General features: G+C 32.6%; 21 protein-coding genes and 1 pseudogene across 32 annotated transcripts; 10 read left to right on the forward strand and 12 right to left on the reverse strand.

Moving 5' to 3' along the window:
* The first annotated feature begins 7989 nt into the window (after positions 1-7989).
* On the forward strand, positions 7990-13024 carry LOC125844662 (pentatricopeptide repeat-containing protein At1g77405). Of its 2 annotated transcripts, XM_049523978.1 has the most exons (4): positions 7990-8078; positions 9487-11141; positions 11236-11313; positions 12541-13024. In XM_049523978.1, the coding sequence occupies exon 2, from the start codon at positions 9491-9493 to the stop codon at positions 10811-10813; it is 1323 nt and encodes a 440-aa protein (XP_049379935.1). In that variant the 5' UTR covers positions 7990-8078; positions 9487-9490; the 3' UTR covers positions 10814-11141; positions 11236-11313; positions 12541-13024. The 2 variants fall into 2 exon arrangements, with proteins under 2 accessions (XP_049379935.1, XP_049379934.1); XM_049523977.1 differs by lacking the exon at positions 7990-8078 and having other exon boundaries at positions 9427-11141.
* A 1394-nt stretch (positions 13025-14418) lies between these two features.
* LOC125844663 (replication factor C subunit 2) lies at positions 14419-21982 on the reverse strand. The gene is made up of 12 exons (XM_049523979.1): positions 21848-21982; positions 21690-21768; positions 21446-21525; positions 20431-20550; positions 20267-20336; positions 20128-20201; positions 18570-18690; positions 18385-18447; positions 17777-17836; positions 15236-15361; positions 15076-15159; positions 14419-14605 (listed from the first exon to the last, which is right to left on the reverse strand). Exons 1-12 carry the CDS (start codon positions 21889-21891, stop codon positions 14507-14509), a joined length of 1020 nt encoding a protein of 339 aa, XP_049379936.1. The 5' UTR covers positions 21892-21982; the 3' UTR covers positions 14419-14506.
* Positions 21983-36973: 14991 nt separating this feature from the next.
* LOC125845950 (uncharacterized) lies at positions 36974-38233 on the forward strand. Its single transcript, XM_049525433.1, is given in 3 exon segments — positions 36974-37160; positions 37163-37201; positions 38103-38233. Coding segments are annotated over 3 exon segments (357 nt in total).
* A 4990-nt stretch (positions 38234-43223) lies between these two features.
* LOC125843639 (cyclin-A1-4-like) lies at positions 43224-61593 on the forward strand. Of its 3 annotated transcripts, XM_049522789.1 has the most exons (12): positions 43224-43499; positions 44549-44900; positions 44995-45134; positions 45227-45319; positions 45455-45588; positions 45747-45822; positions 45897-45973; positions 46050-46083; positions 46168-46317; positions 46435-46569; positions 47463-47545; positions 61331-61593. In XM_049522789.1, the coding sequence occupies exons 1-11, from the start codon at positions 43296-43298 to the stop codon at positions 47532-47534; spliced, it is 1467 nt and encodes a 488-aa protein (XP_049378746.1). In that variant the 5' UTR covers positions 43224-43295; the 3' UTR covers positions 47535-47545; positions 61331-61593. The 3 variants fall into 3 exon arrangements, with proteins under 3 accessions (XP_049378746.1, XP_049378745.1, XP_049378748.1); XM_049522788.1 differs by lacking the exon at positions 61331-61593 and having other exon boundaries at positions 47463-47806; XM_049522791.1 differs by lacking the exon at positions 61331-61593 and having other exon boundaries at positions 44998-45134; positions 47463-47806.
* LOC125843637 (uncharacterized) lies at positions 47991-50297 on the reverse strand. Its single transcript, XM_049522786.1, has one exon. The coding sequence runs from the start codon at positions 50252-50254 to the stop codon at positions 48152-48154; it is 2103 nt and encodes a 700-aa protein (XP_049378743.1). The 5' UTR covers positions 50255-50297; the 3' UTR covers positions 47991-48151.
* A 331-nt stretch (positions 61594-61924) lies between the features above and the next one.
* LOC125843638 (uncharacterized) lies at positions 61925-64059 on the reverse strand. The gene has a single exon (XM_049522787.1). It carries the CDS (start codon positions 64033-64035, stop codon positions 61939-61941), a length of 2097 nt encoding a protein of 698 aa, XP_049378744.1. The 5' UTR covers positions 64036-64059; the 3' UTR covers positions 61925-61938.
* Positions 64060-75225: 11166 nt separating this feature from the next.
* LOC125844284 (amino acid permease 3-like) lies at positions 75226-78039 on the forward strand. The gene is made up of 6 exons (XM_049523555.1): positions 75226-75335; positions 75407-75640; positions 76633-76726; positions 76838-77052; positions 77150-77289; positions 77365-78039. The coding sequence occupies exons 1-6, from the start codon at positions 75230-75232 to the stop codon at positions 78013-78015; spliced, it is 1440 nt and encodes a 479-aa protein (XP_049379512.1). The 5' UTR covers positions 75226-75229; the 3' UTR covers positions 78016-78039.
* A 6695-nt stretch (positions 78040-84734) lies between these two features.
* Positions 84735-91239, forward strand: LOC125844553 (uncharacterized). Of its 2 annotated transcripts, none has more exons than XM_049523862.1 (3): positions 84735-84859; positions 89443-89715; positions 90861-91239. In XM_049523862.1, the coding sequence occupies exons 2-3, from the start codon at positions 89466-89468 to the stop codon at positions 90908-90910; spliced, it is 300 nt and encodes a 99-aa protein (XP_049379819.1). In that variant the 5' UTR covers positions 84735-84859; positions 89443-89465; the 3' UTR covers positions 90911-91239. The 2 variants fall into 2 exon arrangements, with proteins under 2 accessions (XP_049379819.1, XP_049379820.1); XM_049523863.1 differs by having other exon boundaries at positions 90883-91239.
* Positions 91240-91956: 717 nt separating this feature from the next.
* Positions 91957-93591, forward strand: LOC125845951 (probable receptor-like protein kinase At1g11050). The gene has a single exon (XM_049525434.1). The coding sequence runs from the start codon at positions 91957-91959 to the stop codon at positions 93589-93591; it is 1635 nt and encodes a 544-aa protein (XP_049381391.1).
* A 1647-nt stretch (positions 93592-95238) lies between these two features.
* Positions 95239-100708, reverse strand: LOC125845327 (uncharacterized). The gene is made up of 5 exons (XM_049524813.1): positions 100558-100708; positions 98043-98200; positions 97415-97466; positions 96781-96847; positions 95239-95637 (listed from the first exon to the last, which is right to left on the reverse strand). The coding sequence occupies exons 2-5, from the start codon at positions 98196-98198 to the stop codon at positions 95547-95549; spliced, it is 366 nt and encodes a 121-aa protein (XP_049380770.1). The 5' UTR covers positions 98199-98200; positions 100558-100708; the 3' UTR covers positions 95239-95546.
* Positions 100709-110213: 9505 nt separating this feature from the next.
* On the reverse strand, positions 110214-126807 carry LOC125844818 (GTPase-activating protein GYP1). Its single transcript, XM_049524159.1, has 10 exons — positions 126562-126807; positions 125198-125348; positions 124918-125101; positions 117497-117567; positions 113512-113649; positions 113323-113414; positions 112374-112645; positions 111308-111393; positions 111055-111156; positions 110214-110591 (listed from the first exon to the last, which is right to left on the reverse strand). Exons 1-10 carry the CDS (start codon positions 126636-126638, stop codon positions 110430-110432), a joined length of 1335 nt encoding a protein of 444 aa, XP_049380116.1. The 5' UTR covers positions 126639-126807; the 3' UTR covers positions 110214-110429.
* An 8026-nt stretch (positions 126808-134833) lies between these two features.
* Positions 134834-159323, reverse strand: LOC125846138 (protein translocase subunit SECA2, chloroplastic). Of its 5 annotated transcripts, XM_049525592.1 has the most exons (38): positions 157543-159323; positions 157264-157319; positions 155815-156087; positions 155497-155733; positions 155195-155314; positions 154905-155033; positions 152668-152802; positions 152498-152567; positions 152326-152390; positions 151901-152021; positions 151468-151559; positions 151216-151281; positions 150969-151033; positions 150810-150897; positions 150529-150594; positions 150328-150443; positions 150131-150221; positions 146530-146613; positions 146335-146427; positions 146145-146240; positions 145960-146045; positions 144719-144797; positions 144476-144589; positions 144289-144384; positions 144145-144208; positions 143699-143988; positions 142334-142389; positions 141396-141513; positions 141117-141197; positions 140848-140927; positions 138666-138720; positions 138486-138555; positions 138217-138406; positions 138006-138129; positions 136227-136301; positions 135935-136140; positions 135601-135737; positions 134834-135493 (listed from the first exon to the last, which is right to left on the reverse strand). In XM_049525592.1, exons 1-36 carry the CDS (start codon positions 159269-159271, stop codon positions 135979-135981), a joined length of 5532 nt encoding a protein of 1843 aa, XP_049381549.1. In that variant the 5' UTR covers positions 159272-159323; the 3' UTR covers positions 134834-135493; positions 135601-135737; positions 135935-135978. The 5 variants fall into 5 exon arrangements, with proteins under 5 accessions (XP_049381549.1, XP_049381547.1, XP_049381544.1 ...); XM_049525590.1 differs by lacking the exons at positions 154905-155033; positions 155195-155314; positions 155497-155733; ... (1 more) ...; positions 157264-157319; positions 157543-159323 and adding an exon at positions 152914-153149 and having other exon boundaries at positions 135615-135737; XM_049525587.1 differs by lacking the exons at positions 154905-155033; positions 155195-155314; positions 155497-155733; ... (1 more) ...; positions 157264-157319; positions 157543-159323 and adding an exon at positions 152914-153149.
* An 8505-nt stretch (positions 159324-167828) lies between these two features.
* LOC125844406 (ATP synthase small subunit 6, mitochondrial) lies at positions 167829-168172 on the reverse strand. The gene is made up of 2 exons (XM_049523724.1): positions 167973-168172; positions 167829-167875 (listed from the first exon to the last, which is right to left on the reverse strand). The coding sequence occupies exons 1-2, from the start codon at positions 168091-168093 to the stop codon at positions 167829-167831; spliced, it is 168 nt and encodes a 55-aa protein (XP_049379681.1). The 5' UTR covers positions 168094-168172.
* Positions 168173-176270: 8098 nt separating this feature from the next.
* On the forward strand, positions 176271-177439 carry LOC125845953 (cytochrome P450 71A1-like; annotated as a pseudogene).
* A 5279-nt stretch (positions 177440-182718) lies between these two features.
* LOC125844378 (6,7,8-trihydroxycoumarin synthase-like) lies at positions 182719-185502 on the forward strand. The gene is made up of 2 exons (XM_049523683.1): positions 182719-183604; positions 184740-185502. The coding sequence occupies exons 1-2, from the start codon at positions 182723-182725 to the stop codon at positions 185346-185348; spliced, it is 1491 nt and encodes a 496-aa protein (XP_049379640.1). The 5' UTR covers positions 182719-182722; the 3' UTR covers positions 185349-185502.
* Positions 185503-188094: 2592 nt separating this feature from the next.
* Positions 188095-199483, reverse strand: LOC125845235 (probable complex I intermediate-associated protein 30). 2 transcript variants are annotated; one of them, XM_049524698.1, is made up of 8 exons: positions 199337-199483; positions 195178-195258; positions 193725-193838; positions 193099-193155; positions 190617-190708; positions 189372-189452; positions 189185-189283; positions 188095-188643 (listed from the first exon to the last, which is right to left on the reverse strand). In XM_049524698.1, exons 2-8 carry the CDS (start codon positions 195227-195229, stop codon positions 188452-188454), a joined length of 687 nt encoding a protein of 228 aa, XP_049380655.1. In that variant the 5' UTR covers positions 195230-195258; positions 199337-199483; the 3' UTR covers positions 188095-188451. The 2 variants fall into 2 exon arrangements, with proteins under 2 accessions (XP_049380655.1, XP_049380656.1); XM_049524699.1 differs by having other exon boundaries at positions 199332-199393.
* A 6217-nt stretch (positions 199484-205700) lies between these two features.
* LOC125844719 (1-aminocyclopropane-1-carboxylate oxidase 5-like) lies at positions 205701-207822 on the forward strand. Its single transcript, XM_049524046.1, has 3 exons — positions 205701-205918; positions 206125-206354; positions 206929-207822. The coding sequence occupies exons 1-3, from the start codon at positions 205817-205819 to the stop codon at positions 207554-207556; spliced, it is 960 nt and encodes a 319-aa protein (XP_049380003.1). The 5' UTR covers positions 205701-205816; the 3' UTR covers positions 207557-207822.
* Positions 207823-213532: 5710 nt separating this feature from the next.
* On the reverse strand, positions 213533-222857 carry LOC125845565 (NAD kinase 2, chloroplastic-like). The gene is made up of 8 exons (XM_049525101.1): positions 222321-222857; positions 219567-220925; positions 218491-218612; positions 218230-218371; positions 217917-218141; positions 217658-217732; positions 216409-216510; positions 213533-213946 (listed from the first exon to the last, which is right to left on the reverse strand). Exons 1-8 carry the CDS (start codon positions 222543-222545, stop codon positions 213743-213745), a joined length of 2454 nt encoding a protein of 817 aa, XP_049381058.1. The 5' UTR covers positions 222546-222857; the 3' UTR covers positions 213533-213742.
* A 1951-nt stretch (positions 222858-224808) lies between these two features.
* LOC125844816 (uncharacterized) lies at positions 224809-249967 on the reverse strand. 2 transcript variants are annotated; one of them, XM_049524156.1, is made up of 15 exons: positions 249824-249967; positions 247559-247966; positions 247447-247481; positions 247276-247351; positions 247090-247168; positions 244346-244429; positions 244116-244243; positions 243701-243754; positions 238759-238915; positions 237890-238109; positions 232259-232372; positions 231248-231373; positions 231076-231127; positions 225455-225642; positions 224809-225360 (listed from the first exon to the last, which is right to left on the reverse strand). In XM_049524156.1, exons 2-14 carry the CDS (start codon positions 247862-247864, stop codon positions 225490-225492), a joined length of 1584 nt encoding a protein of 527 aa, XP_049380113.1. In that variant the 5' UTR covers positions 247865-247966; positions 249824-249967; the 3' UTR covers positions 224809-225360; positions 225455-225489. The 2 variants fall into 2 exon arrangements, with proteins under 2 accessions (XP_049380113.1, XP_049380114.1); XM_049524157.1 differs by having other exon boundaries at positions 247559-247980; positions 249824-249939.
* On the reverse strand, positions 247930-255511 carry LOC125845954 (MADS-box protein FBP24-like). The gene is made up of 8 exons (XM_049525435.1): positions 255319-255511; positions 254779-254845; positions 254526-254690; positions 254374-254415; positions 254226-254267; positions 253284-253515; positions 249329-249416; positions 247930-247966 (listed from the first exon to the last, which is right to left on the reverse strand). Exons 1-8 carry the CDS (start codon positions 255504-255506, stop codon positions 247930-247932), a joined length of 861 nt encoding a protein of 286 aa, XP_049381392.1. The 5' UTR covers positions 255507-255511.
* A 4746-nt stretch (positions 255512-260257) lies between these two features.
* Positions 260258-274314, reverse strand: LOC125844223 (ubinuclein-1-like). Of its 2 annotated transcripts, none has more exons than XM_049523496.1 (13): positions 273853-274314; positions 270361-270447; positions 270161-270253; positions 269924-270000; positions 266411-266975; positions 264616-264736; positions 264328-264437; positions 264126-264212; positions 262320-262445; positions 261926-262063; positions 261768-261815; positions 261264-261365; positions 260258-260949 (listed from the first exon to the last, which is right to left on the reverse strand). In XM_049523496.1, exons 1-13 carry the CDS (start codon positions 274099-274101, stop codon positions 260491-260493), a joined length of 2262 nt encoding a protein of 753 aa, XP_049379453.1. In that variant the 5' UTR covers positions 274102-274314; the 3' UTR covers positions 260258-260490. The 2 variants fall into 2 exon arrangements, with proteins under 2 accessions (XP_049379453.1, XP_049379454.1); XM_049523497.1 differs by having other exon boundaries at positions 264616-264715; positions 273853-274311.
* A 4126-nt stretch (positions 274315-278440) lies between these two features.
* Positions 278441-280455, forward strand: LOC125844574 (pentatricopeptide repeat-containing protein At3g02650, mitochondrial). Its single transcript, XM_049523881.1, has one exon. The coding sequence runs from the start codon at positions 278485-278487 to the stop codon at positions 280270-280272; it is 1788 nt and encodes a 595-aa protein (XP_049379838.1). The 5' UTR covers positions 278441-278484; the 3' UTR covers positions 280273-280455.
* The last annotated feature ends 7903 nt before the right edge of the window (positions 280456-288358 follow it).

Here is a 288358-nt window from a genome sequence, read left to right on the forward strand (position 1 = left end):
GCAACTGAAAACATTTCCTAAAAAGAATTACACCTTGTTTTAATATGTCTTGGAATTTTTCTTGGTGGTAAATCACATAGTACACAACGCTCATTAAATTCCCTAATTCTAGCAGCTCTATTAGCATAAAAATCAAGGCAACAACATATTCAATTTTCATACAACCACATTCAAATAATGAAATACCATCTTGTACAACTAAATTTAATACATGTGCAACACATCTAACATGAAAAGAATTAACATCAATTGGACATAATCCAGTTTTTAACATACTAGCAGCGTTTACATTATTAGATGCATTATCTAATGCGACAGACATTACTTTATCTATAAGCATGTAATAATCTATAACACTCAAAATATTTGAAGCTAAATATGCACCAGTTTTTTTCTCTACACATTTTTTATAACTTAAAATTCTTTTTTGCAAATTCCAGTTATGATCAATCCAATGTGCTGTAACAGTTAAATAATCACGTCCATTAACACTACGACCCATGTCCGAAGTTATAGACACTCTACAATCTAATATGTTAAACATACAACGAAGATATTGACAATGTTTACCTTAATATACAAAAACATCAGATTTAACAGTACTTCTTGAAAAAACTCTATAATTAGGATTATAAGTTTGTTGATTATATTCAATAAAATCGGGATGTGAAGGAAAACTATAAGGTAAACCACAAACAGAAACCATTTTAGCTAAATTTTCACGATCTTTCCTTATTATATTTACGTTGTGTTAGTGGACCACTGGGGTTAGAAGGATCTAATGTTCCTTGAACCATGTTAGAAGCCCCTACCGATTCATTAACATTAATATCAAAATCATTAACTGGAATTTCTTTTTTTCTATTAGCTAATGATTTAGCTTATTTATATTGAATCGGCACACAAGATAACAAATGTCTAATTTAAGCCCCCCGTCCCACCTTGACCTCCACCTTGTTTATGTTTAAAAGGTTGCTTACATTTATTACAAATAGCAATAGAATTTTCCTTATCTAAAGTCATAAATTGCCACACAACAGAAGTTTTAGGGCGTTGATACTTCACCTTCTCCCTTGTAGGAGGTATAAGGGGTGGGCGTCCAGAATTTTGCTCCGTTGAATTTGTAGTTTCATTTGGAACATTTGTCACCGGACTAGTAGGTGTATCTTCTAATTCATCTTCTCCCGAACCAACTTCTACTTCTTCACCTGAATTTTCATCAAGATAAGGATTAATATCACCATAAATTTGTTGTAAAAGTTCACGATCGAGTTGAGCATTTGAATCAATATCATAAGAAGTATCATCAACATAAGTAGAATCATTTGTATTAAATCTAACTCTAGAAGTACCACCACATTTACTCTTATTTTTTTCCTTACTACGTTTTTTAGTAAAATTAAATAATCTACTAATGTCACTTGGTTCTTTCTCTTTTCCTTTACCGGTATCTTTTTTGCTAGAACTCATATTTAATTATATGTAAAGTATAATATAAAAATAATAATAACACAAAAATTAATGACGAAAAATAAAATATAAATATTATAAAACGAATGTACCAAATGTCTGCGTTAATAGCAGACGTTATAACCGATTCTTGAAGCTTGTAGTTTGTTGTGACTTGTAACTTGTAATTTGGAACTCCAATATTTGATAGCAAATATGAGAATTATATATATTATGATATATAATATGAAAAATTAGAATTGAAATATATGTATTATGATATAATATGAGACTTAAATGGAATAAAATATTGAGACTTAAGATTGAGAATTTGAGACTTGAAAGGATATAAAAAATGGATGAGAGAATATATGATTTTGTAAGAAATAATAAGGGATAGAGGAGTATTTATAATATTAAAAGTGGGTTAAAGTGTATTTATAATAACTTGAGGGTTTAAAGTAAATTATTAAAAGTAGGGGTGGTAGGGGGAAAAAGGGTCAAAAAATCTGTTGGGGGGGCCCACTAGCCGTTGCCCAACGGATAGAATTTTTTTTAAAAAAAAAATGTTAGGGGATCCCGCGAACCGGCCGGTTCATCCGGGCCAGGACCGGGACGGGTCAACCTGGCCCAACGGGTGAACCGGCCCCTGACCGGTCCCCTATCCCGACCCCTCCCAAACCCCCGAAAATATGCGGGACCAGGTCCAGCGAGCCGATTCTCGGACCGGTCGTGGGCCGGGGCGGGCCGACCCTGTCCCCCTGCCAGCCCTAATTGGACCTGATGAAACTTTGTTCATGGGTAGTTCTATAACAATCAAATTGAAAGTTATGGAAAGGTCCTACTGAAAAGGACATTTGACAAGGTCTAAACAATGTTTGTGTCATATAAAATTGTAAGAAATAGGAACAAATATCTGTGAGAAAAAGCTACCTTGCGGAGAACTTTTCAAACTCAATATTTTTATTTGTTCTTACTTGCTTGAGTCAAACTGTTTGTGACATGAACAATTGGGACATGTCAATTACAAAACCTTGTAAGGAAAACTGATCAACTTAGAAGTTTTGTCTAACTTTGAGTGCAATAAATAAAAAATGTCAAGTTTGTGTGAAATCTAAGTATGCTGAGCATTCTTATAAATCTGTTGAAAGGAATTCTAATCCCTTAGAATTGATTTACACTGACATTTGTGATATGAAGTTAACACCATCTCGTAGTGAAAAAAAATATTTCGTAACTTTCATTGACAATTGCATTAGAAACGACTATGTCTATTTGCTGAATGATAAAGGTGAAGCAATAGAAACGTCTAGACAATATAATATTGAAGTTGAAAATCAGTTGGGAAAAAGATAAGAAGTGATAGGGATGGAGAGTCTAAATCTCATTTTGCAGAAATATGTTTGAAAAGAGGAATTATCCATCAAACTGCTGTCCTATTCACCTCAATCTAATAGGAAAAAAAAACTGAACTTTGAAGGAAATGATCAATGCATTACTTATAAGTTCTGGTTTTCCACAAAACTTGTGTGGAGGAACTATTCTTACTGCAAAAGGGAACAACAAAAAATTTTGCCTTTTCATAAAGAAAGCAATAAAAAGTTTTGTTTTCCAGAACACAATCTATTCCATATGAGAAATGGAAATGAAGGAAATCCAACTTGAAATATTTCAAATTGTGGGGTGTCTAGCCAAAGTCCAAGTTCCTATTCCTAAAAGAAATAAAATAGGACCAAAGACAATGGACTGTAATAATAGACTTGAGTAGTCTAGTGAAAGGTCGAAACGACCTTGGAAAGAACAAAAGGAGAATGTACTTAATAAAGAGATTTCGAGGTGTAGTAAATGTCAAAGGACATCTACTTTCTTCGAATATGTTTTTGTAACATTTCTTGTGTCTTCTGTTGACTCATCCTTTTGGACATATGGTATTAATTGTGAGATTGGTTCAATCTTGAGCAATCCTATTGGAAGTTGGTTGATCTACCCCCAGGAAATAAACTTTTGGGTTCAAAGTGAATCCTCAAAAGGAAAATGAAAATCGATAGAACTGTTGACAGATATAAAGCAAGACAAAAACAAGGTCTTGATCTTTTCGACACATACTCGCCACCAGTAACTAGAATTACATTCATTTAGATGTTAATTGTGTTAGTTGTGGTATATGACCTTCAAATTCATCAAATGAATGTGAAAACAACTCTCTTAAATGGAGAATTGGAGGAAGAAATTTACATGGAACAACCCGAGGATTTTGTGGTTCCTGGTAAAAAAAAGAAATTGTGTGAACTTATTAAGTCACTTTATGGACTAAAACAAGCGCCCAAACAATAACATAAGATATTTGACCAAACTATGTTGGTAAATGGATTTAAGAATGATGGAAGTGATAAATGTGTTTACATTAAAATCACTAGGTCATTGTTTGTTTGCATAATTGGTGATATGCTGATCATCAATGGAGACACTAATGACATAAATGCTACTAAACGTATGCTAGAAAGCAAGTTTGGAATGAAAAATCTTGGAGTAGCTGATGCGATCTTAGGTATAAGAATCCTTAGAACTCCATAATATTTAGCATATTCGCAGTCTCATTGCATTGAAACGGTACTTGACTAGTTCAAATATTTGGATTTCAATATTGTCAAGTCTCCAATAAATGTGAGCTTTGCATTTCAAAAGAGTGAAGGCAAAAGTGACTCACAATTTGATTGTGCTAGAGTATTGGGAAGTATGATGTATATCACGAAGTGTACGCGATTAGATATAGCATTTGCTATTAATGAACTAAGTCGGTTCACGAGTGATCCCAATCGAACTCATTATATGACAATGAAAAGAGTTTTAGAGTATTTAAGAAATACTTAAAACTATGTCTTGCATTATAACAATATCCAGCAGTATTGAAAAGATATAGTGATGCGAATTGGATCACCAGACAAATGAAGTGAAATCCATGAGTGGATATGTATTTACTCTTGTTAGAGGAGCAGTCTCTTAGACATATTCCAAAAAAAAAAAGACATGTATCGCTAGCTCTACAATGATCTCTGAGCTAGGTGCTCTGGATAAGGTCGGTGAATCAGTTGAAAGACTCCGGAATTTCTTCATAGATATTCTTTTTTTTTTGGCCCAAACTATTGGCATTAGTATGCATACACTTTGATAGTCAAGATGCAATAGGTAGGGCATGGAGAATGATGTATAACGGAAAGTCTCGTCATATAGGACATAGACAAGATATCGTTAGAAAACTACTCTCTAGTGGAATTATCATAATTTACTATGTAGAGTCAAAGGATAATGTGTCGAATCCACTTACAAAAAGGCCTAACTAGAGAGAAAGTTTAAAGATCATCTAAAGGAATAGGTTTACGGTTTAGGACAAGTCATCATAGCGGTAACTCTATCTAGCAAACTGGAGATCCCAAGAGCTAGATTCAAGGAGAAAAACAAAGTTGTGACTGACGATTCGGCATTGTCAACAAACTCAATCCATTCTCATGATGAAGACAATGCTCAGGAACAAGGATACAATATTAAGGCTTGTTAATGAGTTACTAAAGCTTAATGTTTTTAATGATTTGCTAAGTTTGGCAGATTTGACCAAAAAATGTATCTATGCGATAACACGGTTAGAAATCACCTATGTGAGTGTGAAGTGTATGCCACTTCAAAGAGAATTATTGTCAAAAGTCTATTCTCTATACACTCATGAAACCAGGAGGTGTTCATGGCTGAAACGAACACAACCGTAAGAACCATAAACGGTTAATTGTGTGATATATGGTTGTCTAGGTATACACCAAAGCTCGACGGTTCAAAGATATCGCATCTACCGATTGACTGAGTATATCCAACATATGTTCACTACGGAAAGTCCAAGGGAAAACCTACTTATCCAGATGCAATTAATTCTTGCTTGTAAAGTACACATACTTGTCAGTTTTTTTGTCTTGGAGTCATTCCCCATTCATGCGGGGGATTGTTGGGTTTTAAAAGGTGTGAATGGAAAATGAAGAGTTGCGACTTTTATGAAGAGTTGTGACTTTGATGAAAAGCTGCGACTATTATGAAGAGTTGTGACTTTTATCAAAAGTTGCGACTTTCATGAAAAGTTGTGACTTTTATGAAAGGTGGTGACCTTTTCAAAAGATTGTGACTTTTCAAAGGTTTGTGACCTTTCCGGTAAGGCACAATAAGGACATTTTCACACTACCCTCTGTTTTTTATAAATTGAGGAATTTCCTCTCATTTTAATAGAACAAATTTCTGGACTTCTTCTTCTACTACTAAATCTAGTATTCTAAGTGTACTTTACTGCCGTTGAGTGGCTCGCTGACACCAGCGTTTTGGGTATCAATACACTGGTGATTGAGATCATTCTATCCTGGGAAGACATATTCCAAATCAAACCTCGGATACTAGAGGGGAATAATTTCCTTAAGAGGACATTGTGCATTCAGTGGGCTTGATCTTCTTTCTGTTTTTCCAGATTCTGGTATGTGTTCCAGATTTTAGATTTGTGAATTAATTTTTGTTCTTCTATTCTTCACTGGTTCATTAAACTTTGGTAACTTCGTGTTTCTGCAAAGTTTGTTGGAATCAGAAAGATTCTTTAAACACCGATTGACAACAATTCTTCTTTAAGAAAAAATATTTCGTATATTTTTTCTAATCTGTTTCTGATTCTAGTTTCTCTATTAGTTTTAATTTTCTAGTTGTGAAAATGTTCTTAAACTTTATTGTGTCTTACCAAGTTCTTCAAAGTTTTGTTCTAAGTATCTTAGGAATACAAGATGAACAACAGTGACTTAAACGCATACACAGATATAGTAATAAATAACACCTTCTCCCTCTTAATTGTTGATTTGATAGGATTATTAAGAGGTTAAATTCAAGATGTTGGGGAATAATGATAAACGATATTTACATATGATTTTTTATTTATTTAGCAAACAGTATTTGAAATTTGAAATTAGCAATAATGGTTATTTCGAGGTGTTGGCTAAATAATTATGTTGCAAGACTTGTGAAAAGACAATATGCAGCCAATATAATTTTGCTTATAACTATAACGAGTCGTTTGGTTTGAATTCAAGTTATAATGAGATAAGTTATATGAAGATTATTTTTTAGTGAGTGTTTGGTTTGTTGTATTCAAAATAATAAATCTTAACAACATATAAGTTTACTAAAATACCCTTCATGGATGTGAAAAATAATGTATAAAAAGTGTTTAAAGGGACATTTTTGTCATTTAGTCATTTATACCACCCATGGGAAGGGATAACTTATCCCGGTACTAATTATTAATCCCATGATAAGTTATCCCAAACTTCCCAACCAAACACTAAATTAAGTGCCACAAAATAATTATCCCAAGACTATTTGTACCTATCTTTCATACCAAACGACCCCTAAGTCAATATGATGCATACATAAGCCGTAGATTAACGTGACGTGCCAAGTTTTGGTACGAGGAATACAAATTCAAAATGCCATGTCCTGTGGCATGTTGCTAAGCGCTTGCATTGTGCTGCTTGCTATTCATAGCACACAACTATTCATTAGTCAGTAGTCAGTAGTCAGTTCCCCGTAAAAGAAAAAAATAATACTCACTTCTCATTTACGAAAAAAGTTCTATTTTAACTGCAAATGTACGAATTGATGTTGAAAATTAAATGTTGGACCTGAGACAGCATCTGAGAAACAGGATATCCTTCTGCAATGATATTGTTCACTTCTTTGTTTGCCAAGTCAAAATTGCCACTTCTGCAAGCTGAGAATATAGCATGCACAACTTCATTTGGGATGACCTAATTGCATGTCAGTTACTAAAATAAGTGTAGAACCCTAGTATTTAAGTGCAAACAGGGCAGGTGGGTGGGATTATACTCCCCCAAGTGTTGAATAAGTGTACAAACATGGAACTGGACCAGCTTTAAAGTAAATTCAGTGTTTTGATAAAAGAGTATGCAGAACAGTAAGTCGAGACAATATGTTTCAGCTTTTCCCCTAAGGTGGGACCCTTAGCCTTTTCCTAAAATGGAACCATATTTGCATGTTTTGAGAGTAGTATTGAGCACCGAGTTGGATACGAGTTAGATAATCCAAACTCCATAACTTTGCAGTCAGTGTAGAATAGGATCGTATTGTTGATTCGGGCAACTCCTCATAAAGCCCCTGGTAAGGGTTTTGTTATTAGATTCATAAGTTCATCTCGTCCTTTATCCTGACAATGTATTAGATAGCTTTGACAATGTGGGCAAGACGTGGTATCATTACGAGGCTTATAGTGATGGTTGTCTATTAGAGAAACTCCCCAAGAAAAGTAAAGTATTCTATTTTAGCATTTGATATCATTGCATATGACTAAGTTGTAATGTTCTATTGATTTCAATACACTTGCATGCTTTACTTTACAATTATCTATTTTATAGTTCTTTTCTGAGTTACTCTTTCAGTTAAGTATATTCCGTCTAACAAGTGTTTCATTCAGCTATTTTACATACTGTACATTATATGTACTGACGTCATTCGACACTACATCTTTTAATGATGTAGATACATGTATTCAGGATCGACAGTAGACGCTTCATTGAGATCCTCTCCATCAGCTTTTGGTGAGACATCCTTACTTTCAGAGGACTCCAATTTATTTATGCCATTTAGTTTTAGTAGAACATTCTAGTTCATTATTCAAGTAGTCGTGGGTCTTGTTCCACACCTACCCGTTTAAAGGAGCATAAACGTCAAAATTTAGACTAAAAATAATTTTTTAAAAAAAAACAAAAATAAGAAAATTAAAAATGATATTTTTTACTTCTTTTTTCTCTTCCTTCCCCACCAACCCTTATTTCTCTCTCTTTTCCCCCTTCCTAGCCCTCCCCCGTTTCTTTGTTCTCCCTTTTTTCTTTTTTTTCATATTTTCTTTCTTTTTGAGAAATGATAATGTATTATTGATGTAGATCTATGTTTTCTTTCCATTTTTTTGGTAATTTAAAACCCATGAGGTGACAAAGATTCAATAGTTTTGAAGGATGAAATGTGGTTGTTGGATATCTTTGTGAAATTAGGTAAAATGTGATATGTATAATTGTGTACAAATATTATGATATATTGAAGTACTTTAATGGTGATTTATTGGCATCAATGGTGAAAAAGGATTTATGGTGGTTCAAATGATGGTAGATGGTTACGATTAAGATTTGCAAATGATAAATTTTTGAGAAAAATTGAATTATGATTTTTAAAAACTTGAAGGGCCTTGACACAACAATAGACAATGACGGCCTGAAAAAGAAAAAATATTTAAGGAGAATAGAGATGGTGTTAATGGTGGTTGTGGGTTGAGGAAGGAGAAGGGAGGGTGAGAGAAATAATTATTTTATTTTATTTTATTTTTTAAAATAGAAAATAACACTTTTGTTAATAATTTAAAAATAGTTGTGAAATAATTATGATATGACATTAATATATGTGATGTGGATATGACATATCATTTATGTAAGAGAGAATGAGCTACACACATGATTGGAGGGATTTAAAAGTCTCATTTTAATTGAGTTTAGGGGTTCAGCTGACAAAAGGTTAAATAGAAGGATCTAGAATACAAACTCATATAAGTATAAGGATCCATAAGATCATTTTGCCTTTTAAATATTATTATTATGATTCATATTCACATTTCAAACTTTTCATAAAGTATGTTTTAATGTTTCGAATGCTCATCTATTTTAAAGCTTATGTGTAAGTGTTTAGTCTTCTGCTCACTAGTAAGTCAGATCAAAGATTCCCTAGGGACCAATAAAGGCTCTAGGTATCGATCACGCCTAGGGTATAGGCTTGAGGTATGACAAACTTAGTATCTAAGTACCGAGTTCAAGTGTTCTAGGATGTGTGCGCCTCATGTATAATAAGGAGACTACAAGACACCCACTAATTTCATTTCATTTAATGTTGATGGGCGATCAATGGTGATGGCTTTGGTTGATTATATAATATGAAAGTCGGAATATGTTTGTTTTGCAGAATCATGTTGTCATCAAGATCACTTTCTTCTCCTTTCAACCAAAACCTCGTTATGGATCAAGTTATGGCTGCTATTATCAGAAATCGGTCATTTGAGGCTTCAATTCTCCAACCCATTTGGACTATAGAAACAGTTACTCAAGTCTTAAGATCAATCCCCAGATTCCTCTTCCAATCCCCAAGATCCATCGGCCGACAAAATGGGTTTCGCTACCGTACCCCATTAAAGCAGAGAAACCTGAAACAAGAGTTCCATAACGCTCGGAAGGGAGTACTCATTCTTGGCCCAGCCGCTCATAGAGATCCTCAAAAGGTACAATTAGGATTAGAGAAAGCATTGGAATTTTTCCATTGGGTTGAGACCCATTGTGGGTTTACTCACAATGAGCTCACTTGCAGAGAGATGTCTCTTGTTCTTGCCAAAGGGTCTTGTAATTCGAAGCTTCTTTGGGAATTTCTCAAAAGAATGTCGAGAAGAGGGCTTTTGACGACACCGACTGTTACGTGTTTGATAAAATGCCTAGGAGAAGAAGGGTTGGTAAATGAAGCATTGACTACTTTCTACAGAATGAAGCAATTTCACTGTAAGCCTGATGTTTATGCTTACAACACTCTCATATTTGCTCTTTGTAGAGTTGGGAATTTCAAAAAAGCTAAGTTCTTGATGGAGCAAATGGAGTTGCCTGGTTTTAGGTGTCCACCTGATGTCTTTACTTACACAATTTTGATTAGCTCTTATTGTAGATATGGTATGGAAACTGGCTGTAGAAAAGCTATTAGACGGAGAATGTGGGAGGCGAATCACTTGTTTCGCGTCATGCTATTCAAAGGATTTGTTCCTGATGTAGTAACTTATAATAGTTTGATCAATGGATGCTGCAAAACTAATAGGATAGAGAGAGCATTGGAGTTGTTGGATGATATGGTGAAAAGAGGGGTTGTGCCTAATCGAATTACGTATAATTCTTTCATTAGGTATTATAGTGTTACAAATGAGATTGATAAGGCTATTGAAATGCTGAGAAGAATGCAAGGAATGAATCATGGAGTAGTACTACCATGTAACAGTTCGTATACACCGATAATTCATGCTATGTGTGAAACTGGTAGGGTGGTGGAGGCAAGAGATCTTCTTGTCGAATTGGCTGAACAAGGTTCGATTCCAAGAGAATATACTTATAAACTAGTTCGTGATGCTTTAGAATCTTCTGGGAAGATTGATTTGCTTGATGAAGAATTGTGTACAAGATTAGAAGATGGTATTAAAGATAGGATTAGACAAGTGATGAAAGTAAAACCTTTGTTGCAGCATCGAAGTGTTTCATAGCATTGAATTTTATACTTCTATGTTGCTCAGACTCTTCAAAAATGTTGACGGGTGCGTGTCGGATTCTCCAAAAGTAGTGTATTTTTGGAGAATCTGACACGGATGCAGTATCGAAAGTGAAGAGTCCGCACAACTTAGTTTTTATGGATTTTGATCTTATAAAAACACAAGGGATTTAACTTATATAATGTAATACTATAAAAAATTGCTGGCTCTGAATCTGCATTTAGCACCGGAGGTCATGTCATTGGAAAGTTTTGAAGTTCTATTCTTCCTGCAAATGCTGAGGCGAAACTATGTACTAGGGATTGGATTTGTGGACAAGAAGGTAAATTTATCTTCTCTAGTTTCATTTGTTTCATTTTATTTAGTGAATTTGCATTTAGAACTGTAATGACTTGTTTTTTTTTAAATTGTTTAAGATCTTGATGGATTCGAACCAGATTCTGATGAAGATGAGATTGTTGTTGACCATCAACCTTATGTTGATAAACTTAGAGGTAAGATTTGAGAGCAACTCACATATTGTTCTTAGTACTCTCTGTTGTTGATGACAGTTTATTATCAACTGTTCTCATCTTTCTGAACTTAGATATGTAACTTCACATTTATTGGAATGTGTAATGAACCATCAATTCTTGATCACTGTTGCTTTTTTTTGTTGTCTTAAATACACTCTTTGCCTCTAATTGCTAGTCTGGTTACAATGTACTCGATCTGGATCTTTCCGAATTCGACAGAGTGATTTAGCAGATCGCTCCCCAAGCTACAATTAGTGAAGTAGTGAGCATGTTTGGTATTTCTGTATAGATTCTTCATTGAGGAGATGTCAACTCTCCAAAATCCATCTTCTTCTTTTTTTTAATAGCAGAACATTGAGATTTGTTTGATCATTTTGGAATAAGGTGCACTTTAGGTGTATTTGTTTTTGTTATTAATGGTAATCTCTACATTAACCAAGGCGATTGTCGTCTTTTCTAATAGCAGCACATCGAGAGTGTGTTTGTATTTATAACATTGAGTCAATTTTCAATGGAAATGGATCTGGAGCAGCATGGTAGTAGTTCTCTAAACTCTCTCTCTGTGTGCGAGAGAGAAAAGTGAGNTATCAACTGTTCTCATCTTTCTGAACTTAGATATGTAACTTCACATTTATTAGAATGTGTAATGAACCATCAATTCTTGATCACTGTTGCTTTTTTTTGTTGTCTTAAATACACTCTTTGCCTCTAATTGCAAGTCTGGTTACAATGTACTCGATCTGGATCTTTCCGAATTCGACAGAGTGATTTAGCAGATCGATCCCCAAGTTACAATTAGTGAAGTAGTGAGCATGTTTGGTATTTCTGTATAGATTCTTCATTGAGGAGATGTCAACTCTCCAAAATCCATCTTCTTCTTTTTTTTAATAGCAGAACATTGAGATTTGTTTGATCATTTTGGAATAAGGTGCTCTTTAGGTGTATTTGTTTTTGTTGTTAATGGTAATCTCTACATTAACCAAGGTGATTGTCGTCTTTTCTAATAGCAGCACATCGAGAGTGTGTTTGTATTTATAACATTCAGTCAATTTTCAATGGAAATGGATCTGGAGCTGCATGGTAGTAGTTCTCTAAACTCTCTGTGTGTGTGAGAAAGCGAATTCAGTTTTTCGATATCCTGCATATGCGTATATTAGCTATCTAAAAACTTCTGCATACCTACGATTTTTTTTCTTTTTCTGTCAGATCATCGCATCTGAAATGACAATCCACAATAGCAGAAATCACTGAGAGTTTGTGGAAATTTTGTTGGAAGTAGTGGCCTTGTAGGTGCAACATCTTCGTCTTTTTAGAGTTAACATGCTGCCGAGCAATTAACCATGGATCTCCAGTTGATCAGTTGACGAAAGCTGGATTAACACCATCTCATATTGCAGCAACAATATTTAACGTACTTGGACAAACCATGGAGGCTTTAGAGGTCATGGCATAAGATGGGATAAGTGTTTGAAGAACTGTTAGAAAGTTGTCATGTAGTAACACACAAGAGACTACATTGATGCAAACAATTGAGTTTGATTGAGCAGAAAACAAAACAACTTTCTGTAAAGTTCACAAATGTATCTCTTTTTTTTAATAACAATTTTGGTGGATTAGGCAGACTTAATTGTCATTTGACAAAAGTGTTCCAGTCACAATTGTCTGATTTAGTTATTTAATTCTAACACTTGTGATCTTGTGACCAAATTGTAACGAGTATCATCTTCATTATCCAAATTGATCATTTAATGTCTTTAAATGCTTTATGACTTGGTCATTTTGGAGCTCATTGAGCATGTGAGAAACTTGATTCATGGAATAATATGGGTAAATATGGATACCCATATTATCCATTGAATAACTCGTTTTTACCCATTTAAAATATGAGTCGAGTATTTTATCCATTTTTATTTAACTTGTTTTCGATCGACTCATATTTGGCTCGACCCGCTCGTTTGTCACTCCTAATATAAAATAATTCATTGATAAAAAGTTCGTCAAAAGATTATAGACTCTAGACCTTATTTAATCATGGTCTTGTCCAATTTGCCTTGTGCAGTTGGTTTGATTTTCTTCCAATTCAGATTACCAAGTTTTGTTGGTAGACAGTCCTGACCCTTCGACAAGCTCCCCAAATTTTTGTTCCATAGTAAAGTGCAATACGTGATATGTAGATTAGTTGCACATTTCCATTTCAAATGTAGCCATAAAAAAAGTTCTGATTGATGATCAAATATTGAGCTCAAGAGTCCTAAAAAAGTAAAAACTATTGACTTTTTATAAAATTATTTGTGAGTTATGTTGACTTTGCAATAATGTTGATAGTAGAATCTCATTGACATGCCAGTCGCCCATTAAAATCATTAAGTTGGGGTTCAAGCCCCACGCCATGCAAAGTGAAGCCCGACATTTACGTGAAGAAGGGTAGAGGGATGGGCCCATTATCCACCGAGTTTAGAAGGCTGTGATTGGTCCAAAGGGCAGGTCACAGACGAATTTCTCGGTTATCAAAAAAAAAAAAATTGGGGCACCTCTTATTGTGCGGAGGAGTAAAACAAACAACTACTAAGATTCTCAAATCAAAATTATGTCACAAAAATTGAAACAGAGCGAGCGAATAACTATTTTAGGAAATGTAGACGCAAAAGAAATAGTAAAAACTGTGTTGGTTCTACAACAGAGCAGAGCCAACCCAATCAGCATTGCTCGCTGGTCGTCTTGGCCACGACTCACATGACGAAAACAAAGAGGAAAGTGAATCATAAAAAGGAGAAATTCACTTTCGGCTAGACACTGACCATCGACAGTCTCTTGATCCGACAAGTAATCCAGTCCTGGTTCGAGTCCATTCTTATGACTCTTCTTCTTCGTATTCTTCTATATTGCTTGCTTCAGCAATGGGCTGAAGGAGACGGAAAGCACCAATCTGAGGCAACTCCCATAGCGGGTCGGGTCAAACTTATACTCGTACTTTTCCTCCTAATACAATTCTTGCTATATAACATATATAGTGAAGATGAAGATGAAAGATGATATGCATATATAAGCCGTTATCTAAGTAGACAAATTTATGAGGCAAAGAAGAAAGACTACAAAGCAGACTTTCCAATAAACCATATAAGCCGTCGATTAATGTGACTTAGCAAGAAGTTTTGATAAGAGGAATACAAATTCAAAATGCCATGTCCTGTGGCATGTTGCTAAGCGCTTGCATTGTGCTGCTTGCAACATTCAAAAGTTGCAAATACTCATCCGCTCCGTCAACAAGACACTGCAGAAAAAAGAAAACATAAGCACATCATTGTCAACTAACTGTGCCGGAAACAGTCAATTCTATGGTGCTGATACATTACTGCACTAAGCCGAACTCCAATTCTAGGGGAGAATTTCAGATGACACAATTATTAATACAGAATTCACAGCACACAGCTATTCATTAGTGATTAGTCAGTACTCTAGTTCCCTGGAAAAGAAAAAAAATAACCAAAACTAATACTCACGTCTCATTTTGTATGGCATTGTTGTCATTTAAAGAGTCAAAACAAGTTGTACTTTTGACTACAAATTAAGAAATCAATGTACTAATTGATGCAGAGAACTATATGTTGGGACCCTCGTAGTTCTAACCCCATCATTCTTTCAGAGATGGAGGAAATAAAAAATAAAACACAAAGGAGTATAAACAGTAATAATCACTCTTAACAACAATACTATTAGAGTAAGCTGAAGAAGAGGAATAACCTTGTCTGCTTCAGCAAATTTCTTGCATATTCTTGCTTTCTGTTCATCAGAAATGTCGTCTGCATCAACTACTATATCATACAACTGAAAGAAGCAGCATGTTAGTACAAAATGTTAGCATGGTTGAATGAAAAATGAGATCACACATAGATATTGGGACCTGAGACAGCATCTGAGAAACAGGATATCCTTCTGCAATGACATTGTTCACTTCTTTGTTTGCCAAGTCAAAATTGCCACTTCTGCAAGCTGAGAATATAGCTTGAACAACTTCATTTGGGATGACCTGATCATAGTAATTGCACGTCAGTTGCTAAAACAAGTGTAGAACCCTAGTATTTAAGTGCGAATAGGGCAGATGGGTGGGCTTATACTCCCTTAAGTGTTGAATAAGTCTACAAACTTGGAATTGGACCAGCTAACTCAGACAATTTCTCGGTTATAAACCAAAAGTACAGTATTGACCATGACTTCAGATGTGAGCTTATATGTCAAAACAATTGCAGCAATAGTTGAAATCTATTAGAAATGAATAAATGAAACTGTTTTCATGAAATCAAGTTACATTACATATATCTTGAGATTTTTTATTTTTCATCAAAGAAGCAGCACATAAAAGCAGGTAGTCACTTTCACAGACATGGAAGTACATCACTAATCTAAAGGATGATTCTTTCAAGAAGTATCCTTTAGGATTGGGAATGGCACCTCTGTTAAGTTTTGGAAAGACAAATGGTTGTTTAATATTCTTCTAAAAGACTTCCATCTAGACTCTTCCTCGTAGAAGCAGAACCAGACTCCACAGTTGCAAGCAACATGGATGGAAACATTTGGGATATTCGCTTTAGAAGAAACTTTCAGGATTGGGAACTGGAAGAACTCACTGATCTGCATCAATTGAATTATATGTAATGATAAATATATTAAGTTGAATTCTATATCTACACATACCAAAACCATAGCAAAATCCTAGTACCAATCTAATCATCTTTGGAAGGTCTTCAGTGAATTCTCAAACATCAAACAGCCGGAAATGGGGAAATTCAAGCAAAGAAGTGTTTTCAGTGAAGGCAGGTTATAGTAGTACGAATGCTGTCAATGTTTTGACTGGTCCTTGGCCTTGGAAACTGATATGGAAGACAAAACTACGCACCAAAGTCAAGTGTTTTACTTGGACAGCCCTCAAAGATGCCATACTAACTCAGGATAATCTTTAAAAAAAAAGGATCTCGCTGATGAACAGATGTTATATGTGCCAAAAAGACTCATGAATCAGTTAACTTTTTTTTTTGCACTGCCCTGCTACAGCAGACCTATGGCACATGTTAACAGTAATATCTGAAATCAGTTGGACAACCCCAAACAGCTTAAAAGGAGCAGTTGAAAGTTGGAGCTTATGGAAAGTAGATAGAGTCATCAAGAATATCTGGCAAATGATCCCAGCATGTATTTTATGGTGTTCATGGACAAAAAGGAACAGTAGATACTTTGATGGGACTTCAACTCCTAACTGTGCTCTAAAAACCAAGTGTTTAGTTAACCTTTTTAGTTGGAGCAAATTATCCCCGATTAATGATGCTATGACCTTTTAGAATTTATTAGCTCCCTCTCAGTGGCTTAGCAGCCTTAAATTTTTCCTCATGGTTTCAAGCTCCCAGCTTCTAATAGTTTTTTGCAGTGTAAGGAGCTTTAACCTTTCTTTGTAAAGCTTTATGCATCTTTCTTGATGCTTTTCAGTACAACTTACTTCATCAATTTTATGAAAAAAGATTGAATATGAATGTATGGCTACAAGTTGTCAACTCAAATAATAACAGATGTTTGCAAAATCACCGTGCAAATCCACGAGTGATTATATTTGAAATAAGTAACGAGCATACAGTATGCATGCTCCAATTTGAAGAACATTGTTAAGAAATTGTCCAGGTTCTATATTAGAATTTTTATATTTTCAGTTAAGAATCCATAAATATTGACACCAATCAAAAGGACTTTATGCTTGCTTTCTCATTTTAATACATTTAAAGACATAATCTTATCCTCAGAGCATGACTAGTCAAGCAAGACATTCCAAAACATTTTCTCTTCTTTTCCTTAGTTTTAACTACTACTACTCCTAAAATTGGTAAATAAACTTTCTCAGCTTAAGCACATCAGCATATCCCAATTATCAAAGGTTAGATGTCAAAGAAAATGGTGAAATTTATAATAGCCTTCATTGGAAATAAAAGGAATAAATTAGAAACACACATAAAAACACACAGTACTAATAAGGAGAATGTCTTAAACATCTATATACTGCTACATTAATAGCCTGTTTGGATTGGCTTATTTTAGGTGCTTTTAAGCAAAAATAGCTTTTAAGCAGTTTTTTAGTGCTTGGGTAAAATAAAAAAAGTGCTTTGGGTAAAATAAAAGAAGTGCTTATAAGCACTTATTTTTAAGCCAAAACCAGTCAAAGCCATAAGTTAGAATTTTCTTTGGCTTTTGGCTATAAAGTCATAAGCCAAAGCCCATCCAATCAGGCTCCAAGTATTATATCCATCAAGGTAAAGAAAAGGCCCGATGCATAAATCAACAATTTTCCGTCCAAAAAATTTTAATAGATGAACGCATTGATCATGTGAAAGTTTAATGATGATCCCCTAGTTGGTCTAAAAGCAATATCAAACTAACAATACAGAACCAGATATGAACTTACCCCAGACACACTAATCAGTTCCTTTGCTGATATGGAAGATCCAAATAACCGAGCAGCACTCTGAAGCAATTCAAAATGTTACCAATCAATTTTCAATGGTTGATAATATAGTCAGGAAGTGAAAGATGCCAAGAACGCAGAGGCTTGAAATTGCATAATATTTATTCATTCCACAAAACAATAGGGAAAGCTTCATTTTCATTCTAGAATGAACTGAAATTGCAGCAGCATCTCATAGCTGAACAAGTGTCTCTATGATATTGATTATGGGTATGATGTTCCACTCTCACCTTTTTTTCCAATCATCAATAAATGTGATTACTCCTTTACTTCTTCGGTCCTACGTTTTTTTTCATCTCAGGGAAGATAGCTAGAACTGCATATATAGTTCTTATCCTTGTTCTTTCCACTGCATAATCCAAAGATATAATCTACAACTAAGCAGATTATATTTAGATAAATCGAAGCAGAGAAATCTTTTCCTCTGATTCATGAAGAATGGTTCTTTTTTATAGGTGTTCTCTTTCCTTGTGCTGAGTCAACTAGCAATTCTTTTAAGCTTCTTTTCCTAATACTTAAAAATGTAGAAGGCAGAAAATTCATCTTACTTGTAAGTATGTAATAGCCCTTCGCAAATCACCTTGAGAAATGGAACTGAGGGTAGAAAGAGCCTGCAATCAGATGACACACTCCTATATATAGCTTAATTCCAAAGTGACAATTGAACCATCAATTAAATGAATGAAGCAAACAGCTTTTACAAACAAGGAATCAAGTTACTATATCCACACACCTCTGAATCTAGATTAAGACCTTCCTCTTTACAAATATGCAATATTCGGCTGCCCATTATTTCTTCAGGAAGTGGCTTGAATCTAAACTTCGCACATCTGGAAGCAAGTGGCTCTATGATCCTAAACCAAAGATATATTTATCATTATCTTCCCTACTCCACCTTAAAGCTTAAGCACATTCAACAGAAAGCTTGAAAGATCTTTTAAGTTAACCACAAAATGTGCACAAATGTCAATCATCAAAAAACCATAATGATTTTTCTTTCAGCAAAAATGACTTTTGCCAGGCAACAACAACAACAATATACCCAGTGTATTCTTACAAATGCGGTTTGGGGAGGGTAGAGTTTATGCAGACCTTACCCCAAAAGTCAGCAAAATGACTTTTCCCAGGCATTCATCTTAAATCTTGCATTTATTCCAAGCAAACATATATGGTAATAGCTAGATAAGTCAAATCAAGATACACCTTTTTCCCATCTAGAAAATCTGAAACTTATGGCAAGAGATTCCACTCATGACAGCGGTGGCATCTTGAAACAGCTTCAGGTTCATAGTTTCTCAAGCCCAAAAAGTGATCTTTGGTTGCACTACCTATGAGTAATGAGTTTATTTCTCCTACACATACTGGTGCTCTATAATACCATAGAATAGAAAACAATGTTGTAACTAGCCCTTAATATCACAGATTCATCATGATAAAATTATCCTATCTTTAGAGTGAAACAATTCTGTTCCTACTCCAAACTATTTTCACGCATACCATTCAAACAGCTTAAAGAAGATCAAACTGAATAAAAAGCAAGCCAAAGGCACAAACATGTAAAACAAAGAGAGTAGATGAAACCAATTGCACATGTAAACTGGCACTTATCCACCAAAATTCATATCACAGTTCAACTATTTAATGTCTCCGGTAATTCTCACACCGCAATGCCACAAACAAATAAACCAAAAAAAGGATCAGCCAAGTTTTGTTTGCAAAATAATTTCATTAAATGTTGTAAATAGGCGACATGCATTTCATGTGAAAATACAAGGTTGATTTCATGGACAGATAAGTCTGAAACGAAGCACTACTTCCACTTAGCCACATAATCGACTTTCATCACTGAGCTTGTTTCAGCTTTCCTATACCTAGAAGAGAAAAGGGGGGAAAATAGCTAAAACTTAAAAGAGCAAAACTCAATTGAGTTTCACCACAACTATTCAAGGATCATTTAAAGATAAAACTCCAATCTACTTGTTATATGGAAATGGAACTGACGAGAAGGCTTAAATCAGATTCCAGAATTATTTAATTATTTAAGATTTTGGCAACCTGACGCCAATACTACATTGCAGACCATAGAATATACAACCCTTCTTTATATTTGATTTTCTTCCATCAACGAAAACAATTTCAAAGAAACAGTAAAGCTGATTTTCAAGGGCAGAATAATGAATTTACGTGGAAAAAAACTAATTAATGCGTTGTGATTTACAAACAAACCTGTACGAAGAGCAAAGGAAATCAAAATAAAATAGATTAGAAAAAAAGGCAGAATGATAACAAACCTGCTGATGTAATTACAAATGAAGAAGAACCTTGTAACTTTTGAATATGTCTCCATAGTTCGTCGCAAGGCATTCTGCAAATCCAAGTGTTAGGTCAAATTTATGTAGTTTATTAGTAAAAACAAGTAAGGCAACTCACTTGAGCATCTTGAGTCATTGAATCTGCTTCATCAAGAATTATGATCTTAAAAGGTGGGCAAGGATAACCACTGAAATGAGTAAGGAAGATATGCTGTTAAACATTAAAGTAAAAGAGAGGCTTAAAATGCATTAAAAATTGAGCAAGACAAGACAAAAGTATACCTTTGCCGATTAGAACCTACAGCAACAGCAGCAAAGTTCTTAATTTTTGTGCGAACTACATTGATACCACGGTCATCACTAGCATTTAGCTCCAATACCCTCGACTTATACAGCTCAGGTCTGTCAAAGAAGAATTCATTGGAAGATGAAATATATACATACAGAAAGTAAGGTAGGAAAAAGGTAACAATCAAACAGCAGAAACTCACAAGGCCCAAGTTTGATGATATGATTTCTCTTTTGTCAGAGAAAATCTTAAACAGCATATGGACATAGAATCAAGGATGAAGGAAGTAAATACATTTTCTTATCCAAATGCATTTAACAACACGATCCTAGTTGTCTGTCTATGAATCATAGAGAGAGCGTGTATGTACAAACATGACTAGGTTAAGACACCAAACTAGCAGCAACTAGAAGAAACGCTAGGACTTGAATACAGTCCTAAAATTTGAAGCAAGGCAGCTTGCTGTTTAAGACTATAAGTCCTTTCAATTTCAAGAATAAAAAGAGTGTAAAGAAAACAGATGTCCCAAAGTTCCGTTATTACTCAATATCATTCTTTTAAAACAAAAGGAGGGCTTAAATTGCTCCAAAAGTAGTAAACTTTTTTCAAAAGCTGAAGTCTTATTCCTCTTTACACTTGAATTTCGAATCAACTTTTAGCAGAAGAACGAAATTACTTTTCTTTACTAAGCTAGAAACAGTGTAAGATAGAAACTCCTAGCCCCAATTGGATAGCGACTAGCATTATAGGTCATTGGGCAACTGAAAGGGATTTTCAGGAATCATATTTATACAGACTTATTCATAATCAATTCCACCAAACTACAAATTCCCATGAAATTAACATATAGAAACACTTTTTTTTACTAAAATAGAAATTGTTTTTCAGGAATCACATCAATAGAAACTTATACATAATCAACTCCACTAAAACTACAAATTTCTAAATGAAATTAACATCAACTACGGCGAACCCCAAGTAAAATCCACATATGACTTAAAAACATACCCGAAAAGCTGATGGGCAATGGCAAGAGCAGTGGTCGTCTTTCCAGTTCCCGGAGGACCATAAAACAGCATATGCGGGCACTATAAGAAATAAAAAAGGGATAACAACTTAGTTACTGATGTTTCTTCACAGTAAAGTAAAGGATGCTGAATTTTGTATTCTCAACATGAAATTTAGGAAAACCCTAGGAGTAAGTGTTTAATGTGCTTAGCAATAAATCAATCAAATGAAAGTGATGGTTTACGTTAGAGGTCTCGAGAGTGTTGGTGAGGACTCGAACGACCTCATCCTGGTGAGCTACATCCTTCACTTGCTTCGGTCGACTGCAAAAATCTAAAAGTTACATATCCATGGCTGAGAGCTTTGCATAGAAAAGAGGAGTTAAGTTAATTGAAAGGTTACTATTTCTCGACCCATGGCTGAGAGCTTTGCATAACTGGCGCCATAGCTGTTCTCTTTGTTTTCTCAGAGTGCTGTTTCCCGCTTGGAGAGGAAGAAGAAGAAACGGGAAAATTGCTAATATGTCTATGCAGTCATTTGGGCCGACTCTCAACTTATTAACCCAAATGAATTTTGGCCCAACACTCCCAAACTAGTTAATTACACAAACATTCCTTTCATCAAAACTAATCCACTTTATAATTTAAAATTTAAAATATACATATTATTCCACTAATAAAATCTTTTAGACTCATGTACATGTATCAAAGATACTAAATATATGTTTCTTTGATATCAGAGACATTCTAAAATACAAATATATGGAGAGAGAGAGGCGAGCGAGATGGGAAAGGGACATTGCTTCCTAGATATATGTGTACCATGCTTGGATATAGTGCATCTAAAATAAATTACACCTAGTTTGACTCACATGTATCGAAGATATATGTATATGGTGAAGTACGGAAGGTAATTTTGAAAACAAAAGTGAAGTCGTGTAATTAGACTCCTAAACTAGTAGGATTTGTGTTTTTTGCTCTAATTTCAACCCTTGCAGAGTATGTGTGTCCATGTCAGTACGTGAGGTGTCCTCTACATTAGTTATATGGGTCACAACTATACCTTTGTCCCGTGAAAGAATTTTGTTCTCAAAGTTAAAAGATGAGTCCCGACCCAAGTCGGCTGAGCCTGTGAGTTGAAGTGAGACATGCATTTTGTTGATCAACAAGTTATCCAATACAACGCTTGAGTAAATAAATATGAAATATTGGTGTATATGTGCTTCATTAGGCAAATTCGTGTTTGTGATCGATCCAGATTGGCCTTGATGAGATCCAAGATGGCATCATAATCTACCAAATAGGTCTTAATCAGATCACTAGGACTGTTGCCCAAGATGTAATTTGTATATTTATGTTAATGTTCCTGAACTGAAATGGTAAAAAAAAATAAGAGAAAATTTGTGGAGGTCGAAGCAAATAAGAAAATAAAAAAATCCAAAATACTTTTGATATTGGAGAACAAAATGTAAAAAATAAGACCAATTCTACTCCTATACAGAGGACCGCATTGTTGCTATTAAAGCTTATGCTATTTGCGAAGTTTGTTTAGCTTTCTAGACTAGGAGTATAATCTTGAAAGGAATAGCTATAAGTGGATTGATGGTAGGGATTAAAGATAGTGTTTGTATTTCATTGATTTTCAAGTTGATTTAAAACTGTTCGAGAAGTTATTAAAATTTTAAAGGAAAACAAATTGAATATTATTATCTTTAAACTAAAATGTACTTATAATATATAAAAATATTTTCAATTTTCTTGTTTTAAAGTATGTTGAGTGGAAAGTTAGAATTAAGTAGTAATTAAAAAAAAGATATTTTTCATAAAACAAACTAAAAAAATATTTTATATATTATTTTATGTTCAATTTTAAAGAATCAGAAATAAATGTAATAACAATATTTTTGTAGAATTAAAAAAATATAGAGGACTTAATTTATTTTTGTGGTTAATTTTTCGTATATAGTGGTTTAATTTGTGGAATGATTTTTAAATTATTTTTTTTATATTTTAAATTATATTTAAGCCATCGTGTTAATATTAAATTAAGATTTAATTAATTAATTAATTTATGTATAATATTGACTGAAAATCTGAATATATATTTTAATTCAATTAATATAAAATTTTATTTAAAAAACTTCTAATAGATATTTAAAATAGTTTTCTCTATAAAATAATCTTAATATGAAAAGTACATTGATACTTACCCTTTTTTTTGTAATTTGACTATCAAAAGATTTTTTTAAAATAGATTAGTCAAACACGATTTGCTTATCAAAAACACTTTTCAAACGAATTCGCCAAACGCAAATTGTTTTTTTTCTTCTTTCAAAAAACACTTTTTTAAAAAGCTATTTTAAAAAAATGCTTCTAAAAATAAGCAGTTTTTAACAATAATGTCAAACAGGCTCTAAGCGAATAGTACTTATTTCTTAGGTATTTTTCTAACAAGAAATATGTTCATTATTTTATTTATAATTTTCATTTCTTGTTACAACACAAAAAATGATCTTTAACGACAATTAATTAATGACAATAACTTAATTATCACTAAATATGATTTTTAACGACAATTAAAACTCTTGATGAATGTCCCTAAAGCCTATAATGACATTAGATCCAATGACAATCAACTAATACCAATAAAGGTTTTAACATCTTATTCACTTTTAGCTGATATTTCATGAAACAACCGACAAAACTATTTAGCAAATTAATTTCAAGAACAAAGAAACGTACAATTTCGCGTTTGAAATTATTAATTTTAAGAGAAAAAAGAATCTCAAAATATAGCCACGAGCCAACAACCATTTATTAGTTTCATTTACTGCTCTACAAAATATGAATAAGTAGGTACCTAATAAGAAGAATGTAAATCAAATATTTATAGAAAGTTTCAAAAGTTTCAATGTGAACCATATGATAAATTACTAATTTATATGATGTAATTTAACTGAACACGAAATTTAAGAAATATAAAAAGATTTTGCAAAGTTCTAAAATTTAAAAATAAATAAATTTTTAAATAGAATAGTACATTTTTGTGAACTTTTTGTCAGATAAGTGAGACCCGACATGAGTAAAATATTGATAGCACCATTAAGTATTGAAAATATTTATCAAACAAAAAAAATGTATCGTTTTTTTTCAAACATACATACTATGATAATTAAATTAAAACATACATACTTAGATAATTCTAAAAAAGAAAATTAGCGTGTCGACAATAATAAAATCTGAATCAACAATGTATTTGAACTCTAGGGCTTGCTTTAGTAGGCGTTTAAACATGAATTTGTTGATATTTAAGAAAAGAATAGTATTTAAAGTCAAGCTAATAAAGGATTTTTTGAAAGTTAAATTGTGCTTGGACATGAAAACATAGTTGAAATTTTGTGTGTAAATTTTTAAAAACTATTTTTCAAATTTCAAATTCTTTTGAAGTTTAGGGCTAGTTGTTGGGATAAATACCATTAACCATATGGTTGAATTATAGTATTGTGTTTAATTCTTTATAAAAACTTTACGTTTTATGTTAATTACTACAATAAAGTTTTTGTTTGAATAGATCATTGTGTTTTATATGTGTGTCCATTACTTATACAGTAGACAATTTTTAGGTATGGAGTTATTTAACTCATACGCGGAATTTTTTTTATCGGTTCTTATAAGTTATAAATTAAATGTTCACAATCAAAGATGAAGTTGGACAAACATCTTGATGATTGTAACACAAGATTAAATATAATTCAATCTTAATTATGGGAATCGTAAAATTCCAACTTCTTGTGTTAGTACATTTTGTGTGTATTGAACGGACCAAATTGAGATATGTATTTAGGTTCTGAATTTCAATAAATAATATCTTTAGTCCATTACATGAGTTTATACTCTTAATCTTAATGTAGTTATTATGATCTGTGTAGTTTGCTTTATTATTTTAATCTATTAAAAGGAGAGACTCTATGATGAGTCAAAATATTCCTAATGGATAGGATAATAACAGATTACATTCGTGAAATAATGATTAGTTGATAGAACCATATCTCGGATATATGAGAAAGAAGGCATCCCTTTATGGTTGCTTATAAGTAGTCACGTGAAAACCCTGCAAGTGGATTATATATGTATATCCGTCACGTGAATTAATTTAAGCATAAAGATACAGGATTGAATTAATCAATGGATTAAATTTTTTGGAAGTTTGATTTAATTGATTGGTATCGATAATTCTAACATGGGGAGTTAAATAAGTTGTAACGATAAACATTTGAAACTAAATAGAGGAGTGCAGTTACAGATTTTTAGTGGTACAATCTGTGATTTATTATGATATGGTTAATTCATGCTTTTACGAATTAAATATTATAATTGAAAGCCTCTGCTAATAAATTTGCGGTTCCTATTATGCCTGGTTAATTGATAGAGTTCAGAAAAGAAAAGGATTGTTAGTATATTTTTTTTCAGTATAGAAATAAATCATTTTTTACTTTTATTAGTTTAAAAGAGAAAAAAACTTTTTATTTTCTTAAAAGAAGAAAGAAGAAAATACTGCATTTCTTTGTTTCCTTAAAAGATGAAATAAGCAAATAATAGTGTTCAATGACTATTAGTGGCTATTGATGGTGTTCAATGGTTGTTGATTATCCTTGGTGTTTAATGACATTCTAAATACACTTAATGGTATTTAGTGGTTGTTGATAACTATTGATCATGATTGTTGGATATTCTTAACGGTGTCAAAATACACTTAATGGTATTCAATTGTTGTTGATGACTATTGATCATGATTGTTGGATACACTTAACACCGTCTAAATAAACTTAAAGATATTTAATGACTATTAATTATGGCTAGAAACATTTCAGCTTTCAAACCTTTCCATTCTACTAAAAAGTATAAATAAGGATGTTGGTTCTCAAGAAAAGATCATCCTTTTTCTGAAAATTTTCTTGCCCGCACAAGACTTGATTAAGAGAGTTAGTCAGGAATTAGTAGAAGGTTGCAATCCTGGAGTCCCAGTCCCTCAACAAGTTGTGTGAAAGCTACAAAAGGTTAGAGTTTCACAATTCATTTGGTTTACATTATTATGCTATTATGTAAGTTTGTGATTTTGAATAATGCTTCCGCTGTGCATATTCTAACACTAATTTGTTAACAAAAACTAATTCAAAACAAACTCCAAATATAATTTCAAAATTTTGAAAAAAAATCTTTATGGATGAAACAACTAACTTCATTTCAGATTAATGGTCTTTGGAAGTTGAAGAATATTTGACATGATTTGGATAATTAATTTGAAGGATATTTTAATTAAATAGTTGTCTTTTTTCAACGTCTAAACACACACTATCTAAATAAGTAAATATAACTAAAATTCACAAAATTTCTTTCTTTTCATCTTTAAATTCNCAATCTTAATTATGGGAATCGTAAAATTCCAACTTCTTGTGTTAGTACATTTTGTGTGTATTGAACGGACCAAATTGAGATATGTATTTAGGTTCTGAATTTCAATAAATAATATCTTTAGTCCATTACATGAGTTTATACTCTTAATCTTAATGTAGTTATTATGATCTGTGTAGTTTGCTTTATTATTTTAATCTATTAAAAGGAGAGACTCTATGATGAGTCAAAATATTCCTAATGGATTGGAAAATAACAGATTACATTCGTGAAATAATAATTAGCTGATAGAACCATATCTCGGTTATGAGAAAGAAGACATCCCTTTATGGTTGCTTTTAAGTAGTCACGTGAAAACCCTGCAGGTGGATTATATATGTATATCCGTCACGTGAATTAATTTAAGCATAAAGATAAAGGATTGAATTAATCAATGGATTAAATTTTTCGGAAGTTTGATTTAATTGATTGGTATCGATAATTCTAACATGGGGAGTTAAATAAGTTATAACGATAAATATTTGAAACTACATAGAGGAGTGCAGTTACAGATTTTTAGTGGTACAATCTGTGATTTATTATGATATGGCTAATTCATACTTTTACGAATTAAATATTATAATTGAAAGCCTTTGCTAATAAATTTGTGGTTCCTACTATGCCTGGTTAATTGATCGAGTTCAGAAAAGAAAAGGATTGTTAGTATTTTTTTTTTCAGTATAGAAATAAATCGTTTTTGATTTTTATTAGTTTAAAAGAGAAAAAAACTTTTTATTTTCTTAAAAGAAGAAAGAAGAAAATATTGCGTTTCTTTGTTTCCTTAAAAGATGAAATAAGCAAATAATAGTGTTCATTGACTATTAGTGGCTATTGATGGTGTTCAATGGTTGTTGAATATCCTTGGTGTTTAATGACATTCTAAATAAACTTAATGGTATTTAGTGGTTGTTGATAAATATTGATCATGGTTGTTGAATATTCTTAACGGTGTCAAAATACACTTAATGGTATTCAATGGTTGTTGATGACTATTGATCATGATTGTTGGATACACTTTAACACCGTCTAAATACACTTAAAGATATTTAATGACTATTGATGACTATTAATTATGGCTAGAAACATTTCAACTTTCAAACCTTTCCATTCTACTGAAAAGTATAAATAAGGATGGTGGTTCTCAAGAAAAGATCATCCTTTTTCTGGAAATTTTCTTGCCCGCACAAGACTTGATTAAGAGAGGTAGTCAGGAATTAGTAGAAGGTTGCAATCCTGGAGTCCCAGTCCCTCAACGAGTTGTGTGAAAGCTACAAAAGGTTAGAGTTTCACAATTCATTTGGTTTACATTATTATGCTATTATGTAAGTTTGTGATTCTGAATAATACTTCCGTTGTGCATATTCTAACACTAGTTTGATAACAAAAACTAATTCAAAACAAACTCCAAATATAATTTCAAAATTTTGAAATAAAATCTCTATGGATGAAACAACTAACTTCATTTCAGATTAATGGTCTTCGGAAGTTGAAGAATATTTGACATGATTTGGATAATTAATTTGAAGGATATTTTAACTAAATAGTTGTATTTTTTCAACGTCTAAACACACACTATCTAAATAAGTAAATATAACTAAAATTCAGAAAAAATTCTTTCTTTTCATCTTTAAATTCAAAGTTGTTTTCAAGTTCACTCCAAATCTCGATTCAAATATTATAATATAGTATAAAGTATAAACTCATTTAGCTGGTAGAGCCTTTCTTTAGATACTAACATAATTTCCTTCCTAATTAATAATATATTATTATTTTAGTGGACCAATTTGATTAAACAAATCAGTAACTTCATTAACTCAAATTAACAGCGTTGACACCAAATGAGATGTCAACAAACAATATTACTTCATTTGAAAATTCAATTCTCGATTTGACAAGTTCTGAAATAGTTCATTTTAAAGGTTTTCATCTTTAGATAGTTTTTTTCCTCAACGCCTACACACCATCCTCTGTGTATTTAACTTGAAATTTTTTTACCGAATATACTATTGTTATTTATTTTTTTACAGTGCCTACTCATATTTTTCAATTTTTTCAAACATTCCATATCCAAAAAATTATCTAAAATACTTTTTTTTTACTCTTAAAAAAATTATTTTTTAACTTTAAATTCAAATAAGTAGAAGGTTGATCAGGTTTCACTATGAAATTTAATAAAAAAATAATTTTTATTTTTAAAGTGAAAAATGATAATTGAAAATTGAAAATTCGCTTTCAAGTTCAACTTAATTCAAATGTACTAAACAGTAAACATAGTATAATCTGACATATTTTACTAATTAACATAATAAATCTGTCAATTACCATATAATCAGTGCTTATAATTTGGATACATTTTTTTCCAAAAAAAATCCCATTTTCTGTTTGCATTTGACTTTACTTATTTATTTATTTATTGTAATTTCAACAATAAATAAGAAGAGACTGAAACTTATATATAAATAGCATTCGTCGAATGCGTTTTATGCCTGATTTTCTCAGCTTTTTCTATTTAGGCATCTAAGAAGGGTTTTTCAAGCTTTCAACGTCATGACCTTTTTTTAAAAGACGAAAAATGAATTGTGGGTCGAGAAAACAAAAATAAAGGACGGGATTATCAATGTGGAGAATCGAACATTCACCGATAAAGTTAAAATTTACCTGAAACAGAAGGGTAATATTGTAATTTAAACCATATATAAGAAGAGACTGAAACTTATACATAAATCACATTCGCCGAATGCGTTTTATGCCTTATTTTCTCAGCTCTTTCTATTTAAGCATCTAAGAATGATTTTTCAAGTTTTCAACGTCATCACCTTTTTTTAAAATACAAAAAATAAAACTGTGGGTCGAGAAAAGAAAATTAGAAGAGGGGATTAACAATCTTAAAAATCGAACATTCACCGATAAAGTTAAATTTTACCTGAAACGGAAGGGGTAATATTATAATTTCAACAATAAATAAGAAGAGACTGAAACGTATACATAAATTGCATTCGCCGAATGCGTTTTACGCATTATTTTATCAGCTCTTTCTATTTAGGCATCTAAGAACGATTTTTCAAGTTTTTAACGTCATGACATTTTTCTTAAAATATAAAAAATAAAATTGTGGGTCAAGAATAGAAAAATAGACGAGGGGATTAACAATCTGGAAAATCGAGCATTCACCGATAAAATTAAATTATACCTGAAACAAAAGGGGTAGTATTGTAATTTCAACAATAAACAAGAAGAAAGTAAAACTTATACATAAATCTCATTCACTGAATGCGTTTTATGCCTTATTTTCTCAGCTCTTTCTATTTAGGCATCGAAGAATGATTTTTCAAGTTTTCAACGTCATGACTTTTTTTAAAAAATACAAAATATAAAATTGTGGGTCGAGAAAAGAAAAATAGAAGAGGAATTAACAATTTGGAAAATCGAACATTCACCAATAAAGTTAAATTTTACTTGAAATGAAAAGGGTAATATTGTAATTTCAACAATAAATAAGAAGAGACTAAAACTTATACATAAATCGCATTCCCTAAATGCGTTTTATGCCTTATTTTCTCAACTCTTTCTATTTAGGCATCTAAAAATAGTTTTTAAAGTTTTTAATGTCATGATCTTTTTTTACATTACATAAAATAAAATTATGAGTCTAGAAAAGATATATAGAAGAGGCGATTAAAAATTGGAAAATCGAACATTCACCGATAAAGTTAAATTTTAAATTAAATGGAAGGGATAATAATGCAATTTATACAATAAATAAGAAGAGACTCAAACTTATACATAAATCGCATTCGCCGAATGCGCTTTATGCTTTGTTTTCTGAGCTCTTTCTATTTAGGGATCAAAAAGAGAATTTTTCAAGTTTTTAAAGTCACGACCTTTTTTTAAAAGACGAAAAATAAAATTGTGGGTCGAAAAAAGAAAAATAGAAGAAGGGATCAACAATATGAAAAATCGAACACTCACCGATAAAGTTAATTTTTACCTGAAACGAAAATGGTAATATTGTAATTTCAACAATAAATAAGAAGAGACTGAAACTTATACATAAATCGCATTCGCCAAATGCGTTTTATGCCTTATTTTCTCACCTCTTTCTATTTAGGCATGTAAGAATGGTTTTTCAAGTTTTCAACATCATGACTCTTTTTTAAATACAAAAAATAAAATTATGGGTTGAGAAAAGAAAAATAGAAGAGGAAATAACAATCTGAAAAATCGAACATTCACCGATAAATTTAAATTTTACCTGAAATGGAAGGGGTAATAGTTGAAATTTCAACAATAAATAAGAAGAAACTGACACTTATACATAAATCGCATTCGTCGAATGCGTTTTATGCCTTATTTTCTGAGCTCTTTCTATTTAGGCATCTAAGAATGGTTTTTCAAGTTTTCAACTTCATTACTTTTTCTTTTAAATACAAAAAATAAAATTGTGGGTCGAGAAAAGAAAAATATAACAGGAATTAACAATCTAGAAAATCGAACATTCACCAGTAAAGTTGAATTTTACCTGAAATAGAAGGGGTAATATCGTAATTTCAACAATAAATAAGAAGAGACTGAAAAGTATACATAAATCGCATTTCCTGAATGCGTTTTATGTTATATTTTCTCAGCTCTTTCTAGTTAGGCATCTCAGAAGGGTTTTTCAAGTTTTCAACGTCATGACCTTTTTTGAAAAGACAAAAAATAAAATTGTGGATCGAGAAAAAAAAAATAGATGAGGGGATTATCAATGTGGAGAATCGAACATTCACCGATAAAGTTAAATTTTACCTGAAACAGAAGAGGTAATATGGTAATTTCAACAATAAATAAGAAGAGACTAAAACGTATACATAAATCGCATTCGCCGAATGCGTTTTCTGCCTTATTTTCTTAGCTCTTTCTATTTAGGCATTTAAAAATGATTTTTCAAGTTTTTAATGTCATGACCTTTTTTTAAAATACAAAAAATAAAATTGTGGGTCAAGAAAAGAAAAATAGAAGAGGGGATTAACAATCTTAAAAATCGAACATTCACTGATAAAGTTAAATTTTACTTGAAACGGAAGGGGTATTATTGTAACTTCAACAATAAATAAGAAGAGACAGAAACTTATACATAAATCGCATTCGCCAAATGCGTTTTATGCCTTATTTTCTTAGCTCTTTCTATTTAGACATCTAAGAATGATTTTTCAAGTTTTCAACGTCATTACTTTTTTTTTCAAAAGTACAAAAAATAAAATTGTGGGTCGAGAAAAGAAAAATAGAAGAGTAATTAACAATCTGAAAAATCGAACATTCATCGGTAAAGTTAAATTTTACCTGAAATGGAAGGGGTAATATTGTAATTTCAACAATAAATAAGAAGAGACTAAAACTTATACATAAATCGCATTCGACGAATGTGTTTTATGCCTTATTTTCTCAGTTCTTTCTATTTAGGCAACTAAAAATAGTTTTTAAAGTTTTTAATGTCATGACCTTTTTTTACAATACATAAAATAAAATTGTGGGTCTAGAAAAGATATATAGAAGAGGCGATTAACAATTGAAAAATTGAACATTCACCGATAAAGTTAAATTTTAAATTAAACGGAAGGGATAATAAAGTAATTTCTATTATATAGAAATGTGATGAGGAGGACGACCAAGGGCAATTTCGTCAATTTACTAAAAATCTCAGTTTAAAGCAGTTGTACATAATGCAGTGGTAGTTCTTGAATTTCTAAAAAAAACCAGGCAACTTACTAGAAGAATCTATTACCTCTAAAAAGTGGGACCCATCTCTTGTAAAAAGTAGAGTACATTCAAGACCATTATTTTTTATTTTTTAAAAATTTTTTTTTTTTGATCTTTCCTAAAATTAGAATAAAGTCTAATCTAATTGATGTATTTTGCTAAAAAAATAAATAATAATAATAAAAAAATAAAATAAAATATATATATATAAAAGTTTTTAAAGATTGTAAAAAAAAATCAGTATGATAAATAAAATGTACAAATAAAGTAATAATGTAAACTAAGAATGCTCACAAAATTTTGAAATAATAATTCTTCAAGTAATATTTTAAAATCCTCCTAATTAGAATTGGAAAAAAAAATATTCTTTGAATCTCATTTACAATAGAATGTTTTTCTATTTAAGATTAATCAAATCAAAATATAATTATTATAGTATATGACTTATTTTATTTTTCAAGTTATCAATTAACACTTAATATTATTATTCTTTTGTCTCTAATAAGAATCGAAGAATAAAAATTAATACATTAATCATGTTTTGATCATATAACTTATTGGTGATCAGAAAGATAAATTAATTGAAGTTAATTAAAATCTAGAAAAAAGTTGACGATGAAAAATGCATAATTATAGTACGGAAAATTGCATAATTTGAAACTACATGCAATCTTTTCATTAAATTAATACAAATAATAAAACAATACATATTATATTATAACTATATATTCATTTTACCAATAAAAATAAATAAATATTAAAATTTCTATTATCCATTAAGATAAACTATCCATAGACTTTACCAAACAAAAAAACAACTATCCATAGAACTTCCTATAATTTAATATTAGGAAAAGTTTTACCAACGACTCTTTTCACTTAAATAAAATATTGAGAAATAAGAATTAAATCACCCCAAATAAGGATATTCGTGAGAATGATCCACAGTAAAATTGATTTCAATTTTGAAAAAAGTACACAAATAGACCTTAAAACTAAATTAATTAATTATCTAAAAATGGCCAACCCAAACTATATATAATTCCCTAACTGGTCAATCGGATGTGCCCTTTTTGTTTTGAAGTTAACTTTTGTTAATATTTTTAAATCCTCTTTATTTGAGGTAAAATATTCATTCATCGGGTATATAAATTACTTTAGAAAGAATTATTTGTCTACTATACTAAATTGTTCTCCTAATTTTAATGAACATAAATAAAAGACATAAAGTCAAAACTTTTTTTTCATCCTTTATCACTTTGTAAAGAATGAGAAAATTCATTCTACTTTTCATCAAGTAGGTCATTATTTTTGTTTGTTAAACACCTATAAAACAAATTTTAAGTATATTCAAAATTAATCTATAGATGGATCATTAGACTTTCTTGCTTCATATAGTTTATGAAAATTGTTAATATATTGACACTCAAAATTTTAATCTTTTTCTCTTGAATAATTTTTATATAAAATAGAAAAAAATACCATTAATTTAATTATTTAATTCAAATATATATGTTTGACATGATGTTAAAAAATCACTGAATCATGTGATATTCCTATCATGTTTATTTGAAAATATCATAATAATTTTTTTTCCCGAAAACTAATTAAATTTATATTATAAATATATATATATATATATAATTGTAATCTTGGGCCTGTAACTGGCCTTTCATTATCTAATTTATACAATAAATAAGAAAAGACTAAAACTTGTATATGAATCGCATTCGTCGAAAGCGCTTTATGCTTTATTTTCTGAGCTCTTTCCATTTTAGGAATCAAAAAAGGATTTTTCAAGTTTTTAAAGTCATGACCTTTTATTTAAAAAATGAAAAATAAAATGTGGGTCGAGAAAAGAAATGATCAACAATCTGAAAAATCGAACACTCACTGATAAAGTTAAATTTTACCTGAAACGAAAGTAGTAATATTGTAATTTCAACAATAAATAAGAAGTGACTGAAACTTATACATAAATCGCTTTCGCCGAATGTGTTTCATTCCTTATTTTCTCAACTCTTTATCTAAGAATGGTTTTTCAAATTTTCAACGTCATGACTTTTTTTTTAAATACAAAAAATAAAATTGTGGGTCAAGAAAAGAAAAATAGAAAAGGAATTAACAATATGGAAAATCGAACATTCATCGATAAAGTTAAATTTTACCTGAAATAGAAGGGGTAATATTGTAATTCAACAATAAATAAGAAGAGACTGGAACTTATACATAAATCCTATTCCCTGAATGTGTTTTATGCCTTATTTTCTCAGCTCTTTCTATTTAAGCATTTAAGAAGGGTTTTTCAAGTTTTCAACGTCATGACCTTTTTTTAAAATACGAAAAATGAAATTGTGGGTCGAGAAAAGAAAAATAGAGGAGGGGATTATCAATGTGGAGAATCGAACATTCACCGATAAAGTTAAATTTTACCTGAAACAGAAGGGGTAATATTGTAATTTCAACCATATATAAGAAGAGACTGAAACTTATACATAAATTGCATTCGCCGAATGCGTTTTATGCCTTATTTTCTCAGCTCTTTCTATTTAGGCATCTAAGAATGATTTTTCAAGTTTTCAACGTCATCACCTTTTTTTAAAAATACAAAAAATAAAATTGTGGGTCAAGAAAAGAAAATTAGAAGAGGGGATTAACAATCTTAAAAATCGAACATTCACCGATAAAGTTGAATTTTACCTGAAAAGGAAGGGGTAATATTGTAATTTCAACAATAAATAAGAAGAGATTGAAAGTTATATATAAATTGCATTTGCCGAATGCGTTTTATGCCTTATTTTATCAGCTCTTTCTATTTAGGCATTTAAGAACACTTTTTCAAGTTTTTAACGTCATGATCTTTTTTTAAAATACCAAAAATAAAATTGTGAGTCAAGAAAAGAAAAATAGACGAGGGGATTAACAATCTGGAAAAATTGAACATTCATCGATAAAGTTAAATTATACCTGAAGCAAAAGGGGTAATATTGTAATTTCAACAATAAATAAGAAGAGACTGAAACTTATACATAAATCTCATTCGCCGAATGTTTTTTATGTCTTATTTTTCAGCTCTTTCTATTTAGGCATCTAAGAATGATTTTTCAAGTTTCCAACGTTATGACTTTATTGTTAAACTACAGAAAATAAAAGTGTGGGTCGAATAAAGAAAAATAAAAGAGGAATTAACAATCTGGTAAATTGAACATTCACCGATAAAGTCAAATTTTACCTGAAATGGAACAGGTTGAATGGATTTGATGAACATACCCGTTTCTTTTGACTTCCCAAGTTGGAAGGCATTGATTAAGAAGAACTCTTTGGAGTTGGTTCTTTCTCATGTCTCTTTGCGATTGCGAGCTTAAGAGCGCTTCTTCGACAATGGAGTTCTCTTTAGAAACTTCAGGTGTCTGTGACTTCTGTATTTTTCCTGATTATTACTTTCCTTTTCCTTTTTCGGCTTTGGCTAGTTGGGTCACTGATTGTACATATTCCTTTGTTATAATAAAATGTCCCTAGGGTCTTTGATTAAAAAAATATATATTGTAATTTCAACAATAAATAATAAGAGACTAAAAATTATACATAAATCGCAATCCCTAAATGTGTTTTATGCCTTATTTTCTCAGCTTTTTCTATTTAGGCATAGCAAAGTCAAATTCATAGACATATGCCAAATAGTTAATGTCAAATCCATGATGCGGGGCAGGGCCCGAGTTGAGGAACATAGTGTCTGATTTATGGAGCATATGTTCTTTGTGTTCTTCAAACCCTTAAAAGAAATAGTGAATGGATAATACTTTGAAGGGCTTGAGCTCATGTAATTAAGAGGTGAAGAATTTTATTTAGTAGTTTTAGATAACTTGCTTGTGAAGAGGTCCTTCCTTCTGTGAAGTTACCTTGTATGATAAGTTGACATACTAATTCACCATTACAAAGAGATTGATATTCTTTTTAAAAATAATTGTGGTGTTCATGTCAGCTTGCACGCACATCATCTAATTCCACGGGATACAAGTCACCTCCCACCAACAATAGGGATCATGTAACTATGTCTGCCAAGGCTAGCTAGACAAATGAAAAGAAATCACTAGTAGTTTTGTTTCTTGAACCCGAGACCTCATGGTTTTCACCCACTTCATTGTCCTCAGTTAGGCCACACCCTTGGGTGCAAAATGAAGCATGATATTCTTAAGTAGGATAGTTGTAATTTGTAATAACCTAAATTCTTATTATCTTGTGTACTCTGACCTCTATCCATTTGATTAAGGTGCTACTTAATTGAGGGAGACGAAAAAACACGAGGTTGAGGAATAAAATACGTCCATGAGGGAATGCAACAATGACTGATATTCTGTTACTGCTTTTGTTTTGCCAGGATGTAAGTTTATGGTTAGAAGAAATAAAGCTTGATAGCTATTGTCAATTTTTCAAAGAAAATGGTGTTAATGGAGAGTATTTGGAGGGGATGTCCATGTTCACAACTGAACAAATTCTCCGGTTTATAAGAAAGTGCCACATGCAATGAGGAGATTCATTATGTTGTGCAAGGAGATGAGGCGGATAAAAGGTTCCTATAATCTCTCTCTCTTGACTCATAGATGAAACCATATCTTTTAGTTTGACAACTTTTTTGGTCCATCTTTCCAGCAATATGATTACGTTTTGTTATGTTGTTTTTAATCAAATCGGTACTAGATGCCCCCAGGGTAGGCCTGGAAGACTATGATCTCCACCTTCTGCGCACGAGCCGAATGACGTAGGTGCACAAGAGTACTTCGCGAAAACCCGGAGCTTGACTTTAACTGGAAAAGCAGAGCATAAAGCGCCTACTTGACGAGCAGGATATGAAGTTCGAACGAGAGCTTTAATGCAATTTAAATTTAACAAGCAGTAGTGACAACATAATAAATGTCCGGAGCTCTACACTAAAGAAAGGTGTGTCTGTATTCACTTTCTTAAAAAGAAAGAGTTCGAGAAGGTTTAATTGGCCGAAATGAATTTATAGATTCGCAAATTTATCGACATCAAGTTAAGTGAAAAACACTTTGGCAAAACTTGAAGTTGGGAGTTATTCACTTTCCAATACTGTGTGACAGTGGTATCGCGCTGCCTCTATCTAGTTAGTTATATGTTTTTCTGTTTTGAATTCCTTAAATTTTGCAGACATATTTGTGTTCTGGTCTTGATCATAACATCAAGCATTATTGACATTCTTTAACACTCTCTACCTTAGTAAATCTAAACAGATTTGTAAATTGTTGCTAGTGATTTTTTTGAGATTATTGGTAAAGTTGCTGCCATGTGACCAGGAGGTCACGGGTTTGAGATGTGAAAATAATGTCGGGTAAGGTTGTATACAATAGATCGTTATGGTTTAGCCTTCCCCGAACCCCAAGCATAGCAGAAGCTTAGTGCATTGTCCTTGAAAGAGCGTCATCAGTCTAGCTCGACTCAATTTATGTCTTCAGTGGCTTGCTTGAAGGGAGAACAAAGAGTCTGGCGACCATGGTGGGCCCCGTCTTGTATCTCCGTAGTGTTTATGAAGACGGGCAATCGCAACAGGCAGTATAGAATGGTTTCATTAAAGTTGGAACCTTAGACAGTGGTTACGTCAATACGTCATCTACGCCATATGTGCGCATCATTAGTTATAATATATCCATATGAGAGAAGTGGAAAATCACTCCTTGTCGGTTATTTCCCTTGTAATTTTCCCCCTCTTCTGCCCAAGCCTTTTATGTATACGTAACTTTGTAGTCTTTACATTTTTAGTTTGTGTGTTTATAGTATCAAATCAAGAAAATAGATGACTTTTATGTAAAATTCAATGTGTAATGTGTTTAATAGTTTCTAAACTTGTATTGTAAGTTTAGCACTAGACAATGACCTGCCTACTAGATTGAAATTACATGTTTTTTCCACCACAAATCAATGAGAAACTTATAAAACATGTTTTCCCATCGAATTAACTCATTGTGAAAACATATGGTGGGAAGAAGATTTTTCGCTGAAACATTGGTAAGTTTTTCATGTGAAAACACTTTATTTTTTTCTTTTTTTCACTGATTCCATCAAAATATCTTGTGGGATTACCCATTTATCAATAGGAAAATTGTGATTTTCTTAGTATTGTCTATCCGCATCCCTTGCTACAAACCTTCTACATTTAGCAAAGTTTCCTAACCGATACGAGCTATATATTGTGCATGAATTACCTTTCTTGAACCTTCTACATTTAACAAAGTCTCTTGGCCGCTAGGAGCTATAAATATAGTGCACGGTTTACCTTGGTTGAACCTTCTACATTTAACAAAGTTTGCTGGCCAATATGAACTATATATAGTGTGTGATTTACCTAATATTTTGTCATTCTTAAAAGTAACTTCTTTATTCTACTCTACTATTGATTTGGGAGATCTTATTAATCTACAATTATCTATAAAAATACTTTCATTGCTATCAGCTACATACCTAGGGTAAGAACCCCCTCTCTATAAATAGAGTGGACGAATTATCTATTATTTCGATACTTTAGAAGCAATTTCTTTATTCTACTCATCTTGATTTGGGGTCTTGTTCATCTACAATAATCTATAAAAAAGTTACTATCATTGTCATCTACCGGCCTCCCCCCTTTATATGTTGTAGATGATTTACCTAGTAATCAGTATTTTTGAAGTATTTAATTTTTTTTATTTTACTCGCTTTTGATTTGGAGTCTTATTAACCTACAATAATTTCTAAGTAAATCACTACCGTTATCAGCTACATACTCAGGGTAACCCCCCCCCCCCNAGCCCCTATATGTAGAAACATGACAAGTTGAAGAGAAAAATGAAAGCAAAAGTTTCTTGGACCATCTATCTATATTCCATTTTGTCACAAGGAATTTATGAGTTTAATTTCAATACACGAATCCCGTAAAAGTTTTTGCGTCATTAGTTCATTTAAGATACAATGTAAACTACAATTAGTTGAATTTGTTACCTATAAAATACACATTCGCTACTACATTATCTATATATATATATATATATATATATATGTTCCACATCATAGGATATATCTTAATCAACACTAAGTAAATGTTCAGAATCTACGTATCGTGATAAAAAATTACACTATATAGCTTAAATTTTGTTATTTTAATTTATTATCTAAATGTAGAGAAATTAAGTTATTAAATCTTAATATATCAAGTTCAAAATAATACTAGACAAACTTTGTGTGACAAATAACGTGATCTACTTTCAATAAATAACATAAAAAGCAAGATATAATTTCTTTTGTAACTCCTATTTTTATTTATTTAAATGTTCTACTATATTCACTTCATTTCTTCTTAATTTTCAGTTTTGGTGCTGATATACAACAGTATACAACGTGATACAACTGATATACCTAATGAAAATGGACCAAAAGCATCGAAAAAAGGCCACCAACTGATTTTGAGTTAAATGGGCCAAAGCCCATCTATTTTTGACAGCTATTTTGTTAGTTTTAGGACAGGGACAAAGTAGGCTAAACGTCCAAAATCAAAAATTAGGCTCAAATACTTGTCCAGGCAGACAGAAACCAGACTTGGACCCAAATGTTCATTCCTATATTTGTTGTATTATGACTTGCTTATTTGAAAATAAATCTTAAAGTCTAACTTAATTCAAAATCCCCAAAGATGAGTCATTCTCCTATTAGTTATTCTTAAAGCTTCTTTTTAAGAAGTAAATACTTCCCCCTTTTTATTAGATTTCTAAAATATTTAGAGCTTCTCTACTTAGTCATATTTTAGACGAAAATATGTTCTTTTCCTTCAAAAAAAATGTTTTAAGTGTAAAAGTTGAGTATTTCCTTTAAAGTAATTAAGCATGTCTATTTTCTTTAAGTTTTAGTCAAATATTTTAAATCGTCAGATAACCGTGTGTTAGCGAATACTTCAAATGCTTTAAAATCCTCCTTGAAGTGTAAATGTGAACCCCAAATCCCTCTTTGATATTTCAATTGATTTTTCTGTTTAAGTTCTTTTGAAATTCTAACTTTTTCTTGATTTTTCTTTAAAAATTAAGTGATGTCTCTTTCTAAATAAATAAAAATAACTAAAAAAAGAAACATATGTCTACTACTTAACAAATTACTACTACCAATCTATTGGATCAACATTATTTGAATTATTACTTTTTCAAAGTAGAGAAAATCTACGGATATTCATTTTTTTTTTAATTGGCAAAACAATGTTCATAGCTTTTTTAGTATGTTACATTGGATAAATATTTGACTTATTACTTTTGGATTATCGAAAGAGCAAGGACCAACAAAAATGACAAAATTTTCCTGAGCATTCCTTGAAGTATCAATTCAAATCGTATGACAAATGCCGTACCATAGATGCAATATTATTCCGTCTCAATTGATGTGGTATCGTTTAATTTAATATATATATTTTTTAAGAAAAAGAACAATTTTGAAATTTGTGGTCTAAAACAAATTTTAAATATTTCTTTGACTATGAATCATTTCATTGAGGTTAAAAATTAAACTATTTTTAATCAATATAAAATATGACATTAAAATATATCATATATATTGAGACTAAGGGAGAATTACTTCTATTTGAGAAAGGAAATTGTGCTTTTCAATTAAAGAGTTATTTGCATGGATGAATATTTTGAGAATTGTCTATAAAAATTACTTGTGTTTCTTTTAGAATAAAAGTATCATTCAACTATTTTTATTTTTCTCAAAAAAATACTAAACACTTCAAAACCTGTCTTCTCTCTTAGNGGAGAATTACTTCTATTTGAGAAAAGAAATTTTGCTTTTCAATTAAAGAGTTATTTGCATGGATGAATATTTTGAGAATTGTCTATAAAAATTACTTATGTTTCTTTTAGAATAAAAGTATCATTCAACTCTGTTTTTATTTTTCTCAAAAAAATACTAAACACTTCAAAACCTTTCTTCTCTCTTAGCTGGCATTTTATGAAACAAAAGTAATTTTAGTATGCTATTGATGGAAATTAACTCCAAGAATAATAATATAGAGGATGGAGAAATGACAATTTCATTCTTGAAATTATTTTAAGAGAAATAAAAACCTCAAAAAGAATATAAATCAATTATTTATAGAAAGTTTGTAGAGTGCCAATCTGAATCATAGGACAAATAATCATAGTAATTACTCCAGTTGTTCCCATTTATATAATCTATGTAATGTGACTCAACATGAATATTAAGAAATGTAGCATTTTTTTTTTATAATTTTTCAAAACTATCTTTAAAAAGGAGATTTTTAAAATAGAAGAATACACATTTGTGAACTTTTTGTCAGATAAGTGAGACCTAATATGAGTAGAATTGATAATTTCATTAATATATTTGTCAATCAAGAAAAAGAAAATCATTTTTAGGACTGAATAAATGAAAATTGCCTCAGATAAATTGAAATATAAGCAAATAGAGATAACACCTAAAATATGTCATTCTTTTTATTGTGTTTGGACGTGAAATACAGTTCATTTTTTTGTGAATGAACTTCAAAAAACTTTTTTTTTTTAAAAATGTGGCTAGTTTAATAAACAAAAACTAATTCAAATAATCTCCAAATATAATTTCAAAATTTTGAAACAAAACATACGGATAAAAAATGAACTTCATTTCAAATTAATAGTCTTAGTAGGCGTATGACTGTAGATTATAAATACTTTTTCATTTTAGTTTAAATTATGGATGAGTTAAAAATAGTATTGCTTAGTTATATTTTTTACAAAAGTATTTAAAACAATAACATTCATATAAAATTATAAATCATAATTGAATGTACTTAAATACAATTCAAAAAGTGAAATGTGAAATGAAAAACATGTCATAACCTATTTTCAAATTTGAAATACAACTTTTAGTTGAATTAAAAAAATTTCATAGCCAAATTTAAGTTTTCACTTTATAAACAAAAAGTTATCTTCGTACAAAATTTCACAATAAAACATGACCAAACGCCCATAGAACTATCTAACATATACTTTTGTTTTTAATTATTATAATAAATTTATTTTTCTAACTTTAAATTCATATGTACTAAACATAGTATAAGCTCACTTATTTCATTCCTTATTACCAAAATTCATTTCTATTTATATAATCTGTCAATTACCATATAATTAGGACGTATAATTTAAATTTTTTATTTTTCCCAAAAAAAAAAACTTTTTTCTGTTTGTATTTGGCTTTATTATAGTGAATTAAAAAACAAAGGGGCTTTTTTTCTGGGTGCACTAAAGTCAAGAACGAATCGCTTCAAATTTGAATTCAAAAAAAATTACTTACTAAACTCACAGTCCTTTTATCACCCGCAGTACAATTACCATACGTGTCTTCATGTGATTGGTCCGTCACTTTTTTATTCTCAACTCCAATTAAACAGATGATTTTAGTGGGGCCAACTTTGTCCGCTCCTAACGAATACCTAAATCAAATGGACGGTTCAGATTAAATCAATTCAAATGTATTATTTATTTATTGCTTTTATATATTAACTTCACATTTTTCACAATTTGAGAGTAAAACACAGCGTTCTTCTTCTTCGTTTTTCTTGAAGAAGAGGATTGATGAAAAATTGTTGAAAAATTGTTAATTTTTTTGATCGTTTGTTTGATTTGAAGGAGGAAATGATGACGACCCAGAATAGGCGTTCGTCTGTTTCGAGTGCGGTAGCGAAGAGACAGGCAATGGCAGCGAATTCATCAGGGTTGGAGAATAATCAGACCGGAAAATTGAATGCTGGAGCGGCCAAGAAACGACCGGCATTGTCTAATATCTCGAATCATACAACTGTTTCTGCTCGGAACTCGATTTCTCATTCCTCCAAACTTGTGAGTGTTTCTCTGTTTTTGTATGAAATGGCTTGATTATGTGTATTTTACTGTTGGAAGGTGATTAGAGTACTGGGTTTTTCTTTTTCTTTGCGTTGTTTTGATTACTGTTCGATGATTTACTTTTTCGTATGTTGGTTATGGGGTTTCTTGCGTAAATTGGAGTTCTGGGTTTTTCTCTTTTGTATGGTGGTTATGGTTTTTTTTTTATTGCTGGTTCGAAGGAGGAAAATGCAGAGTACTGGGTTTTGTGATTTATTTTTTGGGGGTTTTCTTTCTTGGAGTTTCATAAACATTAGAACTTTCTTCAAAAATGATCAAGATACTGGGTAAAAATCAGTTTGAGAAAATCACGTTAAGTGATTTTCGAGGGTTTTTGATATGAGGGGATTTGTGGGTTTTCAATTTTTTGTCAATATTTGTTAATTGGAAGTTAATTTTTTTGTTAATTGACTTGCCTTTTTTTGAACAAGTTCACTGTTTTGTGCAGGAAATGCATTAGTTATCAAGGGATTTGTTTTATCTTATTATAAATTATGTTTGAGTTAAAGTGTTTTTTTAATGGTTAAAAAGTACTATGAATGGAATATTTGAAACATCTTCCCCCAATTCCTGCTTTTTGTTTATCTGTCAACTTTGCTTTTTGAACATTTGAAGAAAGTTCTAATGTTTATGTTATTAGGTTGAACAAAAGTTCTTGCTTTTTTTCAAATGGACATAGTATCATTGGACAATCATGAAGTGGACCAGTGGCATTCTAGATTATTTATTTCGGTGTTAACCTGAATTGTTTAGCATATCATTACTGTGGACCAGTGGACCAATTCCTGCTTTTTGTCTCCTTAAATGATTATATTACTGTTCTTAATTTGATTATCATTACACAAATGAGCAGAAGAAGTTAAGCAAACTTTTGATATTTTTTAGTTTTCACAGTTGGGATTAACCTTTTATTTAATATACTGTTTTGCAATGTGTGTAAATTGAAAAAAGATTGCTTCTTGTATCTGAAGTTGTGACTAACTTGGAATCATTTTTGACTTTGGAAGGCACCATGTACGTCCAAGATTGTAAGCATTAAGAAGAACATTTCCTCAGTGACTGCTGTTCTGCCAGCATCCTCCTCTGTCAGACCAAGCAGCAAACCTGTTTCTATTCAAAGAAGTGATGCAGTTGTGCCTAAGATCACTGCCATTCCTCTTCCTGCCACCTGCAGCATGGACATTTCTCCATCTCACTCAGATGGATCATTAGTCTCCATGGATGAATCTATGTCAACTTCTGACACAGTGAGAAGTCCGGAGGTCGAATACATAGATGACCTTGAATCGGCTGCAGTTGATTCCATCAAGAAGAAGGCGTGTAGCACCCTCTACATCTCAGAACATATCAAAGCCGCAGGTTTTGATCTTTTCAGCAGAGAATAGTCCTTGTTCTAGCATTTCATTTTAACTATAACATCTATTTAATACAATTTATCTATTTTTAATTCCAGCAGCAGATATATGCAAGAGAGATGTACTTGTGGACTTGGAATCAGGGGACAAAATTGTCAACATTGATAACAATCTTGTTGACCCACAGTTATGTGCTACAATGGCCTGTGACATATATACACACTTGAGAGCCTCTGAGGTATAAAAATGCTGCTAACTTTAACCGAATTGTAGTTTTACAAACATTTGTTATCAAACATGTTTTAATGTCATCTTTGATCACTGTACTAGGCAAAGAAAAGGCCTTCCACAGATTTCATGGCAAAAGTACAGAAAGACATCAATCCTAGCATGCGCGCTATCTTAATTGACTGGCTTGTTGAGGTAAATTTCTAATATCTTTCTTCTCTAAATCTGTGTCCCTGATGAAATGTCAGCCTGCCCAACTTACGACTTAATTAATAATGTGGATGAGCTCAGAAATCGACAGTTTGATATGGAACTTGTTTGATGGTATAGGTTGCAGAGGAGTACAGGCTTGTCCCAGACACGCTGCATTTGACAATTAACTACATTGATCGATATCTTTCGGGCAACTTGATGGACAGACAACGACTACAGTTGCTTGGAGTAGCTTGCATGATGATCGCATCGTAAGAAACTACCTTCTGACCTCTACTGCATATGTTTTCGCCATGATCTTTACAAATTTTTCCTTGAGTGCTTTTCATATTCTTGTGTCCTTAAGTATTGCAAGCATATCTGTAAGAAAATGCTCTAAGACATTAATATGGGAAATGCTTTATTGCAGAAAATATGAGGAGATCTGTGCACCTCAAGTCGAAGAGTTCTGCTACATAACAGACAACACTTACTTCAAGGAGGAGGTATATGATCTTGATTCACAGAACCTGCAGTGGTTGAACTTTGCAGTGGCACTAAGACTTAATGTATTATGCAGGTGTTGCAAATGGAGTCTGCTGTTTTAAATTACTTGAAGTTTGAAATGACAGCTCCAACAGCCAAATGTTTTCTGAGGTTAATATTCTTACCATGATCTAGTAGTTGCTTTTGAGTATGATGATTAGGAACTTATTGTTGAGATATACTGCAGGAGGTTTGTTCGAGCTGCTCAAGGACTTAATGAGGTAACCTCCTCTTCACTTTAAGGTTAATAATTCTCCAATTATATAAGAAACAAGAGTTGATTAAAATTTTATAATCATCTACAGGTTCTGTCACTACAGTTGGAACACTTGGCTAGCTACATTGCAGAACTCTCTCTTTTAGAATACAACATGCTTTGTTATGCTCCATCACTCATTGCTGCTTCTGCAATTTTCTTGGCCAAATATATTCTTCTTCCTTCAGTGAAACCTTGGGTATGTACGAATTAGCATTGTGACAATCATATAAGCTGTTATAATGCGTTTTCGCTTCTTATTCTCCTTTCGACAAATATATTCTTATAGAATTTGACTTTTGGAAACTCCTAACAGAACTCTACCTTGAGGCATTATACTTTGTACCAACCCTCTGATTTACGAGACTGTGTCATGGCACTACACAGCCTTTGCTGCAATAACAACAATTCTAGCTTACCAGCAGTCAGGGAAAAATACAGCCAACACAAGGTAATTTATCCTAGCCCCTTCTGACAATAAAGATTAGTGGAATGAAGTCCTAACATATGTATGCTTTCTAGATATAGGTTTGCATAGTTCTCTTTTCAATTCATCCCAAGCCTGTATACTGGAGTCTGGACTGCACTTAAACATTCTATTATATTGGAAAATTAATATTTCTTCTGAATCTTCTTGGATAAACGATCAACCTTTCTGGGAGATAGATGATCAACCTTCTCTCAACACTAGTCAAATGATGTTAACTGAATAATGACTTGATAGACATATATGTTTATGTACATACAGAGTCATGCAGGCATCTGCATACATTTCCTATCGAGTTTCTAACATATGTATACTTTCTAGATATAGGTTTGCATAATTCTCTTTTCAATTCATCCCAAGCATGTATACTGGAGTCTGGACTGCACTTAAACATTCTATTATATTGGAAAATTAATATGTCTGCTGAATCTTCTTGGATAAATGATCAGCCTTTCTGGGGGATAAATGATCAACCTTCTCTCAACACTAGTCAAGTGATGTTAACTGAATAATACATACAGAGTCATGTAGGTATCTGCATACATTTCCTATCGAGTTTCTAACATATACACACTTTCTAGATATAGGTTTGCATAATTTTCTTTTCAATTCATCCCAAGCCTGAATACTGGAGTCTGGACTGCACTTAAACATTCTATTATATTGGAAAATTAATGTCTTCTGAATCATCTTGGATAAACGATTAACCTTTCCGGGGGATAAATGATCAACCTTCTCTCGACACTAGTCAAATGATATTAACTGAATAATGACTTGATAGACATGTATGTTCATGTACATACAGAGTCATGTAGGCATCTATCGAGTTTATTCTAATGTTTGGTTTTCTGAAACAGTACAAATTTGTTGCAAAGAAGTATTGCCCTCCAGCTGTACCTGTAGAGTTCTTCCAGAACATAAGCAGCTAAGCCAGGGAGATGTGAGAAGAGGCATCAACTTCAGTATTTCCAATTGTCTGTTGGATTAACTCATGGCATTCAATCTTATATAGCCTTTAACTTGCAATGTCCATGGAAGAGCTTCATTCTTGGTTTTATCTTCGTTTGTAGTCATTAACATTGACATTGCAGGATTAGTCTCTTGTACTCTTACTGTTTTTCTCTGGCTTAGTTAGTCTAGTCAGTCTGTGTACAGAAGAAGCACTATTGGCTGTTTCATTAACTCAGAAACTATTCAGTAATGGTTCCTTTGTGGAACTATTGCAGTTTGTGCCAATTAGTATTGAGAAGAACATTACAACTGATCAAAGCCTTGATTTTCTCGTCCTGTCGATTGTGAAACTGGTGCAACTCAATTTAGAGTTGTACAGAAGTTGGGTGAAGAAAAAAGGTTGAGCACCAACACATTGTTATTCTATGTTTTGCATCTATGAATTTGCTCATAATTTATATCGATTAAGGATTCAACCGTATACATTGGCAAAAATATTTTACACCATCACAATAGACGTTGAGTTGTATCAACAGATACATTGTTATTCTATAATTTACATATAGCACAGAAACACAAGCCCTATAAGAGAAGTTCATTGAGCACACTCAATCTTGGCAGAACCTAAGCCAAAGGATGCATCCATTACACTGGCATTAGGCCTAACATTCAGCCAGTGACAATCTTCAAAAGAACAGGGATGTCCACCGTTAGGCCATTCTACATCCACAGGTTTTATGAAAGTAGGTCCCCAAGCGGGCGTACCATCCTCGTACGAATTGTGTGTTAATCTTCGGATGTCCGAGCCGTCTGATTTGATCACATATATATCACCATATGGCTGATAATGATGAGGGTTCGAGATGGGCTCAGCTGATACAGCCGCGTAATCTGAAGTGAAAACTATATACTTCCCATCCGGGCTGAAATAGGGGTGGTTAGTCCTCCCACCCATACCACTCTGGATCACCTTCTTGAGTCCTGTTCCATTAGGGTGAATCATATACATCTCGAAACTACCTGACCCGGGGTTTTCTCGATCAGATGCAAATGCAATCCATTCACCATCCGGTGACCAATTACACATGGTATCTGTCCATGGCCCCTCTGTCAATCGACGTAGACCACCCACCTCTCCTTCCAAAGCATCCATTATGTACAAGTTCTTGTGACCTGATCTCCCTGATCGGAAGACGATCCATTTTCCATCAGGTGAAGGGGACGGAAACGCGTTATTCTTCCCTCCTATTGTCATTTGTTTGTAGCTCAAGTCTTCATCATCTACATTGATGGAAATGATATCCACTTCTGTACTTTCACTAGCAAATGTTGGTCCAAAGCTAGTGTAAATTACTCCCTTTCTTTTCGGGTCCCAAGCTGTGGAAAAGGCTGTTCTTGATGAAATTTTACGCAGACCTGATCCGTCGTAGTTCACCACATATAATCCAGGTAACCTCACATAAGCTATCCGATCACCATTTGGTGAAAATGATGGAAATGACCCGTCAATCCGGAATAGAGAGATTCCGGGTAACGGGTTTCGAAGATTTTCCAGTAACAGTGTATCGCTCCCTCTTCCATTGCCTGAGCCTCGACATTTATGGTATCCAACCCATGAAGAATCCGGCGAGAAGAACGGGTTCAGATGATGAGCATGAGGTGAAACAGGTCGGGTTATCTCTGTGAACTTCTTAGAAACAACGTCGAATAGCTCGATGTGCCGATACTCTGAACCTGCTCTTCTGGTAGCGACGGCGATGAGATTCTTGTTCGCCGGAGAAGATGCTGGTGTGAACACGTGCAAACCCGGTGGCGTGACTCGCTGGGTAGAGATTGAGTCGACACTTAGTTCACCTGATTTTGGAAGTACAGCTTTGAACACACTCCACCACCCATCATCGCACCTCCGGTGGAAATACAGAGTATACTCATCAGCCCATGTCGGCCAGCCACCGTGCTCCACCACCTTAACCCGACCCGACCCATCACGAGTCATGAACACATAGATATCCGTAGCGAGTTCCTCAACCTCCCCACTCCAACCCTTTTCCCCGTACGATGCCACAGCCGTCCAAACGCCGGAAGGAGACACTGCCGGGCTGAAATCAGCAACCCCTTTAGGTGTCAACCTCCGGGTCAACCCGGAACCCAAGTGAGTCGAATATACCGCAGCCCAGCTCGTCCTCGGCACACCGGAATCCTCATGAGTCGATACGTATATCAAAAATTCCCCAGATAAACTAGGCTTATCTTTCATAGAAACCCTCCCACCCAATTGCTCAAAACCCACCAAAGGAACCTGAATTCGAGTCGATTCAGTTTGAGATGGAAACTCAAGTATGGCTCTTCTTTCACCAACCCCATGAAACACAGCGTCGTAAAATACATGATGGGTGCCGTTCCTTTCCGTCACATAGATAAGATGAAACGGCAGCTTCCCGGAATTGACAGAATCATCATCGGGTAGGCGGGAGAGCAGGGAAGGTGGTAGGGTGGCCGGGAAATGGCCGTTAAAGTTAACGGAATTGCCATCGGTCAACTGGAATTCGGTTTGTGGGTGTGTTGTTGGAAGAGCAAAGATGTCGAAGGCATAAGTTGATCTTCCTAAGGTGGTGAATATTATACTGGTATCATGGGATGAAGCAAAGCTGAAGAAGAAGAAGAAGAAGAAGAAGATAAAGTAGTGTGTGGTTATCATTTTTGTGTGTTTTGATATATTTTGTGGAAACAATCTTTAATTTATGTATGTCTGTGAAATTGTAGTGTGTGGGGGCAAGTGATGAGTGATGAGGATTTGACATAATTTTGTGCGGGGTAGACCGGCTCATGAGCGATTTTGCTCTTTTAATTTAAAAAATATGATATGTCGTTTATGTTTTCTGAAGAAAAAAAATAAATTTGTCATTTTGATTTCGGACGCACATAAAAAGGTATTTATATAGAGGAAACACATAATTATTTCATGGAACTTATACCTTTTTTTTAAGTAGACATCTTAACTTTACGGAGGTTCTATTACCCCACAAAACCATCCAAAAGCACAATAAATACATCATTTTTGCACCAATTAGTGCTCTCAATCCAAGAGCGTGTGCCACACCTCCAACCCATTTAACAAAGGCTGAGTTTTATCCTAACCCATTCATTTTTTAACTCATAACCCAAACCCTAAGAAACATCCAACCCATTTCACTTTCACCTACCTCGTCTCTCTCTTCGATCGATCAAAACCCTAAGAAACTTCATGAGGCGAAGCTAGTTGGTAACATTGCTGGTTGAAATTTGTTGAATAGTGGTGTCAGAACGAAGAAGTAAAGGCTCATATGTTAGTTATTTGAAAAACCTTTGAAAAAAAGTTATTTTACATTATAAGTGAATTTTGTAGTGATTAGTCGTTAGTTTATTTTACATTGTTTGATGTGTATTTTGTTTGTCGTCATGTTGTTGTTGTGTATATTACTCATCTATAGTTGGCCTGTTGCAGTTGATGTGTATTTCTTTGTTGGGTTGTTGTTGTTGAATATTGTTGTTGTTGGGTTGTTGTTGTTGAATATTGTTATAACTTTCATTGATTTAGTGTTTCTGAGATCTATTTGTAACTGTGTTTTCAGGATTTCTTACAATGTCAATTGTTCTTATAACTTTGAGATGGTATCATGGGGGAAAAATTGTGTTTGGTCCAATTGCAGATCTCCAACGGCTAACAATGGAGAATTTTGGGAAGGTGGTCTATTTAATGAAGAGGTTAATTCAAATTGGGAATGCCACATGGCGTTTTAACATTGGTTGGATGTTGTTTTTTTATTCCTTGATGCGCCCAACCTGCGTGACAACACTGATGGGTTTGAAACGGGTCAAAATGATGTATTTATTGTGCTTTTGGATGGTTTCGTGGGGTAATTGGACCCCCGCAAACTTAAAATGTCTACTTAAAAAAAGGCATAAGTTTCATGGGGTAATTATGTATTTCCTCATTTATATATAATATAACTTATATAAATCTCATAGTGTAAGTTAAATTATATTTTATCCCTACTCTTTTTTATTTTACAAAAATCCCTTAAAATATCAATCATCCGAATACATTAATTGTGATACATTATAAAATTTGTTTGTTGAGCTTAATATGAAATATTAACGTAAAATTTGATTTTTTTCCCCACAAACAACGCTGAACTGATTTTCTTTCCCACAAATCACACAACTGATTGATATCAATCCATTTCAATCTGTAACAACTTCACAAAATTCAAAAATCAAATTTTCATCTTCTCCATCAATTCGAAAGCTTGAATCTCAAATCTGCCATTGTAGATGATTGGACAAACGATTCACAATTCTGAATCATCAATTTGATATCGTCGAATAATTTGAATTCAATGTATCATGCAAAACTGATTGGACAAGCGATTTTTTTTGTGAGTTATGAAGGTTACAAAAGTGATGAAATTATTGTTGGGCAATCAATTTCATTTATGAATCTCAAAGCCACCATTTCAGTCGAGTTGGAGATCGATGAGATTAGAAAAAACTTGAAAATCAGATACGTCGTAGAAGGTTCCATTGAAAATTAAGAACGACATGGGTGTAAAACTGTATTTGGAGGTGAAAAAACGAGCCTGAATTTGCAATGTATCCTCTATGTATTGATACAATAGAGAAGATTGGTGGAAAGATACATAGATTTGGGAAAGAGATCTGATAGAAAAAGGTATGTCAGTTTTTTTTAATCTCTATTTCTAATCTTGTATAATACATTATTATTATTAGCATATGTATCATGGTGATAATTGTTTTTTATTTTGATGATTATCTAATATTGATATGATATTCATGATACATTAGTTATAAATTGTTAATAGTGTAAAATTAATTTTGTATTTTACAAAAATCCTTACTCTTTTCTATTTTAAAAAAATCTCTTAAAATATTAGTCATTCGGATACATAAGTCTCATTTGGATACATTAATTGTGATATATTATAAAACTTGTCTATTGCGATTAATATGAAATACTAACGTAAAATTGATTNCCCCCCCACAAATCATGCAGAACTGATTTTTCTTTTCCACAAATCACGCAGAACTGATTGACATCAATCCATTTCAATCTGTAATAGGTTCACAAAATTCAAAAATCAAATTTTCATCTTCTCCATCAATTCGAAAGCTTGAATCTCAAATCTGCCATTGTAGATGATTGGACAAATGATTCACGATTTTGAATCGTCAATTTGAAATCGTCGAGTAATTTGAATTCAATGTATCACACAAAATTGTTTGGACAAGCGATTTTTTTTGTGAGTTATGAAGGTTATAAAAGTGATGAAATTATTGTTGGGCAATCGATTTCATTCATGAATCTCAAAGCCACCATTTCAGTCGAGTTGGAGATCGATGAGATTAGGAAAAACTTGAAAATGAGATACATCGTAGAAGGTTCCATTGAAAATTAAGAACGACATGAGTGTAAAACTGTATTTGGAGGTGAAAAAAAAGACTGAATTTACAATGTATCCTCTATGTATTGATACAATAGAGAAGATTGGTGAAAAAATACATAGCTTTGGGAAAGAGATCTGATAGAAAAAGGTATGTGAGTTTTTTTTATCTCTATTTCCAATCTTGTATAATACACTAGTATTCGTGTCCGCGCGTTGCATGGATATTTTAAAATATAACAGTATTAAATTAAATTTATAACATTTTTTATTTTTTATTTATTTCAGTTTATTTAAAATGTCATTGTTCAGATTTTATCGGAAGCTTATCATAATCTAACAAATAGTAGAGGAAAAAAAGCAACCAATTGACTTAAAACTATCGTAAGATCTTATATTATGTACAATAAAATTTAATTTTTTAAAAATAATTCTTAGAATTTTTCAAGAATTAATTTCATAAGCAATTCTCATATAGTTAGTGATACAAATTAAACCAACTGAAATATAATATAACTTTGAAATAAAGAGCAATGTAAGAAGGTAATAATTATTTTAACAGAAAATGATCTAAAAATCCTTAAACTATTGAAATGATACAAAACTCCACTGCATCCATCATCATCACCATCATTCTTGTAACTTCATTTCCCAATTTTCTAAGTTAATTTGATCCATACCTCTTGTTATATCCCAATAAAATCATCATCTTGATTTAATATAACATGTGAATATAAACAAATAAACAATAAATTAAAGTGTTTGTACATGAAAGTAAAATATAAATGCAGTTATAAGAATTTTGATAAATAAACTTATAAAACTTAAGAATTAAACATCTAATGGATTAGACCAAATCTAATTAGAATTCAATAAAGAGTTAATTTATGAAATATATTAGACAACTTTTAATGAATTATTATATATTTTGAATTCTCACAATTTACTATTTGAAACAAAAGTTAATTCAATTTAAATTAAATTAAATATATTAGATAACTTTTCATGAACTATTATATTTTTTGAATTTTCACAATTTACTATTTGAAACAAATTTTAATTCAATTTAGATAAGTAATGTCATTTTTAGGATGATATTTGGTCCAATTTAGATAAGTTCATAAGAAGTATTTAATTCAATTTAGATAAGTTTTCACAAAGATAATATCATTTTTGGGGCGATATTTAATCCAATTTAGATAAGTATTCATAAGAAGTATTTTAGGAGAAAAATATATATCGAGAACATGTGAGGCAAAGTTTATTATGCACGGCTCCGCAGATCTGTATTTGAAGTTGGTTCTCCAAGGTCCATGCTTCGTATTAACTAATCTTTTAACACTAATATGCAATATTTTTCACAATGTATTCTGCACAAGATCAACAATTGTAGTATAATATTATATTCTTAATTAATATAACAATATACTATTTTTGAATTTAGTTTCATTTGATATAATTCAATTAAATTTAAAGAATAAGAGTAAGAAGCACTCACCTAAAAACCCTGTTTTGAATTCAAAACAGATCCATGCTTTGACAATTTTTTACTTTGATCTATATCAAAACACAAAACTTTATCAAAACAAATATGATGAGCCCGTATGCTGCAATGTTTGGTATACAAATTCTAATTTAAATTTTGTTAACAAAATATCTAATATATAACTTATATTTTTACTTACTTCTTGATAACACTCAATCAAATATAAAGAAGTAAGAAACACTCACCTATATACCATAGTATAAGTGATAACATAACATGTAGAGCTGTCAATATGGGCTAGCCCACTCCATCCGGGCTAACCCATACAGGCTTTGACATTTTACGGGTCAGACCAGGCTAGCCCATTTTTGGTGTGGGCCAGAAAACGGTCGGCCCAACCCACAAGTACGTGGGCTACAGGCTTGCCGGGCCAATCCACTTTTTAAAAAGTTATATATTTTTTTATAATTATTAAATTAAATTATAAATTATAATTTAAAAATATTATCATAAATATCGACAAAACAATATTACATAGTGTTAATGTTACTACTTGTTAATCAAATCCACAAATAAAATTATCTTTATAATATTTATTAAGTTTTTTTCAAGTAAAAGTATAAATATCTAAATAGAAATATTAACCTAACTGTTTTGCAATGATCACAATAAAACACAAAAAAATTGACAATATTCCAACCATAAAAATGTAAAAAATAAACTCCTTAAAAAATCATGAAACCTATGGCGTATCTAACACTTCATGAAACCTATGGCGTATCTAACAACTTCATGATCATCTTCATCAAGCATATCTGAATCAACTTGTGGGAAGGTTGTCTTAACATCTTCATTTTCATATGCAATTTATATGAGGTTTCAATTAGTTAAATATTAAAAAATAACTAAGTTGAGAATTATAATATTTAAATGTACACAAAAATATATTACCAGTTTAAGAAAAACCATGTAACCAGTTTCGAGTAGCAACAAGTGTTTGGACATTTTCATGGTGGATGCAACTACTATACTTAGTGATTTCCTAAAAAACTTTAAATAGATTTTGAGTTTGGATCTCTTTAATTTTAAATTTTAATATTATATTGTATTTTTTAATTAATTTGTATTAGCCCACGGGCTGGCCCTACTTATATTTCTCAAGCCCCACAAATCAGCAGACTTATTCAGGCCGGGCTAAAAAGCCCTTTTTTTAAATGGGCTCCAAAATTTTTAGCCCAGCCCTATTAAATCCCGGGTTAGGCCAGGCCGGCCCAACAGGCCTAGCCCATATTGACGGCTTTAATAACATGTCACTATAGTGTGGCGAATTTTTTTTGTTCTTTTCGTTCATGTCAATTCCCAGATGTGTGACTCTTATCAAGTAAATTTAATCAAAAATTTAGCTAAAAGAAATACTTAGACATCAAAGTAAACCACATCCAATTCGCATCCCAATCTGTTGTAATAGCTTCACTTCTCTAGACATTCATCAACTAAATTAAGAAGTAAAACCTATTTTAAGAGTCTCCAAGATAATTATAGATCACATCACAATAATAGATTGATTGTATTAATTACTGCAACAAATCTTTACAATTAAATTTTTATAAGCCTAATTTAAGTACAAAATTCCTAATTTAAATCCAGTAAATTATCAACTTTACCTTCATGAGAATGACGATTGAATTTATGAGATTTTCGTTTCTCCTTTATGAATTTGTCTTTCTTTTATTTCCTTGGTTCTTCATCTCCTTAGATCTTCTGGCGTTTGCTTTTCATTTTATATAATGTATATATCTATTGCATATATTGGGAGATATGTGAAAGTAAAAAAAAATCTCGTTTCACAATGAAAGATAATAGAAAGACAATACTAAGAAATAAGGGAGAAGTTATTATATTAATTTCAAATCTAGAAATATTGAGAAATAGGAGAGAAGTTATTCTATAAGTTTCAAATTTGAAAATGGTAACTGATTAATATTTTAATAAGAATTCAATCTCATTCAAATTCAAATTATTTTTAAAAGAAAAACTGACAATTTTTTTATTCTTTTTTTAAAAAAGCTGGCATAACCGCAAAAATTTGTAAGAAGCATTTCGTTTGGATTATTTTTTCTACTACTATTCTCATGATTTGAATTTGAATTTAAACTCAAATTTTATTAAAAGAAAATCTTGATAAAGTTATTTTTTATATATATAAAAAAATTACTGGCAAAACTGCCAGAAAGCTTTTCTTTTGCACGACTTTTCATTCTTCCACTATTGTCACAATGCTTTGAGTTAAAAATAACGGGAGTAATTAAATAAAGAATTATTCATTTTCTTTCCTATAAAAAGGGAGTTTTTTTCAATATTTTAATTTTTTTTAATCACTTAAATACAGATCAGTTACATCATCCTATTTAATATTTAATTATTTATTATTTAAAATTTTGAAAATTTGTGGTGCTGACATGTGGTGTTTTTTCTCCTTCAATTATATATAGATAGATTATTATTATTAGCATATGTATCATGGTGATAATTGTTTTTGATTTTGATGATTATCTAATATTGATATGATATTCATGATACATTAGTTATAAATTGTTAATAGTGTAAAATTAATTTTGTATCTGATATCTCTACATAATTTTTTGTGGTCTGACATGGATTGTTATGAGAGAATGTGTATCAATCTGTTAAGCATGAAACAATAGTAAATAAATGTAATGAATTGTATGTGATACATACAACAAAAAAGTAAGAAGTAACATGTATCAGAAACATTTTGTATCTCTAATGTGAGAGTATTACTGATTTCTATAACTTGTATCAGGCTAGTGCTGTGAATATGATACATACAGCCAATGTAATAATTAAGATGTATCAAATAATTGTAATGATCATTATTATGGATGATACATTAATGTATATCATTCTTTGAGATATTATGAATAACTATAGCATTATATATTTCAAATGTATCTGGTATATGCATTATCAACCTATGTTTTTGTCCTTCATTCTTCTAATTTGATATTATTGACTACTTATCTATCAAAAAATAATTTCAAGTACATACATTTCTATCGTTAATTTACCACGTCCCAGTTACTTTCCTGTAATTTATTTATTTTCTCAAAGTTGCTGCAATAATGATCTGATGCTAGATGTTACAATCGAATTGCTCATAGGGATTCCACAAAGCTTGGTTAAATTTATACTGCTACATGGTTGCTTTGCCATGACCAATTACTCTTTCCTTCTTGTGTTTGTGCAAAATTTGCATATGTTTCATCAAATATAGGAACATATTCAAAAGAAGGAAATATACAAAATTACGAATGAAGGTAAGATACAAAATTAATCTTCTATTGGTCTCTACTTACTTGATTCAAAATTTAAATTTAGTGTTTGTTTTGGATTAATTGAGTATAAATAGAAGTTTTAAGTGTTTAAAATGTTAAAATCTATTTATATAAATAAGCAGTTATGTGCTTGAAGTTTTGACTTTGGATATAAGTGTTGAAATTGAAAATAAGGAGAAAATGTGTTATGTAAATATGCATTCATAAATTGTTCTTTTGTTTAAACGCCTAAAATGTCCTTAATAGTTTTAGCAAAAAATATATAAATTAAAATATCTTTGTAAAGAAAAGGAAAAACGATTGATATATGGTAAAGAGAAATCTCGAAATTTGATTTTGTGAATGGTATTTTGAGAATCTATAAAAATATTAATGATGAAATAGTATAAAGCTTGGTTAAATCGGATATGACTCCTCTCCATTTCTCTTCTCTCCATTTTCCCCAAGTTCTTATTTAGATGAGTGACACCTATATTGCTTAAATATCAAAGGTCTAGCTTAATTAGTATTCTTAAAAGTATATTAATCAACCATGATTAAAATAAGAAATATTAATATTTAAAATTTCCAACTTTGGTAAGAAAATATCAGTTTCCATAAATTTTGAGAACGAATGGATTTACTTCTATAGTTTACAATTTGAGTTACGATTAATATCGACATACATTTTTTATTTTATTTTTTGAAAAAAGTTTGTCTAGCAAAAAAATATTTATTCTTCTTCGATAATTTATGGAAAAGTAATTTTCAATACTTTTTATTTAATATCTAAATACTAGAAATTTTATTTTATGATTAACAATCTTTTTTTTCTTCGTAAAATAATTTATTTAAATGTTGATTTTGAATTGCCAAAATTTAGTTTATGCAGAAATATTTCTTTTATGAATGGAGAAACTATAGATAACGAAAATAATTTAAGTTGTGGTGCTTAAAATTATGACATGGTTTTTTTTTATAACTAAATTAGATAGATTTAAATGGTGAATATATAAATCCTTTTAACCATGATTAATACATTTGATTACTTAAAAAATTATATCATTAATATTTAAATAAGACAAGTGTCATATATTTAAGTAGGAATTTGGGGGAAATGGAGAGAAGAGAAATGGAGAGGAGCCGGATCTGGCAAATCAAACATGTTTATAAGCTAATTAAAAGACACAAATCAAAGATATTAATTTATGACTTTTGACTTATTTTGACGTGAATATTTCCCAAACTTGTACATAAGTCAAAAATACGTATAAGTTAGTTTGACTAGATTATAGGCTTAGTTATCACTACTTTTTTGTCCCGGTTTATATGATATAATTCAAATTTTAATAGTCAAATAGTTTAATTTTGACCGTGAATTTAGATATGAAATCTTTATGTTTTTAACAAATAAAATTTACATATTTTGAAAACCGTATAAAAAGTACTATAAGTTACAATAATTGATAATTCAGAATATTTAAAACACATATAAAAAAATTACAATTAAAAAAAAGGACTTTATTAAATCTCAAAATTCAAAAAAATTGGCATAAATTAAAATAGATGGAGTAATAAGTAGACCGGAAAAACATGTATAGGTGTTGTGCTGCATGCATGATTCGATCTAGTGCGGAAGTTGTCTATAAATTATACTAACATTAAGTAGGTGTTTGACCATGAGATTTTATCTCATGATATGAATTTAAGAAATAAAATAAATGTTTGGACATGCAATTTTACGCTAATTTCATCTCATGATTTGAAATCATGAGATGAAATCTCAAATTCTCCAAAAATCATGATTTGAGGACTTCAAATCATGATATTACATTTTTCAAATACAAAAATTGACTCACAAGTTTATATATCTACTAGTCATTTGTTTCATATCTAGATAAAATTTATAATTCATATCATTACTTTTAAAACCGTTTATATCTCATATAACGATTATTCTCTCCAATATAAATTTATTTTTACTTTTAATTTTTAATTTACCATTTATATTCACCAAATTCATTATTTTTTATCAAATTTATTACTACTTCATTCAAATTAATGTTTAATAATAATAAAAATAAATCATTATATTGAGTGGACAAGATTAATCGATGTGACATTAATTGCAAAAATAATTTCCTTAGCTACTAACAACTTGAACACTACAACTTATGTTCAATTTTTTTTTTTTATTGAATTAAGTTTGATCAATAAATGTTGTATTTTTTAGAATAGTTTTGTGATAATGTATAATGTGATTTTATAAACTTTTGATTATTTGGTTAGATTGTATAAATAATTGAGACAATTTTAATAGTTTTACAACTTATGGAGTTTTTATGTTTATGAGAAAACATACAACATAAAAAGTTCAAATAGTATATTCAAACAAAACTTCAACTTCATTTCATTCATATCATAATTTTAAATTATAGCTTCATATCGTATGACCAAACAAACCCTAAATTTTTGAGACTTGAACAATAAAATCAAGTCCAAGACAAAAAATAAATAAATATATATAGCTTAAAAGAAAGCAATGAAGAAGGAGATGTATTCTCCCAAAATCCAAAAATTGCAATAACTCAAATGAAGTCATATACAATCTCCGTCTATCTTTAATTGTCATGATTTTCTTTTTTAGAGTCAAATGATAAGTACTTTGACTAATATTTTACGATGTATTTTTCATCATATTGATATGCAAAAAATTGCAATTTATAGTACTTTTTATATAGTTTTTGCATAGCTAAATTTTTTGTTAAAAATATCGAATTAATGTAATCTAGTTTCACTTTAAAAATTAATCAAATTGACTTTTGAAAAGCGTAACATGATAATTAAAAGTGAACGGAAAAAGGGATTATAAGAGTAGTGTGTTCTCATACTTTCAAAGTACATTAAATCATATATCCACAATAAATACACAAGATGTTCAACACTCAACTGTCCTTCACCTCTCCCTCCTGTCCCCCACCAAAAATAAATAAGTCAAAAGACAACAAAACTAAGATGAAAAAAATATTAAGAAGAAAATTAAGAATAGGTAAATTTTTTCACCTTACCTCCAAAAGTTATTGAGTTGATTGAGTAAGTGATCTCTTAAATTAAGTATTGTAAAATTCGAAACCTTCCGCATGTTTCCCCGGTTGAGCTCATTCTACAGAGCTTGTCTAATGCGATTTACCTTTTTAATATAATTTGTGAGCTAGACCTTGCCTTTATTTTGTTGTTGGTATTTTTTTATTTCAATCTTAAATATTTATGCTATTTTACTATGCCCTCTGTATTCTTTTTAAAATACTATCTGTCGTTTTCAATCAAAAGATTTTGTTGCAAAATATTAATTATTTTTAAAAAATCAAGAACATTTTATTTGCAACAAATTTTAATATGATAAAAATAAATAGTAATCATAAATAAAATATAAAGAAATAAAATTTTAGTTTTATTGATCANCAGCTGTACCTGTAGAGTTCTTCCAGAACATAAGCAGCTAAGCCAGGGAGATGTGAGAAGAGGCATCAACTTCAGTATTTCCAATTGTCTGTTGGATTAACTCATGGCATTCAATCTTATATAGCCTTTAACTTGCAATGTCCATGGAAGAGCTTCATTCTTGGTTTTATCTTCGTTTGTAGTCATTAACATTGACATTGCAGGATTAGTCTCTTGTACTCTTACTGTTTTTCTCTGGCTTAGTTAGTCTAGTCAGTCTGTGTACAGAAGAAGCACTATTGGCTGTTTCATTAACTCAGAAACTATTCAGTAATGGTTCCTTTGTGGAACTATTGCAGTTTGTGCCAATTAGTATTGAGAAGAACATTACAACTGATCAAAGCCTTGATTTTCTCGTCCTGTCGATTGTGAAACTGGTGCAACTCAATTTAGAGTTGTACAGAAGTTGGGTGAAGAAAAAAGGTTGAGCACCAACACATTGTTATTCTATGTTTTGCATCTATGAATTTGCTCATAATTTATATCGATTAAGGATTCAACCGTATACATTGGCAAAAATATTTTACACCATCACAATAGACGTTGAGTTGTATCAACAGATACATTGTTATTCTATAATTTACATATAGCACAGAAACACAAGCCCTATAAGAGAAGTTCATTGAGCACACTCAATCTTGGCAGAACCTAAGCCAAAGGATGCATCCATTACACTGGCATTAGGCCTAACATTCAGCCAGTGACAATCTTCAAAAGAACAGGGATGTCCACCGTTAGGCCATTCTACATCCACAGGTTTTATGAAAGTAGGTCCCCAAGCGGGCGTACCATCCTCGTACGAATTGTGTGTTAATCTTCGGATGTCCGAGCCGTCTGATTTGATCACATATATATCACCATATGGCTGATAATGATGAGGGTTCGAGATGGGCTCAGCTGATACAGCCGCGTAATCTGAAGTGAAAACTATATACTTCCCATCCGGGCTGAAATAGGGGTGGTTAGTCCTCCCACCCATACCACTCTGGATCACCTTCTTGAGTCCTGTTCCATTAGGGTGAATCATATACATCTCGAAACTACCTGACCCGGGGTTTTCTCGATCAGATGCAAATGCAATCCATTCACCATCCGGTGACCAATTACACATGGTATCTGTCCATGGCCCCTCTGTCAATCGACGTAGACCACCCACCTCTCCTTCCAAAGCATCCATAATGTACAAGTTCTTGTGACCTGATCTCCCTGATCGGAAGACTATCCATTTTCCATCTGGTGAAGGGGACGGAAACGCGTTATTCTTCCCTCCTATTGTCATTTGTTTGTAGCTCAAGTCTTCATCATCTACATTGATGGAAATGATATCCACTTCTGTACTTTCACTAGCAAATGTTGGTCCAACGCTAGTGTAAATTACTCCCTTTCTTTTCGGGTCCCAAGCTGTGGAAAAGGCTGTTCTTGATGAAATTTTACGCAGACCTGATCCATCGTAGTTCACCACATATAATCCAGGTAACCTCACATAAGCTATCCGATCACCATTTGGTGAAAATGATGGAAACGACCCGTCAATCCGGAATAGAGAGATTCCGGGCATCGGGTTTCGAAGATTTTCCAGTAACAGTGTATCGCTCCCTCTTCCATTGCCTGAGCCTCGACATTTATGGTATCCAACCCATGAAGAATCCGGCGAGAAGAACGGGTTCAGATGATGAGCATGAGGTGAAACGGGTCGGGTTATTTCTGTAAATTTCTTAGAAACGACGTCGAATAGCTCGATGTGCCGATACTCTGAACCCGCTCTTCTGGTAGCGACGGCGATGAGATTCTTGTTCGCCGGAGAAGATGCTGGTGTGAACACGTGCAAACCCGGTGGTGTGACTCGCTGGGTAGAGACTGAGCCGACACCTGATTTCGGAAGTACAGCTTTGAACACACTCCACCACCCATCATCGCACCTCCGGTGGAAATACAGAGTATACTCATCAGCCCATGTCGGCCAGCCACCGTGCTCCACCACCTTAACCCGGCTTGATCCATCACGAGTCATGAACACATAGATATCCGTAGCGAGTTCCTCAACCTCCCCACTCCAACCCTTCTCCCCGTACGATGCCACCGCCGTCCAATCGCCGGAAGGAGACACTGCCGGGCTGAAATCAGCGACCCCTTTAGGTGTCAACCTCCGGGTCAACCCAGAACCCAAGTGAGTCGAATATACCGCAGCCCAGCTCGTCCTCGGCACACCGGAATCCTCATGAGTCGATACGTATATCAAAAATTCCCCAGATAAACTAGGCTTATCTTTCATAGAAACCCTCCCACCCAATTGCTCAAAACCCACCAAAGGAACCTGAATTCGAGTCGATTCAGTTTGAGATGGAAACTCAAGTATGGCTCTTCTTTCACCAACCCCATGAAACACAGCGTCGTAAAATACATGATGGGTGCCGTTCCTTTCCGTCACATAGATAAGATGAAACGGCAGCTTCCCGGAATTGACAGAATCATCATCGGGTAGGCGGGAGAGCAGGGAAGGTGGTAGGGAGGCCGGGAAATGACCGTTAAAGTTAACGGAATTGCCATCGGTCAACTGGAGTTCGGTTTGTGGGTGTGTTGTTGGAAGAGCGAAGATGTCGAAGGCATACGTTGATCTTCCTAAGGTGGTGAATATTATGCTGGTATCATGGGATGAAACAAAGCTGAAAAGGAAGAAGACGAAGAAGAAGAAGATAAAGTACTGTGTGGATATCATTTTTGTGTGTTTTGATATATTTTGTGGGAATTCAATCTTTAATAATGTATGTCTGTGAAATTGTAATGTGTGGGGGCAAGTGATGAGTGATGAGTGGGTTTTAGAGGATTTGACATAATTTTGTGCGGGGTATGCTGGCTCAGGAGTAATTTTGTTTTTTTGGTTTAAAAAATCTTAGTTTAAAAAATATGATATGTCCTTTATGTTTTATTGAAAGGAAAAAAGTTGTCATTTTGATTATAGACTCACATAAAAAAAGTATTTATATATAGTATAACTTATATAAATCTCATAGGGTAAGATGTTAAATTACATTTTATCTCTATTTTTTTTATTTTACAAAAATCCCTTAAAATATCAATCGTCCGAATACATTAATTGTGATACATTATAAAACTTATTTGTTGCGCTTAATATGAAATATTAATGTAAAATTTAATTAATTTTCCCCACAAATAACGCAGAACTGATTTTCTTTCCCACAAATCACACAGAATTGATTGATATCAATCTGTAACAGCTTCGAAAAATTCAAAAATCAAAATTTCATCTTCTCCATCAATTCGAAAGCTTGAATCTCAAATCTGTCACTGTAGATGATTGGACAAACGATTCATGATTTTAAATCGTCAATTCAAAATCGTCGAGTAATTTGAATTCAATGTATCACGCAAAATTGTTTGGACAAGCGATTTTTTTTATGAGTTATGAAGGTTATAAAAGTGATGAAATTATTGTTGGCAATCGATTTCATGTATGAATCTCAATGCCACCATTTCAGTTGAGTTGGTGATCGATGAAATTAGAAAAAAACTTGAAAATCAGATACATCGTAGAAGGTTTCATTGAAAATTAAGAACGACATGGGTGTAAAACTATATTTGGAGGTGAAAAAAAAGGAGCCTGAATTTGCAATGTATCCTCTATGTATTGATACAATAGAGAAGATTGGTGGAAAGATACATAGCTTTGGAAAAAAGATCTGATAGAAAAAGGTATGTGAGTTTTTTTATCTCTATTTCTAATCTTGTATAATACATTATTATTATTAGCATATGTATCATGGTGATAATTGTTTTTGATTTTGATGATTATTTGATATTGATATGATATTCATGATACATTAATTATACATTGTTAATAGTGTAAAATTAATTTTGTATATGGTATCTCTACATAATTTTTGGTTGTCTGACATGAATTGTTATGAGAGAATGTGTATCTATCTGTTAAGCATGAAACAATAGTAAATAAATGTAATGAATTGTATGTGATACATACAACAAAAAAGTAAGAAGTAACATGTATCAGAAACATTTTGTATCTCTAATGTGAGAGTATTACTGATTTCTATAACTTGTATCAGGCTAGTGCTGTGAATATGATACATACAACCAATGTAATAATTAAGATGTATCAAATAGTTATAATGATCATTATTATGAATGATACATTATATCATTCTTTGAGATATTATGAATAACTATAGCATTATATATTTCAAATGTATATGGTGTATGCATTAATATGATCAAAATAAATGTACAACTATGTGTTAGTGTACTTTTCAAATGATTGTGGCTGGAGTATGAAGCCTTCTGAATGTTTGCAGATTGTGTTTTTTGAATGTTTGTAGGTTGTTTCATCATTTAAATTTATTTTCTTAGTTTATGAAGCTGGAAGAAGATACATTGTTTGCCTCGAGCAGAAAGTATGTACTTGTGAAAGATTTCAACTAGACGAGATATCTTGCACACACGCAATTGTTGTTTTAAAGAGCAAGAATGTTACAAATATGTATCCATATCGCTTTGTTATTACAAGCCTGATGCATTAGCAAATCTATGAGGTTCCAATGGTTCTAATGCCAGATAAGGAGGATTGATCGATTTCAGACAATGTTTTAGAAGAAACTGTATTGCCACCTAGATACAAAATGATGTCTGGACGACCAAGAAAGTGAAGAAAAAATGCAGATGAAAAGATAATAGTAAACACAAATTGTTGTGAACGTTATGGACAAGAGGATCAGAACAAAAGAACTTGTACTTTCTTCCCCAAAAGAGAACTGAAACATGTTGAGTTTTATAAGACATTCATGTTCATGTTGAATAATTTTTCACTTTTAGCTTTTCCACTTTTATATTTACATTAAATACATTGTAGTTTTAGCATGGATATATATATATATATATATATATATATATATTATATATAGAAGAGACAGTTTCAAGTTTTTCAATATGTGTGCTTCTTGGTCAATTAATTCTAAAATATGGGGTATTATGGTCATTTATCCTATAGTAATTAATTCTAAAATATGGATATTATGGTCATTTGCCCTATCAAACTAATCTGTAATTACAGGCTACATACATGTCTTATATCTACTTTGGAGTAGACACGTAGCAATACTTTGGCTTCAACTTAAATAGCATGTCTCTCTCTTCTTGGTGGTCTGTATCTCTTCTTCTCTGTTTAGGAAAAGAAAGAGCAAGCATAAGGTGTAGTAGTATTGTTGTATCAGATAAACTTATTATGTTGTATCATTAATTCAGTTTTTTGTTTTCCTTTTTAGTTATTTGGTTAGATGTTTAGGTTTTTCTTTGAGATTTCTCTTCGTCCTCCATAAATTTTAATGAAGAATTATGGAAGAAAGAAAACCCAATTCGATTATTACTCATTCTAGGTAATTAGATTAATTTACTAGATTTGTAGGTTTTGCTCTGGACATAGGAAGTGGGACTTTGTTCGATCCAAAAAATTTGAGGAAAAATCAATTGAATTTGCAGATGAAGTTTGACTTTATTTTTTGTTGTGTGAGAGAGAAAAAATTAAAGTAAAGAAATGCTCATCAAGGCTGGTTCTTTACTGTAATTTTTCTCTCTCACACAACAAAAAATGATTTTTTCTCTCTCAACAATTTAATTTTTTGCAGTTGTATTAAAATGATTTTTTTGGTCAAAATTAGACCAGTGTTGTTTAATGAAGTAAAGTATGAAAGAGATTTTGGAGGTGTCAAAGCATGTGATTCATCGTATTTCATGTATAAAATTTAGTATTTTCTTCGTTTCAATTTATATGGGTTAGTCACGGAGTTTAGGAAAGAAAAACTTTTGAAACTTGTAGTTCAATGTGAGTCATAAATATTTGTGACTAAAAATCATTTCTTTGAGAATAAAATAAACATATTAAAGTTAAATTGTTGTTAAATATAGAAATGTGTCATTTTTTGAATAAGGAAAGTAAATCTAGGACAAAGGGAGTATTAGTTTATGTTAGAGATCCATTTATATTGTTAAATATGACAACTTCTTCTAACTTGAATTCTTTGTAATTAAAACCAATAACTAAACAAAATTCATTGACTTTGGAGTAGACACCGCCAAGTCAATTTGTGAAATTTTCCTAACTTCAATACCATCTCAACTAAAAGGATATTTGTTCACTCTTTTTTCCCCCTTCCTTACATATATGTATGTCGATCATTTATAAGTTTGGAGAATAATCACAAAAGGAGCCTGTGTTTTTTTTGGTTGTAAATTTGGGAATAAAAGTCGTCATAACTCTTAATTCATTTTGATTATTAGTCATTTCAAGTGATTGTGATTCACTTTGATCTCACCTTCTTTATGTAGCGGGTTTCAATTTTATGGTTAAAAATCTCAAACTTGAAGATACATCAAATTTTATGAATTTATGTAAATAAGACATACAAAACTATTTTGTAAACTTATGTAAATAAGACGCCCAAAACTATTTTGTGAACTTGGCTCCCCTTGATAAATACTATCAAATAATTAATATATATTTTTCAATTATTAATGTGAATAACATCAATCCAGCTTAAACAATTTTCACGTTGTGCCCGTGCCACGGGCCATATTTTTCTAGTATATATATACATGTAAGTGTTGTTGTTCAATATAAGAATTTGTTAAGATTTGTGTGTCATTGTTGTATATGTTAGACAATTAGTGATATCAATGTTGTATATGTTAGACAATTAGTAAGGTGTTGTTATAAATAAAAACATATTGTGAATGTATCAACTAAAAAATAAGAGACATTGTGTATTCGTTACATAACTGCTTAAGTATATGATACATAATTTACATTATTGATTATCTCAAAAGTTTACCTGTTACATAGTTATAAAACATGTATCATATACATTGCATCCATTGTATTGTATACATTATATCTAGTGTTTCAAATACATAGGTATAAATCATGTATCATATTACATATTATATTTAGTGTATCAAATACATAGGTATAAATCATGTATCATATACATTATATCCAGTGTATCATATACACTATATCATAGCTAAATCAACTATTTTCAATATGAGTTTTACTTACATAAATCATTATGTGTTTGAAGCTTAACTTTATGGAACGAAAATGTATAATGTGAAAGTTTTAACTATCATGTGGTGCATTGTGTATAAAGAGCAATATATTGAAAACACAAAATATAAGAACTTACAAAATAATGTAATATGAAGAAGTTTTTAGAGAAACACGCTAACACTCAAGTAAGATTGTCTTAAAAACAAAAGAAAATATTGAAAGGTGTCTATGCATTGATACATAATTACTATTCTATATGAACCAAAACATCTTGGGGTGGTGGTGTGAATTGACACTTAGGATTTAGTGGATTATCATTCTCACTAACGTATCCAGCCTTGGCCTTGTCGCAAATGTATCTCCATAACAATGTTGCATATCTATTATGGAGATAATCATATCGAAATCATCAGATGTGATATGAATTTCGTCGCTCAAAAACTTAGCAAACACAGCTACAAATAAACCACAATCAACATATACAGAACAAAAAGATACAATACTTACAAGATTTCACATAATAGAACAAACTTGATACATTAACAAACTACATTGTATATGATACATGAACAAAATACACCAGAGCAACTGTAGAATATCTTGACTGTGTATTATGAACATACTATATTGTATATGCTAGAACATTATGAATATAACAATCCATTCAACAATATGAACTTTATAACTTGATACATTCATAAGAACTATTCGTGAAATATAGAACAAAATTAGAACCGAATTGTAAACATCTAATTTAAGTGTATGATACATAATTTACACTACAAAGTATCTTAATTGTTTATTTGATACATAGTTATAGAAAATGTATCTGATACTCTTTTAAATTATATAAGCTATGTAAATATGTCAAAATTTTGATACTAATTATCACTTCAAAAATTAATTATGAAATATTAATTTATAATGTACAAGCTATATGATACATCAGTTAGCACATTACAATCAAGATTTCAAAATGAACTTTATTATTTGATATATTCATAACATTTATTCAAGAAATATAATAAAATTAGAGTTGTATATATCAACCTAGTACCTTTAACACAATATACAACTAAAGATGAGAACATCACACTATCAATAAGTATCAACTTTGTTTTGCCCCAACGCATCATAGATCATATCAAGCATAAAAGAAAACGTAAATAGATGAAGAATATTTTGGATAGTGTAGGTCAAGAAATTATCACTGCAGCTTTTCTTTCCCTTTTAAAGGTTTTTTCCAACATTAGCTTTAGAAGATGAAGGTACATCCTTCTTCGCCTTGTCAATACTCTGATTTTTCATTGCTAATGGGTCATGCAAAAGTTTAGATCTATTTTCAGCACATTTATCATCATCAGAATCATATATTCGATCAGTGTTAGAAGAATTTAGTTGGGTAATGCCAATACTAAATGAAGGATCATGATCCATATGTATCAGCAAAAGAAATGACGAAAACAAAAAATTTGAAGAAGAAGACAATGGAGAAGACGAAAAGTACCTATTCAGTGGTTTGAATTTGATTGATTGGAGAGAAAATCTTTTTGAAATTCAAATTGATATGAAGGTTGGGTAATGCCAATACTAAATGAAGGATCATGATCCATATGTATCAGCAAAAGAAATGACGAAAACAAAAAATTTGAAGAAGAAGACAATGGATAAGACGAAAAGTACCTATTCAGTGGTTTGAATTTGATTGATTGGAGAGAGAATCTTTTTGAAATTCAAATTGATATGAAGGTTGTAACTGATAAAGATTGTGGAGTGAAATTCGGGAGAGATTCAAGGAGTGAAAAAAGGAAGATGAAACGTGGTTTGAGTCTGAAATGTTTATGTATCCGGAAGGCTTGAGATTTGGGAAAAATAAAGAATTTTGTAATATTTTAAAATGGTAGAAAATAATTAAAAAAATAAGAGAAATAAAGGTGTGTTTATAGTTAATTTGTCCTAATATATATACTCTTTGGCTTCAATTATTTTTTATGCGAATTATTTATATAGAAAGAGCCTAATTCCCTTTCAGCACTCATGGATGATCATGAATTGAAGCAACACATGTGTTTTTTTTTTCTTATTGCCTACTTTTTGATTCAAATGTTCTGTTTTAAAGAGACACACTCAAAATAATATTTTAATACATTGTCCAATTAAGTGAGCCACACAATGCCTAATCACTCCTTTCCTTCTTTTGTTTGTGCAAAATTTGCATATGTTTCATCAAATATAGGAACATATTCAAAAGAAGGAAATATACAAAATTACGAATGAAGGTAAGATACAAAATTAATCTTCTATTGGTCTCTACTTACTTGATTCAAAATTTAAATTTAGTGTTTGTTTTGGATTAATTGAGTATAAATAGAAGTTTTAAGTGTTTAAAATGTTAAAATCTATTTATATAAATAAGCAGTTATGTGCTTGAAGTTTTGACTTTGGATATAAGTGTTGAAATTGAAAATAAGGAGAAAATGTGTTATGTAAATATGCATTCATAAATTGTTCTTTTGTTTAAACGCCTAAAATGTCCTTAATAGTTTTAGCAAAAAATATATAAATTAAAATATCTTTGTAAAGAAAAGGAAAAACGATTGATATATGGTAAAGAGAAATCTCGAAATTTGATTTTGTGAATGGTATTTTGAGAATCTATAAAAATATTAATGATGAAATAGTATAAAGCTTGGTTAAATCGGATATGACTCCTCTCCATTTCTCTTCTCTCCATTTTCCCCAAGTTCTTATTTAGATGAGTGACACCTATATTGCTTAAATATCAAAGGTCTAGCTTAATTAGTATTCTTAAAAGTATATTAATCAACCATGATTAAAATAAGAAATATTAATATTTAAAATTTCCAACTTTGGTAAGAAAATATCAGTTTTACAATTTGAGTTACGATTAATATCAACATACATTTTTCTTTCTATTTTTTGAAAAAAATTTGTCTAGCAATTTTTTTTTATTCTTCTTCGATGCTATGGAAAAGTAATTTTCAATACTTTTTATTTAATATCTAAATGCTAGAAATTTTATTTTATGATTAACAATCTTTTTTTTCTTCGTAAAAATAACCTATTTAAATGTTGATTTTGAATTGCCAGAATTTAGTTTATGAAGAAACATTTCTTTTAGGCACGCCTTTCTTTTATGAATGGAGAAACCATAGATAACGAAAATAATTTAAGTTGTGGTGCTTAAAATTATGACGACTTTTTTTTATAGCTAAATTAGATAATATATACACTTGATTACTTAAAAATCTATATCATTATTATTTAAATATGACAAGTGTTATACATCTAAGTAGGAATTTAGGGAAAATGATGAGAAGAGAAATGAAGAGGAGCCGAATTTGATCAAATCAAACATGTTTATAAGCTAATTAAAAGACAAATCAAAGATATTAATTTATTACTTTTTGACTAATTTTGACGTGTGTATAGTGTTTGAATATTTTCCAAACTTCTACATAAGTAAAAAATACTTATAAGTTAGTTTGATTAGATTATAGGTTTAATATTACTACTTTTTTTGTCTCAGTTTATACGATATAATTCAAATTTTAATAGTTAAATAGTTTAATTTTGATCGTGATATGAAATTTTTATGTTATTTTAAAAAATAAAATTTACATATTTGAAAACCGTATAAAAAATACTATAAGTTACAATAATTGATAATTCAAAATATTTAAAACACATATTAAAAAATTACAATTAAAAAAAGACTATTAAATCTAAAAATTTGAAAGATTTGACATAAATTGAAATAGATGAAGTAATAAGTATGCCGGAAAAACATGTATAGGTGTTGTGTTGCATGCATGATTCGATTTAGTGCGGAAGTTGTCTATAAATTCTACTAACATTAAGTAGGCGTTTGACGATGCAATTTTATCTCATTATATGAAATTATGAAATAAAATCAGCGTTTGGACATCCAATTTTACGCTGATCAAATTCTCCAAAAATCATGATTTGGGAACTTCAAATCATGATATTAGATTTTTCAAATATAAAAATTGACTCACAAGTTTATGTATCTACTAGTCATTTATTTCATATGTAAATAAAATTTACAATTCATATCATTGCTTTTTAAACCGTTTATATCTCATATAACGATTATTCTCTCCAATATATAATTATTTTTACTTTCAATTTTTAATTTTCCATTTATATTCACCAAATTCATTATTTTTTTTTATCAAATTTATTACTACTTCATTCAAATCAATGTTGAATAATAATAATAATAATTCATCATTATATTGAGCAGACAAGACTAATCATTGTGACATTAATTGCAAAAATAATTTCCTTAACTAGTAACAACTTGAACACTACAACTTATGTTCATTTTTTTTTTATTGAATTAAGTTTGATCAATAAATATTGTATTTTTTAGAATCGCTTTGTGCTAATGTATAATGCGATTTTATAAACTTTTGATTATTTGGTTAGATTGTATAAATAATTGAGACAATTTTAATAGTTTTATAATTTATGGAATTTTTATGTTTTGAGAAAACATACAACATAAAAAGTTAAAATAGTATGTCTAAACAAAACTTCAACTTTATCTCATTCATATCATAATTTTAAATCATAATTTTATATCATATGGCCAAACAAATCCTAAATATTTGAGACTTGAACAATAAAATCAAGTCCAAGACAAAAAAAAATATAACTATATATAGCTTAAAAAGAAAGCACTGAAGACGGAGATGTATTATCCCAAAATCCAAAAATTGCAATAACTCAAATGAAGTCAGATCCTACCTCCGTCCATTTTTAATTGTCATGGTTTTTCTTTTTTTAGAGTCAAACGACTAGTATTTTGACTAACATTTACGATATATTTTTTTATCATATTGATGTGCAAAAAATTGCAATTTATAGTACTTTTTGTTTAGTTTTTGAATATCTATATTTTTTGTTTAAAATATCGAATTAATATAATTTAATTTTACTTTAAAAATTAATTAAATCAATTTTGAAAAACGTAATATGACAATTAAAAGTGTACCAAGGGAAACATAAAAGTTAGCTAGGCAGTCTGTTCCCTTGCATACAAAGTAAATTAAATCATATCCACAATAAATAAATAAATAAATAAATATAAAATAATAATATCCACAATAAATACAGAACAAGTTCAACACTCAACTGCCCTTCACCTCTCCCTCACCAAAAATAAATAAGTCAAAGACAACAAAACTAAGATGAAAAAAATAACAATAAGAAAATTAAGAATATGTAGTTTTTCAACTAACCTCCGAAAGTTGTTGAATTGATTGAGTAAGTGATTTTTTAAATAAATGTTGTAAGATTCGAAATTTCCTGCATATTTCATCGATCGAGCTCATTCTACAGAACTTATCTAATACAATTTACCTTTTTAATATAATTTGTGAGCTAGACCATGCCTTTGTTTTGTTGTTGGTATTTTCTTATTTCAATCTTAAATGTTTATGCTATTTTACTACTCCCTCTTATCCTTTTTACTATACTATCCATCGTTTTCAATCAAAAGTTTTTGTTGCAAATATTAATTATTTTTAAAAAACCAAGAACATTTTGTTTGCAACAATTTTTAATGTGATAAAAATAAATAATAGTCATAAATAAAATATAAAGAAATAAATTTTTAGTTTTATTGATAAATATTATAGGTAGAAATCTATATATCACTTAATTTTTTCAAGAAAAGATTTCAAAATATCTCTTTAGGAGAATACTTATAAATTCGCACAAAATTTTAATATCTACGTATATTTTTTTATTTTAAGAAAATTCTACTCTTACTATTCCATGAAGACATGTGTAATTACATTAATTTCACACTTGATAAAGACATGAGAATAATTTAATCAAACATGACTTTATGATTACAAAAATTATATTAGTAGAAAAAAAAGTCATATCTTGGACTATCGAGTCAACTTTAATGGGTCCAATTGCTATTTTGGGAATCGTCAACCTTCGTTTACTATATTCAAACAATGGTTTGAATAATTATCAAATATAATTAGAGTTTTCTGAAATTCGTTACATATCACAATAACTTTTATTTTGTAATTCATTTGGTACCATTTTATAAGTTTGATAATTTATTTAAACCTTTTGCCATATTTAATAAATAGTTATATAAGTTTGTTTTGATCAAGTAATATCTCTATAATAGAAGAGTTATTACTCTCTCTATCCTAATTTATATAATTTGACTTTTCAGAGTCAAACTTTTTTATTTTGACTATACATTCAACAAACAATCTTTAAGAATTTTAAAAAATAAATTTGCATATTTAGAAACTACATAAAAAGTATATTAAAAGTTACAATATTTAACAATTTAAAATAATTAAAAGATATAAAAATAAATCACAATTAATTCTTTTTTTTATTTAACCCTCGAAATCTGAATATATCGTATGGTCAATGGTCAAAAGGATTTGATATATTGTATTTTATTGAGTTTAAGGGTTTCATTGATAAAATATTAAATAGAAGAATCCATAATAGAAATTCGTACAAGTATAACGGTGCACCAAACCCTAAAATGTTTTTAATGAAGCCAGAGTTTGACCTTTTTTTTGGTTGAGAAAATATTGTATTTATATACTCTGTTTATTTATTTCACTCTGTTGAGTGCAATGTGAGTTAAAATTGAGTTGTAGTGTAGTCCATTTTAACTCAGAAAACAGAGTTATTGCTTCTTCCTCTCTGCATCTGCAAAATGCTTAACTAAGCATTTATTGAATTTTTTCTTTAATAAATCTGTACAAAGAAGAAGAAAAAACTCATATTTTTTCTGCAAAAAATGGGAGATTCTACCAATTTTGCATCAAAACATCAAGTTTTTGATGTTTCTGTCAATGTAACTGAATCCAAGCGTTTTGACGACGATGGACGTATCAAAAGAACTGGTAATTAATTTTTCTTCATTTTTTTTTCCGAACCCAAATTCTGTTGTTGAATTTCGTTGTAAATTTTACAGGAAGTGTTTGGACTGCAAGTGCTCATATCATAACTGCTGTGATTGGTTCAGGCGTTTTATCTTTGGCTTGGGCTGTAGCTCAACTTGGTTGGATTGCTGGTCCTATTGTTATGCTTTTATTCTCTTTTGTTACTTATTACACCTCTTCTCTGCTTTCCGATTGTTACCGCTCCGGCGACCCACTTTCCGGCAAGAGAAATTATACTTACATGGATGCTGTACAAGCAAATCTCGGTATGTCAAATCCAAATTTTGATTCTAGTACTACTTTTTTTAATTGCGGGTAGGGTAAAGAGGAAACAGGGCCGGAGATTACAAGGTGGAGAATCGAACCTCGAGTTGCTAACGAAGTGATGAAATTGACATATATTGTTGTAGAATGGAGGAGTATGTTTTTTTTTTTAAATTGGGTGTAGGGTAAGGGGAAGCAAGAGATTATAAGGTGGGGAATCGAACCTCGAGGTTAGCAAATGTTTTTTTTTTTTTTAAATTGGGAGTTGGGTAAGGGGAAACAGGAGATTATAAGGTGGGGAATCGAACCTCGAGGTTAGCAAATCGTTTTGTACGAGACGATTTGCTAACGAAGTGATGAAATTGACATATATTGTTGTAGAATGGAGGAGTATGTTTTTTTAAAATTGGGTGTAGGGTAAGGGGAAACAGGCGATTATAAGATGGGGAATCGAACCTCGAGGTTAGCAAATGTTTTTTTTTAATTGGGAGTAGGGTAAGGGGAAACAGGAGATTATAAGGTGGAAATTGAACCTTCTGGTTAGCAATTTGTTTTATACGAGACGATTCGCTAACGAAGTGATGAAATTGACATATATTGTTGTAGAATGGAGGAGTATGTTTTTTTAAAATTGGGTGTAGGGTAAGGGGAAACAGGCGATTATAAGATGGGGAATCGAACCTCGAGGTTAGCAAATGTTTTTTTTTAATTGGGAGTAGGGTAAGGGGAAACAGGAGATTATAAGATGGGGAATCAAACCTCGAGGTTAGCAAATCGTTTTGTACGAGACGATTTGCTAACAAAGTGATGAAATTGACATATATTGTTGTAGAATGGAGGAGTATTTTTTTTTTAATTGGGGGTAGTGTAAGGGGAAACATGGCAGGAGATTACAAGGTGGGGAATCGAACCTTGAGGTTAGAGGTTAGCAAATCGTCTTGAACGAAGTGATGAAATCGTCTTATTTTTGGGGGAAAAATGTTTTTTTTTTCAGGTGGCTTACAGGTAAAGATTTGTGGATGGATTCAGTATGTGAATCTGTTTGGAGTTGCTATTGGATACACAATTGCTTCTTCAATTAGCATGATGTAAGTGTATATATAGTTTTTGAATTTGCTTTCTCTGTTGCGGAGTCGTTTTTATTACGGAGCGTTTAGGTTTACCCCTAATTTTTAATCTTTTTGTGTAAAATGGAACAGGGCTGTTAAAAGGTCAGATTGTTTTCATAAACATGGTCATAAAGCACCTTGTTTAGAACCAAATACTCCATATATGATCATATTTGGAGTAATCGAAATCGTCTTCTCACAAATACCAGATTTTGATCAAATTTGGTGGCTTTCAATTGTTGCTGCTGTAATGTCTTTCACTTACTCGACGATCGGTTTAGGTTTAGGCATTGCTCAAGTAGCAGGTTTGTTACCTTACCTTCTAGCCTACTATTGCAACATCTTTGGAGGGTCCGAGAAACATTGCAAGTTCTAACTTTTATGTACCTTTTTTATTTGAAGAAACTCGAAAAATTGGAGGAAGTTTAACTGGAGTTAGCATTGGAACTGTGACTGAAATGCAAAAAGTTTGGAGAACTTTTCAAGCACTTGGAGCTATTGCTTTTGCCTATTCTTACTCCCTCATCCTTATCGAGATTCAGGTAACGATACAGAGCATTTTTCATTTATTCATCGCGTCTTAACTTGATGTCGTAGTAATTTCTTATATAATACAGGATACAATCAAATCCCCACCCTCAGAAGCCAAGACAATGAAAAATGCAACTCTAATTAGTGTATCAGTAACAACAGTTTTCTACATGCTATGTGGCTGTTTTGGCTATGCAGCATTTGGAGACCATGCTCCTGACAATTTACTAACTGGTTTTGGATTCTACGACCCGTATTGGCTACTCGATATAGCCAACATAGCCATCGTCGTTCATCTTGTAGGTGCATACCAGGTTTACTGCCAACCCCTTTTCGCTTTCATTGAAAAAACAGCAGCAGAATGGTACCCTAACAGTAAATTCATCACCAAGAATATTAGTTTCCCAATCCCGGGCTATAAATCGTACAACCTCAACCTATTCAGGCTAGTTTGGAGGACGATCTTCGTTATCATCTCCACTATCATCTCTATGCTGTTACCATTCTTCAGCGACATCGTTGGAATACTTGGAGCATTTGGATTTTGGCCTTTGACTGTTTATTATCCAGTGGAAATGTACATTGCACAAAAGAAGATACCAAAATGGAGTAGAAAATGGGTTGGTCTTCAAATTCTGAGTGTTACTTGCCTTATTATCTCAATTGCTGCAGCTGCTGGTTCTTTTGCTGGTGTTGTATCTGATCTTAAAGTTTACAAGCCTTTCAAATTTACTTAGTAATAACGATTAGTTTTTATATTAGGAAAAGAGGCTTCAATTGTTGTTGATGTTCATAACATGTTCTAATGAAAAAAAAATGAAAGATGAAAATGTAGCCAGTTATATCTCCATTTTTTCGCTTCCTGAAAGTCAATTTGAGTAATCTTTGACGCTTAATTGGATTAGATCAATTTAATACGTATAAGTTGCAATTCTTCTCATGTCAGTATGACTAAGAAAAAGTACAGATCAAAGTGAATTGACAAGCACCAAACATTGAAAATCTGAATCATGTTATTGATTTTGAACAATCTAGTATCTTTAAAAGTGTAATATAGAATTAGTGCCATATTCAACTGTGTTTTTCTTTCTGTCCCTTTTTAGTTTGCAAAGATTAATTAGTAGTGGTAGAAAACAGTAAGTAGCATATATAATAAGGTGTATATATGTGTAGAATTTGGTTACCAAAGTATGTTAAGATCATAAAACCTTGTTTTACACAAAGAAATTCTCGTATTTTTTACTATCGTTGAGTGATTTGCTGACATCATAATTTTAGGTACGGATAAAACAGTGAGTAAAATCGTTCTATTTTGGAATGATATATTTCATTAGCCTCGGGTATTTATGGGGGATAATTTCCTTCGAAAAATATTATGTATTCAGTGAGCACGATTTTTTCGATACTATTACTGATCATTTCAGATACTTTTCTATTTGTTGATTTTGAGTTTTTGAAATACTCTTTAATTTTCTACTCTTTCTTATGATTTTTTTTCAAAGTTTCTCTTCTTAGTATTTTAGTAATATAGATTAACGCAGGGGCGGACTCATCCTTGGCCAAGGGGCGTCAAGCAACACCCCTTCGTCGAAAAATTACATTGTATATAGAGGTCAAAATTTTGGTTTAATCAATATATATACAAGTATTGACACCTCTTACATAAGTTGAAGGTTTAGTTTAGTTGTTAAGGGATTGTGAAAAATCTTTGGGGTCGTGTGTTCAAGCCTTACCAACCTCATAATTATATTTTTACTACAATCATTGACACTCCTTAATGAAAATTTTGAGCCTTAGAGAGGAGCAGAAACAAGGGAAGTAGGTGAACAACGTTATCTTCCTAAGATCGTTTTGAGGGCTGTTCTAGATGGATGCACCACAAGACCTCTCGCGGAATTATTGGGCGTCTTAACTAAAGGAGCTAAACCGGAGGATCTCATTCCACCTTATTCTTGGAGAACAAATTGAGGAGATTTTTGAGGAATTGTTGCAGGGTTAAGTTTCTTACATCCATTCTTTGTATTATATTGATTGAACTGTTGAAACTTGTAGGATTATTAATTGACATTCTTTAAGCGATGTAATTACTATTTAAGCTCGATCGATCATGAGTTCTAGTGATTTTGTATTCATAATATGTTTGTTACTTTTTTTTATGCAGATTCTAGCATTATCGAACCTTAATGATTATCAAACCATGACAATACTTATTCGAGACTTGAGTGAGCTACTTAGGGTTTAAGGTGATGTCTGACTCGTTTTATCTTTATTATTTTAGACAGAGTTATAGTTTTTGAAACATTAATTATAACTAACTACTTCCTTCCTCCCAAAACAATCGTCATGTTTTGTTTCTCGAGATGCAGTTTAGATTGAATTAATTCAATACTTAAAAAAAGTTAAAAATTACACGGAAGATATTATCAGTTGCAACTTTTTCATATATAATGAAAACATACAACTCAAAATATAAGCCAAAATTCATATTATTTGATTCTTAATTTCTTATAAAGAAATTATGACAACTAAAAAGGAACGGAAATTTTTAACATGTATCTGATAGCCACTGACAAAAGCATTTAGGTGCATCACCTTCTAAACAAGCATGATTGATGAGTTTGTGACCTTTAGCTATTTGAGTGCATGCAGTCAAACATATTTTTGAATCTTCTTCTGGTGGACAAAGAACTCCAAGAATAAATTTTTCACATATTCCTGTAAAAATACCTTCAACACAAGGCACTCCATTTTCTGCATAAAAAATTATCAATCATTATAAATATTATAAGTTTTTAAATAAATAAGTAACTATATAAACAATGCCAAATAATTATTTTTATTTGATTTAATAATTAATATGTCTAATTTAAGTTTATTTATTGATTGAATCCATTTTGATCAGTTCAATTTAATCATCTAAAAATTACATTGATATGTAGCGCAAACTAACACATAATTTTATCAAAATATTTTTCTAAGTAAAACTTTGTAAGAATTGGATTGATTGACTATAACCTATTTTTCAGTCCGACTCATTTCAATTCAAGTAATTTTTGAACGAATCAATATAAATCAATCAATTTTAACTCGCCTACAATTCAATTTCACCTATTGGATATCCTAAATTTCAATTGTTAATACGGCCTTTAAATCAACATTTTTTTTTGGAATTGAAATAACTCAATCACAAAAATTAGTTCATATAACATGCCGAATGCCATGTAAATAAATCAATTCTATATCCTACAACCCATTTAGATGAACTTAACAAATATGATTAGTTGAAATATAAATGAACTTCAAAAAAATTATACCTGATGTGAGAATAAGAAAAACGACCACAAGAAAAAATGTTAATAAAGTTTGCTTCATCTTTATTCTTGAAAGTTATAGGTAATTATTATCTTTTTAAATATTTACTTCTCTTGCACTTCCATTTATATATACTAGTGATAATAAATGAATTTTCTATTTGGCTTTGATGAGTCAACTATGTAGTTATAAAGATACAAGTAAATATATGTTGTACTTATTATATAAATTAAAATCTATTTGCCTTTATTAAACTACTAGATTCTTAAGGCCCGTGATACGGTCTCAATATAATTAATTATTAATCGTTATTTGACAAATATTAAAAGGTATTTCTATAGCATTTTGATCAACATTAATTAATATTGATCTTGGTAAAAAATTTAGTATTAAAAAATATCAAAAATAACCACCAAAGAATATAGTGCATTGAATGGTGTTTCTCCTTCCTTAATTAAATATCTTAATTTTGAGTTAGCTCTATATCCGAATGGCAACTCCAATATAAATATCGAATACTGAATACAAAATATTAAATTAAATTAACCCAATAATATTTTAAAGTATAATTGATATTAGCGATGGGTAGATTCACTTTTTAAGTTGTAAAACTCTGACGTATAATATTCAATTTATTTATTTATTACTATAAGACACAAATTTAGTAGAATTCAGAGTTAATTTGTCTGTTAGATTAAATTATATCTTATATAAAAATCATGAATCATTATGTATTATCATCTTGAAATCTATCCTATTCATTTTAATTAATCTGTCGAATTTTTCTTTATAATCTATTAAAAAGTAATGTCCCTTTTCTTTTCTTAGTTCCAACTCCACATAACATATTTAAGATCACAAGAGTAAAAGACATTTACTATATTTCACATATTTAAAATTTAAAATCACAAGATTAAAAAATCTTCCTTAATTTCTTAAACTTAATGCCAAGTCAATATAGAACAAACACATTAAAACAGAGAGATTAATATTTTTTATTTATCACTCATACATAAAAATTAGAACTAAGAAGCATGTTTCACTATTACATGAAGTTCTATATATGCATAATTTGTCTTAATGAACATAGTTTTTTTAGCATGATATAAATGTGTTTTTGGTTCTCTTTTTTCATGCACAATAATTTATAGGAACAAGTATTTTTGTTATTTTTATCAGTTTAGTGAAAAAATTTCAAACAATCTGAAAACATAAATGCATTTTCTTTGTTTTAAAAAAAAATCTATTTAGAATTAAATGCTAAATTAGCATGATATTTTAATACATAGATCATTACATATCGAATTGATTTCCTCATCCAGATATTTTATCTTATTTCAAAATTTATTCATAATTTTTAAAATTACTATTAATCATTTGCTATTTTTGTCATCTCTTTCTAAATATTAATCTACTTAAATTTATTTTACTTCTCTAATTAATGTATTGATTTTTCATGTGTTTTGATTCTTAACTTCTTATTTCAAACAAAAGAATAGCAATATTAAGTAAATAAAGTAAACAATCTGATTAATCTTAAAATTTAAAATATTCTATTATCAAAATATTCTTATCATTAATGTACGTAAATTCAACACGAAAAATACTTATTATTTCTCTTTAATATTTGATTCGCAAAATTTTAAAACTATTTATTTAAAAATTTAGTTAGTTTCTTAATTTACTTTAATTTCATTTAATTTATCTATCCATTTTATTTATTAATTTTTATTTTTATGCTCCCTAATTAAAATATTTTTATTTTTAAATACATTTTAAATCATGTTTATTTCTTTTATATTTATTTTAGTGCAAAAAGTAAAGGTGTTAATGAAATATAAATTGATTTAATAAATAGGTCCCACCATTTTTAGATAGTACGACTACTTATGATATTTTTTTGTGCTTTTCATGATAGAAAGTACACGTGGCCATCATAATAATAGCAACTTGGTTGGGTATTTGGGAAATTCAATAATTTTGCAGCAGAAAGTACAATTGTTTTAAGCTGATAATTTTGGTAAAATGACAAAAGTGCCCCTGGTCGTCCTGGTCGTCTTCACTCTTCTATATAATAGAAAAAAAATTGTTGGTAAGGATATGAAGCGTTAAAAAATTATTTAAAGCATGAATGGAAATTTCTAGAGAAACATAGTTTGGCATTTATATTTGATATTTTTGCCACGTGCAAAGAATTTGGGGACAAGTACAATTATAACAAAAATTAAATTAAAAAATATTGTGTAAATAACAAATATACCCTTAAAAATCTTTCTAGATCTAGTCCCATTAGATATCCATTATTCTGCTTCTTCATCTTTCTTTTTCCAAACATGGACCCTCTTATTGTTGATGTTTCTTCTTTGCATCTAATTTTACTTTTTTGATGAAATATCAATGTAAGGTTAGATTTTTGAAACAAATGGTTAACAAGGTAAGAAAAATTATGTGGATTAGTGCAGATGAGATTTTTTTATGAAACAACCCCACTCACTTTCCCTGCAACTCCAAACAATTCCTTCTCTCTCTTATATTCCTATCCCTCGATCTCTAACTATATTTTTTCCTCCAAAATTATGAAAATGTTTGTCCATTTATTATTTCCTACAAAATATTTTCATCAAATTCACACTCTTCATTATATTTGGGAACAAAACTACAGAGTAATTGAAAGAGAGAACACAAGATTCTAAGAAAATTGGGTGAGTTGATGTAGACATTTTTATGGATATTGATTATAACTACAGTGTGATATTCGAATTGAGGGACATGTTCATATGGTATTGAACAACAACCTTAATATGAATGAAGAAGAAAGCATTTGAGAAATTTGAAAGAAAAAACATATCTTGTATTACTATTGAAAATGAAAATTGATGAAAGAAAAGTCATACCTTGTATTTCTTCTAGAAAAAATGAAAATTGAAAAGATCTTTTTAATGTATTTTTTGGTCAACGAAAGAAAGAGACTTTTGCTGATTAGGAATGGAAAAGAAAGGTCCATCTCCTTCTAGAAATCCATTCTAATAGATAAGGAATAATTACTATTCTGCCCTTCAATCATATTAGATTTTCGAAATTGCCATTGATCGTCATGGTCGTCTTCACATTTCTATATAATAAAAATGTGGTAAAAAGTACAAGTAAAAATAAATGTTATACTTATTATATAATACATGGATTATTTTTTCTAATACTCCCTATCAAACGACCCCTTACAAATTAGCTTAACCTTCGACGAGATTGTTCGCCTCTGTGAACGAGTTGTAAGCTCACATTTATTTCATTTACAATTACAAAAAGGGAAAATTACGCGGATAAGCAAACATAAAGTTAATTAGCTAACATAACTATAGTTTGAAATAATTACAGCTCACAACTTAATTTTAGTTGTAATAGCGTCATTTCTCTCCTCTCTCTTGCCTCTCTCCTCTTTTATACATATACAAATACAAATTATCAAATACAAATTATACAAATACATATACAATTATATGACACATATACAAATACAATTAGCCTTTCTCCACTCTCTATCCTCTCTCGCTTGCTTCTCTCCTCCCTCTCTCAATCTCGCTCGCCTCTCTCCTCCCTCTCCCAATCTTGCTCGCCAGATTTACAAATACATATGTATACCAGTTACATATACGCAATTATCTGACAGATATACATATACAGTTCGTCTCTCTCCACTCTCTGCCCTCTCTCACTCGCCCCTCTCCTCCCTCTCCCAATCTCGCTCGCCTCTCTACTCCCTCTCCCAATCTCGCTCACCAGATACACAAATAAATATGTATATCAGTTACATATATACAACTATTTGACAGATATACATATATAATTCTACAAATATACATATAAAATTCGCCTCTCTCCACTCTCTCGCTCGCCTCTCTCCTCCCTCTAACACGTTGCTACGAATTGTAATTAATAAACTATAACTAGGAGGCATAATTAAGTTATTTTAGTGTGACTATATGCAAAAATTCCCCATCCAAAAAAGGGCCTGAATTTCAGTTTTCTTTATTGAAATTGTAAAAAAAAAAAACATTAGTATATTTTATTTAAAATCAATTGCTTATTTTCAATAAATCTTTTAAATATATTTTATATTTTATAAGTAGGCACTTGGAGCCCTAAGGCCTACCATGTAATGACTTAATTGAACCCAACAACTCAGTTTGATTTTGGGATACCAATTTCAAATATCTGCAGCTCAGGCATCAGCAGTGAGCTAGTTGTTCTCCTTTTTCCATTGACATCAAAGTTGTAAGTTTTTTTCTCTAAAGACGATACAATTTTTAGTTATTGGGATGAAATTCATAGAAAAGTTATTGAACAGCTGTTCTAGCTATCCAAAGCAATAGTTTTTCTTTTTTTTTTTTCATTTTTTGCCGTTGAAAATCTCAAGATGTAGAGATTAATTGATTTTAAAGACCCCCTTGTTACTTGTATGTTGTTTACTTGATGTAGTCTAGTTGAATTAGACAGAGGCTGCATTCAAAAGCTTTCAACTTCTTTGCTAAATTCTCAGTCTTTTGGATTCTCAATGTTCTCATCAGTTGTGATGCTTTTCTGATCTACATCATTGTACTCTACCATTGGTTTTATATTATCCGTCCGTTTCAATTTGATTGTCTGATTTTGATTTAGCACGGAGTTTAAGAAAGTAAAAGAAAAAAAAAAATCTTGTGGTCTTAAACTAAAGAAATATAGAATGTACCAAATGTCTCTTTAAACTTATTAATCTTATGGTTTTATAGTATTTTTGAAGCGGATTGAAAGGAAAGTAAGATAAACAAATTGAAATTGAGAGTACAACTTAGTGAGATAAGAACCACATTATTATTACTTGATTAATTGAAAATTTTCTCTGGTTTGATTAACAGATAAAACTTGCATATAAATATACTTATTTCAAGGGAGGATGGTAAGTCGTAACTAGTCCGCTCAAAAATGGATAAAAATGCAAGCCTATTGCACAATTAAAACCAGGTGGGATAATTGATTCTTTTAGGAAGGATCAAATATGGATTGTGTCCATATTATTCGTGGTAAGAAAGGGGTACTTGATGGGTCAAAATGGATCAAGCTTCACCTTTTCACTTTTTTTTTTTAATGACAAGGGAAACCCGTAGCTGCTACCCTTTAGGAGCGCATAGGGTAAAACCCCCGCTCCTATGCAATAGCTCGCAAACCACACAGGAGAGTAACCTGCACTAGGCAAGCCCGGTGCGATGAGCTTGACCCAGAAGGCAAACCCCTTGCTTTCGTTGGCAAGGGGATTGGAACTTGAGACCTCCAACATGGAAGTCCCAGGCCCAAGGCCCAAACCACTGGGTTTGCCCAAAGGGTTCTTTCACCTATTCACTTCTTGAGACGCTGGAAATGATTTTTTTTGGTGAAACTGTGAAAAGTTACTTATACCGAGAAACAATCTCTGTGTAGTCATTTTCATCATTCAGTTTCATGTTTTCTCCTCTAGCCTTGTTTCTCTTGGTTCTATTTAGCCTGTTGCTTTTTTGTAGGTTTTACGTTTGTTTTTGAATTTCTTCTTCTCTTTTGTGGTACTTTTTTATCTTTGGATTTCTGCCGGTACTGCTCAAGCAGTGGTAAACGGACAGCTAATTCGGTTTGCAAACTAAAGATAGGATCATACAATTTCTTTTTCTAAACATAAAAGAACCATATAAATGCACATGTTTCAGTCACTCTACCCTTTTTTTATCCATACTAATATGGGGGTCGAATATTTTATCCGTCTTTTCTAACCCATTTTCAACTCGCCCATATCTGATCTGAATCCGCTCATTTGCCAGCATTACCTAAACCCAATCCAATAGTAGAAACACTTGGCAAAACTCAGCATAACTGATAATAGAGAACCTAATTAAGTTATAAGCTAGTAGATATTCAAACTTCTATTTAATTTCTTTTAGAGTAAAAAAGACCTGGTGTATTGGAGGCAATGAATTAAGGATTAATCTTTTTGTGGAAGAGACATGAAAGATTATACCTTTTCATTTCCGATCCAAATGTTTATACAAAGGACTTTTTCTTTTCCCAAATGGAAAATAAAAAAAGAATATTCACCGGATGTGGGCTTTTCCATTGCTTTTATGTGGTGAGGAAGTGTAGAAGGAAGCAAATGTGCCTGTCAATGAAACAGGCAATAACATGGTGCTACATTCCTTGGTTGTTTTGCTGAACTTTAACCATATTTTCTTTTCTCTATCTGTTTAGTCAAGAATTGATCTTGACATGCTTTTACTCTGATAAGTGAAGGCGTTGTACTTCCTGTTACCTTTGTCAAAAAAAAAGTGAAGGCGCTGTACTTTGTTATTGTTTATTTGTCTTTCAGCTTGGAAGATTCAGATTTTTGCTTAATGTTGATTTAATATCTGAATTGTTGAGGTGAAAATAAAAGGCGAACAGAGAAAAGGACAAGATATGTATAATTGCTTACCCATAAAATACTTGAGAAACCAAGATGCCAAACACCTGAGAATTATCTTGTTAGCCTTTGAAGCAGTCTCAAGACTTAAAGTAAACTGGAATAAGAGTTGCGTCTTTTCTGTTAATATGGATAATATCATTGAGGAGTTCGCTGAAATTTTGGGATGTAATGTGATGACCATCCATATCATCATGTCACCTAGGTGCCACTTGGCATACATTTTTGCCATCTTGGATGCTTACATAAGAAGGTTAGCACTTGTGGAAGTTTCTAGAGAATTGTGGATATTTTCCTTGGAGGACCTTTTAACTCTATGGATTTGCTAGAAAAGTCCTTGAAACTTTCTAGCTTTGTTGAGAATTCTAAAGAAAGCCCTTACCTTGTAACTATGAGGGACTTGTACAATAATTATTATTTACGCAGTAGCATTGATATAAATAGGGGGTCATTCATTTGTAAATCATCAAGCAAATCTAATACAAAAGCTTCCTTTAGCAAATTTCTCCTAGCTCTCTTACCTAACATTCCGTTAATGATCTTTAGCCTAGTAATCTAAGCTGACTTGACATAGCAAGATTGTGAGCAAGTTGTCAAGTGACACACATGCACTTAGTTTAAGACTAAGGACAGTGACAATGTGGTATTAGAGCAAAGGGTGTAACAAAGGGAATCAACTTTGTCAACACCCAAGCTAACATCACCAAGGAGGCAACTCACAAGGAGGACCATAACAAAGAGAGGAATGCCTCCAACAAAAGTTAGGAGGTGTCACTCGGGATTGCGTCAAGTGAAGGACTTACCTCCCAATTATCATCTACCACTGAGGTGAATCAGGATGACAAGGAAATCCTGCCCGAGGATGTCTCGCCCAGTAGAGAGTAGGTTATGGAGGTTAATAGGGGAATGGGCATTGTCGAGATCTTTGGCCATTGCTTCGAGAAGGTGGAGAGCACCCTAAATATTCTTGAGGGGGACATTCTTGAAGAGAATGAGAGCGTACGGAATGAGTTGAAGGGGCACAAGCAGGCGGAGTTTGAACTGAGAAAAAATGTTACTGCCTTGGAGTGCAGGCTCATGGAGGCGTTGAGTGCTAATAATGCCGTGAAGGCAAAAATGGAAACACTTGAGGAGTAGTTCAATGTTGGTGTGGCCGAGGCAGCCGTCAATGTTGCTGTGATGGGGTGGCTAAGTTTTTATTGAATAGAATTGTTACTTGTCTCAAAAAAAAAAATGTTGTTGTGATGAGAAATAGCTTGCAAATAACTTTACAGTGAATTAAGGCTATGAATGGCTGTGTTGGGAACCCAGAACTCTCCTAACACTAGATCTGTAAACTTCCAAACACAACACAGAAATAGGAACAACACTTCAATTGTTATTTACTGCCACCAGCAAATAGAATAAGTTTTACAAATAGCATATGGAGAATACTTCTAACAACCAAGGTATTTGGAGGAAACCTTAACCTCCAAATCTGCCAGAGAAAATAGAACTTATTGTCTTCCCTTCTTCCTAGTACAATTTATCACAGAATAACTGCCTAAAATGCTAGTTAACTGCTAGGTAACTACAAGAACTACATACACATAATAATTAATAAATAAAACAGTTACATTTAAGCCTTATTTTCACCATTCCTGCGGTTATAAACCCTAGTTACAACAGGTCTAACAGGCTGCAAAAACAGAACTATAGTTCTGAGATTCTCTGGCCTTGGAAAATGCTTTAGAATACTAAGGTCCCAACCAAGGTAGGATGCTTTGGGTGGATTGCTCCCTACGGAACTTGTTTGACTCTAGATAATTTGCAAAAGAGGGGATTTAGCTTGTGTAATAGGTGTTCTCTATCTCAATGCTCTTAGAAACTGTTAGTCACTTGTTGTTGCACTGTGAACAAACATGGGTGATCTCGTCCTTATTTTTAAATATCTTTGGTGTTTATCGGGTGATGCCACAGATATTTAAAAATTTACTAAATTGTTGGCAAGTCCGAGTATGGAAAGAAAGCAGATGAAGATTTGGAGATAATTCCCCTATGCATCATCTAGACAGTACGGAAGGAGAGAAACAAAAGATGCTTTGAAGGAAAAAGGGGTTTGATTGCCTGCATAAATTTAGATTCTTGCAAAATTTGTTATTTTGGCATAATTTTTTTTTGTTTATCTCAATTTTATGGACTCTCTAGATTCTGTTTTTGCATAGTGCTTGATGGAGTCTAGAATTTCGTAACATTTGCAGTACCTCCTTGGTACTGTTTTATCAATAAACTTTTTACCTTACCTATCAAAAAAGAGGAAGAAGATGCCAACTATAGATGTGCTGTTATAATGCGAAGATTTCCTTATAATTTCAAATTCAAGACTTTGATTTTCTTGAACATTTCATCTCATAAACAGGTTTCTATTGCTAGAGTGCTGTCATGGGAGCAGAACGGCCAAAAGACTCATTAAAAGAGATGGACTGGAAAAGTCTGGGTGGAGAAAGTAAGGTGCCTGGTCTTGAACCAGCTGTGAAGAAACGGTTTCCAAAAAAGATTCGACAAGTTCCTGATTATTATTTCCTCCCACGGAGATCCTTACCATATTCCATAGCCTTTTATGGGTCATTTATTGCTGCCGGAGTTGGCGCAGGGATGCTACTCGAAGCATGGATCAACAAGAAGGTCAAAGGTATGCATATACTGCTCTAATTCATAAGAGATAGAATCAAATATATGCCATTTGTTTCCACTGCTCAAGATTGAGAACACATACAAATACAAAATTTAAGCTAATGTTCCTTAATATATCAATAACATGTGGAGCTCTTAGCATCGTTTTCTTATAAGTTATTTCAAACCTTTTTTTTATAGAAGATTTCAAACCAATTTTAGTTGGGAGGTGAGTATGTCTCTTGATAGCATATAAAGCCTAAAACATTTAACGACCTGTTTTTGGTATTTTGGTAGGGGGGACTCAAAGAACATGTGTTTGTAATGCTAAGTCTTCCCTAGTTGATAAAAAAGATTCCTCAGGATAGTGTTCAAGTATTTAGATCTTGCTTTTAAATTGTTAAATTGTTGGGACTCAGTAAATGCTTATTTTTCTTTTGAAATTTACTGAGTAAATGTGTATTCCATGAGATAAATGCTTGTGTCTTTTTCTTTTCATGCAATTGAGAATGATACAAATCTATGAGTGGTAAAAGAATATCAGTTGATTTAAAATACTAAAGAGTTGTTATGTTAGCGACTTTTTCGTCCTTTGGATGTTATGACATGGTTTTATTTTCTTGGAGTGTTAAAATCTCGCAGCAAATTCCTTGGTCCAAAGAATTCTTGAGGCGTATCTGCCTTGCTCTTGACCTAAATAAACTCTTCTCCCTCCCCTCATAATTGCAAATCATTCATCCAGCAAGAAAAACAAATTATAGCCTGGTACTTGGGATACATGAAATAGCTATATGCATCTAACTGCTTAGTCACTTTACTTGCCATCTTTGTTGAAGTCCAGAAGTTGGTTCCTTGATAGTTATTCTGTGATCATTTTTCTTTCCCTGTAGCTTCCAACATTCCACCTCTTTCTCACCACGTTTTTATAGTCCATCATCGCTTGAACATTCTCGAAAGATTGTGATCAACTCCTTACACATAGGGTATATTTATTTGTGAAAGTTCAAGCGTCTATCCTCCTCTTCCAGTACTCAAGGAAACCATATTCAGCTTTCCAAACAGTCCACTCCACTTGAATGCGGCATATCATTTGTTTGATTTAGTTTTCAATTGATACAATTATTTTTCTTTTTTCATTCTTTTATTTCTGGTTTGTCTTTTAAGTTGGCTGGACTTGTGATTGCAGAGGATGGAGGAGTCATTTGGGAGTTTGACAAATGAATACTTGATCATGTTGCAGCTCATTCATTTTGTTTTCCAGTTGCATTTTCGCGCCAAGTAGTTTGCGTAGACCTGGACAGTTCAAAAGTTTGTATACAGGATAATACAATCTTCATTCTGTATCTTTACATTTGAGGAGAAGAGTGCAACACTCACTAAATGTTGGATTTCGAAAATCCTACTAAAATACTATTTAGCCCCTGATGGATGGAATATGAGTAAAAAGATTGTGTATCTGGAATGTAACTAGAAAATTATGATATTTGGCCTATTCTACTTTCTCAGTCCTTTTGTTGTATTTAATACAATCACGACTTTTGTTCGTCTTACTTTCCTTTTTTGCTTGTTTAAGAAATAATCTTTCCTTTTTGGCAACGCTATAATTTTAAAACCATAAAGTGATTACATTCATCATATCTTTAGTTTAAGACCATAAGATTCAAGTCTTCTCTTACTTTCTTTAACTCTGTTAAGTTAAACTTAGACAAATAAGGAGGGAGTGTATCATTTTTTCTGCATAATGAAAGGGTGTACAAGTGGTAATATAAAAATATCAAATAGACTAGTATTATAATTGAGACTTGTTTATCTATTTATTTATTCATTAAAGTAATGCCTGCAGTGAGGTTTTGTTGACTATGACTTGCCAACTTTCCAAGAATCCACATCAAAAAGCTCTTTCAAGTTTCAAACTAAACGTGCAAATTGACCAAAACCAGCCATTTTTTAAAGTGTTCTTGTCAAATTTCTCTACTATGTAACCAAAACTAAAACAGAAAAAACAATCTCTTTGGGGTAAATCAATCTAAACAAACAGCTAGAAACCATGAAACTTATCTTCTTCTTATCATTTTGCCATATCCTTTTTTCTTTCTCCTATGCTTTGAATTCTTCTTCATGTCCAATAAACTTTGATTACATTGAAACCTGTAATTGGGACACTTCTTTATGCACAGAAGAATATTTAGAGAAGAGTTGCTGCCAAACTCTCCGTAGTCTCTTCGGTATAGGACTTGCACAACACCTCAAAGAAACATCTATGTTTTATCTCCCAAATGAAGATGCTGCTCTTTCATGTACTTCAGCCTTCAAGGCTAAGCTTTCTTCCATGTCAATATCTCAATCTTTTGTCTCACAGTGCATGAATGGGAGTAATGATTTTGTCGTTAAGCCTTCGAGTTGTGGAGGTATTGTCACGATGAAAGATTGGATGGAAAAAGTAGGTCCAAATAGCCTACTTGACTCATCTTGTACTGGTGACCTTGCAGGGCTTACTAGGTGCAGTTTGTGTCTTGATGCTGGTTTGAAGGTAAATACTTATTTGGTTTCTTTGAATCCAAATGTTACAAATGATAAGTGTTTTTATTTCACTGCCATTTATGCTGCTGCTATTGTTAGTGAATTTGGACCTGAGGATTCAAGAACTGCTGCATGTGTGCTTGCCCTTCCCTTGGCTAACAAGGCAAGTAGATCGCGCCATCTTAGCAGAGGGACTTCGTTAAAAATGGTTTTCGGGTTTTTAGGTACTTTCTTTGGGATTTTGGGTGTTATAGTTTTCATTGTTCTTTACAAGAAATGGGATAAGAAGAGAAAGCAAGATGCATTTCATCAAGGGTATGTTACTAGTGTTAAGTCCCAAATTTTGCCCAATACTGGTGCTAAGTGGTTTCAAGTAGGTGAGCTTGAACAAGCCACTAAAGGATTCTCCCAAAGGAATATGATAGGTCAAGGAGGGAGTGGAAGTGTCTATAAAGGGACCCTTTCTGATGGTACCTTAATTGCTGTGAAGAAAATTCTTGATATGGATAGTAAGGGTGATGAGGAGTTTATTAATGAAGCAGAGATTATAAGCAAGATTAGGCATAGGAATCTTCTTCCTCTAAGAGGATTTTGTGTTACAAGTGACAACTTGAATGGAAAAGGGAGATATTTGGTGTATGATTTCATGCCAAATGGTAGCTTAGATGATCATCTATTCAACGTTGGAACGAAACGTTTATCTTGGCCTCAAAGAAAGAACATAATTCTTGATGTGGCTAAAGGGCTAGCTTACTTGCATTTTGGAATCAAACCTTCAATTTACCACCGCGATATAAAGGCTACAAATATACTCTTGGACATGGATATGAAGGCAAGAGTTGCAGATTTCGGATTAGCTAAGCAAAGCAAAGAAGGACAAACTCATCTTACAACAAGGGTGGCTGGCACATATGGATATCTAGCACCCGAATATGCTCTTTACGGGCAGTTAACAGAGAAGAGTGATGTATATAGCTTTGGTATCGTGATCCTCGAGATCATGAGTGGAAGGAGGGTTCTTGATGCATCGAATTCTTCTGCACTTTTGGTCACTGATTGGGCATGGACAATGGTGAAATCAAGAAACGTGGAAGGCGTTTTCGATGTGTCTATAAAGGATGAAGGACCAGAGAGAGTTATGGAGAGATTTGTTCATGTTGGAATACTTTGTGCTCATGTTATGGTGGCTTTAAGACCAACAATTGAAGATGCTTTGAGAATGCTTGAAGGAGATATTGATATTCCAAGATTACCAGATAGGCCACTTCCCCTTGGTTTTGAGTCATTGGAATCATTATCATTACACAGTGATAGATTCAGAGATATTTCAGTTAGCAGCAGCAGTAACAGCTTATCAAGGTATATACAAAAATAGAAAAGTTGATAGTTTTTTTACCATATATTGAAATTCAATTTGTTCCCCTCATTCCTCTTGTTTACTATTTTCTGATAAAGATTTTGTTCTAGTTAGGTAGATATTCTTTGTAACTGTACACAAAGTTCGAGTTGATTTTTCAGATTGGCATATTCGATAAGTCTCTTTTCTTTATTTTGTAATAGGAAAGTCATTCAACTTATAGTAATTAGTTAAAAAAGTCATTTTTCTTTGTTTTATAATAGAAAGATCACTTAACAAATCGAGTGATTTTGTAGGTGAAATAACAATAGTTAAGTGAGTTTTCAATGGAAAAAAGGAGTTTTTTTCAAGATAATTATCATTAACTAAGGGATTGTTAATTTGGTAGCATTTGTTTGTAGGGTTTGTTTGCAAAATAAAGGGTATCTCATAGGCATTTGTGAAATTGAGAACAAAATGCGACTTGAAACTTAAAAAATAGTTATCAAGATCAAGATACTTGTCAGAATAAGTACTTTTATGTACTCTCTTCGTCTCAAAATAAATGTCATATTAGTAAAAATTGTGTTTATTAAAAAAATCAATATATACAATGCGTAATTTACTAAACTATTTTTATTTGAAAAGATGTCTCTTAAAAATTGAACACTACTATGAAGATGGAGTTTAAGGGTATAGATGGAAAAAATATAGTACTAATTTTTGTTGTAAATTTTTAATATATCACTTATTATTGGATATATTTTCTAAGATGACATTATTTTGAAACGGGGAAAGTAATTTTCAACCAGTTGCAACTTTCAAATTTTCACCAACTTCTTTTCAAAAAACTACAGCCAACAAAAATAGACAACTTTCATTAATTTATTAATTTCCTTTGCAATCATTGTCAAAATGTCAAATCTTCTCTTCCCTTATCCGGTTGAATTGTGAAGGGGCTTTTGATAGCTGAATAAAAAATAAGTTGTTTATATATTAATTTTTGTATAATTTATATGATGTTTTTGATAGATAAATAGGAAATAAATTATTCATGTATAAAATTAAAATTAATACGATTTGGTTGACTACTTAGAAATCCACATAATCAATACATGTATAAATTATGTGATGATATATGTATTAGTTTATGTAGGATAGAAAGTGAAATAATTATAGCTAGCGTTGGAGTGCAATAACTTAGAAACTTTAGCGCACTTCGAAATTGAAGTTTTGACGTCTAAACAACAACTCAAACAAGAACAATGAAAGAATTATATATATATTTTTATTATTTTTTGTGAAAGTAATGAAGGAAGAACAACATTATCGAAAGAAAGGGATTTTTGCCATGTTGGACTGATTACCTAGGTGGACTGCCATGTCCAGCTCCAATAGCAAAAATAACATTTTAAGGGCATTTATGGTCTAAAACATAGACGTCAGACGGCAAAGGTCGTTTTGATCCCAAAAATAAATAAAGGGTATATATGAACTATTCGAATAGTTTAAAAATAATTTTGACTCTTTTTCGAAGAATGAAAAATATATTCCTTTTGTCGAATAGAAAATCATAGTGACTCAATTGATTGGCTACATAAAATTTTATTTAATTGAATTTCTTAATCAAATAATGAGAACTAGCAAACTTATCCTGTCTGTCTTTTTTCAAATGTTTCAGTGGAGTCGTTGGGCAACTATCTTTTTTATTCTTGAATTAAACCAACAAAACACTTATTGTAGGAATACTTTAGGAATTTCCACCACAAAACTATCATACTTTATGTTGTTAAACAATCTATCAAAATATTCAAGTTAAGTAAACCTAAAATTAACCAAAAATGTAGTGATATAAACTCGCTCATGATTTCGTTTAAAATATCGTTCTGTAAGTTCTGGTAAAATTTGCCTAGCCTCTCATAACATTACTACGAAAAGTACAAAGGTAAGCAAATGGTTCCAACCATCTCGACCTTGGAAGGCGAACGGGTACATTAGTACCTTTTGCCTCTAGATTCACTTCTAGAAACCATCACTCCTGAGAGCTTGTTGACCTCATACAGCAGCGCAGCTGAGAACAAGAAGCTGCATTAAGATCGAAGAACGCCCAATCAGATTTATAAACATTATACTAACACACCAACCTGTACTGTAGTTAAAAGTGCCGATTTAAAAGCTTCATCACCCACTTATTACCCATATATTATGGTGGAGTGCCACTTGATAGGCCAGACATATGTTCAGAAAGGAAGTCAAGCTGCTCATTAACCATAAAATAAGCCTGATTTTTATTTTTTGGATAAGATGCTGGTGAGAACAGTAATCCAGCACATAAAAGGAGAAAAGAGTAAACAGAAAGGAGATGGAGATGTTATATGAACTGCTAAACAGCAATACTGTGAAATTAGCAGCTCCAAGTGAGGAATAGTTTGGCAAGACTTGCTTTAATATGGCAAGGGGTTATAGAATAAAAGGAAGCTATCTACATAAAAGATATAGTGTGCATGCTACTTTAGGCAGGTTAGATCTAATTAATACTGTTTTGGATTTCCTTGCCTACATATACAATGTGAGTGTTCTTTATTCCTTCAAAAGCAGTCAACACAATAGAATGATTAAGAAGAAACTTCCCTTGGGAAGTTTATACGGAAAAAAGTCCTACCATATGGTCAACTGGGAAACAGTCAAGTTGAGTAAAACTCTTGGTGGTTTCGGAGTATGAAATCTGAAGTCACATTATAACGCAGGTAATGATTGTAGTTTGGGAACCAGAGGCAACGTGGAGAAGGGATCCAATATAAATATGGGGAACAAAGTTTTTGCCTTTTCCATCAGGTGTTTTATGTCATGAGCTGAGTTTAGGTGTGTCTAATAGACACAGTTTAAGCAAAGTTAGGTGTTTAATAGGTTATGAACTGAGTTTAGGTGTCTAATTGAAATATCCTGACACGTTCAAGTGTCTAAATGAAATGTCCTGACAAGTTTAGGTGTTTGTTGTATTCAAACATAAAATTTCCAACTTCAACAAACTTTTGGTTTGAACCCAAAATTAAATGTCACCAAGTAATTTTGGGTAATTCTTTTTGGAGAAAGGTAACATTCTAAGCAATTTTGTGTTCTTTTTAGCTCATTTAACTCATCCAAGAGATTTCCCACAAGAAAAAACGTATGGAATAAACACAAGTTTCTATATCCATAATAATAATAACTGATAGTATAGTTCATTACCATGTCGTGATGCTAACTCGATGAACAGTGCTAGCAGCAATAAGAGCTACTACCTCAGCAAGAATAACTGCAGTATAACAGACCAATACAACAGATTAAAATAAATTGACCCATACAGCTGCTGTATCTCTTTACTAATAACAAGATATGTGGTTTACACTTTACACAACTTAACATTGATCACACCTACCTAGTCCAAAGCAATTTGAACCTTCTTTGCCACTAAACTAGAATCTTCCCATATGTCAAGGAGATTCTACAGTTTATATATATATAAAAAAAAAAGTATATTTACCTTATTTATACATTACAACTTCGGGCGAAGGGAATTCAATTGAACCCCCATGCCACAAGCTAGCTCCGTCAATGTATACATATGGGATTGAATATTAAGATAAAAATGTTTAGGGAAAATATACTACAACTTCAATGTTACATCTACAAGACAAAATCCCTTTTATTTTTTTTTGTTTTTTTGAAACTGGTAAGATTTCAAAATCCCTTGGTTTTTTTCTATGGTAAGATTCAAAATCCCTTTGTTTATTTCTACTTTAAATATATTAGAAAGTTATTTAGATCTTCGAAAGAACTGATTGAAATATGACAATAAAAAGTCAAAACATAATGCACTCACCTGCACCCCATCCAGTCCTTACACCAGATGTTTCTTGATAGTTTCCGATGAACTGCAACAGTATCACCAAGTCAAGCTCAATACAATACTAGTTTGGTATGTAATGTGCTAAAAAAGCAACACTTTTTTAATCCAAGTGTGCTAGCAAAGCACCATGTGATACTTCACTTTTGGCAGCCATAAAATGCATGGCAGTCATGAAAATGTGCAAAGAATGGTGAAGACAACAGTGGATCTGACAACAAAATGATAAAATAGGAAAATAGGAAAGTGAATTAATCTCAAAGGAAAAAAGATTTCGGCCAAAAGATGTCAGGGAGAAAAAAGTAAGTAAGCTGCACAAATATTTGCATATGAACAGAACAATTTCTACAGCATACATCTAAATTAGTACAGCTTTATTGTATATGGATACAGGCACTGTAAGTTTTAACAGAATTAATAGAGTGGTAAACACTTTGCAGTGCCTGCACTTTGAAACCTTAGAGCACAACACTTAATACCACAAAAGGTAATTTTTCTCACCGTTGACAGCAAAATGAATATGAGAGAACTAGTGAATCCACAAAAGGTAATTTTGAGACCTTAGAGCACAACACATAATACCACAAAAGGTAACTTTTCTCACCGTTAACAACAAAATGAATATGAGAGAACTAGTGAATCCACCAAGGATGGTATACAATTCTGAAGATGCTAACTTTCCTCTATACACTTCCTGCAGAGAGAGTGTCGCGATGAATAGAAGAAATGAATATAGCATCGAATTCCCAGATCCAGCCATGACTTCAGGAGTGCGCGCACACACAAAAAAGAAGAAGATAAATCAGAATGACAGCTTGTTTAAATGAAACATAGCAGAAATTCATAAATAAGCTCCAATTCATTATGAACGCTCAAGGTATAATCAAGAAAGGCTGACATCATGTGAGCTAGAAGGCAATCTTAAAAAGAAAGCATTAAATAGCATGATTTGTTTACCTTTAACAATTAAAAAAATTTAAAGGACAACAATATATATGTCAATTGTTATTTAGGAACTAACTTTTATGGAATTGTTACGAAGGATACTCAACACAGCAGATGAACTGGGACTGGGTTATATTCTCCACCCATAAGCAATGTATGAAGTGAAAATCTTTATACTTTTACTTGCAAATACTCAAGAAAAAACACTTAGACGAATAAGCTATCTTTTATGTCTAGTTTCCCCCCTCTGTTGGTGTTTATTCTCATAGTTATAGGAAGCCATTCATACATTTGAGTTGAAAAATTGTATACTTTAAATTGCAAAAAATACTCCAGAAGAAACTCTTGAATGATACGCTCCGTCTTTTTTTTGTCCTTTCATATATGTAACAGAATATGATCCACGTCCTTACCAGCCTCTTTGCTGAGGAAACACCAGCTCAAGTAGACAACCTTTCATTTTCTAAGATCCTCCGTCATCAAGATAATCCCTCATAGCTAACCACGTGAAGGAACACACTTTCTTCGACACCGTAGGTATCCAGACTGAAACATATGGGAATCTCTCATCTGCCCTACCAAGAAGCTTCTCATTAAAGGACTTAAAAGTAAAACAAAACACTTTGTTATTTCCCAACTCCCAACTCAAAGTATAAGATCTGTTGACTGCTTTGCAATGCTTTTGAAGTAAAACTAGTAGTCTCTGAAGCTCGGTCACCTTCCAATCTTGGGAATTCCTTCTGAACCTCAAATCTCAAAAAGTCTCATCCCCTCGAGTCCCCCCAACTTGTTGTACAGACAACTCCCCCACTTCAATCATTATCTCCTTCATTTTCACCTGAATCCTCCCAAACACTTCCTTAATCCACACCCTAATGTCTTTCTCAAGCAACTTTAATTATTTAGCAAGTCTGAAAGATTGTCTCCCCTACATGGCGCAGTTCAAGATGATTTATTCCCATCTATCTTAACCTTGTTGAGCAGAGTTATCTAGTACTTAAGTTGGTGTAAAATAGCAAGTACACCGTGGAATAGACAAGGTATAGGCAAATTGGCCAAGAAACCACCATCACAAAAAAAAAATACTCCCTTGGTCCATACTAAATGGTGCTTTTACCGTTTCATTTAGGTCCAAAATAAGTGGTGTTCCACATAGTCAAAAAGGTATTTTTTTTTTTTCAAGTTCACCTTTATTTAGATAGGTGAATTTTTACGAGTAACTATGAAATTATATTAAATAAGTACTATTTAATTTAGGGTAAGTTGGTAAAAACACTTCTTACTTTCTAGGAGTGAGTAGATATTTTAAGGGGTGTACCCAATTTAAATATACCATTTAATATGAACTGGAGAAAGTATATTTAAGCAACCTGTAAACTATCATTGATCGTAAATAATTTTGATTAAAGAAAATATTTTTTTTAAAAAAAAAACAGTTGGGAGCATTTGAGTCATTTCTGACAAATCAAAGAACCATCTGCTCACAATTTTTTTAAAATAATGATGGGTTTGGGCTAAAGGCCAAGTACCTCAGTAAATCCATGTCACTCAAACTCTTCACTAGTTAGGTCTGCCCCTTGGAGCAACCATCCCCTCAAAATTCTACTTAAAAAAAAAATAGTTGATACAATTCCACTTAATTCTAAATAGTAAAATACAAATTTTGTCTAACATTGGCAAAGGCAAGAGCTGAAGAGCATAGGAAAGTGCCAAGATTTTGTTGCACTTTAGGTGAACAACACTGATTTGTTCAACCCATATCATTTCCCACCAACTATTCTGTAAAAACACCATGTTAAAACCAGCTTTATGACACTACCTCTGTTAGCCCTACTAATATAACACCAATGCCTTGGACTCTCTGATTGCTAACAAATTTAACAGCAAAAAAGTTGTTTCTGGGAGACAGAAACGCCCATTTTCTTCACTAAATTAAGGCATTTTAAAGCACAATTTTCTCCATCAAACTGTTCCAAGAGAGCAGAGCAACTAGCTTCTTCAAACTAACCCTTTTTCGATCCAATTCAGTGTTTACCCCAAGAGATCAAGAACAATTACAAATAGATAGTAAATTTACAACAAACAAATCCCCAATTAACGGATCTAAAAGGCAAATAGTCAATTTCTCATCGATTCTACAAGGATGGAAGATGATAAAGGATTTGAGAACTCACCAGACGAAGAAGAACACACAGATAGTCGGATCCAGATTCCAAAGAGCACACAGTGTCAACTGCGGGTGATAATACGAACAGAACAAAGGAACTAAACGACGTCGTCACTGACCCGTCAACATGAATAAATAAGGTTCCCAAAAATAAATATGCCCAAAATCAATATTTGTTTTGTCATGAGGTGCGGTTAGTATATTTCAATTGTGAATATATAAATAGGGTAGGTATGTACAAATTCTATATTTATATATTTAGGAATTTTTCAAAATTCCGTTTGTATAATTTGCTTGCCAATATATAAACATGGTAATGTATTATGATTTTTTTTCATAAATCGTATACAAATAACTAAGATAAGCATATATAAAATTCTGGATTTATACAAATCAAACGAATGACAAGAATTGGGGAAATTATAGCCACAGCCCGCGAATTGCAATTTTCTTTAACAGTACCTTATACAGACTAAATGTTTGTTATTTTGTATAACTAGTAAAATTACTCGCGCTTCGCGCATGAATTTATTATCACGGAATTTATAAAATAATACTTAAAACCTATCGGACATTAAAACTAAAACACTATATTATCTTACATACAAGATTACGTAGTAACAAACATTAATAATGTAAAGGAAAATGAAAATTATTACATCTTATCATTTAATAAGCATAAATTATAAATTAATGATTGTAAAAAATATACCAGGATTTGTAACATAAGCAATAGTGTCAATGAACCACTCAACATGAGCAAAGTATACAAATATTTAATTGTGAAGAAGAAGAAGATGAGGAGGTTCAGAATTTTCGTTGCGTTAAAATGAGAGGAAATCCCTCTATTTATAGATAACAAAGGGTAGTGTGAACAAATGTTTATTGTGCCTTATCAGAAAGGTTACAACTTTTTGGAAAAGTTGCAACCCTTCGGAAAGGTCACAACCTTTCATAAAAGTCATAATTTTTTCATAAAAGTCACAACTCTTCACTAAAGTCGCAACTTTTCATTAAAGTCACAATTTTTCATAAAAGTCACAACTCTTCATTAAAGTAACAACTTTTCATAAAAGTCACAACTTTTCATGAAAGGGAAAGCTAATTTTGTAAATAAATAAATTAAAAGGGAATTCTGATTTGTGGTGGCGCCACGTAGGTGGGCCTAAGGTTCTCTTTTATATATATACTAGTTGAAGTGGCTCCACATCAACACAAAAGGTGTAAAGAAATATAGAGAGAAAAAAAAAACAGTTTTGGGGGTAATAAGCCCCCCCCCCCCCCCCCCCCCGGTAAAGATAGAGTGTGTTCCTGTAATTTTGATCATAGTTCAAAAGGTACTTATGTTTTTTTTTTCAATTTAGATTGATTAAATAATTGTTCTCAATTGTTAAAGTTAATTATATTCTCAAGGTGTATTATCCTGCATTATGTAGGACTGCATAATAGTTAGATCTAGTACTATTTGAGAATTTTTGACAACTTCATATGTTGGATGTGATTAAGAGTGACACGAGAAACACCACATCGCATTGTAGTTCAAAGACCGATTCAGAATTGAAGGTTTCAGGTAACATTATTTTCAATGTAAAGTAACCACTAATTATGAAGATTGAATTAGGGCATACATCGATCAGTTCATTTTGTTTTGTGTTAATTCGATTCAATTTGTAAAAAAGTTGCTTCATAAATATATACACATCAATGGACCAAAATAAATTTGGCACGATTCATTGCAATTCTCTCAACCCAATATATCTGGAATAAATGAGAAAACATAAAATAAAAATTAATAAGCAATTACCCCTTTTGAATTTAAACATATTGTACTTAATTCCCATTATTCATATTTCTATAAGAAAAAAATAGGAGTCAAAAGCACTTAACTATCAACAAACAAGTAAAAGATTAGAGGGATAGAGAGAATTTTTTTAAAATTAAACTCACATAGAACTAAATTTTTGGCTATCTTTTCCGAAGGAAAAAATGAGAGCAATAATATAATATCTAGATAAATAAGCCTAATGTTTAAATGTCATATCACTCCAACTTTCGTACGTAAATTCGCCCGATATCGTTAGTTGGAAAAATCAATAAAAATATTCGATCAATATAATGTCTCCATAGTCGTTATGTATGTTTACTTTAATTTATAGAGGGTTGACTTGACTGGATTATGTCTAAACCATATTAAAAGTTAATTATATTCTCAAGGTGTATTATTCTGCATTATGTAGGACTGCATAATAGTTAGATCTAGTATTATTTGAGAACTAGTGAATTTGACCGCGCTTCACGTGGTTTATAAGAAAATCAATAAATTGAAAATAATATTTTTATAACTTCATATAGCGGAAATAAATTTTAATTTTGTTGTATTGATTAAAACACAAAAATAATATTTTTATTGATATTAGGTGAACCGCATTTAAAAATAAGTAAATTTGCATTTCAAATAAAAGAAAAATGAAATAAAACTAAAATCATAAAAACACAAACACTCAACATATTTTTTTTAACAAAGCGAAGTACATATGACATTATTATGCATATTTGATATAGGCTTTGAGACAATATATTCAAAAGAGCACAAATTTTTTTCTCCAAAAAATTATGAATGTACAATAATGTAGTTGTCTAAACAATGAAACTTACTCATGGCATCTCTATGAAAAACTTGCATAATTATGCTTTCTAAACTCATTTAGCACACTTCTATGGTGATAATAGAGAGAATGATTGATCTTCTAATTTAGGAATAACTTCACCAAATAAGAGGAGTCATATAATTGCCATACAAACATCTAATGTAACAAAATATTGTGAAAATTTATGATTACTATCGAAATAAATTCTCAACTCCTACTTATACGTGAATCCCTAATTTCCCCCCACAAATTTTCTCATCAAGCATCTCATTTGTTCTTTGTCTCATGGATGACTTTGTATTCCACATTAGTTAGTCCACTTGCCAAACACATTCTATCAAAAAAAAAAAAAAAACTTCAACATACATATTTCACAATACATTATGAGAATTAAGGTGATCAAGAAGTCAAATAAGAGATTGAACATACCAAAGAGAATTTAATTAGTCTCATCTGAGTTTCATATGTGAAAAGTGAAAAATTATAAATCAATTCACCTTTTATCTTAAAATAAATCGCATTCCACATTCTTCAAATCTCATTCCTTATCATCAAATCATGTCTATTATAATGACCAACTCTGAAAAAAAAAGAAAGAAAAATATGTTAGACTAACAATCTAGTTAAAAACAAATATAGTAAGCAAGCTACTACATGAAAGAAAAAAAATACACTTCCAATCTATATATAGTACAAAAATATAGAATATGAAAATACACAAAATTAATTAAAATATAATTACTCAAGATTAATACATACTAATTAATATAAGAGCAACTTTCACATATAGAAAACATAAATATCATATTTGTATGTTATAGCTATAGTTCGCATAATTGCGCTCCATAGCAAATTTTATATTTGCTATAGAGCTTTTGATTTGTATAATTCGCTACAAACATTCAATTTTATACAAATTGTTCAGTTTTGTATAAATTCATTTATACATTGTAATTTGTATAATAAGATCTATATTTGTATAATTATAAGTGTATAAGACGGAAATATATGTATTTGTATTTATATATACACTTTTCTCTCGCTTTATACAAACACAAACACATTTTATACATTTTATACCGAAATGTATAAAATGACTAATTGTATATCGAAAATAGCTAATTGGATACCGAATCAGATGGCAAAAAAAGGGACTGTTTGCTGCGAATTACAATTAAAATAAACTACGGCTATAACATTTAATTTAAATTAATAGTTTGTTATTTCATACAATTTTCCCTTAATATAATTGAAAATAAAGAAACTGTTGATGAAAAAACGGAAAGGAAGAAAACTTACAGCTAATCATTAGTTTCACAGTTAAGAAAATTAAAATCTCTTAATTAGTGCTAATTTTTAGTCATTAGTTATTTTGGTATAAGAAAACTTACGCTAATCAAATTAATGTTCCTTTTTGGTTAGTTTTAGTTACCTCCAATTTTAGCAGTAATTTAATTTAATTAAATTGAGCAAAATTCACGTTCCTTTTTAAGTTAATGCTATACTCTAATTAACATTATTTTTTTGGTTGATTTTAGTTACTGTCGATTTAGCAGTAACTTAATCAAATTAAACTAAGCAAAATTAACGTTTCCTTTTTAGTTATAACGTTTCCTTTTTAGTTATAACATTTCCTTTTTAGTTATTGTACATTTATAGTCATTGTATCATTACTTTTGGAGGAAATAAATGTTATGAAGGCTCATAATGAGGGAAGAGAATAATTTTTTAAACATACTTTTGAACAAAAAATGAAGGTAAAAATTGAAATTTCTGAAAATATAGAAAAATAGTGATACTGGCCATTGAAACATGTCATATCAGCGAAGAGAATAAATTTTTAAACATACTTTTGAACAGAAAATGAAGGTAAAAATTGAAAATTCTGAAAATATAGAAAAATAGTGATACTGGCCATTAAAGCATACCACATCAGTGAGTTGATATTCAGCTTTATATATATATATTTGACAACTTTATATGTTGGATGTTTTTAAGAGTGTCACGAGAAACACCACATAACATTGTAGTTCAAAGGCCGATTCAAAATTTGAAGGTTTCAGGTAACATTATTTTTAATGTAAAGTAATCACTAGTTATGGAGATTGAATTAGGGCATACATCGATCAGTTCATTTTGTTTTGTGTTAATTCGATTCAATTTGTAAAAAAACTTGCTTCATAAATAAATACACGTCAATGGATCAAAATAAATTTGGCACGATTCTTTGCAATCCTTCCAATCCAAAGTTGAGTGACCATTTGAGATATTAACTCTTGATATTTCTATAAGAAAAACAAGAGCCAAAACAACTTAAATATCAACAAAGAAGTAAACATTAGAGGGATAGAAAGAATTTTTTTAAAATTAAACTCACATTGAATTAAATTTTTGGCTATCTTTTCCGAAGGAAAAAAAGAGCAAAAAAGTAATATCTAGATAAATAAGCCTAGTGTATAAATGTCATATCACTCCCACTTTCGTACGTAAATTCGCCTCTGTATAGCTACTTGGAAAAATCAACAAAAAAATTCGATCGATATAATGTCTCCATAGTCGTTATGTATGTTTACTTTAATTTATAGAGGGTTGACTTGACTGGACTATGTCTAAACCAAATTAAAAGTTGGTCTCAAAGCTGGAAACTGAGGTTCCCTAAAAAGGACAGACTCAAAGTCTACTCTGTCCTACTTTTAGGGCTCGTTTGATAGCTACTCCATCCGTTCACTTTTACTTGTCACTTTTTCCTAAAATATGATTAGAATATGTGAGTTAAAGTCATAAGATTAATGAATATTATTAATATAAGTTATGAAAATGAAGAGGTGCAGTTATGGAGTTGATTTTAGATGAAAAAGTACTTTTTAAAAATGATTTTAAGAAAATAAATTAATAGATAAAGGGTATTTTCATAATCCAACTATATTCTTAAGCAGGGGCGGCTCTGAAGGCTTGGCCAGTGAGGCCATTGCCTTAGGCCTCAAAAATTTGAAGGCCCCAAATTTATTTAAATTATTGTTATTGATTTTATTATATACTAATATAATTTATATAAATAAAATTATTATTGTATATTTTTTATTATAATTTGTTTGAGAGTATTTTTTATCAATAAGTTCATAAATTCTCATAATCTTTTCACTCATTATTTGATATATTTGTTTTAACTTCCAATTTTAAATTTTATCATTTTTATATAGGAGCTAAGTTATATATATTGATAACATAATGAATTTTTTTCAACCTTTTCTTAAACTGCGTGAACACAAAAACATTCATGCACAAGTTTCCTTTTCGTTTTAATTTAATATATTATTTGAAAATTTTATAATTTGTTTTAGCTATTCACCAATGAATGCTACTCAATGGAATGAATTATATCATTTAAATTGATCACATATTTGATAAGGTGTATATCTTTTTGTTACTATCCATGTTCAAAACTTCAACTATTAAGTTATGTATGTTCTTTTCTTTTTCTTATTTGTGATGATAGCCAAATTAAAGTTTAAATTTGAATTTTGAAGCTTAACATCGATAATTCATCACTTTTTTTTTGTACTCTTCTTCCTTTTCTTTTTGTGTGTGAAAATTGTTATTTTTTGTCTTAAATGATTAATCTATTGTGTAGAAAATAATTTTTTTTTGTTAGTGTATAAACTTTATAAAATAAATTTAAGGGCCTCTTAATATGATTTTGCCTTAGGCCACGAGATCTGTTGAGCCGCCCCTGTTCTTAACGTGCATTATTCCTCATTGCGTAATAATCTAGTCAGAAGATAATATTCTCAAGGTCATAATAGCTAGGTTAGAAAGTTGAGATAATATTCTCAAGGTCGTATTATTACAAGTGACAATTTTTTTGTATTATTACATATGGATTTTTGTGCAATGACTTGTGTATTGAATTGAGATTTTTATACAAGTGTTTATTACCTCAAATATTTTACTTAATTCTTAAATTTTTGGAAATTGCAGGTTTCATAAAGTGTTTGTTCTTTTTGAATGAATGACATAATATTAATGATTAAAACACCTTTTATTTTGAGAGTTCGGTGCATAAAATATTTGTACGTTTTCACACATTTTCATAGATATTATACCATCACATCATTTAAAGCCAATTAATTATGGTAATTGAGCATGATATTGTTATTTAATAAAAAATGATTTTTTTTTACTTGAAGTGTTGTGGTCAATGTCTGTACGCCAAACAATACACCTATCCTAACTAATCAAAACTTTTGTGAATTTTTACCTTTGCAATGTAGAGTTGATATAATTATCGTTACAAAGGTGGCTCACATTTGGTCTAACGGAAGTGAAAATTTTATTTTAAATTTATTTTTATTTGATTTTTTATTTTTATTTTTATTTTAAGAAACAATAGTTTTTGGATTTAATATTATAATTGACAAATTTATTTCTCACTCATTTACTTGTAAAATTTATCATAGATTCTCCAATTTATTTTTATTTTTACAGAGACAAATAGTTTTAATTTTTTTTATTACTTTTTTCTCTTGTACCATTCACATTTTTTCCTTTCTTATTCTCATATTTTTACACTAAAAATGAAAGGGAAAAAAATAAATAAGAATAAGATACTCAAATAATGATAAGCAAATAGATCTAAGGGAGATATTTAAAACTCAAATTACGCATTGAATAAAAGAAGTTAAAAAAAAAATCATGTGTGAGAAAGATCAAATATATCCTGAATTTTGCTAGAAGGATCACATATATATACTAGTCTCTGGGTTTGTGCGTTGCACGTGTATCAAAGCAAGAACTGATTCAATAGTATAGTTTCCGACACTTCCAATATTAAGCATAATCTATGTGTAAAAAATCACTAAATTGCAACAAATAGTCAACATGAACCATGAGTCATTTAGTACAAAATTGAACACATAAAATATGATTTTAAGACATTAATAGTAGAATCAACAGTGAGAAAAACATATTAAATAAAATAGTGACAGACTTAAGATTTTTACTAAAAGGGGTTCAAAATATGAAGAACTAAACACACGAAGGTTCAACATCTACTATATATACATAAAAAAAACTATTTAAACATATGCATAAATATTGTAATTTTTAGTCAAAGAGGGTTTGAATGAACCCTCTTAGCCTTACCTGACTCCCCCGATAAAACAGATGGGTCAAGAATGATCCTTTCAACTTCATCTCATATCAATTTCCGATAAGATTCTGTAAAAGAATTACACAGACTGGTGATAGTTTTATAGTCCATATATGAAGAGAAATATAATGACATAAAGTATGCAAATTGTTAATCGGGACAATATTTTTAAGTATGTTAAAGAAATAGAAATAGTTGATTAAAAGAGAAGCTCAAGAGCATCAAAAATATGATTCAACTGTGTTGTTCATGTGAGAGGAGAACGTGGATGACTATGCTCAACCTATTTGCCACTTCATCAAATTCTCCAATTTATAATGAATAATATTCACAACTATCAACGTATATTTTTGTACATTTATCTTGTGAGAAGATATTATTTCCTCCACATCATCGATTAGCAACCAAGACTATTGGAGTCTCCAATACAAGATAAATTGTAGCTAGGTACATGTAATTGAAATTGCTTATAATTAATTTGTTGATGTTTAGAGTTCCAAAAGAAATACAACGTAACAAATGTAAAGAGCACTCCTAATAAAATACTACTATATTAGTTATCCTTTAAGCACATATTTTAATTTAGTGATTCTTGGAGTTACAAGAGTGGCTTCTCACATTTCTTTAAATATTTATGTATTGTGATTATTGAATAAGTTATTTTTCCACTTTTAGTATTTAGTGTAATATAATATAATGACTATTCAAATACATTTTATACTGCAGCATATGAATCTGAGCTATAATTATACATGAAAGGTAACTTTTCAAATTATTTGTTCATTTTTTCAAATTAATTAAAAAAAATCAATGCATTGATTTTGAAAGAATACATTACACATGCATTTGAATCTAGTCCATATAACTGAACCATACAAAGTAAACCCTTCATATTCTTAACCTTTTGAGAGTAGCTAAGAAAATTAATGCATTGTTTTTTTAAAAGAATGAATTATATTAATTTAATTTAACACCTTCTCAGTTTTAGTATTTAGTATAATATAATATGATTAGCTACTTAATATTTAATTAATTAAATATATTATAATATTATGATTGAATGTAGGGGTAAAATGGTAATCCAACTTTGCACTTTGGAGTTTCTCACTTTTAGTAATTAGTAATAATAATAATAAAAATAAAATAATAGTAATATAATATATGAATGATATTATATGATGATGATGATGATATTATCTATCATAACTTTTCAAATTCTTTCATTATGAGAATTATGATCATGATTAAAAACAATATCAATGTACTCATTTATCAAGAAAATATTAATTATTAAAGGGCTTAAGGACTTAACTTCTACCATTATGTGATTAAAATATTTATATTTAATTAAATAATTAATCAAATTTTAATTTAGCAAAAGGGCAAAATGGTAATTCAACTTTGAGCTTTGAGCTTTCCACTTGTAATAATATATGATATATGATTTTCCTTTTTTTGTTTTTTTAAAGTAAAACACTTCATTGCTTTACTTTAAAATATATTACATATGTCCATAAAGACACCATTGCATTAGTTACAACACAACTTGGGATGGCAAAATCCCAAGAAATTCTATTTATTTATACATGACATCGAGAATTTAGCTAGATTATGAGCCAACACATTTCATGTTCGAAGAATATATATAATCTTGATTTCTTCAAAAGATTTCATCATTCACCAGACAATGTCACAATAACTGTGTATTTTTTCTTAAAATTTTCCCTACTTTTTTTTTGGAACCATCACTATAAAGGTAATTAGAGGACTTATATTTGCTTAGTAATTCAAGGAAGAGCAGAGTGAAGTATACAACTATTTCATATGAAGTTAACAAGAAAGCTTTCCTCTCTAATTAAACTCATAATATGAGAAGAATTTGGCACACAGATCTTACAAATCACAAAACAGAAGAAAACGAAAAAGGCCCCAAAAATAAACAATTGGTAGGCAGTGAAATAAATTAAGGCTCTAAATGAAGATGGAAAACCAAAGTGACTTTTACAATCAAACACAGATAGATAAATACAAGAGAAAAAGTTCGAACTAAAAGAGTTTAAGAAAATTGAAAAGGTGTCCACTTTAGCTAGCCAAGTGGCTGGGCGAGCTGTTGAACATGGCATGCCACATGTATGCTCTCGAAAGTACCATTTCGAGCTCTGAATGACTCCAGTTATGAGTGGGAAGGTGCTGAAGGAACATAACCATCTCTTGGAAGTCAAGCTTCAGCAGATTATCTGACCACTGCACCATAGACACAACATTCAGAACAGCAATTCTGGTCTAGTAATTACAACACCCAAACAGACTTCAGTTGAGTATGGGAAATAAATTTGGTATAAGAAAAGGGATGGAGAGTTGATGCTTCTTTCGAGAAACTTTTTATAATGCCTATGCAGGAAAATAACACACTGGTCACAAGAAACACATCTTTTGGGTCAGTGACTGAAAGACATGGTCAAAAGACCATGTCATATTTCAAGGGATCTCTATAAATTATAACAATACCTCTGTGTCCTTCAATTCAATTACTTATTTTACCAATCCAGTTAGGACTCCTTAAACAAACCTTTCTTTCTACATTAGGGTAAAGAGTATGTTTGTGTGTGTATGTGTTCTCGTAAGTTTTCTGTATATGTAATGCTAGTAAGACTCAATGTCAATTGTCAGCACATAAATCTCAAGCAGATGTTAAGAGAAATCTTACTGTGAGCAGAAAGCTTGCAGCTATATACACAAGAAAATCTGGCAGTGCATCACCTTCAGCAAGATATGTATCCCATAATCGGTTAACGAGATGGAAAGGGATCTGCAAGAATGGATGATTAGGTCTTTATTTTTAGGAATACGGCATCTAAGAAGGGCTTTATGAACAATGTGGAATTTCAAAATGACGAAAAACACTTAATAAAGATAAAGGCAGAAAGACACTTAATAAAGATAAAGACAGAAAAGCAGACCTCGCGTATCAAGAGACAATTGAACCAGCGAAAAGCAAACTGGAGAAATTCAAGCCCTTGCTCTTCCATGTGTGTTGACACAGGTTCTAGAAAATGGGGAGGAACCAACTATCAAAATTATAACATGTCACCTAATTTTTCAGGAAGAATATATACATAGACAGGAGAGACGGAAAATAAACCGTGTGCTGTCATTTATTAGTCCCCTACTTTCGATTGCTTGTACTTTCTTAGCTCTAAAACCACAGTTCAACCATGGTTAACCTCTTATAATTTAAAAGCAAATAATTGTTTTCTTATACATGATGAAATTCACCATTTTATCAGTTTCTTTTGACCTTTTCTAGTAATTGGTCTTCCAGGGTCTTTTTTCTTTCTTCCAGCATCTCTTTACCATGTCCAAATTTTTATGGTGATCCAAGTTCCAACTATCAGTAGACAATCTTTCAACCACCTCCATCAACAAATTGTGGAAGACAGATATACATGTGTAACTCATTGCAACCAAATAAATACAGAGCAGTTTTAGCAGGTCCAGAAAACTAAATGAAATAAATACTGGTTCCAACTGTAAAACACCCTCATAATGCTGTTAAATCATCGAGGTATACATACCCTTTCATAAATTCATAGAAAGTAGAACTTATTCACAAAATAATAGGCATATAATATGTGAAACCAAAATTTGCTTAACCATTAAAAGTATTACCCCCTTTGTTTCAATTTATTTGTCTTAGTTTGACTGGACACGGAGTTTAAGAAAGTAAAACAGACTTTTGATCCTTGTGGTCTTGAGCTAAAGATTTGTATAATTTATCAAAATGCACTTTAGCTGTGTGGTCTTAAATATGCCATGTGGGATGTGGAGTTAAAAAGAGTTGCCAAATTAGGAAACAAGCTCTCTTTTCTAAAAAGACCAAAAAGTAAATAAAACAAATAGATTGAAATGGAGGGAGTACATTGTTTGTCAAGAAAATCAATAATTTTTGACACCATAATTCCAGATTCTCTAGCATTAGGCAGTAGATAGAGACAGAGAATAAAGTAGAAACCATTAGAGCATTACCATCTATCCGTCTAACCAACTCCTTTAGCTTAAACACGAGCCTCTGGATTCCCGGTTGAGCAAATGTGTAATGGTCTTGCATCCCATCAAGCAATTTCGATAGACACCAATAACAATCAGCTTCTATACCAGATATTTTCTCAGAAGGTAGATCAGACATCATCCAATTGTCAATGCTCCCTTCTACGTGTTCTGACAAGAAAACAACTAAGAACGGTGTTGCAAGATCATTTATTCCCTGCACATATCCACTTGCAGGGTGCCGGATAGCCCTAGAAAGGAAAATGATAAATCACCAGAATATGAGAACATCCAGAACACCAACAGGAGCAATAAAGAAAGGTTAATGAACGCCCATGCTGCCATGCATCTTCAATTCTTTAACTTTTACTTCTGGGCTGCCCTTATGGTGACGCCAACTAGGGTGTGCAGTACTTTTTTTATTTGGTTTTGTATTATTTGGATTCAGAATTTCAATTATGAAAATATTCAGTCCAATCAAAACTCAAGTTCAGTTTCATTAGGTTTCTCTTTTAATTTGGTTTTTCTCCGGTTTGGTTTTTGGTTTATTGGATTTGTCACTTTTCTCTTAATTGCTAAATGTTTATTTGGTAATCGGAATGATAAAGGTAGTGCATATAGCAAAATCTTAGTGTGATAGTTGGTGTACGGAATGTATATCAGTAATTATAATGTTAGATGAGATCGTGAACTAATAATCAGGATTCCTTTAATTATTTGGTTTTTCGGTTTAAACCGACAAATGCTCACACATTAATGACTACTACCAATTTCGATTTTCAAACATGCCAAAAGCCCATTATAACCCATTTGTTTTCTCATCTAGTTCCACATCTTAACTAAAGAAATAAATGTAATGCTATTAGATATTCTACAATTCAAGGAGAATGTTACAGCTAATGAATACAGAGAAATAGAAATAGTTTACCATATGTAAAGTATGCGCTCCAGGGATTTCTGAACTTGTGCTTGTTGGAAAAAAGAAACATCAGGCACCGTTCTTGGGCAATCAACGGCAATCTAACAGCACAAGCAAAGCAGTAGTTATATGACTGACGACATTGGGAAATGAGCATAAGGCATAAAAAAGATCACAATCCATATGCATCGAGAATACCTGCCGAAGCATGTTGATCTCTTCATCTGTTCGCTCAATATCTTGAATGTCATAGTACTGAGCAACACAATCAAGATAATCTAGACGCTTTCTTCTCAGAACTCCCTCCCTTCTATCTGAATTAGGGGGTGCATATCCCTGTTGTCAGCTCATTATTTAAATTTCATAAAAGCAACAACTTATGTCTAATAAGAAAATCTGCAATCCAGTTTAACATGTTTTGTTAACTATGTAACTCAGTCATGTGAAAGCAGATTTCATAAAATGGAAGCAAGCAAACTTGTCTACAAGAAAACCTTTTTTACTTTTGAGAATGGTAATAATATCGTAAATGTAGTGCACAACGACTGTGCCAAGTCATATTTACAGATTGCAAAAGGAATCCAAAAGGCATAGCTTTCTCTTGGATCCTACTATTACAGGGATTCTATAATGTCTAACATTGAATCGACATCCTGTACTAAATCTTCCTTAAACCAAAAATGAAATAAAACAGGCATTCATCTTGATTTTCTGTATGGAGTTGCGGGTCCCTTCAAAGCATCTATAGTTTCTCCCCTTCCATATAATCCACCACATGCAGCCTGGTATAATCTTCTACCAGTTTTTTTTGTCTAACTAGTCCACCAGGTAAGTTTCAACACGCAAGTAGTTCCCCTAGAGTCGTGGGCATAATCCATGATAATTTCATACTAAGGAATAGTTGCCAGAGTACTCCAGTTACTTCACAATGTATAAAAAGATGTTTTCTACTTTTAGACTCCAGTACACATAGATAACACCTTGAACAAAGTTGCATTTCCCTTCTCTTTAAGTTTCTTGTGTAAGGCAACCATCTCTAACAACTAACCACACAAAACAACATTGGGAGGTGTTTTCACTTGCCAAAATGCCTACCAGCTCCATACATGGACTGCTGACCAGCCTAATTGAGATATGAGTATGCTGATGTTACCATAAACAGACCCTTTTTTGAAATTGGTAACATATTACCATAAACAGACCCTTATGCCATTTACAATTTAATTTATCCTCCTCTATTGTTATTTCCTTGAACTTATCCAGAACTTTTTAGTACAATAAATCTGGGAAGTTCCCTGTTATTGAGTTGTATTGTAAAAATCCATCTCCACCCATGCTGGTCCCAGTTATCTTCCACTGTGGCTTCAGGAATTAGAGTCTCGAGTCTTTATGTCATTGAAATGTCGTCCAAAGTCACATCCCAAAAAAAATTCTAGATCTCTAATATTTGAAGTTACATTTACGGGAAAGAGCAAGCAATTTATCCAGTTCACATGAAGACCATAAACCGCTTTAAGAAATCAAAACCAATCTCTGGAATTTGAACTAATGGATATCTGCATCATATAGAATGAGGGTATCATCTGCTTAGAGTAAATGTGAGACTTCTATGTTATCTCCCACCTTGAAACTTTGATCCAACCATTGTAGTTAGCAATATTAAGCATTCTGCTAAACCCTTCCATTACTAAGATAAAGTGGAATGGATAAAAGGGATCACCCTATCAAAGGCCTCTTTGAGCTGAAAAGAAACCCTCTAGGGACTCATTGATGATTACTGAATATCTCACAGTACCAATGCAAAAAGAAATCCAGTAGATCCATTTCCTTCCAAATCCCATTTTGTTACAAGTGTTAATAAGGGAACCTCAATTCACATGATCGAAAGCTTTTTCAATGTCAAGTTTACAAAGAGCCCCATTGTTCTGATCTTTTTTTCTTGAATTCATCCATTTGTTCGCAATGAGAACAACATCCATAGTTATCTTCTTCTGATGAAGGCCATCAGAGATTTAGCAACCAGCTGGTCCATGACGCTCTTCAATCTTTCGGTCAACAATTTAGATATGATTTTACAGAAACTTCACGTCAAGCTAATGGGCCTAAAATCCCTCAATTCAAGAGGCTCATTCTTTTTGGGAATCAAAGCATGTATGTTGCATTGAAGCTTTATTCGAATGTATGCTGGTTATAGAAATCTCTGATGCTTCATAATGTCTTCTTTGAGAAAAGACCAGCATCTCTGATAAATAGCATTGTGTATATCCATCTGGACCTGGTATTTTATTCTCTGTACATTGTTTGATTATATCTAGGACTTCTGACTCTTCAAAAGGCCTTTGTATCTAGTTGTTCCCTTCCTGTTAACCTTACAACAATCACCCAATGAGAAATAAGGTATCCACTCTTCAGTTTCAGAGAATAGGATCTGAGAGAAGGCCAAGATTTCTCTGTTGATGGCATCCAGATCTTAAATAAAAGGCCCACTGACCTCAAGTTTATCAATGGTGTTGTATCTCCAATGTTAGTTCGCCATCTTAAGAAAAACTTGATATTTTTGTCTCCCTGCTTAAGTCATAATACCCTAGATCTTTGGCTCCATTTAATTTTTTCAAATTTGGCAAAATCCTGCAGTTCATTGTGGATATCCATTCCATTGGAAACAAGCTCTCTACCTCCGAGGTAGGGGTCAGGTCTGCGTACACTCTATCTTTCCCAGACCTCACTTTATGGGACTACACGGGGTATGTTGTTGTGGTTGTCCTTGTGGATATCAGCTCCGGTGAAGAGCTCCTCTCATCTACAATTCTAGTCTCCAATATACTTTCCAAGTTGGCCAGCTTTTCCAGAAGAATTTATTAACTTACAGATTTCAATTTTTTTGCCAATATCAAATCAGGTGTTTCAGAAATGTCAAAGGAAATCCACCAATTTTTTCTCATATAAGTGAAGCCATCAAACCTCTAACCACCACAACTTATCAAACTTGAAGTAGGACTAGGAGTTAGATTTTTCCCATTCACCACACTGAAGCATCAAGGTGCATGGTCAGATGATACTCCTGGAAGCATGTACTGTTTTACGGACTTGAATTCATCATCCCATTCAGTAGAGAAGCAGCTAATGTCGATGACCAAATTTGACTTTATGTATCTATTGATCTAGGCTAAAAAGATTGTTTAAATGAACTCTAGTGGTTTAGAAATGAACTTTCCTGTTTAAGAGAGAATTAGAGAAACCTTCCCTCCATGAAATTTCACATAACAAAGTTCAATGCCGAAAAGTGAAAACAATAGTCTCCTAGAGGTAAGGAATTCACAAAACAAAGTTAAGTACCTAAAACAGACACCGAAACAATAAAGATAAATCCGAGATGGTTTAACCAACTAATATAAAGCATTCATCATATGGTTCCATTAAAATAACGGAAAATGGCTAGTTGTTCTTTCACGTGTCAAAAAGAGATAGATCAGTGAATCATCTTTTGTAAATTTTAGAGTGGCTCAAGATATATTGTGCATGTTTCTTGTGATTGCAGGGTGCGACGGGTTATCCTTGATCAACTGAGTCCATTCTTATCTCATATAAGGCATGAGGATAAGAAAGTGTCAAATTGAAGGGATCTGTTGATTGAATCCATTCCAAATGAAGTTCCGCTAACAACGCTTACCTATTACCCCCAGTGCAACCCGGCTTTTTAAGGGAACCATAGATAAGGAATGACAGGAGACCCTACAACAAAATAAACCAGCCACCACTCATTTGAGAGGGTAAATAAATTAGGGTTGAGCTTACGACAGTCTGACTATGGAACCTTGGAGAACTATATAACATTGGATTTTGTGGTAGATTTGCTCTTAGAGAAGTAATATATGTTTTGAGGATATATATGAACCTGTTCATATAGTGAAAATGAATTGCTTTAAGAGTTTCCTTTTGTGATATGAGAAAGAGTTGATGAAAGGAGTTGAAGATATTTGCTAGTTCCTAGATTACATTTTCTAGTTGTGAGTCCCTCAAGATATTACCCCTCTTTTTATCTTCACTCTGTTTTTTTCTTTTTTCTTTCTTTGATTATTGTACTTCTGCTGTTCTGTCTCCTTGATCCCAAGTTAATATATAATACGTCTTCTTTACTGACCTAAAAACATTTCCAGAGAAATTAAGTTAATTAGAACCATACCAAAAGAAGCCGCCATATGTTGGGACGCAGATATGATGGGATACCATTCCAAGATAATTCACGCAATTTTTCTGCAAGAGAAGTTGAGAAGCACATCAAGAAGAAAATGCAACGATCAGATCGGTAGATAACATTTGAGAATTAACAAACAATAGCTACTAAATCTGTCAATCTGTAAAATTAACAAACCCCGTGGAAGAGCAAACCAGAAACAGTTGTGATACATGCATATCTTTTAGTCTCACATTAAAGGGCTTAGCTAGTGAAAATTTACAAAGCCTTGAGACTAGGGAAAGAAATCCAAAAAAAGCATCACCTTTGTGGGCAACGGGCCAAAGAATAAGCTAATGATAGTTTAAAGTGGCAGGAGGGGTGTAGGAATAAGCCACTACGACAAATCCAATCCTACAAAGGCTTATCCTTAGCTGAAGATCAAAGTTGTTCTTTAGGTATAGTAAGAATTTCAAGTAAGCATACAGTGACCCGCTCAAAATCTTGATGCAAATCAATGAAGTTTTTGTTTGAAGTCCCAGAGGTATACACCCATTTAATTGTGGTCACTAAATCTTGGTGTACAACTAATTTATTACCTTTCTCTAAGTTATATTTCTCAACCTTACCAGTGCTAAGAACCAAACCATTTTGGTTCTGTTTGAAGGTAATTCAGGGCTGCACATAAACCAGAAGAAGAGCCATTTGTATCCTATTAATGTAGTGCCTAGGGGCGGCAAACGAGCGGGTCGAGTCGGATATGGGATGGTTGAAAATGAGTCAGGTGAAAATGGATAAAATATCCGACCGACTCATATTTGATAGGGATAAAAATGGGTAGAAATCCAATGGATAATCCATATTATCTGTAGCTTCTTGTTATGTAAAGAAATAAGTATTTCCATATTACAAGGTTGTTTTCTTATTCTTTTTCTCCTTTTAGGTGTGTTTGGTATGAAGGAAAATATTTCCATGTTTCCTTACAAGGTTTATTGGATTTGTCACGTTTCTCATACTAAAAACACCCTTAAGAAGTGTACGTTTTAGAGGTTCCTACATACTTAAGGGAAGTGCAATTGGTGGATACCCATGATTTATCCATATTTTATGATGGATAATATGGGTTGATCCATATTTGATCCACTTTTAAGAGACTGCATTACCTTAGCAGGAACATGGGGGACTTACTTTAAAGTGGGAGATTGTAACACTTAGCAGGAAACATGGAAGACTGGATATAAAAGAGCTAGGCCTTCAGAATTCCTGTCTTCTACAGAAATGGTTGTGGAGATTTTGCACTGAAGAGCTGTCATTATGGAAGAGAGTCATCGTTGACAAATATGGACTACAAAGTCATTGGTCTACTGAGGAGGTTCTTGGAACATTTAGGTGTAGTGTTTGGAAGACCCCATAGTTCAAAGACAACATCTCACTTAAGGTGGGAAATGGCAGAAAAATTGATTTCTGGAATGATCTATGGATTGAGGAAAAATGCCTAGCAACATTATTCCCAGATCTGTTTATACTCAGCCAGCAAAACAAGGACACAATCTCTCAGATGTGGAGCGCTCAGGGATGGAATTTTTTGTTTAGAAGAACCCTTAATGACTGGGAGATAGAGAGGATCATTACTCTATTTCAGATCCTAAATACCTTCCCAGGTACCTCCAATGAGCCTGATAAGCCTATATGGAGATTACAAAGGAAAGGAGTGTTCACAGTGAAGTTAGCAATGCTGGTCAAAGACAAAATAGAATTTGGCCTTGGAAGCTAACTTGGAAGATTAAAATACCCCTAAAGGTCTCATGTTTTGCTTGGTTGGTGTGTACAAGGGCCTGCTTAACACATGAAGTGCTTCAGAAAAAAGGAAGACAGATTTGTTCAAGATGCTTTATGTGTGATCAAGAGGCTGAAGTCAATGGACATTTGTTCCTCCATTGCAAGGTAGCTACCAACTTATGGAACATGTTTTTTTGCATCCTTGGTGTGTGTTGGGTAACTCCACAGACCACTAAAGGTCTACTAGACAGCTGGAAGGAGATAGGAAGAAGACACTAGACACTCTACTGAAGACTGGTGGAAGCTAATCCCAACCTGCATTTGGTGGACCTTATGGAAAGAAAGGAATGCTAGATATTTTGAGGATAAGAGTAACAATATTAAGAAGATAAGAATGAATAGCCTTAGCCTTTTGTATTTTTGGTGTAAACAGGATATGAGGGGGGATATAGAACTCTTTGTTGATTTCATAGGCAATTTGTAATCTCTCATGGGATAGGTTTTGATATGCTCTGATGAGATTGTAAGTGACCTATGCTCATAATTTTCTGATGATGAGACTTTTGTGAATACACAGTTACCCTTATCTCAAAAAAAAGAGACTGGATAACCAAACCATTTAAAATGGGTTGGGTCGAAAGAATAACCATAAATTTATTTTGCCACCCTTAGTAGTGCCTACTATTGAATTGTTGACTTGGGTATTGGGAGGAGAAGTAGGTCTCCTGCCAACTACGTATTTAGGAATGCCCTTGGCAGCCAAATCAAAGCCCAAGAAGATCTGGAATTCTGTGATTGAGAAGTGTGAAAGAAATTGACTAGGTGCAACACTTAGGACTTATCTCTAAGGGCAGGATCCGCCTTATAAACTCAGTACTTGATGTGCACTGCCAAATTACATGATGTTCTTTTTCCCCATTACAACTGGGGTTATTCAGAGAAGTGACAAGCTTAGGAGAGATTTAGGGCAATAAGGAGAAGAAGGGGTTTCATCTAGTCTAGTGGAGCAATGTGCTGCGTGGAGAGAGGCAGGGTAGTTTAGGCACTAGGAATTTAAAGTTGCAGAGTAAGGCACTCACAATGAAATGGCTTTGGAGATACCCTTAGGAACCCAGGCTTACTAGGCTTACGGGGGAGGTATAATCAGAGCTAAATATGGTGAAGATAATATGTGGATCTCAAAGGAAGTTCTTTCTCCTTATGGAGTGAGTATATGGAGATCTATACGAACACTCTGAGGATCACACTACTATCAGGGTGTTGTTTAATGGGTGCATGACATCATTTTGGGAGGATAAATGGTTAGGTAATTCTAGCCTTAATGAACACTTTGTAGGCATTTATGCTTTGGACTTGCAACAAGAGAAACCAGTAGATGAAGCATGGTCTCCTCAGGGTTGGAATTTCAGTTAAGAAGGAATCTAAATGATTGGGAAATGGATACATTAGTAGAATTTTACAAAAAAAATTAAAAGAGTTCAAAGGGACACAGGAGAGTGCTGACAACCTATGGTGGAAAGAAGATAATATAGGACTTTTCAGGGTAAGCTTGACATACAAGTTGTTGAACCAGCAGCCAACCGATGATCAATTGGCTATGGAAGCACATTTGGAAAGTGAAGGTACCTATTAAGGTTACATGTACTTCACCTGGATGTTATCCAAAGAAGTAGTTTTGACTCATGACAACCTTAGGTTTTTTTTTCCTGAAACTGGTAACTTGTATTTCACAGCATTAAGGATATGCTGGCCACATCCAAGAAATGAGCTACAAGGAGAAACTAATTCTAAAACTCCTAAGAAGTCCACTGTCCATTTTTCCTCTTTTATACACTGCTCTTTAAACCATAAACATAATGAAGTAATACAATTCCATTTGATCTTTTGGATGTAATTAGATTTGCCTTTAAAAATCCTTTTATTTCTCTCCTTCCATATGTCCCCACCAGATGCAGGCTGGTACTATTTTCACCACTTTTTTTTACTCTTGCTTCCACCCCTTCCGATTCAACAGTTCAATAAGTTTGCAGTATGCTCTGGTACTGTCGATTACTCCCTAGCCAACAAAAAATGCCCAACTTTGTGATGTTACCTTACAGTATAAGAACAAATATTTGTTAGTTTTTGCTGCCTCCTGACAAAGAGCACATGTAGATGTTATCGGGACTCTCCTCCTCTGCAATACTTCATGGGTCAGACGTTTTTTTTAATGACCATGAGTGAGACATGTTTTCTTCACCACCAACTCATGATGACCTTAGTAAGAGAGCAATTTATATATGTTCATGGTGTTATTTGTGTGGTGAAGAAGCTAATCCAGTTCGTCATCTATTCCTAAATTGAAGGATAACAACATGCTATGGAAGATTTTCATTAGTCTAAGAGGCATTGCTTGGACAATGCCACAGAAGATTATTGAAGTCTTGTTTAGCTTGGAAGAGCCTCCCAGGGAGAATCACACCCCAAAAATTAGATATTCAGGTGGAAGAACCCAAGGCTATCCACCGAGTTTAGAAGGCTGTGATTGGTCCAAAGGGCGGGTCACAGACGGATTTCTCGGTTATCAAAAAAAAAAAAAAGAACCCAAGGCTATATAAACCCAACATCAATACATTAGTATACCATGTCAGACTCAAGTCTCATACCTTGCAATGAACCATAACAAATAATCACGCGCTGCATCTGTAATTAGGTGGAAGAACCCAAGGCTATATAAACCCAACATCAGCACATTACTATACTGATGTAGGACTGAAGTTGCATACCTTGCAATGGACCATAACCAACCACCAAGCTCTGCATGACGATGGCTCCACACTGGGTAGATTTTGTTCTACCACAAGTAGGAAGCTCTTTTCCAGGTAGCCATTTTCAAGTCAGGCTAGCTAGGTAGCCTGTATTTGGTTGTACGCTAAACATTTCTAGCTACGGGAGAACACTGCAATACCGACATCACCATCCATGGCACAGTGGCCACAGAGGGTGGTGGGTGGCTTTGATACCATTGATACAACCTAGGGAGAATCACACCTCAAAAGCTAGTTATTGAGGTGGAAGAGCCCAAAACTATATAAGCTCCATATCAGTATATTGCTATACCGATGAGGGACTCAAGTCCCTTAGCAATGTCTAGCTGCACAGCAAGCCACATGCACCTGACTCAAAAATTACTACATGGAAAAGAGCTACCTACTTGTGGTAGAGTGGAAGCTACCCAGTGTGGAACCATTGAGGACAATATATGCGGAGTGTTATGGATTGTTATGGTTCATTGCAAGGTACAAGACTTAAGCCCCACATCGATATAGCGATGTATTTATGTGGGGTTTATATAACCTGGGCTTTTCCACCTCAATAATTAGCTTTTGGGGTGTGATTTCCTAGGTTGTATCAATCGTATTAGAGCCAACCACCACCCTTTATGCCCACCGTACCTTTAATGAGGATGGTGGTACTGTAGTGTTCACCCGGGGCTAGCAATGCCTAGCGCACACAAGCACATGGGTATCTGACTCAAAAAATGAGTACATGGACAAGAGTTACCTACTTGTGGTGGAGTGAAAGCTACCCAGTGTGGAGCCATGGAGGACAATGGATGCGGAGTGTCGTGGTTTGTTATGGTCCATTGCAAGATATGGGACTTGAGTCCCATATCAGTATAGCAATGTACTGGCGTGGGGTTTATAGTCATGAGCTCTTCCACCTCAATAGCTAGCTAGCTTTTGGGATGTGATTCTCCTTGGGTTGTATCACAGGAGATGGAACTTTAAACAGAGATATATGGATGATTGTCCCAGCTTGCAAATGGCGGACAATTTGGAAAGAAAGGGATTCCAGATGTTTTGAAGACAAATGCAATACAGTACAAAAAATCAGGCTTTTTAGCTTTTGGGTGTAAACAGAACCACATAAAAAACATTGCTTCAATCATAGATATCCAGATTTTCGTTAGATTTCTGGAGCATATTCTTTCATTTTTCCCTTGCAAATATGGTCTCAACACGACAAATGCAATACAGTACAAAAAATCAGGCTTTTTAGCTTTTGGGTGTAAACAGAACCACATAGAAAACATTGCTTCAATCATAGATATCCAGATTTTCGTTAGGTTTCTGGAGCATATTCTTTCATTTTTCCCTTGTAAATATGGTCTCAACACAACTTTGATACTGTTTTGATTAAATATACACAAATGTTACTTTCTCAAGGAAAGAAAATATTTAATTTCAAGGATATCAACATTAGTGAGCACTTCATCAAAACATTGCGGTAACAGGTACTTTATGCTCACAAGTCATTGTTGTAATTTTTGATAGACCATAAATTACTTTTGGTAAGTTTCATACTAGTTTCCTGTTGTTCTTACCTTTCCTAGTGGGTAAGTCTCTTAGAAAGTGCCCCATCAAAATGTTCTTATTGAAATCGTAAGGTCAAGTGAAAAAACTTTATCAAGTAGGCTCAGTTTATTTATATTATTTTTTAACTTTCAACGTCTTGTTATTGTTGTTAAAATGCATGATGGATTTTCTCCTGGATTTTTACTTACTCCTAAGATTCAACTGGTAATGAAGTTCTGAGCAGCTCAAGCTTTCAATCCTCTTCATATTCAAATTGCATCACCCAAAATCCACTCCCCCATTCCAACAAGGTGAGTGAACAGGTACATTTTCCTGCATCTATTCATTTTCAGGTACATAGGAAGCATACTGATTTAAGCGGTACATCCCCTACGTTGAACTTTAAACCCAATTGCAGAAAGATCATGAGGATATATGGAAATTATCCTCTCAAAAACTATTGTAGGTCGAACTAGAATTTCAACTCTCACACAGCATCATCAAGATGCTTCTCCAAAAATCCTCTGAGCGCATTTTTAGCTTTCTCGCGTTCTCACTTTTCATTTAGGTCTAGAAACAGTATGAGTGGCACTATTCGAGTTCCCTGCATCTACACTGCATAAATGTTCCTTCAAATTAGTTATCGCATTTGTATTAAGCCATAAGCTAATCTGTTGCCAGAGAGTCTATATCACTTGCTTTGAGTTTTTCCATCTTAGGTAAGCTGTAGGCAATGGATGGTATTACAGATGTTTGGTGGATCAGGAAAGTTTATAATCAAGTATCTTCAATGCATTTGCAACCATATTTATAAATTGTGAAACCTATGTCAAGGTCTGACTGCATCTACACTGCATACATGTTCCTTCAAATTAGTTATCGCATTTGTATTAAGCCATAAGCTAATCTGTTGCCAGAGAGTCTATATCACTTGCTTTGAGTTTTTCCATCTTAGGTAAGCTGTAGGCAATGGATGGTATTACAGATGTTTGGTGGATCAGGAAAGTTTATAATCAAGTATCTTCAATGCATTTGCAACCATATTTATAAATTGTGAAACCTATGTCAAGGCCTGTCAGACTCAGAGTGAAGAAGGAGAAGGAGAAGGAGGAGGAGGAGGAGGAGGGGGAGTAAATGCATGTAAAGGATACTCATTAAGTCATCCTTTTACGATCATGGCACCCATACGATCCCAAATAATAAGCTCTAAGCACTATATGCTAAATTATGCAAAGAAAAGAATCATATGTGTTTATATATAACCATGTAAATATCACCTCATCCTTACTTATCCAAAAATATATATCTTGGTACCTAGAATGACAGTTGTCGCAGACAATTCTTTTGTGAACTTCATTAGCCTAGCCGAATCAGTAGCTCTAGAGCCAATTGATGGCTTCTGTACTTCGTTGGATGTGTGTTCTGAATTTGACGTTGATGATTTCGTCTGGCTAGCAGATGAGCTAGCATTCAGATTGCTTCTACTTTGCAGTTCATCCTAATAGTCAAGGAAAAGAGCTTAATTTATGCTGATGAATTTAAGCAATAGATATATCACATAACCACATACACTGGATATCAGCACTGCTCGTACCTCAAAAGATCCATCTGCCTGTTGGCTTGGTCCCGTCTCACTATCTCTTAGACTTCCATGATTATCTGGAGATCTTATAGTTGAGTTATCCAGTGGGTCTGACCTCCGTGTAATCAGTACTTTGCCAGGGAAACTGCGTCCCTTTAACAACCTGCACCACATCATAGTTTTTGTGATTATCAAAAGTTATAGAAAAAAAAAGGTGTTCTGAATGGAAAAGAATAAGACCAAGTAATCAACATCCTTGACTGTTAAAAAATATTTTTGATAACCAACATCCCTGACTGTTAAATACAAAACATTGTTATTCCAGATGGCTTTTTCTTTAATCAATAAGGATAATATTTCGCATGGTGCTTCTAGTTAAGAGTAAAAGTCGGCACATGCTAACCAAAGAAGTCACTATACTGGCACCGTCCAATAAAAGGACAACAATCAACAAACATGTGTACTGTAGTTCATATTCAGGCTATGTTTGGCTTTTGTCCTTAGCATTTCTTTTATATTCAAGGATGAAACAGCCCAACACTTCTAATGTCTAAATCCAACTATTAAAAAACTAAAGAGAAACAAAAAATAGAGAGATTGACTCTTGCAATGTATTTCAAGAAACCCCAAGTCCATATTTCACACATCACTGCCACAACAAATAAGTAAAAGTAACAAGAGCTCCTAGGGAACTAGGAAGTTTGACAACATAAATCCAAACTTTAACCTTTACAATCCACAAAAAATGAAAAAAAAAATACTCAATGCATTTCCCAATATAAAGACCAACAGACAAATCAAAAAAACAACACAGACTACTAGTGATCAAAGGTTCAAGTCTACCAGTATGTAAGAACGCCTCAGCTGCAAAACTACGTCTCCTCACCCAACTCCACTTTGATCAAATAAAACCTAAGTTTTGCTTAAAGTGTCAAAAATTTGAAACACTCCAAAAGGATTGGCTTGGGAATCTAACTTTTATGTTTTTCTAGCATATCACCTTACAAAAAAAATGTATTGAGCTCTTCACTTCCTGTTGATATTTGTCCTAGTAGTAACACAAAAATTCATCAAACTGAACAAACATAGTACTCACAGAGGAAATATAACAAGCTTTACAACCTAAAATTTCTCAACTTTAACTTCCATAAACTACCAAAACGTCATTAAAAGAGGGATAAAATATTAAACACATCTCCAATCACAAATTCAGCATTGAGATCACAAAATTGACATACTCAGTCACTGATCATACCCTCCCCAAGTCCAATTGAGTTGAATTACCTCAAAATGGTACATATAAAAGTGCCGAAAATGGGAAATCTAAGTGATGGGTTTTAGAGAATTATATAGATCTGAATAAGAATAATGATTACCCTTGAACATTTCTGAGAGTTTGATTAAATCTTGAATCAACAGTAGCATTTCGATCTTCCTCTCTGTCGCTCCTCATGGTTTAACTCTAGGTTACCACACCATTGCTGCTCTCAAAACTCTTTTCTTATTGCTTTCAATGGAAGTGATGATTATGGTACACCTGCAACTCAACAAAGGTACAACTTCTTTATGCGTTTTTTGCTCTCTCCAGTTTCCACTTCGGTCAGGAAAATGGACGCTACTTGGCTTTTTATATTTTGGGTATATTTTGGGTAAAGGCAAACTACATATTTGTAGCAAGTGTTTAAAATCGAACCGTAATTGATAAGTCAAGTGTAAAATTAATTTATTGACTTATTGGTATTGAGTTATTGAATAAACTAGGTAATTTGTCTGCGCTTCGTGCGGTTAGAAATAGTAATTGCATTGAACTTGCAAATAATCTTTTACTAATATTCATACATTAAAAATAATGGAAAAAATAGGTTCTTAAAAATATATTAGCAATATTCAACATGAATTTGATTATTTATCATTATCACATTACTCAAGAATATCTAATGAATGAATTATTCATGAAATAATAAATCATTGATTCTTTAATCAACATTAAAAGAAAAATAAAGAAGAAAATAAGAACATATACAAAGACATTTAGTAAGAAAAGGAACACATTTAAGTTGCATGGATTATACAATTGTGATATATATCTCAAGGAAAAATTCAAAAATTTGTTAACAGATTCAAAAAAGAAATTATGCTTGAACATGAAAGCAATTATAACTTTTGAACTTTCATAATGAATTTCTTCAATTGATAAGTGAGAAACTTCATATCTATGTAAAAATAGATGATATGTAAGCTTATATATAGTAGTTTTAAGTTTTAGAATTTTATATAGAATATCAAAACATGAATTCTTAAAACTGAGTACAATAATTATTTTCTGCACAATGAATATAACTACTATATGTGTATATGTTCAATATAATTGTAGACAATAACTTTGCAAAAACATAAACAACAGAGTTTAAAACATGTACTCAAAAACAATAATTAATATCATAAGCATAAATAAATGATTGTAAAAAAAAATATCAGGATATGTAAAAATAGAAAGGAAAAAATCGAGTCCACTGAATGTACATTGTTCCCTTAAGAAAATTATTCTCCTCTAATATCTGTGGTTTAAAGAATTAGATCGTCTCAGGATGGAACAATTTTAATCACCAACGTATTGATACAAAAATAATGGTATCAGTAAGCCACTCAATATAAGCAAAGTACACAAATATTTAATTGTGCAAGGGAAGAAGAAGTTCAGAATTTTTGTTGTTTTAAAATGAGAGGAAATCCCTCTATTTATAGACAACAAAGGGTAGTATGAACAAATATTTATTGTGCCTTATCGGAAATATCATAACTCTTTGGAAAAGTCACAACCCTTCGGAAAGGTCAAAACCTTTCATAAAAGTTGCAACTCTTCATAAAAGTCACAACTATTCATAAAAGTCACAATTTTTCCTAAAAGTCACAACTTTTCATAAAAGTCTCAACTTTTCATGAAAGGGGAAAGCTAGTTTTGGAAATAAATAAATTAAAAGGAAATCCTAGTTTGTGGTGGCGCCACGTAGGCGGGCCTAGGGTTCTCTTTTATATATATATACTAGGTAATTTACCCACGCTTCGAGCGGGTATAATTAATCTTTCTAAGCTTTTGAACAATCTTTCTAATAATCGATTGTTATAAGAAAAAAAAAAGTAAATTTTTGTAGGTGTTTAGAACATTTCAACAGAAATTAAATGATTTGACATTATCACATATCTCAAGAATTGTAAATATATAATTAATCTTGATATCTAATCATTTTTATCTTTTACATAATTTATCATAATATATGTTTGATGATATAATTGTCTTGTTAAAATTAGTGATGTTATTATGTAGCAATTAAGCATCAACATTTCTATTTTTTTGTACATGAAAAATATAGAATCTGTTAGTTTTATGGTAAGAATAACTCCTTGTGAAAAAAAATTATGTGAAAGTTTTCTATAATCAATATTAGTATAATCAATATTAGTTATAAATAAGTTAAGACCGTTAAAAAATGTACACCACAACAACATGAATAAATTTTTTTAGAGACAATACTTGTCTGAGGTCAAACGTTCACCACTTTCGTTATTGTTACTTATTACTCTAACAAAATTTATAGAAGGAGAAAAATAAATTTGAAACAACAGCAAAATAATATTGTTGACCATTTTATAAATTCACTCTTCATTAAATTGATGCTCTGAAGGCCCTTCTAGATGTTTCATCAATGCAACTTTACAACTTTTTCATAAATATGTATGTATAATTGTTGCATATGAAAGTACAAGTAGATCAAAATATTGGATTCTAGACTCATGTTAAAGAAATATTCTCGAACATTAAAAAATTAAAAAGGAGTCTAACCTAGATAACTCGAACGCTCAGCAATGACTTGGGACATGAAGGACAATAAATCTATGTTAATAGACATATCTTTTATAGTTTAAGATATTACTTTTATTAAAAGTAGGTTCTGTTTCATATTCTTCAAATTAAGCTTGCCGAAAATAGTTATAACTCACACCAAAAATATTTAGAAGAGACAAATGAGAAGGAAAAAAGAAAAACATTAAAAGGGCGAAATTTTTTGTCCAAGTGAGATCATATAAGTACCAAACGAAAAATAATCAATACAATTTTAAGGAAACAACAAAACAATGAGAAAAAATATACATTAAAGGGAGTAAACTATGAGATATACAATGATGATAACAAATCATTCTAACCAGAAAAGTTCCTATCTTTTGAATTAACATATCTCAAAAAATTGACTAACACTTCCATCAACTCTCAATCCTTAAAGTACTCATAATATCCACCGATAAAATTTAGTAAAAATAAATAACAACAACATAAAAATAAAAAAATATGGGCATGCAAAGTTATTAACTCTCGGAGGATTTTCTAAAGAACATGCATCCTCGTATGTGAAGGAATGACGTTGTTGATGAAGAAATCAGAGATTTGTAAGGGCATTTCTTATTGTACCTTCAACAATTTCAATAGAGAAAACTTGCTTGAGTACTCAATTAACGTTTGTTATTTAATTTGTACTAACAAATACTTATAACAATAACTTTGCATAAACATAAACAACAAATTTTAAGGCATGTACTCAAAAATAACAATTAATAATATAAGCATAAATTAATGACTGTAGAAAACATACCGGGATCTTCAAAAATTGAATGAAACAGAATGAAAAAATCCAGCACATTGAATATACAATGTCCCCTTAAGGAAATTATTCACCTCTATTACCCGATGTTTAAAGGAATATATCTTCTCAAGATAGAACGATTCTATTCACCAGTATATTGATACAAAAACAATGGTGTCAGTGAGTCATTCAACAAGAACAAAGTATACAAATATTAGATTGTCCAGAAGAAGAAGTTCAAAAATTTCGTTGTTTTAAAATGAGAGGAAAGTCCTCTATTTATAGACAACAAAGGGTAATGTGAACAAATGATATTGTGTCTTATAAGAAATGTTACAACTCTTTGGAAAAGTACAACCCTTCGGAAAGGTCACAACCTTTCATAAAAACCACAACTTTTCATAAAACTGGCAACTCTTCATAAAAGTCACAACTTTTCATAAAAGTCATAACTTTTCGAAAGGTTAAAACTCTTTGGAAAAGTTGCAACCCTTTGGAAAGGTCACAACCTTTCATAAAAGTCACAACTTTTCACAAAAGTGGCAACTCTTCATAAAAGTCGTAACTTTTCATAAAAGTCACAACTTTTCATGAAAGGGGAAGACTAGTTTTGAAAATAAAATAAATTAAAAGGGAATCCTAGTTTGTGGTTGCGCCACGTAGGCGGGCCTAGGGTTCTCTTATATATATATATATATATATATATATTATATGATATATGATTGTTGGATGAATTAAAATTTATAATTAATGGTAAATTAATAATCTCTATAATAATATTTTTATCCGAATCCGATTGAGACAATGGAAAAAAATCACTAATTTCGATAAGGTAATAAGAAAATTATATTCAGAAGACCTCTTTATAAATATATGATTTACAAATATATCTAAGACAATTTAGTAAAATATGAGTTTTGTTTTTTGTTAAAATTAAATCTAGTTGAAGCTCATCTCTAACTATTCTTATTGCATCCAAAAGTTCCAGCATTGTCTTTTCAAACTGCACCATAAAATTGTTGAGCTTTAGATGCGTTAAGTGTTCCTTACACGTAACTAGTTCCAAAGGTAAAAAAAAAACATTACAATGAATCATACACATACATTGGACTTTATGTATAATAATTTTTTGGTTTAAGTCATCTGCAACCCCTTAAAATTGCCCACATATTTCACTCAAACACCTCAACTATAACTATTACCTATTGAACACCTGAATTGTTCAAGAAGTATACCTATTAAACACAAAATGTTGATGTGACAAAAGAAGTGTTTTACACTTTCGCTGAGAGAGTGAAAAAACTTAAATAATGTTTTATTTTTATTTTTTCCAAAAAAACTTAATACCTTTTCTTCTTTGAGCGCCACTTGGCATTTAAATAATTTAACTTTAACAAATATATATGTAAAAGTAATACTAATTCTTTTTTTTAAAAAAAAAAAAAGAGCCCCCACCCCACCCCTGTAAGTCGTCTTCTCCATGAAGACCACTGCACTCCATTTTTTTTCTTTTCTTTTTCTATTCTATTTCTTTTCAACATTTATTAAAAAATAGAAATTGAATCAACTAATTAAATTTGGAGGAAAAAAAGAAGAAAGAACATCGGAGTCAGCTTCGAACAAATATTACCATTCAAATTAAAATGTAAGCCCACTAAAATTATCAAACATAATATCATATTGATTCAATAAAATTAATTTAGGTCCTCTCGATTTCTCTTTGTTATCGATCTCAAGACGATTGACAGTGTCTTTCTTCATCATTCTTGTATCAATCTCTTTAAATATATCGATCTCACGTATTAGGAATAAAAAATAATTATGTAAGCAATTAACAAAGAATTGAATTTTGTCCTTTGAGAAATAAAATCTTGCTAGGAAGAAGATGAAGAAGAAAGGGGGATGGGGTAGGGTTGGCCTACTCATTTATTTTTATTTTTATAAAAAAAAAATAGATGAAAAATTTATTTGAAATAATTTTGGAAAATTGTTGGGCCCAACACCACATGTTATCTTTTAATTAGTCATTTTGCCACATCACAACAAGTGTATTACACACACTTTATTTTATTTACTTATTGTCGAAAAATGTCTAATAGGAACAAGTTTTAAATAAATAAAAGTGTTCAATAGGTACTAGCCCTGGTTGAGGTGTCTAAGTGAATTATGCGGACAACTTTAAGGGGCCACAGATGACTTAAGCCTAGTTTTTTTATGTGAATTCAATAAATATGACGCATAATTTGTTAAAATTTGGTAGAATCTTTTTTACTTTTTCTTTTTAGTCTAAAAATATTTTATAGTATTTAATTTCCTTTCAAGTCTAGGGTTTACATTAATTGCAAAATGTTTAGTTTTATTTTAGTTTAGTATCTAGAAGGATTCTCCTTTAACAAGGATTCTTATTTAAGAAGGATTCTCCTTAATTATTTATAAATAGGGATGTACTCTTCTATTTGAATCAATGCAAAAATCAATACAAAGAGTTATCATTCGTTCTCTATTTAATTTTTATTTCTAGTTTCTTCCATTCCATAACAGTGGTATCAGAGCCTTACATTGATCTTAGTGGATCTGTGAGTTCGTTGAAGAAGAACTTTCAACCACTTTTAATTCATATCTATTTTCAACCCACTTTTAATCCGTGCTTTTATTTTTAACGCAGGGCCAATTTTAACTCGTGCTTTTATTTTTAACGCAGGGCTATTTTTAATCAATTTTTAATCTATATTATTTTAAACCTGATTTTTCAAACCATGACAAGCAATACTCTTTCTTTCAATGCCCCACAAACCTTCAATGGTGAAAATTATCAAATTTGGGCATTTAAGATGAAGTCTTATCTTGAGGCTTATGATTTGTGGGAAGTTGTAATGGAAGACAAACCCATACAACAACTCACTGAAAAATCTTCTGATGCTGAAATCAAACTTCACTCAGAAGAGAAAATAAAAAAACACAAAGCCAAAATTGTAATTCAAAATTCAGTTGCAGATTCAATCTTTTCTAAAATCATTGCATGTGAGACAGTAAAAGAAGCTTGGAAAAAACTTGAGAAGGAGTACCGAGGAAGTGAACGAGGCAGACAAAATCAAATTCTAAATTTGAAAAGAGATTTTGAATCTCTTAGGATGCAAGAGGGTGAGACTATCATTAATTATTCTGACAGAATTTCCTTGATTGTCAATAGAATCAGGTTGCTTGGTAAGGATTTTAAAGATAATAGAATAGTTGAAAAGATTCTTGTAACTATTCCCGAGAGATTTGAGTCTAAAATCTCTGCTTTGGAAGAGTCTAAAGATCTCTCTACCGTCTCTCTTATTGAATTGATAAGTGCTCTTCAAGCACAAGAACAAAGAAGAGCTTTTAGACAAGATAAAATTGTCGAAGGTATCTTTTATGCAAACTATCAAAAAAGAAAAGTTGATTATCCTCCTTGCAAATATTGCAAAAAGAAAACACATTTGGAAAAATTCTGTTGGTGGAGATCTGATGCAGTATGCAGAAGTTGCAAACAAACAGGTCATGTTACAAAAGTGTGCAAGTTCAAAGACACTCAAGATAAATCGCAAGCATTATTAGTAGAAGAAGAATGTGAGGATGAATTCTATTAGAAGATATTTTTGAAGAATAATTAAGTGTTCAAACTCAAGTTAGATATACCAACTTGAGTTTGAGGGAGAATGTTAAAATTTGGTAGAATCTTTTTTACTTTTTCTTTTTAGTCTAAAAATATTTTATAGTATTTAATTTCCTTTCAAGTCTAGGGTTTACATTAATTACAAAATATTTAGTTTTATTTTAGTTTAGTATCTAGAAGGATTCTCCATTAAGAAAGATTCTTCTTTAAGAAGGATTCTCCTTAATTATTTATAAATAGGGATGTACTCTTTTATTTGAATCAATGCAAGAATCAATACAAAGAGTTATCATTCGTTCTCTCTTTAATTTTTCTTTCTAGTTTCTTCTATTCCATAACATAATTTAGTAAGATACAAATTTTGATGTATTCATTGTACTTTATGTATAATAAAAATATTTTTATGTGAATTTAATAAATATTATACATAAATTAGTAAGATATCATGATTTTGATGTAATCAAAATTGACCTTTATTGAATCTCAAAACACTCTTTAAATTAATAAATATTAATTTATCGATTAAATAATATCTCTACAAAATAATAATAGTTGGGAAAAAGGTCTGAAATATATTCGAACTTTGACTGAAATTGTTGTAACAATACAAAATTTTGGAAAGGACCTTTTACCCCAGCAAGGTATATGTGCCCACGTGGACATCATAAATATTGCATCATTATAAATAGTATTGTGTCCACATGGACACATATATACCTTTAAAATACACTATTAAATAGTGCAGGGATAAAAGGTCTTCTATAAAGTTTGATATCATAACAACAATTTCGATCAAAGTTGAAGTATTTTTTAAACCCATTTCCCATAATACTTCATAGTTTCACCTTTATTAATTTAGTGAGATTTTGTTGCATGATTAAAGAGAGAGAACTAGTGTATTTGAGTAAAATTATGTGTGCTTTTTCAACTTTTTTGGAACAACAATGCCCATATCATAATTCCATATCTACCAAACTAAATTTAAAAAAACCTGATTAATTGTGATCAATTCATATCAACGTCTCATCCTCCTTTACTTTGAACAAAATTGGAATATCATATATTACACACTCTTGTTCTTTTTTTATTCATTCTACAAATTGGTGAATTTGACAAACAATACAGCAGCAGTAAACCCAATTTAAGTTAAATTTTTCTTCCATATTTTCAATTTTCAATTGATTTTTGTTTGTATTTTAACTGTGAAGGCATTGTTTATAACTAAAACAACAGATTAATTGTCATATGGTACCAATCACACGCATAAAGTTCTTAGTATAATATACACCGGTATGATTCTGATCATTACTCCCAGCAGGAAGGGAGGAGCAGGGAGCAAGACACACTGCATTTTTTTCCATGTTACAAACAATATTTTGATGACAATGGCGTCAGGATCAGCTTAAGCACCCCTCGACTATACAACTGGTTGCCTGCTACAATTCACCAGCATGGGTACTAGGTAATCTGTCCACCAAAGCTTGCTCTCCTAAGTTGCAACTTGCAACCACCAACGGTGCATACAATCGTGCAGGATATTTGAAGAGAAGATTTGTTTCAATATCATTTGTATACAACTAAACAAAGAGGTTGAGCTCAAGGATAAAGATCCTGCATTACTACACTTCAGATGAGAAGCTCGAGAATGATGCATGGTCTGAGAGATATTCAGCTTCATGCCATTCAGATTTCTGCAAGCCTTTGCCAACAATTTGGTGGAGACCGTCTGTAATAGCTCATCCCTAATGCCTTTAACCATATTGAAAGGCCTCTCGTTAACACCCTTTGAGATAGACCAAGATGTACCCAACAGCAATCCTCATAAATCTTGCAACTACTACAGTTCTAACGAGTCCACAGAGTGGAAACAAAGGAATTTCCCTACTTTGTCTTCTTGAATCTTTTTGATCTTTTTCCGAACAGTCCTACCATGTACAGGGTGCTCTACATTCCATTTCTAAGCTGACTGGTATCATGTATTGAGGTGGTCCTCAGACAGTTCACTCAAAACTGTTCAGAGGTGATTTATCCCTGCTTCAAAGGACACACTAACATGAGCTCCCAGCCTAAAGATCTCAAACAGAACGAAATTAAAGAGAGAAAAAAAAGATGAGATTAGGGTACTAAAGATATGCTACCTTAAATACTTAACAGAAGTTGCCAATGATATCAGGCTATGCATCCAGATCATGACATCTGTACATCATAGGTTGAGCTGGAATAAGATGGGAAATTCATCCCTCAGACTGGAAGATGATAATGAGAATCCAAGATCCTGCAAATAAGTGATAACACACATACCATTTAGCAACAACTAACAATAAGCAACTCAGAATAACCAACTCTTGCCATCTCCATTTCCCAAAAAAATAATAGTAATAAACTAATAATAATAATAGGAGTGTCCCAGCCAAGCTGAGGAGCAAAAGGAGAGCATGCATGTTAACCTACCTACAACAAATAGAGGTGTACCTGAACACAAGAAGCAACAGCACATATGAAAAGACAGCAACTTATTAAACATATAACTCTTGAGATTCCATCGGAGATGACCAATAGCGCAGGAGAGACTCCACAGTAAGCCTCCTAGTTGCACTGAGCATTGAGATGAAAAATTTGCAACCATCAATCTTGTACTCCTCGAGTGGATTTCTATGCCCAAAACTCCTTACATTCACCTGTTCCGAGAACACAGAGGGTGAATTAATATACAACTCCCAATCAAGGAAAGCATAAATTTTTAACCGATGTGCAAATACCATACCGCTGAACTTAGTCGATTCATGTTTATAAGATGATCCCTCCAGAAGCAGTCTAGTGTCTTCAGAAGTACTTCCCTCTAACCCACAGAACATAGGAATCAATATAGAGAATAAGATTCTTTTTGAACTACTCATATGCACAAATTACACATCCAAACCCTCTATGCTAATCTAATCTTTATATGGAAGGCAGTTATTATGCAATCAAATAGAGATGAAATGAGATCATAACCCATTAGGAAGCAAAAGGATTTTTGGTCAGTGGCATGGTCTTATTTAATCCTTTTAATTCTTCTTTTTAATTTTTGATGGCGATGACTGAGAAATCCCCAAGGGCTAGTGGTAATGAACCCGCCTTCTACTCTTCTCCACTTGATGACCAAGCAAAGCTTGTGTAGGGTTCAAACTGGTGGTGCAAACCACATATCACGCTTCGAACTCTTACTACTAGATCTGATAAGAGAGTGCAAAGACCCTCAAAATGAAATGGTTGTGGAAGTATGCTAATGACAAACATCTGTTATGAGGAAGTTATTTACCCATATGGTGTGAATCTGTGGAGATCTGTATGGGCCTTGTGGGATGACTTCAAGAACAAAACCAAGGTAAAGGTTAAGAATGGGGAAAAGACAAGCTTCTGGGGAGATGACTGGCATGAGATGGTCGTTTTGAGGAATATCTATCCACAAATCCGCAACTTCATGCTAAATCAGCAAAGAACAATTGCAGAAATGTGGACACCTGATGGGTGGGAAATCAGTTTCAGAAGGCAAGTAAATGACTGAGGGTCTTTCGGAAACAGCCTCTCTACCTCCACGAGGTAGTGGCAAGGTCTGCGTACACTCTACCCTTCTCAGACCCCACCTAGTGGGATTTCACTGGATATGTTGTTGTTGTTGTTTAAGGCAAGTAAATGACTGAGAAATCACAAGCGTTGCAGAATTCTTTAACACTATTCGCCACTTTAAAGGAACACAACAAGGGGAAGATGAGCTTTGGTGGCAGGGCAGTGACAGAGGAACCTTCAAGGTTGGCAAAGCATACAGATGGTTGAATAATCACAACCAACAGAATGTCAACTGACCCTGGAAAATTATATGGAAGGTGATATACCCTACAACTACAAGGTAGCATGTCTTATTTGGCTCCTACTTAAGGAAGCTATCCTTACACAAGAAAATCTGATGAAAGGGGGATAGCTTTATGTCCCAGATGTGTTTTTCGTGGAGAACAAGCAGAAACTGTTAGACAATTGTTCCGTCACTGCAAGATCACAGGTCCACTTTGAAGGCTATTCATAAACCTTAAAGGTTCTCCTGGTCTATGCCAGGCAAAGTGACAGAAGCCCTTCAAAGCTAGGAAGAAGCTGGGGTTCAGGCAAGAAGCAGAAGTAAGTGGAGAATCATACCAGCCAGCATATGGTGGACAATTTGGGAGAGAAATGCTAGGTGTTTTGAGAACATACAGAATAGCATAAGAATAGATCAAATTGAATTGTATCTTGATTCTATATTTTTGGTGTAATCAGATTTTTGGTCTAATGATCCTGTATCTATTTTTGATGTGTTAGATGCATTTTAGACAAGGATCATAGGATCTGGATTTACTATTAAATATGGCCCTAGTACAGCCCATGTACTGATCTGTTCCTATCAATATATTCAAAGTTACCAGTTTCAAAAAAAAAAGTACATACATTTGGATAATGACGCATCTGGACAGGAAACTTGATATGATCGCATACCAATGAATTTAGGTATGGGGAATGAGCATAATGTTACCTCTATTTCCTTTACATATACAGCATCATATCCAGATTCTTGTATGACATCTAAATAGCTGGCAATGAGGAAATCTCCCAGGTACTTTCGGAGGAAATTAACCATCTCTCTATACTTCCCATACCTAGCACAGAAAATCAGACATATGTAATCAGTAGATTGCAATAAAGAAGTTCAAATCAATGAAGTCGGTGATGTAGATTGGTCATACTTGGTTGAATCATCAGAGCATATAACTAGCCAGCGTCTGAAAGAAGAGGTCTTTCCACGTATACCTCTAAAAGAAATTGGAGTTGGAGGCAAACTTGGAAGGGAAAAGTTGTCAATAGATATGGATTGAAACTTCTGAAGTTGTACAAGTGAATTAAGCAATGCTTCCTCGTCAATCCCAGCAAATGAATCTACACATAATTTCCTGGTCAAACTTTATGATGCATACTGGCAAAATTCATAAATAGTTATTCCAGAATCCACTCTTACCATTCAATATCTCGCCTGCAACATCTTTGAACTCCTCTAATATTTTGTCCAAGCACCAATTACTTGGGTGCTGTGACATTTGGCAAAATAAAATCAAGGAGAAAAATAGAAGATAAGGACAATGCAATCAATGCATCACAAAAAAAACTTGTCATACTTCAGAGAGCGGGTTTTAGCTACCTTTTGCGGATTAACATTCTTAAGGATAACATCATCCACCACTGCTTGCATGTATCTACATAGAATTGTAATGGTGGTGAGAAAATCTTGATCCTCAAAAGTATATTGACTCCGCCGAGGAAAACTTAATCCAAAACATGTGCAATAAAGAAATGAATTATCACCATCAACAATGATCTCTCATTAAAAGCCAAGTACACTGATCACAGTGATCTAACAGAGGGAAATAGACTAGAATATCTAATGTTTTCAATTGTTTCACCATGTACAGATCCCAGAAAACACTGATCATGAATATAAGACTAACCCCACAGAACCCTGAGAGTGAATAAATACAAACTTCCAGAAAATCTAAACCCGATTCTACAGGGGATTTTCGACCTCCAGATGCACTTGTCGTCTGGTCTATAGGTGTGAAACCATAGTGAACGAAGATTTCAAAAGGGGTCGAGGTAGATCTAAAATCACATGGAAGTCGTCTCAAAAGACCAACAATCTCTTGGTTTCAATGTGACGTAGTGAAAGATAGGAATTTGGATACAACAGAAGAAAAAAAAATTAAATGAGAACACAAATTATTTGGGAATTTATCTTAGTCATGTTAATATATCTCCTTTAGGTCCCTATGCTTTTTTTTGAGAAGCCGTTAGGTCCCTATGCTTTCTGGGAGTCTTTTAGCCTTCGGAGAGATTCTTATGCCAGTAGGAAATATAGAGAACCTCTAGTACTTCTGTTTTTTTAATCTTGTAAAATGTTGGCCTATGATGAATTTAAATATAGAACATGGTTAGTGAGGTTTCATTTAACCGACCCAACTTGCCAACTTGTTTGGAACTGAAGCATAGTAGTAGTTGTTGTTTCGAACTAATGTAAGTAGATGCATCAATTTTCACATAAATAATGTTTCAAGATACCTCAAAATAGCATTGCGCATTCGGATATTATACTGCAGGCACCAAGTTAAACATGGCATTAAGGGTAAAAAATGATTAAGAGAACTTGATCATTATGTTCTATGCGTGGCTTTTCACTTCATAAAAGAATTATAACTAAATTAATCTTGGATAACCAACTCTGAAAGCACAACGGATTAAATCATAGAGCAATATCACAGAGTATCATAAGATGACACGATAGTTGGCTGTTTGCTCAAACTCCATGCAAATTTTGCCTCAACTCTTCAATTTTTCCCTGAGATAGAAATTTTGGCAACATTCTGTGCTGAAAGAATTGGGTCCATGAATCTAATATCCCATACCAAACAATAGGATCATCAAATCACCAAGCCCCGCAATAGATATGGCTAAGGAAGTTGGGCTTCAAATATATATAAAAGAAAAAGAGGTTGCTAAGTAGCCCTATTCCATTCCATACCTTCATTAAGGGGTATAGGTCATTGTGCACTGCAAGTCTCTTATCAGCATCCAAACAGGTCATATTTTATTTTACTCCAAAATCTAGCATAAAGTATTGATGCTTGATTTCCCGGAAATACTATCTAACTTATAAGACGAGGGATCTTTACAACATCAGCTACACTTATGCTGGTTGTCTTAACAAAAAAGGTCTCCTCATGTTCATCATGTTATTTGCTTATCAGCATTTTGCAGAAGTATACTCCCTATGTCACAGTTTGTTGACTTGGTCAAAGTTATTTTAAATTTTGTAAGTTCTTGTAACAAAATGACTAAGTAATAAAATACATTAAGAGTATTATTCCCTCCCTTCTAATTTGATAGACCTAGGATCCAAGAAGAAAATCAAAGCAAGAGTTCCAAATTCTCAACAATGAGAATTCATGTGACACCATATGATGACTTCCATAGTTTAGGCAGATAAAATAGATAAGAAAATTGTAGTGTAGAGTGGAAAAGTAATCCTGTGTAAGATGAAAATGTGTTAAGTAATTTCTTTGGGAAAGAGGATAGCATTTTTGAGCAGAAAAAAAGAGAACACAAAAACTCTTTTGGATGAAGGGAACATTATCCAGAGTCTTATTATTTTCCAAATATAGCATAATGTGTGGAGTAAAAGAATCATGACAATTGAAAAAGAAATTGACAAATAATGGGATGGTATTCTAAATATGAAAACTCAGATACTCTTCATGTGTGCAGATAGATGTGTTAGAATCCAGAGACGCTGGTTCCAGCATTCAAATGAAAAGAATCAAGAGGCTCACTTGAAAATTTGCTCTGAACAACTTTCAAAATCTCCAGTTAAAATTAATTGCCGAAGATTGTAAACATGCTTTCTTTGAACCTGAAGGAGAAAAAGTAAAGCATATAATATAGCGAGAATATGGTCCTGCAGAATAATCTATATAAGAATAAATCAGTAGATTAAATTGTAAAATGCACAATTTATGAGTCAGAAATAGGGGAGAATATCCTAATTGAAAAACAAAGACAACAAAACAACAGAAATTGTATCAGCACATGAAGTAGATACCTCAAGAACTTCATCGAATTCAACTAGATTCTTTCGTATGCCAAAAAAGTATTTCTCAGCATTGATTTGTAAACCCAAAAGCTGGCAGTTAGTAAAGTTTAAACATCATTGTTAGAAGCATGTCATAGAAAGAAAAAATAAACATAAAATCATTGAAAAGCAGAAATAACACTGAAACCAAACACAGAAAAGCCAGAGTTAGCCATAAAAAACATAAGAAAACCCACAGTATATTAAATTACAGAGATAGAAACAGAGTGAACAGAAATTATTTCGCACCTGATTAACTATTCCATGACCTTCTATTGGGAGATCCTCATTATTTGTAATCCTGGATATAAGCTTCACTGCCCACTCGGTGTCAAAGTTAAATTTTTGAAACATCTCATCTTGCAAGCTGTAATAAGATGAAGTAGCTAGAATCAGGAATGGCATCTTTAGGATAGCGGGTCAGTCACAGAATGCACTCTGCTTTTCATGAAAAACAGAAATACACTATATAAATTTATACAAGAATCTTGATATTTCACCTAAACCAAGAATATTTTCAGCAAACTGGAGGCGAGTAGAGGCAAATAGTACAATTTAGAGATATTATAACAGCAAAAAAACCTAATGCACATACACCTTGTGCACTATGCAGAACTTAACCTGAACTAGGAAAAGTAATGTGTAAAGGAGCTTTGCCTTTTTTAACTAAATTAATAAAGAATAGAGAACTATGTTGTATTGTTTGTTCTTTTATATGCATAAGTGCTTATAACTTGCATAGTTGAACCACCACCAACTGTTTATTTCAGAAACATATATACATGCAGCGGCAGATGGCCAGGCCCATTATTTTTAAGTCATGGCTGCTTAACTAATTTTAGTCGTACAGTTTCTAATATACACATAAGAAAAGGAGTAATATTTTCTTTCATCCACTTCTTTGACTCGTGCACCCACCCATTGCTATTTCTGCAGTTTGGGTGCTTCACAACTCTATTTGCAATATTTTACTAGTACCAGTATAAATTGTGGGTCAAACAGAATGGGTGCTTAAGAACCCCCCACCACTTTGTGTGTAAGTCCGTCATTGGCTCATTGCGGACATGTGCATGTGTGTGTGTGTATAATTGTCTTCTTAAAAATAGAACAAAGATACAGGTAAGTACTATTTACTTCATCATTAAAGTATTGAAGAGGAACTATTAAAGTTAAAAGGGGCATCTTACCTCACCATAAATCGTGTTGATCCAGGATCACCTTGCCTGCCTGCTCTACCACGAAGCTACATGCACAACTTATAGATCAACATACATAGTTAACAACTTAACATGTAAAAGAAATACAGAAAAGTTACATCATAAAAATGAATTTGAAGAACGAGCCATCATGAATTGCCTCACCCAATTACTGACATTACACTAGTTCTACAGGTATGATCGAAAAAGGTAGAATTAAGTTCCCTGGCAGTCTACAGTAAAACATAGCTATTATGAAAGTTCAAGCTTGTAACAGAAGTCAACATGATAGAAGTCTAACAAAAAGAAGAGGGATGAAACAACCCTTCCCCACCCCAAAACCCCAAGAGAAAAACAGAACACAATAAAATAAGAAAGTTTTCCCAACTTCAAAAGGTAAATGAATTGCAATAGTCCTTGCCAGACAAGATACAAATTGTTTGATAGTGCATCCATGCACATTAAGACAACTTTAAACAAGGAAGCAACAGTACAAAATTCTGAAGTGCATATCATAGTATAGTGGTATAACATAATTATCAATTTACGCCAAACAAAAGATTATACAACAAACATACCCAGCGAAATCCCACAAGTGAGGTATGAGGAGGGTAGAATGTACGCAGGCCTTACCACTACAGAGACTGTTTCCAAAGGACTCTCGACTTAAGTACAACAATTTCCGGTATAAAGAAGAAGAGGACAATGGAGAGAATATAGCAATTACCAAGGAACAGTGAAAAAGTAGCCAAAACAACAATAAAATCATGTGATAGTTGAAATACCATAAACAACATACTAGGATAGATTATTATTTAAAAAAAAACACTCATAAACAATTAGCCACCCAAAGCAAAACCTTTCTACACTACACTACCTAATACCCTTCTACCCTAATATGTGTCCTTCACACCCTCCTATCTAGGGTCATGTCCTCGAAACAAAAAATATACACTTGAAACAAAATATATTACCACCTTGTAATAATGTCTTATCCTTCTATTTTCAACAGTTAGTGTCTTCATAATACATTGGTATCAGGTATAAAGTTTTTTCCATATCCATCTTGTAAAGACTACAAAATCAACACTATGGTAAGCATCTATTTGTTGACCTAAACTCCTAGTCAAAAATAAAAAAATAAAAAAATCTGGCAGTCATCTAGTGTCTGTATTTTGCCTGTTGCATTTATGAAGAAAACCATGTCTGAACGGAGATGTGCAAGCTCATGACTTGGTTTACATGAACAAGCATTTCAAGAGGCCAAAGGTTTACATTACTTTATATTTATACTTTCTTGATAAAAGTGTTAAGCTAGTTTTTCCTCCTTGAAAGTCCTACCAAACTAAAACTCACCTGGTTATCGATTCTCCTAGACTCATGCAGAGAAGTGCCAATGACATGAAGCCCCCCGAGCCTTTTCACGTCTAACCCTTCATTCAAACAGTGGGACACACACTCTTCAAGAACTGATACATAAGTTAGAGCAATGGATGGACCAAGAGGGTAAAATTCTGACTGCTCATCAGCCTGCTTCTGTAGCTCTTTTATCTCCACAGACTGACTCAGCTCAATGGATTCAGATATCATAGACTTCGCCTTTTGATATGACCATTTCTTGCTCTCATTTTTGCTAACGTGCTTGGCTAGATAATCAATATACGAAACAAAAACAACAAAGAGAAAGTTATCAGATGAAAAAGTCAGTACATCAATACTAAGATGCTAAACTATAATTCATCAGAAGCTATTGGTTAAACTGATTTAGACTTTTAAGATGCTAGTTGATTAAAATTACTAACCCATCAGAGCCGCCTTGGCAAGCAAAGCTAATGATGACGGTCCAACTTTTATCTTTGACAGAACCTACATAAAAAATACTATCAGCGGAGGAGGGGACTAAGACTTGCTTATTTATCTTATGAGGAAGGAAACGTCAAAAGAACCTTTTGAGAATTCGGTTCTCCATGAACATCAACTTCGGGAATATCTTGTGTCAAGAATGGAAGTATACTTTCCTCCAAAATTTCTTTCGCAAGCATCTTTGTCATGGAAAAGGTATGAATGTCATTCCAAGTGCTAGGGCCTAAATATGGCTTAGTACAATGTCAAACAACATAGACGTTAACTTGCCTTTGGATTTCCTCCCAGGATTATGTCAGTGCCCCTTCCTGCCATGTTAGTAGATATGGTGATTGCATATTTTCTCCCTGCTTGTGCAACAGTGTCAGCTTCCCTAGCAGCATACTGCAAGAATCGAGATAATATCAATCAAAAGCCAGCAAAATAGTATCACATGTAAAGATGTGCAAGTAGGAGATACCAAACCAAACTGAAATTATGAGTTAAGAGTAGAGCTCAAGAGTTCTGTAAAACCTTGGGACGGGCATTGAGGACATTGTGTGGAATTTTTCTTTCCTTCAGCAAGTCAGACAAGTATTCAGAATTTTCAACACTGCATTAGAATTAGTATTAGTCAAAACATACATATTGCAACATTAATTGCCAGCAAATGTGATGAACAAAAATCATATTCAAGTATTAGATGACTAACAGAGACCAAACAAATACAAATTTCTAGCAGTCCAACAACATTCCTGTTCGGAGAAACTTTATAGGCTACTAGAGAGAGACCCGCACAGAATAAGAGCAACAAATACTCTTATCAAATAGCCGTATAATGAAGTCAAATTTAAAGCAGATAGATTCGCTGTAGTGGAAAGAGTGATCTCACATGTGTCAAAAACAACTAACAGAGTGAAGTTAATAACCCCATTATTGCTTAATAGCATAATTTGTCCAGTACCTGGTATGGAAACACGCAGACCTAAGAAAGTATGCTTCTTTGTAGAAAAATCTAACAGAAGAATTTTCACTAATATAAACCTATATGTCGCCCTCCTGAAGAAAAAATATCATAAAATAGAGAAGGACAAAAACAGGAGGATAAACGGAAACAGAGAAATTGAATGTCAGTTTCAACAGTTGCTATCTGCGTCCTTCTTTGTCAGGTTTTCCTTCTCTCTTTTTTTTTTTTTTGCCACTCAACTACATGTTATATCCTCTCTATAGGATTTTTCTTTTGCTGATAGTCTAATTATTCTAACTGGCTAATTTCCCTCTGTTGTGCTTGTGCACAGGAACAAGACAAACTAATCACTTTCTCAAGTAGATTGTAGAAGGTACTTCTCTATTGATCCCAGTTTTCACATTGACATTTGACTGTCAATTCATCTAATAACAATGAAAAGGGAATGTGGAAAAAGAGACGAGTAAGGTAGGTAAAAAAGATAGAGGCTTGGTCACCTAGGCTAGACAGGCTCATATATGAGTATGTACATCATCCATCATATAGGGAAAATATTACGATGAGAGTGTGTTTACCAAATTATGATAACAGAGATATATGACCTGCAGACCTTAAAGTGCTTCACAGAGTAGCTCCACAAAAAAATATATATGTACGTAGAGATATATGTGTGTTTATCTGTCTGCTTGCATATATTCATGAGCAGTGCTGTAATCAATGATTGTAGCATATGCGAGAGTCAATACTAAAAACAGTTTCTTAATTTTAAAGCAGTAAATCAAACCAAAAACATTTGTCACAGAAGTACCTTGTTGTCCCCACTAAAACTGGACGACCCAATTGAAACATAAACTCAACTTCTTCACGAACATACTCCCATTTTCCTCGTGCAGTCTGAAGGCATAACAATAGAAAGCAAGAAAATTGAAATCAGAGACTTGGTCCTTTTCCCAAAACCTCACTAAACTTACTTGAGTATGATAAACATCTTACTGCAAAAGCTTGAATTGGTAAATCTTTACGAATGTTAGGCAAATTTGTCGGCACCTCAATTACTGGCACCTGAAACATCTTCAAGAATTCTTTTTCCTGCAGTGCACAGTATATAGATGATAAGTATCATAAACAATGAAATTCATTACTAAAGCATAAACTATATTTGAGACTTTAGAAGTGACCCAACCTCAGTTTTTGCAGTCCCAGTCATCCCTGAGAGCCTTGGATAAAGCTTAAATAGAGATTGATATGTAATTTGTGCCACGACAACAGAATCAGCCTACAAAATGAATAGATCGTGCACTTTTAATAAGGAATGAATTAGCAGATACTAATGAAACCATTTTCAGAAAGGAGCAGTCAGCAGTGGGAGATACTGTACCTGGATTTTAACGCCTTCTTTAGCCTCCACGGCCTGATGGATTCCGTCAGACCATCGCCTTTTCTCTTCCACTCTTCCAGTCAACTGTAAATTAATACCAAGAAAGGAAATCAACAACTGTCATCCAACAAATATGACCAGAGCTCTTCAGATAACCATTCTCAAGGATTAGAATTTAATAGACGATTAGAGTAGCTTTCAAGATCTAAAATCACATGGACGGAAGTTGTCTTGAAAGACCTGCAATCTGCTGGAATCCATGCAAACCTACCAAAAAGTAGGAGATAATGGAAGAAAAGTATCTATATAGGCAATACCAATTAGTTGGGATTAAGTTTTAGGCATGTTTGCTCATTGTCATTAGGTCCAATGTTTGCTAGGAATCTTTTATATAATATTAGACTGATTTCAGCCTAAATAAAATGACACGGTCCTTGAGGATCATATAACCGACCCCAACTTACTTGGGATTGAGACGTAGTTACAATTCTAGTTGTTGTACCAGAGTAGCTTTCAATCAGAATAGGAGCCATTCTGAAAGCTAAATTTAGAAATCTAAACTACAATTTTTTTAATAATTCAAAGTTGTTTTTGTTTCTGAATTCAGCCCAACTTAGGGAAAATGCGTTCCCACTTTTGGTAATTCACTATTTTAGGCCCTCCAAGTTTACTTTAACTTTAATTCTGGTTTCTGAAATTAAATCTAAGGGCTCGTATGGTGTCTTGTCGGGAAAATTAGTCGTGGTATATAATTTAGCATTGTTTGGTTGATTGGTGGAGGGAATTGATCATTGTACAAAATTCAACTCTTTTTCTACATTATTTGGTAGCTATTTTGGTTATCCTCGTAATTAATATTTGCATAAGTTATGTGGAAATCTATGTAATATTTTAGGCAGAGTAGAATCTGGAAATAAAATACGGGTATTAGCAATATATGGATTAAACAAACGGAAATGACAAGAGAATTTGTGGATCACCAACCTGTCCACACAACCCTATGGATCTGGAGAATGGAGATCCATCAGAAATTTATGGATCAAATTCTTTAACAAATGCAAAATCAAGGTAGGGAATGGTGGAAGGAATTGTTCTGGGAAGACAAATGGGTGGATCAGGTGACTTTGAGAAATAGGTTCCCTATCTTGTTCAACACGAGCCTTCAAAAAGACGCGACAATCAGAGAAATGAGAGATAATCAAGGGTGGGATCTAAGGTTTAGAAGACATCTAAATGATTGGGAGGTCAATAGAATAGTTGAGCTACTCAACATTCTAGGGCAGTGCAAAGATCTAAACACAAATGAGGGCAATCTATTTTGGAATCCAGATAAGCAAGGCAGATTTTCAGTTGGCTCGGTTTATAGAAGCTCACAAAGACCTGGTACTCATATAGGTGGATGGCCTTGGAAGATGATTTGGAAAGTCAAGATACCATTCAAGATAGCATGTTTCACTTGGCTGTTAGCCAATCAGGCTGCACTCACTCAACACAACCTAATGAAAAGAGGTATGCAAATCTGTTCCAGGTGTTTGTTTTGTGAATGTGAGGTCGAGACAATAAATCATCTCTTTTTACATTGTAGAGAGACTGCGAAGTTGTGGCAGATTTTCATCAACTTAAGGGGCATCAGTTGGACTATGCCAAGGAACATCAAAGAAGCTTTAGCTTGCTAGAACAGAGATGGGAATCAGACAGGACACAGGGAGAGATAAAACATTGTCCCTGCCTGCATTTGGTGGTCTATATGGATGGAGAGGAATCAGAGATGTTTTAAAAACAAGAGCTGCTCTATGCAGAATTTGAAGCTGAATTGCCTGGTTCTTTTCTTTTTTTGGTGTAAACATGAATATCCTCAAGATGCAGAGGATATTCCTAGTATTTTAGAGTTCTTATGACCTCCATAGGAGTTCTGTTCGTTTTGCAACTTTTGGATGTAAGTATTACTAGAATACTCCTTATGTATTCTTTTGTTTATAATACAAGTTACCTTTATAAAAAAAAAATATCCTCATGATGTTCAGAACTAAGAGCGTGTTTGGATTAGCTTATTGTAAGTGTTTTTAAGCAAAAATATTTTTTTTAAGCACGTTTGGAGTGTTTGGGTAAATTTAAGAAGTGTTTATAAGCACTTGATTTTTAGCTAAGATGATAAAAATAAGCCAAAAGTCATAACTTGGAATTTCTAACTCAAAGCCAAAAATCAAATCAAAAATCAAAAGCCAATCCAAACAGGCTCTAAGTTCTTTAATTAAACAAACCAAATATTCAACACCAAACAATCACTGCATTACAATCCTTACATTACTAATCCCTGTATAACTTGTATTTGAACTAGATGACCCCTAAGGCTAAATACCTAGATAGTCCCTCAAAGTTGGCACGACTTGTCATGTGGACTCCTTTTTTATTTTATAAAGTAAATAATTTTAGTGAAGCTGGGGAATAACCTTTTACAAGTAGTATACCAAAAAGTAGAGAAAATAGAACAAAATATGGTTCTCTACAAAAGCTACATCTTGTTCCTCTCTCTCCATACTACCCACATTAGAGCCAATAGGACTACGTCCCATGCATTGGGTCTTTGTTTTTTTCTTTTGAAAGCCCGGCTATGTAATGACGTCTAACTGTCCTCAGCATAACCCACTATATTGTGAACAAATTTAAAACCTCCCACCATAGCCGCGTAGCTACCTGACAATGTGATAAGAGGTGATCCACATCTTCTCCCAAACATACACACATAACAATAGCTGATGTATGTAATCTGCAACCTTAACTTTGCCACTGACCATTTAGATACTTCTTTTTGGCAGATATGGCTCCTAAACACCTCATGCTGACATGGCAAATACTGTGTTTATTACTTACATTTGAGTGTGTGAATGACTTATATTTTTCTTTTCTCTTCTTTTTCCTTTTCAACCACAACCTCTGCCTGACTTCCATCAGAAGAAGAAGCCGGAAAAGATGAAAAAGAAGCCGGCGGTGGGTGAGGATATTTTCAACCACCTCATCCCCTTCAACCACCATAACTTCACATATTCATTTGTATATTTAATTTTCATATATGACAATCAGTTGCTCTGGTTGTGGTAGAATTTTGGTGTAAAAGTTGGATGCAGAGCTTCTCACCACATTACTCGAGCAGCAAATGTACTAAACCTTTTCCCCTTTCACATATGCATAGAAATTTAGAGTTTATGCTTTTGCTCTGCAAGGTTGTGACTCCAATTCTCCGAAGTTCCCTAGTAGAGACCACTGATCAGACTGATAAAAGTTTCCTCCTCTACTTACCCTGCTCACTGTCAATGTGGTAACTTGACTTATGCATAAAATAGTTTCGCAAAGTTTAGAATTATTAACTACTGGTCGAATGACAATCTTTACAAAAATACGCAGATTATGACTTTATCTTAATACTGACCATACCATTATCATTTCATGGTTGAAAAACTACTAACAGTTCCACCCAAAGGGTTAAACTGAATAGAATAAGGAAAGGCAAGTGATGAACAAAATGACAATAAAATCATCGGTGACAATAAAAGAGACCAAGAACACATTCACATCTTATGCGGGAGACTTGTTCTGCAAGTACCTCATTAATTATAAGAGCCATCCCATTTCTAACAATGTATTGGACATCACGCTTGTAAAACTCCTTGGCTTTTAAAGCATTAAATACGAATCTGCAGTGTTTGGTTTAATAGTTAAAACAAAAGTACCTTATACAATCTAACTAAAGAAAAAAACGGAAAACAAAGGAAGCAAACAGAACAACAGGTTAATATTTACCTAGCCCATGGATCATTCTCATCCCACAAGTCACTTGTTTCTAGGGCCATCTCAGCGAGTGCAATTCCCTCCTCAGTTAACTCCACAGAATTATCCTTAAGCTCTATGCTATAATGCTAATATTACAAATAACATCATTATCCTGTAATGTTGCCACAGAGCTTAAGTTTTAAAGGGATAACTCAACAACTTGGAACTCACAAGACCCTTAATAAGCAACTCAGCTACTCTAGCAGCAACAGGGTAACGAGCAGCGTCCTTATTTGCCTGAAACAGAATGCAGAAAGCAATTTTAAAATTAAATAAATAAAAGACAAACAGATATTAAAAAAAAAAAAACATAAACAAGGATGAAAATTATGATATCCAGCTAACAAAACTCATGCAATCAATAGTTTCTGGTAAGATAAAGAAAAAACTAATATCTTTTGGATAATTCTATCAACAGTACTTTGACAAGATAAGAAAACAATGAGACATACCTCACCACTTATCAACAACGGATTTCTTCCTTCATCGATGAGCACTGAATCAACTTCATCAACTATAGCAAAATGAAAGGGCTTTGGCCTGTTTGTACAAGGTAAATATGAACCATCACACAAATTAACAAGAGAGAAAAAAATGTAATCAATGTTTACCATCTCATCACAAGTTGCTCATGGCTAGTGGCAAGATTATCTCGAAGATAGTCAAAACCAAGTTCCTGGCCATTGAAAACAAGAAAAGGGAAGAGGTGGGGAAAGGGAGGCAGGAGACATGTAGTCGTTAGGCTGTCAGAAAGTTTCACATGTCAAGCAACTAAGAGAAATGAAGAATTATAAACCAGAAAAGGTACATGACATAACATGTATGCAAGTGAACAACATGAAACTCACTACAACTTACTGAATTATTCGTATAGGTTATATCACAACTGTAATTAGATCTCCTCTCCTTGCTCTTCATCCCTCTCTGTGCATAGAAAGAGTTACTATGGTTGATTGATAACAGTTGGTATCTAAAAAGGAAAAGATCAAGTCCTTGAATTACGTGCAATTCTTGGAAAAAACTAGTTGTAAAATACAATTTGAGAAAAAATATTTACTAGATCAATAAACTTAATATTGAAATTACAGACAGTTGATTATAGAAAATTACTTGGATAAGGCCAACAGAAAGACCTAGAAAACGGTGAACACGTCCCATCCACTCAGCATCACGTTCAGCTAAGTAATCATTCACTGTTACCACTGTCAAAGGAGATGCCAAAAAAAAAATTAGCAAACACCAAGTATTATCTACATTTACAACCATGCTAATATTTGCCAGTTCTGATTAATTATGTATATTTGAGGTAAAACCTCGCCTAGACGACTCATTCCTGAATGGCTAATATTGAAGATAACTCAACAAGCATCCACAAACACCTTTTATAGTTGGTAATCCTGAAGCTATAGCAGACAAAAGTGCTTTCTAAGGAAGTAGAAATAGGTGGAGAAATTTTTACATGTATATGTGTGTGTATGTAGATGGATAGATTGATTGATTCGTAGATATATACATACACATAAACACACTCAACACAGCATACCATGAACACCCTCTCCGGTTAAGGCATTAAGATATGCCGCTAACGTGGACACCAAGGTTTTCCCTTCACCAGTCTTCATCTCTGCAATAGCCCCATCATGGAGCACTGCTCCTCCAATAATCTACCATTACCAATTAAAGCGGAATGATCAATTTGCACTAGTAAGAACGTCACATATGTAATAATATTGAATTATTCACGAAGTGGTTTATTCTTATATCTATTTAATGATACCAAACATCCATGTATGATATGTTTATGCATTACCACTCTCTGATAAGAATATGGACCTGTGTTCTTTTAACGGAAATTAGTAAGAGAACTGAAATAGGTATTAACTGTGGAGTCAGACAAATAAATATCCTTCAGAAGATGCTATGTTATAGTTATACAATCAACATGGTCAAGAATTACACAGGAGATACCTGAACATCAAAATGGCGCATTCCGAGCTTCCTTTTTGCAGCTTCACGAACAACCGCAAATGCCTCTGGAGATAGAAATGGCAATGAACATGATCAAAAACAAGAACTTTAATTCCTTTTGACTAAAAGATTCAGTATTTATAAGCCAAAAGATTAAAGCATATTGTCAGACCAGCTTGAATATGAGCTAGTGTCTCTCCTTCTCTCAAACGGCGACGGAACTCCAGAGTTTTTGCTCTCAACTATGACAACAAATACCCAACAAGATAAAATAGTTTTAGAAAAGGGGGGAAAAGAAGAAAAACTAACACAAGATTAACAAAAATGTCACTACAAACCAACCTGCTCGTCAGAAAGATTCTGAATTTGGGGCTCCATGGAATTCACAGAATTCACCAGCCTATAATAATCTTTTACAACCCAGTTGTTCAAGCTACTAAACCCACCCCAGGATTTTCTCACTTCATTCGCTGTTTCCTTTTAAAACAAACAAAAAATTGGGGAAAATGAAGCTAACAGAATTTGAATTGAATGAAACGTGAAAAAAATTGGTTCTTGCGAGAAAAGCAAACTACTAAAGTATTGTACCATAAGAGAAGCAGAAACTGGTGAGAGAGTGCCCCGGCGGCGAGTCTTGGAAGGAGAAGGAAAAACAAGTAAAGGGTATGTAGCAGACTTGTTGAAGAAGAGAGGAGTGAGTAGAGGAGGGTGGTTATTGCGGCGTTGCTGCCGATATTGCGGCGGCACCAGTGCGGTGTTGGAGGCAGCTGTAGCCATTGTTGCACTGTTGTTGAACTTTTTGCAGCTAATGTTTTCTCTTTTAAAATTGGACAAAGGTAAAGTTTTAAAATTATTTTTGTTGTTTTATCAGTAAATTTATTTATTTTGTATTTGATCCTGAATTTGACTTCCATCATAAAGTAATTGGCTGGCTAAAAAAATTAGAAACCATAAATTGGTAATTATTTTTCATTTTCCTTCTTATTGAGCAAAATTATAGAGTATAATGCACGGAGGACGACTGAATTTTAAAAGATTCTATTGAGAAGTATATTCTTGATCGTTATCAAAGAATTTACGTTTGGGACTCTCTCTTTTCTTTTAAAATAAAAATGGTAAAGTTCATCCTGGAGTACCAAATCTATATCAAACACTAGAGGTTCTTGATGAAAACAAAGTCCAAAAAAATGGATGTTTTTGGCTGAATACTTCAATATCCCAAAGTTTGACATATTTCATTTGGTGCACACTTAAATTTAGGGGTGGACATTCGATATTCAGTTTGGATTTCTCAAATTTCAGATTTGGTAATTCGATAATTGGTAGTTTAAAGTAATTACCAAATATCAAAATTTTAAATTTCGGTTTGGTAATTTGGAAAACAGTAAATTAAACTTTGGTTTGGTACGGTATTTGGTAATACCGTATTGAAGTTATAGCCGATTGTATTACAAAGTTAATACTATTTCTCCAATTATTTCTATTTTTTCATGTGGATGCACAATATAATATAAGATCAACAAGTAAGAAAACATCAAGAAAAGCAAATTGATACAAAAAATAAATTATAATAAATTATTTTTAACCTAACCTTAAGGGGTCATTTGGTTGGGAACTAGTTATCCCAGGATTAACTATCCTGGAGTTAGTTATCCTGGGATAACTTATCCCACCATGTATATGGGATAACTTATCTCATCACTATGTTATAAATGGTGGGATAAGTTATCCCAAACATGTCAACCAAACAAGACATCTAAATTTTATCCCAGGACTATTTTTTTATTCCATATGCTTATCCCTCGAGTGTATGCTAAATTTGATAGTCTTGACTTTCTAGCCTAACAAAATGAATGAATTTACTCCCTTTCAATTTTTGAAAAATTAACCTCTAAGTGGAATACTTAACTATTGTTAATTATCATATAATTAGATTCCTGATATTTTATTTTTTAAAAAAATATTACATGGACAAAAAAATGACTACAATAATTAAAAGATTTTAAAAAATAATATCAAAGTTTAGGAATTTCATATTCTTTCAGCTTTACAAAAGCTCTAGATGTTAGAAGACAGTTGAATTTCAACATGAAAATATCATTCATTCAGAACAAGTTGAAAAGATCACCTATACATATTTATCTGTTGAAAACTATACATTTCATGTTATGTTGTATACTCTTATCATATGCATTTCTCTTCAGTCTATTTTTTTTTTTCTTTAATGACAGTATTTTTCTTGATATCGTAAATTTCTCAGGAGCCAACAGGGGTCCGATTCCTTCTTTACTTCCTTAGTGACTCGAACCCTTTGGTTTAAGGTGAAGGGTGTTTCCCATTACGCTCCCTGAACTTGGTACAATACTACAATCAGTTCCTTGCAGTTGCTGAGACGAGATGCTTCTCGAAAGAAATAATTGATAAAACTATCAAAAAGTGCCTTCAAGGATTCATCTAACTGCAGAACAATACACCTGAAAACATTTAGTAAGCTACATCAGGACTTCATGCTTGTCAAAGAAGCATCCAACTGTGTTAACAAATAGCTTGTCGAATAAAGAGCTTTAGTGTGAGGATACCTTGATAACTCCATCAGCTTGTCCAACAAAGAGCTTTCCTTGCCAGTGGAGTAGAGCTGTTACTACAGAATCGCATGTAATAGATCCAAGTGGAACGGCATCTATCTGATCACCATTTCCGGAGAGTTCCTATAAAGCAGCAACTTTAAGCTAGTACAACTTCAAGCACCATGAATTACAGTATAAAGTTCGAATTAAATCATCAACCAACTCCAATCTCAGAGCATTTGGATGATACATGAACAGCACAAAAGCTGATATTTTCATATATATGGTGGGTGTGCACATACCTTTACTTTTATAGTCTTGTCCCAGCCACCTGTAAAAATCCACTTCTCCTTCTTGCAAGCAGAAAAGATGGCACCCTCATGTTCTTGAGCAGATTTCACCAGAATATCGTCAAACCAAATCTAATGGAATCAATTAAAGCATGAGGGTATCTAATAAAATTAAACACATGATCTTTTTTTTAATTCACAATTACTACTAGCTTGAACAATATACTTACTAAGCACCCATAGATTGAGGTTGATGTTCAACATCCTAACCTAATCAAACAAACTTTTTATCTGCTTTGGATTCAAAACAGTACCTTTGTCAAACCATTCTCATAAGCTGCAACAAGTACATTCTCATCAACAGCAAGACAAAAAACTGAGCAAACACTCCCTGGGGCTTCTTTCCCCAAAACTGCCAATGGACTATGATCACTAAGGCACCATAACCGTACAGTTCCATCCCAACTACCACTGTAAAGAACCTCATCACATATTGCTAATGAAGATACAACTGATTTATGGCCATTCATAGTGCCGGATAGACTGTAATCCTGGAGAGTGAGGAAGGAAGCAGTATTTCAATTTCTGCCTTGAATAAACTAAATCACAATTAGAAAGCAACAGGAAATTGCCTGCAAAGACCATGCTTTTATTGACTTGTCACCGCTGCCAGTATATAGATATTGGCTTCCAGAGAAAGCAAGGGCATGTATACCACTATAGCGCCAGTCCTGTTGCTCCTGTAGTTTCTTCAGTGGTTCTGGACTTAATGGAGTGCTAGCTCGCCAAATGCAAATTACTCCACCATTATCGCCACTAATGCACAGTGGTTCTCCATAATCTACAAAAGCTACAGCCATAACTCTTTGCTCATGACCTTTGAATGAATGTACATGAGAATAGTCCTGTAATAGTTGTATAACTCAAGGACGCTGATGAAGAGATAGCAAAAGGGAAAAAAGTTTTATCTAGTAAAAATACATGCTATATCAATGATTTATCTGTAATCTAATGAAAACCGTGCTGTAATAAAATTTAATTTCAAATAAAAGAAAAGGATAAAACATGATAGATCTTTTCTTTGATAACCCAGAAACCCCAAAGGCTAGGGAACTCTGCGGATATGGGTCCACCCTTCTACCCTTCTCCATTTAAATACCAGGTTTTTGTTTACAACAGTGTTCGAACACAAGACGTGCACCTTAACCACACATCATGTAATGCGCTCTTACATTAGACCAAAACCCTGGGGGCATAATAAATCGTACTTTAAGTTCCACCTAAATACTATAGTATCAATATTTTGAGCCAAAAATTGCATGAACTATCTACAGGTCCATATTTGGAAAAAGAATACTGGAGAAAACTACAAAGTATGAAATAAGAGCAAATTCAAGCAGGCAAACTGATGCTACATTTTGAAGAATGGAGATTGTGAGACCTAAAGAGATAAATAATATATCGTTTCTTAATATTCATATCATGTCCCAAGTTTCTACAGTTCATCTTAATTCCTGAATTTCTGGAATAGAGTGAAATATTTTAATGTTTAAAATGGAACTGCTGATCTAGAATCATAAGCAGCTTGAAAGTAAAACATACCCTTATCCAAGTTAACGGCGTTGTAGAATCAAGATAGTTTCTCATTCTCTTCCGAATTAGATCCCACAATCATAATTATGCACTAATAGATACCAGAATTTTAATATTCTGAGACATTTTAAATTACATCTTGCCACAGAGACCACTTAATGAAACCTTGGGGTAATAGCTCCTACTTCCAATAATGTAAATTTCCAGAAAATCTGTAGCTTAAGCTGTTATAAATAATAGGAAGATTCAAGGATTAGCACTCATATGTCAACTAGTCTAACACAGTTCCTCCAAAATAGCTCCTAAACTGTTCGTATTCATTTGTCTTAATCTAAGTATGTCATTTTTGCAAGACCTTTTGTTATCTCTTCATTTCCAATTCCTAAGGTTATAGGCTAATTCCACAAAGAGGATTCAACAATGACATAGTCCAAATCCTATGCCAAATGATGGACTGATTCATACAAATACTAGCTTTAACAAGTTACCTGCAAAGACCATACATTGACCATTTTGTCAAATGACGAGCTGAACAGAAAGCCACCTGAAAGGAACAGAAGAGCAAAAGCCAACATCAATAGTTATAAGAGCATTGAAATTGACCATGTTTTCTCTAAGCTTTATGCAAGAAAATGCACATAAAATAAGCATTAAAAACGTCAAGTCGTTAATAATTGCAACAATGCAAAGAAAAACATCTAAGACTATGTAACTCAAGAAAGACTGTAATACTGAGATATCAAAGAGAAAACAGTCAGTGCTTGTACCTCCAATTGCTAAACCTGTGATACAATTACGATGCCCTTTTAGATCAATGCATTTCATTTGACCACAGGAGAGGCCCTCAACAACATCCTTATCAGGCCCAAAATTTTCAACCCCATCAGCCTCCTCTGCGTTTGCATTTTCCACCACAGAAGTATCATCAAGACACCTCGGCGATTCTTTAGTAACCTTATTGATTGACTGACAAAAGTCTCCAAGAATTAAGCAATTACACATGTTTTCCATTCTTATTGCCTGCTCTAAGTCTTTCACATCATCCAGTTCAGATTTGATCACAAGAACCTTTAAAGTTTTCCAAAGTTCAGATATAAGTGGCCGACTTTCAGGACTGTATTCCAAGCATTTGAGGAGAATCTCCTTCATATTAGAAAACTCTGACCCCAATCTGCATTCAATTAGAGTTAGAATCTTTTGCCTCCACTCCACGTACCATCTAACAAAGTCAAGACATTTTTCATCTCTTACTACAGTAACCAGATAACCCAAATAATTCTGCATCTCTTCAGCGAATGATTTACCAACTAGAAGTGAAATAATTGCACAAGCTAATGACCAAATATCAGAACCATATCCAACATGATGCCTTGAGCTGCCTAAATCTATCACAATGCCACCCAGTTTCGACAACTCAAAGAATACCTCTGGACTAACAAAAACACAATCTTCCACCATGTAATTTTTTAATCTCACCACCAAATCATCACTAGAAGTTCCACTCTTGCCAACAATAACCTCTGTGAGTATCTTGCGAACTCTCCTTCCTGTTGCCAAAACTTCACTAATATCAACATAAACACGGCCAAACTTGTCAAAACCAAAACAAGAAAGCCCCAAACAACCCAGAACCAATCCTCTTAAATGCAAATCACTCACCATTTGACATATATCCAAACAAACTATCACAAACTCAGCTGCATTAGTGATCTTTTCCTCAGCATTTTTCTCAAGAACTGCATTCCTTAACACACCCATCTTCCCTAACAAACTCCCACTAAACGCCTCAGAAACCATGTAGACACAATGATTATCCATATTGTACCAAAACCCATAAACCTTACACATTACATGAAGAGCTAAACTTGCTTTAATAATTGACTCCAACTCAATCCTCTCCCCTTCACTCAATCCATACAATACACTCATAAGTTTCACTTCATAACTATATTCAAACTTATACGAACACGAACCCTTAGCAAAATATCCAATTTCAAGAAGACTAACCTTTTCACCCTCTTTCAAAGCACACCCCATAGAAGAAACGCTGGTGGAAACCTTCAAAACCTTCCCATAACACACAGAACCGTTTGATTCGATGATTATAGTGTCCTCCGGTAGGACCCATGTTTTCCAATTTGAGTAAAACTCATGAGACCATAAAGGGAGTTTGATAAAAATAGGATCTTTATCATATTTTTTAGTTGAAAGATGAGAACCCTTTGAATTGTTGTTGTTGTTTTGTGGAAGAGTGGAGAAGCGTAATAGATCAATGTTTTTGGGGAGAGAAGAAATGGGGTTGGGAAGTTTAACAAGCTGAGTACAAGCTGGACAGCGGATTGTACCAGGAAAGGGGTTTTGTAGCTGTGCCAAGCAGTCTTCACAGGCGGAGTGGCCGCAGGGGAGGACTCGTGGGATAGTTGAAACGTCACCGTATTGTTGGAGACAAACTGGACATTCCGGTAGCTCCAGCTCCTGAGTTGACTCTGCCGCCATTTTAGCGGACAACAAAATGATCAAAACGATGAAGCACCCAAACCCAAAGATTGAAAAGGAACAAAAAAGAGTTGCAGACGTCTTCTTTTCAAATTAACTAGTTTTTCGACCGGTGCTTTGCACGTGATTATCAATACATAAAATTTATGTTATAGTAAATATTATTTACTTATTTAAGCAAAGATTTAAATAATAAGGTTTGTACAAAATAATATTGCAGATTATTTTGTGAATATTCAATGTGGATCGTCATATATATCTCTTATTCACGCGAACCTATGAAGATGATGAATGGAAAAATTTATTAGTTAAATGAAATAATGTATATATTTATTTCAATTTGATGAGGTTCAATCTTGTAATTAGTCGTATCTCACTAATATTATCTTATAAATGATATTTGTTGTGCATTTTTCTTGTCGTCTAACCAAATGTGATTTGTACGTGTATTCCACGTTAAACTGTTTAAATGTCATATGAACATGTTAAGAGAACAACTACATTTTATTTTTGGAAAATAGGACAAATATACCTCGAACTATCGTAAATGGTATTCAGATACCATCTGTCCTACTTTTGGGACATTGGTGCTTCTGCCGTCTAAAAACTACAGCATATATGCCCTTCACTCTAACGGAAGACTAAATAGGGACATGTCGCGCAATTTCATCCGTCGATAAATGTCGGATTGGTGGATAAGATTATGGCACGTGTATGCATGTTAGTATAAAGGGTATATATGCTCTAGTTTTTGGACGACACGGGAACAAATGTCCCAAAAGTATGACGGAGGGTATTTGCATATCATTTACGATAGTTTGGGGATATATTTGTCCTTTTTCCCTTTATTTTTTAGAATTATTTTTTGTACACATTAATTTTTATTTTATAAGTTATAACATAATAGATGACGTTCTTGTTGTTGGCTATCATATTTGACTTCTCGATTGACTGTATACATAAATCAAAGATAGTAGTTATCTGACTATCATATATATAATCACTTGTTTATCTTACACCTAACAAAGATATAGTTCATATATTTGTAAACGATTTTCAATTTATTCAACCAAGCATGATTCGTCCAAGGAAAAATAACAACATCATGTTATCACATATATAAAGGCGGTATAATAATATGAAAAATATTTGGTCAAAGATTAATAGAAGGAAAGATGAAAGATAGAAATAATTAATGTAATAACTATGAGAATTCATAAAATTATAACTAAAGAATGTAAAAGAGGGTGATGCAATTTTTAGTAATAACTAAGAGAATTTATAATGTTACTAGATATAGGACCCCGTGCCAGCATGGGGCCCAATATATATTAAATTTTTATTTTAATTTATGTCATATTATTGAATTTGAGAAGTTATTGAAATTTTTGTATGATTTTAAAAATATTTTAAATTTTTAACTATTGTGATTTGTAGTACTTTTTTTAACATAATTTTGAAAATAATATTTATTACTCTGTTTGTTCTAATTTATGTGGCAGTTGCAAAATTTCAAATATTAACCATTTTTTATATGTCTCTTTAATATATTAAGTTGTTAATTATTGTATTTTATAGTACATTTTGAACCTAATTTTTTAATAATATATGTTATTTGCCATGTCCCAATTTATGTGGCATTAATTGATAGATTTGTTGGAGTCGAGAGATTTATTTTGTTAATTATTGTAATTTATAGTTTCTTTTTCGTCAATTTCAAACAATATATGTTGTTAATTGATAGAATACTTTTAATGTAATTTTTTTAAAAAAATATGTGTGACTGTCCATGTCCCAATTTATGTGACACATGTAAAGTTTTGACAATTAACCAAACTTTTAATACATTTTAAAAAAAAAATTTAAGTGGTTAAGTTTTCAATAATTTAAATTGTTGTATTATTTATTACAATTTATAATGCTTTTAAAGTAGTTTAAATATTGTACTATTTATTATGATTTATAACACTTTTTTTAAAATTTATGTCATATTATGGAATTTGAGAAGTTATTGAAATTTGTATATGATTTTAAAAATATTTTAAATTGTTTGCTATTGTGATTTGTAGTACTTTTTTTTAACATAATTTTGAAAATAATATTTATTACTCTCTTTGTTCTAATTTATGTGGCAATTGCAGAATTTCAAATATTAACCCTTTTTTTTTTATATGTCTCTTTAATATATTAAGTTGTTAATTATTGTATTTTTTAGTACATTTTGAACCTAATTTTTTAATAATATATGTTATTTGCCATGTCCCAATTTATGTGGCATTAATTGATAGATTTGTTGGAGTCGAGAGATTTACTTTGTTAATTATTGTAATTTATAGTTTCTTTTTCGTCAATTTCAAACAATATATGTTGTTAATTGATAGATTTTTTGGAGTGGACTATTTTTTTTATGAATTATTGTAATTTATTGTTTTTTTTCATCAATTTCAAACAATATATGTTTATTATAGAATCCATTTTATGTGGTACCAATAGAATTTAGAGATTCAATTAAATTTTTTATATAAGTTTTAAATAATTAAGTTGTTAATTATTGTAATGTATAGTATTACTTATATTATTTTTAAATATATTTAAATATTATATGTTAGGTTTTTTATCCTAATTTATATGGCATTGATAGAATTTAAAGTGTCAAATAATTGTTAATTATTGTAATAGATAATATGGAGTATTTAAGTCATTTATAGTATAGTAATTAATATATAATATGTAGTATTTAAGTGGAAGGTGGTGAGGCCCACTTATATAGTTTGATAAATATATTGGATATTAATTGTGATTTATAGTATAGTAATTAATAATATATAATATGTAGTATTTAAGTGGAAGGTGGTGGGGCCCACTTATATATTTTATAAATATATTGGACATTAGTAGTGATCTTATTGGACCATTGGTAGTCATTCCTAGACTCTTATATAATATAGTAATAACTAAAGAATTAATGTGCAATATTTGAATTTCTAATAAATTTTATACTTTAATAAATAAATAGGACTTTTAATTAATGTTACTATTTTTTAATAGTTATTAGATTTTAATTTAGTGTAGGGACAAAATGAAAAATGTTTATTCCATATTACTAAATATAAAATTTATTTTGTAAATGATAAATTTTAAATGATTCATATATATTCACACATTTTCACATTTGTTGTATGTTTTTTTTTTTAAAACAAAGAACTCAAAATATTATAAAATAATATATTTTGAAGTTAGAAGATCTTGTTAGCTTTATAATACATTCGTGCATTACTGAAAATATTTATCTCATAAAAATTAGTTATTAAATAAATAATAAAAATTAAACTAATACAAACTTCAACTGGCATTATTACAAGTCATATGAACTTTTCTTTATCTAAAATACTCAAATTTTAAGAAATAGTAAATAAGTAAAAACAAAAGGGCAATGTTTATATAGTAAAAACTATTTTGAAGCAAACTTCCTGATAATCTATCACATAACTAGAATTGATAAATAAAATCATTCTTTTGTCTTGAGTATCAAAAACACAAATCGTGACAATTATCTAACTCTTAAGAAGTCTAGTAATTTTGAAAAAGTTATTCAGAAGCATATATATACATCACAAGAAAAATTGTTAACAAAAACAAATGAATTTAGACTACATCATGTTAATTTCATATATTGGAACATTACATACTAATGCATATATTAAGTAAAAAAAAAATTATTATATCATCAAAATTATTTTCCTCAAGTACTCGAGGTTATGGAATATACAATCTTAGGATATAACGATTTACTTCATCAGAATAGTGGTACCTCATATTCCGCGAAACTTCGAACTCACTCAACGTCAATAAATCACACGATTTTTTTTTAAATGCAAGAAGAATTAAGAAGAGTAGAAGATTAAAAAAAATTGTGGTTGAAAAATGATAGGAAACCCCTCTATTTATAGTTAACAAAGGGTAGTATGAACAAGTATTTTTTGTGTCTTATCTTAAAAGTCATGACCTTTCCGACAAGTCACAAACTTATTGAAAAAGTCACAACTTTTGGAAAAATCAGAACTCTTTGGAAAAGTCACAACTCTTTGGAAAAGTTACAACTCATTGAAAAATCACAACCCTTTGAAAAAAGTCACAACTTATCGAAAAAATTACAACTCATCAAAAAAGTCACAACCTAAATTAGGAATATTATAGTAATTTAACATTCAAGTTAGGAGTTCATGCTTTTAAGGAAATATAATAAATATAAATTATGATGTTATAGATTTGTTCACTCATCAACATTTCTTTAAAATAATCCTTCCTACTCTATTGTTTGCATCCCTTTTGATAAATTGTTCATTATGGGCAGGGTATCAGGAATATTCCGTATTCATATTATGCAGATCTCCTCTTAATGTACATTATTAGCTTTCCTTATTTGTGGATATATATAAATATAATTGCATTAATGAAAATATTTATCTCATAAAAATTTGTTATTAAATAAATAATAAAAATTAAACTAATACAAATTTCAACTAACATTATTACAAGTCATATGAATTTTTCTTCATCTAAAATACTCAAATTTAAGAAATAGTAAATAAGTAAAGCAAAAGGACAATGTTTATATAGTAAAAACTATTTTGAAGTAAACTTCCTGACAATCTAAATCACACAAGTAGAATTGATAAATAAAATCATTCTTTCGTCTTGAGCATCAAAAACACAAATCGTGATAATTATCTAACTCTTAAGAAGTCTAATAATTTTGAAAAAATTTATTTAGAAGCGTATATCTACATCACAAGAAAAATTGTTAACAAAAAACAAATGAATTTAGACTACATCATGTTAACTTCACATATTGGAATATTACATACTAATGTATATATTAAGTAAACAATAATAATAATTATATCATTAAAATTATTTTCCTCAAGTATTCGAAGTTATGTAATATACAATCTTAGGATAGAACTATTGACTTCATATTCCGCTAAATTTTGAACTCACTCAACGTCAATAAATTACACTAAATTTTTTAAAATGCAAGAAGAATTAAGAAGAGTAGAAGATTAAAAAAATTGTGGTTGAAAAATGAGAGAAAACCCCTTTATTTATAGTCAACAAAGGGTAGTATGAACAAGTGTTTTTTGTGTCTTATCTGAAAAGTCATGACCTTTTCGACAAGTCACAACCATTTGAAAAAGTCACAACTTTTTGAAAAAGTCACAACTCCTTGAAAAAGTCACAACGCATCAAAAAATCACAACTTATCAAAAAAATTACAACTCATAAGTTAGAGATATTATAGTAATTTAACATTCAAATTAGGAGTTCACACTTTTAAGGTAATATATATAAGTACTCCATATTTTAAAAGCACACATTTTCTAAAACTATCATAAACGACACGTTTGATAAAAAAAATTAAATATTTATAAATATAATAATGTCATAGCATTAAATAGATATTATCTATCAATTCTAACTGCATTTTGAATGACATGCAATGTAAAATAATGAATCAATACTAGTAAAGCAAAAGAATTGAAATAAAAAGTATAACATAAATTCCTTGAAAAAGAAAAAAAATTACGTAATACTCTTATCAATACTATTAAAGCAAAAGAATTGAAATAAAAAGAATAACATAAATTCCTTGAAAAAGAAAAAAATTTACATAATATTCTTATGTCAAATTTCAACATAACATAAAACAAGTTTCAACAAAACTTAAGTAATATATAATTTAAGAGAAAAGAAAAATATACGTCTATAACCTCATTTAATAACGAAATTTTATAATTTAATGACACTAATTATTATATGTCAAATTTGTTAATGACTTTTCTAATGTTAAGAATTGTAGTTTCCAAAATTAGAAAAATAACACAATTACACCAAATGAAAAAAATAATAATAAAAAAGAATAATTACTTGGAATAAAAAAGAAGTAAAGATTGAGCAATAAAATATAATTTTTAAAAATAAAAAAATATAAAAGAAAAAAATAACATTATAATTACCGGCTATTCTCATCACCAACCCAAAATAAATAAATAAATAAATAAATAAATAAATAACAAAATATATAATTACTCTCCCAAGTTACACTCTGACCAAGTAACTACAAATATGTTAAAATTATATAACTATACCTAAATTCAATTACATGATGGTTTTTCAAGCATGCCTAAGAGTTTTTAGCCTAGTTTTCTCTTACTGATTGGAGTAGGACTATTTTTATCCATTAAATATAACCTCGAACATCATTAGTCTCCTATATAGAATTTTAGAATTCTTTAAATTTGCTAAAATGAAGCCGCCTTTAATTTTTGTCAAAAGAGATAGTATCATTCTTTTGGGGTGTGTCGAAATTGTTTGCTCCAGAGGATTTATCGTATGTTTATCCATGTGCACAACATATAGTTCATCTAAACGTATTCTTTTCAAAAACACAAGTGTCTGCTGTAAAGAGATGTTTCTGCATGACATTGCAAACATTAATCCTTTCTTGACAACCAAGAACGACCAACACGAGCGGTTTACTAAGACCTAACGTGTGGCTTTAATACTGGGAAATATTGAATGAAAAAAAAAAATCTTTATTAGGATGAAAAATTCAGGAAGCTTCAAAACTCAGGTAAATTTTACATTTAAAAGGAGGAGCCATCTATAACTATTAACGCAAGATAAGCAGTCCCAGCAAACAAATACGGTTTTTAGTTCATAGACAGCTTCCGAATTTATCCCAAAATGAGGGATTTTATGCAACATGTATCAATCTTTGACAGTTTAGAAAAGGAAGTACATAGAAAAAGGAAAAGGGCCGTCTATGGTTAAAGTAGCCTCCATTTAAGCAACAAGACTGAGCATGTACAGAGTCAACTGCAAGAAAGAAGAAACCACAGCTTAGATTTTCAGACTTGAAATGCAAAGATGAGTAGACTAATGAGTTCAATGACAACTAAATGAGTACAAATAAAACTGACTTCAATGCAGAAATACAGAACATAAACGAGGATGTAATTTCTTTCACAAATTAGGAAGAGAACAGAAAAATAAATGTTAATGCCACAAAATATCCACTAGCAATTATCCGCCCATCTACAGTCATCTAGTGGCAGATGTAGCATTAGTGGTACAGGTAAAATCGAATGCACGGAGCATAGATATATAAGTGGAAAACAACAAAATTTCAATAATCTTAAAACTATTGTGATCTAAGTGCCAGCTTGAACCTATCAAGTTATAAAATCTGGATCCACCGCTACAGTTAACAGAAAAAATATTTTCACATCCACAAAATTCAGATTGGTTCAGACCTTAAGGAGAGCAACTGAATCCATTACTTAGGTCATTCAGCAACATAAAATCATATTTTCCAATTACTGTAAGATGTCTGTAAGTATCAATTCAATCTTTTTGAGCAAGACAGTTCAAGGAGAACGAAATGGTCAAAGCAAAGTTATAATGCGCATTAAATATTTGACGAGGTTCAACTACAATATTGATAGAGCCTTTGGGTTATCTGTTGGTGGAGCATTTGGATCAGTTGTACTGGGTTCATCCACAACCTATTTTATCTTTCGCTAATCTAATGATGGAGCATACTACTCAGATTCCTAAACAGATGTTGCTAAGAGTTTATTGTTCAAACAATCGTTAGTGTGAAAGTTTGCATGGCATGCACATAAAAAGATATAAAGGAAAAATGGCAGTATGGCATGTAACGCAAACCACCCCCCATCTCTCAGAGTGGTTTAAACCCTTGAAAATATAATTGATATTAACAGCTAAATCTATTCATCTATTGTGTTAGTCATTCATCCTAAGGTTTTCATCTCATTGCACTAGAGGTCTATTGCTATTTCACAAATTACTGGACCCTACAATATTTACAGTCAGATATATTGTTGAATGCATGGTTCCTCCTGTTTTTAACAGGAAAATTTCTGTTACAGAGCCTACTATCCTCATTCAATTATCAACATCAGTTCTTTAACCTCCTCCTCTTTATTATACCAATTTCTACACAGCTTCCTTCAAATTTTCATTTCTAGATCTCATAATGTCATACTTTGTGAGAAAATCCTACTTGACCATTAAGTCCCAATTCACATACAGAATCCTACACCTAAAGCTTAGGATCATTTTTTCGCATTATCCGTCTCCTTGTTGTATTAACAGTCAGAAGGTTGCAAAACCTAACAAGTCACACACCTTCTACTATCCCTCTTCATGTACAAATAACCTATTGAAATACAGCTCCATAAACACTTCATCGTTCTCTCTTCTACTGTTCACATAAAACCGTGTGTACTATAATGATATGAACAACGGATTAGTCTCAAACTACTGCCTAACCAATTAGGGCTATTAACTAAGCCCGTAAAGCAAACTACGTTGACCATTCATTAACAAACTAAAAACACACAAACAATTTAACGAGGCCAGCAAGCAATTCAATCATAATAGACTATTCATCGATTCACAACCAAAGAGTCAAATCAATACGGAATAAGAGATAGATCTACAAAATCAAATTTTCAACCAATGACTAAACTTACTTCTTGTGCCTCTGCGCAAATCGAGAGTTCTTCCTATCTTCCTCTACAAAAATCAACCATTACGTAGATCAAAATCAGATCCGATCAATAAAAAAAAACACAGCCTACATATGGAAATTAATATTACACGATGTGCTCACCAGTGAAACCAAGGGACATCTTGGTGATGATAGCGCCGGTGACGGCAAAACCAACGAGGAACGGCCAGTTACGGCTCCATTCACGGCGGAAGAAAACAGGCCATGGATCGAATTGCCTCATATTTCGTAGTTAGGTTTTCGGATTGAGAGTGTTGATGGGAAATATGGCAGCTAAGCTATAGCTTGTAGGTGAGAAGGTAGAAAAGTGTATTTATAAGATGGGCCAAAGCTACGTGTGGCTCTTCGTGTAATGATGAAATCTCAGGCCCAATGAAAGAATGGACATATATTAGCCTTAAAACTATATTTATGTAAATTTCTCAATAATAAAATGGGCTAAACAACAACAAAATCAGTTTTTTTTTTTGGATAAATTACCTAACTACACATCATTTATTATCATATTTTCTTATTTTCCCTACTATTTCAAAAAATATCAAAAATTCCTTCTTTTCCTATTATTTCCTTTTCCGGATACATTAATTTGAAATCTAATACCCATGATTTTCCTTCATTTTTTCACGCCACAAATCTCTCCACAGTTACCTCTATTAATTCATTTTTTAATTTCAAAATTTTTCTTTTTCCAATTAATGATTTCAAGTTATTCAAGAGGTAGATTTTCTTTTCATTACTTCAATTTTCGATTCCTTTTAACCTTTTTTTTTTTAGTTTTTTCATCTTAAAAAATTATTGAATCTATTACTTCCGGTCTCTTTACTAAAACATCAATGTACTCGATAACTTGATTGTTCATTCATTCATGTACATACTTGATAAATTAGTTGTAGTTAGTTGTTGATTCATTCATGTTGTATCAGTACAATTTGTCAACAAGTTTAATTCAAAAATTGCGAATTTTTTGGAATAAATGGAAGAATTTTTTTTAATATTATAGTATTTATCAATCTACTTAATATTTTATAAATAGTAATGTATCATGAGTAATATATTCATCTCGAGATCATAAATTAAAAAATTGACTAGACAACACAATACATGTAATTCCATATCTTTCATTATCAGATCTATTTACACTAAAGTTGTATAAAATAGTAATGTATCATGAACAATTTTATGGGCATGATACATAAATACATAAAAGCTGATAATCTTATTGTATCAAATATATTATTATCAACTACAAAATGATACATTTATAGATACACTTTATTTCAACTTACATGCACCCTTCTTTCACAACCTTATTGTAACAGATACATTATTATGAACTACAAATTGATACATTATATAAAAAATGTATCTTATCAACTTGAAATCTTCCACATTTGCATATTTATCTTTCAAGTCAAACAATGTATCTTCTTCCAAAATTATAGACTAAATAAAGATACTCAAATAATGCAACAACCTGTTAACATTAAAAAAAATTAGTGATACATTCTATAAAACAAATATTTCTATGTATCGATCACAAGCAATCAAACAACTAACTTATACTTAGTATCAGGTACAAAATATAAATATTATCTGATACATACCCTCATTCTTGAACATTTTGATACTTTTACAACCAATTACATGTATAATAGTATTTCACAAACACAATAAGATACAAAAATAGTAATGTATCATGCTAAATATTTGGTCATGATACAATAATTTAAATTAATACTACATGTATCACACAGTAATGTGTCAAACTCTAAGCAAACACTATGTATCTAATTAATAGGAATATAGTATTTATCAATTTATACAAGATACATAATACTAATGTATTACGATTAATATAGTCATCTCAAAAACACAAATAAAAAATCGAATTAACAACACAATATACGTAATTTTATACTTGTGATTGTCAGATCTATTTAACTATGAAATTAAAGCTCTGATATGTTTTATACATTACAAATTCAGGCTCATTTTTTTTCCAAATACCTAATTGTCAGATCTTGTTTTTTGCTGAAGAAAACCTCTAATGACAAAGGAGGGTAGATCAAGCGCATGTGGCTTGAAAACACAAATATAGCCATAGATATTGAACCAACATGAAGACATGTACAACAGAAAGTTCAATTAGATGGAGAACCCCGTGAGTGGAGCAAATTTGGCCAATATCTCAACTTCCTTCTCTGCTGATTTATGTTTCTTGAGTTTTCATTATGAACTTTCGGAGTTAGCCACCTATATTTCGTCATCTTTGGAAGATGGCCCATCACAATTCTTTATTTTGATTTCTCTTCAACTATTTTTTTGTTGGTTCTGTTGGCAACCTTGGCTAATACCGCTCGACGTGATTGCAAGAAAATTGAGAGAAGAAAATTTGAATTTTGATTATTGAGGGAAGAAAATTTAAATTTTGATTTGATTGAATCTGTTAAGCTTTGGAAGAGATTGAAATCAACTAGATTAGTGTGATTTGGGGAACTCATATTCAATTCAATATTCTCTTTCCTTTAAAAGTGTAACTGATTTTGTTTTAATATATCAGATTTAATGTATCCGACTTCTTTGCTATGTATCCGGATTGCACTGATTTTGAGGGATTTTTGTAAATTGAAAAAGAGTAGGGATAAAATGTAATTTAGGTCCTTAGACTATGGGATTTATGTAAGTTATACTTTTTTTTCAAGTATAATTTACATAAATCTCATAATGTTAAAGCTAATTACATTATTTTTCTACTCGTTTGCAAATTACAAAAGTTCCTTAAATTTTATGGATCTCGGATACATCACTGGACTTTCGGATATATCAGTAAACATTAGGATACATAAGCGATGAATGTATCCCGAGAGGGGAGAGATGTATTATAGAGGGGATAGGACATCCAAATATATATGGGAAAAAAAGAGAAGAATACATAGGGGAGGAATGTGCCCGAGAGGGGAGAAATGTATTAGAGAAGGGATAGGATCCTGATACATAGGGGAAGGTTGTATCCGAGAGGGGAGGGATGTATCCGAGAAGAGATAGGATCCGGATACATAGGGGAATGATGTATCCGAGAAGGATAGATATGCATCAACTAGAGGAAAGTGATGTATCCGAGAAGGGATTTTTCAAGTTTTTTTTTAAATGGTAAGAAATTTTAGAGATAATGATAAAATAAGATGTGTATTTGGATACAAATTTTCCTTAATATATTCAAGTAGCTATAATTACGTAATATATAACTATATTTAAGTGGTCATCCTGCTATATTCATTGTATACAAGGTAAGTTTATTATTTTATACTATTATACAGTTTCAATTTTGGATGTGAATACAAATTTGAATTAATTTTTACTTTTTGTGAGTAATTTGATGTGAATACACCATATTGTTTGTTTAAAACTAAAAATTAATATTTTGAGATTCAATTTCAAATTAAATTCCAAAATTTTATGGTCCAAAACACCTCTTTAAAATCGCTATTTAAATTATATTCGGTATTAGGAAATTATTTAATATCTAGTCATAACTTAAAAATAAGGGGTAGGTGTTGCTACTTCCTTCATTTTAAGACAAAATGTCATCAAGTTCAATTTTTCAGCTCAAAATTTCAGGATATTATGCTTTGAAGTTCAGTTTGTTAGTTAAAAATGTTTGGAGTTTAGTGTAAAATTTTAGGATATTGTGTATTGAAGTTTAGTCTTTTACTTCAAAATTGTTGAGCATTTTATCTTTAAGTTTGATTGGTTTAATTCAAATTTTCAGGACATCATATTCTTAAATTTAATTTTTAATTCAAAACTTCATGGACATTATGTCTTTCAGTTCAATTTTTTATACAAAAATCAAGCTTTCATGTTTGATTATTTTTTATTAAAAAAAAAAAAAGAATTAGACCCATGGGTATGATTTCAATCTTTAATTTCTTAAAATTAATTTTTTCCGTTTAAATTTTAAAATTATTATATTTGAAGTTCGAACTATGTAGTTTAAACGACATGTTTGTATTTTAAAGGTTCAATCTAAGAAGATAGATCGAGGAGAACAGAAAGAATCAACAACAGTAATGGCCACTTTGATGTAGTTTTCTTATAATTTGATGATCAAGATAATGCATATGTTCATAAAATTGTGTTATTAAATTTGAAATTTTAAAATTTTAAAATTCAGAATTTTATATTCTACAGTTTGAATTGTTCAATTTAAGTTTTGATTAATGCTCTTTAAGAATAAGATAACAGAGCTTATACAATTTGGAAGTTATATGTTTGATCTATGAAATGAAAGTCCTTGTTAATGTGGATTTAAGAAGAAAGAGTGAAGCAGACACTGTTGTAACGACCCTTTTAATCGCTTTATGAATTTTATCCATTTTTATTATAATAATTATTATATTGATGCTTTAAATGTTGCTGCTCAGATATCTAAGTTGAATTTTAATCCGGACTATAATTTATTTGAAGAATATGAAGATACCAGATTGAAATAGTCTCACAAATATTGCACGTAATACATATGCTTGTTTTACTCGAAAATATAAATAAAATGAAAAATGACTAAGTTTTCGAAAAATCGATCAAAACCTTACCGAATCAGAATTAAGTGGGTGAAACGGCTAAAAGTTACATAAGACGAATTTATATAAATTAATTAAGGAGCCTCTTAATTTTAACGAAATAAAATAATCAACTTAATCATAAATTAATCGATTTAAATAACTCAAAATTATAACTATAAATACTACTAAACTAAATTAATAAAATATTTATTTTAACAAAGTAGAAATCTTTTGAATATGATTTTCAAAAATTTATAAAATATACTAATCATATATATAATTATATGAAATATATTTATCATTCAAAACGCTATAAAAGTCGATTGAAATTATTTAAACTAACCTTGAAACTATTTAAATTTTGTAAAGTTAATTATTCTAAATCGTTTGAAAATTAAGAAGCTCTAAAATTAATTATTACCGGGAAGGGTCGAAATTGGGTGTCAACAATGCTAACTTTTGGTATTAATTAATTATTTTCAATAAAAAAAACTCTTAATCGTAATAAATATATCACAAAAGTTCCTACATCAAAAGTTTATTCCATCTTTGGCTTTAAATCTATCAGATGAAATAAATTAGTCAAGGATTTATAATTTCAAAATAACTTTGTCCGTGTAGTATTAATTGTAATATTACTCTTGTCCTTTGAGTTTGGTTATTATCTGTCTTTTGCATTTTGATTATCGTTTTATCTTGTTACGACTATTTTTTAGGATAATTTGTCAGATTATCCATAGCATTTTGCCATGACTTCTTCATTTATGTTGTTTATCTCTATTTTGCTTTGGACTATTTTTTTTTTCTTGAATTGAAGATCTGTCAAAAATACTTTATGGGAATTACATTGGATTTTTTGTTGATTTTTCCTTAGATAACTTTTTTGTTGATTTCGTCACATATTTACCTTTAAAGGGTTGTTTATCTTGAATTTGGTGTTTGCCACAATAAAATTATGTAGATAAATAAAAGGTTAAACTTAGGAAAATTTTAAAAAATATACTGGCCAACTTAGAATATCACACATGTAGTCATATTTTCAGTTTATACAATATTATACCTTTTGGAAAAAAACATTATACATATTGTATCAACTTTATATAAGAAAATATATAATAATATATAAAAGATATTTACATACAAATATAAGACTCAATTGGGTAATAAACTCAAATATAGGCTAAAACATATAAATATTTTCCCCAATGAACATAAAGTGTAATTTTTCCTTAATTTTATTTGACTAGTATCAAAATATAGATAAATTTAGACAAAAATATTTATTCTCTATTTCTCCTCCTCCTCCTCCTCCTTCTACGAGATACAAGATAGAGAGATTCATGAAGTAAAAAATTGAGGGAAGATAGAAGAGAAAAAAATAATAATTTCATAATTGAAGTAAATTAGAGACCAATAAATACATATTTGTAATTTCCTAATCTTACCAAAAGATGCTTAAGAGAGATATAAAATACATACAAGAATATTCACCTAAAAATATTGTCTACCCAAATACTTTCTATTTTATTCTATTGTATTCCGTTTATGCTACTACGATTGACTATGATTTAAAAAAAGACAAAAATGCCCTTAATCGTATGTACACCACAGAGTGCTCACCCGAAGAACAGAGGCTGTGACAGAGGTTGTTGCGGCTGCAGGTTATCCTGGGGTTCCAAAAAAAATAAAATTGATTCTTATTTCTATACTCTATTAAAACACTCTAATTTCTTAATATCTGGTAGAAATTATTTCATGCAATAAGTACTTCCTGAATTTGCGTTAGTGAATGACGTAGTTTATATTTTATAATTACTACCTTCAAACCTATATTATTGTGATTTTATAAAAAAAATTGATTGATTAAATATGTGGATTATGGTATGATCAATTTTATCTGCCATAATGATTGGCACTAGAAAGGGTCTCATTTATAGGTTATTAATTATAATTATGGCATAGTTGCCAGCAATAACAAACGTGGCAAAATTTGTTGGGTATGATATTTTTAATGCAGCTTTAATGGCAATAGTAAAGTGACGCTAAAAGTAATTACAATAATAATTAATATTGTTTTTTTTCTAAGAGTCTATATAAAAATATTGTTAAAGGTTTTAGCTATATCCCGAATATAATGAAATTTAAATAATTGTCAACATATATTTTTACTATAATAAATAGGAAAAACTATCTCATTAGACATATTACACTATCAAATATATTATTATTATTATTATTATTATTATTATTATTATTATTTGTACTTTCAAAATATTATGTATCTTATCGTCAATTAAGAGTTTCCTATTATTAATTGAAGAAAATACACTTACATATATATTTTTGCTACCAGATACACAAAAATAGAGAGACGTGCGAGATTAGAGAGGGAGGTGAACGAGAATACGAGATTCATATGTATCTCAGATGCATGTGAAATCATATTAGACATTTGATGTGATTCACATGTCTCTGGGATATCAGATACATGAGAGAGTGATGAGATTTGTTATGTACCCAAGATACATACGAATCCACTTAGATATAATGTATCTAAAATAATTTACACCTAATTTTAGCCCCATATATTCAATATACTACTCGAATTCATAAATAATTGAGATATGAAATTAAATGAGATAAAATTGAAGTTTTAATTTATTTGGACATGTCAATTTGCAGTTTTAAGTTGTATGTTTTGTTCATAAACATAAAAAGATCATAAGTTGTGAATTCAACAAAATTGTCCAAATTCTTTATACAATCTTACCAAATAAGTAAAAGTTCATAATTAAAGTATAATATGTTACAAAGCTATTTTTTAAAAAAGTACATTTATTGATGAACTTTAGTTCAATAAAAAAGTAAAATTGAACATGAGTTGTAGTGTAATATATTTATTGAGTCATTTGTTTTTCAATATCCTTAAAAACTACATCATGTTCATGTTCTGTGAATGTTTAATCACTCCTTTGATATTCTAACAAAAAATATGCAAATATAAAATAATGATTTATTTTTTTACAAAATGTAAACTTGTAGGTCAAATTTTGTATTTGAAAAATGTAAAATCATGATATGAAACCTTTTTGGATAATTTGGGATTTCATTTCCTGATTTGAAATCATGAGATGAAATTACATGTCCAAAAATTGATTTTATCTCATAATATCAAATCATGAGATGAAATTGCATATCCAAACACCTACTTAAATATCATTGAGAGTCCTCCTTCAATTTCTCTTTTTAATTTTATTTTTTTAAAAAGACAACCTAGTGCATAAATCATCTATCGTTCATGCAGTGAAAGGGCCACATTTCAAGAGTGTTATAGACAGTTTATCCTGATAAAAATAATAATGATTACTTTCACGACTCAAATTTGTTACTAGGTCGCACAGAAAAAGTTTTGCCCACTTAATTAAAAATTTAACTAATATAAAATAATTTGTTTTATAATAGTCTAATAATACTTTTATATTGTTAGTGTATAAAAGTTATAAAAACTCTAAAAAAAAATTAAAAAGAGTTTAACCCAAGAATTTTTTCTTTTTTTTCTTTTTTATGTATATAAGGCATATCAAGTCACTAGGCAATTAGACAATAAAATGATATTCTTTCAACTATTTGTGGCCTGTGGGCATTCCTATTTGCCTCATCTTACTTCTTCTTAAATCCAAAAGGAAGGGTAAAAATAAGCTTCCACTAGGTCCTATATATAGGGCTTCTATTCATTGGAAATTTGCATCAATTTGATAGTTTAGCTCCTCATATTTATTTTTGGAAACTTTTCAAGAAATATGGAAAAATCTCCTCATTCAAACTTACTTCTCTACAATTGAAGAAAGAACAATTAACACCAATTGATCTCTCTTTGGAGGATATAAAAGACATTCTCATGGTAATTTCTCATTTCATTAACCTATCTACTTCTACACGTGCTTGCACACACATATATGTATACATATATATGCATATAGACATTTATATGTACGTTTGTGCATATGTAGAGAAAGATGACAAATGAGTGGCTTGGATTAAATACGAATGAGTTAACAATATATATTATAATCTAATTCGCTCAAAATGTTCTTGAGACAAAATGTGTTAGAATTAACATAAGAAAATGACGGGTCATAATTTAATTTGCAATACAACCTCTTATCTCTTTGTTTTTTGAAAAAAATGTGAAAGCTAATTTATTTTTCCTAAATTGTTAGCTAGCCTAAATTTGATTTTGCATGTATATTTGAGCTTGGATGGTAGTATAACCCATCTAGTTATACTTTTGTCTATTTTAACCCAATAGTTTAACAAATATTAATAGAGTGTCAATTACAAATATCTGTATTTATTATTGCCACTAAAAATATAATATAACGATAATTATATATATTATAGCGGCTAAATATTGCCTTGAAAATTTCTCATGAATTGTCAATTTTTATGTAGAATGTGTTATTTGCTGGATCAGACACTAGTGCATCTGTGATAATATGGGCAATGACAATCTTGATCAAGAATCCAAAAGCCATGAAGAAAGTTCAAGAAGATATCAGATATTTAATTGGGTACAAAGGCATTGTAAAAAAAGATGATATTCAAAATATGTCTTATCTCAAAGCAGTGATAAAAGAGACATTAAGATTATTTCCACTAGCTCCACTCTTAATATCAAGAGAATCAATGAAAATATCCACACTAGAAGGGTATGAATTTCAACCAAGAACTATAGTTTATGTTAACGCATGGGCAATTGGAAGAGATCCTGAAATATGGAAAAATCTAGAAGAATTTATTCCTTAGAGATTCTTAAATAACGATATTGACTTTAAAGGACAAAACTATGGGTTAATTTTGTTTGGAGCAGGAAAAAGAGGGTATCCAAGCTTGGCACTTGGGGTTGCATCTGTGGAACTTGCATTATCAAATCTTCTTTTTGCATTTGATTGGGAGTTACCTTTGTCTTATCCCAAAAAAATATTTCTAAATTACACCCCAAAGTGAATTTAAGGGTAGTTTTTGAGTTAAGCTGAATTCATCAATAACTTTTCAACACGAATTATGTATTATTCAGTTAACCTTAACTAGATAGGAATAATGAACTACAAAAAGTGATAGCATTATGGCGGTTTTAATACACAATTATTAAAAATCGCCATAATACATATGTATGCAGTTGTTAAGTCGTCATCCTTAAAATGACGATTTAGCATATAATATTACAGTTTTTAATTATCATATAGTTTTTCAAGATATTCTCTTGATTTATCTTGAAAAGCTCGATACATCTCTCTCTTTAACTCTCACAAATTATATATATAATGTGGAACAATAAAATAGTCGGGTATAGCGAGACTTGATTTTCTCAAGAATAATATAAGCTTAATAACAATAATTTATTTTTTGAGTAATCATAAATAACAGTTATGTTTACTACGTTCAAAATCGTAAGAAGATTTATACTATTATTATCCATTAAAAAGTTTGTTACAGAATTTTAATCTTTCCTTGAAATTTTCAAAGAATTTGTTATATCACATGTGTTAACTAGAATTTTTACATGTTGTAATCCATTTTCTCAAATTAAGTTCAATATAGAAATACCACTAGAATGATATCTAAACATATTTCGTGCTTATAAATATAATTGCTTCAAAATAATGTTACGTTCCTTCAATATATCACCAATTATTGACAGAATTCAAAATGTTAGTTATATTTATATACTTTATTACAGTTAAAAATCTCTTTTAATATACGGCGAATTTATAAATAATTAAGAACCACATGTTCTATTGTCCCTACTAGATATCTATTCATTCACCTTTGATATCTAAGTTATGCACACAAATATCTTGAAAATTAAAGACACATGTAGAATTTTGTGTGTCACGTAATCTTTTAATATTGATTGCTAGACCCTTCGGGGTGGCCCAGCGGGTTACCTCTTCTATGTGGTTTGCGAGCTATTGCATACGAGCGGAGTTTTTATCTTGTGCGCACCCAAAGGATAGCAGCTGCGGGTTTCCCTTGTCATCAAAAATAAAAAATATTGATTGCTAGAGGACAAAGGTCATTTTCAAGCTTCAGTGGTTCTATAATTTTGTGTTGTCACCTTTTAGGTAAATAGTCTATTCTAATACAGGTATTAGTGACTATTTCCATGGTTCGAACTCTCACAAAAAAAACAATTTTACTCATTTCAAAATTAACTAATATAACTAATTAATTAATAGCATAACAATTTTTTACGCTATTGATTTAATTAAAAATTCTGTAGCAAATTGTCGATCTTATTCCCTAGGTAAATGGTTCCTCTCGTTATGAATAGTTACTTATAGTAATTACTATATCTTTGATGACCTGATGGTCTAGAAATACTTTTATATTGTCAGTATATTAGAAGTTATAAAAGCTCTAACAAAAAATAGTTTAGCCTAATATCCATTTATATATTACTATATATACTAAGTGGGAATATCTACTACTTAGCATATGACACGTGTTCGATGATATGTGCTTCATAGTGTTGTACATTCTTCTTTTATGGTTGTACCTTTAAAATTTATATTACTACCATTAATTACCTACTACTTTATTAGCCAAAAAGTTTGACCTCATTTGGGCCCATTTATTATTTATATGTTTTCAATTTTCAATATATGTTGTTTATCTAATTCTTTTTTTTAACCTTTTATTTTCTTTTTTTTTGAAATTTAATTACCTATTTATTACTCTCTCTATACACTTTTAATTGTTATGATTTCCTTTTTAGAGTCAAACTATAAGAATTTTAACTAATATTATACAATGTGTTTTTTCATCATATTCATAGGCAAAAAATAACAATTTATAATACTTTTTGTATAGATTTTGCATATTTAAATTCTTTTTTTAAAATATCGAATTAATACAATCTGATTTAACTTTGAAAATTAGTCAAATGGACTTTCAAAAAGCGCAACATGACAAATACAAGTGGACGGAGAGAGTATATTTTAGCTACAAAATATATTAGAGGTACAACTTTTTAAAAAATTTAATTTTTTATTGCGTTGACTCTTGAAATCTTATCNAAACCAGAAAAAAGAAGCAACTACAACAAACTTCCAATGTATTACACAACCAAACATAAACGAAAACAACAAATAACAACTAAGGCAATTCCAATGGCATACAACTACATTTTCCAGCATTTACATTCTTATTAATGCCTAAAATCAGAAAAAACACTGCGACAAACACTATGATAAGCTTCCAATTCAAGATGCTACATTTCATCTTCTTCTTCTTCTTGATTAGCTTATCATGACATACTTGATCACCTTTCTTCTCCAACAATTTCATCTTCTCTTTACTTTTATAGAATTGTAATGCTTTTTCCAATTCCTTAATTCTATTCGCCAATCTTGAAATAACAGACTTGGATCGCATATCAATCTCCTCAAGATCCCTCAATCTAAAGTACTTGCATGAATTTTACTAAAATAGGCCATACACAGTGAATTTATTGAAACATTGAACAAAAAAAAAGAGTAAAGAAATATGTATCGAACTTACACGAAAGCGTGGACAGGACTAAAATCTTCTAGCTGGGTTGTCCTCAGACCACGAAGTCTGCAATTGCATCAAGTCTCCATGTTTGCATCGCATTGTTAAATACAACATTGGATCGTTCTCGTCATTACAAATGCGATTCAAGCTTGCATTTGACATCTCTCCCTCAAAACCTAATCACAGATTTCACAGATTTTAAACAAAAAAATAAAATAAAATAAAAAATTTGCAGAAATCCAACGGCTAACAATGGAAAATTTTGGGGAAGATGGTCTATTTAATGAGGAAGCTAATTCAAATTGGGAATGCCACATGGTGGTTTAACATTGGTTGGATGTTGTTTTTTTATTCCTTGACGCGCCCAACTTGCGTGACAACACTGATGGGTTTGAAACCGGTCAAAATGATGTATTTATTGTGCTTTTGGATGGTTTCGTGGGGTAATAGGACTCCCGTAAACTTAAGGTGTCTACTTAAAAAAATGGTATAAGTTCCATGGGGTAATTATGTATTTCCTCAAATAGTTTTATCATCATTTTTCTTAATCTATATATATAATATAAAAGAAAAACATAGATAAGGTGATGTGTATCAGCTCTCTATAACCTCCATTCATATTTATCTTTTTTCTCTTCTTTTTTTTAAAAAAATTTTTCTTAATTTTTTTCATAAAATATTTTCTTTATTAAATAAAAATTCAATCATATTTACTATTTTAATTATATGAGTTACAAAAAAATCTCCATCTATTTATATTCTCTACTTAAGCCTTTTCAACTTCTTTCTAACTTTTCTTATGGATTATCAAATCATATTACTATATATAATAAGTGAGAATATCTACTACTTAACACATGACAAGTGTTGGATGATATGTGTTTCATAGTGTTGTACATTCTTCTTTTATGGTTGTACCTTTAAAATTTATATTATTAGACAATTTAACACCATTAATTACCTACTACTTTACTAGCCAAAAAGTTTGACCTCATTTGGGCCCACTTATTATTTATATGTTTACAATTTTCAATATATGTTGTCTATCTAATTCTTTTTTTCAACCTTTTATTTTAAACTTCTTGAAATTTAATAACCTATTTATTACTCTCTCTCTATGCAATTTTAATTGTTATGATTTCCTTTTTAGAGTCAAACTATAAGAATTTTAACTAATATTTTACAATGTATTTTTCATCATATTCATAGGCAAAAAATTACAATTTATAGTACTTTTTGTATAGATTTTGCATATTTATTTATTTTTTAAAAATATCGAATTAATACAATCTGATTTAACTTTGAAAATTAGTCAAATGGACTTTCAAAAAGCGCAACATGACAAATACAAGTGGACGGAGAGAGTATATTTTAGCTACAAAATATATTAGAGGTACAACTTTTTAAAAAATTTAATTTTTTATTGCGTTGACTCTTGAAATCTTATCATTGTCATATGAATTTAAACAAATTATATATTATTAAAAGTTACATAAAAGATGCTATAAATCACAATAATTAGCAATTAAAAATATTTTTAAATCATATAAGAAATTTGGTTGACTAATTGGAATAGAATAAGTAACACGTACTATTTGAAAATAACGTAAAAATTTCTAGAATTCACAATAAATTAACAACTTAAAATATTTATGATTATTCACGTGAATTGAAACATGAGTAACCTATATTATTCAAAACTAACGCAACAATACTATAAATCACAACAATTTAATAACTTCAAATATATTTTTAAGAAAACATATAAAAAATCGACTGATCTTCAAATTCCATTTATATCACATAAATTAAAACAAAAAAAATTAATATTTATTGGGCCCGTACTGGCACGGGCACCAAATATCTATATATATGTGTCACAAATGGAAAAGTCTCAATCAAGGAAGCAACATATATCATTTACAAATGACTTAAAAAGCATTAAAAATTACAATAATTACCAATTTAAAAGCTATATAATACAATACGTTGACTCTCAAAATTCTATCAGGCTCACATATATGGGACAAAAAAAATAACACATATCATTTTAAAATTACCAAAATAGTATTATAAATAATAATAATTAACAACTTAAAATATCTGAAAGACATTTTAAAAGGGTTAATTTTGTAATTTTATCCATATCACATAAATTAGGACAAAGTGACCAGTAATGTACGTTATTTCAAAGTTACATAAAAATATTATAAATCACAATAATTAATAACTTTAAACATTTTTTTTAAAAATATGAAAATTTAGATGACTCTCCAAATTTCATTTGTGTCACATAAATTGAGAAAACAAAAATAACATATATTGGGTCCATTTTAATTTATTTGTCTTATTTTTTATTTTTTTTATATTTAAAAATTGCGTAAAAATACTATAAATCATGATAATTGACAATAAAAAATATGTTTTGAAAAAAATACAAAAAATTCCACTGATCTTGAAGTGAATCTATCGTAAAAATACTATAAATCATGATAATTGACAACATAAAATATTTCAAAAATGTTGTATGTGGGTAGTCTTATTATGCCTTAAATAGCGTCAAAGAAAGTATAGGATTGTGATAAAAAAACTTATTCCTTTATCCACGCAAACAATCGCTTCAAAAACTCGGTTATTAGCAGCCCCGAAACATACCATTTATATTATTACATTATCTAGTATATATATATATATAAGGCATATCAAGTTAGTAGGCAATAATTAGACAATAAAATGATATTTTTTCTCCTCTTTGTGGCCATTCCTATTTGCCTCATCTTTCTTCTTCCTAAAGCCAAAAGGGGTGGAAAAAATAAGGTGCCACCAGGTCCTTTAGGGCTTCCATTCATTGGAAACTTGCATCAATTTGATTGTTTGGCTCCTCATATCTATTTTTGGAAACTTTCTAAGAAATATGGAAAAGTATTCTCATTGAAACTTGCTTCTGTTCCTATTGTTGTAGTTTCTTCAGCAAAATTAGCAAAAGAAGTACTCAAGACACAAGATTTAGTGTTCTGTAGTAAACCCTCTCTTGTTGGCCAACAAAAATTGTCTTACAATGGTCATGATATTGCCTTTGCACCTTACAATGACTATTGGAGGGAAATGAGAAAAATATGTGTTCTTCATTTATTTAGTCTCAAGAAAGTGCATTTATTTGGTCCGATTCGTAATGATGAAGTCTCAAGAATGATCAAGAAAATATATCAACAAGCTGCTAATTCTCAAGTCACTAATTTGAGTAATTTGTTGATTTCACTTAATAGTACAATTATTTGTAGAGTTGCTTTTGGTGTTAGATTTGATGAAGAAGCATATGAAAGGAAGAGATTTAGTCATATTGTGGATGAAGCTCAAGCTATGTTGGCAAGCTTTTTTGTGTCTGATTTTTTTCCATCTTTAAATTGGATAGATAAACTTACCGGACAGACAAACAAACTTGAGAAGAGTTTCAAAGATTTGGATGAGTTTTATGAAGAACTAATTGAACAACATCACAATCCCAATAGGCCAAAATCCATGGAAGGAGATATTATAGATCTTTTGCTTCAATTGAAAAAAGAGCAATTAACACCAATTGATCTGTCTTTGGAGGATATAAAAGGAATTATCATGGTAATTTTCCATTTCTTTAACCTATCTACTTCTACACGCGCTCACACACACATATACATACATATATATATATATATATATATATATATATATGCATATAGACATTTATATTTACGTTTGTACAATTGTACATATATACAGAAAGATAACAAATGAGTGGTTTGGATTAAATACGGTTGGGTCAAACAATATATTTAATCTAATTAGCTCAAAATGTTCTTGTGGCAAATTAAAATGAGTTGAATTAAGATAGGAAAATGAGGGGTCATAACTCAATTAGCCCAACAAAACGCAATCTCTCATCTTTTGTTTTTTGAAAAAAATGTGAAAGTTAATTTATTTTTCTTAAATTTTTTGCCTAAATTTGATTTTGCATGTTTGTGCTTGGATGGTAATTTGACCCATCTAGTTATACTTTTTGTCTGTTTTAACCTAATAGTTTAACATATGCCAAATGTGTGTTTAGTTATAAATATCTGTGTTTATTATTGTTAGCCCTTTACTCAGAATAGTAAATTAGAAATTCTATACACATGAAAAGAAAGAAAATATTTGAGTCCACAAAATTCACTTTGTCCCCTTAAGAAATTTAATCCCCTCATCGAACTTGAGGTTGTGGATTATTTCCTCTCAGGATAAAATGGATAAATCTATTAAAGAAATAGTGGTACCTCAAACTTCAATAATTTCAGTGAACTCAAAAGTCAGCAACGAAATCACACAAAGACTCTACTTTGTTTGTAAGAAAATGTATGCAGACAAGGAGGAAATTCTATATTGAAATTGAGAGGAAACCCCTCTATTTATAGCCAACAAAGGGTAGTAAATGAAAAGGTACTAATTGTGTCTTATTGTAGAGGTCACAACCCTTAGGAAAATGGAGAAAAGGTCACAAACCTTTCGAAAAGACACAATCTTTTAGAAAAGTCACAACCCTTTAGAAAAGGCACAACCTTTCATTTTCCATTGATATCTTTAAAACCCAAAAATTATTGCCACTAAATATAATATGACGACAATTATATATATTATTGCCGCTAAATTCTTTATTTGTTGTGTGTTCACTATTATTACCTTAAGAATTTCTCATGAATTGACAATTATTTTTATCTTCTTCCTTGTCAATTTTATGTAGAATGTGTTACTTGCTGGATCAGGCACTAGTGCATCTGTGATAATATGGGCAATGACAATCTTGATCAAGAATCCAAAAGCCATGAAGAAAGTTCAAGAAGAGATCAGAAATTTAATGGGGAACAAAAACATTGTAAATGAAGATGATATTCAAAATATGCCTTATCTTAGAGCAGTGATAAAAGAGACATTAAGATTATTTCCACCAATTCCACTCCTAATAGCAAGAGAATCAATGAAAAAATCCACACTAGAAGGGTATGAACTTCAACCAAGAACTATAGTTTATGTTAACGCATGGGCAATTGCAAGAGATCCTGAAATATGGGAAAATCCAGAAGAATTTATGCCTGAAAGATTCTTGAATAGCTATATCAACTTCAAGGGACAAGACTATGAATTTATTCCGTTTGGAGCAGGTAGAAGAGGGTGTCCGGCAATGGCACTTGGGGTTGCATCTGTGGAACTTGCATTATCAAATCTTCTTTATGCATTTGATTGGGAGTTACCTTATGGGTTGAAAAAGGAGGACATTGACATAAATGGTAAACCTGGAATTACAGTGAATAAGAAAAATGACCTTTGCCTTATCCCTAAAAGATATTTCTAAATTACATCCCAAAGTGAATTTCTTGAGGTAAGGCATCAATTGCTTTCGATTCGAATTTATCACTTTGTCGTATAAAGGATTGTTTTGAAGTGTTATTCTGTAACTGAATGATAATAAGTCAATTTCATTGGTTGTGAATGCATTTTATATATGTAGCTTATCTTGGTCTTGAGCCCACATTTCTCTCGCCTTGACGCAACATGTACAACTTTTTATCTCCACTTTCGTCTTGTAGTTCTTCGTACAAATTAGGAGTGTACATGGTCGGATTGGTTCAGGTTTTTCAAATATCAAACCAAACCATTTGTGTCGGATTTTTAAATCTATAAATCAAACCAAATCAATAAAACTCGAGTTTTTCAGCCTCGGGTTTTTTCAGGTTTTTCCGCTAAAGTATTCATACAAACATATAATTTACTTGTACTTCAAATATTTCTTCAGTCCTGCCAAAATACAACTATCTAAGGTGTTTCTTAAGAATACAACACAAACAATGATATGATTAATGACACTAAAATATCCAATAATAATAATAATAATAATAAAATCGCGTAAAACAAATATTGCAAATTAACAAGTCATAATGAAAATAATCATAATTTAAAAGTACTAAATCATGCTAAAATAAGTTTAATAAGTATTAGTTACATGACTAAATATTAAAGGAAATTAAAATTAGATTATGTACTTTAATTGTCTAAACCAATGTAAAACCAAAGAACAAATATTCAATATTATTGTCATTCTTAGTGTTTAATTGATTTTCTTTTTGCATTAGTATTAATTTGATTTTGATTTAAGTTTTATTATAATTAGCAACATCTATGGATTATAATCTTTATGGAACCATTCGAGATTCTAAGTTTCAAACTTGAAATAATATATTAAAAGATAAAAACTATGAAAAAGTATAAGAAATATTTAAAAATTATATCAAAGTAAATATTTTTATGTATAAAATAAAATTTTAAAATTATATATATAATGTCGGGTTGGTTTGGTCTCGAGTTAGTTTTTTTCAGTTAAAATCAAACCAACCCAAATATAGTCGGATTTTTTTTCAACACCAAACCAAGTCAAACCAACCACTAGTCGAGTTTTTTTTCCGATTTGACTCGATTTGCGGTTTAGTTCGGTTTTCATGTCAAACAACATCTTAACGTTTGCTTGTCCTACATGTTTTTTTTGTATTGTGAATGTCATTACTATGCCACTAGTAATTTACAGTAATATTAACATTGTTAATTGACAAAAAAAAAACAAAACTTGGAATCGATGTTTTAAAAGGCGGGGCGTAAAACGGGGTATTTTACTTGGTAGAGGGTGAGGTGTAAGCCTCGAGACGTGGGGCGTAAGTCCTATGGATCTTTAAAATTTTAATATAATATAGTATAATAATAATAATAATATAATAACACAAAATTATAAAAATACATCAATAATAGTTTGAAATAATTACAAACCTGATTAAGGAAACTCATAGAAAATAAAACCTCTAACATGATTATACAATGAATAATCTAATATCTTAACTTTCTAATAATAAAAGAATCATTATTTCTAAAAATATTTTTTAGAGTAAATTTTAGGTTTAGCAAACATAAAAATCATATTTGTATGCTATAGCTATAGTTTATATAATTGCGCTCCATAGCAAACTAGCATCAGATTTGTATAAATCGCTGACAGTCTCTCGTTTGTATAAATCGATGGCAATCTCTCATTTGTATAAATCGCTGGCAGCCTCTCAATTCAATTTTTATGTGTTTGTATATATGCATAAAATTTGAATTTGTATACAACTGAATTGAAATAAAACGTTTGTATATCAAATCTCTCTCTCACACACACACTTTATACAACACAAATTATACATTGTAAATTTATAATTTGTATAATTTGTGTTTGTATAAAGCGAGAAAGAGAGAAAGACAAAAGAGAACTGGACAGAGAAAGATCTGTATTTGTATAATTATAAGTATATAGGACAAAAATATATGTATTTGTATTTGTATATGCACTTTTCTCTCGCTTTATACATTTGTGTTCTATAAAGTGAGAGAGGCGAGGGAGAGAGTGGCGAGCGAGAAAGCTGGGGAGAGAAGCGAATGACAACTGTTTGTTACGGGTTACAATTAAATCAAACTGTGGTTATAATATTTAGTTTAAATTAATAATTTGCTATTTTATACAATTTTTCCTTTTTTTTTTTTTTTTAATCATACTACACAATTTACCCCTAAAAGAAAATAATCAATAAAACTTTCTAATATTATAATAAAAACATCACTCTATCATGAATAAAAATAAGATTACTTTCAAATAGCTAAATAAAATATGATAATTTTGAGACATATGACAAAACCATGAAGACCAATGATAAGTGAAAAAGTAAATTTTTTTTACGTAATATATAATCATCTTCACAGTGTTACCAAATAGTAAAGATGTGATACTACAACTTGTTATTCAAGTTACTCTCAATCTTCTTATCCCTACAAATTAAAAAATTATTAAATATCATTCATTTATTCAAGAATTATGAGGGTCAACAATGTTAATTAAAGATTTTAACACATAATTTGTGTAAGATCTGTTAGGCGATCCCCAGCGTTGGACGTGCTTTGGGCGTACAGTCGGATGCTTAGGGCGTAAGTCTTATAAAACTAAGCCCCACACTAGAGTCTCAGGGGGTTTTGCTAGAGCCCCCAACGGAGTCTTTTAAAACAGCTTGGAACAGTATTACTGATTACTAGCACATTGCTGAAATATTTGATTGACAGACCTTGTAAAAGACAAAGGATATAATCAAAATGAAGAGCCAAATTTATTACAAGAGAATTTTTTTTGATAATTTAGACTTTGGTGATGTAGACTGTTGTAGAGTCTATTTAAGCAACAAAGTGAATCGTAAGATTTCACTCCTTTCCTGAGGTACATAGAAAACGAACCTGTATCTCCTACATCTCCGATCTCCGATTGATGACTTCAAAAATACCAACTCCGTAGCTAGAATTTCTGCGATCTTTGCCCAACCGATAAGCATGGATGCCTCAAAGGTCCTGGTCTTTTACAATCATTCTTTATAATGTTCCACTTTTGTTTACTGCATCATCCGCAAGGCTTTGATCCAATCAACTTCAACTCCAAAATCACCAGGACCAGACTTTGCATCTGGAACTCCACCTTCTGCGTTGACAGATAAAGACATACCAACGATTCGAGCTGGATTCATCTCCATCCTTGCATTTATTATGTTCCCTCTCCATGTAGGTGCATAACGAGTAAGTGGGATCTACACAGCCAATAAAAGCAATCTACTTATCTTCTCTTCCCCCACAAGTATTCTATTTGAACCTTCTGNTTAAGGGGTGTGGGGGTGCCACGCCACCCCCGAACTTCGACGGAAACTCTATATATACATAGGTATATATATATAATATTTATATTTATATAAAGCGTGCCACCCACAGAACAAAATTGGCTTGTGGTGCCACGGTAGGAGTGCAACTTTAGAAGGCTGATGTTGCGGGTTCGAATCCCATTTGTACCTATTTTTTTGAGAAAGACGTTTTTTTAAGAAAAAGGAAATTGTTGCACACGTTCTTTTAAGAAAAATTAGAGAACTAAAATTAATTTATATCGAAAACACGAATAATTTAATCAAATATAAAATTAATTTAATCGATAAGTCTATTTGGCACCCACGGAGTCTAAATCCTGGATCCGCCACTGCTTCTCTTCCCCCGCAAATTGAACAAGTATTCTATTTGAACCTTCTGCGATGTGATATAGCTCCCACATCACATGAAGGATGAAAGAAATGAAGAACTTACCTTTGCAATATACCAGTTATCTTTTGGCACAAAAACGAATGCTTGCCATGAATTATCTTCATCTTGTCCTGGACTATTGACCCAATTCTCTGTGTATATCTGCGATTAGGCTCTTAGTGAGAAATGACTATTTCCACAGTTCATCTAAATATCAATAGCAGCAGTTCAATGAAAACATAGAACATACTGTAGAAATATAGCATCTTCCATCCCCTTTAAGTTTAAGAGCTATTGTGTCATATCCATCCAAATCAATGAAGCCATCAAACTGCAAGAAAAAAAAATTAGAAGGAAAAGCCACGCTACTAATAGATAAAACAAAACATATCCTCTATATCGTAATATTGTGTAAGGAGCAGTCAGAAATGACACGTCAACTATAACAAACACATTTAAGTTTTTTTGAAGTTTCACCACTAGTGCCTGCTATATGAGAATCACTCTTTTGATAAAGCCAACTAGTGATATATTGAACGTTTCATAGCAAATGAAAGCAAAATTTTATTACTTCATTAACTTTCAAATGAAAAATTTTAATAATGAAATACACTCTTACTAATTGACTAATTAAAAATTTGAAATGCAAAAAAAAAAAAAAAAAAGAGGAAGAGAGACTATCTCGCATGCAAATGAAACATCACAAACTTTATTGAAGTAAGACTTGGCAAATATAAAGATAGTTCTTTAGTTAAAACAAGGGGAGTAGAAAATGAGGGGAAAGGACTTAACATCTATCACTATCCCGAGTCCGAAGAGATGGTTCACTGATAGACTTGAGGAATAGATCATTCAACTCATTCACATCCAGATCATGTATATTTGAGTATACAAATAAATCTGCTAAATTCTCGTGGGGGTTTTCTATTTATTTTTAAAAAGATTGTCTTACCAAGCAGGCCCCTGCTGGGTTGGTCTGTGGGTCATGAACCAATTCCTAGCTGGGTCCAGTTAGGGGGTCTAACCATCTAATAATTGACCTGGCCCATGCCCCTTAAGTTAGAGGGTCAGACAAATCAAGAGCTGGAGCTGGAGGTAGGGGACCACTTAGGGACCTGTTTTAAGGGGTTAAATGGGTTAGTTTGTGGATTAACCCAGCCAACTTGACAGATCTGAACTTTTGAATAGAAGGATTATCAACAGTCACAAAGGAGACAAAAACATACAATATCAGTTAGACGACCTAAGTCTAAGATGTGCAAATGGCCCAAGCTGACCAAGATGCTGCCCCGTCCATTATTTTCCTACTTATATTCAGTTATCATGTATTTTTTTTTTCATTTTGGTTTTCCCAGTAAAGTCTTCTTATTCTCTTGGTGTTCTAGGGCTTTGTCATCTCTTCCTTCGAATTTTTTATCTTGAATCTGTGACTTATCTCATTATCAAACAAGAAAAGGGCACGAAGTATTTATTAGGATGGTTGAGTAGCATTCACCTTTTTAGACCGCATTCCACAAAAGCCACTTCGAGTCATATTCCACTTTGATCCTTCCATAACATCCAAAGAGAGGTTTCCAGAGAAAAGACCTGTCAAAAGAACCAGAAATCTGTCTATATTCAATGAGAAAAGTAACACTAATTATAGTACTCCCTCCGTCCCATTTTATGTGCACCCTTTGACTTGGCACGGTGTTTAAGAAAAAAAGGAAGACTTTTGAAACTTGTGGTCTAAAACAATACTTAGATATTTGTATGGTTGAGATTCATTTCATTAAGGATATAATGGAAATTTTAAAGTTAAATTGTTTCTAATTATAAAAAGGTGACGTTCTTTTTGGGACGAACTAAAAAGGAACCACATAAAATGGGACAGAGGGAGTAACATCTTTTGACATACTTTCATGATTATCACCAAGAATTGTCTACAATAGACAAGATTGAAGAAGGGACATGGGCGAGGCAGAACAAAGAAATTACGTAAGTGGAATTTTAGGCTCGGTGGTATTCTCAGAGGTCAATGGCTTTCTCCACATACAACACTGAAGGCCTCAAATAATGCTACTCCAATTATAGTGCTTTTACAGCAGCCACATAGAAGCGATCAATCAATTTTATTTTATTTTGAACAAGCAAAGTTGGGTCAGCTATATGAATTGTAGGAATTTGACTATTTTTACGCTGCCTGTCAATTTACTACAACGATCTTCCCTTATCCGGGACTTGAGATCACCTATGCTCTGCAAGTATAGGTTGAGAGATAGAAGAGATCATGGTTTAACTATTTTTCACCAGTTAATTCTTTGCACACCGTAGCTAATTCAGTCAGTTGGCTTCCAAGGAGAAGAATTTCCACAAACAGACACTAAAGCCAAATGCAACAATATCATTCCAACAAATTACACATTAAATATTATCAATGTTGTGAGAAATATAGGAAAAGAATATTATTGAATTGTTGTTGTTTACATCATTACATTGAGATCCTATTTATAGACCCTAGAATACAATCCTTTACCAAGTAAGATACTATTTATTATTCCTATTTCTATTTCCATTACTATTCCTATTCTAATAGGATTGTATAAACATATTTCTATTCTAATAGGATTGTATAAACCTATTCCTATTCTAACACTCCCCCTCAAGCTAGTGCATACAATTCATGTACCTAGCTTGTTACAAATGTAATTAACACGAGGACTGATGAGGGGCTTGATGAGATATCTGCAAGTTGATCACTCGACTTCACAAAATTGACAATCAATCTCAATGTGCTTGGTCTTCTCATGAAGTACTGAATTTGATGCATAATGCCGATAAAACACAGAGTGATAAAATTATAGTGTTGGAACTTCCCAAACCAAGCTTGCAAAGACTGTTTCAGACCATAGAGTGACTTACGTAATCAACATACAAGGCTACTAAACTCCCCCTGAGCAACAAAATTAGGTGGTTGCTCCATATAGACTTCTTCACAATGCAGCGGTCGTTGTAAGTGCTCAAAATCTAGTATAAAGTGTATGGATCATGTTGAATTCAATAGACGAGTCGATATCAAACAAGTCACCGAAAAACTGGCCAGAACATGCTCNTTTGACTATTTTTACGCTGCCTGTCAATTTACTACAACGATCTTCCCTTATCCGGGACTTGAGATCACCTATGCTCTGCAAGTATAGGTTGAGAGATAGAAGAGATCATGGTTTAACTATTTTTCACCAGTTAATTCTTTGCACACCGTAGCTAATTCAGTCAGTTGGCTTCCAAGGAGAAGAATTTCCACAAACAGACACTAAAGCCAAATGCAACAATATCATTCCAACAAATTACACATTAAATATTATCATTGTCATAGGAGCAATTAAAGCTCAATATTTGAAGTCCATAAAGAGGCGATATAAAATAAACTTATATACATTTGATGAAGAATCTAACCAAAAGAAATTCAAACATGTAGAGAAGTTACTGTGTCTCAATACTTTAATTAAATCTAAGATAAAAAGTCAAGGCTTTAGCTTACTAAGACAAACTTCAAAATGCTTGCAAGCAGTGCATCCATAGTTTCTTACCAGCGAGGAGTTTGAGATTGTAATACAGCCTCTCTACCTCCATGAGGTAGTGGTAAGGTCTGCCTACACTCTACCCTCCCCACTCCCCAGACCCCACTAAGTGGGATTTCACTGGGTATGTTGTTGTTGTTGTATGAGTTAACAAAGTTATCTGAACTGTAAAATTAATTGTTTGTACTGTTTTCAGAGGAAAACAAAAGTTCTACACCAAAGAGCTATCTAGCACATGCAGTCAATAATCCAAGATAAAAGTGAGAAATAACCATTAGCAGTTGAGGTTGGATAAGAGAAGTATAACACATAAAGACTTTATAAGTGACTAAAAACAATTAAAAAGGAAAAGGGAAGATCAACAGAAAAAGAACAAAAAGGAAATAAAGAACAGTATGCACACTCAAAATAATTTACCAACACTAGTTGACCCATTTCCAGTGTCCTTAATCTCCAAAGCTGCTGAGGATAGACCTGAGATATTATCATCAGGATATTTATTAGTCACTAACTTAATCTTGGATTTGGTGAACACTTGGACAAAAGAAAAGAAAGCCCTCAGTCTATAGATGCCTTGCATGATTCTTAGAGACTGTAGTCATGGGTTAACTTTGTAAGGGCACTATCCTTAAGTACCATCACTCTGATTTCTAAAAATAACAATTACGAGCACCTCAACATAATATATGCAGATATGAAAAGACAAGTGTATTTTGTAAAACCAAAGAATCTAGGCTTTGTAATTAGATGCTCACAAAAATAGAATATTTCTTCATAATTTTTGGTATTTTTTTTTTTTTAGTTGGAGTAATCAAAATAATAAATTCATCTCAAATGGAAAACAATGTGTTCTGTAAAGCTGAGAGTCCACCTCCACTAAGAACCATGTGCAGAATAAGGCTATGAAAGTCTACAACTAAAGGAGAATAAATAAGGAAAACTGATTGCACAAAATAACAGGTTGGAATATACCCAAAAAGTTCTTGTTTGGCTGTTACCAAGTACTCGTATTACATGTAAGAGAAGTATGTACGTCTATATACCTCCATATTCTGAATCTGAGTATAAATGCCAATTCTTGAGCTCATCCTTTGAACTAAAGTTGAAAATGTATCTTTCACTGGGTGGAACTAGGTCTTCAATGTTCCACGCGAGTGCTACAGGTGAAAAAAGTTATTATGCATTGAAAGTTGCTATAATTGATAGAGACAGAAGTAACAAAATAAGAGCACCATTTTACTCGCATGCTGATTCAATGAAGAATACACTGTTACACACTTAGCAAAAGATTGGTCAACTACTTGTCAACTTGAGGAGCTAGATAGGGATTACCGCAAACCCATAAGATAATACCAACACCCATCACAAACTAATGAAGCAAAAAGTATGAGGGAGAACAACAAGAACATGACAAAGAAGTTAATTAATATTAACAGCTAAGCACGTCAATGGAGATGTGCAGATGAAAAAGGTTATCTATGCCCCTGTTCTTCTTTCTTTTACACTATTTGCATAAATGCTGTAAAGAACTACTGGGGTCTGGGTGAATCATTTTTATCTATAAACCTCACTCAGCTCCTTTTAAACATACAAGCCTCTCCACAATAGACATGAAAGGACACCAAAGCAAAGACAATTCTAAGTTTCTAAAGATGACAGGAATTCTCGCAGATCACCCAGCCATTTTAACAATTTATTTTAACTGATCTGTGAGAAATGGTAAACGAAAAGAAAGTATTCAGACTGGCAAGAAAGGACTTATGAAGCAAAATTCCCGTATATTTCAAAGGGTCCTAACTAGCTAAAACTAAAATGGCTTCCATAAACATTAACTAAAATGGCTTCAAAAAACATTTACTTATTAAAATAACTTAACAATCAGAATCTGAAAGGCAAACAAGCTGATGCACCAAAATAAGATGGCGAATGCAATTAACAAAGATGTATCTTCAGTGCAGCACACATAACTACATAAGGTTTGTTAGTGGAANTCGAACTTGAGACCTTGAAAGGGAGCAAACCCCAAGGCTCAAGTCAATTGCCAGCAGGCCAACCCCTGAGGGTTAACTTGGATGGAGAATTGGTTAGGATTTAGTTGGGATTTCATTTGTAACCAAGTGTAGATGTAATCTTGATTCTTAGTTGCTTTCATCTGTTGTATAAATACCATTTCACATCAATAAAACTCATTCTTTGGCTGCCAATTTAGATTTCCTTTGCTCATTTGTTAGTTCAAAGCTTAGTCATTATGAATTTCTCATTGCTTTTGGTGGTATAGTGAGCTTTTTCACTTGCGATTCTGCACTTTTGCATCACAAGCTGGGATTAATATATATTCCATCTCATGTCAGCTAAAAGGATCAAAAAATGGGTCGAACATCAAATCCTAGTAGTATTTGGTAACAGGAAATAGAAATGAAAAGTATCCGCTAAAACAGAAACAGAAGCAGCATAGGGATTTGGATGAAAAAATTCCAGAATAATCAGGTGAAATACCTCTTCTTGTAGCATTCAACGATGCTTGCAATAGTGAGCGGAACCTAGACATATCTAACTTCCCCTCCTGTAAGAAAACTCCTGCAACATTGAATTGAGGATTCCATCAAATTTCAGCTATTAGAGACAGGATACTGCACAACAAAAAGCAAGGCATGCTACTGTGAAATTAAGGACTTAAATTGCTTGAGATCATATACCAATCTATTGACAGCAAGCCTTCTGGCTTCCAGCAATGTCTCTCCTTACTTTATTTACCTCAAAGTTCAATTAGATGGAGAAAAATAGTATACAGAGGAATAAGGGTAGCTGAATCTTTACAAGGAGACGGTTTGCCAATGTGGAAAAAGAGAGAAATGATCAAAATGGTCCTTATTGTATGGGGTTGGACTATTTTGGTCCTTAATAGATGCTACGTAACAGATATAGTCCTCATTGTATGCAAGAAATAGACACTTTTTAGTACTAAACCTTAAAACTAATGGTTTCCCTAAATAAATCTGTTAAAAGTAAACTGAGAAACAAATTAAACCCAAAAAGAAAACTTCCCCTTATTGTTCTTGTCTGTAAAACCCCTCTGACACAAACTCTCAAGAATTGTTGGAGGAAAATGTCATATAGCAAATTGACTATTACAGTGCAAGCTACTTAACTAGACGAAATTGCCGGAGTCAATCCAGATAAATGGAAAGGCAAAACAGTTGCAAGCTTGGAAGAGAGTCCCTAGGATCTACCAATACCCATTTTTCAAGAGAATAATTTGAAATGCAAGCATATATAGTACGCCCTCGTGTTTAGACCATACATGATTATAGCGTAGTGGATCAAATAGAACATGGATTACAAGACTTTGAACAAACTTTGCCGCACTACCCGATTTACTCGAATAGTTTATAATAAGTTTAAGCGAACACAACAACTGAATCCCGGAAAATTTGGAGGCAATGAAAGAGAAATAGGTGAAGCAGAGGTTTCTCAGAGCANTTGGAGGAAAATGTCATATAGCAAATTGACTATTACAGTGCAAGCTACTTAACTAGACGAAATTGCCGGAGTCAATCCAGATAAATGGAAAGGCAAAACAGTTGCAAGCTTGGAAGAGAGTCCCTAGGATCTACCAATACCCATTTTTCAAGAGAATAATTTGAAATGCAAGCATATATAGTACGCCCTCGTGTTTAGATCATACATGATTATAGTGTAGTGGATCAAATAGAACATGGATTACAAGACTTTGAAAAAACTTTGCCGCACTACCCGATTTACTCAAATAGTTTATAATAAGTTTAAGCGAACATAACAACTGAATCCCGGAAAATTTGGAGGCAATGAAAGAGAAATAGGTGAAGCAGAAGGTTTCTCAGAGCATACCAAAAAATCAAAGAATCAAAGACGATTCTTGATAGATCTCAAGATAGTGATCGATCACTTATTTATGGGAATGCTTTCCGACATTCATAGACAGGGGGTCACTTCTGCCAGTGTTCCTGAGGTCAATGAACAGAAGTGCTGTGAAGGAGGAGTAAAATCCCAAAATAGTGCCTTGGGCTGAGACTCAAAATCATCCTTGTTCTTTCACATGAAGCACTAATAGTCCCTTATATTTGCAATCTTGATGCACTTTTGGTCCTCCCCAAACTTCCCCTATTTTTTAACATTGGTTTTGTCCACAATTTAGTATATGAAATGTTCAGTCCTTCTCTTTTTTGTTAAGTAGAAACAACAGCACTATATGAGAGAAAGTGAGAAGAAGAGTGTCCTTTGTTTTGTTCAATCCAACTACGTTGCAGCTAAACCAAGAACCTACCTTTGTTTTTCGGACTATTGTCTGTATTTTCAGGCATTTTTGCTTCAAAAGGCAATAGCATAAAGCACCCACAAGTAAGATAGAAAACAAGTTACAAATCTCAATATGTGAGAATGAATAAATTAAAAGTGCTGTAACGAGACAAGGTCGAACCTAACATGTCGGATCGGAGCAGGGATGTACACGTAAATTAGGCATAGTGAACGAGCTTCTAGTAGCCCCTAATCTTAATCAATTTCAATACTGATCTTTGCTTAAGGATATTAGGGGAAGGGAGTGTTACTACTTGCCAATTGTGTATGTTTTGGTATAATCCAAGCCTTAGTTGCATCTATTTCATTCACATATTAACTTATTGTTAGAGTTATATTTATTTTACTGGAGTTGTGTAAGAGCTTTCAAAGGAGTTCATGAACATATTGGTCTACTCTATCAATAGATATATCTTTCTTCAAAAGCTAAAGCCGATTGTTTGTATTTTTGTGAAGTAAAATTCAGCACAAGAATCATGTCCTTTCATGTTATGCATTTTCATAATTAGATATAGCCACATTTACAAGTATCAAATTTGACCCATATAAATATATAACATGTTCAATTTATCAAATTTTAATGGGGTAGGTCGATATTATTTTGTTTCGCATCTCAAAAATCAACTTGCTGGTAGAATTATCAGACTCTATTTTCTTGCAACATATTGGTGAAATTTCATTTCTTTACCGATCATCCTCTACTACAAACTTTTTAACATCAAACTAACTTTTAAGCTTGACTCCTAGTTTTTGCTTTTGAGCTCGTTCTTTCCTTTCTGTAGCTCCTAAACTCAGCACATATATGGATCCCAGTTTCTCGAGTAGTTTCTCAAAATGATTTTCAGTTAAATGAACTTTATCTAAATCTATAAAATACTTTTATGTTGGGGCGGATTGGGTTACGACCCAAAACAACCTATACTGACCTAATTCATTTATCAAAATAGATTTTTGGACGGATTAGATCATAGCTCATATATTAACATAATCTGCTTTGATCTGTATAAGTTTGACCCAATCTACCAATTTGAAACTCCATCCTGCTAATTTTTTCTTTAGGTGTATATAATGGACGGAAAACTTAATTTGATTAGATTAATAGTGCTGTTCAGTTGAAGATAATCATTGTTACTTTCAGAAGATGTCTGCATTAAGGAAAAGTCTAAGAGAGCTTCCTTTAGTCTGCTCACGAATGAGAGTTGGTTGTATTAGTTCATAAAACAGATTTAACAACTAATAAGCAAGCAACAATTCCTCCATTTAGCAGTGTAAACCAACAGCTTGTAACAAAAAAATTCAGCCCAAAAAGGAAATATTTGACTCCAAAAGCACAAGAACAGAGAATGTCACAGAGTGTACTTTGAATTAGGTGTGCATAATTTTCAACTCAAGCGATTCGACCAAGCAGTCCAAGACGTATCTAACCATCCCAAATTTACTCAAAACCAACTCCTAATAGTGCTTGGGTAATCAGACTTCAGTGGCGAATTCATTAAGCACACAATAAAATGGAGATCAGGTTTAACAAAGGCTCAAGTCAAACAACCGAATAAAAGAACCCATTTCAAGAGTTCAAAATTTATGGCTATAGATGATCATACTGCTCCATGTAGAAGTTTCCCTCTCCCCAATCTCCATTTCCTTACAAATTGGTCAAATCTGAACAAAACACTTTAAAACCAACCCGAACTACCCCACACGCACTCATACAAATANAATAAAAGAACCCATTTCAAGAGTTCAAAATTTATGGCTATAGATTATCATACTGCTCCATGTAGTGCTTGGGTAATCAGACTTCAGTGGCGAATTCATTAAGCACACAATAAAATGGAGATCAGGTTTAACAAAGGCTCAAGTCAAACAACCAAATAAAAGAACCCATTTCAAGAGTTCAAAATTTATGGCTATAGATTATCATACTGCTCCATGTAGAAGTTTCCCTCTCCCCAATCTCCACTTCCTTACAAATTGGTCAAATCTGAACAAAACACTTTAAAACCAACCCGAACTACCCCACACGCATTCATACAAATATCCTAATGTCACTGGCTACTCAGACTTCACCTACTTCTAAAATCATCTCTCAGACAATTTATCAAACACATTGCAGGCAGAACTTTAACCTAACTTTTAGCACAATTGATTTACCCTCCCATTTACTGGGAATTATAGTTCAATGCAGCACAAATACATCACAATCATCCAACAATACCAGAATTGAACAATTTGTGCTCTCTAACTCCACAACAAAAGATTCACATGGACAGAAAAGAAAAATAAGAATAATTCTGTAAGGGAGAGAGAGAAGAGACCTTACCTGAGAGCCACTGGGAACCTCGACTGGTAATGGAGTTGTGTGATCGTGTGGTGTTGTGAAGTGAGCTTGTGTGTTAGCGTGAAGGTGAGCGGACATATAAAACAGGGGAAATCATTTGACATAAAGAGTAGGAAAAATGGTTAAATTTTTTTTTCATGTATAATATGCCATATTTAATATTATTTTTATGTATATTTTATCCAGAGTTATCAAAAAGGATCAGTCCCGCTTCGCGGGCAATGGACTTTGATGGGCTAGGGCAGGCCGATCCTTCATTTGAAAGGGCCTGAAAAATGTCCAATCCAACCTAGAAGGGTCGCGGGCTAGCCATTTCTTTTTTCCTTTTCAAACTTAAAATTCTATAACATCAAGAAGATGAGAAGATTTTCAAATCAAATATGACAAATAATGGTATTGTTTCAATAACACTAGCAAAATATCTAGTGTGATTAACATATATTTAAGATACTAGATAAATGTATCTAGTGTGATGCATCCCATATATGCGAGTCAAATAAAAGAGTGGCGAGTGAGATGAAAGGGAGGCGAGGGCTCATAATTTATCTATGTATCCTAAATACATACGAATTCACAGAGATAGAGTGTATCTAGAATAAATTGACCTAATTTTGAGTCCATGTATCCCGAGATACATGTATCTGCCAAAATCTTATAAGATTCATAATATTATAACATGGTGTGTCTTTAAGTAATTAGCTCATACAATATGGATATTTCTGTAAGTTATCCTTAAATAAATAATTTTGGTCCATGGGTCAACCCCGGCCCGACCCTGATCAAGCCTCAAGGGTCAAAAACTTATATGGGTAAGGCTTATAAGCCCTAGTTTAAATGGGCTTGAAAAATTCTATCACCCTACCCCAATAACGAGTTGGGTTGGCCGGCCCCCATGGGCTAAGTCCATTTTGACGTCTCTAATTTATCAAATAATCCCTAACGTTTTAGTTAAAATAATTAAAGGGTAAAAATTAAAAATTATTATATTTGAAGACACCAATTAAGGAAAAATTACCTAAATACACAATTTATTTTACTATAATTTCTAAAATCCCCTATCGTTTGAAAAATTTACAAAAATCCTAACTCTCTTATTCTCGGATACATCACTTTACACGATGTACCAGTCAGATACATCACTTTATGCAATGTATCAGGATGTTGAGTGATGTATATGAAACCTAGACGCAATGAATTGGGACATTGAGGGATATGCCCGAAACTAGAATGTGATGTATCGGGACGTTTTGTAATGTATCTAGATTCCACCAAATTTCAAAGATTTTTGTAATTTAAAAAATATATAAATAAAATGTAATTAACTCTTAATACTATGAGATTTGTATAAAACTTCCCAAAAATTAAAGGTCATCAAAATAAAAATATTTGTGCCAATAAAGGGAACTTGGAAAATATTGGAATGGGCTTCTTCAGAATAAAAATTAGTTTTGGGCTAAGGACTAATGCTAAGCTCATTAGCTAAGGACCTCATAAGGGATATAAAATTGGCCTTTCAAAAAGAATTCGGTTTTGTCAATCAAAAAATCAAGGGAAAATTGTACTGAAATAACAAACTATTAATTCAAATTAAATATTATAGCCATAATTTATTTTAATTGTAATTTGCAGCAAACATCCCCTTTTTAGTCATCTGATTCAGTATACAATTAGTCATTTTCGGTATACAATTAGTGCCTGTTTGGATTGACTTATTTTAGGTGCTTTTAAGCCAAAATAACTTTTAAGCAGTTTTGAAGTGTTTCAGTAAAGTTAAAAAGTACTTATAGCACTTATTTTAAAGCCAAAATAACAAAAATAAGCCAAAAGCCATAAGTTAGAAATCCTAACTTATGAATAAGCCAAAAACCAATCCAAACAGGCCCTTAGTCATTTTATACATTTCGGTATAAAATGCGTTTGTGTTTGTATAAAGTGAGAGAAAAGTGTATATACAAATATAAATACATACATTTTCGTCCTATACACTTATAATTATATAAATACAGATCTTAGTATACAGATTATAATGTATAAATGAATTTATACAAAACTAAACAATTTGTATAAAATTAAATGTTTGTAGCGAATTATACAAATCAAAAGCTCCATAACGAACATAAAATTTGATATAGAGGCGCAATTATGCAAATTATAGTTATAACATACAAATATAATTTTATGTTTATTATATGTGAAAGTTACTCAAAAATCAAACTTTATTTTTTTTGAAATCTTTTGAAAAATTCATAATTGCGATTCTTGATGTGCGTGGATAAATCCGTTTTTATGCAATAGTTTATAAATTATATAGGAGATGTAAGTCAGATTAAGCTACCTTGATGTGACAAGCTAAAAGGTTGTTGGTGAATGAACCGGTCTCAGATCTCCCATACATTATCCCAAAATTTAACCATATGAATCAACTTAATAAATTGAAAAATCGAAAATTTCTGTTGGAATGATTTTGGGTTTTTCCATTTATATATCTCATCTTCACTGTTTAATTATCCATGATTTTCACTAAGAACGATTTGAAAAATAAAAAGGTAAAATTTAAACTTCTCCGCCTCTAAGTTAATTTCTTATCTTATGTTTAAAAGAGTTTTAAAATTTATATAAATACATAAAATAAAAAAATTAAAATACCTTAAATATATCGTATAATTTTTTACCAAGAATTCGGGTGAATTCCTCGCTATCCTCTAAATCCTACTCTGATCATGTATCAAAATGACTTTTAATCTTATGATCTTAAACTTGACAAGATGTTCTGCCAAGTAAAAAATTGGAACTAAAGAGTTATTAAAAAAATTGTCTGACTAAAAAAAAATATAACAATAAATTGAAACGGATCGTCAAAATGCTAGTAACAATTTATGGGACAACAATTAGGAATCATCTGGTGTGATGAATAAGAGAAACTAATTCTGAAATTATGCGAATGTATTTTCACGATAGCATGTAACTTTTTTTGTTTCCTATAGCAATTCTTCTCAAATTATTGATTTCTTTATTAATTATCTCTCCCATATAAATTTCCTGCATAAATAAATAATAAAATAATCAAATATGATCTTCTCATTAATTGGACATAATTATATGCCTGGAATTTTATCACGATATCATGGGTCAAGCCACTTCTTCAACAACATCTATTCTATCAATTATATAAACAAAAATATAGTGAATAAACAAATCAATAATTATTTGATTCAACAACATCTATCAATATAAACAAACAAAATAGTGAATAAACAAATCAACAATTATTTGATATTCTCTTTGTCCATCTTTATTTTTCAGTATTAATTTAGCAAATCTCTTAAAAGAGTAACAAATCGAATGTTAATTTTATCATAATATCATTTAAATATATTAAATTCAGTATTTTGAAATTTAAATGCATTATTAGAGAAATGACTAATTAATAATAAATAAAACAAATAAAATAAATATCTATTTTTAATATAATAGACAAGTAAATATGGACGAATGAAATATCATGTAACAAGAGGCGGAGGTAGGATTAAGATTTTGGTCTTTGGGGGTTCTCAATTTCCTTTAGAACCGTCAATCAATTTTCTTAGGTGTTCACAAATTAATATACATATATATTTAATAAATTTTCTAGTACAAATACAAGTTCTACGAAAAAGCCATTGGGTTTGTCCGAACCCCCAAACCTTTACCTAGCTCCACCTCTGCATATAACCTAAAGAACCAGAGGGGGGCGGGGATGCGGGTGGGGGATTCTAATAGTTCATGAGTTAGTACTAATTGATTGACTATCTGAATTTTCATCTTCTATTAATAATGTTTGATTTCTCATCTTGTAATTCTTTCTCATTTCCTCTTCTCGATCCGAATTAATAGGTAGCAGTAATTTATTAAAAAGACAGATGGGTGAGAGGTACTAATAAAAGTACGTACCATCAAAGATTAATAAAAAAAATAATCCAAAACATATATTTTATGTTTTATTTTTCTTCCAGTGTTTAGTATCCGCGTTGAAATCTGATTATTTTGATTCGCACCGCGTAGGTTCCATTCATAAGAAAACGCTTTCTACCAAAGATTTTTTCATACTTGTGACTCAAACTCGAGACATTTGATTAAGAGAGGATCAATCCATCTACTGCACCGTATTCTTCTATAACCAAAACATATGTTGTTGATCAGACGGTCAATATTAGCTGTATCCATTAATGATGAACCCTAATATTCGAACATTCAGAATAAAATCAATGGTCTACAATTAACCAAGTATTAAACGAAGCTGGCTCAAAGGTACAAAATTATATTATCTTCAAAACCTATAACATGTTACAGAAAGTTAATTTCAATTTTAAATTAATTAATTATTTCAGTTCAGAGTTCAGATCCCATTCATTACTTAAATTAATTAATTTATAAGGCGTTGACAAATTTCATTATTAGATTTAAAGAATTTTAAATTAAAGTTACCATCTTTCTTAGACCTTAAACTATGCCTAAAAAATAGTGCAGATTAAATTAAATTAAATTAAATTAACTGATCCCTTTTACATTAAAAATAATTTTATGGAAGTCAAAGGCAAAATACGTGTATGGTCAACGCCTCAACGGTGCTAGTCGGCAGCCATATTCAAGTAATTAACAATTTATGAAGCAATTAATTACATCTTTTTGTTATAATTATTCAAATTGAAACACTTCAAAAAATATAAAGTTAAGTGAAATTCTTTTTTTGGGTGACTAAAATACTAATATTCTTTGTCTCATTTTATGTGGCACTTTTCGGATTTTGAGATTCAAACAAGTATATTTTTGACCGTAAGTTTTTCATAGATCTTTAAAACATTTTGAATTATCAATTATTGTGACATATAATACTTTTTATGGAGTTTACAAATATATAAATTTCATTTCGAAGATTACATGCGCAAATTCCCGGTCAAACTTAAATTGTTTGACTCTCGAAAAACGAAAAGTGTCATATAAATTAAAACAGAGGGAGTAATAATTTTGATTTACAGACTATTTGTTGAAGCGTTCAAAATCTGTTATTCTAAAAAAATGCTCCCTCCATTTCAAATTAATTGAATTGTTGAGACATTTTTCATTTTTCAAATTAACTTAATTGTTCAATTTTCAAGACTACTTTTAAAATGTTCTTCCAATTTTACCCTTCATTAGTTAGTATTAGAATTAGTTATTAATTAATGTTTAGTTGTTTTAATCATAAATTTGATAATAATTAATAAGGGTAAAAATGAAAAGTTATGCCTAATTTACGTCTTAATCTTCTTTTCTTAAAAATAGTTTGAAATACCTCAACAATTCAATTAATTTAAAATGGAGGGAGTACATTTCAATAATAGTGGTTTGTGTTTGGCTAAATAAAAATAAATACATTTATTAGTATTTCAGAAGCAATTTATATTTGACCAGTAATTTTAAACATCAAATTACCCAAAAATAGAAATTGTATAATTAGGATTCAGTTTACAACTAGGATCATTTAAATGTATAAAATATTTATTTTGGGAGACTTTAATTAAGGTTTTTTTTATTGCTTATGAGACTTTGGTCATAAATTTATTGTTGGCAATGCATAAAGTTAGTTCTTATTTGTATTTATTATTAGGATAATTTGGCAAAGAGTTTACTAGATGCCAATTGTAGTGGATAAAACTTAATATTTCTCTAATTTGAATCGATAGTAGCTTGTACTCTTTCGATCCGCCATTGAAGGCTGGTCACATTCAATATCTCGTATGAAACTGTCTTAAAGTCCTTTTTGTTTAAGCAGAAATATAACCCTTTCTGAATACCTTCGATTTGATGCTCCCTGCAACAAAAGCTATTTCCACCATATTTATTCGAAAAATGCTCAAATTTTACTATAAAATCCAGTTAACTTTCCAAAATAAGTTTTTTTTTTTTTTAAAAAAGGAATAAAAACTTCTGTTTTGAAGAAATTGGTCAAAATGATGGCTCATATAATATTTAAAGGGACCATTACTAATACTACTATTAATTATGTCCTTAACAACTTATGTGATTAATATTAATTATTATTATGAGATGGAAATACACCATTAATCTAATTATTATGTGATGACGAAAATATTTCTGTTTGGGGTAGGCAATGACTCAAAAAGACATTGACCTTATTTATTAATTTAATTAATAACATTATGTCACCGTCCAAATTACCCTACTCCAACGGCTACACTTTCTTAATTTGTTAATTTCTTTAAATTTATTGATTAAATAAGAAAAAAATAAATTAATAAATTATTTAGAGAGTTGACATCATGAAATTATTTTGGCTATAAATAGGACTATGCTAATCTTTTCCTATACCACAACACAATAGTACCACCCTAAAAAAAAGAAAAAAATTCATATATTATTTTCTCTATAACTTATATTTAATTTACTCTCTTTTTGAATACTTATTGTTATATAATTTCATCAATGGCTATTCCAGTAATTGATTTTTCAAAGCTTAATGGAGAGGAAAGAGCCAACACTTTAGCTCAAATTGCCACTTGTTGTGAAGAATGGGGATTTTTTCAGGTAATTTTTATAGTACTGAAAACTGACACTATTTTCTTATTAGTCTGTATGTCCTGAAAAGAATATTACAAGTTTTAGTGCATGCGTATTGACACAAGTTTTTTATAATAGTCACACAGATATTATTACGTTGTGACATATTTAAAATGATACTTAATCTTCTGTTGTACGTTTATTAAATTTCGTGCCAAATCGAATTTGTGTAGTTGGTGAATCATGGAGTTCCCGTGGAACTTCTTGAGAAGGTGAAGAGAGTTTCTTCAGAAAATTTTAAGAAGGAAAGAGAAGATAATTTCAACAAGTCAACAGCAATAAACTTGTTGAATGAAGTGGAGAAAAATAAGAGCAATAATAACAAAGTTGAAAATGTAGATTGGGAAGATGTATTCCTTCTCACTGATGATAATGAATGGCCCTCCAATATTCCTCAATTCAGGTATTATTCCTTTTCGATCGATTGTCATGTTGCGTTTTTCAATAAAGATAACTGTAACAATGTTTTTTAAAAGTTAATTAGAAAAGGTAAATGTAACTAGTAAAAAAAACAAAGGAAGTATACAACAACTTTTTTTTTGTTTTGATATATTTTAATATTTTCTCTTAATTTCTAAATAAACATGGAAATAATAATTAGATTAAAAAATCTTGCATCCAAGAAGTTGTTGCAACTTGCAAACATTGCATCATTTAGGTGGAGAAAAGAGTAGAATTTACTGTATTAATTCTTTTATATAATCAGATTGCTTAAAAGATTACTATATAACTAAAAACAAGCACATTATCTACTACAACATATTAAAATAAAGGACATTCAATTAATATTATGTTGTTAGGATTTGTCAAATATTGATTCACATTAACAATATTAACCATCAACTTACATAATAAGACAATGCATTTTCTAGTAACTAAAGCAAGACGAAAAAAATCAAATAAATTATAGAATATAGTTTTATATATATCATTTAATTTACACTAACAAGCTGATATATTATTATACATTTAAACAGGGAAATAATGAAAGAGTATCGATCAGAATTGAAGAATCTAGCAAAACAATTGATGGAAATAATGGACGAAAACTTAGGTCTACCAAAAGGTTACATCAATAAATCGTTTAATAACGGCGAAGAAGGTTCCGAAAATGCGTTTTTCGGGACTAAAGTAAGTCATTATCCACCGTGCCCAAATCCCGAAATGGTGAATGGTCTACGAGCACACACCGATGCTGGTGGTGTAATTTTGCTTTTTCAGGATGATCAAGTGGACGGTCTTCAAATCCTCAAAGATGGCAAATGGATCGATGTTCAGCCGATCCAAAATGCCATCGTTATCAACACGGGTGACCAAATTGAGGTCCTTAGTAACGGAAAATACAAGAGCGTTTGGCATCGCGTTTTGGCTAAGGAAAATGGAAATAGAAGGTCAATTGCGTCTTTTTATAATCCGTCTTTAAAAGCTACGATCGCTCCTGCTCCTCAACTAATTCATATTGATAATGATAATAATAACAATAATAATAAGGTGGAATTAATTAGTAATTATCCAGCTTTTAAGTTTGGTGATTATATGAATGTTTATAGTGAACAAAAATTTTCACCTAAAGAGCCAAGATTCCAAGCTGTTAGAGCCATGTGATGATGGTCAAGAAGGAGACATTTTATTATTCCATTTTATCATAAGCTTAATGTACTTTAAAAAAATAAAAATATTTTTGGTAATGTGTGAATTAAGTCTAGTTTTTTTTTTCTTCTTTGTTTGGTTTGTGGGGAATTGTTTGTATTACTTGGATTGTCAATCTTCAATATGGCAGTGCACAAAATTATGCCTGTTTTCTTGTAATATTTTGTATTTTCGCTTTCGCGATATATGTATCTAGATATTATTTCTATCTTTGTAAATTACAAATATTGTATCATGATAAACATGCATGTGTGTTTTTACAGTATATAAATTATTGTTAGCCATCTTTTTGTTCTAATTTTTTGTAATTGTTTGTCAAGTTTTTTTCCATCTAACTGTGAGTACTCCCTTCGTCCCATTTTATGTATTACTTTTCGAATTTCGAGATTCAAATAAATCTATTATTTTTTATCGTAAGTTTTTCATATATCATTTAAAAAAATTGAATTATCAATTATTGTGACTTATAATACTTTTTACGTAGTTTACAAATATATAAATTTCATTTAAGAAAATTGAAGATTCCACCCGTAAATTACCGATCAAACTTAAACTGTTAGACTCTCGAAAAACGAAAATGTCACGGGACATGGAGTAATAGATAAGAGTATAAATAGTCATAAGTTTGACTGACACTGACCTTAAGCTTATTGATGTTTGTTCTCAAAATTATAATGTTGAATCTTCAATTCTTCTACACTTGATAGGTAAAAGAAATATTTTTTCTTGATTTTCAAAATAGATAAGTAATTAGGGATAACTATAAAAGGAAATATGAACAAGTAATTAGGGACATATGGAGTATATGATCAGCTAAATCAAACGGACTCTTGAGCCTTGAAAATAATTATAATATCAAAATTAACTGAGTTGAATCTTAGCTTAAAGAAGATTAAATGAAGTTGTTGACCAAAATAAAAAGATTAGGCACATTCTCTCTCTCTTAATTAAATTAGCAACATGTCTTAATAATAATTAATGCATCATTATACATAAAAAAAAATTAATTGAGTGAACTGTGAAGTACAGTGAACGTAGTACAAATCCGAACTCATGATTGATCCAAGACCATATAGTACAGTAATTATTTTTATTTAATAAAGAAATAAATAAATAAAACAGATCGAAAAGACCAACGTAAACTAGGCAAAACAGATTTGCACCCTCCATTGTCCCCTCTACATGTCGACTAGCTAGCCTTCTACGTATCGAAGTAGATTTAGGATTTAAATTTAGGGAATTTAATTTTATATTATTTAAGTTATAGGTGCAGATCCACCATTTGTTGAGATTACTTGACAAGGTCACCATATAGTAATTAGTAAAACCATATTTCTAAATTTAGAGCTACTGAATAATTAACATGGTGTATTTTGTATAGTTTATTCTTCATATAAGAACTTTTATAAATAGATAACTTGAAAAATAATTAAATATTATGTACTCAACAAAAATATTTAAAAAATCTTAATTTATGTGGAGATAAGAATTATTTTTTTGTTTGTCCTTCGGGATGACTCAATTGATTTGGAGGGTGGTTATCCACACGGACGACCTATGATCGATTCCCCTCAATGCCTTTTGAGTCGAGCTTGTTGCATAGAGAGTGCCTAGTGTGGTTTACATCCCATGTGTGGTTTGCAGGCTATTATACAGTGGGGGGTTTATCCAGTGCATGCGCACAAAGTGCTCCACACATAGTGCTCACCCGAAGGGTAAAGGCTGTGAGGTTGTAGCGGCTGCGGATTATCCTGGGATTCCAAAAAAAAGGAATTATTTGTTTGTTGAAGGCACACACTTGGATGTGAGGTGGCTATTATAGTTGGTGGTTATGTGAGAGGTGATGATTTGTGGTGGTGGTTGAATGATAATGGTGATTGGTTGTGTCCGATTGACAATTGTGGTGGAGGTAGGCGGTGGTGATAACTGACAATAGTGATAGTTGTCGTCTAGTCAATGATGGTTGTGCAATGAGTGAGGTGGCAATGGAGATGGTTGGTACTTAGTGGTCATGGGCGGTAATGAGCGAGAGGCAGTGAAGTTAGGAGTTCAACTTTTATGGGTTTTGAATTTTATAGTGATGCTTTAAAGTGATAATAAATTGATTCTAAATTTAATATTTAATGAATTTATTAATACCAATATATTATTTAAATAAAATCTGCTAGGTTTAATCGAATCAACATGCAAACTTCTAACTCTACCCCCGAACTGATGACAATTGACAATAATGATGATTGTGGAATGATCGAATAGGTGGCAAGAGAGATGATTGGTACTAATTGGTAGTGGTCATGGGTTGGTAGTGTTGTTTCTTATTGGTTGGTAATGAAGGCTGTTGGTGGTAGTGATCGATAGTGGTAATTTTCCATTGAAGACTATTGATAGTGATGGTTGAATGTTGCAATGAATATATAGTATTAGTAAAAGAAATTTAATCAAATTTAGATAAAATTATGTTGAGATTTTATATACGATTTCATTGATTTAAATTTATTAAAAACATAATTAAGTGGTTATAAAAGAAAAAAAATTAAGTTCAATAAAACCAAAATACGAATAATTTTGATTCAAATCTTTATTAAATAATGCAAATTAAATTAAAGTCCCAAAAAATTGCGTAATTATATATCTAACAATTGTGGTTCAATTTAATGGGACCATGGTCCAAATTAAGCATTGAGAAGATTCTTTAATTATTTCATGTCCAAGTTGTGGTATTAACAAACACATAATTTATGTCATGGACTCATTATATTAAGCCAATTATACCTACTAGTATGATTTTGATATTTGACTAATTAACTAGACCTACTTGGGGTGGATTTATAGCTTAATTTATGGGGCACACAAATTTACGATTTCTTTTTTTTGTTTAAACTAGATATTTTATGTATATATATTTTAATAATTTTATCTGTCGATACTCATACTTCTTTAAAAAAAATTAAATAATGCACTTAATTAAATACTGAGTTGCATCGAGGAAACAAGAGAACGAGATTATTGAATCAATTTTGTACTAGTTTTAATTGTCATAGTTTTTTATTTTAGAGTCAAACGATAACATTTTACGATGTATTTTTTTCATTATATTGATATGCAAAAAATTAAAATTTATAGTACTTTTGCATAGTTTTTGAATATCTAATTTTTTCGTTTAAAATATCGAATTAATGTAATCTAATTTAACTTTGAAAATTAGTCAAATTGACTTTCGAAAAATGCAATATGACAATTAAAAATGGACATATGAATTATTAATTATCCATATGATGTACGTAGGATGTATATTTTTAGAGTATAAATAAATAAATTAAAGTACGGCATGGTCCTCCTCTGTCTATTGTATCATTTTTATTTTTATTTTAATAATAGAATAGAAATGATATGATATAAGTTTGGTATATAATATTTATGTTGAAAATCATAAAATAATATTATGGCCAACTAATTTGTCAATATATAGATAAGTCTCAGAAACAAACAGAAATATATATATGTTAGGTTATAAGATGATATAATAATATACAAACATGATTTGATTATGTATTCTAAATTATAAAATATAATACATGAGATCTAATTTTTGGTTATTATTAATTCTTATGTACTATATTGTGATCTAGATGATACTATTATGAGTCACAAATAATATCTTTCTACTTTTTTGCCTTCTAATTTCTTATATCTTTCCATATATATTCGATTTATATATATAAAATAATAACAATATACTCCCCTCCTACCATCTAATTTAGGTAGTTAAATAATTATCTTTGTTTTTTACATTAAATTAATATATGCAATATTTGTGTTTCAAATATAGTATACTATCACCTAACAATGATAATTAATATTTGCATCATTTAATCACTTATATAATTTGATATAAACATTCCGTGCAGACAAACAATTATCATCAAAATAGATAAAACACACAAACCAACTAAAAGTGTATTATGATATTATGTTATGATGATAACTTACATGATTTGCTTATATCTGACTTTGAATGATGAATCATAATATTCAACTTCTTTGATATTTTTATATTCTTCGATTATGTATACTCCCTCCTACAATATATTTTTCATAAAAAAAATTACTTATACTCTTAATATTTTATTTATTAATAAATCATTAAATCCATATATACCATATGTTTTCACATGAACTTCAATCACCTAACTATAATTAACAAATATACTTTCTTTATCTCAAGTTCTTTGAAAAAGAAAGAATTGAGGGTAGGGAAATAGGAAAGGGAATAATTACTAGGTAGTTAAATCCTCACCAATAAGGTGAAAGTTCACGTTCGAAATTGATTGGACAATTGAGATTCTCCACCAGTACACCCTAACAATTTTTTTTTTTTCACGGCCCTTACGAGACATTAACTAAAATGCAATTTAACTAAATCATTCTTATTTATTCTTTGATCACATTTTAATAGTACTCTATTTTTTCACTAAATTAATCTTTTTTATTCATGGAGTAAGCTAAAGATGAAAACTAATAGTTAATTATTATATCTTCATTTTCTAAGCAAATAATTATTTTAAATTAGTTATTTTCAGAAAGCACGATAATTAAAATAAATCGAACCGAATAATTAACTAGGAAATCAGAAGTCAATGGAGATAAGGTCAACTTCAATAGTTAACCGTTAAAAGTCAGAGACTTGTGATGAAACCAACTATAGTTAACTTAGAAATCAAAAGTCCACCCTTAAAGTAATGTGATAGTAACTTCATTAAATTAACTATAATTTGTCTTAATAATATAGTATCAACAATGACATAATATTTTGGTTGTGTTAATATATGTATATGTGAATTCACATATATATAACCCCACATATTAGGTCCTTAATTATACTTTTTGTACAAATCATACTCTATAGACATTAATGTCATGTTGATTCTTGAACAATACTGATTGATGAGGTTATGTCCATTAACTTCCTCATATGGTAAAGTAGACAATGGTCATATTTAAATTAAAAATTTTGATACCATGATTTTGATAGTATGATAATAGCATGCATATTTTTTCGTTTTTTTTTTATGATATTCAATATTTATAAAAGAAAAAATGTTAAAATATCGAATACCATTCATATTATTATTATTATGATACCAACAAATTTACAAATTAGTATTAGTATAAAATTAATTATTTAGACATGAAACTTGAATTATCCTATCGTAATTGAAATGTCTTTTTTTTTTTGTGTAATTGATTAACGAAGAAAATTACTTGTACTTTTTTTTTTTGAGTATTTCTATATATTTAAGGTGTTAGTACATAATTGAAAAGTTTTTTGAAAAACTAAAGTCATAATTCTCAATGATATGATTATATATAAGACAAAGTTGAAACGTACTCGAATTAAAAATATCAACTCAGTACTAAATTAATTTGGTATAGTAATAGTATACACTATTTAAACATCACTAGTTTTCCACTAAAAACTATTCCGCGACTATTCTCACAAACATTTTTATTGAATCAATATGAAAAGAAAAAGATAAGTAATTGCTTCATATGGAAAAAATAGGAAGCTTCGCAGTGTTATAGGCTAAATCTATTTTTCACCATGTTTTTTTTTTCAATGAGCCGGTTGGAAAAATGAGTAGGAAAATCATGTTCTATAGCACAAATTTCCCACTGATTCACGGTGGGACAAACCTTTGTTTCTAGTAGATAATATTTTAAAAATTGAAAACCAAAACTATTGAGCCGAAGTTTTTAATACCGTACCATGCCCACCCCTATAATACTGATTGATGAGGTTATAGGGGTTCACTCTTTTGACAGGGTGAATCAACATTTCCATTCAATAAAAAGAGCCTCAAGAAAAAGGTATGATGTAATAATAGAAGATAACTTCTCAATGAAATATTTCATAATGCAGTAAGGCATTATCTGCTCAATCTAAAATAGCTCATCAATGCTATAACAACAGGAAAATGGGGAAAAAAATGAATTTTCTACTCTGTAAAGTGGATATTCTGTAATCCAGTTGTTCTTATATGACTATACAATTTATTTTTTACATAAATGTGGGGATGAATAGTTCAAGTTGTCTATGGTAATATTAACAGTGTTACCAAAAAAAGATAGTTCAAGTTAGCTTCAGAGTGCTTTCTGTTCTAGTCTTTGGTTCCAATTCAGGCAACGGGTCAAGCTAGAGAACCAATCACCTGTTTGGTCATACTTATTGACTGTAGGAAGCGGATGAGGGCTCACACATATTCGAACAGAATCTCCTCTCAACAGTTCTTGTCGTCTCTTCCCATCAAAGGAGACCCAAGCATTGTCACGTGCATCCTCTGGAATCTGTTTACACGCAAATAAGTTGAGCTTCTAACCAAATAGTATGAGATGGCATCCAGAACAGAACAAACAGTTCAGAAAGAAGCAGTTGGGACTAGGATTCCTACTAGACACAACTCGCTGAAATCATGGAGGTTTCATGGTGTGACATCAATAGATGCCATCAAGGTGTCAATCGTCAAACAAGATATGACAGTGTGCATCAATAAATTGGACGTTCATCCGGGTGTCGATTGTCAAATAAGATAGTTGTATACAGGCTTTTGCACCAATAGTACTCCATTCGGACAAAAAATTAAAGCATCCTAAGAAACCTAAAGTAACTCAGGAATCATGTCAATCTCCATTTAAGAATATTGACTAGTACATATTCTAATATGGCCTATTAAAATCAAGCACATATTCAAACACATTTAAAGAAATAAAGGGCGAGGTTGTAGCTTCTGTTTGTCTTTTCAGTTTCAAAGTATTAGTAGTTGCATATGGTGCTTCAGATATGTGAACTGGAAGATGTGTTTCTACAGAAAAAATGCAAAAAGAGACAGCACCTATGGGGCTTTAAGTGAAAACTGGCAAGCAAAGCACACACTTGCTCAAAGTGAAGCGCTCAATTAATGAATTACTTAAAATATCTAGCACAAACAAACTACAACATAAAACATTATATTGCAATTGAAATTACTAATTTCAACATCCATCATACATTATTGACAATAATAATAAAAAAACTCAAATTGAACATCATTGAAATGTAATTTCAACAGGAATAAGAAATTACTCATATATAAAACTGATTTTCAACTTCTGATTTTGATAAATCAGCCATAAAAATGAATTAACTAGCAACATTCAATATAATATTTAATTGTATTAACAACTTCCCCACGGAGTAGACGAGAAGTCCAAGATCAGAAGCAGCAGAAGAAAGGACACACATTCTAGAAGAAGAAAAAAACTGTTGACGTTATGAGAGAATATCCCATTGTACAGGTAAAGAACCTATACAAGAATATGGTTCTCTACAATAGACATCGAGTGGCATGTAGAAGACTAGTCCTCATTTGTACTAAAGTATATTCTATCCCTTCAAAACTATTCTATTTCTCTGTCCAAACTACTTACATAAGCTCCAATGATGGTACATTCAATACCCTGTCTCTTCTTTTCATCATTGTGAAAGTCTAGCTGAACAAATAGTGGCATTATTGTGGCAGACTGTTTTTTGATAAAGGTAAAGTCATTATTGTGGCAGACTTTTCTCACTGTATGCAGACAAATTCTGCATTATCCACCATAATCCACCTTAACTGGCTCTCTACTTTCCAAAGCAAGCATAGGTGGTCCAACATTTACACACGTAACACCACCTAACATATGTTGTATTCTTTATCAAATTGCAGCTGTAAGAATAGCCCCTTAGTTACTTGCCAAGTGAAAAAGATTTTTTTTGTCAAAGTTATAAAATTCAAAGTTAAGAATATGGAAATGCACCTTTCTCCTAAACGATTGTATCAAACAAGCACCATTATTTTTTTCTTTCCATCTCACTGTATCTTGGTCCATTTGTGAGATATCCATTTATATAAGTTTTGTAGGGTTCTTCTGAACCTCAAGCCCCAAAGAGTTTCTCCATTGCGTATATTATGTATGTGAGCAGTTGTCTTTTTTTCTCTGGTATCTGTATACCAACTACAGTTGGACAAGCATTATCAGAATGTCATCATCAAATCATTGTGCTTTCAGAAACGGACTTAGTGTCTACATCCAACTGAACAGACTGTTCCATCATAACAAACTCTGTCTGATGGAACATTTGGGTGCACCTGCATGACATCTGTCTACTTCTAGTTTGCTTCCTCTTTTACTATTCCTCATCATTCAATCTTTTGAAACCAACGAATGCCATCCTTAAAATAAGTTGTCTATTTTTGCACAACTGATCAATCCATTTTTTTTCTTTCAATGGGTCCATCCTTCAACTCTTTCTTGCTTAAATACCCCCACTAGGTTCACTAGTAAGGATTCAAACTCGTGACAAGCGGCTAGAACACAGTCCATGTTTCTACCTTAGTCATTGAACCAATGACCAGGAGACAAACAAAAGACATTGACAAGTAAAAGATGAATAAAGAATCATCATCCCACTTCCACGGATTGGTTATCGCATAGTTCAAGACATCCTCCTAAAGCATACAACTCTGGGATCCTGTGTTAAGAGATCACTAATGACCAAGATACAACAATGCTCCTATATTCTTCTCAAATATTTTTTTCAGTTATTATTCTTCCCAATTTTTTTTCTAATACTTTCCAATTCAGTTAAGGTATTCAGTATGGGCTTATAGTTAGAAATTAGGTCCATTAAGTATCACTTCCCAGAAAGTATAAATGAACATCAAGCTACTAGCACCAGTAATTAAGATAACTTATTTTATGACTATTAAGATATTAACTGAGAAAGTCACCTTTAATTCCAGCTTTGCAGAGTCGGGGAAAATGACAGGTCTGGATGAGAGCGTGTGTGGGCAGATTGGTGTGAAGAGCATGCAAGGAACATTTGGGTGCACCTGCATGACATAAATTTCCTTGTGATATATTGATATTCTATTCTAGCAACCACTTGGTCAAGACAAAACAATCAACTACATTAACCAGAAGGAGCACAGTTTTGAAGGATGCTTCATCGTCAATTAAATGAACGATAAACATACAACTTCCAAAATTTACAAATTAATCTATAGCAAAACCATTTACTACAAGATGCAATTTCAAGATTGAGTGAGTGGAATGAAAGAATCAGAGGGAAGTCTTCACAAAGCTAAAACTTCTTAGCAGTACACTGAAAACTCATTTGTTTAACATAGTTCCACCAATTTTCTTTTGATGCCAAAAAACAGTTCATACTTGCTGACAACGTGATTGAGTGCTGCAAGTTACGGACTTATTGCACACATTGACACTAAGAGTGACATTTTATGAAATAATTTTATGATCTCCACTATTCCCAATCAGTATAATAAATAGGATCCCGAAACAAGATTATGCATTTATTGCTTTATCATGAATAATAAATAGGAAGTGGAAAGAAGTAAACCACTTGATCAATATTAGATTAAGTAAGGAGCAAAGAACCATAAACATCAATACCACTGAATACAGAACCACAGAAAGAAGCTTGCCATCAGTTTTTTTTGGTAATCAATGATAGGTTTTCAACCTTTTCCAGAAAAATTAATAGTAGGTTTTTATTCAGGAGCCCAACTGCAACTAACTTAGCAGCTTTCTCCCACATCTTCAAAGTGATCTTTTTATATATTTCAACTTCAGTATCTGTTGCATCCCCCCATTTCCACATCAAGATTTAACTATTGACAAGAGGAATCACTGCTTCTACCAATAGCTCTTAAAATATGTCATGAAGCTTCTATATCTTTACTATTAAGTGAATAATGCAGTCTTCTTTCTTTCCCTTATCTCTTCTTCTCCTATTTCTTCTTGAGAAGGGAATGGGTAGTGTACTGCTTCTCTGTGGTTCTTTTTCAGTAGTTCATTATTGCCACAACAAACTGCTCAAGCTGTGAACCCCTCACAACTTACACTAGTTCTGTAATTCAGCTTTAACTCAACCTTTGCTTTGGATACCACTCATTACACTATGCTCAATTTTATTCATGTAAATTAAAAAGGTTCATATCTTTCAGAGATAATAGGTACCATGGAACCTCCAGCAGCCGTAGAATAAGCTGTACTTCCAGTTGGTGTGGCTACTATGACCCCATCAGCTTGCACCTGCCAAATAACATAAACTGGCGTCAGGTATCTCCATATTCTCTAGCTCCCTAATCAAGTGGATGCTTGTTGAAACAAAAAAGTTGTCTTGGAAGATCTATAAAGCCAGAAATATGAAAAGTGGGATTCTTTTGTTCTTCTGAAAGGGCAATGGGGTGGCTGGGAGTGCTTTACAAAAATGCACCTTTGTAATGAGGCGGTCATGTTCATAACACTCAATTTTGGAGAGATATGGATTAGAACCACGATCAACTACAACTTCATTTAGAACATCAAACACCTTTCCAGGCATTGCTTTCCCATTTCTGAATATTTCACATTGAAGACGCATTCGCAGAGTTATATAGACACCATCCAGAGTTCCGATTCCATGAATGACTTGTCTTAGATCCTTCTTATAATCCTCGAACTGTATATATTAATAAGAAAAAGTAAGAGGAGAGACTTTCCAAGTGAATTAAGGACTAAATCATAACATTGTCAGTCAGGAAGCATACTGTATGGGAAGTGAGAAATCCAAGGGATCCTAGATTAAATGACACAACAGGTGGGATTGCCCCTCGAAATAATTTTGAAGCATGGAGTATAACTCCATCTCCTCCTAGGCAGGCAACAAAATCAACCCTCTCATGAAGATCACTGCATTAGGTACATCAGGCAAGGTTAGCATCTTTTTGTGAAGTAAAAGAAGTGAACCGAGACAAAAAAAAAAAGAAAAAAGAAAAGCTATCTGCAATACAGTTTATGAGTCATCCCACCTAGTATCTTGACTATAAAAGGTCTGAACAAACCCGAAGCCTGGAATTTGAGCAAATATATCATGCACCTCCGGTTCAACAAGAACATTCATTTTCTCTTGGTAATACAAGAAAGAAGCAACCTTCAAAGAAGAATGAAAATAGAAAAGCAAATGAGTTAAAACTATGAGATAGTAAACTAGTTGCCTGAGATGCTTATCTAAAATAAATGTAAAACCAAGTAATAAAGAACAATAAGGACATAGTTTCCCCTGTATAAGCATGCTGAAAAAGAAAATAGTGGATCTGCTAGAAGTGCATATTTTTCTGAAATATGGAACCTTCAAAGATAAGTTCCATACATGAATCATAGAGCTATGCACAACAAGTTGAAATTATATGTTCTCAAAATGAAACAAATGGAGGAAAATCTCCATGGTTTAAGCTAACCAAGATTCAATTGGGCAAAATTAAGAAGTGACTTGCATGACACACTCAAATTCATGTAGGAGGGATGAAATCAGTGGACAAGAAGATCCAAAATGATTAGAGAAAATTAACGGTCATATATTCCTTTCTCATTTTGGTTGGCGGATACAAAATTGGACAGAAAGTAGATGAACTCATATTACAGATGATTGACAGTCACTAAATGTTCATTCACAAATTAACGGCAGGTTCTGTAACGTGTTTGTATATGCTGATGGACTAGTATGACAAAGGAACATATGTCGAGCATATTCTTTTTATTCTAATTGTTGATAATGAATAGACAGGAGCAAGTAGGCCTATTTGATCTCTCAGCCTGGATTTTTCAAGATATATACATAAGAGTTCAGAAAGAAGATAAGATGATTGTGTAGCTCAGAAATTTCAAATGAGCCAAATTAGATGTCTTACTCTCAAGGAAAATTTGAGGGTCTTCCTTTCAATTGTAGTAAACACAAATGTGAGCCTTGCAAGAGTAAATTAGCAGCTCTATTTAACCTACTGATAACTGTATGCATCCTCAGGAAAAATAAACAGGGAGAGCATACCCAGCATTAACAGAGTAGTCAAACAGAGTCCAAGATCAATTAATGATAACTGGTAAGCACCTCTTTGGCTTCTTCCAAAAGTTCTTGTCCCAGCTTCTTTAGAAGGAGAACAGTCTTTGGCGTGGATTTCCATGAAAGCTTCTGCTGCTGGGTGCTAGGATCAGTGAAGGTCAAGGAAGATTCTGCCTTCTTTCTGGACTGCACTCTTACCACACCAGTTGAGGACGTGCACATATTTCCTTCAATCAGCTCCATGTTAGCATCAACTGAAGGTTTAGGGGCCTCAATGTTCTCCCTAGCTTCAGGAATTTGTCTAAGAAGTTCCTCAGCAGAAGTTCTGTTGTTTGATCTTCTAGGTAGTGTCCTTTCATGATCAGTCGCAGAAACATCTTCATAAGTAAGAGTTTCATTTTCTTCTGAGTTAGGTGGAGAGCCTACCTCCTGCGTTCCACTACTACCACACAATGGATTCCCACTGGAGGGGACATCCTTATTGGCATTGGGCACAATGTCTGGTGTGTAAAGAGTCATGTATTGTCTCCATTTAGAGACCATAACTGATGTCCTCCAAACTCCTTCCCTGCTGTGGAGATAAATGGGTTTTCTGTATACATCAGAGACCATTGCTGCAAACTTCTCAACCTGCTGCACTGAAGGTGTTGTGCCAACTTCAACAGGAAGTTTAAGAACTTCAATATCTCCAAAAAAAATGGCTTCATCCAGAACTTTTTCATAGAAGTTGTCCTTTATAGTCTCAGCTCTGAGATCTATAATAGTTTTGAACCCTCTCTCCAACAGCCATCTAAGACCTTCTTCAGTTACCTGGCCACCTCTCCAAAAAGCAACCTCAGAACTTGCAGACTCTGTCTCTTCTTCCGATGAAAAATGAACAGGATCCCAGTTAGCAAACAATGCATGGCAGGGATGATCATCTCCGCGGGAAAATCCAGAATCATAACATAAATTCTTCAGCCTTTGCAGCTTTCTCCATACAGCAATGCTCCTAGGATCATCCGGTGTTAAAAAGTTTTCAAGAGCAACATGCAAGCTCTCACAATACCTCTTCATTTCACCTCTGAAAAAAGCTAGTGGAGGAAGCTTATCATCCATTTCATGCTCATCAAAATCACTACATGTGTTGATTATCAAGGATCTCCCTGATAGGACATCCTCCCTCCCTTTGTTTAGAAGACATACCATGCATCCTAGAACAGAAGCTATTTTGTCCTCCAGTAAATGTTTATCTTCTGAGGGCACATCATATGAGATACAACATTCTCCAGTCACTGGATTGCATAGTGTGTCCATTAACGTGTTATGAAGTTGTTCGGCAGCTCGAAGGATTCTACAATATGCTTCTATCTCAGCAATGTCCCCAGGTAGAGGGCCAATCCAGGGTAACTTTGATATACCACGGGGCTGGGGAGTACAAATTTCAGGAAAACAGTCAGCTAACTCATGAAGTTCAAACCAATAACTATTCAAGTAGACGGAAACTATTTCGAACTTTATGATACCCCTAGTATACGGAGTAGTCCTTTCTTTTGTCAATAGGGTTACTTATATCGCAAAATAAAAATAAAACTGAGCAGAAACCATCCTGGATCACAACTTATCATAAAAAAGATAAAAAATAAACCATCCCTGATCCAGTAAATAAACAATGATAAAAAGAAGGCAAAACATAAAAATACTGAACTAATTAGAAACAAAAAGGAGAGGTAACAAGAACAATAACATAGTTGAAAGATTTGTGTGCAAACGTTGGTTTTGCTTAAGAAATAAATTAATCAACTAAGTTGTTTCAAACAAGAAACACTTGGCTTTTGTATCAGTCTATACAAGAGACACCAAAATACTGAAACAGGCAATATGCCACATTATTGTGGGGGGAAACAAAATAGCTAGAAGCAGATCTGATAGCTAGAAACCCAAGCCTATCATTGTTGTGTTTCATCCACTATATGCAATCCAAGAAAATAGAGCATTGGTTGGTAATTGGATTCAATAAAGATAGAAAGGAACACATAATAATACACACGTTCCGACTTCTGCTTAGAGTTCATCTCTCTCTTCTTTTACTTCCTATTCTATGGCACGTGAAGGTTCAACAGTGGCATATCTTACATGAAGTGAACTGAAAGACAATCTCAAGTCTACTCATTTGAAGACTCATTGGCCTGTAAAGTGACTAGTACATTTCAAGCAAGATCAAAGGTAAGCTTCCAACACCATCCCTTTCTGTCACCGTCAGTGCAGCCAGCTAACAACAACAACATACCCAATATAGTCCCACAAGTGGGGTCTGGGGAGGGAGGGTAGAGTGTATGCAAACCTCACCCTTCTACCTTGTCAGGTAGATAGGTTGTTTCCAATAGACCCTGAGCTCAAAGAAAGTAAAACACAACATTTATACATAAGCAGTAACAACAGCGCGATAGTAAGAAAATAGAGGCATACAAGACAAAAGTAGTACTCCATAGAAAACTAAGAGTGAGAAATACGGAAATACTAAAATAATACAAATAGTTCTAGCCGGAGAGACCAGATGCAAAACTATTTAATACTAGCCTTCTACCCAAATACCCAACCTCCACACCCTCCTTTCAAGAATCATATTATCGAGAGTCATATCCTCACAACTAGCTAATTAACAAAATAACAGGGCAAATATCCAAAGCTTTAAATGACAGAAATCAAACTTGAATTACAGGGGAAAATAAGTGGGAGTGGACTACATTTCTGTTTTCACAACCAATTCTCTCCACAACTTTATAGACATTGATCAATTAAAGCAAAAACAGGAACACCAACCTGAGAATCCAAGCCAATGTTAGCAGAGAACGCATTGGAGAGATCAGCACTGACAACAAGCTTCATTCTTCGCCTTTCAACACATTTGAGGTTCCTTCGCAACACAGACCCATATGAATATGAAGACCCAATTCCAAACCTTGAAATCTTTCCACATCTTAGCTGACGAAGATGAATTACCCCTATCCGACCCATACCAAACTGGCATGGACAATAGGTTGCCATACCACCATTCAGGGGGGAAAACTAACTACTAAACTCCAATTCTTTACCAGAAAAATCACTGCAACAAATCAAGAACTTTGGTTTCTCGATATCTGGGTTAGTATAATCCAAACTTGAATTTCAAGATTCTTCGTATTGATTTCTTGAAGTCGAAATTCTTATTGTGTTGCTTCTCTCAAGAACAAACAAAGGATCATTTCAACAATCCCCAGATTTTGGGTGCGTGCTTATTATGTCTAATTTTCAAGAATTTCAAGCTTCAATGTGAAGTGTTGATAATGGAGTTTGAAGCTGTATATATGGGGGCGGGAAAAGAGGGAAAGTGGTAAATGTGATGAAATTGGATGATTTTAGCTACAAGTTGTAAGAAGATGAAAATTAGTAACTAGATTTCTGTGGTGGAGTGTTACGTATTCTTTATCTATATTTGATATTTTTGAATATCCAGTGTCTTAATTAGAAAGTGTTTTTCTCTAGATTTTCTAGCACGAAATCAAATTTAATTGTACTAGTAAGATAATGAAAATTGTGGGAATCAATGATGAAAATTTCCACAACAAAGCAATGCCCAAAAGTCTCATGTCTTTCTTGGTCAGACTAATCCAACCGGCGATTTTCGACAAGTCTTTCCGAATTGGAAGAGCAAGAAGCGGAACTTGTCCCGGAGTCTCGGAGACTCATTCTGACTGAAATAAGGGATGTGTCTTTACCAACTTCCAAATATTCTATTTTAGAGAAAAAATGTGCTCTGTCGATTGTTGTGCTCGTGTTAACCAAGTCATCAAGTGCCGTAAATTTTCCCGGGGGATATTGGAGTATTGGTTCGACTTTTCCATTTTTTATTGTTGATTTTAAAGATGAAAAATGAGTTGAAATTATATTATGAGATGTTTTCCAATTTTAAAATACAAGAATTTAGAATTTTATTAGTTAAGGTATTAATTTTAAAATATAATAAAAAATCATGACCAAAATGTATTACCTTTTTGAAAAACACAAATATAAAAATTATTTTTCATATCTCTTATCGTCTTTGTTGCTATAGCATGTCTCATGCTATGTATGAGCAAGGGTGGAGAGGGAAAAGGGGAAATTTATGAAAATTCTAGCTCCATTGCTATCAATTGCTTCTAAATATGTGGCGGTTCGTGTTTTTAGAAGATCAAATTTACTCTTAACAAGTGATTTATGTCTTCTCTACATAGAAGCAAGCAAGAATGAACTAGAAATCAACATGGGTTGCAATGCAGTGGTGGAATTATCACACCTTTAACTAGACATTTCGGGTTCGAGCCTTGGATATGGACAAAATTTCATTGGGAGCACAACCCCTAAATAAATCCTGCAGTGCGCAGTTTGATATTAATCGAGACTCTAATATGGATTCCGGACACCAAGTGAAAAATCTCAAAAAAAAAAAACAACAAATAAAACTATTCCACGAGGACAAAACGTTATAACCAACATTAGACTTTGGGACACAGTTCGAATAAGCAAAGCATGATGCAACCAAATCTTCTATGAATATGACCTTGCATATACATGTTTTAAACTTAATTATCGAGAATATTTTTTTATGACTATATTGAGTATTAAGAGTCTAAGGGTTTATTCGATCGTTTGTTATGAAAAATATTTTCTAATTTTTTCATGGTTGTTTGTTCAATATTTTTGAAAAACACAATCTAGAGAAAAACAAAAATAATTTATTCGGTATAATTCCACAATGTGGAATATGGAGAGGGTAGAATGTACACAGAGCTTACTCCTATCTCGTGAATGCAAAAGGTTGTTTCTAAAAGATGCAGAATGATATATTTAACATAAATTTTAATAACTTACTTTTAGCCTCATATTATTTTGATTTTCAACAAGTAAAAACCACTTTGGAAGGCCATCTAACCACTCCATTTTGGTGCCAAAGTAAATTTTCAATTCTACATCTCAAATATTTTTCTAGCCTTGTGAACTTCGTATTTTCAAGTTATTATAGTGCAATTAAATTAATTGAAAACTAGAAAGTCCTATTTTCACCACCTTTGATATCAAATAGTTAAATATTTTCAACTCTTACCGTAATATTCATTCTGGTTAGCAATTCAATTAAAACATACAAACCATCAAATATAGGAATATATTATGCTTGCAAACTATGTAGTTGTCCAAAAATGTTTTTTAGAGAACGAATTGCCAAGTAGTATAAACAAAACATTATGAACAATATCATACTCAATGTGATCCCACAAGTAGAATATGGAGAGGTACAATATGTACGGAGACCTTAACCCCTTCCTTGAGAGGTTGTTTCCGACAGACCCTCACCTCAAAATTAAATGTTAAATGAAAGTGAACACACAGTAGGATCCAAGTGTTCTTAACTTCCTACTATTGTAGAGAATTCAATTTTTTTCCTTTTCATGACATCTCTTTCTCAAAAAATAAAAAGAAAAAAAACTACTCAATTCTCTGGTTACAAAAACCGTATGCCAAACATATATAGGATTACAATAAATATCTTTCTATACAGAGGCTGGCGTAGGCTCCTACAGCAGTCCCTGTTTATGAAGTTTGGAAGTCTTTTCTGAAGAAGACGAAGGAGGAGGAATTTAGACGCTAGCATTTCAACTGCAAATTTTATGTTCTACGCGCCTATTGCATTTTTGGATGAAACTCTTTCAGCAGTATGTCAGGAACTTCGAGAAAAATACTCATCCATCCCCGATCTTTCAGCATCTACGATTAGAATGTGATAATGTATAGCGCCTTGTGGTGCAGAAACTTCAACTGGGAAAAGTTCCCTTTCTGTGAATCCTCCCTGAAATGAGAAAAATGATTTGACAGTAAAAAATCAGCAACCAAATTCAATCTGACAATGTCAAGACTTGTCTGGGGTTTGGGGGGGGACTTACTTTAAAGTTTAATATAACACAATGGCTTAAATTCTTCAATCAGCGTCACCCAGTCCATCACTACCATCACCTCTCTTGGATATAGGGGTAAGATTCGATTTAGTATTTTTCCTTTGAGAAGCAATTTCAGCATTTTTACGCAAGACTGCTCCAGGAGACGGGTAAGGGCGCTGCTGAAAGAGAGGACCCTGAAATTTGAAGAACCGGAAAGATATCATTTTAAGTTAAAAGGCATACAAGGAATAAAAGCATATTTATATAGCAGGAAATTGGATATGAGGAAGCCACTGATGTCTGCAACAGAAGGATGAAACCTTATAAAGAGAGCCAAGACTGTTTTCCATACCATGGCAATAAAGATAAACCAAATCAAGATTAGTGCAAATGGCAATGTCAATAAGTAAACTTTACTTCTGAACAGAATTTTCCACGTGATTTTGATTTTAGCCAATGGCACTCAAAGATATAAATACTTCAACAATGAAATGTTATTAATTGACAACTGATAGCATGCTCCCCACACATCAAAGATGTATCCTTATCCAACACTTCTAGACACAGATGGAGGAAGTTCTCAAGAAATTGCAAACAGACAAACCAGAGAAATTGTATTATGATTATCTTTTTGTTGAAGTTTGCTTTTAGTTACTGCAGTAACTTTTAGCAAAATAAGTTATTTAGTTTGAATAAATTTGAATTTTGAATTTTAGTTAGTTTGTTTATGTTGTTGAGATATTTTAGGCTGTTTAAATTTTAAATTATGCAGATTATATGTTTTATGTTGGATATTTAAATCCTCTCAATGCTTAATAAAATTATTGAAAGCTATTGAAAGTCATTTCAATCCATTGAGAGGCATTTTTAATCTTTTTGTGCTGCCCCATTTTTAAAAAACACCAACACTTTTTCTGCATTCCTTGTTATTTGATCGATTAAGTGATGACGAAACACCTAAAAGAAATTACAAAGAAAAATATGATCCCTCATCAAAAGTTTTGAAGTCTTAATATTATATACTCTCTCCGTTCCTATTTATGTTGTCCTTACTAAAAATGTTCCTTAATATTTGTTATTTCACAAAACTTATGCATAAATGACACTATTCTTCCTATTTTATCCTTGAGAGTTTTTTTTTTTTTTGAGAATGGTAACTTTTTCTTCTATTTATCCACAGGTATACTACATCAAAGTAGCCCCTCTTCCAAAAATATTACAAACTAGACCGACTCCATCTGTGCTTTTTGTCACAAATAGTCTAAAACATCAAAAAGTTCTTCTGCCTGTACTAAGACTTTCTGTTTACACCAAAAGTAATAAAGAGCTATACAATTCATCTTGAAATTCTGCACATTGTTCTTCTTGCCCTCAAAACATCTTTGATTCCTTTCTTTCCACACTGTCCACCATATACAAGCTGGGACAATCCTCCATCTCTCCTCCTTAATTGTAGTATTGCCAATATTGATCCAACAATTTAGGAGTTGTGCTATGTTTCTTGGTTTCACCCAAGTGATCTTTCTAAGGCTGCTGAATATTCTCCATAATTGATCTGTCCATTTGCAATGCAAAAAGAGATGGTTGACTGTCTCTTCCTGTTCCTCACACAAATAGCATCTTGAGCATAGTTGAAACTTCCTCTTCTTTATATTCTCTTGTGTCAGCACTGCTTCCTTTGCTAGTAACCATGTGAAACAGTTTACCTTGTATGGGATTTTAGGTCTCCATATCATCCGCCATGGCCATAGCTCCATCCTATCATTTGAATTTGATTGATTAAGATCTTTGTAAGCTGACTTGACACTGAAAACCCCTTTGCTACCAATCTTCCACACAACCTTGTCTTCTTCCCTAGTCAAATTGCTAAATTGTGCCATTGTATCATGGAAGGCCACTATGTTCCCCATCTCCCAATCATTTAGATTCCTCCTAAGATGTAAGTTCCACCCCTGTCCTGTCCACATTTCAGCCACAGTTGCATTTTGTTGAAGGCTTAGTGTATTTAAGTCTGGGAATAATTGTTTCAGGGTTCTTTGGGCTATCCATCTGTCCTCCCAAAATGACACCTTCATTCCATTACCCACCTGGAATCAGATTCTAGAAAGGAACAGAGGCCAAAGATTTCTTATTGATCTCCAGATACCACATCCATATGGTGTAGTTACCATCTTTGTCATCCACCTATTCTCCATTTCATATTTTGCCCTGATCACCTCTCTCCATAGCATATTCTCTCCTGTCATAAACTTCCAAAGCCATTTTAGCATTAGGCTTTTGTTTTGTTTCTTCATGTTCCTGATCCCTAGTCCCCCCTCTTTTTTATTTTTTATGGCCTCTTCCCATTTGACTAGATGAAACTTCTTTTTATCTTCATTTCCCTGCCAGAAAAAACTTCTTCTCAAAGCATCTATCCTCTGTATGACACTGTTTGGTGCTGGGAACACAGACATCATATAAGCAGGTATTGCATCTAGCACACTATTAACCATGGTTAATCTACCTCCCCTAGACAGATATTGGCTCTTCCAGTATTTGACCACAGGAAAACTAAGTAATAAATTCATGTTCATTGTTCAAATTAATTAATCAAAATAAATTAATTCATGTTCATTCATTGAAAACTTGACTTCAAGAGAATACTAAATAGGGATACAATGGTAAACTTACCTAATTTCTTAAGGGGCGTGAAACCTAAAATGGTGACAACTAAATAGTAACGGAGGGAGTAAAACCTGTCTGGCCCAATATGTGCGCAACATTAGACAGACATGCTCGTGTATGTCAAGCATTCCAAATGCTTAAAGAAAAGGCAAGGATATGGCACATGAATGCTTCAGAGAAGCTCCTAATCCCAGCTAATGTAACAAGAAATATGGTAAAACCAAATTCAACTTGGAATGAAAGAAACCTGCCTATTATTTGAAGAGCAAGAAAGCAGTAGAATGAGCTCAGTAAAGCATCTACTCCTATCACCAAAACACTTGACCAATTTTAACCCGTAGGGACTTCCAAGGGTGGAATGCTTGAACAAATTGTTGTATGACGTCTGTTATAGTAGCGTTTGAAGAAGGTTTTTCAATGACGTAAGTTTCACAGCCAACTTGTGCAACATCGACTAATCTGTCAGGCTACCTGATATAATCACAAGCAAAGCTGCAGGTAGACCCACACACTAAGGTTGGAGCAAATGGACTTGCACCGAGTGGTGTCACTGTTCGACCTTGGGATCTCAAGGTTCTTACTCGTATGGCTCAATCCCTTAACCATCACATTATTGACAACATCACACATGATTTGAATTATAAAGAATTAGTTTGAGTGGAAAATTTTGACTTTAACAGAGGATTCAAATTTATAAGTTTCAAATGCAAGTCTCTATAAGTATCACTTGAAATAATTTCAAAACAAAGGCTGCAATGACTTTTTTCCTTTCTAGGGTAAAGGGTCAAAATTCCCCTAGACAATGTGAAATGAAGCAATTTGCCCTCCATTAAAAAAGTGTCTTGTTCCTACCCCTGTCGTAACCAAAGCAGCTTGTTCTTTCCCTTATGGACTAGCAGCAGCAGCTAAAGGGTAAAATTTAGACCATTCAAAAAGTCTAAGGGTACAATCGACCTTCTATTCTACTTTGCTCAGGATCTTTTACTGTTTTACAAACAGACCATTTAAATCTAACAGAAGGTAATTAAGAATCACTTTATATGAATAACCTATAAAAGGATGAATACATGCCAAAGTACATCAATTTAAATAGAATGTGTGAACTCCTTTTGTTCTTATGCCACCCGTGAATAAAACATTATTTGCTTTAAGATTGATCTCCTAAATTGATGAGAAAAGTAAAATAATTTGGGATAATTTTATACCAGCATGCTGAATTGATCTCCTACAACAAGTAATTTTTCATAACAGGTTACATATGATTACAAGAAAATAGAACATCCTTGTTGGATCCAAAAAATTGTACGAAACATTATTTATGCTATTAATGTATATGAAGAAGTAAAACGAATCTTCTCATTTAAGATTAATTAGTTCTAAGTATATTTATTTCTTAATTGACCTCTATTTTCTAAAGCCAAGAATGCTATGATCATTTCCTTTAAATTCTTTAATAAATATAAGGGCAAAAAGTCAAAAATTACCCCTAAACGATGTGAAATGGAACAGATTTACCCTTCGTTAATAGTTGGGGTCAAACTTGCCTCTCCATTACTAAAATGGGCTAAATTTGCCGTTATTTTCAAATTGCAGAAGCTTAGCAATGGTGATGTCACGTGTCCCGCAAATAAGGATTAGTTTTTTATAATGGAGGGCAAATTTGAACCTTTTACATGGTTCGGGGGCAAATTTGACTCTTCTCCCTAATTTTGAGTTTTTAATTATTTTTGGTTCCTCCTTTCTCTCTCTCTGCCACTACCACTACCTCTTACCACCAATCACCCTTTGTTCCTCCCTCCTCCCACCATTGTCACCATCACACCATCTTCTCTTCTTTTTTTCTCTCGCTTCCTCTCTCCCCACCCACCACCTCCACGACCAGGTGCGCTAAGCGACTTGAACACGCAAACATATAATACTATTTTAATGCAAATGTATAGCCGCATAGGGGTCAAAGGAGGAAGAAAGGGTGACCGGAGGTAGAGGTAGCATACCTTGTGTCCCCATATACTAGCCATCTTTCTCTGTAACAATTATGAAGTATGGAAATGCACATTTTTTACAAGTATCAAAATGCACTTAGTCTCACTTTTGTCAATATGGTCATTTTATTGATGATAATGGCATGAGGTAGGTAGTGGTTTTATAGGTTTGCTTGGGGAGTACCTGAGCCATGAAGCTAAGAGCAGCCGTTTAGGCAGCCCTTTAATGTGACCAAACCATTACAGCATGTGTCTCAACAGCCACCCGTATTGAAGAAAGAGAAACTAAACAATAACTATTGTTGGCGAAGTAATATATTTATGGACAAAATGAGTTATAATTGATTAAGTTAGTGAGTAGAAATAAAAATTAAAAATTCATCATAAAAGAATTAATCACTAAATATGTTGAGAAACTTAAACTGCATCTTTTAAAATCTGAAACATAAATTTGAAATGATTGTTCAACTCAATTGATATGATTGTTAAAATTCATATATTTCGAGTAAATTATTTTTCTTCCAACACATATATCTGAAACTATTCTTCATTTTCTCCTGTCTTTACTAAATCTATGTTTTAATTGGGATTTGTGCTTAAAGCACTAGCTGAATTAAGCATTCTTTATGTGTTTTTCCTTACAATGTGCAAGACATATCTCTTGCCATGGTGAACGGAAACATGGGCACATGACTAATGGATATTAGTTGTGATAGAAGTATCCCAGTACATATGGTATCGTAATGGGATTTTTCTGTTTGCAGGCTACAATCTTGTAGGTCTTTCTTTTTCCCTTTTACTTTCTCTGTGGAAGTCAGGATTACATTCTTTTTGAGAGCATCTAGAAGTGTTGATGTATTAAAAGGGTGTATCACCATCTCTTGTGATGAAATAAAAATGTTTTTCTTAAAAATGAACATAATATATAGAAGTTAAGACAAGTTAAGCCTTATTGATTAACTTGAAAAGCAGTCAACATACCGTTGCAGTGGTATCTGCTGCCCGTGGTTGCACTCCTTTGAGACCTACAACCCTACAGAGTCGGCAATAAAAGAAACTATCAGTTAATAACTTCAGAACTTCTAAAATCTGCAAAATGCACAACCATGTAAGTGGACACAAGCAGCAGAGGCAACAGCCTTGGAATACGCACCAACCACCCCTAGGAGCATCCGAATAAGAGCTTGGATCCATGGGATCCAATTCATCATCCTCATCATTTGTGCGTTTCCGTTTGTCTTTTTTGTTGCTTTTACTCATTGGTGGTTTGAAACTAGACCTGCAGTCTGAATGATCAGATAATTGACTTTTGAAAATTAAAAAGATTCTCCTCTCATTTTGCCTCCTTGATCTATATGCATGAACTTGGTTAAACAGAACTCTCAATTAGTTTCATTGGTGCAGTGAACAGTTTCCCCTTAAGAGAGTCTAAGCAGTAGTTAATTACTAATATTTTTTTTTAAAAAAATTCCTTTTTTTTTCACTCATCCCTCTGAGCTCCATTAGTGACATCATCTATGTTATTCATCATTTACCTGACAAACTGCTTACCCATAGTGGTAATAAAACAAGTATGAGAATTCAGCATGATAAACAAGAGCAGCTAGTTTGCAGAAACTTTTTCAAGAAAAATTACTTCCACTGACATCTATATTACTGTATTTCACCAATATAAGTTCCAAAATAGTAATAAGGAAGAATGTAGAGATGAAAACATTTATTAATTTAATGTTTAGAAGGATAAAGAATTTAGTTCATTCACCAACTGGCATGATGATGCATCACTACTAAAGTGCAAAACTAACATACATGGATTCCATACGACAAAATAAAGCATCATTATCATAGTCCATAGACAAAAAGGACTAAGGCAACATCAAGGACTGAATTCATAGTGGGATGCACACATATCAGGAAGACTGTCAGAAACTAGTGAGACACCAACTGTGCAGAATCAGGATGTGATGCTTAACTTTAATATCCTCTGGTTTAGTTCCTATCAGTTCCTCTCAAACAAACAAGTTGGAAAGAAAAAGGGATAAGGAGAGGCTTAATAACAGCAAACAGAACCAAGAATTGCATGGACTCTCTTTAAACAACACCAAAGTGTACCAGCAAAGCTGTTTAAAATTATATAGATATGATTTGTGAATAGACAGCGTACCTCTGCCTCTGAAACTTTTTGTCAGTGTCTTCTGTGACACCTGCATCCCCAGAAGTTTGTTGTTGTCTCTCCACATTTGCTGACACATACTGGCTTTGAGGAAGCTTGAGAACTCTGCATTCAGAACGATATCAATGTTCAGACAAATGCATCCTAGATACTTATGATCGTTGAATTTGAGCAAACTACTATTTCAAATGCTTAGCTATTAGCCAAGGAATACTTTAATTTATTCAGTTAAGATCTACAAAATGCCCTCTCAAATGTGGTCTAATTCTAGGAATTCTTGGAAAATTAGTGATTTTCTAACTCAATTCTAGTGTTTGGTAAGTAAGCAGAAAATATTTATTTCAAAAGCATTTACATAAAATCTAGGGAAATACTATGGAGGTGGAGGTAGGGGGTAGGAGTGTGGAGGTGGTGGAGCTGAGAGGCTATGGGGGTTGGAGTCCGATTTGGTGTGTCGGGGGGTGGGGAGGATTGAATTGCCACATATGGAGCTTGTTGTGTTATCAAGGAATAATTTCATTTTAATAAAAGGGAAAAACTCATGTATACAAGTAGTTTTGAAGAAGAAAGGGGCCATCATAGTTTCCAGGTGCTTCTTATGCAATGAGACAAATGAAACAAACAGTCATCTATTTTTGCACTGCACTTCTACAACACACCTTTGGTCTCTATTTCTCAACATAACAAAGACAAGCTGGACTATGCCGGAGCATACTGCAGATTTGCTTAGTTGCTGGATGAAATGAGGAGGCAGCAAAAGTCAAAAGAAGTGATGGAGGATCATCCAACAATGCATCTGGTGGACAGTTTGGAGAGAGAGAAATGGGAGGTGTTATGAAGATAGATCCAATTCCATTCAGAAAGTTAAATGGAATTGTATAATATCTTTCTACTTTTGGTGTAGAGAAGTAGGTTTAGAGGATATAGATCAGTTTGTAGATTTATTAAGATCTGTGTAAGTATCTTGTTTTCTAGTTGCTGTTTTTTTTTATCTAACACTTTTTGATGGTGTCCAGCATGTCCTTAATGCTGAGGAATACACATTTACCAGTTTCAAAAAAAAAAAAGGTTCTCCAAAATGGACACCCATTCATGTACAAATGGGAATCTCATGGGTACCCTAAAAATTAAATAGGGATAAAAGGCTATTCATCAAATATACAAAATCATGTTCAACTCCTTCAACAGTTCTTCTATTTCTTTCTCACCACACTACTCACATAAGAGCTGATGGAGCAATGTCCCCTGTTTTGGGCCTTCCCTTCCATCTTCTAAAAGCCCAACTAAACAAAGTTCATGTTAACGTCCCCAGCATAATCCGTAGGAATTCAAACCATCTCAGAATCACCCACCATAACCTTGAAGCAATCTGACAATGAAGTAGAAGGTGATCCACATCCTCTTCTGATTTTTTGCACAAAAAAACACCAACTAACATAGGTGAACCTTCTTTTCCTCGGATTCTCAGTTGTCAAAATTGCTCTTCTAGTTGACCCTTCGGGGTGGCCCAGTGGTTTGGGCTTGGGACTTCCATGTTGGAGGTCTCAAGTTCGAAACCCCTTGCCAGCGAAAGCAAGGGGTTTGCCTTCTGGGTCGAGCTCGTCGCACCGGGCTTGCCTAGTGCGGGTTACCTCTCCTATGTGGTTTGCGAGCTATTGCATAGGAGCGGGGGTTTTACCCTGTGCGCACCCAAAGGGTAGCGGCTGCGGGTTTCCCTTGTCATCAAAAAAAAAAATTGCTCTTCTAGTTGCCAGCCATATGAAGAAACATTCCTTTCTTAGTGCCCTTCAAATCCAAACTGCATCATGCCGCCATCTCATCTCCTGTGAGAATCTAGGCATAATTAGACTTTACTGAGAAACAACCACCATTGCCTAACTCATGTCTCCCACCTACAAGAATCCTGATTTTCTAATGGTAGAGTTTGTTTGTGGGCATCTCAAGCAAGTTTTGCAATTCTTCCATCTCCGAATCATGAAATTTCTACCAACTAAAGATCCCAAAGAACATTTCTTTCTTGTATCTCCTTAATTGTTGGATTGTCATCTCTTTTTGGCATGAAATACTATGAATGTTTGGATATGTGACTCTCAAAGTGATTCCTGCACCACCTATGGCCCCAAAAACTAAGATTTCTCCCATCCCCTACCTTGAAAGTTATGTTATCACTAAAGTCCTTTCGGCCTTTCAAGATATTTCTCCACAGCTTGCACCAAAAGGAACAGTACTGTTTCTACTCTCCACCCCCACCCCCACCCCTTCCATAAATCCATATGTGTCCGCTATCACCTCTCTCCATAGTGCATGATACTCTGCTCCTCTGCTTTCCCTACCCTACTTCCACTGTCATTTTCCTCATTATTAAAGAATTTGTTTTCCTAGAGACAATATTTTCCAAAACATTGACCAACAAAGCTTGAAAAAGCTGAAAACATTTTCCTCCAAACCAAACACACCCTAAATACAAAAGAGATTATGCTAAAACAAGGAAATCAAAAGAGATTATGCTAAAACAAGGAAGCTGACAATATCCAAACTATGATCAGTCTTTACAAGGGCCAGACTGGACCAGCTAAACAGATTAAGTAAACATCTAGCTTTCAAGGAATGGTTTGGAGTTGAGATTCCATATAAAAAAGTGCATTTTTTATGTCCATACGCACAAAAATATACTTGCAGGCACCATTGTTTGTCACTTGTCAATGGTGCGCTTAAGCTCTGAAGCGAGGCTCAAAACGTATTGAGCTTCGCCTCACTAAATGTGCATTTCAGTGTCATAATCAAGGTTCAAGGTTCTAAGACATACTTCTCCTTGCAAGAGGTGACACTAAACAATTGATATTTCACGTTATAGCAGTTTTTTCACTTTCTTTGTTCATATATATTTCCTCAGCATTAAGGGATGCTGGTCACCTTCAAAAACGTTTTACAAGAAGAGAAAATAGAGTCTAGATTTACAAAGCTCGTAAGAAATCGACAAATTCATCCATTTCCTCTATACAGTTCTCCTTCCACCAAAAAATAATGTGACTAGACAACTCCATTTTACATCATGAATGGACTTAACTTTGTCTTCAAAGCATCTCCCATTTGTTTCTTCCCACACTGACCACCAAATGCAGGAAGGTATCATCCGCCACCACTTCTTCTGGTTTTTGCTGCAACCCCTTCTGATCCAACAGCTCAACAGGTCATTCATGCTTATAATTATTAGTCTTGGACTAAACATATATATTAGTATTTCTTTTCTCCCTTGGCGCCTTTTCTCATTAAAGCTCACGCTTTATTTGTACTTAAAGACCCAACGGACTCGGAGCTTTTTTGCGTTTTTTGCTTTTGATTATACTGGCAGGCACCATAATTCAGATTTTCTTGATGGCTTTCCCAATTTTTCATGAAATCCAGCTTTCATATGCATCTTTTATACTGAATGACATGATCCAACTTTGTCAAAATCAAGAAAGATATGTTTCAAAGATATTTTGCTATTGAATTATGAAGGAATAAATGATCCATGGTTTATATTATTTGCAAACGACATAGTTCTGATGGATGAGACATGGGATATAGTTAATGCTAGGTTGGAGGTTTGGAGGCAAACTCTGGATTCCAAAGGGTTCAGGTCAACCAGGACCAAAACAGAATATTTAGAGTGCAAATTGCACCTAAGGATGTGGCCTAGTGGTCAATGAAGTGGGTGAGAACCCTGAGGTCTCAGGTTCAAAACTTAGTGGACACATAAAAAACACTAGGTGATTCTTCCCATCCATCCTAGCCTGGGTGGACAGAGTTACCTGGAACATGTTGCTGGTGGCAGGTGATAGGTATCCCATGGAATTAGTCGAGGTACGTGAACATTGACCCGAAAACCACGGTTAACCAAAAAAAAAATTAGAGTGCAAATTCAGTATTGCGTCGCATGAAGCAGATATGGAAATAAGGTTTGCCACACAGATTATTCCCAAGAGAGAATATTTTAAGTATCTTAAGTCCATAATTCAGATTCGAGGAGACATTGACGATGACATCACACATCGCATTGGGGCTGCATGGATGAAATGGAGGCTTGCCTCGGGAGACTTGTGTGATAAGAAGGTACCATCTAAACTTAAAAGGGAAGTTATATAGAGTTGTGGTTAGACCGTCTTTGTTGTATGGGGTGGAGTGCTAGCCAATCAAGAACTCGCATATGCAGAAGATGCATGTTGCGCAGATACGGATGTTGAGATGGATGTATGGGCATACTGGGAGCAATAAGATTAAGAATGAGGTTACCCGAGAGAAGGTGGGGAGTGGCTTCTTTGACGGACAAGATGAGGAAAGCGAGATTGATATAATTTGGACATGTGCAAAGGAGGTGCATTGACACCCAGTGAAGAGGTGCGAGAGGCTGGTTGTAGAGGGCACACGGAGGGGTAGAGGCAAGTTGAAGAAGTATTAAAGAGAGGTGATTAGGCAGGGCCTGGCACAACTTCACCAAGGACATGGCTCTAGATAGGAAGGAATGGAGGTGGCGTATTAGGGTAGAGTTATAATAGCCATAGTACTAGTTGTACCCTTGTAATTCTTGTCATATGTAGTTTATTGTGTTTTAGATTATCACATTATTTTGATGTTTGTTAGTATTCCTCTCTTGTAAACTTGGCATTGGTTTTCTTATTAACGACTATGCTTTTGCATTGTTTTCTTCTTCCTCTACTTGGGGTTGACACACTTGAGTCGAGGGTCTTTCGGAAACATCTTTATTTCCATGAGGTAGTGGTAAGGTCTGAGTACACTCTACCCTCCCCACACCCCACTTAAATGGGATTTCACTAGGTATGTTATTGTTGTTGTTGTTCCGAGACATATAACTCCTGATAGTTGAATATTTCGTTTGCTAAAGTTGAAAAGAACCTTTTAGAAAATAGGTTTGTTCTTTTAATCTGCAAGAGTTCTCAAAAGGATTTATAACATGTTGGGCCACTCCACCCATTGATTTACTGCCTTGAAAAATTGCTCAGACTATTTCAAATGGTATCATAGCCAAATCTTTGGTACGCCCATTTGCAACACTGTCTTCTCTCTGCCAACTGTGTTGCTCTATGCTTTTCGAGCAACTCAACCCTCGAGCCAATACCTTTGCTCCAGTCCTTAGCATATTAAGTCAACTCTCTCTTCTCTCTCAGCTCAAGGCCCATTCTTTAGCCTGATGAGTTTGATCTCTCTTTACATTAGATGAACTCTATAGTAAAAAAAAAAAAGAAGACAAAAATAGAAGTCTTCAATCCATGTGTAAACTCTAGAACTGAGTTATACATATGGAAGGGTGCTAGAAATACACGTGTTCGTCATTGCTTGAGTACTGTCTCATTCCACTCCACCATTCCTGGATACACTAAACTCAAAGAACCCTTCTAAGCCAACTGCAGATGTTGGACTGCACATATAGACAGTGCAGTGAATTAACAAGTAAATAAGGGGCAAAAACAAGAATACCTAAAAGTTGCACTATAAGTTTAAGTTCCATTGGAATCTTACTCAAGCAAAAGTACTCATATTCAGTAGCATTACACGAAAACAAAGACGAGACAAATAAACACAAAAATGTCAAAAGGAGAAATATATGCAATGACAACTTACCGAGTGCAATGTTTGCAGTAACCCCATGACTGTACAAGGCCCACACCCCATCCACCACATTCAATGCATCTCGGGAATGTGGAAGCTTGGTCAACCTGAGTTACATTAGTTGCATTGTTGGTGACTGCTCTATCATGGTGCTGAATGGCAACCTGCTGTGGTTTAGAAGGATGTTCCCATTGTGATGCATTAGTCTGTGAGTTATAGTAATATTTTTGACCTGCAAACAGTTTGAATAATAGAAAACATAGGCTCAATATGACATAAAATGTGAAGAGCTCAAACAACTAAATTTGCACTTGGATTGCTTTGCTGATTAGATACCGACAACAATCAAAACTGTGACCAGCTAAGTCTAATACCTTAGATAAGATCCTCTTTGTTCATTCGTCTAGCAGCAAAGGAACGCAATGTACTACTAAATACACTCCTCACCAGTTCAAAAGGAGAATGAAAAAGAGACATGTCAAACCTATGATGCACAGGGATAAGGGATCCCAGTTGTAGTAAATGCATGCCTAGTTGGCAATTAAACAATGGAGAAGCCCCACTATGATAAAGGAGGAATGTAACACGACCTATGGATTTAGGGGTTTGGAAAATCAGCATGGGCTCATTCCAAGCATTACTGCACCTTCCGTTATTTTTATCCAAGGGAAGCCAAAATCTTTTGAGAAATAGCGACATCAGGATTCACATTAAAAAGGATCAGCCTACAAATGAGAAAATAAATGAATGTTCAAAAAGAACATCTATTTAAACTCAATTCTTTCTGATTTAAAAGTTCCGAGTGTTCTAATTTAATCTTCTCCATCCACAAATATCATGAAGCAAGTAAACAGCTAGCAAAGTTATGATACATAGCATACCAGATGATTCATCAAAAACCTCCTGCCAATATTCAGGAAGTCCCGAACACACCCCAGAAACTTGTGCAGGAGCCTCAATAGGTCTTTCCCACTGACTTTTCCCAGTACTTCCATTATAATAATATAAAGCACCACTTGAAGGGTCCCTGGATTCGATCTGCATTCTCAAATTACAGGCAAATATTAACACTATAAACATCACTGTTTTTAAAAGCAAAAGCACAAAAAAGTAACAAGATCTATATAGGGTAATTGAAGTGAAAAGCGAGAAGTTAAGTGTGTGTTTATTTGAAGTGAACTAGTGAGGTGCACAACTTATAGATAATTAGAGCATACCAAACACATGATTTGAGTACTACGATAACTAGTGTTGATTGAATTGAATGTAATTGATTCTGTTATATTGTCTTTCCTTTTAGTCTTAGGACTCATTGTATAAGTATCATTCTCATGGTTTATATATTAATCAAGACTATGTTGCTTGGACTCTTCAAAAATGTCAACGGGTGCATGTTGGATTCGCCAAAAGTAGTGTATTTTTGGAGAATCCGACACGGGTGCGGCATCAACAGTGAAGAGTCCGCACAACTAAGAATCAAGAAATCTAAAAAGTCTTCTTCTTGAAATTTTCATGGTTTATACTAGAAGTACAATTTCTTTTTTGACTATTCATTCTGATGTATGGGGTCCTGCTCAAAACACTTTCTTTGACCGGTAATCGATAATTTGTTACTTTTATTGATTGTTGCACTAGAATGACATGGGTATATCTGTTAAATGCCAAAAGTGACGTTTTTTCCTATTTTCAATCATTTCATAAGATGACTTGTACTCAGTTCGATACTAAGATAAGATATTTCAACTGATGATGGCACAGAATACATGGATAAGACTTTTGAAGCTTACTTGGAGTCTTTTGGGATTATCCATCAAACTAGTTGTCTTTATACTAGTGCACAAAATGGGGCTGCTGAAAGAAAAAATAGGCATTTGTTAGAAGTAGCAAGATCCCTTTTGTTTACCATGAATCTGTCAAAGCCTTACTGGGGGATGCCATTCTAGTAGCTGCCTACCTCATCAATAGAATGCCACTTAAAATCCTCAATTTTCAGAGTCCCTTGGAAACTTTAAAGGGTGAGAATGACTTTACTGTTCCTCTAAAGGTTTTGGGTGTTTGCTTTACTGTTCCTCAAAAGGTTTTGGGTGTTTGTTTTTTTTTTTGTTTTTTTGAGAAGGTAACAGTCTTGTATTATATTCCAAAAAATCAAACCTGCCACAACTTGTTACAGGTTTACTAATTACAAATAAAAGGAGAGTATCAGGAAGATCTTCAATCCTAAATAACAAAATTACAAGGTGTCCAAAGCATTCATTACTGATTCTAGATCTTCCATATACTCCTGTTTACACCAAAAATGAAATAAAACCAAGCAATTCATCTTCATCTTCTGGATGTTGTTACTTTTGTTAATCAGATACAGGTGGGGGTGATCTTCCATCTTTCTTTATGACCAGAAATGTAGGCAAAGTTACTCCATATCTTCAGGGCCTGGACAATATTTCTTGGCATCACCCAAAGTAGGCCCTTCGAATTGATGAAAATGCTCCACAAAATATTAGTGATCCTACAGTGAAGAAAGAGGTGATTCACTGTTTCAGCCTCTTCTCCACACAGGAAACACCTAGGACTCAGTTGGATACCCCTTTTCATGAGGTTCTCCTGAGTCAAAACAGCCTGCTTTGCTAGTAGCCAAGTGAAGACTGTTCCTCAAAAGGTTTTGGGTGTTTGCTTTACTGTTCCTCAAAAGGTTTTGGGTGTTTGCTTTACTGTTCCTCCAAAGGCCTCGGGTGTTTGCTTTATTCATACTAGAAACTCTGGTAAACTAGACCCTAGAGCTCTTAAATGTTTTATTGGGTATTCTCAAATACAAAAAAGGTACATATGTTATCACCCTCCTAGGAGATTCTTTGTCAGCATGGATGTAACCCTTCAAGTTATGAGCCCTATTTCAGCGTTACACCATCACCTCTTTAGGGGGAGAATTATAAGAAAGAAGAGATGGTTTTTCCTAGTTCCATTGTTGAAAGTAAAATTGGAGAAAGAATTCAGGGGGAGACTGTTGGGCATTTGGATAGGCCTGATTTGATAACTTACTCAAGGAGAAATAGAATGGAAGAAGCATAAGAACCCACCATGCAGTCTGCTGCAGCTAAATCTTCTTCTTCTAGTGAGTTATCTACGTTTCTTAATGAGATAGATACGTCTATTGTTTTTTTTTGATAACCAAGAAATCCGTCTGTGACCCGCCCTTTGGACTAATCACAGCCTTCTAAACTCAGTGGATAATGGGCCCGCCTCTCTACCCTTCTCCACTTAAATACAGGGCTTAGCTTTGCATGGTGTGGGGCTTGAACCTGCGACCTAAGCCACAAATCCTCCACCTTTTGCCACTTGAGCTAGGCCTTGGGGGCGAGATAGATACGTCTATTGTTACAGGAAAGGAGTAAGATCTTGCACCAACCACCCTTTATCTATTTGTTTCCTATAATTCTTTGTCTCCCTCCTATAGAGTCTTTGTCTTGGCACATTTTTTTTTTTATGAAGTAAGTGGTATTGATAAAAGGCAAGAAGATGCAAGATTACAAGATGTGGCATTGGAGCTTAAAAAATCTCTGGCTGACCGTACAAACTATCTAAGCCAGAACTAGTGCGCTAATAAAGTCCTAAAATTGTGATGCATAAACCACAGGATACAGACTGAACCAACTAAACAAACTGATAAAACAACTAGCTTCAAAATACCTAAAGAAATTGACTCCCAATCAAAACATCTCTTATTCTTTTCTTACCAGATACACTAAAAAATACAAGAAGGGATCATGCTCCAGATTTTCTTAATGGCTTTGTCAGCTCTTCATAGGCTCCAACTCTCATAAGCATCCTTTACTAAGAGGGGTGTGGTCCATTTAAGATCAAAGAGACAAAAACATTTTTCATATTTCTAAGGCCACCTCATAGTGAAGAAGGAGGTGGTAGGTGGTTTCATCCTCCTTTTTGCACATATGGCATCTTCAGGTTATCTTAAGTAAGACATGCCTCCTATAGAGTTGTCCAAGTAAAACATACAACCTTAGGTCCTCCAAATGAGCTTCCAGGATCATGGGGTTTCTGGAGCATAATTGATGGTACCCTTCCTTAACTGTATAGATTCCTCTTTGTGATAACCTCATTTAAGCTTGTCAGCTACCTGGGGATTTACGTGACAATATTAGTGTCTTGCAAAATTATCTAGCAAATCACTCACTTCCCAATCATGCATGTTTCTTCTGAATGTCAAATCCTAGTTGGGATCTTGAGCTACTCTGAACAAATCTGAAGAAAGGTATTGCCAAGCCATTTGTTTGTCCAAAATTTTAAAAACCACTACCCACTTCAAAGTGAGCATGCTGACCAAGGTATCCCACAGCTTCATAATACCCTTCCACAAAGTTCCCCTCCATGAGGGAGAGTAGGTCTCTGTGCACTATTGATTCAACCTTCAATGTCTAGATATGATGACATCTTTCCAGAACCCTGCCTCTTGAATGACATTGAAAGAGATGCTAATGAGCTTGAGAAAGTGTGTGTGTGTTTGAGGGGGNGGGGGGGGGTATGACAGTGACGAAAGCCCAATAAAAAAAAGGTAGAATTGTGCTGTATGAAAGATTTAGAAGTAGAGGGAGAGGAGTGAGTTGATGGAGGGCGGGAGAGTTTGGGGAAAGAAAAATTATTTATGAATGTTAGGATCCTATATTGGGACGTGAGGGCATTGAATGACCCGAATAAAAGGTTCATCTTCACGGTGGGAGTTAATAGAATGGGGGAAGAATTAATGTTTTCAAGAAATAAAAATGGAGCTCATAACAGAGGCAATTGTGGGAAGTATCGGGAGGGAGATGGGTTAAATATGAGTCGCTTCAGGCGATATACTTTCAGTTGTCAAAGTCATTCAATCAGTGTTCTCAAAGGCGATTGCCTTTGGCGAGAGGTGAGGCAAAGTCTTCACGCCTATTACTGGCGAGGCATGGCGAGAAAAGAAGAGTGGGGACGCAGCGGGGCAAGGTGACGCCATTGTCGCCTTTTTATTTTAAAAAAAAACAGACGTGACTTGATTATTAAAAGGTAATATTAGGGTTTTTAAAACCAGACGTGACTCACGACTCTTTTCTCCAATTTTCTCTACAGCACGCGCCTTCTCCTCAGCTTCAGCCTTCAGTTACGTCTTCTTCTTTCTTCTTCTTTCTCCTCTGCTTCGCGGCTTCTCTTCAGACACAATCAGCTTTTTCTGCTTCTTCTTCTCTTCTTCTTTCTGGCAGGTCACTGTGCAGTTAGCAGTGTGCACAGCTTCCTGTTCCTCTGTTTTTCATTTCTGCATACTGCTCTGCCTATTTTATTTTATTTTTAGAAAAAAATCTAGTCCTATTTTAATTTCTGCCCAACTCAAGTTAATTTTACACTAATTAATGTAGTATTTATTTGTCCATGAATAGCGATTTCAATGGCGTCTGATACAATTTTCTTTTAGTATCTACTATCTACTATTAGTTTTTGAATTGAAATTTTGGTTATTTATATATGCAATTAAATATTTTAAGCTTTTGGTATTAATTGGTGCCTCAATTCAAAAGGGCGAGCGCCTTGGCGGTTTGACCCTTGTCGGCTTTCGCCGTCCAAAACACTGCTTCAAGGACCAGACAAGAAATTGAAAGAACTAAAGAGTACAAATGCTCTAATTGACAAAATATCAGTAAGTAAATAAATGAGAGAGATATTATACTGAAGCTTTAACAGAATCAGAAGCTAATATTCTGTAATTCTATTCAGGTATTCTGGCACAAAAAAGCAACCAATAAAGACCTTCAAAATGAAAGCTTAAGACGAGTATATTAAGCCATGACTCACCCATCCCACAGGCAAAGTGGCATCTGATGTCTTTGATAATTGTGCCTTTGAGCTCTGAAATGTGCAGATTTTATTTCAGAAGAGAGTTGTCAGGATCATTTTCAAGAGACTAAAAGTATGAGGAGAACAATAGGATGATGAGAAATGAGTTCTTGAAAACAGAGTTTACTAAGAATTGACAACAAGTACTTCAACAAAAAAGAATTGACAACAAGTACTTCAACAAAAAAGAATTGACAACAAGTATCTCATAAGAAGTAAGAACCAATAAAAAAAGAAAGAAATTCTGGTTTATCACAAAAGTCAGAAGACAAAGGAATTCATATTCAAGATTCTAGTAATCCAGAACCATCTGAAATATGTGAAAATTTAAACAGCGACTAGGAAGAGAGTACGTAATGCATAACTAGCTTACATTGATCGATATACCATGGTTCTCTATTTTTGAATCATCTTTCAGAATACCTCGAGCCTTTAACTTCTGCTTGAGGTATTCAGGCAAATCTTTACCAACAGAATTATGTTCAGAACCCCCATTAGTCTCTGAACATGAAAAAGCAAAAAACAAATAACTCCAAGAATCTAATATAGAATTTTGAACAAGATGATAAACACATCACCCATAGAACAGGAAGCCAGTCTTACTGGAGATCGAGAAATCGGTATTTGAGGCACTGTAATAAGCACCTCCACCTGGCACTCCATATCCATTTCCAATTTCCACATTACCTGGCAAAGGAGAAATTTAACCATTTCTCATCCTGTTGTAATAACATGAAAATTTGAAGCCAGATTAAACTAACTCATGATAGGGTAACTGAAGAGGATTATCCATCTAGAATTGTTTAACATGTCTACTCAAATTTTATTTTTTTTTGATAATAATGTCTACTCAAATTTCATAATACAGTTCTATAACATAACATTTTGTGAAGATGGGAAGAAGAAACCTGTCTCTCCTGTACATGAAATTCTTCCTCAAAATGGGTGATATTTGAGCAAAAATTCCAGAATTAATTGGTCCTTTAATGTCTTTTTGATGCCTATAATGAGAACTATTTTTTATAAAAGTAGTGTCTATACTAAGAACTGTATAAAGAACAAAAACAGAAGTTCGAATTTTCTGCTATTACTCATGTTTGAGCAGCTCTAATTAAATAAAAGTGTTTTATAAAGCCATGCCTGAATTAAAAGCCCTGTCTATTTTGGTGACACATTACTCTGGTCTTTCTTACTTAGATCTAGATTCCAGATTGTTCAGATTTTAGGCCAACTCTATATTTGTTCAATTTAGGTAAGAGATGGAGTGAGAAATATCTATATCTACCTTTGACCCTACTTCTTCTCAGAGTCAATTCAACAGAAATATAGTTTCACCATATATAAACATAGCAAGGTCAACTATGAAGTTTTTCAAGTCCCAAATTCTGCCGAACAAGAAATAAGATATGTTTCATACAACATCTGGTAAATCATTATGATAACAGCACCAATCTATTTTTTTTTAATTATTAATGGTAATGTTGTATTCTTCGGCATTAAGGATATACTAGTGGCCTGCAAACAGAGGGGAACAAAAGAAGAGAGAGAAAAAATATACTTACAAGGATCCTAATAAATCTACAATCTATTACTTCTTTTTATAAGATAAAGTAGAGTATTAATCTATTACTTATATCTTAAAGAGAGCCCTACGTCTGAATTGCAAAGAACTCAAATAGAACTATTAAAAGCAAATCAACTGATCATGATAACAGACATCATTGACATGATTAGAGAAAAAATTTCAAAACCTCCTCCAATGAGTTAAGCTGTTGTGGAATTATATTTTCTCCAAATAACAACCAGATTTTACTTTAGTCTAAGATTAGCTTGCTCGCTGTAAGCTAATATCCCATGAACTATGTCATGATCCTTGTTCCAATATGTTAGACAGAATGTAAAGTTTCTTTTCAATGTTCATCATATTAACAGTAAACCTGATTGGACCTTGTTCTAAAAGTCATGTGTTATCCAAAAACATAACCCTAACAGATCATTAGATTCGCAAATAAGAGGCAAACTTAGAAGGTAAAGCAGTCCAATCAACAATTTCAACTTTTAGTAATGTCCTTAATTTAATAATATGACAAAATAAAAATCTAAAACTGAAATGATGTTACAACTTTGACCCTAATCCAATGATATTTAAGTGTTACTAGATTATCGCCTCATCCATGCCTTCCTGATGGAAGTTTCTGGGAGGAATGGGCATACACTTACTATCGAAACAGCAATTCAAACTTTACTCTTCACCACAATGGTGTCAGGACCAACTCTCACACATCTCAACTATTGCACAGGATACCTACTAGGCTGCTACTTCCCACCAGCACAAGTATAGGGTAACTTTGCCCACCAAGACTTGAATATATGGGAAGAAATCACCTAGTGTGTTTTTGCCTCCACTGGGATATGAATCTGAGACCTCATAGTTCTCCACCCACTCCATTGATCACTAGGCCACACCCTTGGGTGCTGAACATGTATACACAGAAAGACCAAGTTTACAGTCTAATAGGATTTAGATTTTTTTTTTTCCACCAATTTGCAAGAAACTTTCATTGTGATAAGTCACACATTACGATCTAGAATGTCTGCTTGTTCCTAATTCAACTATATGCCAATCAAACAGAAGCATGTCCATCACAACCATCATTTTATCAAGAGACACCGATTAATAGGTGTCAAACACAAATACACATGATATTCGTCTAATGTGAAACAATTTTTTAACTGTAGTCTTGATACTTCTAACATACTAATGCTAATACTTAATATTCAATTAATGGGTTTGATATAATATTCAACAGAACTAGTTGGTTGAGAAGTCAAGGAGCAACAGATAAAGTTAACTCATCTTTCCAGGTCAAAAAGTCACAATATACCTTAAGGTTGAAGAGTAGTTACAGATAGTATTGAGCTTAAGGGTTAGTTACATAAAGTGTTGAACTTAAAGGTACCTCTCTTGCCATTATGAGCTCTTTCCCAACAAAAATCAGTCAAAGTTAGCACATTAAAAAAAGGTCAAAAGAATGAGGATCATCCAGACAAAGCGAAAAGGCATTAACACATTCATCTTGTTGACTTTCTGGGCTTTCATAGGCCGCAAGTGAGCATATAAAATCTATGTTTGTGCGGGAAAAGATGGGACTTTTTTCAATGCAGAGCATTCCTTCTGCCAATAACATGTACATTTCAAAGGGCATTACATTTTAGTTGTTTCATGGCCTGGGAAAATATTACAAGTGAAAAAGAAAAGGTTTTGACTACATGTATTGCATGTTTTGATTTGTGACATCATTAAAAGGATATCAACTGTTCCATATAAATTGCAGTAAGATACCTACCTTGCTCAGGTTGTGTTGACTTTCCACGCTTTAAGGACATTTGTACACGATGGTCTGCTGTCATTTGGAGTAAATGCTCCTATAAATTGCAGTTAGCAGAAGATATAGTAAGGCCAACTAGAAAATGTGCTACCATGAGAGACACCACAAGAAAAGGTAACAAAGAGTCCAAGAGACTCAAAACACCTTTAAAGCATTTGGGTCATGACGACCAGAGAAAATATCCGAATTATCCTTAGGTCCACTTGCATCCCTTGCTTCTCTGGATTTGAGAAGTGAAATTGTCGTAAAGCATTCATTCCTCTTGTTTAGTTTCAGCTTGAATAAAGTTAAAAATAAAAGCCAAATAAAACAAACCTTTGACTTTGAATTACTTTTTGTGCAGAAATTTCCTGTGCAAGGCAAACAAACAATCTAGATCAATAAATGAAGAAATAAATAAAGCACCTATCAAAAGGGTACAACAAACCTGTTCATGCAAAACAGCATTCTGAGCAGCACTCTCAAGATCATTAGCACTTTGTGGCTGTAAAGTATTGAGTATAGCCTCAGAAGACTCATGTTCAGAGGTATGAAAAGATTCAGAGCAAGGTTGAACAGAAGCAACCACAGGGAAAAGATTTCCATCGCCATTGCCAGCATGGTAATGAAAATTAGCAGTTCTCTGAAAGGACTGGGGCAAATGTCCAGCAGGATTCAAAGTTGGCACAAGTGGTGAAGAATATGACGTAGAAAGAACCCCAGGTGGAAGAGGCTGTTCAGTAAGGTCATCCATAAGCTTCAAATATAAAATGTAAGCATCCAATATCTCCAAGTTTCTGAATTTTGAAGGGTCAAATATTAACGTGATACCGGAGCTGACCAAGAATCAGTCCACCTGCATACAGAAGTCTTCGAAGGATGAGTTAAATTGACAAATATTATAGGTATACAAGCTGACTGGTGAGATAAGGATCCATAGTAGGTCATAACTCAGAACCAAAGTCCTCAATAAACTGGAAAAAATAAGAAAATAGATAAACTGAGGTATGGCTTTAGCATTGGGAGAACTAATACAATTTAGGATTCCATTTTTCAGAAGAATGGAGAATATTCTCACAGTATGCCATTCTGTAACCCATTTTTCTTTCTTTCCCCCAAGTGGGGAAAATTTGAGAACCCGCTCACAATTCTACAAATCACTAGAAGACATGGTATCAACTGTTCATAGTATATAGTTTCATCCTAAAACTCTGAAAGCAGCAAACAAAATGGAATCGTTGTTCCCTCAATGATTTACCATTCGAACTCATGTAAGCAACTGTGTCATTTATCAAAGATGCAATAGATCATTTCTACATATACAACCAGCAGAAAAGATTTGATCTACAACAGGAGTGAACAGTTGGGGATATGTAAAGAAGGTGATTAAATCTGCAAACAGTGTTCCTGTCCTAAATGCAAATGCAGTTATGCTTGTCGTCTACCTTTTAATTGAAGAAACTTTTGTGCCAAATATTCATGGTCTTTAACTGAATCTAACAATTTGAAACCAGGTTGACCATTCTAAGGAAGTATTCCTGTATTTTTTTTTTTATGACAAGGGAAACCCGCAGCCGCTACCCTTTGGGTGCGCACAAGGTAAAACGCTTGCTCCTATGCAATAGCTCGCAAACCACATAGGAGAGGTAACCCGAGTATTCCTGTATCTTGAAAACTATATAAATTCGATAGATGACACAAAATTAAAGTTGCCAACAGACTCGGTACTAAATCCTAAGGAGGATGGCATTAAATCATATCTTTCATCCACTTTCGCCTGCTAACTACCTCTTTGACGCTCAAGCCCTCCTTTCTTCTACTTCTCAAAATCTTCCAAACAACATCCATAGCAAGACAACTCGTCATATCCTAGACTCATTCACTCACAACAGTCATTAAAATTCAAAATGTAGAATCTTCAAATGTCTAGGAACCAATTCATAAAAAACTACTTTGTAGTCGGATGATTAGCTAGCATGCTCAGTACATAAAGGACACAGATAACCTGCAAAACATTTGATTCACAAAAGGAAATACAAGGGAGGAGCAAAAATGAGAAGGGGCCTATAATTTTGTTCCATAGAAAATTATTATCCCTCCTCCACCCCCCCTCCCCCCAGATAATGCTTGTTGTGACCTAATGGCAAGTTGGAAACCAAAAAGAAAATGTCCTCTTTACAACCAGATCTATAGAGATTGAAAAGCACATCCTATTTACCTCGTACTTGCCTTCCTTAAATCCTTCTGTTCCACTTCTCCCACGAAATAGACAGGTAATGAAGGACTGCACACCTTCTCATCAACCCCTGAATTAGAATATTGATCCTACTTAACAGCATAGAAAATGGGTTTCCTTCACTTCACGCATACATGATCAAATGGCTACTACTGCACCCCAGTCCAGTAGAGACATAGAGCATAGAAAAGATATTTAATCTCTACCTAACAATGTGTTCAACCTTTTCATCTAACACCTACATAAATATGCTGCCCGTCAAAGTGGTCCAATCCATAGCAGAGGAATTTCATCGAACACCTAACGTGCATATTAAACACACCCATTACAACCCACTTGCAAATATGTTTCGCCAAATTATCATTAAGTCTAATAATCTAGTTCTCACTTAAGGAGGTGGGTGTATGAAACAATAGCTTCTAAGCAAATAGAACACTATAATTGGATGAATACAAGACAATATTATGGAAATCTCACCTCAATCGACTTAGAACTTGCGTTGATTGCTGATTGAGCTTAGCTTTTTCGCTGCTATTTTGGAGTTGAGATGACGAGAAAGAAGCTGGTTCTCTATGTGTTGTTATCAATGGCAGAGGCAGGCTGAAAAATAAAGAAGGAAAAAACTCTAAGTAGTTATGACAAAGGACCGGGTGGAATTGGATATGAGTTTGGTAAAATTAGGGGGTGTGCAAAAAATCGAACCGACCAATGAATGAAACAGAAAAATGTGTTATTGATTTATTATTATTGGATTATTGTGTTATCGGTTTGATATTGATTTGTAATAATGGTTTATTAGGTTAACTGATAACCATTAAGAATATAATAATTTACTATTTTAATTTTTAGTCATACATAAACATTAAACAAATAATATTAGTATAATCACTATATTAAACTATAACTATAAGGGCCTACACAACTAACATTACTTAATCAACTTGCTCTCTGCATTTACCCTTTAGGTTTTAGTATTACTTTAGTCTTTAGGTTCACAACATCAAAAACCTAAAGAACTAAGAACGACGACGTCTAGGGTTTGCAACGACGACGACAAGGGTTAGGCAATGACTAGGGTTGTGAATTGTGAGTATTTGTTATACTTTTACTACACTAAGAAGAATTGTTGCACTCAACGAGTAATTAAATTTCTCTCTTTTTTATTTCGTGTTAAATTGTTGGACAAGTCATATATTTATTTTGAAAGCATTTTCTTATTGAGTAAACCGAAAACCGAACCGTTAAAGACCAAAACCGATAACATATATCTTATTGCTTTGATTATCGGTTTAGCATAATTAAAAATTTATAAACCGAACCAACCGAAACACACACCTAAATAAAACTGTGTTAAAAGTGAAAATAGATAAAATATTCGACTCAATCTACATTTCATATCCATATGAATAAAAATAGTATCTATATTAATCATATTATCTATTGCTTTTTATCATGCAAAGAAATAAGTACATTCAAATTATAAGATTTTTTTTTCTTATTCTCATAATTTGGTGTTGGGTTAGGTTAAAGTTGGAAGTCGGATCTAAGGATTGGATCCATTTCGAGTGGTGAGGTTTAAGAAAATATTTGAATAAAAAGTTCCCTACTTATGTATGGGAACCATTTTTCTTAAATTAGAGAGAAAATAAGTTTATTTTAAAAATATTTTTCAAAACACTTAAGTCAATCAAACATAAAAAAAAATTAAAAATTATTTTTCAAATAGACTTTTCTTCGTATCAAACACACCTCTCAATAAGTGTAATTTTTTAAAATGCTCCTACACCCTTACATACTTAAGGAGAGTGCAATTGGGGAATACCTATGGTCTATCCATATTTTATGATGGATAATATGTGTTAGATTCATATTTAACCCACTTTTAAATGATTGAATGACCAATCCATTTAAAATGGATTAAATCAAGCGAATAATTATAAATTTTACCCATTTTACCATGCTACAAACCCAAATTATGTGTCTCACCGTGGAACATTTATTGGGCTAATTAAAAGACTATATATATTTGTCTTTGTCAAGAACATTGTGCCTCCAACTACTTCTCGAAAAAAACAAGGACGAAAACGGATTCCTTTACCTGACGTACATCGACAAATGAAATACGTTTGGATTTCTTCTTGGAAATTAATATTTGAAGTTAATTATTGAATTGTAAATTTGTTGCTACTTTGATTTGTTCATGAATGAGTAAATTGCTAGTTAACTTTTTATTTTTAGTTAAAGGAAATTTCCATAAATAAATAATATATATGTATTTATTTATTTAATAAAAGTTCAGTTTTTCAGTGCACCAAAGTTCTGAAACTCTTATACCGAACACCCAATTGAAGAACCGAACTTTTGAAAAGCCAACACCAACATCAAATCAAAAAACCAAAGAACCAGATAAATACAATTCGATACGATTTTTTCGATATTTGCTACCACCTCAAGAGAAGAAGAGCCCTTAAAAAGAAACTTTATCACTGCATAGAATAAGAAATATAGGGACATCCACAAATAAAATACACAATAAAGGTTAACAATAAAACTATAAAATGTAGGAAGCTAGTTAATTAGGAAAATACCAATACAAGCTTACTAATAAAAACTTGAACAAAAAATGACAAAGTGAAACATTATTTTATATTAACAAAAATACTAAAGAAAAATAATTGGATTCCAAGTGCATTGTGTAACAAATGTGGCTAAGGTGGAAGATACATTTGGAGAGTTGGCAAATTGCCTCTAGGACCTTGGCTAAAATGAGCATATGGATTGTGGAAATATATATACAATAGTAAATAGTTTATTAAGACTTGTTAGGAAGTTGTCTTTTATTTCTTAATTGCTTTTTATATTAATTCTGAAATCTTCCCCCCTTTTTTATTTTGATTTTACTTTTATGATGAACTCCTATTTCAATGTATGGGCTTATAGTTCTACTTATCAATACAATTCTCCTTCATTACACATTGACAATGTCTTTGAGGAAATAGAACCTTAATCATACTTACTAAACAAGAAGCATTTAATTAATATATAGTCTCTAGCAATGATTAATAATTTGTCATGTACTTCAAAAAAAAAAATTGAAAATTTCATGATACTATTCACCAATTTAATGAATTCAAAAGAAATTAACCATTTTTATCTAGTCTCACTATAATTAAGGAAATTTTATAATTATAAATCCATTAATACGACCCAAACAAATTTCTTATAGATCACATATGAATTATAGTAAAACTTCATTGTACCAATACTAGATATCCTTAATTAGTTACAATCAATAGATCCTTAAGATGCATAATAATAATTAATTAAAGTTTACATGATTTCAATATAGCTTCTAAAAATATGCCAAAGGAAATGTAGAATTAATTATCCCTAGGAATTTTCCAGCAATTGCAGCTCCTCGTCATCAATCTACAAATTATTATGTTTTTCAAAAAAAACATTAGTACATAATAATAAAACCATAGTGAATATATTTTAACAGTCCCTATATGATGAAATAAGGCTTTTCTAATTAAAGCTTTATGTACTTTAGGATATATATATATAATTATATAGTTCCAAACCAAAATTAGATAGGTAGATAGATAACCAAATTAACTAGAGAGATGTTAGTGGCATGATGTGCTATATAATAATTCCCACAAATAATTAATCTCAAGAAAAGAAAGGAGCTAAAGAAAAAGAACTTATAATATAAATTGCAAATCATGTATAGAATTTTTATATTATTAGAATCATTTGATACGCTGACTAAATTATCTCACACAGGATAAAATAACTTCAAGTTGGATAAGATAAGATGAGATATCTCATGATATACTCTATACTGTTTCATCGTCAACCAATTGAAATATCCAATCTTATCCCTCGTACCAAACGACAGCTTATTAGGGTAATTTGAGATGTATAGTCTTACCATAAGTAGTGGGAGGAAAATGAAGGTTAGGGTGAGAAGGTTGAAGGTGATATGCTGAAGAATTACTTGTAGTGCCAAGTTGGTGTTGATCTCCAAAGAATGAAAATTGAGCTAACAATGGTTGTTCTCCAAGTAAATTCAGTTCAGTAATTGCTGCTTCTTCTTCTTCTTCTTGTTGGTGTTGCTCCATCATTGGTGCTGGCTGTTGCTTGTACATTTCATACTTCATCAACTAATTTCACATGCAATATCAAATCCAATTTATAAATAACTTATTATTAGTCAAAATAACGAGCAACGGTCAAGTGTTTGATAAGCCAACACGACTGGAAAGAAAGATGTCCTCACCTTCTCTGGTGTTAGTGAAAGCAATTTGAGATTAAAAAAAATGCATGTGAATATAATCGGTCATTTCAATAGATTTCTGGAGTGTCTAAGTGTATTTATGGCATGGAATTATAATTCGCACTATAAGTCTAGCTTATTGGTACAGAAAATTCTACTTTTATATATATACATTTAATTAATGGTGCTCATAAATTTTCTTGGTCCTAATGTATCTTGTCTTTAATTACTATGAATTATTTCTTTGGTTAACAATAATTCATGGATCAACAATCAATTTTTTTTAATTAAGTCATATTTCCCTGAGATATATTCAATAGAGTTGACTTTGACTACCTCGTATAGTCGTATATTAACGATTATGATTACGTACATAAATGGAGGGGATGTGACCTCTATACACGGATTGAATAATCATTCATAAATTAAGAAAATAATAGATATATAACACCAATACTATCATATCATAGTGGTTAAAATATTGCATTTTCATCAACTTTTAGATAGTATGTTGACCAAATTTTTTTCCATATAAAACCAATAAAAAAGAGTAATTAATTAAGTCAAATTATTGACGTGCTATAATTAAAAACTTACCCACTGACACATGTCTTGATTTTCTTTCTCCAACATTTTCTCCTACCAAATTGAAAAAATAGAATAAATTAACAAAAAAAGGAAAATTTTCTCATATATTTTTATTTATTAAAAAGATTTTTTTTCTCAAAATAAAATAAAATATTACTGTTCTCTTCAGGTTTTCCATCTGCTGCTGCAAGAGTTCAAGCTGCAACCATTGTGAAATTAGGGAAATCGAATTCTCACTAATATTATGTCATTAAACATAATATATTAATTTTAATTAAAGAAATAAATTAAATATTAATTAAAATGTACCTTTCTGGCTCTAATTTTGTTAATAGAATTTTCAAGCTGCTTCTCAAGTTCATTTAATTCATCATATTGTGCTGAGTTCAAGTCATCACCTTTGTATCTTTGAAGACTCAATTCAAGATTCAATGTATCCCTTTTCATTTTTGTTATTTCATCATATTGTTCCACCTATAATAAAAATTTTAAAACCAATAATCAAATAATTATTTTAACAAAAAGAGCTATTAAAAAATAGTACAAATTTTTTTGGTCATACCCTATGATCATGAACTTGAAGTGATGCACCAGTGGTTTGGAGATACTTATTAATGATTTCACCCATGCTGTGAGGTTAAAAAAAATAAAGAATTAATTTGTTACTAATTAAGGAGAATTATATATAGCGTTCAGAGAATTTAATTAACAACCAAAACAAAAGAAAAGAGAACAATTTAAACAATCTTTTTGAAAAAAAAAAATTACTAAAATATTTTTATTCCACGTATCAAACGATGAAGACTTATAGTTTCATAAATAAGATGTTATGTACTCAATATAATAAAAGAAGGATTGATATAATTCTATCAGAACATCACTTTCTAGGAACTATAGAAGATTTCATAAAATGTAATATAATAAAAAAGAAACTTCAAAACAAAAGAAAAATAAGAAATTTATTACACTTCAAAGAAACCCTAATATTTTTTTTTCATAACTTATTCTCTTAGTCACTTGAGTTGGTCAACATAGACACTAATGTCTTGACTGAATTACAATAACAATAAATTCAGTGTAATCCGACAAATAAAATCTGAACCTGTGAGGTTGAGTGGTGTACTCAAACAATTTGCCTTTAGTTGAAAAAATGATAAGTCCAATTTGAGCATCACAAAGAACAGAAAGTTCATGTGTTTTCTTGAGAAGTCCAGCTCTTCTCTTTGAGAAAGTAACTTGTCTACTTGTTTTGTTCTCAATTCTCTTCACTTCTATCTTTCCTCTCCCCATAATATTATTATCACCTATATAATATACATACAATTATTTAATTAATTGTGGTTAAAAAAATGACAATTGAAATATACATATATATACAAAAGCTTCTAGTTTAGGATTAATAACGAATAATTGTAAGTACATGCATGCATCAAATTAGAAACAACAAAAAATTCCTTTTGAATTTTCTTGTTTAAGGTTTGATTAAAGACCAATTAATGATTTGTTAATTTCCTTGAAATTGCACAAAAGAATGTATTAAAACAAGATCTTAAAGGGTGTAAAAGTGAGAAATGGTTAATTTTGATGAGTTATTTATTAATATATGGAAGAATTATTATTAGAGGAGATAAAAAGGAAAATAAAGAGTTTACCTTTGTTGTTCTTGTTGTGTTTTTTTTCAGGATGGCTTTCTGATTTGGGTAGAGGGTGAGTGCATATATATATAAACCAACTTCTCAATTTTCCATACTTTCTTTAAAAACTTTTAGCGTGTAGGGAAAAAAACTACTCTGATTTAGTTTATTTGACTGATTTTGATTTAACATAGAATTTAAGAAAATAATGAACTAAGAATATATGTAGAATATATTAAAATGTCTTTTAATCTTATGATCTGAAATATGTCAGATGGAAAATTAAAATTAAAAAATTGTCAAAATAGAAAGAAAATATTTTTGTCAAGCGAATTAAAAAAAATAAAAAATGAAGAAAGTAACTTATTTAGATCTTTCTTTATGCCCCTAAAAAAAATACCTATATCCTGATTTGGTTTCTTTTGGAATAAGATAAGATGCATGGACTTTTTGTACATTGAGAATGTAAAAGAATTTTCATTACTAAAACATAATTATATGTTTATAAATTAAAAAACAAAAATGTGAGGATAGTAACTTAGAAAAATAATTAGTCAAGTGATCACCCGTTACCATACAATTTATACATATTATAATATATTGACAGTACTATAAATTTTTGTTACAATTATTAGTGTATAACTGTATATATATAAGTTCAAATCTTTCTAAAAAAATTGAAACTTTCTGCTCATTTTCACACACATAATGACATGTGTGAGAACTCTTTAGTTGTAATTTCTCATAACATGTAGTAACATGATTTGTGTGAAAACTCTTTAGTTGTAATTTCTCACAACATGTAGTAAAAGCGGCGTTCATAGAAAATTATACGAATTCTATAGGTCGAAAATTATTGGTCATTCGTATATATTGCAAATCTTAAACATTTCTTAACGAAATTTCTAAAGTTGCACTATTTATTATAATTACATAGTATGATGATATATGTATATATATATTCAAAGTGCATATGTAATTTCTTTTATACTATAGTTTAGAAATATTATATTATATTATATAATATAAAGTAGTAATTGATGTTGTTGTTGACGCATAACCACCACTGACAACTTATTGTATGAACCCTTCTTGGAGAAATAATGGTACCAAATATTCTTGTGTATTTCCAATTAGGGTTTCTTGGGATAGTGATCATAATTCTAGACTTAACCCAAAATAGAAAGTGAAGAAGGTCTCTCATGAGATCACTTCTTTCTTTGTTGTTATCTCAAATGGACAAGACAAATTGTTTTTTTAATCTGGTTTCTCGTTTGATATTCGGTATTCATATTAGAGTCGCATTGAGAAGTTTTACACGATTAAATTTGAGTTCGCACCAAAAAGTCTTATATTGGAGGATTTGGCGTAAAACGCCTCCTAACAAATGCAAGTTTATATTCAATGGACTTGAATTTGAGACATCTGATTAATACTTACCACTCACCACCAGTGACAGACTTTTCATTTTTTCTTTGTTGTTCTCTCAAAGTGGACAAGACAAATTGTTTTTTTTCTGGTTTCTCGTTTGATGCTTGGTATTCATATTAGAGTCACATTGAGAAGTTTCACACGATTAAATTTGAGTTCACATCAAAAAGTCTTATATTAAAGGGTAAAGGCAACAGACGTAAAACACTTTCTAACAAAAATGATTTTATATTTAAGAGACTTTAATTCGAGGATTAATATGTTGTCATCTTCATGTCACTCCCATTTAATACTAGTAGTAGTATTCTTCCACACTTCACATGCACAAGCCAGTGATCACTTCTTCCCATTTATTTTTTTTGTTGTTTTTTTTCATTACCTACTTTAGGGGGTGGGAGTGGGGGTGGGAGGCAGAGAAAGAACAAGCATAGTTTGACCAAATCACTTACTTCCAAACCTAAGTTTCAATTCATGTGAGTACTGTTTGATTAGAACGTAATTTTAAAAAGAGAAAAAATGAGACATATTTTTATGTTTATTTTAATTATTTAGTATTTTATTTTTTATTTTTATTTATCACTTTTAATATATATTTTATTGCTTTCCAATGAATTATTAATTATAATAAATTGTTCATATTAAATTATTATTTCTTCAAAAGTGCGCAAAGTTCAAACTAAAAATAAACAAAAAGTATATAAAGGAGTTTTAATCAGTTGTACGATCATAAATTATCTCAGGATAATTTAGCCATAGTATATTTTTTATAGTAATAATAAATATAAAAAAAATTATTACAACTACAAGAAAATAAGGGAGATTAGTGTAGACTATAAAAAAAAGGTTAGTGTTACAATGTCTAATCAGAGAAAAATTTCTGAAACTATCAAATATGGCTAGTAATTAGAGCTGGTCAAGCTCACAAACTCTTGCAAAACTTTTAGGGGTTTGACCAAGATGTTGATATCCCTCCGCGGGTCGGTAAGAAATCAGTCTTGTTTGGTAAGACGAAATTGGACAAAGAAAAAAGAGTGCTCGACCGAAACAACGACCAATAAAGACAAAGCAATTTTTCTATTCTTCTTCGCAGGATAGGAAATAAAAGTGAGTATACATCATTCACTTTAAATTTTATTTTTATGGAACTACATATCATCACTGAGTATGTTATTGTTGTTGACTAATTAAGATGTTGACATATATACAAATATATATGGCCTCTTCATAATTAATTGTTGATATGGTAATGTGCATGAATTAGCTTTTGAATTGGTGGGTACAAAGAGAATGCTCTACAAAAGTACTCTGAAATTCACCACATGGGACAGCTTAAATTTCCTATTTCATTTTTTCTTCTTTTTCTAATTTTAATTTTCAAATAATATTTACTAATAATATTGCCCCTTTTGTAGGTTCTTCTTTATTATGTGTAAGTGCTTATTTCTAGACTTCATGCTTTGCTACTCATCTTTCTTTGAAAATTTTCAGTTATTAACTGGTAAAAATGATCTTTAACGATAATAGATTAATTGTCATTAAATATGCATTTTTAATGGTAATTAGCATTTTTTGTAAATGTCCTTAAAGCTTATAGTGATATTTGATCCAATCATACTAAACATATTTATTTTTTTAGTCATACGAAATTTTGTCTGTCGTCAATTTCTTATTTTCTATTAGTATATTATATATATCGAATAAGAACCGTATATCACTACAAACCATCCAATAAAACAAAACATTGAGATTAATTTTTTACAAATTTTATTCGGTATAATCAATGTGTATAAAACACACTAGGAGGGTGATTTTTTTTTATCAATCTGGCTAAAAATGTACATTAAAACATTTTATAGTTTGACAAACAATTCATACAAATAAAGATAAAACAAAAGCAACATAGATACATAAACGGGCAATGTGGAGTTGTGCAGAAAGAATAAAATTAAAGTATATATGATGATTATATTTGAGGTACAGACAGGTAGTTTGATGTCAATTCCAAATAACCCTTTTACTAAAATAATGAGTAAATGCAGTTTCCACATGGTTAGCAGTCCCAACTATTTTTGGGTACTAATTAATTACTCCTTCCTATATTAAACCAAAATTTAAGTAACTGATCTCTTTAATATCTAATCTCTACCACTCAATATTAGCAAAACAATTATTCTACTCAAAGAGGAGAGAGTGAGATCAATGTATATTGTATGTGAGAGATTATATTGTGGGGAGACACCAAGAGGTGTGGCCTAGCGGCCAATGAAGTACGTGGTTGAGAACCTTGAATGGCTTTATATAATAGGTTGAAGAAAATACTTTCATCGATGGAAGTGTTTGATCTAAACTACATTTAATAATCCACCTTAACTAGTAAGTTATATTGTTTACCTTGCAAAAGTGTTTTTACAAAGAGAATGATCCACGATATTGTTCATCTTATCCAAAATGATTTGATAGAACCTGAAAATATGTATACATGAATGTAAGTAGTTCATATATTAAGTAAACGGACAATTCAAAATATACAACACTCCCTTAGATGTTCATAAATAATGTTTCTCGTTAAAACTTAAAAGCTTAGTGAAGAAATAAAAGTACACACATCTCACAATACACCTTGAGTGCGGACTCGTTAAAAACCTTACCATGAAAATCCAATTGGAACAAAACTATGGTTAAGGAAAAGAGTACAATATGTATTTTTCTCCCCTAATGAAAGCTTTACTCGATATCTCAAAAACGACGTATTTCAATCTTGTAGAATTGCGAGTAAATTTTCATCAATCAAGTGATCAAAATTTGAACTTGCGGACCTAAGAGAAACTGGAATCAGAAAAATGAAAAACGTCACATTTTTGCTTGTTCTAGAAAATAATCCTGCATTTATCCAACTCAGATAAATATCAAAAAGTTCTAACTTTAGGTTAGAACGCACGACGAAATTTTAGCTGGTACCAGAATGAACCAAGGAAGAGAGTAATTTCCAGCCCATAAATAAAACTAGCATCAAAATGCCCCACAGCAGAGAGCCTAGCTGCTAATGAGACATCAATTTTCTAATTTTTTGCCTTAACTAAATGTGCCTTTAATCTGTAACTTCAAAATAAGAGACTCGGTTTCTTATGGGTAACGCGCCAGGATAACTATATAATTACAGAACTAGAAAAGAGGGGCAATCACTGAAGCTGCAAGAGGCAGAAATTGCATCATGTCAGCTGTTCAAAGCCGGAGGTCGCAACATTATTTGGTTTTGGAGTAGGACAACCAGTATGCTTGTTGGTTTTGTTCTTCTCCTCTGCCTGTACGGAAGTCAATTTCTCGCTGTGAAACAAGCTTTCGCCCAATTCTGACTCATGTTTCCTCTTCATTTTCTTTTTTGGCACCGCATCTGGTCCTCGTGGATCAACAGAGCTGCCAGAAACTCCCTTTAGCTTCTCCTGCTTTAGACGATTCACATCAGAACCATTAGCTATGGAAACATGCATTCGTGCAGAAGCATTTACAGCTGCACTACTGGATACTGGCTTGTTTGTTGAAGTTGAAGAATGATCAACTACAATCTTTTCTTGGATATGCACCGACTGGGCAATAGGTCCAGCATCTACTCTAGTAGTATCCCCTTCCTTTGTGGCCAATAACTTGTTCCTCCTAATTTTCTCTCCGTCCTACATAAAGAACACAAATGAGCTTTTTACCCATTGTAAAAGCTACAAAAAGCATTTAGGCACGGTTTGAAACTGCATTTTAATGTAATACACTGAGAGATGACGAAGAGAACACCTAAGGACTGATTACTATGTGCAATTTAATTTCTTAATGGAATCTCAGACACCATCAGAAATAGACTAATCAAACCTATACATTTACCTAAAACAGAGCTCCACTGTGAACGCAAGCTCACATGTTAAGAGCTACAAGACAAAATGAATAATGAACTAAACAAAGAAGAGAAAATAAAGATAAACAGGGTATTTTTTACCTTACGTCGGGCGTGCAATGCTCTCCTCCTATCTTTTGCTCTACATATAGCACGTTTAATACCATGATTGTCCATAAATCCATTTGGCCAACATCCTGCAAGCTGCAAGAAAAACAGAACAATGACAGTTAAAAACCATCACAGGGAAAACTATGAAGAGTTCAGAAACCCCCAAATGTCAAAGCAGCTCCTAATTCACATTTTGTGGCCAAAATCCTGAACATACATCAGAGTTTAGCAGTGGAAAATTTTATTTGATGAAGCTAAGAAGAAAATACACCGATAAGTGACCACCACAATAGAGAACAGACTCTTACATGCACCAAAAAACTGTTTTCTGATCTAGAGTCTACCTTCAGATACACTTGGAATTTAGTTTGCATCAAGTACTAAAATTTCCAAGATTGCCCAATGGCAAATGAAGTAGATGACAAAATTAAAGACTACACATGCAAAATGAGGTTCCTTCTTCAAGAAATAGATAAGCTTTGTATGCCCCCTTACCTCTGCATACAACTTTCTGACTTGTGGACCAGCATCTTCATCCAGGCCCTACAAGTATAGACAAAGTAAATCTCCAGCACAAACTGTTTCTAGTAAGAAGCAATCTTGTCAAGGACATTTTTGTTTTGAAGTGGGAAGGGGGGAGAGGGGTAAACTACCTCAACAAAATGATCATAAAGGTCACATATTTTGTCTTCCAATGCAACATCCATGCTGTATTTTCTCTTAAAGGCTTCTTTATCTTCAGGACTTGCTTCTTGGAAGTCATCAGAAGCTCCAGCTTGTTGTTCAAGCAACTGCAAACACACGTCAAGCATCATAAAAAAGAAATTTTGTAGGTTTTTCATAAAACCATCTCCCATAACCTGAGGGAGTAGAACTTGGTTTGAGAGTTCCTATTGAAACATTCTACAAAAATGGAACACTCTTTTTTCCTAACCATTAAGGAACAATGACAACTTCACAGGAAGGCTTGAATCCCCCAAATTCTAGCAGAGACAACATGCACTCCTGGTAGAAAAAAAAAACAAGCATAATATTACAGAGGCATACCTTTGATTTCATCACTGGAATCCGCAACTTAATCATCTCAGCAACCTCCTTCTTTATGTGCTGAACTCTGTTATCTTTCTCTTGTTTTGCTGACAGCCCCATATTGACCATGATTTTCAAGTTCCGCTGCAGCCAGACAAATATTAGATCAATCATAATTTCTAAGACAATGATGGGGAGCAAAACCACTTATGACTTGAAGCATTAGTACCAGTTAAACGAGAGAAATATTAAACCTTAATATATGTGAACTAGACAAACACTATCATAAACTTCTCTAGCATGGCGCAAGCTTGTGCAAGATAGGAAGGAGACATGTGGTAAAAGAGATCTAATGTTAATATCTACAGATTGGAGCTTACAAGAATATGCAACATGTACAATAGGGTGTGTGCAGTAGACATAACTTGAAAGCAGTTCACAGCATTCAGCCAAGAAACTAGATTTGCCTAGCACTTCTCTTTCAATTTTTCTTACTACACTTATCCTCCTTCAGATTTCACAACCATGTTACAATAAATTGAGAGTAAGTTTGACTTACGTATTATCCCGTAATTCTGGCAAAAAATCTAAAATAATGATTGAAAAATCAATTTGAAGGAGAAAACATCACATCAAAACTTAATATTTGAAAAGGTTAATGAACTGAACTCTCTTTGCTCCTTGGTGACTAGACCCCCACCATATAGTTGGAGGAGGAGGCAAAACTGTAAAGGATTATTATGAGAGAAAATGGTATTAAGGGGCTAAAATAATTTCTTTTTTCAACTTGAGACTAGGTTAGGAGTCATACGGTATACAGTTTAACACCCGTTGGGTGTTTCTTGTGATAAAATATTGTACTAGAGAGTGTGGACACAATTAGTAACCTTCTTAGCAACAAATCAAATAAACAATAATTAGTACACTTTTTCCTATATTTCTCACACTTGTGAAAAAGAGCACAGTGCTCAAGAACTCCTCAAAACTTAATCTTCCACCAGAAACCTATGTTACATAGTTTCTTTATTTATCTTGATGTACTAAATGGCCGCAACATGAGGATGGGTACTTCATGCAGATTTTTCAAAAGAACTAAAAATTCATTTAAAAGAGAAATACATACCCTAACTGGATACTTCCATACACCAGCATAAAATTTTAACAGGCTCATAGAAACATATCTCGATATTGTAAGACATGCAGAGATTTTGCAACAAGTCACCTTAGAATGTAAATTGTTTGAATTCAAAGTAAAATAATGTTTCAAGAGTTGCTTCAAGTGTTAGAAAATACAGGATAATGGCTGGAAAGTGACGGATATTCAGAAGATATTAGCAACATAATTATTAAAGTTCATGTTGGGAACTCGGCAAATGGTAGGTTTCCACACAAATCAACAAAATTAGTCATGTGACATGTAATAGCCACTGTCAGCAGTCCACAATAGCAGTTAAATGAGAGACCAGGCTGGTCTTTGAGCTCTTCAAACTGAAACAGATTTAGCAATGTATCACATTTGGCAAAGTATCTGGTTCTATGTCTCTTCCAACTTCACAACTACGATTACTTTAACATTATGCATTACAAGATTTTAGATATCTTTTTGTCTTCTAATGAAGATATGCTACCAAAATTGAGAAAGAAATCATCACTACAATTGATTCCTGTAACAGCCTCAGGGATCTCCATAATATAATTGAGATATGGAACAATTTATGAAATAAATAGAGTCAGAATAACCCAAACAGATATATCTTCAACATGATGCAGTGTTAGTATGATAACAAACTTTATCTAGAACATCCAAATGACACACAAAAGTACCTTCAATGTGCGAAGCTGTATCAAGTGGCCGACAATACTCATTAAACGACTAATTAACTCATTGGATATTTTTCCATGACTAGCTTGCTGCAACCATCAACAGAAATATTTGGATTCGATAAGTACGCTACGCTATGGAATATAAGTAACTACATCAACCAAAAAGATAAGAACTAATTAGACCATATAGCTTAGTCTATACCGCCAATCGGGCAACTTTAGCCAGCCTCTGCTTTATTTCAAGTGGTAACCTCCTTTTGATAGCCTGAGATGAATTATCAGCATCCTGAACCTCCATATTCGGTGGCCTTACTGTGATATTTTGAGATTGAAATAAATGGCCAATGTAAAAAAAATAAATTATCATCAAATAGAAAGGACATCTGAACCTTGGCCTTACTGTGATATTTTCAAAAATCAAATAGATGACCAATGCATAAGAAAATGAATTATCGGTTAGAAAAACATATGTTAAAGTTTTTGGGCATACATTCTGCAACGATCTTCTCCAAATCCCTGATGGCCTTCTCAAGCATTGTACCTTTTGGTCTACCACTCGATCCTTCCTTTCTCTGCATGGCAGGATCTTTCTGTATAGTTTTAGGGAGCACCTGAGTGTCAGTTACAGCAAGAACAAAAGCTTATTAGGAATCTCAGATGACTGCATAACCCTGCACCATACGTGTGTCTCTGAATCTTATATGGTGCAGGGTCAAGTGGTCAGATCTGAGATTCAAGGCAAACCAACTGAATGGAGAGGAAACAAGGACTTCTAGACCTAGAGATCTTCTTGATTGTTTCTGATGAAGTAATAGATTTCATTAAAGACATCAAGAAGATGCACATAGTACACAAAAGAGTGAGATCAAAAGTGAACGGGTTAACGGGTTAGCACCATTACCGTGAGCCCTATACTAAAGATAAGGAGCTAACAAAATCCAAAAAGTTGTCTGGGGAGTTTACAGGGGATTGATCGTTATGTATGCATATTTTCATTTTAACTGCAAAATTTAATGGTAGCCAGTAGCCACAGGGAAAACTGACAGAGTATAGGGGAGAAGGACTTATCAGACCATTAGAAGGTCATCTTGATTAACATATATATGTTTATCATAATGTCAAAGCACAAAAAAAATTCTTTTTGATAACGGATGGCAATCAGAACCTTCGTACTGTTTTATCCAATACAATGTTGAATTGTGTGACCATCACATTTAAATGTTTAAGTCGTTAGAGCACACAAGGTCCATGCTTTTATCATGTAAACAAAGTCAAACACATCCCTCATATTGGTCTATCTAATGCTAAGCCCCTACGTAGTGTTATCCATACTCCAAGTCATAGGTCTGCAAGGATGTAGAATCTTGCATTTGTTAAGGGTATAAATTGTAGTACGGACAATCCTCACCTCTAGCTTTTGGGTTTGAGTTAAGTCTAACGTCAATTTTCTTATCAATTACATTTGATTTTTGCTTGATAAGGTGAAGACCTAATTAGTACTCCCCAATTTATGCAAAGGTGTTTGGCCAAGCACGGAGTTTCAGAATGAGAAGAACTTTTGAAACTTGTGGTCGAAAATAAGTCATAGATATTTGTGTGGCTATAAAAATCTCACTTAGGGTAAACTGAAAAGTTCAATGTCAAATTGTTACTAAATTAGAAAGACGCCATTCTCTTTGGGACTGGCTAAAGAGATTAATTTCTTCTCTTTTTATCAATCTCAAGGTTGCTACTGATTCCTTACCTGTTATCCTCACTTACTGACACATAAATTGGGACGGTGGGAGTATCTTTTTAGAGGAAACTGGTTTGATTTGGAAAGATTAGTAGAGACCATGAAGGATGAAAAACTTTTGCTAACACCAAAAGAGACCCAAAGATTTCATGGCAGCATGTTTTTTCCTAGCATCTATTGACATTATTTGGCTCATAATAGGTGCAGCTCTACTTTGCTGTAAACATTTCAAAAGCTTCACCTGGTCATTAATAAGTGCTATCCCTACATTGAACGATGATCGGCTAGAAAAAAATTTCCTTCAGCAATGTTCTCAAGCAATTATTAGAAATCAAGATACCATGGAGAAATGGCACCCAAGGGTGTGGCCTAGTGGTCAATTAAGAGGGCTGAGAACCATGAGATCTCAGGTGAAGGTTTGAGGTGCACACAAGTTGGCCCGGACACCAAGTTAAAAAAAAATACCATAGAGAAATGATTTATGACACCAAGCATTTGGCAGATAGAACAGAAACGCACTATCGCAGGGAGAGGACAGTAAACAACTCACCATAGTCTGAGCTGAGTTCTTGCCCTCAAAGCCACTGACATTAAACTTCTCATCACGGCGCTGAACAGACTGGTCTATTCCTTCAGAAATGTTTATTGATCTTCCAACATTAGATTTCTCTTGAGCATAAGAACTTCTGTCATGTAACCTCTGAGATGATTTTCCAGATATTTCAGAACCATCTTTTAACTTGTCACCTAGATTCTTGGATTGGGTAACTCCAATTTTCTGCTGGTCAAGGTCATTTTCTTCTGCAGAATTGCCACGCAATGATGCTGATGGAGATAGCTCCAACATATTTTGGGTATCTGCAGCTTTCTTTGTTATTGGTATTTCAGAAACATTCAACTGATTCGGGAATTTTTCTTCATGGGATACATTTTGCAAAGCAACACCATGAGATGGATGAGATGTTTCACTAACAACTGGTACTGGTTTCCCAGCCTTCTTTCCGACTTTTACAGGTTTACTTGGATTGTGTCCATCATCATCCCCAACATGGCTTTTTGCCAGATCTTTTCTTCTCCTCTTTTTTGGTTGCTGATTCTTTGGTGAAACTGGTTCACTAACAGAAAATCATGTCAGTTAGAAGTGCCCAAATGAAATGACAAACCAAATGAAAGTATCAGTTTTCTTTTCTTTTTTTTGAAACTGGTAACATATGAAAGTATCAGTTTTCATTTCTGAGAAAAATTAGCAAATAAATCCTTCCCATTTTGCAGCCATAATTACAGATTCACTAGTGTTATGAACAACATATTTTGATAGGTGAGGGAAAGAATAAGGGCATCCGTATCGATAAAAAGAAGCTAAACCAAAGTCCCAAAAGAAATATACATCTGAATGCCAAAATCAAGGGAAAAAACATAACTTATTGGACAAGGAAAGAGAATTTCTTAGGTAAAGAGATGCAGAGGTTTAAACCATAGAACGAAGTTGGTTAATTCTTGGTTTAAACCAGTGTTATCAATAGTAAAAAGCGTAAAAAAACTCTAAGGTCTGTTGGGGCTTAAACGCAAATAAAGCATGAGCTTTAATGAAAAAAGGCGCCAAGGGAGAAAAAGTACAAATATATATATATATGTTTAGTCCAAAACTAATAATTTATAAGCATGAATGACAAATATATGAACAAAGAAATTGAATAATAATTACGATAAAGTGAAATATCAATTGTTTAGTGTTGTCTCTTGGAAGAGGTTCATTGGAAAGGAAAAGTATGTTTTAGAACCTTGATGACAACACTAAGGCGCACATTAAGTGAGGTAAAGTGCTCAACACGTTTTGGACCTTGCTTCAGGGCTTAAGCGCACCTTTGATAACAGGATTAGACAAAAGTAAACATTTCCAATATTGCAAGAACCTAATCTCCTCGCACAAGGAAAGAAATTAACTACATTTTGAAAGGAAAGTCAATTAGTGTACAACAACTTAACTTCAATTGTTTATGGCCAGGAGAGCTACAGTACATTATGGGACTTAACTTCAATTGTTTATGGTCAGGAGAGCTACAGTACATTATGGGGGTTTGGACGAACCCAATAGTTTTTGTGTGGACCCTATATTACAAGCGCTAGTAAATATATGTATATATGGATTAGGGTGCTAAAGCTTTGTATTGCAGAGATGTGAGTTCGAAACCCACTTGCTCCCAAAGTCTTCTCCTTTTCAGGTAATATGTTTTATTCTCCTTTTAATAGAAAACAAAAATCTGCATCCTTTTTTCCTTTGTTGCAAAAGACAATTCCTCTCTAAAACAAAAGGAGACTATCATTTTTTCTTTTCACTATTTCAATTCCAAAATCATATTTTCAGTTAGCTAGGACTTGTTACCTTTTTAAAAAATATATTGAATATTGATACTTGTTTCTTAAAAGAACGAGGCTATTATATATGACAAAAAAGATAATGAGAATATTTTCCTTCATACCAAATACACCCTAAAAGGAGGGGGNGGGGGGGGGGGAATGTTCATAATCTAGAAATACTAATTTCTTTTACATATTAAGCAGTGGATAATATGGATATGCATTTATTCGTTGGTTTAGCCATTTTTTATCAAAATAAAATATTGGTAGGCTGGATAATTTATTCGTTTTCACCCAATTCATTTTCAACCAGCCCATATTTGACTCGACCCGCTCATTTAACACTCCTATCCGAACCCATAAACATCAAATCCTGGCTCCGCCTTTGTTTATGGCTTTTAGCACTTTGGTGTAGATTATAAAGAATGAAGATAGTATGTTAGATTTCATTGATTCCGTGCAAGCGGGTGGGTTTTTATCCTATTAGCACCAACTTGATGCTAGGCAAGTTTCTCTTTTGCAATATAAAATCTACTTACCTTCTTAAAAAAATGATTCCCTTTCCTAATTAAACATTACTAGAACGTGATGAATAAAAATTTCAAAATATAAACTAGAAATAGATAGAACAAACAAGAAAAATTGGAACGGAATAATTTTGACGGAATGAGAGAAGAGTAAAAAAGAACCCCAAAAGTGAAAGTGACAAAAGAATAAGAATCGTACACGAGGAGAAGAAAACAGGAAAGGAGTAATCAAGAAATAAAGAAGAATAGAAGAGTCGAATTAAATCCAAGAAGAATAAGAAGAAAACGACATAAAGAGAACATTGAATATCACGTAAAAGAGGAACCCATCAATGCTTGCAGGGATTACCAGATTTGGGGGTGAACTTGAATTGGGGAGAGAGAATTAACTACTATTTATGGTAAAACTTAAGAGTATATGTGGGTCATAACAGTGTTGTCAAAGGAGCGCTTAAGCCCTGAAGTGAGGCTCGAAACGTATTAAGAGCTTCCCCTCGCTTTTTGTGAGCAAAGAGAGAAAAGAGCATGTTCCAAAGGTCGGTGGCAACAGTGCAATGAAGAAACATGTGATCGATAGATCCTGGGTTGCACAAGCACAAGTAGCATAATCATCCAATCACTTGAAACATGGGATTGCGGAGTAATTTTGTTACATATTGTTTTATAACGTATCGTATTATGTTGTCTTGTATTATATCGTGATGTTTGGATAAATTATATCATTCTCCGTCGTTTCATAATGTCACACGTCGGCAATTTGAATGATAAACCCACGAGGAAAGTAGGATACAGGGCAGAGCTAATATGAAAAGGCAGGGTAAAAGATAAAATAAGATTATTAAATAATAAAGACAAAATGAGAAGAAAATATTAAGGTAATGATGAGATCACACCAGATCAATTGTTACATATAATGAGACTTCTCTTCTTCTTTTTTTGAGCAAGGTAAAGTTCAAAATGAGACTTTTCATCTTTACTTAACAATGGATTTAAACGATATGATACAAAAAAAAGGTAACAATCAAAACAAACATTGTATTTAAACTAACAATTAAAAACTTTGAAATAGATATAAAAACTAAATTTGGATGCCGGATAAAGGGTGAACAGTTGGTTAAATTATATACAGTGGTGTTTAGACATGTCATATTATTTAAAAATCTCAAGAAAAAACTCACATGCGCTCCAACTTTCCGCGGTTGACAAAGAAACCATCATGCTTTATTGCTGAGTTATCAACCTGAAAATATTCATCCTGCATAACCAGAAACGATGTACTAAGTACTTTGACTACAACATATAAATGCCACCTGCACAAAGTTGCAAAATATTGACTATGCTTGTAAATCATTCGGATACAAAATAACAAATATTTGTATAAGGTAGATAAGGTTAAGGAACTTGATGTGACCGACCAGCTCAGTATCATCTATGAAAGAATCTTCAGTATCATATTCATCGTCATCTGGGAAATCATTAAGATCTTCCTCATCATCACTTTGTTTGCCCTAAAAGGCATAATAGTTATTTAACAGAGCAAGTGCAAAATAAACGCATAAATTTTATATATATCACTGACAAGTCTCATGTAACGAGTAAACAATAAAATGCATACCACATATAGGCGTTCAATCTTTTCTATCACAGCATTTAAACGATTGCCAGGAGGTGCATCCTTGACTTCCTTATCAGCAGGTTGTCCCTACAAGGGCATTGATAATAAGCATAAAATTTATCAAACACATGTTCCCAGAATAAGCAAAGTAATGCTCTGTAATAGAGTTGCAACATCAATCTTGACCAAACCAGTCCTTGCAGATTTCACTATTTCCCCTTTTAGTTTGTTCCTTTTTAGAAAGATCTTTAAATACTTATCTTTGTCAAAAAAATGTTTCTCGAAATAAATAATTCTAATCATAGAGATCACCAACCGCTGTATATACTACAGCACAACTCAAATAATATCTTAAACTTAAAAGAATATCCCTTCTCCATCATTTACCCAACAGTCAGCAATTTTTGAAAGAGTTCAGATACATATAACACATCAGCAAAGCAATAAGTATGACAGAATATAAGTTTTAACTTCAACTGTACCTTCACCTTTCACTTTCAAAACATCCCCATTCCCAATCATTATTGTGATTATAGAGCTTTTATCAAAGTCATGGATATTGTTGCATTAAACGTTATATGATTTATGCATTCATTGTCAATGAACCAAGTGGTGTCTGTGTCCTTGTTGCTAAAGCATGAGGCAACAAAGAGATCCTCTTCCAGAATTTCTGACTCAGTTGTTTGTACTTGTTGATTGCTTTCAGGAGCCTTGATCCTGCCTTATATTGCATTACCTATCTAAATAAAGAATAAATGTACCACATATTGCACCAGGCCTCCACTAATATTTTTGCATGTGTGTGGTCTATTTGCAATGCTTGTAATGTGAGAATAGTTTCTTGCTATCACAAGCTTCTATTTTGTCATTCTATTTCTTGTTATATTTTTGTCTAGCTTTGCTTCCTTGCTGGTTTTGTGCATGAAAGGCTCATTCACTAACATTTTCTTGCCTCAAAAGCTCATTTGCTCCTGAGCTTGAAGAGCACTCATTAGCTCTGCAATTGAAATATAGTTAAGATCCTTGGACTCTTCAAGAGATAAAATCTTAGACCCAAATTTTTTACAAAGTGTCAATAGAACCTTCCCCACAATTCTGTATCACGGAAATCCTCACAAAGCAATCGGATTCTGTTGACGATCAAGGAAATTCTATTAGAGTATTTGCTAATAGCCTCATTTTCCTACGTGCTTAGAGCATCAAGGTCCCTTTCCATATTCAAAACTTGCATTTGCCTAGTTTGATCATTTCCCTAATATTCCACTTCAAATCTGTCCCAAGCTTCATTGGCGGTCTTATATTCCATGGGCCTAGGAAAGAATGAATCTCCTACGTAATTCTAACTAACAAACTTGACTTTGGACCTATTGGTTTCTTTAGTGCCGGCCTTGATTTGTGCCAAGGTAGAATCTCTTGGCAATCTACCAAAATCAAAGGTTTCTAAGTAAGTTTACATGGGTAATGACCAAATTAAGTAACTCTCACTGATGGGAGTACATGGAGTTGACAAAGAAAGGCTATTGTTGGTTGACATTTCGAGTTCAAAAAGTTGAAGGCTTTTATCTTTTTTTTTCTTTCACAGATCCTACAAGACCAATTGTGGCTCATACCACCTGTTGGATTTAAAATAAGAAAAGGAGCCGCAACATAAAGAGATGGTTTGGAAGAATGATCTAACTCTTTCATACTTCAAATGCCCGATATCTGGATTGTTACGACTGAAGATAAAAAAAAATATCACAAAAAGATTTTATTCTATTCCTTATCCGCTATATTTTGAAAAGAAAGAACATCATCACTGGAACTCAAATGGCAGATGTTCAACAATAAGCTATAATGTGTGTGTATGTATTTGCAAGGATAGCGTCTAAACTAGCTTGCACACACCTTAATTTATCAGTTTGAGTATGTGCTACCTTTCACTAGCAACTTTGTCCACTAAGGCTTAGACAACAGAACTTTCTTTGCCTCTATGGTGTTTGAGACACGGTATCCCATAGTCTATTCCAGCTCCATCAATTATTAGGTCAAACCCTTGCATACCAATTTATATAAGTTTTTTCCCCATATATCTTCAACATTTAATAACACCCAAGACCTCACATTGCAACACTTTGGAGCCTAATCTAAGTGAGCTTGCAAAGCTTATAAAGAACCCAGTTTGAAAGCAAGGCATAATTGTGCCTCAAGGATGCCTCTATTAACACCATTGCAAAGTCACAGAACTTTAAACAATAAAAATAAACAAACTTTAAACGTAGGACCAACTAGAAAGAAAATACTACAATAATACATTGTTTTCTATAACTCTTTTTAGTATAGTAGTTTTAGTTAGATAACAATCCCCATCTTGAGTCAAATATAGTTCTAACCCAAATTTCTGTAATAAAATTTTAGCATGACTTATAAATCAGATCACTAAGTTTAAATTTCAAGAAGATCTCTAATAGGCTTTGAACTACATATTTTGTACAAATGCAAGCAAATTTAAGTAAATAAATATTAGGATAGGAGTAAGAGCTACCTAAAGAAGGCAACTCTTGTAACATTTGAAGGGAAGAGCCAGGGAACCCTCTTTTGCGCTACATTTTTTTTTTGAGAATATATCAAATTTATCAAAAACATGTCAACTGAAGCGCAATATTAAGCTCTGCAGCTTGATAATTCATCTGGATCACGAAAGGAAACTCCACTTAAAGAGGCCATAAACACAGCATGTTACAGTGATGATATCTTCCCAACTCATTATATTCAGATTTCAGACCACCCCAGAGGACAACATCATGGAGCGTCCCAACCAGCTTCTAAGATCCCAGAATCCTTTACTATTCCTAAATAGTAAAAATATTTTTTGTCATTTTAATGACAAATATTGCCAATACTTCATCAAATAAATCACATGAAAGAGAATGTCAATAACAGTTTCCCTATGAAACCGTGCACTTCATCTCTGACTATTATATTTATCACCAATACGCTGTGGGGTACAGCTTCACTAAAGAGACAACCTTCATACTCTGGACGCACTCTAGTTTGGTTTTTGCACACGGATCTAAGAACAGGAACAACTGAGACAGGTAAACAGAGCCACTCAAGTACCACTTTTCACAATGTAATCTTAAATTTCCCATACAAAACAAAGGAATTGGCTACAGGGAGTAATTTGATCTTGGCTATATTCAGATGCTAAACCAATCATTCCCTTCACCCACCAGTATGTTAATATGTATATATATATATATATATATATATATAAGATCCCCTCTGCCCACCAGTTACAAAGCAAGAAGCCTAACTGACAGTATTAACAGTGCACGATTACAATCATGTCTGATAATATTTATGCAGCTCAAATGCTACAGCATTATTTCTTCTAGAATTAAGTTTCAACACAACAAACCGAGAAATAACACTCATTGGTAGTATTCTACACTATGACTTCAAGTGAATTAACTAAAGTTGACATAACAAAAAAGTCATATGACAACCTACCGGAGCTAATCGAGCCTCGAGAGCAGGATGCGGCACTGGAGTTTGAATGCTAGCAGGAGCTCCAACCGTTGGACCAGAACCGACAACACTAACATTGGACTTATTAGCGTCCTTGAGAAGCTTCTTCCACGACACAATTGTTGTCTCACCCGGCCTGAGCTCCACCGTAAACCTCCGCCGTCCTCCCGCCGCTTCATAGGACGTCGACGTCCTCCCTACCGGTTCTCCACCAGTGAAGTCGCCGTCCATGGGTGATTGTAAACGAAATTAGGGTTACGATGTATGAGATTTAGGAGATGAAGACATGGAAAAGAGAGGGAAACACTGATTCGAAACCCTAAAGAAGGGGAAATTATGGTAGCAATTACCGAATTGAAAAGAGAAAATGTTGGAATTGAAATTATTTTTTTTCCCTTTTCAGTTGCTTTCTATTTTAGTCGACCTTTTAGCTTCATCTGTAACTGCCGTTTGTTTTCTCTCACATTTTCACACTGGTCAACTCCTCTTCTATTTTTCATTCTTTTAACATTAATTACAACTTAATCTTAATACAACTTCGTTTCAAAATAAATTATATTTCTCCGTTTACTTTTACTTGTCTCTTATTCTTAAAATAGTTTTTTATTTTTGACATTTTAAGAAAAAATTCATAGACTATATAGCACACGAAAAAGGGTAAAATCTGGTTTTTCCCACTTTGGAGCTCGTTCGAACTTGAAAATGCGTTCGTTTGTCCCCTCGGGACCAATATATAAAGAGTTACAAGGCCCGTGACCTATCACATCAAAGGCCTACGAGTCTAGTTTGCAACGTACAAAACCTCGTAACAAACTGACATTGGAGTAATAAGTGATGAGGGTTTTACTGCAGACTGTCTGGGCAGAATGGGGTCGCGAACCGGATCGGGTAAAAAATGTGGTATGTCGGCTACTCGACGTTTTAACCCAAGACAATTATTTTTTTCATGTTTTACCCTCAACATTAAGGGGTCGTTTGGTTCGCCAACAAGAGTGAGATCAATTATTGTGAACTAACGATAAGTTATGTAAGTATTAATTATGTAGGATTACAAAAAAACACAACCAAATATTGTATAAAATCAATACAACATTTGAAAACCACCACCAAACATTGTATAAAATTTAAATATGAACAACTTTTATCTTATTTGCAAACCAAACATTGTATAAAATTAATACATGAATACCTAAGTTAGACCTCATTTGTAATTTGTTTGCATTTAATGGAGGTCTAAATCGGAATAGTTCAAACATTTGGCCATTAAGTGGGTTTGTTTTTTTCTACTTAAAAATGTCTTAATGATTCTAAAATGGTCTGGATGAATCAAATTTGTGTATCAACTTGACCTTATCCAACAAATCAAACATTGTATAAAATTAATACATGAATGCCCATTCTTTCTACTTTGACTATAATATATATTTTTTAGAGTAAATTTACCACTAGACAGAGCGTCTAACGGCCCTTTATTAAAAATAAAAAGATATCAATAGGAATAAATACAAACAAGGGGGACTAGGTCTTACCTTACTATTCCTAATGAGATAACAAGTCTCTACTAATTAACAAGCAACTTCAAATAGTACGTTTGATCTCATATTGTGGACTAACAATAAAACTTATAAATAGTCATGTATGTTAGGTAATTAAGTGTCTATGAAGATGAAATCCTAATAGTACGTTTGTTAAATTTAGTTAGACCTCTACGAGTTTAAGTTTGAAAAAAAATATATGAATAATGTAATTTTCGTTCAATTCTATTATGCCATTTATAATGATTTGATTTAATTGAATAGATTTGTAGCATATCTGGATTCATGAATAGCAATGTTACACCTCATGATAGAAAATATTGAAATAATTAGTTTACAATTAACAACTCGATTTATCGTGTTTAACATCAACTGTCGAGAGAATAATTTAAATGGGTGATTATATCATGAAATATGTGTATTAAGTCACTTGAAATTCTTAGACCAAAGTTAAAAACTAAAAGGAGTTCTGAAACAAAAATTTAGCCATCGAGTTCAAAATAAGAAAGTTGTGACATAATTTTATTGACGGGCTGATTTGGCTGAGTATATCTTCCATTCTATAATATATAAGAATTTGGAGGGCCTATCATATATCAAATTAAAGGTCTTCAAAGTCTATTTTCTAAAACATCAAATCATTCGTTAATTCGACATCAAATAAAAAATTATGATTATTTTACCACAGTTTGTTGGAAGAAAATTGGGTTTGGAACATGTCGATTTTTCCCTCTATATGAGGATGATTTGTGATTAAAAAAAAAAACATAAGTTTTCAAATTTCTAGAGAACTGAGGGGATTTAAGGGTGGTAGGTACTTATCAATCTAACTAAATAGGCCATCATCTGGGCCTTTATGGGCCATTTGTACCTTCTAGATTGAACATTTTGTGAGTCTGTCCAATTTGTGGCTATATATGAGGATGATTTATGATTAAAAAAAAACATAAGTTTTCAAATTTCTAGAGAACTGAGGGGATTTAAAGGTAGTGGGTATTTATCAATCTAACTAAATAGGCCATTATCTGGGCCTTTATGGGCCATTTGTACCTTCTAGATCGAACATTTTGTGAGTCTGTCCAGTTTGTGGCAATATATCTATCAAGTTCGTAGGCTCATGTATAAGGCTACTGTATTTGAATTTGGGCACACAAAATTCTTATATTTATATCTAAGTACATTATGCTTGTATATCTATATTTGAGCACATAAGATTGATATAATTGTCTTTGAGCATGTAAGATGTTTGTGTCTAAATACAAAAAAAACTCTTGTAACTAGCATACAAGGCTCCTACAATTGAGTATGTAAGATTCTTGAACTGAGCACACGAAATATTCTAGCTAAAAACGCAAAACTCATGTAATTAAAACATTTAGAACTACACCAAACAACAACAGAAAAGTAAATGGCTCGAAGGTAAGTGAGCAAACTATAAATAACTTATACGAGTAATTTTCAAGATGTATTTATCATGTAATCTATCTCTATAGAATAAGAGTTCAACACGATATATATATATACACACACAAGCAGTCCACACAAAAAAACTATTGGTACAAATAACTCGTCTATGATATAATAGTCATATCACACTTAGGTTCTAAAGAATCATAGAGAGAAGAACATGATAATCTTAGCATAACTTATGTTAATTCTTTAGAGTCATACAAAACCTAGCTCGTAACCTTTCACATCTATTATCATATCATAGTCCATAACACTCTCCACAAACTCTCAATATACGACAACAAAACATGATAAATATGCCGATAACAATAAGTTATTTTTTCAAAACTAATTCAAAGCTTAAATTAAAAATGTATCGAAGACTTAGAGAACTCATATCTAAGATGGACGAATTCTATCAATAAAGAAATAGAAACACACGAGCTACCTATTCTAATTCACAACACGCAAAGCTGAAATCAACAAAAAAAGCACATACAAGTCCAGGTGCTAGAGTTTTTCAATTTGAATCTAGCTTGGATTGATCATCTTCCTTCATTTTTGTCATATCAAAATACATAGAGAAAGGAACCTTCTCCCTCTAAGAAATGTTGTCTAAAAATGAAATAAAACAAAGGAGATGAAATTATATATATCTTCATCGATCTAGGGTCCTATTTCAAGTGGCTACTTGTTCAGTCTCACAAAAATATAAATATTTTTCAATTTTGAAGTCACATCAACAAATGATTTAACACTAGTGATTAAAATCGTAGACATTCAATCTGATCGACAGTAAACCCTCTAACTCTTTATATATTAGAAGATATGCTTATTTGAAAGCAAGCCATATCTGCGATTATTTGAAACTTTCCCATAATGATATCTTCAACTAGGATTTTGTTTCAAGACTTTCTTGGGCCTACTATTTGACTTAATATGTGGTTTGTTATTAGTCCAGTTAGTAAAAGTTTATTTACTACTGTCCTTAAAAGAGATGCATATTGATATAATCATATATGAATTAAGAGATTTTATTTTATTTATAAGGAAAAATGTTCAAGTATACCTCTATATTATTTTAAATGGACTAATTCTACCTTCTTTTATGTTTTTAATTCAAAATTAATTTTATCTTTACATTTTTGGCAAAAAAAAATACCCTCCAACTAACATAAGAAACAAATCACACCCTTCTTGCTAAAAACCTCTCAAAAAAAATGTGACACAAATTATACTCCAAATTATAAGAGTTTAGTATAACAAATTAGTGACAAAAATTATGTTTCAAAACAAAGTTTTCTAAAAAGTATTGCTCTACAAATCAATTACTACGTAACTTATGCCTAAGTGAAATTAAGTTATGATAAAAAGTATTATAACTCATAATTTTTTTAAAAAATAAATAATAAAAATAAAAATTAAAGAACACAAATTTAAAGGACAAAAATTAAAGAGCACGATAAAAACTTGAAAAAAGAGGGGCAATTGGACTGGGCTGAGACTTTAAGTTTGGGTCTGGCTTCTATACTGTTTACAATTCGGCTATGCCCAGAACAGGAAAACTTCAAGCACAATAGTATAGGGTTTTACAGAGAGAAACCTCGAGAGAAACAGAGAGAGAGAGAGAATGTGGAGACAAGCGGTTCTGAGGAGAGTTGTAGCAAGGAAAAACTTTCATGGCCTCCAAAACCGTGCCTTTGTTGCTTTTCTTCCTCAAGTATCCAGAGATCAAACTTTAGCTCCAGTGAGTTCATTTGAATCTTCATTTCGTTATTATTCTCATTGGGTTTCTTCCAAATCTTGTTTACGTGAAACAACAAGACTTTTTTCATCAAACCCATCTGAACAATCCGAATCTCTAGGTTCTGAACCCTTTGAAAATGATAAAGACTCTGTTTTTGGAGGAGTTGTTGAAGGGTCCTCTGTTTTTGATGGAATTGAGGATATCCTTGCAGTTGAAAATGGGTCTGATATAGGAGATAATGAGGTTGTAGTGGAAGATGAGGAAAAAGATGAGGATTTAGATTTGGAGAAATTGGAGAGTGTGTTGTCTCTATTGCAGAGTAGTGGTATTATTGATGGATCTATTGAGTCTAGTCTTGAGGAAATTGGGTTGTCTTTGAATGAGGAGTTGGTTGTTAGAGTGCTCGAGACGCCCTATGTTCCTGGGGAGAATTTGATTTCGTTTTTCAAGTGGGTTTTGAAGAAACCCGAGTTTGTAGTGACGAGTAGGGCGGTTGAATTGTTGGTTACTGCAGTCTGCATTCAAGGTAGGAATGTCTATGCTTTATGGGATTTGGTGAAGGAGATTGGAGAAAAGAACAAGGGTATATTGAATGGTGAGATTCTTAATGAATTGATTGCTTTATTGTCAAGATTAGGTAAGGGAAAGGCTGCATTTGAGATCTTTAATAAGTTTGGGGATTTAGGATGTGCACCAAATGCTGATACATACTATTTAACCATTGAAGCACTTTCTAGGCGTTCGATTTATGATTGGGCTTCTACTGTTTGTGAGAAGATGCTTAATGCTGATATGTTGCCTGGTGCTGAGAAAGTTGGAAAGATTGTTTCTTTTCTGTGTAAAGGAAATAAGTCTAGAGATGCACATCTGGTTTATTTGTCAGCAAAGGAGAAAAATATTAATCTGCCTGTATCTTCTATTAAGTTGTTGATCAGCTCTCTTTGTCGCAAAGATGAAGGCGTTAAACTTGCAATGGAGATGTTGGATGAGTTCCCCAAAGAAGAGCGGAAGCATGCCATTAAGTCATTCTCACATGTCATCAATGGGTTGTGTAGGGCAAACGATGTAACAGGGGAAAAACAGCTGCGTTCCTATTGCAGTGAAGACATTGAAGAGGCCAAAAACTTGCTCTTAAAAATGATAGATGCAGGTCCACCGCCTGGCAATGCAGTCTTCAATACAGTTATTAATGCACTCTCCAAGAAGGGAGAAATGGGAGAAGCTAAGAAACTATTGAAGGTGATGGAGGGTAGAGGTTTGAAACCTGATGTGTACACTTATAGTGTAATTATGAGTGGTTATACAAAGGGAGGTGAGATGGAGGAGGCCTGCAAGATTTTGAATGAAGCCAAAAAGAAGCACTCCAATCTAAGTCCTGTCACTTATCACACAATTATTCGGGGTTTTTGCAAGCTTGAACAGTATGACAGGGCTCTGGAACTATTGGGAGAGATGAAGGAGTATGGAGTTCAGCCTAATGCAGATGAATATAACAAATTTATTCAATCTCTCTGCCTTAAGGCTTTAGATTGGACAACAGCAGAGAAGCTGCTTGAGGAGATGAAGGAGAATGGGGTACATCTAAATGCAATCACAAAGGGTCTCGTAAGAGCAGTTAAGGAGTTAGAACAGGAAGAAGTAGGAACAAATGAAATAGCGGCTACAGCATAGTAGGTACCCTATCTCTGCCTTTAGCTGTAGGGATCTGTATCTTCTGTTTCTTTTTTATGTTATGGTTTGAGATAATAGCAGGCTTAAAACTGTAACACCTGCATTTTGTATGCTGAACAGCCATTAGAGTTCTGAAGAAAGGATATTTTTTTTTTTCATTTTAAAATAATGTTTGCTGCCAAATTTCTTGAGTTGAATGGATCAGAATGATCGTTTCGTAACTAAGACTTTCAACAGGGGCATAGAGAGGTGCATTTTTCCTATATTTACCTAGTGGTTCTTTGCTGGCGCAACATCAGCTCAGTAAACAACCATTTTGGTGAGTTATGATTGACACAATGGAAATATGTTATTTATAATATTTTTTTTGTATATTCATCAATTACATATGTTATGTACAATAGAGAGGCACCAATCAGGTGAAACAGTTGCAAATCCCAAAAAGGATGGATGCATGATAGAGTGAGATTGGATCTATGGGAAAGCAAAAGCCGTTTGGGACTAAATTAGTCTAGAAGCTTTACAAGCTCTTTAAACCCATATGAAAACTGCCATAGGCATGAAAAATGAATTTGTCTGAGGCATCACAATTTGAACTGTTGACCATTCTAGCTTTTTGTTTTGCGAATTCTCCTTCCAATTGCATTTTGATTCCAACTATTATTTATTTGTCTTTACATCTCGGTTTCCTTGACATAAAGGAATGTCATGATGCTATATTGCTATTGAGTAAACCAAACGTGAGTTTACTTTAGTTGGAGGAACCTGTTGAATAACATCTTTGATCATGCATAGAAAATCAAATTACGTAGATATAGCTTCCAAGCTGTTTGTCCCATGGCTGTAGGTTACAACTTTGGATGTGTCTTAGAGCTTTCTTCCCAAGGAAGTGTTCTATACTGTTTGCATTATAGACTTTGTATGCATATATTGTGTTCTATAGTGTAGTAGTATCTCTATAAACTTCCAGCAGGAACAAATTTTAGTTTCTCCAACCTTTCCCTTCTCCCATTTATTTTCTGATGGGAAGAAAGAAGACTAGATGTAGCATTTTTGGGTTACTGTAGCTTTTGATCTTTGATAATTTCCTATCACACATTGTGAGTAAAGTGATAATCATTTCTTTGCATTAATTTTTTAGGGCTATAAGAGGTGGAAGATCATACATTCTCTTTCTTCCCTCCCCCTCCAAGTCCTAATTATGTCTTGTTGCGAATTCAATTTGTCCATGACATGAATAACACTTTGGTTGTTCTGATTTGTTGGTGAAGCACATGTATCATTTAGTAAAACAACAATGCTTTTTGCCTCAATGCCAAACTAGTTAGGTTGGTCATGCGCATTATATTTGTTCCTCTCCGTTTCTGCCCCTTGCAATTCTAGCTGTTTTGCTTTGTGTTCAAGATAAATTGCTGAACAGAGAAAAATGGGATGTTCATCATAGCTGAATAAGGTGTTACGGTATGAGTATAATGCAGATGTATATATTTTTTTTGAAATTGGTAACATTTGTATTTAAGATAGTATTTAGGTAGTACCGAAAAACCATATTTACAAATAAGCAGAAAGGAAGTATAATCTGCCCCAAAGCTGAACCAAATCTAAATGGACCCTAAAACATCTATGATTGACTCAGTTTCATTGGAGTAGACATTTGTACACCAAAAACAGAACAACAAAATACACTTAAGCTTGACTTCCTGCATGTTGTTGTTACTTGTTCCTATTCTCAAAACATCTGTCATTCTCTCCCTCCATATAGCCCACCAAATACAAGCAAGGATCATCCTCCATCTTTCTTTGTTTGTTGCCCCAACTCCAGCTCCAGCCATCTCCCGACTGAATAGAGTCTCATCAATCTTGCTAGGCATACTCCAGGAGATGCCTCTGTGATTAAGGAAAATCTGCCACAACTGCTCAGTAAAGTTGCAATGTAAGAAGAGATGTCTTGCTGTCTCAGTAGCCTTACCACATAAGGAACATCTATTGCATAGAGAGATTCCTCTCTTAGCCACATTAAGCATGATCCTCTAGATTTGCTTCCAAGGCTATTTGAAGTCCTGAATGCCACCAAGACTTATCTGTTTGTATCCTTCCTTCACCTTGTATCTACCTTTGTTGTGCCCCTGCCACCATAAACAATCCTCACCTGTTTGTGTACCTTGAAAATTCTCCAGAACCTTAAACAGTTCAAGTATTCTGGGAATTTCCCAGTCATTCAAATTTCTTCTAAGGATCATATCCCAACTTGTTGTGACCATATTTCAGCAACAGTCTTTTGTTGGTGTTGAGCCAATGTAAAGATGTCAGGGAAACAATCTTTGAGGCTCACAACACCCATCCATTTATCAAACCAAAAATTGGTTTTTCTTCCATTTTGTACCTTGACAGTTGACTGATTACTGAGGGAAGGCCAAAAAATTCTGATGGATTTCCTAAGGCTAACCCCATGGGTATTTACCTCTTTGGTTACCCATTTATTCAGGTCCCCATACTTGTTGTGATCACCCTATACCAGAGTGCTTGGTCCTCTTGATGGTACTTCCATAGCCACTTCACCTTAAGAGCTTTGCTTTGGTTTTTGAGATTCTTGATATCTTACTTCTGATGATGTTCTTCCACTTGACTAAGAAGGTGTTTGGATTGACTTAAAAGTTGGTCAAACCTACTTTAAGTCAGTTTTTGACAAATATAACATTAACTTAAAATAAGTCAAAAAAATGACTTAAAATAAGTTAGGAAGTGTTTGGCAATTACTTAAAATAAGTTAAAAACCAAAAGTAGGTCTTCCCCTACTTTTTATTTTTTAACTTAAAAGTCATTTAAGTTTGACTTTTTATTTTTGACTTAAAAGCTACTTTTTTTAAGCCAATCCAAACGGGATCCAAGTGTGAAAGCCTTTTCTTTAATTATTTCCTTGCCACAGGAAGGATCCCTAGTATAATTTGCATTCTGGGCAGTGGAGAGGGTGAAATCAATACTGGTTCATATCAATTGCTTTGCAGAGAGGACAACACTATCTCATCACCATAAGGTATCCAAGTTTCTTTTTGGATGAGTAACTTGTTAAGTTGATTCTGACCTGCAGTCTTGTAAGCTGTGAGATGGTAGGACTCTACATTGAGCTGATGGCATAGCATGGTCATAGCTATAGAGGTCTCTTGCAATTGCATTTTGGTCGACGAATTGTAGCTTACATACCTTACTGATCTGTAACAATGCAGAGAGAGATCATATATGTTGGTCATGGAATTTCTGATGTAGTCATCTAACTGGAAATATAATTACTTCTAAACTTGGTTTTTTAGGAAATTGTTCACTATCTAAAAGTATCTTAGAGGAGGTATCCAAATGGTTTAAGTTGATTTTTGCATGTTCCTCAGAACCCCTCTAGGTTAAGTGAGACAGTGACGTAATTTTCAGAATACGTAGCTTTACATCTACCTATATTGAGCAGCTATGTTCGAGAGTGAATGGATTGTGATAATTTGCTGAGTAAGTGACAACTTTAGACTGCAAGTGCTCATAAAGAAAAGCTCTCAACATTCTTTTTTTTTTTTTTTATGACAAGGGAAACCTGCAGCCGCTACCCTTTGGATGCGCACAGGGTAAAACCTCCGCTCCTATGCAATAGCTCGCAAACCACATAGGAGAGGTAACCCGCACTAGGCAATCCCGGTGCGACGAGCTCGACCCAGAAGGCAAACCCCTTGCTTTCGCTGGCAAGGGGTTTCGAACTTGAGACCTCCAACATGGAAGTCCCAAGACCAAACCACTGGGCCACCCCGAAGGGTAAAAGCTCTCAACATTCAGGCAATACATTTTTTTCTTTTGGTCTAAAAGATCAAACTTATATTGAAATATTAAGATAGTGAAAGGGAGCTATTGGTGAAGTTACAGGGATACATGTTATCCACCATTTGGTGTATTCTAGAGTTTGAACTGCATAGAATACTAGCTGGCTTGATGGAAAAATATCCAGGAACTTGTAAAGCATAATACATCTTTTCCCAGATAAAACATCTGCCTTTTGAGTAACTGTACCTGAATACCAATATTCAGGATTGATGTCCCCATATGTCCATCCCACATACTATCTTGTACTTGTGATATGGACAGTGAGAAATCATAAAGTTTAGCAACACAAGTACTTTGTTCATTTGGTGTAGCAACTGCAGAAGCAGTTATCTCAATTGCAATCTTTAATCTGCTTGTCCAAGATGGCGAATCTCCATCGTTGTTACAAAGTAAATCTCAAGCCTTCAACATTTTTGTAAACCAGGACCAATCCAAGTTTCAACACATATTGTAGGTGGCTCATCTGTGAAGTGATTGCCAGATCTCGATAGACGATAAACATAATAGAGTTTCTACTGGGAAGTGAATCCAACCAGAATTAGGTGATTGATTGTCTATAGAACCCATGTCTGTCGGGGAATTTAACGTTTACCATATGATATGGCAATAAGCTTAGCTAGCAGTAAACTTCCATTCTTCTCATGTTTTTTGCCTCTGTGTTTTTTTTTTGATGACAAGGGAAACCCACAGCCGCTATCCTTTGGGTGCGCAAGGGTAAAACCCCCGCTCCGATGCAATAGCTCGTAAACCACATAGGAGAGGTAACCTGCACTAGGCAAGCCTGGTGCGACGAGCTCGACCTAGAAGGCAAACCTCTTGCTTTCGCTGGCAAGGGGTTTCGAACTTGAGACCTCCAACATGGAAGTCCCAAGCTCAAACCACTGGGCCACCCCGAAGGGTTGTATTTTGCCTCTGTGTTGTGGTTGGAAAAGATGGGGTCTTCAATTCTCATCTTACTAGAAATGCTAATGCAAAGTTCACTTCATAGCCAGTGATAGTGTTGTAGCTATAAATCCAAGAAAGCATCAGATAATTGTTGGCAGAGGCTTGTTGTCATTGAAAGGTTAAAAATACCTTTAAACTGTATGAAATTGAATAAAAATGCCATTGGTTAATAGCTTGGTTTACAAATGCCTTTGCTGTTGGTAAAGTTTGGTTCGAAAATGTCTCTATTCGGAATATATATAGTTATTTTAAGACATTATTTTTCTTATAATAATTTTTTTTTATTAACAAATGTTTATCCTATTTAATTCAGAAAAGATTTAGAAAAAAAAAATGTTTCCTATTTTATTAGGGATTTTCTTATCGTTATTTAAATGAAAATTAATGATGAGGTTACTATGACCTTATATATGACCTATATTATAAGTTAAAAATGTACATGAAGTTATTTTAATTGATAAAATGTGATTGAGGAGAAACGAAGATTATTACCTATTTATTTGTTAGCTAAAGTGATTTTAAAGAAAAACAACACTAGGATTCTTTAAAAGTAATATTTTTATAAAAAACTACTCAATTAGACAAACATCCCTATCATATCTACTAAATTTCATTACGCTTTAAACTAATTACATAATCTCTTTCCTCTTTTTGCTTTCCCGCTCGCCCCCCCTCCCCCCGTCCCCCGTCCTCTCTTTCTGTTTCCCCTCATTCTCTTGCTCTCTCTCTCGCTCCTTGCTTTCTGTTCGGTTGCGATAACTTAAAGACAATTGATGAATGTATTAGTGCATATTTTCATACTAGATACATGTATTTTTGATACATATATATCAAGTATCAAAATACATGTATCTATACACGAATACACTGTTGAATGTATCAATGTATATTTATATATGCATGTAGCTATGCATGGATATACGGTTGAATGTATCAATGTATATTCCTATATGCATGTATCTATTCACGGATATACTAGATGTTTCATATTGGATACATTAGATGAATATGATATCGGATACACTAGATGAAATTGGTTTTGGATACACGTATACATAAAGTTGTGAAATTAGAATTCCACCCAAAGGTCCAAATCACTCTCAAGTGCCTCAGGGACCTTGCAAATCATCAAACCAAATAAATCATCATCTAGACCTAGTGAAATCGTTGAAACTCCAAGCCGATCTCTCCAATCCCAAATGTTGACTTTGGTCAAATCTTTCAAATTTCAAACCTCAAAAACTAAAAATCTCTTCGAAATGCACCTAATCACCGTAGTCATGCCACTCGTTCGTTCAAATCATAAACAACTAACATAATCTATTAGGATGGTCAAACAAGGAGAAAAAAGAGGTAAAAATCACAAAACGACCTTGAGGGTCATTACACGATCTATTTTGCAGGGCTATTAACTATTCATAGCCTTTGAGGAGAAACAAAGTCATCCCTATGTATGTTGCATTTCTTGAAAAATATTCGATACGTTGCGTAGGGAGTAGTCAATATGAATGAAAACTTTTGTTCGAATGATAAAAGTGAAACTACCCACATGATATATGAGTTGGGTGCCTATTACATATGAAACCAAAATCTTCATTTGAAAAGAAATAAAGTTCACAATATTTTCTTACTATGAGAGAAAAAAAGAGCACCCAAAGATCAGAAGATGAAAATTTCATTTAACTTGCAAAGGAAAAGAATACATAATTTTAACATGCATAGATTTTATTTTCTTTTTTTAGATGAAGGGAATTTGAAAACAAACCTCTCGAGAAAATGTTTGAGTAGAAAATAGTGTATATATATAGCTTATCATCTAACTTAAGCACTATAATAGATTAAAATTAGCTAAAAATGTTGTTACTAAATAACTCAAAACTAATAGAACTTTTTGATAGTCTGTCACTATATAATCCATCACTAAATAGAATTAACGATGAATTTTACCAGTTAGCTATATAAGTTGTTCTTTGGTATGCTTTAATAGTGAAGTCACTTGTGTCTTCTTTTCTTCTAAACTTGTTGAGAAGTGCATAAATAAGCTCATCACTTTTTTTTTATCTCTTTCTTCTTGCTTCATCTTCCATTGTTGTTCTCTTTCTCTCCATCTCTTTTCCATCGTAAGCTCCTTCACATGATCCAAGACTATCCCCTAGTCGTAATACGATGCTTAGAGACACAAGTAATTTGAAGCTAATCTATGGTATGACATGACACTAAGATTCAAACAAATAATAACTAAAGATAACTGATGCGGAATCTAAAACTAAAATAAATTCAAAACAATTGAATAGTCAAAATAGAGTTCATTTGAACAAACTATATGAAGATGAAACTACTGTCTGAAATCCTCTACTAAGATAAGTTGCTGGGACAAGCTCCCAACTAACTTTAACTATCAGAAACTGGAAGATTAACATAAAGAAATAACAATAGCTCTTGTCCTCGAAAGATGAGGACTCACCAAGCTCAATTGTTGAGATAATACAGAAATCGTACTAACGTGAGCTGGATACCGAGCGTCTGAACCTATATTATAAAACAATATAGCACAAAAGAGTATGCGGTCAGTACTTTGAATGTACTGAATATGTGAGATAGACACAATAATCTAACAACCTGAACATGATAAATCTAAGATGCTGAACTTAATATAAAACGAAAATGAGCCGATGCAATGACCAAGTAATAAGCATGTAACTAATCAACACTGTACTGAGTAAACTAAAATATAAGGTCATCAAATATTTGAGACTGAACTGTGGGAGATACTATTAACCCATGTACTCCATCTGAGCTAAACGGAGTCCAACGTGTATCCCAGCTGGAAGGGTGCTCTGTACTTTGCAGGGTATGAACACTGTCTAACGTGGATCCACTAAGTTGATGTCCAAAAGGGACTAAGGTGTCAATCCTCATCTGACGGGTGACCCTTTAAACCTATGTTGACATGTAGTTATGAGACTTAGAGATAGCTACTGAAGGTCTCAGTACTAATTGACGAGTGAGCCTTCATCCTGATATTTGCCTGGTGCTAAGGAATACTCCCAACTAAATTATACGGGTAAACTACATAATACTAATAATATTGATAATACTCGACAACTCAATAATATTGAAATCTGAGACTGAAATAATAAATGCTCTATCTAAAAGCATTATATATATATATATATATATATGGAACTAAAAGATTGAAGGTACAACTGATCATAACAAATCCTATCATCCTAAATAAAGCATGTAATTTAAGCAACACAATTTCAAAGACCTGATATTTTAC

This window comes from Solanum stenotomum, chromosome 11 (assembly GCF_019186545.1).
Source record: "Solanum stenotomum isolate F172 chromosome 11, ASM1918654v1, whole genome shotgun sequence".
Taxonomy (NCBI): domain Eukaryota; kingdom Viridiplantae; phylum Streptophyta; class Magnoliopsida; order Solanales; family Solanaceae; genus Solanum; species Solanum stenotomum.

What these genes read in the sequence shown, in the direction of transcription:
- LOC125845235 (XM_049524698.1), bottom strand. Translation starts at nt 195,229, where the DNA reads ATGTCTAGGTTCCGCTCACTATTGCAAGCATCGTTGAATGCTACAAGA. An exon ending in GTGGAATGCGGTCTAAAAAG is followed by an intron (nt 189,453 to 190,616) that starts GTGAATGCTACT and finishes TTTTTCTTGCAG; the next exon opens with TTTGATGGCTTCATTGATTT. An exon ending in ATAACTGGTATATTGCAAAG is followed by an intron (nt 188,644 to 189,184) that starts GTAAGTTCTTCA and finishes TTGGCTGTGTAG; the next exon opens with ATCCCACTTACTCGTTATGC.
- LOC125845951 (XM_049525434.1), top strand. Translation starts at nt 91,957, where the DNA reads ATGTTTTATCTCCCAAATGAAGATGCTGCTCTTTCATGTACTTCAGCC.
- LOC125844284 (XM_049523555.1), top strand. Translation starts at nt 75,230, where the DNA reads ATGGGAGATTCTACCAATTTTGCATCAAAACATCAAGTTTTTGATGTT. An exon ending in TGCTGTACAAGCAAATCTCG is followed by an intron (nt 75,641 to 76,632) that starts GTATGTCAAATC and finishes TTTTTTTTTCAG; the next exon opens with GTGGCTTACAGGTAAAGATT. An exon ending in TCATCCTTATCGAGATTCAG is followed by an intron (nt 77,290 to 77,364) that starts GTAACGATACAG and finishes TATATAATACAG; the next exon opens with GATACAATCAAATCCCCACC.
- LOC125845565 (XM_049525101.1), bottom strand. Translation starts at nt 222,545, where the DNA reads ATGGCAACCTATTGTCCATGCCAGTTTGGTATGGGTCGGATAGGGGTA. An exon ending in ACATTGGCTTGGATTCTCAG is followed by an intron (nt 220,926 to 222,320) that starts GTTGGTGTTCCT and finishes TGTACTCCCCAG; the next exon opens with CCCCGTGGTATATCAAAGTT. An exon ending in CGGCTGCTGGAGGTTCCATG is followed by an intron (nt 216,511 to 217,657) that starts GTACCTATTATC and finishes TATGTCATGCAG; the next exon opens with GTGCACCCAAATGTTCCTTG.
- LOC125844816 (XM_049524156.1), bottom strand. Translation starts at nt 247,864, where the DNA reads ATGGATGACCTTACTGAACAGCCTCTTCCACCTGGGGTTCTTTCTACG. An exon ending in GTCAACACAACCTGAGCAAG is followed by an intron (nt 244,430 to 247,089) that starts GTAGGTATCTTA and finishes CTCCTTTGCCAG; the next exon opens with GTAATGTGGAAATTGGAAAT. An exon ending in GATGCTCCTAGGGGTGGTTG is followed by an intron (nt 231,128 to 231,247) that starts GTGCGTATTCCA and finishes CCGACTCTGTAG; the next exon opens with GGTTGTAGGTCTCAAAGGAG.
- LOC125844553 (XM_049523862.1), top strand. Translation starts at nt 89,466, where the DNA reads ATGGGAGCAGAACGGCCAAAAGACTCATTAAAAGAGATGGACTGGAAA. An exon ending in GATCAACAAGAAGGTCAAAG is followed by an intron (nt 89,716 to 90,860) that starts GTATGCATATAC and finishes TTGTCTTTTAAG; the next exon opens with TTGGCTGGACTTGTGATTGC.
- LOC125844223 (XM_049523496.1), bottom strand. Translation starts at nt 274,101, where the DNA reads ATGGACGGCGACTTCACTGGTGGAGAACCGGTAGGGAGGACGTCGACG. An exon ending in CGCGGAAAGTTGGAGCGCAT is followed by an intron (nt 266,976 to 269,923) that starts GTGAGTTTTTTC and finishes ATTTTCTGTTAG; the next exon opens with TGAACCAGTTTCACCAAAGA. An exon ending in TTCCAGTGATGAAATCAAAG is followed by an intron (nt 262,064 to 262,319) that starts GTATGCCTCTGT and finishes GTGTGTTTGCAG; the next exon opens with TTGCTTGAACAACAAGCTGG.
- LOC125845954 (XM_049525435.1), bottom strand. Translation starts at nt 255,506, where the DNA reads ATGGGGAGAGGAAAGATAGAAGTGAAGAGAATTGAGAACAAAACAAGT. An exon ending in ATCAAGACATGTGTCAGTGG is followed by an intron (nt 253,516 to 254,225) that starts GTAAGTTTTTAA and finishes ATGTGAAATTAG; the next exon opens with TTGATGAAGTATGAAATGTA. An exon ending in TTAAGGAAGGCAAGTACGAG is followed by an intron (nt 247,967 to 249,328) that starts GTAAATAGGATG and finishes TTCTGTATGCAG; the next exon opens with GTGGACTGATTCTTGGTCAG.
- LOC125844378 (XM_049523683.1), top strand. Translation starts at nt 182,723, where the DNA reads ATGATATTTTTTCTCCTCTTTGTGGCCATTCCTATTTGCCTCATCTTT. An exon ending in ATATAAAAGGAATTATCATG is followed by an intron (nt 183,605 to 184,739) that starts GTAATTTTCCAT and finishes AATTTTATGTAG; the next exon opens with AATGTGTTACTTGCTGGATC.
- LOC125843637 (XM_049522786.1), bottom strand. Translation starts at nt 50,254, where the DNA reads ATGATAACCACACACTACTTTATCTTCTTCTTCTTCTTCTTCTTCTTC.
- LOC125844818 (XM_049524159.1), bottom strand. Translation starts at nt 126,638, where the DNA reads ATGAGGAGCGACAGAGAGGAAGATCGAAATGCTACTGTTGATTCAAGA. An exon ending in ACTCTCAGAAATGTTCAAGG is followed by an intron (nt 125,349 to 126,561) that starts GTAATCATTATT and finishes GATGTGGTGCAG; the next exon opens with GTTGTTAAAGGGACGCAGTT. An exon ending in AGATCAACATGCTTCGGCAG is followed by an intron (nt 113,415 to 113,511) that starts GTATTCTCGATG and finishes TTGTGCTGTTAG; the next exon opens with ATTGCCGTTGATTGCCCAAG.
- LOC125844574 (XM_049523881.1), top strand. Translation starts at nt 278,485, where the DNA reads ATGTGGAGACAAGCGGTTCTGAGGAGAGTTGTAGCAAGGAAAAACTTT.
- LOC125844663 (XM_049523979.1), bottom strand. Translation starts at nt 21,891, where the DNA reads ATGGCGCCAGTTATGCAAAGCTCTCAGCCATGGGTCGAGAAATA. An exon ending in ATTGCCCATCAGCTTTTCGG is followed by an intron (nt 20,551 to 21,445) that starts GTATGTTTTTAA and finishes CTTCTTTGACAG; the next exon opens with ACCTGAGCTGTATAAGTCGA. An exon ending in AATTTGCTGAAGCAGACAAG is followed by an intron (nt 14,606 to 15,075) that starts GTTATTCCTCTT and finishes TTTTTTCTGCAG; the next exon opens with TGTCTTGTTGACGGAGCGGA.
- LOC125844406 (XM_049523724.1), bottom strand. Translation starts at nt 168,093, where the DNA reads ATGAGGCAATTCGATCCATGGCCTGTTTTCTTCCGCCGTGAATGGAGC. An exon ending in GATGTCCCTTGGTTTCACTG is followed by an intron (nt 167,876 to 167,972) that starts GTGAGCACATCG and finishes TGATTTTTGTAG; the next exon opens with AGGAAGATAGGAAGAACTCT.
- LOC125846138 (XM_049525592.1), bottom strand. Translation starts at nt 159,271, where the DNA reads ATGGCGGCAGAGTCAACTCAGGAGCTGGAGCTACCGGAATGTCCAGTT. An exon ending in AGTTGCTTATTAAGGGTCTT is followed by an intron (nt 150,444 to 150,528) that starts GTGAGTTCCAAG and finishes TTGTAATATTAG; the next exon opens with CATTATAGCATAGAGCTTAA. An exon ending in TGTTCAGAGCAAATTTTCAA is followed by an intron (nt 138,721 to 140,847) that starts GTGAGCCTCTTG and finishes AATTCTATGTAG; the next exon opens with ATACATGCAAGCAGTGGTGG.
- LOC125844719 (XM_049524046.1), top strand. Translation starts at nt 205,817, where the DNA reads ATGGCTATTCCAGTAATTGATTTTTCAAAGCTTAATGGAGAGGAAAGA. An exon ending in AAGAATGGGGATTTTTTCAG is followed by an intron (nt 205,919 to 206,124) that starts GTAATTTTTATA and finishes GAATTTGTGTAG; the next exon opens with TTGGTGAATCATGGAGTTCC. An exon ending in TCCAATATTCCTCAATTCAG is followed by an intron (nt 206,355 to 206,928) that starts GTATTATTCCTT and finishes ACATTTAAACAG; the next exon opens with GGAAATAATGAAAGAGTATC.
- LOC125843639 (XM_049522789.1), top strand. Translation starts at nt 43,296, where the DNA reads ATGATGACGACCCAGAATAGGCGTTCGTCTGTTTCGAGTGCGGTAGCG. An exon ending in TAATTGACTGGCTTGTTGAG is followed by an intron (nt 45,320 to 45,454) that starts GTAAATTTCTAA and finishes TTGATGGTATAG; the next exon opens with GTTGCAGAGGAGTACAGGCT. An exon ending in ACACTTACTTCAAGGAGGAG is followed by an intron (nt 45,823 to 45,896) that starts GTATATGATCTT and finishes TGTATTATGCAG; the next exon opens with GTGTTGCAAATGGAGTCTGC.
- LOC125845327 (XM_049524813.1), bottom strand. Translation starts at nt 98,198, where the DNA reads ATGGCTGGATCTGGGAATTCGATGCTATATTCATTTCTTCTATTCATC. An exon ending in AAGGACTGGATGGGGTGCAG is followed by an intron (nt 96,848 to 97,414) that starts GTGAGTGCATTA and finishes GTTATACTGCAG; the next exon opens with TTATTCTTGCTGAGGTAGTA. An exon ending in CGAGTTAGCATCACGACATG is followed by an intron (nt 95,638 to 96,780) that starts GTAATGAACTAT and finishes ATCTTAATGCAG; the next exon opens with CTTCTTGTTCTCAGCTGCGC.
- LOC125843638 (XM_049522787.1), bottom strand. Translation starts at nt 64,035, where the DNA reads ATGATATCCACACAGTACTTTATCTTCTTCTTCTTCGTCTTCTTCCTT.
- LOC125844662 (XM_049523977.1), top strand. Translation starts at nt 9,458, where the DNA reads ATGAAAGTCGGAATATGTTTGTTTTGCAGAATCATGTTGTCATCAAGA.